This window comes from Dermacentor silvarum, chromosome 1 (genome assembly GCF_013339745.2).
Source record: "Dermacentor silvarum isolate Dsil-2018 chromosome 1, BIME_Dsil_1.4, whole genome shotgun sequence".
NCBI classification, from domain to species: domain Eukaryota; kingdom Metazoa; phylum Arthropoda; class Arachnida; order Ixodida; family Ixodidae; genus Dermacentor; species Dermacentor silvarum.
In genome coordinates, this window is record NC_051154.1 from 182,470,442 (window position 1) to 182,758,799 (window position 288,358).

A 288,358-nucleotide genomic window follows, 5' to 3' on the forward strand; every position below is an offset into this window, starting at 1 on the left:
ATTTGATACTTTCAAGAGTACCTCTGGTCTAAAAACAGTAGAAGAATTATGACAAGAATTCAAATGTGTTATAACTTATTGCATGGACAAATATGTTCCATCGCGGGTTTAAAAAAAGCAGACAAGTCCTTGGATCACCCGAGATATAATTCATATGAAAAGAAAAATTAAGACATGGCGTAAAAGGAGCACGTCGCCAGTGGTCTTGGCCAATCTAAAAACTGAACTCAAGCGTACTTTGCCTAAGTCTAAACAAACATTCTTTGAAAAAACCTCAGTGATTTCCTTAGGTCCTCACCTAAAACATTTTGGCGATATTTTAGCTACAGGAAAGAAATGGTTGACGAAATTCATGTTGGAAGCTACATTATAAGAGAAAAGGATGAAATAGCAAACAATCGTAACAGTTTTTCCAATCTGTATTTAACTTCCCAGAAATATACTGTGAGTATAGAAGAAGCCTTACATATTTCCCCTGCTGTTCCAATGGAAACACTTGAAATCACCCAGCAAGGGATATTTCAGCAACTACTCAAATTAGACACGAAAAAATCGAGTGGACCCGATAATATACCTGCTGTATTCCTCAAACGATACGCAGAATGGATGTCACATTATCTAAGTATCATCTTTCTAAAATCGTATACAACTCGCTCACTGCCGCAAGACTGGCGCACCGCATTCGTGATACCTGTATTTAAAGGAGGTAACCGAATACAGGCAACAAATTACCATCCAGTGTCACTTACTTTAGTGACTTGCAAAGTCTTCGAACATATAATAGCAAAACACATACTCAGGTTTCTAGATCCGAACAATTTACTATATCCTTATCAACATGGCTTCAGGACCGGGTTATCAACCGTTACACAGTTAATAGAAACAATTCATGACTTCGCAGGTGCAGTAGATATAAGACGACATGTTGATGTGGTTTGCGTGGATTTTGCGAAATCATTTGATAAAGTACCTCATGTCCAAATAATCTTCAAATTACGTAATGCAGGAATACGTAAATTAATTTGTAATAAAATGGATTGAAGCATACTTAACAAACTGTACGCAGGTAGTTAAACTGGATGGTTATGTATCAGGTTCATTTGCTGTACTTTCAGGATTGCCCCAAGGCTCAGTATTGGGACCACTATTGTTTCTCCTTTATATCAATGGCATCAGTAGCGTGGCAGAAGAGGGTGTTCAGGTTGAGCTCTTTACAGACGACTGTTTACTTACACCACAATTACTAAACTAGATGACCAGCTTAAAATTAAGAAATGATTGCAAAATTTAGATGACTGGTGTAGGAAATGGAAATAAATGATCCCAAATCTGCATATACACTCATCAGCAAAAAGAAAACTATCTATTCCTTTTCGTACAGCATCGGAGGACACTTGTTGGAGAATGCGCACCAGTTCAAGTATATAGGGGTAACAATAACACGAAATTTGACATGAAACCAACATATTGTCGCGTCTTGACGTCCTTCTGTCTACGCGACAATGTGCTGTACAAGAATAACGCCCACCCGAATGACCTAAAGTCCCTATATAAGAAAAGTACCGCCATCCTTTGACAAATGCCGCTTCGCTCTCTCCTGTGTTATCCTGTATCTCCGATTGGACGATCATAGCGCGCGCTTTTCACTTCTTCATATTTTCTTTTTTTACGCCTCAGAGCCATGTTGAAAGTCCTCTGCGCAGCCGCAGTCGCCGGCAGGGGCGGCGGCGCGAGCCCGGCCTGAAAGCTTCAACGTGGACTTTCTAGGTGCGCCACCGTCGACTTGGCTTTCGCAAGCAAAAAGTAAAGAAAAAGAAGTTGCAGTGGCTTAGCTCGGCTATGCCAGGATATACGTAGCGTTAGCAAAGGTTCAGCTGATTATTCTTAGCTTTCCTGGTTGTCTCCTACGCTCAACCGCTAATTGCCAGGCAACTACTTCGGGATCCGATGAGTCAAGCTTCTCCGTTCTTCTGCGCTGTTGAGCAGCATTTGCGCTCTCCTTCTCCATGGCTATACCACACTGGCAAACGCCAGTCAGAAGCGCAGCGGCTCCAGCGCAGGGTCAGACGGCGACTGCACAGCGAGCGCGCGCCGGCGCCAGTGCGTCTACCACGGCTACGACGTCACTCCTCTGGAATGCGCAGACCGGCGGCGGTGAGTCGCGCGCGGCGGCGGCGGAGTGCGCGAGAGGTGCCGGATCCGGTGGCTCCGGTGCGCAAGCCGTGTGACATCACTGATCCTTGCGCATGCGCAGCACGGCTCTTGATGTGCCGCGCGAAACGGGCTTGGCTAGGCCAGTGTAGCTAACGCTAAAAAAGCAAGCGCTTTAGGAGAGGAGGCGGCGGAGGAAAGAGTAGATGGCGGTACTTTTCTTATATAGGGACTTTAGAATGACCGAGCCTACCTCGGTCTGCATAACGTCTGCATGACTGCCTATCAAAATTAATAATTTTGAGAAAAAAACTAGATGGGGGTTGGACCCTCCCGCGTCTAACCGTGCGCGGCTTAGCCGTGTCCGGGGAAAAGGGGATCCTGGAGGTTGAGCCGAAGCCGGGTGTTTGGACCTTTATGGCCCCCCGGCGGAGGCAACACACCTCTTTGGCCTCGGCTTCACGTAGACGGCACCCCCGGACTGACCCACCCGGGGGAAATCGGTAGTTGCCTTTTCCTGTCTCTCTCTCCCTCCAACCTTCGTCTTTCTCTCTCACTTTCCATCTCTCCTGTCTCCTCTTCACTTCGTTTTACTTCCAATTTTCCAGGCAGCAAGGGTTAACCTGGTGTAGTTTATCCAGCCTTGGGTCTATTATATTAGGTTATAGTGGCTTTGTACAGCTGGCGTCTTCGTTGCCTTCGGGTTTCGTAGCGTCCCCATGTTGGGCTCGGTGGTGGGTGGCTGGCATAGCTACCGAAATTATTGTTCCCTTTATGGCTTTTTCGTCATTCCCCCGACTCCCCGATCGCCCTCTTTCCAAGAGAGGGCGCACCGATGACTCTCTGAAGCTTTTTGTCCAGACCAAAGAAATATACCCGAAGTACCACGTGCTAAGTTGTCAAAGCAGTGATAAAACTGCAAGAACACTATCACCATTTGTCGTTGCGAAATGCCTTACTGAGAAACTAGGTCCCGGCTATAAGGTCACAAAAATGGCCAGCGGTGATCTATTGATAGAACTTAATGACAAGAATCAGTTCGAGAAACTGTCCGGACTTGCTGAAATTGGTAATACCCCTGTCTCGATGAACCCCCACCGATCTCTGAACAGTTCACGCGGAGTTATATCAGAACAAGATTTCCTTGACTTGAGTGAAACCGAGCTCCTTGAGGGCTGGAAGGAACAGCATGCGACAAATGTCCAAAGAATTAAGATCAGGCGGGATGACAAAGAGATCCCCACTAAACACCTAATTTTGACGTTTTGCACAAGTACCTTACCAGAATATATTGAAACAGGCTATCTGAAAATCAAACTTAGGCCCTACATTCCAAACCCTCGCCGCTGCTTTCAGTGCCAGCGATTTGGTCACGGCTCTCAAAGCTGCCGGGGCCGTACCACATGTGCAAAGTGTGCGTCGCACGATCATCCTGCTGACAATTGTACTGAGACACTACACTGCGCAAACTGCGACGGTGATCACCCTGCATACTCCCACTCATGTCCTTCCTGGAAGAGGGAAAAAGAAATAATTACGTTAAAGTTCAAAGAAAACATTTCCTTTCAGGAAGCGCGAAAGCGCATTTCCTTCCTACATATCGCAGGGTATGCTGATGCGGCGCGTAAGGGGGCAACGCCGCAGCAGACTCCGGCATCAGCCCGGCCCACAAAGAGTGTGGCCGCGGCTGTGCCACCAGCCCCCCAGGCGACAGCAGCCAGTGCTGCTGCGCCATCTCTTAAGGAGGGCCCATCGACCTCTGGGTTGGTGGCCTCCAAGGCCCTGCTTTCTGAGGCAAGGCCTACCCTGAAAACACCCCGCTCGAATGAGCGGAAGTCCAGCGGCTCTCAGGAGTCGATGGACACAACTACAAGTCAGCCGGCGCACCCAGCGCCTCCTGAGCGGCGCGAATCTCGCGACCGCTCCAAGAAAGACAAAACACGGATTACGGGGCCTGGAAAGGCTCCGTAAGCCAATTGGACTCCTCTTGACACACAGCACAAGAAAACAAACAATATGGATACACAAATATTACACTGGAACGTGAGAGGTCTTATGCACAACCTCGATGACGTTAAAGAACTTCTACACAAATACAATCCAAAGGTGCTGTGTGTTCAGGAGACACACCTCAAACCAACACAAGGTAACTTCCTCAGGAAATACGCCATTTTCCGAAAAGATCGAGATGACGCACTCGCCTCTTCGGGCGGCGTCGCAATCATAGTGAGCAAAGATGTTGCTTGTCAGCAGTTTCTTCTCCGAACTCCTCTTGAGGCAGTCGCAGTCCGAGCGGTGCTCTTTCAGAAGTTGGTCACTATAACTTCCCTATACATCCCTCCGAATTACGAACTCTCTAGATCAGAGTTTCTAAGCTTTATCGCTGAACTTCCCCAACCATATATCGTTGTTGGAGATCTAAATGCCCATAGCAGCCTGTGGGGCGATTCTCGTTGTGACGTGCGAGGGCGCTTAATTGAAAACTTTCTTTTCTCATCTGATGCGTCCTTGTTAAATAAAAAAGAGCCCACATTCTACAGCGTTGCACACAAAACATACTCATCTATAGATTTAAGCATCGCATCAAGTACACTCATGCCATATCTGCAGTGGAATGTTATCAAAAACCCTTATGGGAGTGACCACTTCCCGATCATATTAACATTGACAAAAAGTGAAGAAAACTCTCCTCATGTTCCCCAGTGGAAGATTGATTCTGCCGACTGGAAGCAATACAGAGAGCTCACCCACCTAACATGGGATGACATCCGTAATCTTAACATAGACGACGCAGTAGCATATTTCACAGCATTTATTGTGAATATAGCTTCCATATGCATCCCAGAAACACAAGGAAAGCATTCGAAACGACGTGTTCCTTGGGGGAACAATGACTGTAGGGAAGCACGAAGAAAGCAAAATAAGGCTTGGGGACGCCTTCGTGACTCTCCAACAACAGAAAATCTCATAAACTTTAAAAAAGTAAAGAGTGAGGGTCGAAGAACGCGCCGCCGTGCTAAAAGGGAAAGCTGGCAAAAATACATATCAGGCATAAATTCTTACTGATATAATCTCGACCGGGTGAGGTGGGTCGTCACCGCAGGAATCAGGAAACGACGATGAAGGCGGGCATCGTGAGGATGGAAAAAATAGAAAAGATTGCATTCACTTCATTGGTACATGGTTTTGACTCTATCCGAGTCTCGAGCGGTTCTGATTAACACGGGGGCCAGGACGGCCTTAAATCCCCTCGTGGTGGCCGGCATTTCCTTCGGGGAAGTCCTCTCTCCGGTGGTCAAGTTGACGACCTCCTCGCCCTCGGGTCCTCCTTCTTGGTAGCTCGCCGTTTTCGTCTGCTCCGTAGAGGTGAGAGCTCTCTCGGGGCTGAAGGGGATTATCTCGTCACGGGAAAAACGCTGGGGCTTGCTTCCCACATTGGAGAGATACAGATTCCAGGCATAACCTGCCGATGACTTCTTCGGGGAACTTGTGGAAGTGTCAGACCTCTGTCGGGCGGTCAAGTTGGCGACCTCCTCTCCCTCGGGTCTTCCTTCTTGGTAGCTCGCTGTTTTCGTCTGCTCCGTAGAGGTCAGACGCTCTCCCGGGGATGAAAGAGGATTATCTCGTCACGGGAAAGGCGCTCGAGCTTGATTCCCACATTTCACAGGTGCAGTTCCAAGCCGATCATAACAGCCCGTCCACCGCCACAGGAGGTCTCGAAGGGGTTGCAGCATCCAAGCACCTCGAAGAGACCATAGACCCCGTGCCTCTGCTTTGTTTCGCCGTTCGTTCCAAGGCAGGCCAGGTGACACCCTCTGGAAATAGACCACGCCAAGCCCAAGGCACAACAAACAGAGAGCACCCAACTAACCATGAGAACTGCCAGGTTCACATATTCTTCACGCAAAACCTTATCAGAATTAAACCTGCAGCCCTCGTTCGAGCTTCTTGAAAATTAACAAAAGGAAGAAACTAGACTTAAGTGCATATTTCAATTAACCTAATACCTAACGTTTTTGTTTCTTCTGCCCGGGAAAGCCACATTTATTGAGAGACTGAGAGTGCATTGAAAATGATCAGACGGATAAATGCTGCGCAGTGAGTTAGTTACTCGTTGGGTCAATAGTATCTGCCAGTACCAGCGCTTCTAAGGCAAAATGTACTGCGCTCTGATGACCGCTTGAACTCCTAATTAAGCTGATTCATAAAGTGGCATTTAAAGCCAGAAAACCAAAAGCCATACTCTATCTGCAATGGTAGCCGATAAACGCACCTACCCTGTAAGCATTGAATTACCCAAAATGGTTTGTTTCTACAAACCTCCAATGGTCAATGCCTATCTACAAAAACAGCGCGTTCACGAGCCACCACCGTCGCAAAACCTGCTTCGCAGTTTTATTCGCGTAACTGGCGCGCATAACAATCATCACAACGAATCACCGAGATTAACGCGGAACCTTTGAAATTAAAAGAAATAAGGTCTTAATAACTAACAAATGAAAAAAAATGCAACGTGCTCTATTTACAAATTTACAAACGGGAACCTTATGGAGGCGCACAATTCGACAATCACTACCTCCTAATGCGCACTCGACTAGGTCGCAGCCTGAAAGTCATTGGGCCTCGCCATGGGCAATAAAGGGTGCCAGACACACACTGCCCCCTCCCGTCACTTTTCAATTCGTGTGGCCGCGGCTTTCTTTCGCGTCTCAGAGAGGGAGGCCGTAAACACGAGGAGAATCGCCATTCTTCCTTTGTCCTCGCTCTCGCGTCGCATTCCCCCTCATTGACTGTTTGACTGGCCCTGTGCGTGCGCGCGTACCTCAGCCAGGTTGCCCCTTTCAGCCGCAGTCCTACTCGCGGAGACGCGCCCTTTTTTGATGTCATCCGCCTTAGACGTCTCCGTTTTCTTAACCACCATAACGAGCCCTTTGACGTTCTGCATGATGGCCTGTTCCCTTTGCTTACGGGCTGCGGTGTGGCGTCTTTCTCGAATTTGCGCTGCTCTAAATACTTCGCTCGTTTGCGCTGTCTGAAAAATTTTTGCATTGCCAGGCGGCCACTGAATGTGCCGCTGCTATCCCCGAGTGTCATGTTCCTGCTCTGCTTAGCCACCATGTCAGTCTCCTCTCCTTTGCGCGGTTCAGGACTGTCGCTCAAATGCGGAAGTACACGGGAGTTTTTCAGCGCCTCTTTGACCTTTTTAGGGCTGCTAAAACAAGCCTTGTCTCCGCAAGGAACGGCTTCCGGAAGAGCCACTGTTTCCACTTTCGTGGCGCAATCGTTCTCTGCTGCCGCGATTTCCTGAGCCGTGTTACGCGGAAGAGCTTGGACCGTAGGGTCGCCAAAACTGAGGCCCTTCTTCTTTAACAGCATCTCCGAGCGATTTGAAAATAAGTAGGGGTATTGTTTGGACAGATTCTGCGATACCGCGGCTTCAGTCATCAATAGTCCGAACGGCCCCTCGATCTTTACGCTGGCTATGGGCAAGCAAACACTATCCTCTTCAACTACCTGCCGGATCCACGTATGTTCCCCGGTGAAATCCTCAGGTTTCACATACGCAGGGTGGACGATGTCCATTGTCGCAGCCGAGTCCCTAAGTACCCTGCATGGCGTTCCGTTCACTGCGAGGTCGCGAAGGTAGGGTTCTAAGAGCGCCAAGTTGTCGTCGTCATTCACGAAAGAAAAAACAATTCTAGGCTTTCTACAGCCGATCGCAAGGTGTCCAGGCTCCTGGCAACGGAAACAGACGACCGGTTTTCTAGCCTCAAACGCCTTTTTTGTTTTTCTTTCGTCTTTCATTGTGGTTTCATTCTCTCCGGGATTATCGGTCGGCGCGTCATTTTTCCCACCTCCAGATTTGTCGCTGTGAAAGGGGCGCTTGTTTTCTTCTTTGCTGATTTTGTTGAAGGGCCTGACGCGTGTTCTCTCGGATTCGCGACGTGCGGCGAATTCATCTGCTAGCACTGCAGCCCGCTCCAAGCCCTTTTCGCCTGACCTATCTTGAATCCAAAGGCGCATCTCTTCGCTCAAGCACCCATAGAACTGCTCCATGCAGATTAGCTCCACAACCTTGTCGTGACAGCCGAACGCGTCTTCCCCTTTTAGCCACTCAATTAAATTAACTTTCAATTTATACGTGAAATCTTGATAAGACTCGCCCGGTGTCCTAGCTGCCTCCCGAAAACGGCGGCGGAAAGCCTCGGCTGACAGCCGATATTTCCTTAGCAACGCAGCTTTTACTTTCTGATAGTCCTCTGACTCGTCCTTCGTTAACCTCGCAATTATTTCGGTTGCTTCGCCAGGAAGAACGGTCAGAATCTGTTGCGGCCAACTCTCTAGTGCCAACCCGCTTCTCTCGCAGGTTCGTTCAAAAATAACGAGAAACAATCCCATGTCATCGTTCACCTTGTACGACGGCATGAGATCCCTTATTTTCACTCTTGCTTCACCTGAACGCCTTTCATCTATTAAGAGGTTGTTTGCTGATTGCCTGGCCAGATCCCGCTGCACGTCTAGCTCTTTTAGCTTTAGTTCGTGAGCTCTCTGTTCCTCTCGTTCCCTTCTTTCTGCAGCTTCCTTTTCATCAGCTCTCTGCCTTTCTTCTGCTGCACTTTGTTCAGCTTTCTCAGCTCTTTGCCTTTCCTCTGCAGCATTTTGTTCAGCCTTCTCAGCTCGTTTCTCTATTTCTTCCCATGCTTCTGAAATTTCGTCCTCAAGAGCTCCGCACTTCTCAATCGCCTCAATAAGCTGTGGCTTTCTCTGACTTTTCCCGACCTCAATTCCCAGCTCTTCACAAAGTAATAACAACTCTGGCTTTTTCCGTTTGCCCAAATCCATGGTCAATCCCGAACGAGGACTTTCTTACTCTACTGTGACGTGAGGAAGCTTTCAACAGGAGCCTGCACGTACAGAAACTAATTCACCGTTTTAGAAAACACACAAGCTAAAACCTGGCAAATTCTCAAAGAAAGTCAAGCGCTCACCATTCTGCTGAAGCCAGGACGAAGGGTGGAGTATCCCATTGCTGCCAACCAGCTGATATAATCTCGACCGGGTGAGGTGGGTCGTCACCGCAGGAATCAGGAAACGACGATGAAGGCGGGCATCGTGAGGATGGAAAAAATAGAAAAGATTGCATTCACTTCATTGGTACATGGTTTTGACTCTATCCGAGTCTCGAGCGGTTCTGATTAACACGGGGGCCAGGACGGCCTTAAATCCCCTCGTGGTGGCCGGCATTTCCTTCGGGGAAGTCCTCTCTCCGGTGGTCAAGTTGACGACCTCCTCGCCCTCGGGTCCTCCTTCTTGGTAGCTCGCCGTTTTCGTCTGCTCCGTAGAGGTGAGAGCTCTCTCGGGGCTGAAGGGGATTATCTCGTCACGGGAAAAACGCTGGGGCTTGCTTCCCACATTGGAGAGATACAGATTCCAGGCATAACCTGCCGATGACTTCTTCGGGGAACTTGTGGAAGTGTCAGACCTCTGTCGGGCGGTCAAGTTGGCGACCTCCTCTCCCTCGGGTCTTCCTTCTTGGTAGCTCGCTGTTTTCGTCTGCTCCGTAGAGGTCAGACGCTCTCCCGGGGATGAAAGAGGATTATCTCGTCACGGGAAAGGCGCTCGAGCTTGATTCCCACATTTCACAGGTGCAGTTCCAAGCCGATCATAACATTACACAGACGGAAAGAAAGCCTGGAACCGAGTTAACAAATTAAACGGCCGGCAAACTCATCATCTGCCATTAGTAAACAACCAGGGAAACACTCTTGAAGACCAGGCTGATTTTCTAGGTGCCCACTTTGAGTACATTTCTAGTTCGGCCCATTACACAGATACATTTCTGCGGTACCAGCGGCAAGCAGAGCGATTGCCCCTGGATCAGAAAATAACAAAGAATGAACCTTACAACCGTCCATTCACCATGGCGGAATTTCAGGCCTCACTGAGTTGCTCTAATAAGACAGCGCCAGGAAGAGACAGAATAGCTTATGACACGATCAAACACTTACACCCTGAAGCACACAAAACACTTTTGTCGATATTTAACTCCATATTCTGTGGTGGGTACATCCCGGCTGCCTGGAAAGAGGCAATAATAATTCCCATTCTCAAAGAGGGCAAGGACCCCTCTTCGGCCAGCAGTTATAGGCCTATAGCCCTAACAAGCTGCCTGTACAAACTCTTTCAGAAAATGACTAACGGGCGCCTGATCCATTTTCTTGAAAGTAACAAAATACTACATCCCTTACAGTGTGGCTTCAGGGAAGGTAGATCCACAACAGACCACCTTGTCCGCATCGAGACAAATATCCGGGATGCCTTTGTGCATAAACAGTTTTTCTTGTCGGTGTTCTTAGACATGGAGAAAGCCTATGACACCACATGGCGTTTTGGAATCCTTCGTGATCTGGCAGGAATGGGCATCCGAGGGAATTTGCTGAACGTGATTCAAAGTTATCTCTCGAACCGCACATTCCGTGTTCGCGTTGGTAACGTCTTATCTCGTCTATTCACCCAAGAAACTGGTGTACCACAAGGAGGTGTGCTGAGTTGCACCCTATTTGTTGTAAAAATGAATTCTCTCCACAGTGTGATACCACGCACAATGTTTTATTCGGTGTACGTGGATGATGTGCAAATCGGTTACAAATCTTGTAATCTTGCTATCTGCGAGCGACAGGTGCAGCTTGGCCTCAACAAGATTTCCAAGTGGGCGGACGAGAATGGATTTAGACTAAACCCACAAAAAAGCACGTGCGTCCTCTTCTCGAACAAAAGAGGTCTGCAACCAGACCCCTCTGTTGACCTTAATGGAGAAAGGCTATCTGTGAGTCATGAATATAAATTTCTAGGCCTCATCTTAGACTCTAAGTTAACTTTTGTCCCGCACCTTAAGTACCTGAAAACAAAGTGCCTGAAGGCTATGAATCTGCTGAAGCTCTTGTCACGCACATCATGGGGAAGCGACAGGAGATGCCTCCTTAGCTTATACAAAAGCCTTGTACGGTCACGCCTTGACTATACGGAGCCATAGTTTATAACTCTGCAACACCTAGCGCTTTAAAGATGTTAGACCCCGTTCACCATCTGGGTATTCGGCTTGCTACAGGCGCCTTCAGGACTAGCCCTGTAGAAAGCCTGTATGTTGAGTCGGATGAATGGTCCCTGCATCTCCAAAGAGCATACTTAGCTCTATCTTACTCCCTGAAGGTAAAGGCAGATGTAGAACACCCATGCCATTCCACTATAAGCGACATATCGGCTGCCAGGCTGTATCAAAACCGGCCGTCTGTGAGGACTCCTTTGTCCATGCGTCTAGAAGCGTCGGCTGAAGAAACAGGCATCCTACTGCAGGAGAATGTCTTAACTGCTCCCAGTTGGATTCCACCACCTTGGGAGTGGCAGACTATTGAGTGCGATGTCTCCTTCATAGAGATCTCCAAGCACGCACCTGAGACTCATATACGCTCACACTTTCTCGAGCTTCAGGCGAATTACTCATGTGCAGAATTTTACACAGACGCTTCCAAATCTCCTGCTGGTGTTGCGTACGCAGCTCTGGGACCGTCTTTTTCAACATCTGGTACACTAAATCCACATACAAGTATTTTTACAGCTGAAGCATACGCAATCCTCTCAGCAGTTAAACACATAAAGCGAATGAATGTTACCAAAGCAGTTGTGTTCACAGACTCATTGAGCGTCGTTAGAGCTCTAATGAGTCTACGAAAATACAAGAATTCAGTTTTTAACGAACTCTACAGCTGCTTATGCTCAGCCTACATGGGCAACCAAACGGTCATAGTATGCTGGGTACCTGGCCATAGAGGCATAAAAGGCAATGTAGCTGCAGACGAAAGTGCCACGTCAGTTGTTTTTAAGTATACAGACACAAACATACCTATCTCTCCCACAGACCTAAAGCCTTTCTTGCGCCATCAGTTGCGGAGATGTTGGCAAAGGCAGTGGGACAACGAAGTGTCAAACAAGCTACATATGATCAAACCAAGAATAGGGAAATGGATGTCCGAGAAAATGGCAAGACACAAGGAAGTGCTTCTTTGCAGGTTAAGAATAGGTCATACTTTTGGCACACACTCGTACCTCCTTTCTGGAAGTGATCCTCCAAAATGTGATAGGTGTGGCGACATTCTTACAGTCCTCCATGTTCTTGTCGAGTGCCCTGAAATAGAAGGCCAGCGTAAAAAGTACTTTTATCCCGCATATCGTGAGCACATCCCTCTTCACCCAGCATTCTTTCTTAGCCATGAGCCGCTTTTTGATTTTAATACAGTCTTAAAGTTTTTAGCAGATGTAAACATTTTACAAATCATCTGGCCAGGGTATCTGTAGCGCAGCCTCGTCTTGCAGGCTGCAGCTGCAGTGCAAATGTTTGTACAGCAGGTGCCTCTCAGCCCTTGATTTCAAGGAACCACTTGAGGCACTAGTGCAAATGTATACGTTTTAATACATCATTATTTGTAACAGAATTTTTATAGTCATAGCACTAATCATTAGTCATTGTCATAATTTTAATGCCAATATATTTTACGCAATTTACAGCGACTTGCTTTTAGGCCTTTTTACAGCCATGTTACATCAACTATTTATCATTCATAGACCACTCTATGGTACATTGGAAAACTATCATCATTTGTCATGGCGCTCTTTGGCCATATCTGGCCCTTGCGCCAATAAAAAACCACATATTATTATTATTATGAGAAAAAAACTGGAACATACATCGCGTAATGTAAAACTTATTGCATACACCACCTTCATTAGGACGATACTAGAATATTGAGCCGTTGTTTTGAGTCCCTATCAAGTGGCGCATTAAGAGGAAGTTGGAAAGGTACAGAGACTGGCGGCGCGTTTTATTTGTTCGGCGTACCGAAGGAAGGAATCGGTCACGCTGATGTTACAGTGTTGCAACTTGGATCTTCTTGAGGTACGTAGAAAGAAATACAGGCTGAAGGTACTTTATCAAATAATGCATGATCAACTTAAGATTGATAAGCTCAAATATCTAGATGCTCCAGGCAAAAGAAACCCTCGAACTAACCACGACTACGTCATAAAATCGTACCGAACTAATAGTGATACATTTCGATACTCATTCTTTCCCGGATGCGATAGAAATGTGGAACAAATTGCTAAATGCTATTGTTATCCTAAAAGATATCACCGACTTTGAAAATTCTGCAGAGGCGTATTTACGGGAGTTATCAATTTAGTTTTGAAATGCCAAGTAATATGTGCGACTTGATGTTCATTGTACGTAATTTGATAAATGTCAGAAGTGTGCTAAACAGAACTTACGTGAATATCTTATTTCACTCTGAATTGACAAGTGTTAAGCAACTTTACGTACTATCGGCCAAGAAAGTAAACGGACCACGGCTCCGGCGGCCGGAGCGGCTGCCTGGCCACAACGGGGCGCTGCTGTCTCGCTCCGCGCGCTTGGGTCGAGAGTGCCGTGGGTGACGTTAAGCTTCTCCCTCACTCTCGCGCTGTGTCTTGCCACGCTTGATAAAATGTCTAGTGCGTCGTACGGTTGCTCTGCTGCTGGCGGTCGCGATCAAAGGGACCGTGCATAGCCGGTATTCAACACATGGCGCTGTCGCGCAGCAGCCGACGGCCGCAGGAAATGAAACCCCGGCACTGGGAAAGAACGAAAACCTGCTCTGTTTTATTCAATTATATGGACACTTCAACCGGATTTCTGCCGTCGGCGTCGCCGTCGCCCTGAGGTTCCGTATAGATAAAATCTTCGCCGCGCGCCGTATGCCCCAGAGGCAGCGTGCGGGGACGCGCGCTATCACGGAGAGCGAACGCACTCAATAGGTAAGGCGTAAACTCGTAAAGGCTCACGGGAAACGTCGTCTGCTCAGCGCTTCCGGTTCAACCGCTGACGGTTCCGGCACACGATTCTCCGTTCGCGGGGCCGGTCGCGCTTGCTCTCTGTGCACTGTCATCACAAAGTATCACCCACGCTGCAAATATCTAGAGCCCGTGACGTACGCATCGATGACTGACCATTATATCTGAGCATAGGCAGTCATTTAAAATATTTTTTTCTACCCGAATTGACCGAACACGTGAATTAGGTATGCGTGCTGTCACAGTCGCGGGTTTATCTTGAATGACGAATCGCACTTTTTTGTTCTAAAGTGAATTCTGTTCGTGCCAACGACAGAACCCACCACAGCTTCGCTGGATTCCATCTGCACGGTAGTGTAATAGGGATCTGATTTTTTTTTACTTGTTACATCTAAGTTTCACTAGGCTGATTTGATCAAACATGCATGGTTTAGTAGTGGAGGCGTTAGAGGCGGGCAGGCGGTTCCAATCAATAGCTTTTTCTTGGCACGAATGTCTTGGAACAACATTTAAGCGAATAACTTGCATAGTATAGCGACCTTAATTTAGTGCTAGATGCATGCAAGATGAGCAAGGTGTAGTGGAAGGATTTAAAAAGCGTAGACCGTAATTTTTCTCGTAAAAAAAATTAAATTATGGGGTTTTACGTGCCAAAACCAGTTCTGATTATGAGGCACGCCGTAGTGGGGGACTCCGGAAATTTGGACCACCTGGGGTTCTTTAACGTGCACATAAATCTAATGGCGTTTTTCACTGGTCGATCTGGAGCGGCCGCCGAAATCCTGGAGCGAGCGCTCGCAATTCACCAATCCTAATCTGCCAGCGGAGAGCGAAAATGCTCCGCGCTGGATCGTACAGGAAGTCTGTACACACACGTCACAAATATTGACTTCCGCTCTGCATGTTTCCATGGCCACCAAGATCGCCGTCCCCTAGCGAGCGGAAGTGACGTCTCCTCTCGTCCTATTTCCGCCCGAATCCGCGCCTCGGCAGCGGAGCAAGTGAGAGCGATCCGGCGCGGAGCGAGTTGATCCGAAACGACCAGTGGAAAGCGCGAACCCGCTCCAGCTCGACCAGTGAAATGCGGATTCGCAGCCGTGGAGCAAAAAATCCTGCTCCAGATCGACCAGTGAAAAACGCCATAAGTACACGGGTGTTTTCGCATTTCGCCCCCATCGAAATGCGGCCGCCGTGGCCGGGATACGATAATTTTTCTCGTATGTTTTGTGAAAGGTGCACAAGACGAGAAACATTAGCCTAACGATCACAAAGCTGCAATATTACTTATAAAGAGACGTTGAAAGCATATTAAGACAGACTCAAGCGTGCGCGGAAGTCAACTGCAGTCGACAAACGCTTCTAGCATACCTTGCGTTCCATATCTTACACAACTATCACAAAGTGTCCCAAACACAAGGGGTATACTGCAGCTTGGATCGCGTTAAAATGTGTTATAAATTTCTGTACACTTTTATAACGAATGTTTTGGTGAAGTTGCAGAAAGAGATACTACGTTAAAATATCGTTAAACCATGCCGATCGCGTCGTTAACGTTTGGTTATTAAACATGTTCCATGAAATATTATCAGTAACGTGGACAGCAAGTTATTGTAGAAAACAACACATGCATGATAAACGTCGCAAAACCTATAAAGGTTCGCTGTAAAATGATATAAAATTCCTTGTATGTCATACCAACTGGTCCAAGCATCTACGTTATCAGTGGCATAAAAGTTCGAAAAGCTACACGTGTGTGGGTATCTTTTTTTTTTTTTAAGTAAAGCCAAGTTTCTTAGCTGTGCGCGCTTGCTCAACGCGATTTATCAAGGACTACGATCAAAGGCAAACACGTTAGTATATACGACGGGCTCTAGCCCAAATCTGATATTCACCATTGAAATGTTACAAGATCACTCCCATTGTTGATCCGAACAGAATTCACTTAAGAACAAGGAAGTGCGATTCGTCATTCAAGATAAACCCGCGACTGTGACAGCACGCATACCTAATTCACGTGTTCTGTCAATTCGGCTAGAAAAAAAAATATTTTAAATGACTGCCTAAGCTCAGATATAATGGTCAGTCATCGATGCGTACGTCACGGGCTCTAGATATTTGCAGCGTGGGCGATACTTTATGATGAAAGTGCACAGAGAGCAAACGCGACCGGCCCCGCGAACGGAAAATTGCGCGCCGGAACCGTCAGCGGTTGAGCCGGAAGCGCCGAGCAGACGACGTTTCCCATGAGCCTTTACGAGTTTACGCCTCACCTATCTCCCACGCGCAAGCAAGAAAGCGGAAAGCCAGCGCCGGAGGGAGCAGGGGGGGGGGGGGGGAGGCACTTCTCTGCCAACAACCGCGCTCGTCGCTCGTCCGCACAGTCTCTTATCTCTCCCACGCGCAAGCAAGGAAGCGGGAAGCCAGCGCCGGAAGGAGCGGGGAGGGGGGGGGGGGGGGGGGGCGCACTTCTACGCTGCCAACAACCGCGCTCGTCGTTCGTTCGACCGCACCGTCTCTTATCTCCACACGGCTCTGACCTTTATGCGCATTCGCCGCTCAGTTTCCCTTGAAGCGATAGACCGCGCGTACCTTCGCCCCCTGCTGCGGCGTATATATCCGCTCGCTGCCAGCGTTTTGACGGTCGTTGTCTGCAGTCATTTAGTGTGATCTATTCATGTTTGTTTGTGCGCGCTCACACCACGCTTCTTTAATCAGTTAGTAATAGTCGGGCCACATTTTCCAACGCACGCTACACATGCAATGCTGCCCGGGTCGGCAGTGCAGCGCTACAGGTGTGTCCCTTCGCACGCGCTGCCCACGGGAAGCGCTTCTCAGCAACACCACCGTTTCACACGCGCCTTCTCGTGGTCATCGAGTCTCTCTTCATGTCGGTCTACTTACGCCGCAGCACACCTGCTTACTTAATCAGCTCATGTTTACTACAATTCATATTGCTACCAAAGCCGCTCACCTTACTTCGTATGACATTGCTGTGTTGCTATCGCATTCATCGCTTCGCCCTTAGGGCGAAACTGTGACATTTTTTTTTTCTTTCCTATATTGACCTTATCTTTCATACTAGCGTCTGTCGCAAGCCCATACCAGCTTACGCTGTAAAAAAAATTGGCTGTGGTTTAGCTCTGGTTAAATCTAGTCAAGTAGCGATAGCTATAGACAGACCCCCGGCTGCGCTTAGGCTTCGCTTGTAGTTAGACATGTAGTTAGCGAGTTGCCGGTGAATCGAGGCCTGTGGTGTGACGTCACACAGAGGGCGTGGTGAGCGCGCTAGCTGTGGCGGTTGCCAGGCAACGGCGGACGCGCCCCTGTATGAGCGGTGGCCGCGCGGCGACCGCGACGAGCCGAGTCGCCGGAGAATTGAGGCCCGTGGTGTAACGTCACCCAGAGGGCGCGGCGAGCGCCCAACGGCTAGGGTGCCTCGATGCCAGCGCCGCTGTTCAGGGTGGTGCCATCCTTTGACCGCCCCCGCGCCGCCGCTTTCTCGCTGCGACGCCATCTTGAATTACAGCGAGCGGTTGCGATTGCTTGGTGCCGGTGCTTACGTATCACTGGAAGGCAACGGATAACTCCTACATTTGCGAGGTAAGTGTCAAGAAATTTTAGACTATCGCATCGTGTTTTTCATAAATAAGAAAGTATTCTCTGATCCTCGCTCACGAACTAAGCACTGCACCGATGCTGTCTGAGTAGCGTATGGTTTGCGAGCGCGCGTCGCATAGGCTTTTGCCGTTTTGATCGGCGCAGTCTATGCGAGTAGTACCCTTATTTTAGGACTGACGAAAATGCTTCGCCGCGAAATAGTCTTACATTAGCTACAAATCGTCATGTAAACCACCTATTTTACTTTTTCATGGGAAGCACACATCGTGTGTCTCTTGTTTTTTTTTTTTTTTTCCCTCAGTTTTTTTTTTTTTTTTCGCTACTGGTTACTTGGGACTAAAGAACGCAGTGCTTCTTCTGGGGAGAGCGGCTGTTGTGTACGTGGCAAGCGAAGCATTGTGATTTTCTCTGATTTCTCAGCAGATATCTTGCGCATCTCAGGTTGTTACGGTATATAGCTGATTTTTTAGACGAATATATTTGTAGCGTGGTGCTCGTAAGCCGATGGTCTTTTTTTTTTTTTTGCGATAGAGACTTGCCGTTAAGGCATAATTCTTGATGTGTATATGTGTATTATATGTGTGCTGTGAGGCCTGTGTTGTGTATGAATTGAAGCAGTGTTTTGTGGAATCTGTTATCATGTATCCAGCGGTCATAGCTGGTTGTCACACTGTAGCGGAGGCCGGCTTGCAGTAGGAGACGCGAGCGTTCCGATTGTAAACCAGTACATGTCCATATTAGGTGGTATGTATCTGCTTCCATCACAGGGACGGAGCAGTACGGACACGTGGTAAATGCGACCAGTTCCACCTTGAGATCACAGCCGGTGTAAGGGCCACCCCGGCCCGAAGCCTCCTAAGCACAACTTCCTCCGCCCTAGTAAGGTGAAGGGGGAGGGAGCAGACACACGGGGGGATAAGAGCGCGTGTGTCCTGCCGGAGAAAATTTTTACGGGCTCGGAGCGAGTTAAGGAGTTGAGGTGGGAGGGGAATAGACGGAAGGTCTGGATTAGGAGGGCAATGTGCCTGCTGGTCAGCAGCAATGTTGTGAGGGTTCGCTGCATGGCCTTGAATCCAGTGTACCTTGACGCAAGTAGCTGTTTTTCTAGTCATAGTGTGTATTGTGTCGCAGATTTCCATTGCCTTGTCAACCTTCTTCAGTTCCTGAATAGCCGCTAAAGAATCAGTGAAGATATCTAGTTGTTTGATGGTAGGCATGCTTAGATGTCGCATCTTGCACAGCGTCGTGGATGGCTTGAAGTTCCATTACTAGAGCGCTGGTGGCCGCTGATCAAATTATGCGTAGTACTAAGGAATGATGTCCTCCCACCGTCTGGGAAAATAGCAGCATCCGTATAGACTTTGCAGGTGTTAGCGCATGACGCATCGATGATATCGTGGTCGTCAATAATACCGGTTGTATCGCTGCGTCGTAACTTCGTTGGCTTATTAGTTGTGATGCTGGTGAATTCCCAGGGAGGAATTGGATAGGACTGATTGTCAATCCGAGAGCCGCGTTGAAAATGAGCATGCAACGCAGCGACAGCCGGAACAAGTTGCTTTTTTATTTCACGTGCTTTTTCACGTTGCAAAATTAGCTCTGCAATTGTGTTGAGCTGGGCATGTTCCTGTAAGGTTGGTATCGGAGTGATGCGTGGTAGTGCTGTGATTGTGCGCATAGCATCGCGATTAATCGTCTCTAACTGTGCCAACTGTGCCAAAGTTAGCCTTTGAAATAGTGCTTGATATAAAATTCTTGGCTGCAAGACTGCACGTACCAGCCGTCGAGCTACGTCAGTACGAGCTCCAGCTGCTTTTGCTGCAATGCGACGAATAAGGTGAAGTGTTTTTGTCGAAGTCTGTCGGATTTTACGGAGCCAGTGGGCACCACTGCCGGACTGGTGAATATTGAGACCCAGTATGCGGACCTCAGAAGCCTCAGGGATTGTCACTGCGCCGAGTTTAAATATAAAGGGGTGCTGCGTGATTCTTGTGCGTCCTTTCTTATTGGCCACCACAACATAGCTTGATTTTTGGGCGGAAATGTCCAACCCTGCTTTCCGAGCGTAGTTGTGCAGAACATCAAGGGCTTCTTGAAGCTGTTGAGCTTGTCGAGATACATCTTCATGCACGGACCACAAAGTGACGTCATCCGCATAGATTAAAAACTTCACGTCTGGAATCTGGTGTAGTTGCCAGGCTAGAGGCATTAGAGCAACGTTGAAGAGGAGCTAAAACCGAACCTTGTGGGACTCCTCTGTTCGATGTGAAATACCCTTCTTGCCTTCCATCTACTCTAATCGCAAATGTGCGTTTATGAAGAAATGAGTAGATAAATCTTATGACCCGCGGTAGAAGTCCCAGGTCGATGAGGTTGGCAATAATGATTTCATGGTCTATATTGTCTTAAGCTTTCGTTATGTTTGTTGCTACTACCGTGCGCACAGCGTGACTGTGTGGTGAAATCTGTAAAACATCGTCTGATAAGATAGAAAGACCGTCTTCAGTTCCCAAGTAAGAACGGAAGCCAATTTGAGCAGGATGATATTTGTCATGGCGTTCAAGCCACCAGGAAACACGTGTGGCCAGCATCTTTTCAGCGAGCTTGCAGACAGTTGAGGTTAGTGAAATTGGGCGTAAAGACTGCAGGTTATTTGGAGACTTTCCTGGTTTCGGAATCGGGACAACAATTGAATGCTTCCAGTCAGGTGGAACGTTTCCGGTCTCCCATACTTTATTAATAGCCTGAAGAAGTGCGTCGAGAGCTGCTCCTTCCATGTTCTTGAAAACCTCATAAGGAATACCATCGGGTCCAGGTGTTGTTCGTTTCTTCGAAGTTTCAATCGCCGCTATTAGTTCGGCCATGCTGAAAGGGCTGGATATTTCGGATTCATCAGACTCATCGATTTCGGGGCAGTTTATAGCTGACGCGTGATCGTACTTCGGGAAAAACGCTCTAGCAGCGTGTTCTGCAAATTCATGTGGCGAACTTTGCATCGCTAACCTAACGCTCGCTGCAGGGTCAGATTGCTTATGACCGCGTTCCATTGACCGAAACGTACGCCAAAGTGCTCTGTTTCCAATGCCCGATCCAAGATTCTCGCACCACTCATACCATCGTCGTCGAGAAAGCTGCTTTTAGTGCCGACGCGCCTTCGCCGCTGTATGGTTAGCACGTGCACGGCTGCCTGGTACATCGGGATTCCTCGACGCATACACTTCTGCCTGACGTCGCTTTGCCTAAAGTTGCAAAAGAGCGAGGTCCGGTTGAGGTTGTTCCTCGTCAACTGTGGTTACAGTGGTGTTACTCCGGAGCAGTTCTTGCAAAGCAGGAAGAATTTCCGAGGGCTCTGAGGGTACTTTATCAATCGATGATTCCCGAAACTTATCCCAATGCGTGACTGTTACTCGTCGTCGAAACTTCTTTATGCACGTTCTACGCAAACCAATCATTATTGGCATATGATCACTGCCCCAGGTATCTGGTTCCACCCGCCACTGCGGCATTCCAGGGCCCAACCAGCACGTGAGGTCTGGAGCGTGTGTTCTAGATACTGCGGGTACAGCACAGGTAGGCACAGCGTGACGGTTCAACATTGTAAAAGTGGCATCACTCATGACGTTTTTAACTTGACATCCTCTTCGGGAGTTGTACTTGTACCCCCATTCTGTATGTGGAGCATTAAAGTCTCCACCCACGAGAATAGGAATTCCCGGGTACGTAGACCGTAGATGGGCTATCCACCCCAAGTTCAAACGTGTGCGCTGTGGTCTGGCGTAGAATGACACTAGAATGACAGGAGTCTTCACTGGTCGTGCCAGGACACCGACAACTTCTTGATTAACACTGCACCATGGCTCCAGATCAATCCCACTACGATCGGGAATGAGCACGAATGACCATCGGCTTACTGTGTGAGCAATATGTATCATCGCATATTGCTCACACAGTAAGCCGATGGTCATTCGTGCTCATTCCCGATCGTAGTGGGTACTGTGACGGTCTTTAAATGCCTGTGCACGGTATGCCCAGGTGTAGTAGAGTTAAGGGGCATCATGGGACCAAAATGTTTCGGCGCTTTCTGGCATGGTGTCTGTTGTAGCCTGTGCATTTCTTCGAAACGTGTGAAGCGAGGTAATCCAGCATTACTTCTGCGAAAATTAATTTTTAAGTACTGTAATGGGTTCTCTGTATTTACAAGGCAACTTTTCATATCAATAATCACTTATCACTTTTGTTGTTTTACTTGTACTTAGAAACACTCTGAAGAGGACCAGTACGAGGGAAATCGACAGGATGGGCGCCGTCTGTTAGTCAACAGCCCTACATCATCATGGACTATATTTTCGAAGTGAAAAACATTGCTAATCTGTATTTGACTGTCTTAGTTTCATTTACGGTTTTTGTACGCGATATGTATGCAGTGTTGTTTATTTTTTCAATGTAATTGTCAGTGTTCTAATGGTTATTTATAAAATGTTCTGTACTCGCCATCGATGTGTTTGGCTGATGCGACGTATTCGATGGTAGCTGATGTATTCTGGCTGGATATCTTGATTAATATTACCCGCGGTTGCGTTTTCTTGTTTGTATTCTTGTTTTCGATTTATATTGTGTAATAAGGTTGATGTACTCACTTGAACCCCCCCCCCCATGTAATGAATAAATTTAAAAAAAGATCTCTCCCTATCCCGAATTGTGTGTGTCGAGCCTACCTAGCGAATTTTTTTTTATCTCGTCTTTCAACATAACTTTAAGGCGCCACACAGTACATATAATTTTTCATGTACATATCTCTTTCATGATTGACTGTACTAGACATTAGTAAGTAAATGTATTTTGTGCATCGTTTGGTTTCTTGTGTGTACTACGCAAGATTCACACAGACAAGTTACGTTACATTTTTCTCTACAGCTCTAACTAAACCATCGCAGTTATTTTTACACCAGCTTAATCCTGTCAGCACACAGTTTTGTGGGCAAAAAAAAAAAGCAAAATTGCGCGTAGATATCGTCAAATAATTGCAACAAACGCGAAGAGCACGCGCAACGCAAGGGAAACTAACCGCCGTGCGCCAGTGGCTGGCTACGGTAATGGAGGCGTGACGTGTAAACCAAAATACAACAGCGAAAAAGAAAAACTTCCACACACAGGGGGTCGCAAACCTTATATACCAAGCATCGAAGCGCAAAAAAAAAAAAAAAATAGTGCGTATTTCAAACATACACACGGCATATTAAATGTGATTGAATTAGGCAACTTGGGGCATGTTCCCGGCGCCATACATTTACGTCTTCGACCTTCGACGAGTTAAAGGCTATTGGTTATAAAGATGTGCAGATGCGATACCGATAAAAAAATCATCAAGGCAAAGCACTTGGAAGTGCGCCGCGAGTAACACTATTTATGAACGCAAGCATAGCCGAGTCCGAGCTCGTGTGACTCAATATGGCGGCGCCAGCGGGGTTGTCTCCACCATGGTCTCCACCCTGAACGGCGGCGCTGGCATCGAGGCACCCTACCAACGGCAGGAGCGGCCGGTGGCCGCGCGGCGACCGCACCGAGCCGAGTTGCTGGAGACTCGAGGGTTGTGGTGTGACGTCACAGTGCGGCCATGGCTCAAAGTGCAGCGACGGCGAAAAGGCGAAAACCTGGCGTAATGTTGCTATCGCCACAAAAAAAAAAAAAAAAAAAAAAAGACGCGTCCACATGGCACTCACCTACACCAGCACAGCGCAACTGCACCACACAGAAAGCCGGCGGCTGCTGTTGCAGCTGCATGGGTGTTCTGTGGCACTACCACATTCGCTCCTGCGCCCAGCGGCTCACGCTCGCAGTAAGTCCGCCAACATGGCACATTGGAAACAATCTTTTGAAATTGCCCGTGAAGAAAACAAAGAAGCTGCACGCTTCAAGCTTTGCTCCGAAACTATACATGCTGTAGTCGGAGTTTCATCTAATTCGATTCGGCACCTAAAAAGAAAGCCCGAACGTGAGTACACGCAACAAGAGAAAGGGCTGTCAAGCCAGCCGAAGATAACGTCGGCCTTCATCGCTGGGTGCAGCTCTGTGCCTGTTCATCGAAAGGCTGCTTTTGACGACGCCATAATATAAGGTCTCCATGAGCACTGCTTCTCTCAGCATAAAAATACGCTAGTCGTCATTTTAGCATTAACACATTTAAGCTTAAGCAATATTAAAACATCACAAGCCGTTAAAACATGCTGACCACGTAAATACTAAAGGTATCGGGAGAACTGCCCCTATGGGAATTAGTAGGGTGGTTATACTGTACCAGGTACGTCAACAAGCTATACTTTCCCTCGACCTTGGTAACGTGTTTTGCGGGGGGGGGGGGGGTTCAGTTCTTAACGCGTCTGATGACATTAGCTTTATGGTGCGCCCATCGGTAACTCGATAAAACTATCAAGATGTTTTTCCTACGTTGAGGAATTACAGGAATGGAATTGAACTGCCTGGCCATTTCCGGAGTGGGAATGGGCGAAGTTTTTTTCATTCCGAGGAATTGAAAGGAATGGAACTGCGGCAAATTCTAATTCCCCGGAATGGAATTGGAATGGAATGGGGGCGCCCATTCCGCAACACTGCTTCCAACCCCTTCCATGTCAGTATACGTATACTGTCGGAAAGGCTGACAGCCACACTGCAACCTCATCTAAACAACGGCCTCTTTTTGCATGTATAGATTTGGTCAAAATAAACATGACAAACAATTAAAGCTTACACCATCCAATCATAGGTCCCTAGCGCTCGCATACCTGTTTAGGTAATGAGAGGTGAGGTGAGCTTCCCTCACCGGCAACAATTTTTTTTTTCTTTGCGGAGAAGACCTGCCTTATGCTATCTTCTTTGCTGGGGTTTTACGGGCCAAAACCAGTTCTGATTATAAGGCACGCCGTAGTGGAGGGCTCCGGATTAATTTTGACCACCTGAGGTTTTTTAACGTGCACTACAACGCAAGCACAAGGGCGTTTTTGCATTTCGCCTCCATCGAAATGCGGCCGCCGCGGCCGGGATTCGTTCGCTCGACCTCGTGCTCAGCAGCCCAACGCTAACTGAGCCACCGCGGCGGGTATTATTCTAATTTCCCCATGTGAAGAATATAAATTAAAAAAAATACAACAATGAATCATCTCGTTTTCTTTCTTTTTCTCTCAGGTGTAGATCACGGCGTCAATATATTTCTTTCATGTTGACGTTTTATATCTAATTAACAATTGTATCGCTTTTACTTCAGTGCTAGTGCTTCAAATTAGAGTGAGAAAATTTAGAACTTATATAGAGACAGAAAGAAAATAAACATTTGAGTCAGGCGTCAAAATCCATCACTTAACATTCTCACCCCGGGTTTCAACCCTTCGCAACCACTCATGGTTGCATTTGCGGCAGTTTACATGTGGATCGTTGCAAGTCGTAATTTACCCTAAGTTTACAAATTTTTAAACTTTAGAAAACTTCACAAACTTTCTTAGCTGCATCAACTTCAAAAACATCGGCTGAAAACTCCTGCAGATGTGTCCCTTATTTATAAAATTGTGCTCGATATTCCGTCCATATTCCAGGCGCTCTCGTACTTTGTAAGAAAGGGTCAGTGACACGACCCATGAACTGCTTTTAGTTGTTATGAAGGAGGCTGCGAACGCGTAACCGGCAGAATTTCTTTCCGCCTGTATGTAACCCTATATGAACCGCGTGAATTACAGGCGGCAACAGTGCACTCCGCCGCCATGCACGCACGCAAAAGGATACGCCTCACCGTCCGCTGACACATCCCAGCTAGCACAAAAGAGATATAATCATTCTTATTCACGGATATTTCGCTTTGACCGTCAAAAATCTAGATTGAAGAAGTCAACATCGAGAAGGATTCAATCGGAATGGAAAATCTTGCTATAAGGCGGATTTTGGAAGACGTTTAAAATCGCCGGTTCTAGCAGCCTACAGTTAATTGTTTTTTTTGTTGTTGTTTTCTTTGTTCTGATTTTTGGCGGGAAAAAATGAACGTTGGTTTTTGTTTTTGCTTCGCCCTGTTAGAAGAGAGTGCAATCAATCCAGGCGCGGGTGTTTGCATTGTGGAGAGTGAGCACTGAAGGGGAAGCCGCTTGCTCTTTATGCTCATAACGAAGTCCGCAATAAAGAAGCAAGGTTACGCTGACCTTTCAGACCGTCAGAAGAGGCGTAGAGTTAATGACGAACTGATATCTTCCAGTCCTGTTGCCACGAATACCGTCCATTAAGTCTCATGGCACGTTAATGAAAGTAGTAACCATGCTTCTAGTGAAGTATCCTCGCCACATGAGCATGCTCAATCCAAGGATAGTTTTCACGAAAGTTACCTTGCCTTGAAAGGAGATGTAGACGCACATACGCAAGACATTGCTGGTTAATATATTGTTCCACAACACGACTCTCCTATGAGCGCGGGCTTTAAAAATGGAGATTCTTCGGACGATGCATCACCATCTGCATAAAATCCGGCAAGTCTATGTCCACGTAAATGTGTGGAATTTCAAGCATGGCTTGCATCATGGGTTACAAGTCACCGCATTCCGCATGTAGGAGTTTCTGAACTTCTCCGGAAACTAAGCACCACTGTCGACGTTGATTTGGTCATTGACGCGAGGACATTGTTGAATACTCCTCGATACACTTCAACGCGATCTGTCCCTCCTAGCGAATATTGCCATTTTTCTTTGAAGGAAAATTGAGAACGCATGATTGCTGTGTTTCTGCATGAGTGGCTGTCGAAGGTAGATCCCTTGACAATGCTCAGAGAATATTAAACTACAATGTCAGCCAAGCTGGACTGACGGTTCAAACTGTAAAATGTTTTGATATTGTTTGTCGCAGTTTTCCTTTTGTCTGAATGGTTAACGTGTTTCACTTTGACTGAAAGGAAGAAAAAGACACCGTAGTCTAGATGCTAGAGCACCGGCTGCTGTGCTCCACGGCAGAGGTTCGATTCCATTACAGGTTGCACATCACTTGTTTGTATTATTAAAGCGAGTTAGGAATCTACCTACCTACCGCAAAGTGCCAAGAATAAAGCATTAAAAAGTTCAACTTTTGTTATTTCAAATTATGTTTATAAGGTGGCGCTAGCATTGTGGTAGCAGCCGCATTTTGTATTTTCTTAGTTAAATTAGCTAGCATTTCTGTGCTTCAGGTACCGAGTACGAAGCCACACTGAGTATTTTTCTGCATTGCAGCAGCGTGTGTCGCAAGAGAATGCAGCGCCGCGACGTATCATAGCGGCTACCTGACAAAGCGAGGAGTGGCGTGACGCCTCATCGCCGTCATCGCTTGCGCCGACGCAGTCTGAGCAGCCGAGCGGACTGAGTCCCTCGCGCAGCTTCCCTACAGATTGCGTAAACTTTTGAACCCGTAGTTACATTCACCGTTATTTTTGTCAGGACCAGCCGATAAGTTCCTGACGCGTGTTCGTTCATGAACTGCGGAGCGCCAGACTGCCTTCCACATCGTCTTTACTCACGTGAGTAGTCACTGCCATTTTGACACCTGTCGTGTTTAATTATTTACAGCGCTTTTCAGGCGGGAGCTTTAGGCGGGAGTTTTAGGCGGTAATGAAGTTCTAGAATGAAAGCGCCTTGATTTTAATTGGAATCTCTAATATTTTTAAGAGGCATGTTTACGTCTGCGTATGTTTCTTTTATTGTGAGCGTATTCAGGTTTGCCAAAGCTGTCTAAAATTACCTCTGTGACGTTTCGTTGACTGGTGATCGTTAGGATGACGATGACATTCCCGTTTTGCGCGGAATGATGAGACGTGCTACAATCTTCGCGTAGCCTCGGTATTCTTCTGTCGACGCTCTTGTGCAAGATCACTCGTGTGTTTTTCCGAGCGTGAAAGATGCCCGCGAATACACGCAAAACTGCCGAACGACTGGCCGCTCGAGGCAGTTTGCGTGTATTGGCGGGCATCTGTCACAGTTGAAAAAGCACTTTATGTAGCAGGTATTGAGCAACAGAAAGCGGTATCGGGGGTTTCTCATGTTGCTTTACAGTCTTCTCATTTACACTTTTCATCTAACTATAATAATTGAATAGTTAATTAGAACAAGTTATCTAACTAAAAATAATCTGAGTATCGCCAACATTACCTTGGTTCTGTCCAGGTACGTGGCACTTGCATATTTTTTAAGTTTGGCTAAAGTTAAATGAAACACCCTGTATGTAGTGCACTGTTGCCTTGTTTTTTGTAACATAATCAGACCGTGCAGCTATTTACAGCATCTTCTTTTTACGATACTTAACATTTTTTGGCTTCAGTCATGCAGCAAATAAATTTTGAGGTCGCACTGGCGTTCTTTTTTTTTTGTAAAGGTATGTGCAGTAACTCAATTCTGTTAAAAAAGAAAAAAATTCCTATATACTGTTGTAATAGTCACTAGAGTTTTTCTTTTTTTTTTTTTTTTTTTGTAACTTGCTATGCAGGCACATACCTACGTGCAAAGAGAAAGCGCGTGAGGGTGAAGACACCAATCATGTACCCTCTACAGGTGCCGAAAGGGGCAGAGGAAAACGCAGCCGCCCAAAAGGCCACCACGAAACTCCTGAACTCCAAGAACCCAGGTAACTGTTATTTCATATTAAAGTCGTACGAATTAAATTTTTAGCGTGGCACATATACATGTCAAATCTCGATAATTCGAACTCGAAGGAGCCCGAAAGTTTGTGCGAATTAAAGGAAGGACTTATTTCTGAAGAATTCGTGCACCGTAGCACGACGTACGAACGGTGCGAGTCGTTATATGTCATGGCGCGCAAGCAGATGTAGAGCGAGGGCCACGAGACTGCCCATGTCGGCCAACGCTCGCTTCGCGATAATGGCAGAAAACGAAGCTTCGGGGAGCGGGCGGCGGCGCCGGGCGCGCGCGGACACGTCGAGAGGAGGGCGGCAGAAAAGCGGCTTCGACAGCGGTGTAGTAGTAAGTGGTTCGTTGGGAAAGGGAAAGGTTGGCGCTATCTTCTGCAGCCCTTGAGGGAGCACGGCTCAGCTTCGGTCGCTTCGTTGGCTCCCCTCACCCTCCCTCTCAAATCCGTCGTAGCACCCCCACCTTCGACTGTCTCCGCGCACGCCCGCCGCCGCTCCCGCCTGCCCGGCGCCAGCTTAGCCCTCTCCCTTTCGTTTCCCGCCGTTGAAGCGAGCGTTGGCCGGTTGTGGGCGGTTTCGTTGGCCGGAGTGGGGCTCCGTCGTTGCTTCACTCTGCGTCGCAGCCGAAGCGTTGGCTTGGACATCGACTCGTACACGCGTGTTACGGCGCGACCAAGAAACGGCGACCTTGCCATCTGAGAGAGAGAGAAATTTCCGCCGCGGTTCTATTTCTCTTATTGCTATAGCAATTGTATGGACACTCCAAGCTCATTTTTGCCGCCGTCGTAGTCGTCGCCGTGATATTCCCTATAAAGTACAACGGCGATGAAATCGTCGCCGCGCGCTGTGTGTGGGTTCATTTCGGTTTAAGCAATAAATTGCATATGCAAGCACTCTAGAGCGCATAACTGTTTTATAAACTGCACGAGGTTAACCCATTGGCTTGCGTAACTATAAATGTCACCAAGGTCAAAGTTAGTGAAACTGGGTGGAAAATTACGGCTTATGTTCTCACCAAGTGAAATGTGTGGATGACTCACTCTTTTTCTAAAAAAATTCTTTACAAGTGCTTGGTAATGTTATTGTGTGGAGGGTTTCAAGCAGGCAAGTCATAGGCGTGCAACATTTTAATGCTTTAATTACCAGCAACTGAAGTTCTTACTGTATCCGCTTGAAGCAGCCGTGCTGCAAATGGTCGCAGTTACTCAAGGTTGCACTCGTCTGCTGTCTTTTATTTTTTAAGGAATCGCAATATATTTGCTCAATCTGAAGTATGCGATGTGTTTGATAGGCTGGGGTATTGAGGTATATGCTCAAGCCTTCGCCATTTCTGAATTGGCTATGTGATCTGTGGCAAATAAAATTGGGGTGGTGCAACAATGCTGTCACACTGAAGCTGTGCCTTTGCAGAGCCGCACTTACCTATCTATTTTCTCGTACAACATTATCAGAAATGCATTTATTCCTTTCTTTGAATGCTAATTGATACCTACTTCGCACATGTTTAGGAGGCTGCTGTCATCTACCAGTCGCCAGCTAGTCAACACAACAGCCTCCTGAAAGCTAGCAAAACAGCCGACACTTACACTGGTTGGCTATTGTACATGCAACACCTTCAGTTAGATGTAAAGTATGTCTTCAAGGCAACAGAAGAGAATTTCACTTGTGATCTGTTAATGTTAGAACCATGTTAATGAAGGTGGAATGCTCGAAAACTGTGTGCTGGGACCAATATATAATATATTGTAGTGCTGCCCATTGCCAAGATATATTTCAGTGCTTATTGCCAAGACATTGAAAAAACTAAACGTTCACTAAGAAAAGTGTGCTTCAGTTAACATGCGTTTTACACATGCCTAATGTTTTTGCAGTAAGAAGACCTGCTGAAGTAAGGAGCTACAGCCCAGCAGCCTGTTCGAAACCAGGTTTATGAAGCTCGATACCTGTAATGGACGTTACTCGGCGGCACTCACATTTAATGTTGATCGCTAGCTTGTCTAGTCGTCGTGTTTACTTTTTGCAATAAAAAAATGTTATTACTGTATGTGTTTCGTGTATTGCACAACGCAAACCTGCAGGCCGCCGGCTGGCGAAACGCCGCAGGGGCAAGGGGAGAGGGGAGGAAAGGGAGACGAGGGGGGTGCTAGAGGGGAGGGTGAAAGAAAACGGATATCAAAATCCCGATTGAAGCAGGATTCAATCTGTATTTTTAAATGCTTTTAATGGTCTTACAAAATCCCATTTCAAGACGGGATTTTTCGAAACTACTTTAAGCAGGATTCTAGAACTTCTTGCAATAGTCATATCCGCCGGACATTAGCAACGATATACGACCGTTTATCGCCTTCTAAACGGACTGCACGGATTTTTTAGTGCGTCTTTCAGACGTTCATTTAGTCTTGGCGAATCGGTATGGAAGCAGTTTTCTATCGCTTTTGTGCTAGCTGGGATATGTGTCCGCGATATCGGCCGTATACGGTGCACTTCGCACGAGGATGAACATTAAATCTAACACATGCCTGTCTCTTCATGCACGTATATACTCCACGCTTTTTTAATGGAAATTCGAACGCTTTCCGATGTACAACGTTGAGGTTCCCTGGCGATATTTTCCGTCAATCATCACGCAACGATTACACAACGTTCAAATGAGACAATACCGAACAATTAGGTACTATACCGAACAATTAGGTACCATTCAACACTAGGTACCATTCAACATTAGGTACCATTGCTACCCGCCGCGGTAGCTCAGTCAGTTAAGGCGTTGCGCTGCTGAGCACGAGGTTGCGGGATCGGATCCCGGCCGCGGCGGCCGCATTTCGATGGAGGCGAAATGCAAGAACGCCCGTGTGCTTGCGTTGTAGTGCACGTTAAAGAACCCCAGGTGGTCAAAATTAATCCGGAGCCCTCCACTACGGCGTGTCTCATAATCAGAACTGGCTTTGGCACGTAAAACTCCAGAAAGAAGAAGGTACCATTGCTCAAAATCATGCAAGAACCACAATCCGATGCGGAACCGAATCGAGCATCCGGTTTTCTGCTTGAATTTTCCATCTGTCGACTCGGCGCAGTGGCACAGCGATTGCGGCGTTGTGGTGATGAGCACAAGGTTGTCCATGGGTTCAATTAACACAGGGTCGGATTGCGATAACCTCGGTGTGCGGAGATTATGGCGTATACGTTAAAGGAACCCCAGATAGCTGAAAGTAATCCTGCCTCCTCCACATGCTGTTCCTCACAGCTAGATCCCCAGGCCTGTATGCTTAAGGCCCAATTAAACAATCTGAATAATTTGAAATTGCGTAATTTAGTAGAGTGTGGCGTGTTATCTGAAGGTCATAAGTTCGAATTCTCCTCCAATCCACAACATTTTCAGGCATGGAGTGAAAAAAAAAAGTGCGAGGACGCTCAAGCTTCGCTTTTAAGAGTGGAACGCGAAAGCATTCAAAGATCCCTGACTGCTACTCATGGTTCCCGACGACTGCAGCTTATGCAACCGTACTGGCAAACACTGGCGGCGAACGCTATGCACGTGCGCGAGCTTTCTGGTGGAAACGCGGCCTCTTGCGTGGGCCGATCCCGGAGATAGTGCACAACCGCACCAAAGAAATTACATCATTTTCAGGTTTCGGTATTTGTTTCGCACTTTTAATATTTCAGTCTGAGAAGATTTAACACAAAAGGCATGCGCTGTGGGTGTTTTGTTTCATGGCATTTGTTTGTGGATTGTCATTCTCAATATTCCGAGGAATAGCTTTGCCAAGAATGCAAGACAAGGTATGAGCAACATTAATGATAGAATGGTGTGGCATACCTAAACGTGGCTGGGGATGATTTTCTCGGCCGCGGGCGCTCGCTTGCGTATAGTATGAGGGATAACGCGGCACGCTCCTCATAGGCTTGACTGTCGGCGCGCAATTAAAAAAAAAAAAAACTCGGGAGCCCTCCTGGCCATTTCTTTAAGTATTCTTCAAACGAGGGACGTTTCTTGCTGTCAAAATAATAATCTTGGGCAAACAGAAAGCGCATACAGGCGCTATTTCTTTACCGAATACAAACGGTGAACGCACATTGCGCGCGGTCGCCTTGGTGAAGTCCCTCGAACCAGCTTCTTGCAGGAAAGGTAGGCAATCGCTGAGAGCAGACTATGTGAAAAATGTCCTTATAGTTTGCTGTCTGTATAACCAAATGGAGCATAACAGAATGACGCCTCAATGCAGCGATCGCACGGGTTCGCAGCGACCGAATGCACGTCGGCATGGATGTCCGCGCACAATGTTTCGCTTTCGTTGCGAGCGCGTTTTCGCACCATGCCGTGAGCTTTAGGCCGCAGCAAATGAACATTTGACAGTGCACAAGCAATCATTCTGGTGTGGACGCTTTTAGAGCTGTTCAAAAATAATTTCGTTATAACTATAGAGACTTCGACGCTCGTGATGTGCCATCGCGAGGATTCAATCTCCTTATTTTTTCTTCAAAACTCTTAGACGATTTCTCAGGTTGCGTCGGACTGTATGTTTATCGTTCTTCTCAGCAAGGAATTTCCCGCTGCTTCTTTTTGTTAATCCAGTACATTCGATCATTGTTTGGTGCTAACACAAACATGAGCATATGCCATGCCTTTTTTAAATGTGTTTCTTACCGTTCCCTTACCATTCAGGTGAACTTGCCAGCATCTAGCATCAACAAGTTCATAGACCAAATTTTCATGACATTAGACAGTTATAGCAGAGCGTTCACGGTCCGATCCGCTCAGACCGTCGTGTCCGAACGATTCGCGCAGAGCCGCTCAGCGGAACGCTAGCGGAAACGCTAATGCGCGTGCGCACAACGCTCATATCGGCAGCGGAACGAAGAACGCTGCCCACGGTCCGCTACGAAGCCATTTGAGCGGAGCGTTAGGGTGCGTCTACTGGTTGCTTTGCCGTTTTACAGCCGCGCTGAGCGCGCGTGGCCTACCAGACAGATGCTCTGACAGATGCGCTACCAGACAGATGCTCTGACAGACGCGCTTGTCAAACAAGCCAAATCAACGCAGTTCATGCAGCCAGCGGTGTGCGTGAAACGTTAGCAGAGCGGAGCGTAAGCAACGCGCTGCTAAAACTGTCTATTGCAGCGCGCGTGGGCGAGCTTATCACCCACTAAACACAAAACGTCTTGAAAACTTCTCGGAACGGCTAAAAACGGCTATAGACGTCTTGGTCTACGCGAAGACGTTAAAGAGATGTTCTTGGAAACATTATGTATACCAGGAAGTACGGTTAATCAGATATGCTATTGTGTTTCAGCTGTGGTAACAGCCCACCTCTGGCGTCCCCGGCGTGTACTTTGGTGAACGTCTTGAGAGTGTATAACTCAAGAACTTTTTTAGATGCTTTTGTCGGAAAATGTGCGACATGCTTGGGCGTGCGCGTGAAAGAGAAAAAAATTTAACATGAGCGTGCCCAACGCGCAGCGTTACATTCCGTGCGACTTTAACAAGTCATATGCAATCCGTTAACGTCGCATCATATAGCCTTTCGCTGCTTTCCCCCTTTGGGTGAACAAGCAGAAAAAGCCCTGCGGGGTTGATTCCTCGATGAGTGTGTCACGACAGTCAAAGTTTAGAAAAAAAAAAAGAAAAAGAAAGCGGCCGGGCGCATACGTACGTGCGCGCCGGTTCCGCGTCCTTATCAGAGCCGTGCCTTCCTTTCCCTTTGCGTGAACAAGCGGTGAAGAAGCCGGAATTGTGATACCAGGTCGTCACCGACAGATCTGGCCGCGCGCGGTCGCAAACGTGCGCTCCGTTTGAGCGAACTGCTATCTGCTCTTGGACCGCACCAGGGGGGCACGCTGAAGTTTCCGCGAGCGATTCAAAGGGCCGTGCTCATGCTCGCAAGCGTTCGCTAGCCAGTGCCCTCGTGGTTCTCTTCCCAAGTCTTTTGCTCACGTTCAAGCCTTGACCAGCGCCTGCTGATACGGTGCAGTTCCTTACGGTACGTATACGTTTACCTGCTACAACTTGCACGCCACTTTTGTTTTGGCGGGCCCGTGCTGGCGCGAAGTTTAGACTCCAATATATTTGCATGCACGGTATGTAGCAGAACGTTCTTTTGTGATCTGGTAGGTAAAGCTGGAGTTTCACATAATTTGTTGAATGATTACAGAAATTCTAGCTGCGCGTGGTCTTTAAGATGGCAGCGGCGTGATGCATTGCGTAGTATACCGGGGATTTGCTCTTTTGGCTTCTCCTTTGTGTAGCTTCCAGCACGCTAGCAGGCAGAAAAATAGTCTTGCAATCTTGTGGTAGCTTCACTTATAGTTGGAGGATTGTAAAACTCTTTGCGGCATGAGATTCATGAGACGACGTACTTTAATTAATAGTGAAGCCATTCTATGATTAGTTAAGTTTTAGGGCCCCTTTAGGAAGAGAATGGTTTTATTGACATGTGGTACAATACCGCAGCGATATTGTAAGAGACACTCGGAAGGAGCAGTTGCCGGCCTTGATTGTCAGGCTAAGCCCACCTGTTGCTACAACCCACCAACACCACAAAAATAAAAGTAGCATACTGTTGTAAGAGATTTGTTTGCAAACCATCTAACTGCTATAATAACCTACTGCAAGTCTTGTGTGGACAAAACCATTTTCCAGTTTAATTTCACTCTACAGTAGCTTTTTCATATCATATCTACAACATATTTCTGAACGTCATCATACAGCATAAGATTTTGAGAGAAAGTATTGCTTAAATTTATAAAGTAAATGTGACCGAGGTAAAACAAAGGCACATATGTTGCTATTTGAAATACCGAATTGCACATCTTTATTGTAAATCAAGTGTGGCTTTCTCACTTTTTTCTTCACTGTTGTATTACAGAGCAAGCTTCTGTGGGCAGCTAGTGGTATCCAAGAGGGAAGGGACCTGGATTGTTGTGGTTACTGCAGCTACGTCTTATTTTATGTGGTAACCTTTTCCACTGTAATAAAAAATGTAAAATCATTCTGCATGTCCTTTAATTTATTAGTCAATAAAGCCGCTATCTCACACAGTCAGGTAATTCTTTTCTGCATGTTGTTATGTACATTTCCTTTGGGTGTGTATTGCACATTTGATATATATGTTAAACAATTTTATGCAAGTAATTATAAATAATATAATGTAATGCTTCAATTTATTTTTCCGTTCTATATAGTAACATGTGCTATGAAGCTAGCATACGGATGCATGGTATGCTGAAGAAGTGGCCATTAATTTTGCTTGCCACATCACTGTAGGATGACAATCTATAAATGCTGCTTTAAAGACAGCTATAAAAGCCTGCATATTGTTTCGGAAGCCATTATACGTTATGGCTTCGGAAACAATATGCAGGCTTTTATAGCCTAATTAAGAATTTTGTTAGACGTCCCCAGAATTCTGTTATAATTTAATTATTACAAAATTTTGGGAAAGTCTAATACAATTCTTGAAGTTGTTCTGGTCGGGATGTTTATTAGCCAACTTTTAGCGTAACATTAGCAGAACTTGCTGAAGTACCTTTAGACGTCCACGGCTAGAAAATGTCTTGACCAGTACAGCTATTATACTTTCGAATTATCCGTTCAAGACATCTTTTAGACATCAAATAGCTGCCTGTGTGTTTCGTGGGCAGTGTGCGCTTTCTGCTACTCACCGAACATCGCAGCCTCAACGCCATAGCAGAAATCTTCCTCGTGGAAGTGTCTGCTACACACCGGAGTTGTAGCCAATAGCTGCTTGCCGGTTCTAAGTTTCGCAATCCAAGCTATACGCAGCTTCTTGGCCTGTGGGTGTGTGTGAAGGCTGACACCAGGCTTCGTTGCATACGCGTACAGCACTGCGGTACCGAGCAATAGCCTACCATGTCGGACGCCTTCAAAGGCAGCCACTATCTATTATAGTGCTTTCAAGTGTTGTCAAGCAGACACAAGAAGCGGGAAAACATCCCCACTTAATGAGAACCGTAGCGCAGGTGGGACTAAACTTTCGTTTTCAGCTCGCTTCGGCGCTTCCGAAGCAGACGACGCGGGCGCTGTGTCCACGTGATCCCCCATATCACGTCACACCAACGGTGGTGCCAGCTTTTCAAGTGGTGGAGCTCGCCCCCAATATTCTAGGAACACTAAAGGAGAGATGTTGGTAGAATTCGCGGAAAGGAATATGTTCCGAATAATGAATACCTTCTTCAGGAAGCGCAGCAACAGGAAGTGGACCTGGAAAAGCCCCAATGGAGAAACAAGGAATGAAATAGATTTCATACTCTCTGCCGATCCAAGCATAGTGCAGGATGTAGAAGTGTTAGGTAGGGTAAAGTGCAGTGACCATAGGTTAGTGAAAGGGCAAAAGCAGACCAATTCAGGCTGGTGCTTGCAAACAAATATGCAGCTTTAGAACAGGAAGATGAAGACAACGTAGAGGTAATGAATGAAACCGTAACTAGGCTGATCTCAGAAGCAGCAATAGAAGTGGGAGGTAAGGCACCAAGGCAACCAGTAGGTAAACTCTCGCAAGTAACAAAAGACCTAGGTAATAAAGCAACGACAAAGCGTGAAAATGTCCAGCTCAAGAGATCGGATAGAATTCGCTGAACTGTCAAAACTGATCAACACGAAGAAAGTAAGCGATATTCGAAATTATAATGTGGAGAAAATTGAGGAAGCAGTAAAATATGGACGCAGCATGAAATTAGTGAGATGAAAACTTGGCATAGGACAAGGCAAGATGTATGCACTGAAAGATAAGCAGGGTTATATCATCAGTAATTTCGATATAGTAAAAGCAGCAGAAGAATTCTATACAGACCTGTACAGTGCTCAGAGTAACGCTACCTTCATTCATAGTGATGAACAGGATACAGAGGTTCATTCTATAACTAGCGATAAAGTTAGAAGGGCCTTGCAAGAGATGACCCGCGGAAAAGTGGCAGGAGAAGATAGAATAACAGTCGATTTAATCAAAGATGGAGGCGACATTTTGCTTGAAAATCTTGCCACACTTTATACGCACTGCCTCATGACTTCATGTGTACCAGAGAACTGGAAGAATGCTAACATTATACTAATCCAGAAGAAGGGAGACGTTAAAGAATTGAAGTATTGCAGGCCCATTAGCTTGCTTTCAGTATTGTATAAAATATTCACTAAGATAATTTTCAACAGAGTCAGGGCAACACTTCCGTCAACCAAGAGAACAGGTTGGCTTCAGGAGGAAGGGATATTCTACAATGGATCACATCCATGTCATCAATCAAGTAATCGAGAAATCTGCGGAATACAATCAACCTCTCTATATGGCTTTGATAGATCATGAAAAGGCATTTGATTCAGTAGGGATACCAGCAGTAATAGAGGCATTGCGTAATCGAGGAGTACAGGAGGCATACCAGTCTTTGACTATGGGACCTCCTTCTGTATACTAAATACTACTTGTAATATGTCCCAACCTTTAATAATAAATTCTGATTCCGATACATGAATATCTTGGCAAAAATCTACAAAGATTCCACAGCTACCTTGGTTCTCCATAAGTAGAAAGTTACCTATCAAGAAAGGGCTCAGGCAAGGAGACACAATCTCTCCAATGCTATTCCCTGTATGCTTAGAAGTATTAAAGCCATTAAACTGGGAAGGCTTAAAAGTGAGGATCAACGGCAAATATCTCAGCAACCTTCAATTTGCATATGACACTGTCTTGTTCAGCAACACTGGGGATGAATTACAACAAATGATTGAGGACCTTAACTGAGAAAGTGTAGAGTGGCGTTGAAGATTAATATGCAGAAGAGAGATAATGTTCAGCAGCCTGGCAAAAGAACAAGAATTCAGGATTGCCACTCAGCCTCTTGAGTCTGTACAGGAGTACGTTTATCTAGGTCAATTACTCACAGGGGACCCCGATCATGAGAAGGAAATTTACCGAAGAATAAAAATGGGTTGAAGTGCATACAGCAGGCATTGCCAAATCCTGACTAGAAGCTTACCACTGTCGGTGAAAAGAAAAGCGTAAAATCATTGCATTCTAGCCGGTGCTAACATGTGGGACAGAAACTTGGAGGTTAACAAAGAAGCTCGAGAACAAGGACCGCACAAAGAGCAATGGAATGAAAAATGTTAGGCGTAACGTCAATAGACAGGAAGAGAGCGGTGTGGATCAGAGGGCAAACAGGGATAGCGGATATTCTAGTTGACATTAAGAGAAAGAAATGGCGCTGGGCAGGCCATGTAGTACGTCGGGTGGATATGTGGTGGCCCATTAGAATTACAAAATGAGTGCCAAGAGAAGGAAGCGCAGCCGAGGACGGCAGCTAACTAGATGGGGTGATGAAATTAGGAAAATTTCAGGAAGAAATTGGAATCAGCTAGCGCAAGGCAGGGGTAATTGGCGATCCCAGGTAGAGGCCTTCGTCCTGCAGCGGGCAAAAAATAGGCTGATGATATATATATATATTCATACACACATATATGGTGAGGGGGGGGGGACCTGAGGGCCCCCCCTCCAGTGAAGGGAGACGTTAAGCCCTGGTGTGAAGCAACATGGCGATCATGCTAACACGCTGTCAGTTGGTGGCATAGCTTGTTTAGTTAATTAACTGTTTTGGACTTGCACAAAGGAAAAAAAAAATGCGTCGTGTATTGGGTGTGATGCAGTGTGCTCGTTAAGTTTTTTTTTTGTTAACCAGTGCAAGGTTAGCATAAACTGCTGCATTAGTTGAGCTGTGCAACACCGATACCAAAATGCAGAATGCAGAATGCGGGTGAAGGGCCGAAACACAGACTGTGGTTAAGCGCCGGTGCCTCGTGGAATGACCGTGTGTGCGTCTTCCACGTAAAATAGGAGCATTCCGCGCATTTAGTGCAAAAATGTGGTACTGGAGGGCACTATATTATCAGTTCGCCTAATTCATCAGCCACATATACGTAGCCTACCTGCAGGCAGGGGCCTAGGTATGACAGTTCCGCATATAAAGGAACACATTGTATATTGGTAGATGTAATTGCAGTATAGCCTGCATGGAATATGCACTTCATCAAGTGGCGGTCATTTACAGGTGTGGCGTGCCTTTCAAACTGATCTGTCGGTTCCGTGTGCTCAGGTCTGCTAGTAGATATATTTCCGTGAGCTCAGGCAGCTGGTCTGTACCTTGGAGGTAATCTGCGGCAGGTGCCATGGCAGGTGCAAGGTATAAGGGCGAGCCGATATGGCTGGTTGCTTTATGCACGTTGTATCTCCGCGCGCCTATAAGTATACAGGTACCCAAAAACAGCACCCTTAAGCCATTGTAAAGTCACGTCCTTTCCTGTACTCATTCAGTAACCGCATGCATTTTTTATTTATTTCACAGCGAAGCTGTTAAGGGGACTTCTACAAAAGTTTTCATGCAGCGGTGAAGGCCAGCGTGCGACAGCGTGGTCAATATCACATGTAAACGCAACGTAACCAACGTGTGTCGGAGCCCCGAATTTGGCTCGATCCATGACTTGAGTCAGCAAACAGACCCCTGGCACTTATGAAGGGTGTGTTTGAGAGCTCGCTTAAACAGCTTCGCTGCCTTTGATGTATCAGTTGTCAGATTGGCATACATCTGTGATGGTTAATTAACTTAACAAGCATGGTGCCACGCGCACAGGCGAAGATGAAGAGATATCACTACCGCGAGCATTCACTCATTCGCTGTCGCAACGCTGGCGTGATGAGCACCAGCAGCGGGGAGGGAGCGAACGATTTGTGCTGCCTCGCTTTACCGCATCTCCAAAGCTTGAGATATGCTTTCTTCCAAAGCCTGCAGAGTTACATTTTGTTCATTTCATGGTAGATTACTCATTTTCAACCATGTTTTAGTTTGCAGGATGTATCATATGCAACCTGAACCAAGCTTCTTTCAATACTAAGCTTCATTAGCCCCGAGAACGAACTAGAGCGGCGCCGCTCGCATGATGTCGAGGCAAGGGGCCGTATTCTGAAACGTTCGCCTAGGCGAAATTTCTTTTTTCACTTTCAGGCGTGCGCCGATTGGCTGTTTTAGCAAAATTGGATGAGCTGATTGGGTGGTTGAGCCCGACGTCATTCAATTTTGCTCAACCAGCCAATCAGCGCGCACGCTGATTTTGCCTAGGCGAACGTTTCAGAATACGGCCCAAGGATTTGCACTTGTCTGCTACAGTTCAGGCTCAGTCCGGGCGCCTTCTGCAACATTTCCCTTTGTTCGCTCTCGTTCCCTATGCTGGTACACTTATGACAGTCCTCTCAAATATATTTTGGCAATGTCGTGGTTCATCAAAAGTTATTGAAAGAGCTTATTTTCTGGACAATATATTTCTCATAGGCAACGTTACAGTGCTGGCCAACGGCGGTCAGTCCAGAGTGGTGTGGGTTTTTCATGCAAAGTTCTACTCTGCAGCGGTAGCTCACATGGATAAAAAAAGCATAAGCGCAAAAACATACAATAGGACAATCTAGTTAAGCGACCATACTTGCCGTGGTGCAACAGTCACGTAACAAACGCTGGCTATATATGACTTCTGCAACATTTACCTTGATTTTAACCCGCTAAATATTGTTTGCTCACGACGAGCTGTTCATTAGCAAAATATAGAAATTTCCTATTTATTCACCGAAACGTTCGGCAGTAGCACGACTAAACAACACATCAGCATACATTCTGCCAGTACCGTTTGCTTTTTCAACTGCTTCTCAAAATTAGGCCATTCTTAACCAGTTAACTTTAAGCCGTGGTAATTTTAAGTAAAGCTAATAGAGGTTTTAAGCTGTTTGCTGCACACAAAAAGGCATGGACCAATATTTATGCACTTTTTAGTGCTACACGTTCTACTCAGTTCAACAATTTAGTGCTCTGTTTTGCTTGAGGAACTGTTCTGACCTATCTGCTTGGCGAAACTGACACAGCTGCTTGGCGCAACATTTTGGGCAAAATATGCTTTTTAGACCATATGGCTGCAGCCAGCAAGAAGCTGCAGCTTTGTTCTTTAATGGTACTGGACACATAGAAAATATCAGCATTCACAGGAGGAGGTCAAAAATCAAGTGAATTCATATGAGGCCTGCATATGTAGTGTCTTGTTTATGAGGCTGGTATACGAGGGGGTCTTTAATGGGCTGACGCAGCGAATAGTTCTCAGTTCGTATAATTAAACACCATTGTTGTTTAAGACGTCGTCATGAAGACGGTAGTTGCATGACGAAGCTGCACTCTAGTGCCTCGAGTATGTTGTAGCCATTCCAATTGGCGCTGTAAAGGTCTCCTACATGGTTTCAATTCGAAGTTGTAGTGAACGGAAGGATTTCGCAAACAATGCGCACCTCGTCATAACGATTGTCGGTTGCTTCCGTCGCAGGAGGTGTCCAACCATATTGTTCATAAAGACCACTTCAGGCCACTATGAAACATTGCATGGCATGTAATGGCTTGGCTCTTGATCTTACCAAGAAATTTTTCTTTCAGGTGATTGCTATACATACATGAAGCACAGTTGTGTTAACAGCCATGTAGAATGCTTTTTATTAAAATTTTCCATACTGAATTTGCAGAAATTAATTTTTACGCAATATTTATGAACAGACACGGCGGACCTCTGCTTTGCAAAAGCAGTAACCCCTGCAACTCTAAATAGCTTCGATATCCAAGCAGTATTTTTCACGATTCAGGCAGTTTCGAAAAAAGAGACTGCACTTTAGGCGTGACAGCAGAAAGCAGCCAAAACATCCCTCAGGAAGTATGGCTGACGCACCCATACACCGAGCATACATGAAGCAAATGAGCGTGCGCGGCAGGCGAGCTGCGTCCTGGCCGTGACGTCACTCAAAAGAGGGCGCCACTCCAATTTCTCGCCGCTAATAGATATTTAATTTTGGATCTGTATATATGTTACAAAGAAGTTGCCTGCTGCCATTTAAACACACTGTTTTACCATTTGTGCCACACTATGTTTTGTGCCATTTTTCTTTCCCTCCATTTTGGGTAGAAGGCACAAAACAAAAATGAATTAGATCGAGTTACCCTGCACCAGCCTGCATGGTGTTAGCATAACGGGAACTGTGCTTCAGCGAAGTTCTAACTGGGTGGCTATATTTCTAGGGATGTATTGGCGAGGTTCTACTGTAGAGATAAGACGAACTTTGGAGTGGACAAGCAGCCAGCTTTGGAATGCGCCTGTGACAGCTATGGTGGCTAATATGGCCTGCCAACCGATAGTTCACGAGTGCGCCATTCGTATCACTTATCTCCATAGAAAGACAGTTTCTTTCATGTAGATGACGACACCCATTTTCTGATTTTTGGTACTTCTTTTAATGCTTGTACTGCCTCTTCTTTTTTTTTAGATCACATGGTTGCCAGCTCCTCTCCTCTTTCACGCACCTTTATAATGCTGTATTGTAATGCGTGCAATAAAATTTGCTTGAAAGTCAGTGCATCGTCAGCTTCCTTCTGTTTGTCCTTATCCCCATGCGTTGTTATCTAACTTTATTCTTCAAACTTTGGTTCAAGTTACACGAGATGCCTTGCATAACTGACCATATTTTTTGCGTGCACTTCAACATCTTCAGTCCCTTTGTTCTGTAATAATAGTCATCACTACATGACTTGTCAACCCTTCACTTATTGCTCATTTATGCTGTTCCTTGATGCACATTCAATTCCTTTTATGTATTTATACACAGGGTGCAAGTTGTAGATGACCAGCATTTTTTACCCTTCTGCCTGCAAGAGTGTTTCTTTTTAGTTTAGAAACAAAACTAATCCTATATTCGATATTATAGTACAAACAAGTTCATTAGAATATTTTTATATTCATTTAGGCTTCCCTATTACGCACACACCTGTAGTTAGTATCCCAAAGCAATTCATGCATCATGGATTCAAGATCGAAACAGACCATACCGTACTCTTAGTACTAACTAATTACTAAAGCCACACATTTCTGCATTCTTTTTCTCCAATTCTATTCTTTCTTCCCCATCTCTCATGCCAAGTGGCCTATTCTAGCAGTAACAGTGGTGTGGCAGTGTGCAAGCCAATGACAAAAAGCAACAAGAAAGGAAAAAGAATTGTTACAAAGTACGAGTCCCTGTGAGAGTGCGTGAGTGAGTGCACAAATGCTTGCTCAACCAAACACTGTGACCAGTCAGCATGGAATGTTAGACCACTGTTACTAAGTCGACAAAGCTTGCACATTGAAAACGTGACATTGGGACTAAGTGACTCTTCTGCTCCAGACAAGATAAATATTTTGAAGCCCTTGAATCTCCAAGCACGAATACTAGTCCTCATCTCTCAAAATCTTTATAGGTTTACCTTTCGTTTTAGCAAAGAGCCTATACATTGCTGCATACACACTGCATGTATGCAGACGACTGCTAACCTCGGAAGAGGTCGACTAACATCAACAGTTCATCAGGAACACTTCCTGCTGTTTACTCCTAAGGAGTGCGAAAAGTGTCTGCGCCTGTCAAAGCATTAAAAAAACGCATATAAGCACTGCTACGCTTCACATCATCTCGCACCTAGAGGAGTCAGTCAGGCTCCAAAACGTTGGGTTTTAAAATTAAAATAAATTTTGGTTGGAGTTTTCTTTGCTCTTTAATTGAATTGTCCCTAACTAGGCAGATATCTGCCAAATGTTTACCTTTGACTCTGCATAGTGAATACTACTGACACAGAATTCAAGATCCATGTATCAATGGATTTCAAAAAGCTTTTATAAAGAACTTTAAATGCAATGGGGCACAATGTTTTCGGTTTAGCAAAAAGCTTTTGGGACTCAATTTCTAGATCGTCCCATTAAATTCAGTCACAGCCTTCATAAGAATGAGAATGGAAAGCCCAAAAAAAAAAAACATAATACAAACAGCACATCACAATGTTACAGTTTCCAAGGAAGTCCGTAAAACTATCTTTTATTTCCAAAGAGACCAGTTTGTACAAAGAGGATCCAGAAAGAAATGCAACCTCAGTCAGTGTATCTTTCTTGTTTGCTGTGAGAAATCAAAATTGTTTGAGCCATAGGGAAAGTTTCCTGGGTCATTTCCAGACAGGTAAGAGTGCATCCAAAATTTTCTCCCTTGAGAAGACATTTTTGAGCGAAACAGGTTAATGCAATAATTGCAGTATATGTGTGTCTTTATGTATGTTTGCATGTATTTGTATGTGCGTCTGCATGTAGTACATAGAGAGAAAATGGCAATTGTCTGGTGCATGCCAGTGTGTATGCCTGTACAGGTACGTCCTTAATATATTTATATATATATATATATATTGTGTGTGCATATATATATATATATACTATTTATGCATATATTAGCCTATGAACACTCTCTACAACGACCACAACACAAGTGGCTGCCTCTGCAAACATAAACAAGTGTACAGTGTTTCACAACCGGTCTAACAAGATGAGCCAAGGGCTAACTGCAATGTTGGTGGCGTCCCAAGAAACACACGTGCCCTGTACATGAGTAGGAAAGGGCATGTGAAATTAAGTAAGAGTTGCTGCATCTCCAAGTTTGTTCATAGGGCAGGTGAGCTGCCAACACAGAGCTGCCGAGAAGAGGAGGAGGGAAAACACAGCTTGGGTGGCCTCCACAGCTGCCACCAACCAATGTCAGATTGATCCAGAGGGAACCCAGAGAGCCTTATTCTGCTCGTCGTCTACACACATCTTGACTTGGGTGCACATGTAGGCCAGGTTGCTCCCTGGAATAACAGCTGCAAATGCATATGGCAATCTGTTAGTCACGAGTCTGTCTGAAAAGCTCTCAGTTCTCTGTCCTCTGTTCATTCATACTGATCACTAGACTGCTCTGAGGTACCACCACATTCAACACTTTTCCCACATGGTGTGAAGGAAATGCTTTATACTGGGCAGGCTCAATTCTAAGCACAATAATGTGGCTAGTACTGCCTCATTTTCATACCTACTATTAATGGCATGCCATTTGCAGTCAATTTTTCATGAGCAGGTCAATCAGGTAAATATGGCACTTGAAACTGTACAGGAATGTTCAAAGTAGTCATACCTGCCAAGTTCGAAAAAACTACATCTGGGAGATCTTCCGACCGGGGGGTGGGGGGGGGGGGGGCAGTTGGTTGCACTCCCCCCGCCCCCAGTGCCTATATTTTGCAAGTACTGCCAGAACTTATTCACAGATATACAAATGACCACATGCACATCAAGGTCCCACTTTTGCAAGCATTCCATAGTTGCTAATATTGCCTTCAAAACATCTTTAAAATTTCATTAAATTCTCGGGTCTTATGTCTCACAACCACCATCTGATTAAGAGGCATGCTGTAGTGGGGAACTTCCGGATTAATTTCGACCAGCTAGGGTTCTTTAATGTGCACCCAATGGACGGCACACGGGCGTTTTTGCATTTCTCCCCTAACAAATGCAGCCGCGGCGGCCGAGATTTGATGCCGTGAACTCATGCTTAGCAGCGCAATGCCAAAGCCACTAAGCAACCACAGCTGGTGTTGAGAAATTCTTCAGATAATGATTGATTGTAAGAAATTCCATTTCTTTCGCATATTGCGAGGACGAGATTCCCAGCGTCTTAGATGAGCGACACATGGACGAGCGGCACTGCGTCCTCGTATTTTCCCCGATGTTAAATTGCAGCTCGCACTCTGCATTGCTCTGCGGTATCGACAAAATACCCAGCGTCACTTCGGCTGAGCACTCCATTAAAAATACTTGAAGATACTTTTTGCACTAGCGCTCTTTGCTTTTAAAGCCATCACTGATCGTAGGCCTACGCAATGCCAGAGCGGCTGCATGACGCCGAGGAGAACGATGGAGAGTCGAGTGTTGCTAGTTGCGGAATGCGGCATTCGCCTGCTAGCTTAATGAGACTAGGGCCATAGGGCACTCAACAACCCTGTCAGCGTAAGGAGCGGCTCCGTGGTTAACGAAATAGCGCATGCATAGGGTTTCCCTACTACAGTGTAGACCGCTTATAACGTAAGTCGCCGGAGTCGCGAATATCCGCACTATAAGCGGTACCGCACTATAACTGAAGCAACAATTTTCAAGGCCCGCACATATGCAAAACATGTGCACTGAGCCGCCATGCGTATGCGACAGTCGAGGAATGCGGCTAGAACGTTTGCATTCAATTTACAGTCGAATCTTGTTAATTCGAAATAATTCAAGCGGCGGCGCCTCCAACCGGCATTGCTCCGGCATCGTCATAGAGCAAAAGCTTAGGAGAGACCCCTCAATGTCGTGTGCTAACACAACAAAAAAAAAAAAGAAAGAAAGAAAAAAAAAAAAAACGCGGCGGAAATTTCACCCTCTCTCAAATAGCAAGGTCGCCGATTCTGCGTTGCGCCGGAAGATGCGTGTACGTGCCGACGTCTCAGCCACGCTACCGTAGCCACGCGTAGAAAATGGCAGTGAACCCTTCTTCCTCCTTTATGCTTCCTCTACTTTCTAGTCACGTGTTGACCTTGCACACTGTGGCTACGGCGCAAAGGGAAGCAGCGGCGCTGTCCCAGGCCAGCCAACATAACTGCCCCCACTCCGGCAAACGCCCGCTTCCCGATAACGGCAGAAAACGAAACTTCGGGGAGCTGGCGCCGGGAGAGTCGCCTGCACGGCGGCGCGCGCGCACAGTGACAGTCGAAAGTGAGGGAGTTACGAGGGAGGGCGAGGGGAGCCTCCGAAGCGGCGGAGTTGCTGCGGCGAAATCCGCTTCCCTGCCGCCCTCCATCCCTCACATTCCACGGTCTCCGCGTGCGCCCTTTGCCATGCCCTGCCGGCGCCGCCTGCTCCCCGAAGTTTCGTTTACTGCCGTTATCTTGAAGCGAGCATTGGCCGGCGTTGGCAGTTTCGTCACCCTCGCTCGCTATGCGCGCCGTGATATTTCACGACTCGCACTCAAGATTCTGGTTTCAGCCTCACTGGCTGTTCATTCGCACCACATGCCCTTCTCCTCCCCTTCGTCTCTCTTTCTTCCTCGAGCACTCCTTGGGGCACCCGTTTGAGGGGAGCGTTCGCCATCTCCGCTGACTTCCGTACTCCCAGGCAGCCGCACTGTAACCGGTATTTCGTTTCCCGTAACTGCACTATAAGCGATACGTGTATACATGAAGTGCTATGGGAAAATTAACGGGAGTCTGAAAAGACCGCACTATATCCGGTCCTGCAATATAAGCAGTTACGTTATAAGTGGTCTATACTGTACTTTCTTAACAATGTTTTGTGCGATTAACTTCCAACTGGATTGGATTGGGTTGGATTCTTTTTGCCAATGTGGCCTGACAAAGTGCTGGACGAGCATAGAAACGGGACACAAGTGCAATTTCCAGGAGATTTTCCTGTCAACCGTACAATCGGGAGAAACAGTCAAAATCCGGGAGTCTCCAGGGTAATCCGGGAGACTTGGCAGGTATGAGTAGTGATCAGTGTTTTATTTATAAGTTACATTGAATGCTTCAGAGCTTAAGTACAGATGAGAACTTAATTTGCTGTAGCTGGAACAAATGAAAGAACCGTACTCACCATTGATAAGGTGCTTGTACTCGCTTTCAATCTTGAGGGCATGCTCATACATTTCCTTAGCAGCCTTGGTGGTCACCTTCTCTGTCAAGTAAGTTGAGTCCTTCACTTCCCTAAAGGCAACAAAGAATGAAAAATTAAGCAAGTTCAATGGTGCTCATTATATATTTAGAACACTGAAAAAAGTCATAAGACAAACATGGCTGAATAGCAAAAGACAGTCACAGGGTTGCAGCAGTTTACACTCTCAGAATTCGTTAAATTTAGCACACCAATAAACAAAATATAATTCAGACAAACATGCAAATATAAATTAAAACACCATGACACATATTCTTTTCATTGTAAGGATCGTAACAGCGCAAACAAGACACGGACAAAAGGAAGGAAAAACGACAACACGGCGCTGACTCTCAACTGATATTTTATTGAAGGATCGTCTAACATATATACAAAAAATTCAAAGAACCATGACTTGCGCAAGACACAGTGATACATCAAGGCCGTGGCGACAAACTAGGCATAATCAAAAGTTGCAGAAGTAACGAAATTCCTTGTCATGAAGAGCGATCGACGGTTCGCTGATGCATTCCTTGCCCCTAATCGTTATATTTATGCCTCAGCGATTTCTCTTGTCAACTGGTTAGTGTGTTTAAAGATGATAGAAGTCTTGTGAAAAAGGGGGCGACACCCGCATGAGTTACAATGTACCGGAAGATGACGTGGTTCAACCCCTTGAAGAGAGCTCATGCTCTTTAAGTCGTACGTTTACACAGCGTTTTGTTTGGCCCACATACTCATTACCACCAGATAACGGTATTGCATTGCTTTCACAAGACTTCTATCATCTTTAAACACACTAACCAGTTGACAAGAGAAATCGCGAATATCCGCACCATAAGCGGTACCGCACTATAACCAAAACAACTATTTTATTGCGATAATGGACACTCCAGGCACATTTCTGCTGTCGCTGTCACCGTGCTCTAGATTCCGTATTCACTTTAAATAAATAACCAAGCACGGTGTCACGCGCGCACAAGCAAACATGAACACATCTCGCTCGTTGACCGTGGAAACGAACTGCCAAAACGCTCGAGTGACGAAGCGCGGCGAGCGAATTGACCTTCATGCTATCATGCCTCTCGCTTCAACGCGACCTATAAGTGGCGAAAACACGGCGCGCGGCGGACTTTCCCCGTTGCAGATTGCTTTAAAGATAGGGCCAAGGCGATCGCATCGCCGAAGTGTATCGTCGCAGATTACGTCCTACTTCGGTCCACTGAAACCGTTCCACATTGCTTTCCTGGAGAAAATCCTCTCCTTCTGTTTGCGCCAGTCCCGAACGCAAGTTTCAGATTCTCCGAACGCCCGTGATGCGGCCCGATTTCTGTCCGTCTCCGCACACATGATCACTTTCCTTTTAAATGCGGCATCGTGATGAACTCGGTACTTCATGCTGATAGGGCAGACACAGAGAACGTGAAGACAGACGGTAGACTATTGCCTAAGCACGTGTACTGCAGCACATGGAGGAAGCTACAGTAGCTAGGCTCGACGCGTGTGCGAGGCGGCCATTTTGAAATGCCGACGGCTATATGGCCATGCAGATTTAGGGTCGTACTCGATTCTAACGCGCATGCAATTTTTGTACCCGTTTTACCAGAAAAAAAAAGTGCGCGTTAGATTCGAGTAAATACGGTATTTGTGGCTTGAGGGGAGCGTTTGCCGTCTACGTTGACTGCCGAACTTCCAGGCAGCCGCACTGTAACCGGTATTTCGTATCCCGCAACTGCACTATAAGCGATACGCGTTTACATAGAGTGCTATGGGAAAATTAACGGGAATCTGAAAAGACCACATATCCGGTCCTGCACTATAAGCGGTTACGTTATAAGTGGTCTACACTGTATGTAAGTACGCTGAGCATGCTGTTAGCATAACGACAACTGTGCTTCAGTGAAGTTATAACTGGGAGGCTGTATTATCTAGGGATGTATTGGCAAGGTTTTACAGTAGAGATATGACCACCCTCGTCTGGTGTGGACAAGCAGCCAGTTTTAGAATGCGCCTGTGGCATGTAGCAGTGGCTGCTGTGCTCAAGATCCGTCGGCAAGAAGAGCCAAGAGCACATCAGCAGATACGTGTACGACAGCCTTATCGAGGCATGGACTTGCATGCTATGCTGTTCACAAGCAGCAGGGCTCACTTAACTGGATGTACTTGACGCAAGGGGATCATGATGTGCAGTACTGTATTTACTCGCATAATGAACAAACTTAAAAAAAAAAGAAAAACGAAGCAAAGTTGGGGGGTGCGTTTAATACGCGGGGTAAATTTCATGGGAACTTCTTCAAAAGAGCAAAAATTGAAAAGTAAGACAGTAATGAAGAAAAAATACACGCCCCCTATTTGCAAACAGCGACAGCTTTCTGGTCTTCGGCAACCGGGAGGCGTGACGTGTCTGATTCATAGCAAGCAGTTTGTCGTGCTGCTTCTGCCAGTTGCGCATGCAGACTTCGTCAACACAAAATGCCTTCCAGCAGCACAATTCCCACGCTCTATAGCATACTCCACAGTTTTAGGGGCGAAGCTCCTTAGGGTGTGGGTCTGTCCCTCCTCTGTAGTATGTAGTAGTAGTAGTAGTAGTAGTAGTAGTAGTAGTAGTAGTAGTAGTAGTAGTAGTAGTAGTAGTAGTAGTAGTCGTCGTCGTAGTAGTAGTCGTCGTAGTAGGTAGCCACGTCTACTTTTATGAGAAAAAAAAATTCAGAAAGTTGTGTCCGTAGCGGAATCGAACCAGGGACCCCTCGCTTCCGAACGCGTGGCGCTAACCACTACGCCACGAAGCGCACATGGACACACGCACCACGATGGCAATAAATACCCAACATTAACGAAAGACTGCGCGTTTCTAACGCGTTTGTGCTAGCGCGTTACGGCCCGTGTAAGAAGCTGGTGTAAGACGCTGTGGCCTCTCCGCCTTACCCCCGTATTCATAAACGCTGATGGCGTCGGCAAACGAGGTGCACGTTCCGGCATGTGTAAACGGCTGCGTAAGATGCTGTGGCCTCTCCCCCTTACTAGAGAGTACTGCACGTTTCTAACGCGTTCGTGCTAGCGTCCCCTTAAGCGGGAGATGGTGCAATTATAATGAAGGGCGCTGTTATAAAATAGGAATGACGTCACATAAGCCGCGTGTCATTGGTGGATGTCAATCGTTCGATTTAGTGCGGCGAGACTGGGCGAATTACACGGAAGATTCACGGTTTACCGATGATTCCCTCCGGAGCTTCGCCCACTCATCATCATTCACCCCGTGGATATGTGGTGTTTTTTTTGGTTTGAAACCAGCTGTACAACTGGAATTATGGCTTATCGCCCACAGCAAAACACAACAGCCAGAAGAGCCAGCAACAGACAACGCTGTCACAAAATGGTTGCCCTTCGAAGTACCAAAAAAAAAAAAAAAAGTAATGCAGATCCCATGGACTGTGGGAGTTGGTGTAAGCGAAGCTTTGATGAGTCGGCAGAACAAATAGGCGCATCACAATAAGAAACGTGTAGTTGATTTCGGGGATCAACAATCAATCGTCCATCGTCACAGTAGACGATTAAAAGCGTCCCCGTCACTGTGTGAAGATAGTGTGGCTGAGCACACATGCAGCCGGTGTGCCCTGTTTTAGAGGTAATCTGCCCTATTACAGTGTTAAAAGGGGGTGGTGCATTCAGGCAAAGCCCGTGGCTGACACTCCTCTTGTAGACACCGCCACATGGTGCCACTTCAGCATGGGCTGTTGGAAAGCTGCTTGTTTCCCCTCGACACGCTCCGCGACGACTGCTTGTTGCGCCGTTTGCGCTTGCAAGTATTTTTAGCGCCATTTTAGCGACTGTATGGTTTAAGGTATAAAATCAAATGTTATACAATAGTTAGCGGTAGAAGTCACAATTGTTGCTTGTACATGATTAGGCTGCAGAAATTCAACAACTGTGGAAATGCACTTGTAATTCTTTTCTTGGAAAAAAATGTATCAAGAATAACCTACTCCTTCCTATGCAGATACAACTTAAACAATAGATGAGCATTAGCTTAATTTCTAAAAGTTGAAGGTTATCAACAATGTATTGGATATAGCAAATACAATTACAAAATGGTTAATTAACTAATTACTCAGTTAATTAGGTGGTTGAATAGATAAACAGACAATTATTTATAATTAAATAATTAATTAAACACAAGGGACAATACTGCAGTGACAACCACTGTGTATATTTAAAACTGGAATAACTCGGGGAAAAGCAAGCCTTTATTTTAAATGAATGCCTTAATGAAACAACATAATTTGCAAAAAAAAAAAAAAAAAGTTGCGAGCAACACAAACTTCAATGCACACGCGAGCCACGTGCAACCACCACAACTGGCAACACTAGGAATGAGAGTCGGATTTTTACGGCGGTATTGCTTTCACTTGGGCTGGCGTCCAAGTGCCGGACCTTTCTGCGCTTGCCACCTTACGCCAATGAATGGTGCGCGCCGCTCCTGAACACACTACCCCCTTCTAGTACACTGTAGCCGCGTGTGCAAAGACTGGGCGAGCTGAGATGGTGTGGCATCATGCGCTGTTTTCCCGTGCGTTTAGTGCTGGAGGTTGCGTAACCTCGAGTTTCAGAGACACGTTGAAGCGAAAGGCAGATGAAGGATTCGCTCCCCGCTTCCAGCGCTTTTCATGATAGTGTCGCGCCACTGCGAGCGACACTACGAGCTGCGGGGGCAAAGTGGACGTGAAAGCATGGCTGGCTTCGCTTTATACAGCCGATGTGAAGATGTAGTCAACATTCATGTAACCTAACTTTTCATCGCCGACTCTCACATTCAACAAAATTATTTTTTCTCATTAAAACTTGCTTTTTACAATTACCCGATAATTCGAAAAATTTTGCAGCCCCTTCCACGAAAGAAAAATTCAACGGCAACTGTACTTATTTGCATAAAAAATAAAGTTTCAAGATAACGAAATTTCGATATTCAACGAAGCAAAATGACGATTTTACTGACTTCATTATATTGAGGTTTAACTGCAAATGCAGAATTTGTCGCTGCACGCCGTGCGTGTTTCATATCCTGAGCAACAAAGAAGCTATGGCATAAAGTTGCAGCAAACATTCTTAGGAACCCCAGTTAGTTGATACTTTTGGTGTAGGGTCCCCAAGCACTTACAACTACAGTATAGACCACTTATAATGTAACCGTTTATACTGCAGAACTGGCTACAACGCGGCCTTTTCCAACTCCCGTTTACCCTCCCATAGAACTCCATGTACACGCTTACCGCTTACAGTGCAGCCACGCGAGACGAAATACCGGTTATAATGCAGCTTCCGCGGGAAAACCTTGCCGACAAGGGCGGCAGTGAGCACGCTTCTCAACAAGGTGCGCCCACCGATGGGACAGGAGGAGGAGCATGAGATGCGGAGCAAATGAACGGAAAAAAATGCGTGCATAGGTTGTCTAGGCGACGGAGAAACCTTTTGCTGGGCTGCATATCAGCAGTGCGTTAGGCACTGAACATGGCTTCAGTTTCTGTGCACCCGTTGCGATGCGTGTTGTGAAGTGGAGATATTGCGCGAGCGACGCTGTCAATTTAAGCAGTGTTCCACAAATTTAGTTTGGAGCTACAGTAAAACCTTGTTAATTCGACCCTTATTAATTCAGAAAATCGGTTAATTTGGACTCGTCCTCTAGTCCCGGCCTGCGTTTGCATTATTCAATGAAATCAAACTCTCATTAATTCGGACTTATTTGGCCACACATCGGTTAATTCGAACTACTTTCGGAACTCGGTGAGCGAGGAGCGCCGCAAATGTGCGACGCAAAAGAGCAAGAACGGCGCTAGCGTCCAACTGAAACAAAGCGGAGGAGTCCGCATCGCCACATCCATCAGTTGAAATCGTACGTGAATCACAGCAACGCCGGAACGCTTCGAGCCTATTTGTGTCTTTAAAGCCTGTATTCTTGCGTTTACCGCCGCGCATAACACCGCGTTGGCCGCGGACTTGCGGAACTGCGTAGTCGTCATCCACGATCGCGTCGACAGCAGCCGCGGTTTTCTCCGCAGCGGTTGCGGCGAACAGTAGTTTCGTTTTACTCGGTACGCGCGTCGGCCACGTGCCTACAAAACTGCGTAGTCGCCATCGATGATCGCATAGATAGCGACCACAGTTTCAACTGCAGTTGTTGCAGCAAATGGTAGTAAATTACTCCAGACTCGGTGTGTGCGTCGGGCGCGTGCCTTCAGCACTGCAAAGTCGCCGTTCATAATCGCGTCGATAACGGTCACGGTTTTTTCCGCAGCGGTTGCGGCAAACAGTTGTTTCGTTTTCACTGGATGCAAAGCTGTCAAGCTTGAAGAGCAGGTACTGGTGCAACATGTTTGCACACTCTTGGATAATCACAAAGGACAAAGACTATAATGGTATTGGCGAACATTAGCAGTGATGAAAGCATGCTCCTCTGTGATGCATGTGGCTGCTGTATGCACAAGAGGAGTCGTATTTTGTAATAATACATTTCATTTTCCACTCTTTTCATTCTTCCTCATTGGCTCGAATGCAGCTCAGACGCCACTGAGCACTGTGCTGAGTGCCCAATGTTTACCAATCCAGGATGTTAACGTTAACCCTGGGATTGGCTGCTTGGCACAGCAGCATCCAAGCCAGTGACGATGAGCAAAAAGAATGAATATTAAAATGAAAGCTTGAAAATAGAGCCCCAGTGCAAAAACAAGCAACTACTACTACCCAATTTTTGTAATAAATGAAGTGGACTTTCACCTGTTGTGCCCAGGTGCATTTGTCATCATTGCCTTTTACAGGTTTTAAATGTTTGTATAAAAACTTTGAACGACCGCATTTATTCAGATGTAAATCGACCTTTTTTTTTTTTAAGATCATGTTACCCAAAATGAAACATCCTATAATTCGTGACCAATGCATCTGGCACTACATTTGTGAACAAAGGTAGTAAAAGTAGCGAGCTAACGGAGTTCCTCCGTTTTGCCCGCCATTCTTCAAGCAGCGCCGGCATTGGCAAATAATATACCAGTGTAGCGAAGCATCCAGTGAGGACTACTTCTCTGGCGATTCCGATGAAGATGCAGCTTGTGGCATCGACTAGTGAGATTTAGCAGCTGAGCTTTCTGTAAATAATGGTGTGCCATGATTGAAGTTTTTTGTTTTTGCAAAAAAATATGGGTCGACTTACATTCTACCATAATTATTATTAGTTTTTTTCCAGCAAGTTCAATATATACGGAAGGACCTGTATTCGAGTTCAACTTATTTTTCAGTAAATATGGCAGTACAGATATAACAACCACTTTTTGCAGATTATCACATTCATTGTAAGTGGTTTCAAATGTAGTTTAGAGGTCCAACATCATTCAGACCTCTCCATAAAAGCTCCAGCTAAATTTCAGTCCCCTGAAATTACTCTGGATACAAAATAGGAGCATTCTTGTAAGCTGTCTTCATTGCATGTAAGAGCCACTTTTAAAGCTGAGAAAAGATTTCACTTCAACTGTTAAAAAAAATGGTACTGTATTGTTCTTCCAAATACAGATTGTAAACTCACCTTATTTGCTTGGTCGTTTTGAACTTGATAAATATAACAATTGGGAAGATCTGGCACCTGTTGAGCCTCTCAACAGCGGATAAACTCACATCCAGCAAAGCATGGCAAAGCTGTAAGTAAAGGAGAAATGCCTTAAATTAAAGCTTTCACATAACTTAGGAACTCAAAAGTGCAAAATCCAATCATAGCAACTAGTTATTGTTGTAACACCAGCATACATTGAAATGCAAACAGGCAATGGCTGTTCTGTGTCATTACATCGAAGCGCAAAGTGCAATTGCTCTGCATGACATGTTTACCGCTAAAGAAAGACGAGGACAACGAAAAAAACATGAACAACACAGGTGTAAACATGTCATGCAGTAAATAGTACTAACAAGGCCAAGTTCAAGTGTAAAGCAACTGCTCTGTAGCTGATTTTCAAGGGTCTCTGAAATGGTTTGGACAAATTTTGTTAATGCGTAGGGTACAGCTGGAGTAAAACATTCGCGTCACAATTTAGGTGAGGCATCTTATATTAAGAGAGCTACAGACCACTACAAGTTACCCTCCTCCCTAACCATGCTTTTTCTCAACTCTTTCGCCAAGTGATCGGGGCTAAGCTCCGCCTTCATTGGCTCAGCATCATGATGTGACGTCGTGACATCTACTTCCGGCATCTTGGAGCCAGCACATGAAGCCTCTCAAACCACTCTGCTAGCCACCTGGCTGTCAATCCCCAGCGAGATCTATCCAAGCAGCGTGCGTTGCGAGCATTCTGTCGCAGCGCTGAGCGTGTCTGGTATTCTGATAAACGCAGGCGAAGTGGGCATTTTGACGGATGGATGTGCAAATGTGAGCGGCTTGCATGGTGCAGCCACCTGGTGGCGCAGAGCTCAACCAGCCAAACACAGAGCTAATATTGCTGCAACCAAGTCTAAAACAAAAGACAATGTATTCACGATTACACTGCAGCCGAAAATTTACACATGCAGCAAAGGAGAATACACTTGGTTACTGCTAGATTAGCTGTATTTGCCTGGTTGATTTCTGCGCCACCAGGTGGCTGCGCCCTGCAGGCCGCTCACGCTTGCGCCTCTGTCCATCCAGCAAAATGCCCAGTCCACCTGCTTTTACAGGAACAAAGGACACAATAAAATTCTCTATTGTGGTAATAATCAGATAGCTAGCCTGACCGACCTCACACAGGCCCGCTATGTAGATGGTGATGGGGCGGCTGAAAACTCAGGGCAGCAGTGCCGCTGCGATTGGTAGTGATGCACATTTTTAAAATCTTATAGGCACCTTCCGTGCTGCTCACGGACACACTGCGCCATCGGACGTGAAAGAGGAGAAACTATATTTTTGTTTTCTAAGCAGTTTGCTTTTTTCCCGCCAGGCAGTGATTTTTAAATGCACTCCGAAGTTTCGCAATCGTTAAAGCAGAACGCAAGAATGTCCGGCTCCAAAAACAGCGTGCGCGCTTCGGGAGATCGCAGATATTCTGATTCCGCTGCCTCTGCAGCTGATCTTATCGATACATCGAATAGCAGCGAGTCAGAGGACGCTGACTTTTCGTCGGACTTTGTCCGAAAGCGACGACGACGCAATCCAGCCCGGAACATCGGCGCCCGCAGCCCCAGCATGCCCAACTGTAGTGCTTGCAGTTAAATTTTTGTAGCGGCCGGGAATACCTGTTCAATCAAATGATTTTTTCGGAGATAGTGTTTAAAAGACGGCAATACATTTTGTATATCTCATAATTTTCGTAACATTTTTTTCTTAGAAGATACAAGCGTGTCTTCACAAACTTTGTTTAATTTCATCGCACAATCTTGATTTTAACAATTGATATCTTTTTATAACATACATCTCGTTAATAAAACCTTTATGCGTCAAAAGTGCATTCATTTTGCTTTCTGTTTACGTACAGTTAAACCTGCTTATAACGAACCTCCATATAACGAATTCCTGGATATAACGAAGTTTTTCTAATCCCCGCCATTACTCCATAGAAGCACATGTATTTCAGACCTCTACGTAACGAAGTGGCAGCAGGAGACCCCCTCGATATAACGAATTTCCCCCTCCGACAACCTAGAGATTTCGCCCCAAATATTGTCATTTATGCGCGAGCGGCAACCGGAAGCAGCTTGTCCGCCGCGACGGAATGCGAAGCGAGCGCACGCGTGCGTGCGTGGCCTTTCCCCCTCCCTTCATTCAAACCTGATCCTGCCGCTTGCTGCAGCTGGCCTAGCCCGCCAAGCCGGCACTCTCTCCTTTTCCAGTTGATGTTGCCGACGCGCTGGTACACGCTGTGACACATCACACTCGATGAGCGCGGACCCGCGCTGTCAAATGCTGGCGGCGTGTGGAAGCGCCGCTGGAGAAGCGAGCGAAGTGACCTTCGTGCTGTTGTCTATCGCTTCAACGCAAACTGAGCGCCGAGAACACACAGCACGCACAAAGCTACGAGCCGCCGACACACCTACACTGCTAGACTCTGCCCCAACGCAGATCGCTTGCAAGTAGAGCTTTCAAGATACGGCCCGCGCGACCGCGCGCCGCCGCGCAGTATGCAGTTGATGCCAGAGTACAGTACGACGCCGCCCCGCTATCCCTCCCCCCTCGCTCGCTCGCTGGTGCCTCGAGCACAACGGAAGAGGGCGCGCTTCCTCCCTGATTTTCTTGCGCGCGCGAGATTAGACGCGGTCGTCGGCTCCCCTTGCACGTTTTCACTCGCACATACAGCATACGGTGCGCGGCGACTGCGTTATCGCCCTTGGAGTTTATACGGGATAGCCAAAACCAATTTTAGGGCTACAACGCGTCATAGACACCATCTTTATGTAGCAAATATGGATCTCAAGGGCCATACTTTTTCTGGCGGAAACCGAAAATACGTCATAGTTGTCGCCCCCGGCACTTTGGGCGGTCAATGCCATCCATCATCAAGCCACCAAGCCAAGCGACATGAAAAGTCAAAATGGCCGCTCGGGCTGGCGAGGGGTGGCAGTTCGCAACGTATGATGCGGGAACGGTCCCACAGTTGCGACGCAACAGCGGGTTTACCAATGCATCGGGTTCTATGGGAGCTGTACCGGGACCAGCCGAAAACGAACAGCCGGGAAAACGCAGCCCCCGGGAACGTAACCGCGGGGTTCTACTGTAACACTATACGATGCTACAACGCCATCGTGACGCTCGCTCTTCGTTTTCGATGCCTCGCACTTGTGCGAAACAACACGCGTCCACGCATCCGGTACCTGGTGTGACATTCCAAGGATGAGTGCTTCGACGAAAACGGAAAACGGGTGCGCGTTACAATTGAGGGTGCGTTAGAATCGAGTAAATACGGTAAGCGTTTCTCTTTTCGAATTTTTGTGCCGAACCTGCATATAACGAAATCCTCTTTATAACGAAGTTTTTCCGGAATTTGTCAGTTTTGTTATATCCAGGTTTAACTGTATTACATTAAATATTGAGTGCAGTAGTTCCTTCAGAAACAAACATCTGTAGTAACATACAAAAAACACCTACCGTATTTACACGATTGTAAGTCGACTCGAATGTAGGTCGACCCCCCCAAAATTGCATGTCTCAAAAAAAAAAAAAAAAATGGGGGGGGGGGAGGGGGGAGAAAAACCACATTTCACACAAGGGAAATTAATTGATGGGGTTGCTAAGACTACTCATCGTCACTAGAGTTCACCTCACTGGTACTGCTGCCGTCATAGCTGCTGCGGTCCCACAGCACGTCGTCATCAAAAGTGAGTCCACACTTCGCGAACGACCGCACCACGACATCGCGCGGTACAGCCCCCCACGCCGAGAGGACCCATCCGCACACAGTAGTCAGAGAGGCTAAATTTTCTCGCGCTGAAGCCGCCACTGCCGCACCACACGTTCACCGACTCCAGACTTGCGTCCCGCTGCGCAGTTAGTTTCCTCAACGTGGAGGATAGCAGCCCGTTTGAACGCTGCTGAGAATGAGCGCCGAAAGTTCTTGGCACTCATAACAGGAGCGACGATTCAGTAAACAGCAGAAGTGACAGATGCGCGCGGCCGTCGAAAACAATCGTATCTCAAAGAAAAGCGCTTCCGCCAACTACTAATACCCCCAAACGATGGCTCTTCCGCCAACTACCAATACCCCCCTAACGGCGGCTCTTCCGTCAGCTACCAATACCCCCAAACGGCGGCTCTTCCGCCAACTACCAATACCCCCTAAACGGCGGCTCTTCCATGATCGATGCTCCCACAAGAGCCGCGCGCTCGTGGTGCGCGCAATCAAAATGCATGCAATACAGTAAATTATTACGCTACGCTTCTACCGTAACCATAAAAACGTAGGTGCAAAGTTGTAACCACGCCGTAGCACCCTTGATTTCTCATTTCTCTTGCCGTTACTAGCGGTACACGGTTCGGTTTCGATTCTAAGTCGACCCCCCAACATTGGATTGCCAAATTTGAAAAAATGGGTCGACCTACAATCGTGTAAATACGGTATTTTCCCCATGGTAGGGAAAGAGTTAATTGTTTTGCGCAATGTTTTACATTAGGCATCTTTTTCAAGTGGCTGGATAAGTGCTTTCCAAGTATACTAAACATGAAAGAGTTGATGCTCTCATCGATGAAATTCTTGTAGAGAGTTCTCACATGGAGTCCACATTCTGTAAACTTAACGAAACTCACTGAAGAACTGAAAATTATTAATCCATCCTGAGCTGCACACTTTTCACGATTCTGGAGCTGCAACAAATGCAAAACTAAATGTTCAATGGATATGCCTGAAGGGGATATGTAAAGCGAATTATGAAAAAAGCCGGGAGATCCCACGCGCTGTGGGAATCGTTATGCGAAGCAGTGGGGGAGCCTACCAAGTTAACGAAACGAGCATGAGAGCACCAAGACGTAGGCGCCTCTTTCATGACCTACATGACACGCATCTAATGACATTTATGTCATGAGTCCTCAGGAGTCCCTTTAGCTACACCTAAGAGACCTTAAGGCAAAAGCCTTAGTCATGCTAATGACTATGACTTTGACCATCCACCTTTAGCCTTTTCCTTCACTTAGTACCACATCCGAGCCCATTCCATTGGTTTTTTAGTGTTAATCTTTTTCGGTGAGTCATTCTCATTTTTGCTCAGTCATGGTCATGACTTTGACTTCTACCAGCATCCTGTAGTGTTTCCTTCACTTAGTACCCACGTGAGAACCCATTCCAGTGATTTTTGAGGGTTAGTCTTTTTTCGCTGAGTCATTGTCATTTCTGCTGAGTCATGCACATGACTATAGTTTCTATCATCCTCCTTTAGTGTTTCCTTCACTTAGTGCCCACGTCCGATCGCATTCCAGTGGTTTTTGAGTGTTCATCTTTTTTCGCCGAGTCATTGTCATTTTTGCTGAGTCATGCTCATGACTATGACTTCTACCAGCATCCTGTAGTGCTTCCTTCACTTAGTACCCATGTGAGAACCCATTCCAGTGATTTTTGAGTGTTAATCTTTTTTCGCTGAGTCATTTTCATGACCTATCAATTATGTTCGTTAACGAAACCACCATGAGAGCACCATGACGTAAGCGGCTGTTTCATGACCTACATGACACGCATGTCACGATATTCATGTCATGACATATCATTTATGTTCGTCATATGCTCTTGTCAAGTACGCCAATTTTGGTAGATACCATGTTATTGAAACGACCATGAGAGCACAAAGACGTAGGCGGCTAGATAGATAGATACTGTCAAAGTAGCAAATGTTCACCAAGAAATGCTTCGCATTTAAATATCTTCCCATCGTGTGGAGTTTTCACTCAGACAAGAGCACATAGTCAATATCAGCCAGACCTTCAGCACAAGTTTCGCTAGCGGCTTCGTATTTTACTGCACGCAACCTGCGCAAATGGCCGTATCGTGCATTGGGTGCACGTTAAAGAACCCCAGGTGGTCAAAATTAATTCGAAGTCCTCCACTACGGTGTGCCTCATAACCATATTGTGGTTTTGGCACGTAAAACCCCTGAATTTTATTCTTCATTGGGAATACCAGACACAGTACATAGAGCAGTAGTGCAACAGCCAAAATAGGATTTGGAGCAATTTTTGGAGCAGGAAAATCTAAAATTGGAGCCGGTTACGGAAAAAAAACCCCTCAGTTTTGGAGCTCTAAATCCCAAATTTGGAGCAGTTAGCAGTTTCACAAGGAACGCTTACTCATAAAACGCCTAAAAATTTAACCCGCATAATAACCCCCCCCCCCAGCGGCGCCTGCACGGTGGCGGGCGCGCACGGTGGCGGGCGCGCACGGTGACAGTCGAAAGTGAGGGAGCTATGAGGGAGGGCGAGGGGAGCCACCGAAGCGGCGGAGTTGCCGAGGCGAAATCCGCTTCCCTGCCACCCTTCTCCCTCACATTCCACGGTCTCCACGTGTGCCCTTCGCCGTGCCATGCCGGCGCCGCCCGCTCCCTGAAGTTTCATTTACTGCCGTTATCGTGAAGCGAGCGTTGGCCGGCGTTGGCAGTTTCGTGGCCCTCGCTCGCTATGCACGCCGTGATATTTCACGACTCGCACTCAAGATTCTGGTTTCAGCCTCACTGGCTGTTCGTTCGCACCACGTGCCCTTCTCCTCCACTTCGTCTCTCTTTCTTCCTCAAGCACTCCTTGGGGTGCCCGTTTGAGGGGAGCATTCGCCGTCTCCGCTGACTTCCGTACTCCCAGGCAGCCGCACTGTAACCGGTATTTCATTTCCCGCAACTACACTACAAGCGATACGTGTATACATAGTGCTATGGGGAAATTAACGCGAGTCTGAAAAGACCGCACTATATCCGGTCCTGCACTATAAGCGGTTACGTTATAAGTGGTCTATACTGTAATTCTTTCATGACTAGCAGGGTGCAGCCTCAAATGAGTGCACCTCACAGGAATGCTCTGTGCAATAGTTATTCCCACAAAGTAGCACTGAAGAAGCCCCATTGTAAAAACTGAAGAAATGTTTAGAAATGCTTTCCAAATATACGACCCCCAAAATCAAACTTTTCCTCTAGTCAAAAATACAAATATATGGTAGGGTTTCGTAGCAATGTGAACAAACAGTGGTGGTGTACATTACAGGAACCTAACATGTCTGCATTCAGGCAGACATGTTAATTCCGAACACTAGCAGACATGGCACTATATTTATGAGCTGTGATTGTATTCCTTCTTTTTTTTTTTTCATCAATGTTACAGCAACTTCCTCTCATAAAAGCACCATTTCTAGCCCATGAAAAATTAACACATGATAAAGTCTATGTTTACAATGAACAAGTAAAATTTTTGCACATAAAAGCACAAAAAGCACCAGTAATAATACACTCATCTTACTTTTCGTGGCAACAAAAAGCTAAAGATGCAAGAAATGCACGACCTCAAAGCATAGCTGCACCATAAAACAGAGATTTTTTTCTCAGCTTGTTCAACACCTCCTCCAGGAAGCAATGAGAATGAGTAAACAATGGTGCGTAGCAGCTAACACCACAAGCAAAGCATACCTTGTGGTTGGTACAGTAGCGGAGGGCATCAAGGGTGAGGCACTCGTAGTGGGAACCTCGGCGGCGGAAGTCGAGCAGGCTCAAGTCCTGCAGCCCCTGTTCCAGGGCTTGCAGTGAGCCACGTAGGGGCTGTGATGGACAGCGTTGGAATTGTTGCGGAAAGTCCTGCTCTAGCTTATCTACCACCGCCTCCTGCAGTGGGCCCACCAGGATCACAGGCCGCAGACTTGGGTCTGTAAGATATTATATAACACTCCATTACCAGGTGCAAAGCCGATCTTCAACTGCACATCTGGAGAGCTGCATACTAGTATTAGAGACACTGCTGGAGAGCTCCAAACTTGTTTCAAAAATGATACTAAAAGGCTTGTTCCTTTAGCTAAAACAGGGTCCTATGAATGCATCATTGAATGCTCAACCAGGATGGCTTTGACAGCTCCACAAAGTTGGCCTCTCTGTTCATTCACTTAGGTAATCTTTACTTTGTGGTGCCATATTACATATACAGCAGACTCTTGTTATAGCACAGTGAAAGGGACACCAAAAAAGTTTGACAAGTGGTAATTCTATAACAGGTGGTGCTCTATAACAGGTGGTGCTCTATAACAGGTTTATAATACAGTATCCAAACATTTCGGCAACCACACGGAAGTAAAAAATAGTGCCCAAGCGATTTCCCCTCTATGATGACCAGCCTTGTCACTTTATTGCACCGAAAAATAGGATGTCAGTTTAGCTTGCTGCAAGTTTCTGTTGGGCACGAGCAATGCCTCTTCTAACTTCACGCATAGACAAGGTAAGCTCAAGCTTTTGCAGGTGACATCACCGTTGGCTCCTCTTGCAGACAGATCCAAAGTAGATGGTCACATCCTGTTGAAGTGACTGCACGCCCATTTGCGTAGGCACACATGATGGTAGTGGTTGCATTTTCACGATGGGAAATGTGAGCTTGTCATCCAGCAAGCCGGTATACGCAGTACTGCTGTGTCGGTCACTGGCCCAATAGCCACAGAACACAAGATGCCGAGGCTCACCAGTGAAATTCTACAGATTTCCAGGCAGTTGGTAAAGGATAGACAAGTAAAGAATTAACTGCAGAGTCAAACTGCATACTTTTATGTTCACATGTCTTCTTTTTATCCATGTTGCGTGATAAATCAAGTGGCCCTTACTTGCACAGTGAGAAAGCTTTGCAAGCTTTGTATGTATGGGTGTTTCAGATCAATGTTGGCCCCTTTCAGGATGAAGCATGCTGATGGAAAAAATTCAGTAGTGGTTACATCCACAATGCAGTCTTTTCTAAATGCTGCAAGTGTGACAGTGTATTGGCGGCAATGGAAAGGGCAAGATCATGAGTACTTAATATGATATGTATCCACAGTCTGCGAGTCTATGAAGTGGCCATGTCTCATAAGAACGACGGCAGCAGTAGGGTAAATAATCAGCAATTATGCACAGTTTGAGCACAGTTTCTCATTAAGCGCTTAGTTTGGTCCGTTGCCATACACCTTTGCTGTCTGCACTCATAGCACACGACTGTCGCTCAAACAATTGCCATTTATTATTTTGAAAATATCATCATCCTCATCAGCCTATATTTTATGTCCACTGCAGGACGAAGGCCTCTCCCTGCGATCTCCAATTACATCTGTCTTGCGCTAGCGTATTCCATCTTGCGCCTGCAAATTTCCTAACTTCATCACCCCATCTGGTTTTCTGCCGACCTAAATTGTGCTTCCCTTCTCTTGGTATCCATTCTGTAAGCCTAATGGTCCACCGGTTATCCATCCTACGCATTACATGGCCTGCCCAGCTCCATTTCTTCCGCTTAATGTCAACTAGAATATCGCCTATCCCCGTTTGTTCTCTGATCCACACTGCCCTCTTTCTGTCTCTTAATGTTAGTCCTAAGATTTTTCGTTCCATCACTCTTTGTGCGGTCCCTAACTTGTTCTCGAGCTTCTTTGTTAAACTCCAAGTTTCTGCCCCATATGTTAGCACCGGTAGAATGCAATGTTTGTACACTTTTCTTTTCAATGACAGTGGTAAGCTCCCAGTCAGGATTTGGCAATGCCTGCCGTATACACTCCAACCCAATTTCATTCTTCTGTAAGTTTCTTTCTCATGATCAGTGAGTAATTGACCTAGATAAACATACTCCTTTACAGACTCTGGAGGCTGACTGGCGATCCTGAATTCTTGTTCCCTTGCCAGGCTATTGAACATTATTTTTGTCTTCTGCATATTCATCTTCAACCCAATTCTTACACTTTCTTGATTAAGGTCCTCAATCATTTGCTGTAATTCGTCTCCATTGTTGCTGAATAGGACAATGTCATCTGCAAACCGAAGGTTGCCGAGATATTCGCCGTTGATCCTCACTCCTAAGCCTTCCCAGTCTAAGAGCTTGAATACTTCTTCTAAGCATGCAGTGAATAGCATTGGAGAGATGTGTCTCCTTGCCCGACTCCTTTCTTGATAGGTAACTTTCTACTTTTCTTGTGGAGAACCAAGGTAGCTGTGGAATCCTTGTAGATATTTGCTAAGATATTCATGTATGCCTCCTGTACTCCTTGATTACGCACTGCCTCTATGACTGCTGGTATCTCTACTGAATCAAATGCCTTTTCGTAATCTATGAAAGCCATATAGAGAGGTTGATTGTACTCCGCAGATTTCTCGATTACCTGATTGATGACATGGATATGATCCATCGTAGAATATCCCTTCCTGAAGCCAGCCTGTTCTCTTGGTTGGCTGAAGTCAAGTGTTGCCCTGATTCTATTGGAAATTATCTTGGTGATTATTTTATACAATACTGAAAGCAAGCTAATGGGTCTATAATTCTTCAATTCTTTGGATTAGTATAACGTTGGCGTTCTTCCAGCTCTGTGGTACACTTGAATTGTGAGGCATTATGTATAAAGGACCACAAGCTTTTCAAGCATGATATCTCCTCCATCTTTGATTAAATCTACTGTTATTCCATCTTCTCCAGCAGCTTTTCCCCTGGTCATGTCTTTCAAGGCCCTTCTAACTTCATCGCTAGTCATAGAAGGAGCCTCTTTATCCGGTTCATCACTATTTCGATTGAAAGTAGTTTGACTGTTTTGGGCACTGTACAGGTCAGTATAGAATTCTTCCGCTGCTTTTACTATGTCATCGAAATTGCTGATGATATTACCATGCTTATCTTTCAGTGCATACATCTTGCCTTGTCCTATGCCAAGCTTTCTTCTAACTGATTTAATGCTGCGTCCATATTTTACGGCTTCCTCAATCTTTCCCACGTTATAATTTCGAATATCCTTTACTTTCTTCTTGTTGATCAGTTTTGACAGTTCAGCGAATTTTATCTGATCTCTTGAGTTGGACACTTTCATGTTTTGTCATTTCTTTATTAGGTCCTTTGTTTCTTGGGAGAGCTTACCTACTGGTTGCCTTGGTGCCTTACCTCCCACTTCAATTCCTGCTTCTGAGATCAACCTAGTTACAGTTTCATTCATTACCTCTATGTTGTCTTTATCTTCCTTTTCTAAAGCTGCATATTTGTTTGCGAGCACCAGCCTGAATTGGTCTGCTTTTACCCTTACTGCCTCTAGGTTGGCCTGTTTCCTCTAGACTAATTTCACTCTTTCTCTCTTCAAATTGAGAGAAATCCTAGACCTCACTAACCTATGGTCACTGCACTTTACCTTACCTAACACTTCTACATCCTGCACTATGCTTGGATCGGCAGAGAGTATGAAATCTATTTCATTCCTTGTTTCTCCATTAGAGCTATTCCAGGTCCACTTCCTGTTGCTGCGCTTCCTGAAGAAGGCATTCATTATTCGGAGCCTATTCCTTTCCGCGAATTCTACTAACATCTCTCTTGCATTCCTAGAATCGATGCCGCAGTTGCCAATTGCTTGCTCACCAACCTGCTTTTCCCCCACTTTTGCATTGAAGTCGCCCATGACCATAGTATACCGAGTTTGCACCTTTTTCATTGCTAATTCAACATCTTCATAAAACTGTGCTATTTCTTTATCATCGTGCCTAGAGGTTGGGGCGTAGGCTTGTACTACCTTCATTTTGTACCTCCTATTCAGCTTTATTACGATGACTGCTACCCTCTCATTAATGCTGTAGAATTCATCAATGTTGCCCGCTATGTTGTTATGGACTAGAAATCCTACCCCGGATTCTCTCTTATCTGGAAGACCTCTGTAGCAGAGGACGTGGCTGTTAGTCAGCACTGTCTAAGCCCCACCAGTTCTTGTAACCTCACTAAGGCCGATAATATCCCAGGCAATGCCTGATAATTCTTCAAATAGTCCTGATAAGCTAGCCTCACTCGAGAGGGTGCGCGTGTTGAACGTTGCCAGGTTCAGTTTCCATTGGCGGCCTGTCTGGACCCAGCGATTCTTAGCACCCTCTGCCGCGTAGCAGGTCTGACCGCCGCCTTGGTCAGGTGCTCCGCAGCCGTTGGGGACTGAGGGCCATGGGTTAATTGTCGGAGTCATGAGGGAGGTAGTGGCCGAATACTGCACCAGGGAGGCCAATTCCTGCTGCTGTTTGCCTATTAAGTGGCTCCAAGTGCTTTTCAACAATGGAACAAATGCAAGGTCGAGAGTACAAGTCATGTTTGCTTTTTTTAGTACACACAACAATGTTGAAATTTCCCAACAGCAATTTCGCTAATGTGGTTGCCTTGTTCAAGTGCTTCAACATAGTGAGATGTGTGGCAACTGTGCACAAATACTTTAAAGCTGGTTACATAAAACATTTCACCTGTTTCTGTGGGATACGAACACAAAGAAGTGATCATTTGTACGTATATGCATGCACCTACAAAATAAATAAATGGCACACAGCATATCAGGAATTTTATAAGCATGCTTCAGATTGGAAGGAAATAAACATCACTTGTCTATGTTTCACACATTTGTAAGTAAAGTCGCTCGTGTATTGCACTGAATTAGGCATATGCCTCAAGCTCAATGTTGTAGAAGATCTTGTTGCTCATTAGTTAAACAAATTTGCCCATATTTTGTTGGACGCTTTTTTAGACGTTAAAGCCGCAAAACAGGTGCTTTGCTTCAGACAGGTTCTTGAAACAGCACAGGAGTTCGCACTTTGCATTGGCTTTTCACAACCAGTCCATTCACTACCATTCCTAATACAGCACGAGCCCCACATGCAAATAGAAAAGAGCACACATTCACATTGTAAACAAACCATCAATGGAGCACCAATGCAACCGCGGATGCAAATTGTTTTATAAAGGCGGTGCTCTTAGCTTGGCACAGTAGTGCCACCTGGCCAAGGTTGTTGAGTCTATGCGTGAGGGCATAATCACTGCCACTGCATTCTGTTCTGTTGCAGAGTAAATGTAGGCATTACAGCATTTGCGCCAGTCTCGGTATTTCCTAACTTATGCTTGAGAGCCAAACATTTGCGCAAGAATCTTACTGAATGAAGCACCATGTGTAGAGGCTGAAATTGAACTAGAAAAGCCTAAAGCCTTCATACAAGTGCCACGCATCTGCAAACAGCCCAAGCCCAAGGAGGTAGCTTTCCTTAGTTTGCCAACCCTGTCACTTTCCCATAGCCTATCCCGTTTCACACATTCTATGTCACACATGGCCGATCCCGGCCATAGCGCATGATATCTCAGAAGTCTTGGCTAACGTATGTGGTGGACATGATCATGCACCATGCTGGAAAGTATCAGGATGGGCATTCAGTGGCGTGCATGAATGCATCACTGGAGGGAGAGGAAGAATGTGTAGGTCTAGGCCGCTGCCTGGGCAACTCAAGATGTCGAACATTTGCTTAATTGCTCTTCACATTAGGCAGAGCCCACTGCCTAGCTTTCAGTATTGTGACCTAAAATGCATTTGGAGTGGGACTATGTGACAGTTCACTTCAGGAAATTGTTCAAATAAAGCATGATTTCATTGGGGTGACGGTTTAATGTAACGTGGAAGAAATGTGCACAGAGAAACCAAAAACACTTCTGCAAAATGAAGCCAAACAAACAATGTCTTTCTGTTGCCTTGTGTGTTCCGTTTGCACTACACTGCACATGATGCCGTACCGACTAGCCCATCAGTCTATCCTCATTTGAAGGTATGATGTTCCTCAGCTAGTTCACTTCCTTTCATTTCACAGACCGTGTGTACTGCAAGTTCGGGCCTACAGTGGACTCTGTTTAAATGGAACCTCAAGGGACCAGGGAAATTGGTTCCATTTAACAGGAGTTCCATTTACTGGGAGACAATGCTGAAGGGTTGTATGAATACAAAACCAACCAACCATGAGGATGGTGTTCCGCTTAAGCGGCAGTTCCGTTTAAGCGATTTCTGTTTATCGAGATTCTACTGTAGTTTGTAGCATTGACAGTGGAAGCTTTGCACAGCAACAAAAGAAAGCCACCATGAATTAATGTGGGCAATAACAGCCACATAAAATTTGGGCTCACAGTTCAGCCGGTCCACACGTAGGTAGGTTGGGGGCACATCCTCAGCGAGGGTGCCTGCAGAGCCCCCGCAACTGTTGTTGATTGAAACGTCAGAGAAAGAGGCCAGTTCTTTGCCATCTTCTCGTGAGCGCTGCTGGTGCCTCCGTCGACGAAAGAAGCTGCGCCGGGTTGAGGTGGAACCCCTTCGCCCAGTGCCCCCTTCCTCCAAGTCTAGCAGACTTCGCTTCATTAGCAGCTCCTCTTCTGCCCTGCAGTGACAATAGACAAACTAAAGTATGTGCCAGCACTCCAGATGTGTTGATAGTTCTTGTAGTATGAAATAAAGTAGAGCATAGCATGAAGTGCACTTATGATAAATTATCACATCAACGGAATAGTGTCAACGTAGACCTTCAGCATCATTTGATTTAAATCTAGTGTCAATATCCCTTTGCAAGTTATTTTATATGCGTACATGCTACAATAGACTCAATTCGACTCCGGTTAAATAAATTTTTTGGTTAATTCCATCCCGGCCGTAGCACCCATGCATTTTGTGGGCCCAAACTTTCATTATTTCAATCCTGGCTTCGCCAGATAATTCGAACTTGACGCACGTGCCTGACCCCTACGATGACTCCAATAGAAACCCCGTTAAGGCAGCATCAGTCTCGGTGGAGCTTAGGGGACAATGAATGCGCTAAACACCCGTCATCCCCACTTTCCATGTGATTGGAAAGTGGGGAAGGTCGTTCCAGTCTTCAAAGCAGGTAACAAAGACTCTCCCTTAAACTACCGTCCCATTTCATTAACTAGTGTTCCTTGCAAAATCATGGAACATGTCATATACTCGCATATCATAAACTTTTTAGACGCAGTAAACTTCTTTCATCCTTCTCAACACAGTTTTCGTAAGGGGCTTTCATGCGAAACACAACTAGCTATCTTCCTTCATGATCTGCACCGTTAACCTTGATAACAACGTTCAAACCGATGTGATCTTTCTGGACTACTCTAAAGCTTTTGACACAGTGCCTCATAACAGCTTACTAATAAAATTATCCCAATTGAACTTAGATCCTCACGTAGTACAGTGGATAAAACAATTCCTAACAAATCGTTCCCAGTTCGTCCTTGTTAATAACTACTCCTCCAAAACCCTCCCTGTCACTTCAGGCGTCCCTCAAGGTTCAGTCTTGGGACCGCTTCTTTTCCTAATATACATTAACGATCTTCCGCTGCATGTATCTTGTTCTATTCGTATGTTCGCTGACGATTGTGTGATTTATCGAACTGTGACTAACATCTCTGACGAAGCATCTCTGCAGAATGACCTTAATAACGTGCAAAATTGGTGCAACCATTGGCAAATGTCATTGAACCCTAACAAATGCAAACTGATGTCAATTTCCCGCCGTCGTAATCCCTATCTTTCTACTTACGCAATCGCAAACGTCCCAGTGGAATCAGTTCTAGCGTATAAATACTTAGGTATAACCCTGTCCCACAACCTTTCCTGGAATGCGCATGCGACTAACATAACTTTGTCAGCTAACAGGACACTGGGGTTCATGAGACGTCACCTTCGTCAAGCACCGCAGCACGTCAAACTACTCGCATACAAATCATTTGTCAGACCACAACTGGAATATGCCACTGCCATCTGGAACCCTCACCAAACATATATGATCAATGCACTCGAATCAGTTCAGAATCGTGCGACTAGATTCATCCATTCTTCATATTCATATAACATCAGCATCTCACGCTTAAAGACAGAATCTAGTTTGACATCTCTTGCTTTTCGTCGCCGTATCGCCACGCTCTCTCTTTATCACAAATTCTTTTACAGCTCGCTAAGCCGCCCACCTTACATCACGCCATCATCCTCACGCATGTCACAGCGCACCAGCCATCGACTGCAAGTTGCTCATCCTCGCACACGAGCTGTCACGTTTCAGACTTCATTTTTCCTCGGGCTGCCAGAGACTGGAACGACCTACCCTTCAATGCCGCTGCCATCACAAGTCATTCAGAATTTTTGGAAACTGTTCAAACTTGTATTTCACCGTAACACCTGCATTTTCTTGTGTAAACATATTAACCACCCCTTATGTAATACCCCGAATGGGGGGGTCTTTAAGGTAATAAAATGAAATGAAATGAAATCTCCCGTTGAAAATCCTTACTTCTGGCCTGCCCTAGGAAGATTTTCAAGCAATAACCATAGCTCACAATGTCTGATTATGGTATTTACCGGATTCTTACACGCACCTTATTTTTTTCTTTTTCTTTTTTCCCCACGAAAATTGGGCCAAAAACTGCCTGCACAGAGCAATCGAACCCAATATCAAAACCACCTTTGTGGTATTCGTATGCTTTACCGCATAACACGGATGTATTGCGGCGAAGCTGACTTTAAAACACCGTGTAGCGAAGCTGACTTTAGAAAACAGGCCACCATTGTGCAACACATATTAGACCCTTGCCCATTGTTCTTGCTAAGGAAATCAAATGCGAGTTATACTTCTGCTTTGTTTTATTGTCATTTTTACATTAGAGTTCTACTTAGGGCACATAGAAAGCAGGCGCGCGTTTTCATTGGGGGCATGTTAGAGTCGGGAAAGTACTACAAAATTTTCTTCTTCTTTCTGGGGTTTTACGTGCCAAAACTAGTTCAGATTATGAGGCAGGCCATAGTAGAGGGCTCCGGATTAATTTTGACCACCTGTAACGTGCACTACAATGCAAGCACAGGGGCGTTCTTGCATTTCGCCTTCATCGAAATGAGGCCGCCGTGGCCGGGATTCGATCCCGCTACCTTGTGCTCAGCAGCGCAACGCCTTAGCTGACTGAGCCACCCCGGCGGGTCAGTACTACAAAATGAATCAGAGGTGTGTTGGCGTTTTTTCCTGCATCTTGTTTCATTCGACTCCCCAGATAACTCGATCAATTTCATTGGTCCCATGATAGTAGAATTCACAGATGTTGACTGTACAACAATTTCTTACAACTTCAGCAATATTACAGGAGTCTCAAATACACACATGTAGATTGTAGAACAAATTGTAAATGCATTTACCATAATGAGTCACCCCAAGGTTTTTTTTTCTTTTTCTTTTCTTGTTTTAATTGCTAGAGATAGGCAAAGCAGCAGGATCATGCTTTGAATGCCTTTACTTAAAATGAGTGCCTACAGCATAAATGCTTCCCCCAGCCAATCAATTTACTGGCTTGGGCCAGTACTATGCGTATCAAATGAAAAAAGAAATAATAATAATAATAAAAGCTGCAGCTGTCTACACCACCTATCTGTGGCTGCACAGATAGGCATGGTATCCAGTAAGCAGGCACTACCAATGCTGTATGTCGGCACTACTTGCGTGACACGCTGTACGTGCAGTATTATATACAGTATAGACCACTTATAATGTAACGACTTATAGTGCAGGACCGGATATAGTGCGGTCTTTTTAGACTCCCGTTAATTTTCCCATAGCACTCCATGTATACACATATCGCTTATAGTGCAGTTGCGGGAAACGAAATACCGGTTACAGTGCGGCTGCCTGGGAGTACGGAAGTCAGCGGAGACGGCGAAAGCTCCCCTCAAACGGGTGCCCCAAGGAGTGCTCGAGGAAGAAAGAGAGACGAAGTGGAGGAGAAGGGCACGTGGTGCGAATGAACAGCCAGTGAGGCTGAAACCAGAATCTTGAGTGCAAGTCGTGAAATATCGCGGCGTGCATAGTGAGCGAGAGCCACATAACTGCCAATGCCGGCCAACGCTCACTTCACGATAACGGCAGTAAACAAAACTTCAGGGAGCGGGCGGCGCCGGCATGGCACGGCGAAGGGCACACGTGGAGACCGTGGAATGTGAGGGAGAAGGGTGGCAGGGAAGCGGATTTCGCCTCGGCAACTCCGCCGCTTCGGTGGCTCCCCTCGCCCTCCCTCATAGCTCCCTCACTTTCGACTGTCACCGTGCGCGCCCGCCACCGTGCAGGCGCCGCCGCTCCAGCCGGCCTGGCGCCAGCTCCCCGAAGTTTTGTTTTCTGCCGTTACCGGGAAGCGGGCGCTTGCCGGCGAGGGCAGTTTCGTTGGCCGGCCTGGGACAGCGCCGCTGCTTCCCTTTGCGCCGTAGCCGCAGTGTGCAAGGTCAACACGTGACTAGAAAGTAGAGGAAGCATAAAGGAGGAAGAAAGGTTCACTGCCCTTTTCTACGCGTGGCTACGGTAGCGTGGCTGAGACGTTGGCACGTACACGCATGTTCCGGCGCAACGCAGAATCGGCGACCTTGCCATTTGAGAGAGAGTGAAATTTCCACCGCGTTTTTTTTTTTTTTTTTTTGTTCGCGTGCGACATTGAGGGGTCTCTCCGAAGCTTTTGCAGGTTGGAGGCGCCGCCGCGTGATTTGGTTCGAATTAACGAGATTCAACTGTAAATTGAATGCAAACGTTCTAGCCGCATTCCTCGACTGTCGCATACGCGTGGTGGCTTGGTGCACATGCTTTGCATATGTGCGAGCCTTGAAAATTGTTGCTTTGGTTTATAGTGCGGTACCGCTTATAGTGCAGATATTCGCGACTCCGGCGACTTACGTTATAAGTGGTCTACACTGTATTAAAATTGATGACAAACCACTGGATTGAGGACTCGTGAATGATCTGTCAACTGGCTATCACCAGTAAAAAAATGGAGAGAAATGCACCTCATGTCATACATCTTTTTAATGTGCTTTTGTAAAGCACTCTTTGAAAATAAAAGAGCACGTAAGGTAACACTACCACACAGATCATTACCAGTCTGAGGGTTGCTACAATACATATACAACGGTGCAAGCAAATCCCAAACAGTCAAGATATAAACGTATGGTGACGACTACGTTTGCAACAATGCATCTGTTTTAGAACAAAGTACCATTTAAGAGGTGCCGCCACTTTCTGCGAGTTGTTTTCAATTATCTTTAGGCATCCTAGCTCTTGCCAGAACCGACTCTTCACTTTGCATTAAGCAGCTATAAGTATTCATACTTCACCTTCTCTACTATTTTGCATTTATGGCTGCACACATTCTCTAATTTTGATATGGTCATGCATGCCCTTTCCATAAATAGGGCTCATGAAAAATGACTTCTATCTAATTTCTAATCCACCATAGTGTTACCATGAGATACTCCCTCACTTAGCTCTCTCACAGGGATGAATTACTGTTTACAGGCAGATGCTTGCCTGTAAACTTTCTAATCCACCATAGTGTTACCATGAGATACTCCCTCACTTAGCTCTCTCACAGGGATGAATTACTGTTTACAGGCAGATGCTTGCATACATGATACTGCCACACCTGCATTTTTTTTTCTCAAGACCTACAAAAGCTGAGAGACAATTTCTGGAGGACCAGCACTTAGATGAAGCACACAGAAAAGAGCGAAACACAAACATTGCACTGACTAGCAATCGTACATGTGTGCAGCTCTTTTCTGTGTGCTTCGTCTCTAAGCACTGGTCCTCCAGAATTTAAACTATGCTACACAAACTGGCCAAAGTTTCTACCCTACTGATAGACCAATTGTTACCACAAGCTTCTCAATCACTTGGTTTTTCAGACGGATGTGCAACCACTGAGTTTATTTGCAGTTGCTCGCATCCACACTTTACTTTAACTATAGTCATTTGTATTGGTTGTTTCATAGCTACATTGAAGGTAGAAATAAGTGGATTCTGCTATGTCTGTAGGAAAATATTCTCTGCAGTGCATTCATAAAGTATTCAGTAATCAACCACATACGCTCTAAAAAAAACAAAAAATAGTGTTTATTACTCTAATGTCAGTTAAATAAAATTGTTTACTAAGATTTCCCTTGAACTGAGTTGTTCTGAAGATTTTAAACCTACAATATGAATATCAAAACAAAACAAGCGCATTTAGCAAAAATAACCAATCCTCAAACAGCTAACAAAGTAAAGTCCTGACAGTAAAGAACCTTAAAATTAAAAAATTAAATTCTAGGCTTTTACGTGCCAAAAACACAATATGATCATGAGGTTCACCGTAGTGGGGGACTCCAGATTATATCTGACCACCTGGGGCTCTTCACCGTGCACCCAATGCACAGTACAGAGTTGTTCTTGTTTTCACCCCCATCGAAATAAGGTCACAGTGACCTGGACTTTATCCCACGCCCCTCGGGCTTAACAGCGCAATGTCACCGCCACTACGCCACTATGGCGGGTAATAAAAACCTTATGTTGATTCTTTCCTCAATACTTCTTTCAATGTAAGTACTGTGTTGTTATACAAAGGTGGTGACAAAATGACAGAGCTGTTTTGTTCAAAACTGTATGTGGCACAGTTACAAATGCAAAGGTAATCATTAAAAAAAAAAAGAAACTCTACTACTGTTCAACAACATAAAATAACGAAATGGCAACCAACTGCATGTTGAGCAATCCCATGACAGCATCAATAAATTGAAAGGGGATGGGAAATAGACAAAAGTAGCTTACTTGTACTTGCTCGGGATGAAGCCACACTTCAGCTTCTGCCCATCCTGATCGAGGACCCATGCTCGCCATTGGCCAGGCACCCCTTTGTACATAGTATTGTCCACATACAGGATGTCATCCTTGTGAAAGGCCAGCGAGCCATCTATTGAGGCCCGGTCAAACAGGGCTTTCACATAGAAGGAGTCACCAGGCTGTTCCTGTATCTCGGCAAACCCTGCAGTTCACCATGCCATGGGCAGAGTTGCTCCGGTATATCTCCAAGATGACTCTAACACTTATTGCTTTTGAAAAACGTGTCGAGACCTATCAATGCACACTTCAAAAGCTGCAAGTGGACATCTGGGCAAATTTGAGTCTGATTTACGATAATTAATAGGTGAGAGCATGATCAGGTTATGTAAAGAAAGCATGTGTGGTTTGCACTATGTATACTACTATGAAAAATGTAAATCTTTGTATAAGTATAAGAGGAATACACATCAAAGTTCTACTACACATTGTATTTATAAATTTCACACACAATTCGCACACAATGGCTGCGAGACATGGCGATGTTGTCAGTGGCCGTAGACAAAAAAATTCGATGGTCTCTAACCTACATGCTCTTTAATGTCTACAAGTTGTCACATGTGGGATGTAATTGTTGTGATCACTAGCCAGTTACGCTCACCACAGAACCAACACATCTTCCAGTGCCTCTGTCATGGGAAGTTCGCACCCACTCTTCACCGGCGATTTTTTAAAACTTTTTCATTCAATCTGTCTTCCTGCCTCACTGAGTTGCAGCCAAGGCATAAGGTGCCCTTGTATAAGCTTACCGAGAATTGAGGGTTCTTCGCCTGCCTATATATTAAAGATTTGCTTAGCTGCCTCAAGCTCTATGAAAAAAGTAAACCTGACCCAATTCATTTTTCATGTGCCAACATAATTACGACAAAATTCTCAGCAGGTTACAGTTCACCTTGATAATCAACAGATTAATATGCCCAAGCAATATAGGCTAATAAACATGTTATTACTTGACCGGCAAATGTGCCAATTTGTGGAAGTATGTTTTATTAAACACTTTCACTCTCAGCACCAAGGACTAACTAGAAGCAGTAAAACATAACATTACTTACGCTCAGGATTGTATTGTGCAACGATATGAACATTCTCGGTGTTGCTGGCAAGCTCATAGGCAGCTTCTTCTGCAGTAGCATTTCTTAGATCAGTGCCATTGTACTGCAAAACAAACAAGAGGGCCAGACAAGACATTTAGATATTGTGAGCAAAACAGAAATGCTCTACAATTCGGACTAAAGAACATGCAACTTTCACCACTGCTTGTTCGCTACTCATCAGGGAAGAAAAAAAAAAAGGAACATTAAAAGCAGGATGTATGCCATAACCAATAACGAGCTCCTCTAAACAGAAGTTTTTCCATGCACTACGTTATCACAATAACATTTCTATCAAGCTACAGTTATTAGACGCCGATATACCTGCAAAAATCAAAGTGCAAAAATTGCCAACAGCCTTTTCTGTATAAACATATAAAGCACTACCAATTATATAGCATTTGTTAAGACTAAGGCCCATATTCACAAATGGAACTTAGCCTTAACTTATGACTTAAGTAGCTGGTCGATGCTTAACGCGTTTCATGGACAAATCTTGTACTTAAGGTAAACTTTCAATGACACTTGAATGCCGGAAAGTAAAGTACAGCCTTAAGTGACTTATGTAAAGCAACCTTAAGTGCGACTTTTGCTACTCTCGCCTAGCCAGTAAGATGGCCTACTGCTACGGCAGCCTCGCCAACTTTGCCGATTTCGCCGGACGTGTGCACGATATTACGGAGGATGATGCATACCGATACACGCGACAGAGTCCCATGGAAGTATACAACGAACGCGGTCACCCCGTGCCGCCGCTGCTCCAGCTTCTGATCGCACTGCGATTCTATGGCGCCAGAACCTTTCAGGTTGTCACCGGGACCTTGTAATGTATAACTGTTTAATTAATTTAATTAATGCACTAAACGAGCTCAGAAGCACAGCATGTTCTTCTTCGGAAAAGTTTGTTTTCTTTTTTTTTCCATCGTCCACGCGCGTTGAAAACACAAAACACACGCACACACTCTCTACGCACAAACACTGCACGTTTTCAGCAACAAAACCAAAAAACGTCGGGACGGCGACACACACAACAGCAGTGGCTGCGAGAACCAATGTGAACTTGTGGTCAGACGAGTTTGAGTAAAGCGCTAAAACCAAATACAGTTAAACCTGGATATAACGAAATTGACAAATTCCCGAAAAACTTCGTTAAAAAGAGGATTTCGTTATATGCAGGTTCGGCACGAAAATTCGGAAAATAAACGTTTACTGTATTTAATCTATTCTAACGCGCCCTCAATTGTAACGCGCACCCGTTTTCCGTTTTCGTCGAAGCACTCATCCTCGGAATGTCACACCAGGTACCGGATGCGTGGACGCGTGTTGTTTCGCACAAGCGCGAGGCATCGGAAATGAAGAGCGAGCGTCACGATGGCGTCGTAGCGTCGTATAGTGTTACAGTAGAACCTCGCTGTTACGTTCCCGGGGGATGCATTTTCCCGGCTGTTACATCGTTTTCGACCGGTCCCGGCACAGCTCCCATAGAACTCAATGCATTGGTAACCCCGCTGTTGCGTCGCAACTGTGGGACCGTTCCCGCATCATACGTTGCGAACTGCCACCCCGCGCCGGCCCGAGCGGCCATTTTGACTTTTCATGTCGCTTGGCTTGGTGGCTTGACGAAGGCATTGGCCGCCCAAAGTGCCAGGGGCGACAACTATGACATATTTTCGGTTTCCGCCAGCAAAAGTATGGCCCTTGAGATCCGTATTTGCTATATAAAAATGGTGTCCATGACGCGTTGTGGCCCTAAAATTGGTTTTGGCTCATAGATATTCCGTATATAAGGGTACGGCCACGCTAGCGGCAAAAAACGCGCGCGTCATGCAGTGAACAGCAAGTTGCCGCGCGTCAGTGCCTTGCCGCGAGGCCACCGTGGCACGCGCGTCTCGCCGCGCGGCAGCGCGATAAGATTTCCCGCGCTCTCCGAACGAGCGAGCAACACCGCGAGCGCTCGTTGTTTCATGCGAGAGACGACGACGTTGATTGAAAACCCGGCGCCGACCGGCGGCGTTCCGGTTGTGATGGCTCCGTGACGTCACCCTCGTCGCTCTTGATTGGTTCTTTATCTCGCGGCAAGCGGCATTTGCCGCAGAAATGGGTCTCGAACCATTTCGCGCGGCACGCCGCAAGACCCCCGATTCCTGCCGCTTTTGCCGCGCGTTTCTGACGCGCGTTTTTGCTGCGTGTTTTTGCCGCTAGCGTGGCCGTACCCTAAAGTCCAAGGGCAATAACACAGTCGCCGCGCGCCGTATGCTGTATGTGCGAGTGAAAACGTGCGAGGGGAGCCGACGACTGCGTCTAAACCTCGCGCGCGCAAAAAAAGCAGGGAGGAAGCGCGCCTTCTTCCGTTGCGCTCTAGGCACTGGCGAGGGAGCGAGGGGGGAGGGATAGCGGGGCGGCGCGCGGTCGCGCAGGCCGTATCTTGAAAGCGATCTGCGTTGGGGCAGAGTCTAGCAGTGTAGGTGCGTCGGCGGCTCGTAGCTTTCTGCGTGCTGTGTGTTCTCGGCGCTCAGTTTGCGTTGAAGCGATAGACAACAGCAAGAAATACAGAGATGAGGCTACCTATGGAAGAGAATGCTGCCGATCTTGCTGACACGGCAAGACTGGGTCGCTTGTGACTGCTGGCTTCTAGTAACGTTAAAAGTGTTTGAAAATGGCCGCCACCATTTGACAGCGCATGTCCGCGCTCATCGAGTCTGATGTGCCACAGCGTGTACCAGTGCGTCGGCAACATCAGCTGGAAAAGGAGAGAGTGCCGGTTTGGCGGGCTAGGCCAGATGCAGCAAGCGGCAGGATCAGATTTGAATGAAGGGAGGGGGAAAGGTCACGCCCGCGGCGGCAAGATCGCCGGGTCGAGGGATGCAGGGACGCGCACGCACGCACACGTGCGCTCGCTTCGCATTCCATCGCGGCGGAGAAGGTGCTCCCGGTTGCTGCTCGCGCAAAAATGACAAAATTTGGGGCGAAATTTCTAGGTGGTCGGAGGGGAAAATTCGTTACATCGAGGGGGTCACCCGCTGCCACTTCGTTACGTAGAGGTCTCAAATACATGTGCTTCTATAGAGTAACGGCGGGGAATCGAAAAACTTCGTTATATCCAGGAATTCGTTATATGGAGGTTCATTATAAGCAGGTTTAACTGTAGTTCTTTGTATTTTACTCAGCAGAATGCACATGCAAGCAATGCAACATTTATATCCGCATTACTCTGCGGCAAAAAGTATTTTTTTCACAATTGAACCGATCGTACACGTAAATTATTTACGTATCCTCGACACCACACAACATACTTGACTCGAAAAGTGTTACTTTCGAAAGTGATACTTAAGTGTCGTTTTTGAAGTACTCTCCTAAAGCTTTCGTAACACTTGTACTTTTCCCGCACTTATTAACGCCCTACTTAAGTTCCGTTTGTGAATACAGGCCTAAGTTTCACAAATATTTTATATTTCAGGCTGTGCTGTTTCAAAACACCAAAGATGAAAGAAGTATTTCCCCATTAAAAAAATGTCCTCTACTGTCCTTTTTTTTTTCTTAAACAACCTCAGCTTGTTTATAACGAACACAAATATACATTATCAGATTTAATGAAAACACTCTTTTCACTTTAGTACACTCCTAGTATAGACTGGGAGCTTTGCTAGCATATTATTACGACAGACCTGGCTATGACAACCCCAACAACAAACAACTATACTTTAAAAGATGCAAGTTAGGTTCAGATGCACATTATGTAGAAGCACATTGCAATCTGCATCCCTCACAACTAATCTAAAAGCGCCTGTATCCCTAAAAAATTTGCCTGTGTCCCACAAATTTTAATTTTATAAGTTTTTCTTAGCTTAGAGAATGTGCCAGCACCACCTTTAACAGCAGCATATATGAGTGCAAGCTGCATGCTCTGGAGCATCGTCAGAATCTGCTTGCCTTGTGTTACAGCATTGGACGACAAAATTTCAATGAAGTGCATGTACTTTACAACACTACTTACAGCTTGCTGAAAATTTCAGCGAATAAATGGCAAGGCAACAACATATGCTGCTGCTATTTCAACTTCCAATATATATAAGAAAAAGAAGTGAGCTGACAACCCAAGTGTGACACATAAAAACTACCATATTTCAAAACTACTGCAAGCAAGGCTGTTCATTTCGTCAGGTAGCAACTTACTTCTAATATCTGGTCGCCTGGCAGCAGGCCTCCTGGACCACTGGCTGGGGAGTCCTCTTGCACCGAGTGGACAAAGATGCCAACTGCATTGCCACCAAGGAGCGTAATGCCGAGACTTGGGCTGGCCTTCCTCAGAAGGACAATTCGGGGCTCTGCTCTGGAACCCTTTGCGCTGAGCCAGGAATGCAGGCAGAATTCCAGGACAGGTACAAGAGCAGAGAAGTTGGTGGCAAAAAATAAGTTAGTAAACAGTTATGAAAAAGAAAGCATAGATGCATACAATTTGCTATTTTTCCAAGCAATCAACTAGCAATAAAAATGTGCTAATATTTTTTAAGCTATTGCACAAAAGAAGCAACATTATTACAGAAAAAATATCCCATTATTTTCCAACATTTGGTACAAGTACTTCTCCAGTGCTCGAAATTCAACCTACTAATCTTATCCTCATGTTAACAAATTGACAAAGCCCCTACTTAGAGAAATGCGCACAAGGCAAGTTCGCTATCACACTTCAATGTCATTAACAACATATTAGAATGACAACAACGCAGTTCAATGTAGTAATCTTACCATTAAAAAAATATATGTTTGTAACAAATAGCCCATGCTTGTCTATACAACTACTACTCAACAGCACACAAACCTTCAATTTGCTCAAAAACAACACAAAGATATCAACACGCACCAAAACATTTGCCCTGATATCAGGGCATAGCACTTGCACCTCCACCTTAGATGACTAAAACAATAAGATGGCATAGAAGGAGGGGTAGGCATACATCACAGCATGATACATGGAGGAAAAATGAACCCTGCTGCTCACCAAGACACTAAAATGACACTGGTCCCATAATAACATGAAAGACAGGACCCGGAGACAGCACATGTAGGCACAACACTGCACCTGCACTGCACTTCGTGAAGATAGACACAAAAAGAAAAAGAGTGCAAGGTCTGCTTCCTTTGCATTTCTTTCTCTACTGGTTTAAAGTGATTAATTGGCAAAGGGAACAAGTGACCCAATCACGATGCCTGAGAGAGGAAGTAATTAATGTTACATACATGCCTGGGTATGCAGTGCAGTAGGCACGGTGAAAGAACAAGTGTGCTCAGGACAGAGTATCGAATTTTAAATGATGCTTAATGTTTGCTATGACAGAATATATATATGCAAGACGTCGAACCGCAGACGAGAAAACGGGACACCAAAAAGAAGACAAGTTCACTTAAGTGTGGGCATGAGCAATGCACATTCAACCAGCTTGCATTAGTGATATTGGTGACAGAGAAGCACATCCTTTGCTGACAGAGACAACGAGGACATGCTAATCACCTAGTATTTTGGTCTCACTGGCTGCTATTACTCATATGTCAACCTGCCTTACTTCTGCAAAGCACTCAACATTTTTCAATGTGCTGTTGCTATCCACAATCCCTACATGTGCGGTAATGTGACCAGAATTAACTTGTAATAATATTGTTTGAAAAGCTCATTCAGGCATCTGCCTGCATAACCTACACAGGTCCTACCGCAGGCAGGAAGTGCAGCGCTTACTACTTGCACTAAACAGGTCACAAAGGCTAGATGGTGTTGCTTTGTGAATATACGAGCACCTTTCTAGTGTACATTCACAGATTTACAAAGCATTGAAGGTCATTCTGGAGCTGAAAAGGCAATGTGGGTGCTCAATATTTTCCCATTTCCTTTAGGACTGCAGAAGATAGTGCCAACCTTTCCTTTCTCATAACGAACCACTTAGTAGTAGTAGTGTGAAATGCTGTATGAATCCACCATAAGTGACACTTTGCTTCTCACACTATGTGATATATCAGGTGCCTAATAACCCAATTTCTTTGTATCACTTTCACCTTTCAACCACAGCATGGAGCACCTCTAGCAGGTAGCTAGAGTAATTGTGAAACAATAACTGATAGTTGATAGTCAGTGCTTTGTAGTGTGCAAACTTGTTCTTTCATCTTCTCTACTGCAGTGTATGGTTCCTTTTATTCTACAGACACACCTGACTAAAACACAGCTCACAAGTATAGAGTACTCACATTACTGTTCCCATTTTGAAAGAATACTACACCACAAGGTATCATGCACAAGTTTGCTCCTATGAATTAAAAGAACACGCCTTTATGACCTAAACAGTACGAACATGCAGAGCTTTATTTAAAAAAAAAAAAAAAAAGCATCTGCATGGACACTACCCAATCTCTGGAATGCTTACTGGGTCTCTTTCATGTTTTCCTAGCTCAGTTTTACAGCAAGAAGTCAACCGACTTACTATTTTATTACACACCCATATTTTGTAAATCTAAAGCAATGCCTGTAAGTTTCCGACATCGATAAATATGTTGATTTAATGAACCCTATTGGAAATTGTTACCGCGTTTTTCCACAACCAGAAATCGTATAATTATATTGCCAGAATGAAAAGTAGGTGCCTCCTAATGAACACCAAGTGAATGCGCACATAAGGGTTAAGAAACACAGCTCTGAAAATTGTCAGCATACAAGCACCAACAGCAATAAAAGTAAAGGCCAGACAGATGCAAACAGAGAGCAAAGGAAAACTGCTGCAACTGTCACATCACATCACTTGACAAAAGTCACATGACTGTTTCCATAACACATCCAAACTAAAAAGCAATCTAAAAACAACAGGCAACCATATCATTTTGAGACAGCAACAAGTGAAGGTAAGGCCAAATCAAAACCACAATGAGAAAATAATACACAGGACAAGAGAAATACAATGAATTAACCCCAAAAAGGATTCCAGAGAGAATGCAAGCAGCAAGCTCAATGAATTGTATAGCTACACAAGCACTAGAACAAAGCATTCCAGTCCAGCAGGTCATAAATGCTTACCAATAAAAAAGTCCGTCCTAAATTCAGTAACAAGTAACACCGTCAAGTTATTAATGTCTTCACCATAGTAAAAACTCGTGAAACTGCAAATATACAACATTAACATCCAGTTACAACCACCATGTCCTCGTGAGCCACCAGTATCGAGGCTAAAAGATGGCATCCTAAACGCCTACTGACCAGAGTAATGAAAAAAATATCAGCTAAGTTACTGTATTGCCAGTTGTCCATATTAGCTGTGCAATCAAAAGTCCATACAAAATGGGGCTGCCACCCGCCAAAAAAAGGCGCCAAAAAATCACTATACAGAAATATGACAGCTGTTTATAAAACAGCTAAAAAAAAAAAAAAAGGGAATCAGATGAAATTCAATATTAGCAGGCATAGAACAATGAGTAAGCCAACGCTCACCTTGATGAAAATCAAATGGAAGTTCCTCAAAAAAGTTGACAGGTTTGGATTATCAATAAGAGAGAAAAAGAGAAGTTCAATAGTGAGAAGGCTGCAAAACACCCCACAAAATTGCTGACAATACAAAATAACTGTAGATTATCTGGGCTGTGAGGATAAAAACAGCTGCATCCAATAAAAATGGAACAGATGTCTCAGAGCCCAGCATCAGTTATTTCGAAAGCTGTCAACTTAAAAAAAGAAAGCAGGTACTAAATGACAACATTCCACTGACTGGTGCCTTGAACTTAATGCTTGTAATAGTTTCTTGTAAGAACCTTTTTTCAATGAGCTATCTTTGTTGGTATCTGTTCAGAAACATATAAAAAAAAAGTGAAGGAGCAGCACCTAGTAAGTCAGCTCTTGTAAAATGGTGAATTACCATACCAATTACCATACTGCTCATTCCTGTTAGAAACCCAACAAGGAGAGGCAACCTATAATCACCAAGTTAGAACCATGCATTCCATTACAGCAATCAACAAAACTGACCCTCCTCTCAAATCTGACAAAGCAAGGACGGCGCCTGACACTGGAAAGCAAAACTAAGAACTAGCCGACTTTAAAATATATGTCTGGTCGTGCAATTAACATTACATACAAAAAGTGAGAGCATATGCATAAGTGCAGGCCAAATATGCTACAAAGTGCAAGTGGCAACACAACTATTTCTATAAAATTAATCAACTACAGTTAAACCTGCTTACAACGAACCTTCATATAACGAATTCCTGGATATAACAATGTTTTTCTATTACCCGCTGTTACTCCATAGAAGCACATGTATTTGAGACCTCTACATAACGAAGTGGCAGCAGGACCCCCTTGAAATAACGAATTTTCCCCGCCTACAACCTAGAGATTTCGCCCCAAATTTTGTCATTTTTGCGCGAGCAGCAACCGGAAGCACCTTCTCGCCGCGACGGAATGCGAAGTGGCGGCCTCGCGCCTGACGCGCTCGAATTCACGGCGACTGCGAGGCGAGAGTGAGCGCACGTGTGCGAGCATGCGCAAGGCGGGCCTGCATCTCTCGACCCGGCGATCTTGCCACCGCGGGCATGACCTTTCCCCCTGCCTTCATTCAAACCTGATCCCGCCGCTTGCTGCAGCTGGCCTAGCCCGCCAAGCTGGCACTCTCCTTTTCCTGTTGATGTTGCCGATTTTGTGCCTGTGCGTGTAGAACAAAAAAAAAATAGTACGCACTAACCGTTTGGTGGGCAATGAGCGACTACGGCTTAAGAGGTCAGCCAATGCATGGGGTTCAATGGGGGCTGGGTGGGAGAATATTCGCGACTACGTTTAAACCGCAATTACGCATTAAGCGGGTATGTATTAACGAGGTTTGACTGTACTATCCTTACTTCGTATAGCTGTCTGCTGATTTGCTGTCGCAATCGATGCATCGCCTTTCGGGCGAAACTGGGACTTTTTTGTTCATCGCAACTTTAGTGTATTGGGAGTAAATCTTGAGCGATAGTACATACAGTAAGCGTTTCTTTTTCAAATTTTCGTGCCAAACCTGCACATAACAAAATCCTCTTTATAACAAAGTTTTCCGGCAATTTGTCAATTTCGTTATATCTAGGTTTAACTGTATATGGTACAAAAGTAAGGCATGCTATTTAGTCACGGGAACAACAAAAAGTATTTCATGAGTTCTGCTATCCTGTGCTAGCTAGTTATGCTGACCAGACACGTTATAAATGTACAATTATTATTTGACATCTTAAAGAGTCATCAACAACTATGTATGAAGGATTTTTTGTGTTACAAATGGTCTAAAAACTTCAGTGATTCCCAGCAGAGTGATGGGCAAGAGCCATGACAAACATGTTTCATGTTTCCAAAGGAGAAGGAGGAGCAGGCAATTGACTGACTGTTTCAGCAAAACAACAGTCTTTCACTTGCCATCTACGTTGCAAATATTTTGAGGTACTATCAAGCTAAGATAAGAGGATGCTGTATTTTTCCCACAATGTCTGCACCACTTTCATTATGCTGCAAAATTCACTTTTGCATATAGTTCAAAACAGCATGCATCATTGTTCCTTGATGACGCTTAGTGGTAGCTATTCCATGACGACAGCTGGTTTCATTGGAGGGCTCAGGGCATAAAGTGTGAAAAGCCTATTGGCTTCTGCTTACAACTTAGCAAAAGGTTTGCCTCCAGACAAGGCAATATTACACTCTTGAATTCATTTTAAGTTTCGGCTTCAGGCCTACTAAAGCATCAATGTGCACAAGCAGATTAAATGGACTATAACCACAAAAACAAAGTCAGTCTAGATTTGTAGAATACCCTATAAGGATAACAGATATACCGCTCTTGACAGCAAGAGAGCTGTGATAAGCAATATGAGCATCAAGTACAGCTGCAGACCACTAACTTTTCTCAGCACTAAATGGCAATGACAAAATGACAGCATTGAAGCAGACTGGCTGAGGCTTACAAAATAAACAAAATTCAAGATATGCAACAAGAAGCTTATTAAACAATAGCAGTGCCAAAAAAAAGAAGAAAAAAACTTGGTGCATACAAAACACAAAAAACACAAATTAGTGCAGAAAATTGTGTTGCAAGTGGCTGGTATGGTTTCACTTTTGGTCATGTGCATACATTCACTAGGTTCCTAACATAACGGTGTTCCATGAGGTTGTTTATCCATCAAAGCATCTGTTGTTGTGGATAAGTTGCATAAGGTTGACCTCTGCATAGCGAAGGCACACAGCAGAACTCCTATTGTGATGCATTGCACAGTGCTCGCTATGCCACGCAAATGTTACAAATGTGCTGGATGTGAATCCAAAACATGAATCCAAAACAACTTAACAAGACCCAACAGACCAAAACATGGACGAGCACACAAAGGAATCTGCACTTGTCATGGGCCGGTATTTTGTAGCGATGCGTTATGCTTTATTCTATATTAGTCTTATTATCCACCGCTCACGGCTGGCTGATCCCGTTGATATTGTGAGCAGGCCGTCACTCTGACCAATGACCAAACGCGAAAAGGCATCAGCATTGGAAAGGCATCGCTACAAAATACCGGCCATGGTTAGAATAATGTCTTCAAGAGCTAGTGCCAATACATCTCCACAGACTATAAAAAAGTTGTTTGTAAGCTGATGTTTTCTTTGGCAAACTTAAGCAATGCTACATGAGTGACAGCAATCAGAACATTGAATATAGGCAACATTCACCAATTGTTCAGTGTTTCTATGCTCCACAGAGAAAATACATTCATGCTACACTGTTCTAATTTCTTACTGTGCTAGCTGAGTAACTGATCCGGAGCAGGAACATGAGTGAACACAGCATCCTCAGCTGACAGCAGTTTTTTTTTTTTTTTTCCTCTCCAGTAGCAGTAGCTGTGCTAACTAGCTGCAGCATCCTACTTCTAGAATAATATGACATTGCATGACATTCTGTAATTCAGCAGATATGATGGCACAAACTTCAAAAAGAAATGGTTTAATTAAGTTTTCTTTTTGGAAATGAGTGTACCATTTTGTGGCAAACAAATATGGATAGATATATCTAGTTTCGTAGAAGGCATATGTACTGAGTAGTGTTATATAGTTCCCTTAATATATCCAAAACATAAGCAAACGTAGAACACAAAACGCAAAATATAAAGGGTACAAGAAGCAGTTACAACAACTGAATGGACTGAATAAATGATGTTGTCATTGAAAACATGGAATGACTAAAATTAAAATGCAAGCATGGCAAGACGAAAGACAATGCTGTGCTTTCCAAAAATTGCTCAGCACACACACACACACACACACACACACAAAAAACAGCATGTGCTTCACCATTACTAAACATACAAACAGAACAGAACTAGACACAGGAGTACATATACAGTAAAACCTTGTTAATTTGGATTTCACGGGACCGACAAAAATGTCCGAATTAACCGAATGTCCAATTATCGAGGGTATCCAGAAAACAATCAGCAAATGCTTACTACGTCAACATGCTTTTATTTAGTGAAAGAATGAGCAAATCCTGTTGCTATTTTGCACAAAAGCAGTGTGGAAGCTTTAATTCTCGTCATCTCATGACTTATGGGCTCTCGTAGCGGCTATCGAGGCCTCACGACTTCCTTCGCAGCACGGCCGGGGCGCACGGCTTCATTCGCGACACGCTTTGCACTACTGCGCTATTTTTTCGCCCCTGAACTGATCGCCAATAGATCGTCTGTCCATCACAATGTAGTAGGTGCTCTTCATCCTTGACAGCTTTGCACCGAGTCAAAACGAAACTGTTTGCCGCAACCGCTGCGGAGGAAACCGCGTCCGCTGTCGACGCAATTATGAACAGCGACTTTGCGGTGCTGAAGGCACACGGCCGACGAATGCACCGAGCTGGAACCAAACTGTTGTTCGTTGCAACAACTGTGAAGGAAACCGCGGTCGATATCGACGCGATTATGAATGGCGAGTACGGAGCTTTTTAAGGCACGCGGCCGACACGCGTACCGAGTCAAAACGAAACTACTGTTTGCCGCAACCGCTGTGGAAGAAACTGCGACCGTTATCGATGCGATCATGGATGGCGCTTACGCACTTATGAAAGCACGTGGCCAACGCGGTGGTAAACGCAAGAATAAAGGCTTTAATTTCACAAATAGGCATGAAGCGTTCCGGCATTGCTGTCATTCACGTATGATTTCCACTAATGACTATGGCGATGCGGACTCCAGTGCTTCATTTCGGTTGGATGCTTGCACCGTTTTTGCTCTTTTGCGTCACACATTTGCAGCGCATCTCATTCGCCGAGCTACGAAAGTTGTGCAAATTAACCGATGTGCGGCCAAATACGTTCAAATTAACGAGAGTTTGATTGCATTGAATAATGCATACACCAGCCAAGACCAGAGGACGAGTTCGAATGATCCGATTTTCCGAATTAACAAGGGTCGAATTAACGAGGTTTTACTGTACATGCACACACACAAAGAAAGGAAGCATGTAAACAAATGGTAGCACTGTCCTGATGGCGCACAAGTTATTTTGTATGCCAGCTGCAGTAGACCGTGACGAGCGAGCAAAGCATGTGCAAAAGCATGTGTACTTTAACTAAACAAACCTCTTGTCGCGAACATTCAACGAAATCATGCAAATTACTGCTGTAATTGTGTTCAAGAAACCCCTAGGTGTAAAAGCCGTCCCAAATTACAAACTTTACCGTGAAACATTAGCCAACATTGTATAATCAGGAGTATATTTATTCTATTTCCACAAGTCACTGTGCTTTTTTTTTAATGCTATTGCTTTGTAACCACTCCCTACTTATGCCATATAAAACATATATAGTATATTGCTATATATAAATAAACATGATTTTTACTGTCATGTCTCAGTAATAACAGAAAGTGAGAGTGCTGGTGCCACACTTTATTTAGCAAGAGCTATGCCTGGCTGTGTTTATTGTTTAAAGCTCTTTCTCTCATTTAAAGGGGCCCCAAAACACTCACAGGAATATAGGTCAATATTTTTTCCAAAAGAACAGTTAAAGTCACCCCTCGTCTTATATAGCAGTATTTAATAAATTGTGAGCCATCGCACATGGAAGCTCGAGAACAAATTAAGAACCGCACAAAGAGCGATGGAATGAAACATGTTAGGCTTAACGTTAAGAGACAGGAAGAGAGCAGTGTGGATTAGAGAGCAAACGGGGATAACCGATATTCTGATTGACATTAAGAGAAAAAAGTGGAGCTGGGCAGGCCATGTAATGCTTATGATGGATAACCGGTGGACCATTAGGGTTACAGAATGGATACCAAGGGAAGGGAAGCGCAGTCGAGGACGGCAGAAAACTAGGTGGGGTGATGAAGTTCGGAAATTTGCAGGGGCAAGTTGGAATCAGCTAGCACAATACAGAGGTAATCGGAGATCGCAGGGAGAGGCCTTCGTCCTGCAGTGGACATAAATATAGGCTGATGATGATGATGATTAGCTGTCATCTGGCCAAGTTAAGGTCAGGGGTCGACCTATATTCCAGGACAACCTATATTTCCGTGTATACGGTAGTTATAGAATGACCTCACAAATAAAGGACATCGCCTCAAGAATCTGCTTACAAAAAAGTTTTCTAATGCTTTAAGTATAAGCAGAGTTAACAGTAGTTATCACACCGATGCGTGTGGTTTTCTCTTTCCTTTCGTCTCCACTAGCGCGCTGGAAGCAACACAGGAGGGATGGCAAGGGGACAACACTTCACCTAAGTTTTTTTTCCACTCCCCTCCTTTATGTTGCTACTTCGGGTTCAGGCGATTGCGGCGCTCTCTCGATGCAAAATGGGCACTTGGGTGCCTTACAGAGACCAATCAGCGCACGCAGTTGTCTGATTGACCCGCCGATGAAAGCTATCTTTGCTACGCTGCACACCGATGTGATCTTGGAGGCCACACTCAGCAGATGCAGCTACGCGCAACTTGCATATGTAACTGTAAGTGCAAAGATGGAAATACTTTTTTGATCTTTTTGAGATTGCAGACGTGTACTTTTCATTTATATAATTTCATTATACAATGAGAAAGTTCTCATGACCACGAAATCAGCCAATAACTGTTGGTGGGCTTGGCTGCTTGCGATGTAGCTGCATGACAACATTGAAAAGGGGTGAGTAAGTGACTTTTCACTGTTTTTGACACAAAATTATAAATTCCCTGCTCCATGCAGTGCAATAAGATTTGACTCACATGTTCACAAGAGCCTTGTCCATAAATCGGCAATGTCTTCTTATTATGTTCAAAAAGTGCTTCAGGGTCCCTTTAAACAAGTAGGGGTGGGTCTTGACGTAGCAATTTGTAGCAGCCTGATTAACTGCAGCTCCATTTCCCCTTACAACATGTGTTGAATTTCGATGGCACTCAGGTAAAATGCACGAATTTAACCAAAAATAGGCTTTTCAATACTTGGTTGTGCATCCAAGTGCCCTTGGGAGTGAGCCTTTAAAGCTTTGGCATTATGAGTGTGCATGAAAAAGTTCACTGCTTAAAGAGAAAAAGCTCTTTCAGTAATGAAATTGCTGAAACAGCTTTTAGAGGAATTTTTGTAGCAGAAATATCTTGGTTTTGGAACAGAATATTTTGAATTTTGAGTAGGTTAATGGGTGGAAAAGAAAATTTTAGAAGTGGCAAATTTACAATTTGGAGCAGCTATTTGGAAAACACCCCATATCTGAAGCAGCTAATGAACTACATTATTGCAATTTTTACACTAGTCTTCCCTTTTAGGTTTAACTTCTGCTATGTTTTCAAAAAGGACCTTACAGTTGTTATAGAACCAACTTCAGAGGGCACAAAAAAACTGCTACCTTCCAGTTTCTAGTGTTCATGAGATGCACAGTGAAGTTCCTATAATTCCAACTCCCATAGCTCTAACTAATGGATAACTCTGACTGCTTTTTGGGTCCCATCACAGCAGCGAACATTTAAATGGAGAAAAGCTCTTGGTGTTCAAGCGCATGAAAGTGCGAGATGGTTATTTCATATGAAATTCCTGTCCCCGCCTGCTGCACATAAACAGAAATTCTAGTTGAATGCTAAAGTACAAGTAATTCATCCCCCCCCCCCCCCTTCTATTTCCGTGCCATGCTCGGGCTACTCTGGAGCAAGCTAGAGGGATTTCCAAGTGCTGCGTGCCAGCGGAGGCCACGTGACGTCAGTGGAGTAGCGGACCTGCAACTCCATTTGCATTTGGCTACAGATCGTTACTTTCAATGCTGCAGGCATTCTTCCAATAATTCAAACCACCATTTGTATAAAAATGTTTTGTAAACAAACATTTTCAACGAATAATGATTTTGTGAATTTATAAGTGTGCTGTTCTCTCATAATTGCCGCTCACTGAAGCGCTCAAGTGCTTCAGCATTCACAGCGTGACTGACTGACTGGGTGCGCTTGCCACTGTAGCGAATCCTCTTATTGGCATCGCCGACACGCGTCTTACTAACCCCGGCAGACATAGACAGTGAGAGTTCTTTCGTGCCTATCAGTCTCAATCAGCACAAGCATACCCTATGCACTTTGCTCCTTTCCATTTGTGTTCCCATGTTTTTGGCATGATCCCAAGATTTGGTGCATTGTGTGCGAGAAGCAAAAGCTGCGCTCGCATGCCAGAGAGATCTGCACAATCATCCAATTTCTTTAAGCACATCCCACTGTGCCGCTTCCAAGGTGATGACAAAAGAAGGAAAGGGGGGGGGGGGGGCGGTGAGCGTTTGGCCTTCGGTGCACCAGCGTCTCAGACTCCCGCCTCAGGCCGCATTTATTGGTAGAGCTACTTATGCATGAAAGGAGTACTTACATACTTTCAAAGTTGTAGAAACTCTACTACAAGCTTCTCATAGGTAAGAGGATGACAATTAACATGTATAAAGACTTGGAAACACTTACTAGATACTTTATTTGATACCAAAGTTAATCTCGAAATAATACTAGTGCAAACACTCATGGCAAATTGATATTTTCTGCAAAAGTTAATGAATATAAAGCTTCGATCATGGGGCATGGGTGCTGCACTCGCTTGTTGTCATCTGCTACAGGTATTGTGTACTGGGTACCATCATGTGACTGCTTAAGCTATCAATAATCATATGCAGGTCATTAGGTTGGCATGGGGACCAAATGCCAGCTAGTTTGCATATGGATAGAAAAAAAGTGCAGCTACGGAAGACTGCTCAATAGAGGCATAATCATTCATTTCATGCATACTTAACGCCGTCCCTGCAGATACTAGTTGACATGTAATGATGTGATGACAGTAGGGCACAACTGCTCTGGCAGAGTCAACACATGTATTTATGTCAGTTTTTAAGCCATTCCCATGTTGATGACGATGCTATGTACAATGAATGCCACAAACAATATGGTGCACTTTTGCTTTACTATTACGCTGTAATGCTTTCGGAGCACACACCCCGTAGCTAGATTTATTTGTTATAACCAATAACCCAGCATGGGAACATTGTGGCTTATTTTGCCATAGAACATATACAAAAGTTGACGGTGCATCAGCTGCTCATTGTTATATCTGACATATATTGTTAAAACCAGCATCGTTATACGTGGGTTCAACTGTATACATACCCCCATCACCTCGCAGTGTCTTCAAAATGACACTAAAGAGAAACATTAAATCAGTTTATACTGATAAAATATTACTTCAAAAGTCTATGTTTGTTAATTCTATGTAAATCTATTGATTATTACAAGATATAATGAAGGTCAAGCTCCATTTTTAAATTTTGCGCCATGACCCCAGTGCCGGTACGTCAGTGTGATGTCGCGGATTTCAAAATATTTCGTATTTGGGCCATTGTGACTCAGTACATGTCCTTGAAACTTGCTAAGTTCAGTCTGTCGCACATTTAGAATATGGTCCACCTTTACTAATAACAAATGAACTAGGCCCGAGTGGACGCCATCATAATGCATGACATCACAGCAAGCTGGTGCAGGAACTTCCAAGGCAGTCGCGCCTCCCGTCTTTCGCCTTTGAGTCTTTCCTGGCTTACCAAGCCCCTCTCACAGCAAAAGTGGCTTTTTTTGTATATATTGTAAAAGGGTAATTTACTAATACAGCTTACATAAGTTTTCTCTTTGGTGTCCCTTGATTCTGTTCACCCGATTTTATCTTCCTGCTACCAGTGTGCATCCAGATCCGACTGACCAACCAAATAAACAACTCATCAATTTTGTATTCTTCCCATTTTAAGTGCCCCATATATAGGTGTCATGGAATCGACATTGTGTTTCTTTGACAGAGAGCCATTATTCATGTAGCATAATGTCTATGTTTCTGTGCTATGTATTCTGAAAAGCTTTAACTTGCAAGAGTATGTACTAGCTTTATGTGCAGCCACTGTCTTAGTAGAAATCTTCATTGCAAATTATGATTTAACACTTTTTGCACACCTGGCTGGTCCATTCTCAGTATCCCCTAGCACAACTCGTCAAATGAGACTACTGAAATACTGCAATGAGCAAGGTCATAGCTTCACACAGCCTGGTAACTCATATGGATCATTCTGGACAATATTTTTTACCCACTTTTTATATGGCTAGCGAATTATAGCCATCACCTACGATGGCACCAGACATGCACCGGAAGCTGCTGCAAAGTGATTCAGGCCATCTTGACATGACAGGTGAAGCAGCCAGCTCTATTACTACATCTGCTGCACTGAGTCTGCACTGCTGAGCCTTGATGAAGCCACTACAAGCCAACCACTCTCACCGTGACCTCCACACATGAGCACCAAACATACACATAAACATACACAATCATCTGCATGAAGACCACACCCACAGTGTGTTGCTACAGCTGCTGAATACAATAAAATCAGGCAGCTGCACTACATTTTGCACATTTATATGCATATGCAAAAGAAATAAAGCCTAACCACTGATCATTCCCAACAGCAAAAATGTGGTTGCTGAAAGAATAGAGTGCCATCAGCTTAGTCAACCTCCAAGTCGTGCATATATATATATATATACAAAGAGCCAACCATGAACACATCACCACCCAGCATTTTACCACGACGATTTACAGTAACCAAAGTCAGAGGCATAGTGAATCACGCTGAGAAATGGTATTTTAAATTTAGCACAAAAAAAATTAATTTGCTGTTACGGAGACTAGCAACAACAGTTAGAACATAGGTAAGGCTCAGAATTTTCGGTTTTTGTCTTCTCATAATTTGGCATACTTTTTCTTTTTCAATTAAGACCAAAAACACTGAACCCTAAACATAGGAGACAAAAACAATTAAACGAGGGCAACACAGACCAATGGTAAAAATAATTTTCCACCCTGACTGTCTTTTATGAACACCAGCTAACACCAGCTACAGCTGGTGTTCGTCCAGTCAAACCTCGTCATAACAAGTTGCATCTGACACGAATCAAATACGATAATTTGTTATATCTGTGTTTGTCATGTTGAGGTTTAGCAGTAGTATCCCCCTTCCTATGGCTTAAGCTAGAGCTGCCTCTTACTGTCAGCTTGTGGACTAAGGGATGCGGTTCCACTCAGCTGATTTCCAACCCTACATCACCAACAGGCACTCTGAACTATGGATCATTCCTTTTTGAACTTCCTTGCTGAGAGTGTTACCCAATGTGCTACACTCACACAACATCATTAGTACTAGGTTTAGGAATAATATAAACACAGATACAAAAATAAACTTTAGAACAGTAATGTTTGCATTCACCACTTTTTCAAATGGGTTGCAAATTATGTCATTATCATCAGTGCTGTCAATGTGAGTGAAAATGACTAATTGACAGTTTGAACACACACAGAACTTTGAATGAAATGCGTTAACTTAAGGCCAACTCCAATTCAAAAACATATGAGATGCATAAATACTCTCACACAACTGCCGAGTTAAAGGGTCCCTGAAACGGTTTAGACAAATTTTCTAGACACGTAGGATACAGCTAAAGTAAAACATTCATGGCACAATTTAAGTGAAACATCTCATATTAAGAGAGCTATGGACGATTACAAGTTACCCTCCTCCCTAGCCATGTTTTTTCTCAACTCATGCGCCAAGTCATCGGGGCTAAGCTTCGCCTTCACAGCTTCTGCGTCATAATGTGACGTCGTGTCATCTACTTCCGGTTGTCTTGGCACGCGAAGCCTTTCCAACCTCTCCGCTAGCCACCTGGCCGTTGATCCCCAGCAAGAGCTATTCAAGCAGCGTGCGTTGCGAGCGTTCTGTCGCAGCGCCGAGCATGTCTGGTATTCCGCAACCGCATGCGAGCTGTGATGAAGGGGCTTTAGCGTAAACGGGAGGAGCCTGAGCGGCCTGCACGGTGCAGCCACCTGGTGCTGCAAAGCTTAACCAGCCAAACACAGAGCTAATTATGTCATTTAAACACTTAAAAAGAGAACGTGTTCACGATTACACTCCTACCAAAAATTTACCCCAGCAGCAATATAGAATACACCTGGTTACTGCTATATTAGCTCTGTGTTTGTCTGGTTGAGTTTTGTGCCACCAGGTGGCTGCACCGTGCAGGCCAGTCACGTTTGCACCTCCTCTCATCCGCTAAAACGATTAGCTTACTTGCGCTTGCGTTTACCCGAATACTGGACATGCTAAAACTCACTATTGTGGTAGTAATTTTCCGGCGTGAAGTGACGGCCGCAAACGCGTAGACGCTGGGCTGATTGCATACCGACAGCCCGATGCGCTGCAGCCACTCCGCTCGCATGTTGCCTTGCAGAGGGACACGATGTTGCAGCTTGACATGTCGCAGATCATTAGATTTGCAGCCCACAACGTAACAAGGGCGATCCATGGTGCTCGTAAAAAGAACGCTCGAGACCAACACTGACTGCCCAGCTCGCATCAACATGGAGAATGTTGTAACAAAAGCAGACGACACTTGTGCCGGTAAGTGCTTGAGTGTGATAAATTGTTGTGAATTTTCTTTCTGATGCCTTTTTTTTATACAAAGAAATTAACCAACATTCCAACTATTACGAACAACATTTGTTCAAAATTAAACTTGGAAAAATTATCAATGACCCAACCTGAGTATGGGTAGCCAATCTGATAGCTTGCCCAACTGACATCAATTGGACTAACCACGTCAATTGTGAGGGGGCAGCTGAAAAACTAGCTGTATTTTTAAAACCTTATAATAAATGGCACATTTAACGTGGAATGCTTAAACTAGAGCACTGCACGGGCCGATTTTTGCGGCCCGGGCCCGGCCCGGGCCCGTTTTCACATTGGGCGGCCCGCCCGAGCCCGATCAAAACTTTTATGGCGAGACCCGGGCCCGGCCCGGGCCCGGAAATAATCTACGTTACCCGCCCGGCCCGGCCCGCCACCCCTTTACCTTAAGCCCGAGCCCGGCCCGAGCCCGACTCGAAACCGGCCCGAACCCTAGACCGAGACCGAAAAGTACATGTTTTTCAGAGTTGAGAAGCCCGAGAATACCTCGCAGAAAGCCCGAGCCCGGCCCGGGCCCGAGTCAAAAAGCACACGCCGTGCCCGAGCCCGGCCCGAGCCCGTGAAAAAACTCCCCTACCCGGCCCGGCCCGGCCCGTGGGCCGGGCCGGGCCCGGGCTTTCGGGTAAGCCCGAGCCCGTGCAGTGCTCTAGCTTAAACACATCACTTAATGATCAGAAGGACCTACTCTAACGACTCAGTACATTTGTACAAAATCGTCAAAATCATTTCAGGGTCCCTTTAACGAGTTATAAACTCAATGTTTCGATTTTAGTGATTTTTCTTACTTTTGGTAAGTTCTTTAAAAGAACTAAAACTTTAAATTCTTTAAAACAATAATTTGCTACGAAGATACAAATACGCTGGTACTTCTGTAAGAGGGCTGCTAACCTACAGCTGATCTTATCTACACTGATGCTTCTTTCTTGTTTGTTTTTGGATATTTCTTTTCTTTTTTGAAAGTGTGGTGCATGTTGGTTGACTAAGCCTGTTTCCATTCTTTTGAGCAAGCCTTCACTTACAGCAATTGTTACAACAGGAAGGATACTGAAACCTTAAAGGGGTACTGCAAATATTTTCGACTATTAATTTACTTGCATTAAATGAAGGTCCTAGACACCTAAACCCTAGAAAAAATAGTGACAAGCCTCAGGGTGCCATAAATAATTAGTGAAAAGATAATATCTTTTCTACAGACAGTTTTGGTTTCATTTCCCAGGAGGATAGTGAGTCATAACATCATGACACAGTATGTGGTCGTGTGGGAGCAAGTCATTGCGGCAGTTTGACACTCGCTCCGACTCACTCGGTTATCCGCTATGTTGCTACATCGACCCTCACAATGAGTAGCAGCATACGAGGTGACCGAACGAGCCAGAGTGAGTTTCAAAACGTCGCTCCTGCTCCCACATACTGTGTCGCGACGTCGCGAAAAAATATCCCGCTGGAAACAAAAACAAAATTTGCTGTAGAAAAGCTGTTATATTAAATTATTAACAGCACTCTGAGGCTTGTCACAATTTTTTGAGGGTTTAGAGGTCTATGACTTTCATTTAACGCAAGAAATAAGTAGTCAAAAATATCATGACAAAGCCACGACATAGGGTAACTCAAATTTGGAAGCTACACGGTATCACACTATCCTAAAGTTCTGATCATATGCCTTCTATTTTTTCAGAAGAGGTTGATGAAGGTCTGGGATGAGAAGATGGATGACGGTGCTTATTATGCTAGATCAGCTGCCAAAACAAATGATTCAGGTGACAAACAACACCTTGGAAGAAGACACAAACATTGTTAATATTCCACATGCCTGCTCCAGCTGGCTGACATCTACAAACTGTGTAAATTTCAAATTTCAGTGGAGACTTCAGCACTTCAACGCTGCCCCCCTATCCCCTACTTCTCCAACTTTTGCTTGCTCAGAAGTCACACTAGCAATCATTGCAATTCCACTACTATTCCTCTAATTTTCCAAACTCCATTAATTCATTTTCAAGAACACCATATGCTTATACTTGTAAATAAAGCATTTACTTTCATTCATTCAGTCGAGTCTTTTAACATGCGAAAACATCACATCAAATCTCCAGACTGCATTGAGCTGGATTAAAAAAAAAAAAAAAAAAACTTGTTGTAAACTTCTCTCATAGTTATGTACAGAAATTTCAAGGTGAACTTCAAAGCAGCGTTGACAGTAATTCAGGGCAAAGATCAAAAGTTCTCAAAGCATGATAGCTGACAACAACAACTAAAAGCATAACAGGTTTAAGAGACAGTTTCTTGTTCGAAATAAGTTGTACTAGTAAGTGGAACAAGAAAATGCCTTGTAACCAGATTCAAACCTACTACTTCACATAGTGTTCAACTCGAGTCACATTCACTAAGTCAAAATTACTTGGAGATTGAGTTTAAGATAATAAAAGCATCCACTTTCCATCATAAGGTGCAGCTTTTGCAAAGCGGAGAAGTAGCACTGACTCTGCAACCAAACTGAGGATGCAAGGGTAACTTTGCTTGAGGCATTATTATTTGCAATAAGGCAAGTGTGGATCATGCCTTTTAAACTGAGCGATAGATTATAAGACATCTGAAAAATCAGTACGTGCCAGACTGTACGTACACTAGCCTGCATTGTACAGTAGACAAAATGCCTTAGTCTAAACAGCAGGTGCTAACTGTTCATCTGTATAAAAAAACTTTTATCCAAGCCTTTCATTTGTGCCATCCATGATAAAAATGCATAACATTGGAGAAGAAAATATGAACCATGATGCCCTTTGAATGAATGCTCACCTGACACAGGACTGCTTCTGTCGCGTCAGGGTGGATGTAGCTGAACTGGGGACATCATCATTTGAAATACGAATCAGGTCAGATCGTTTGGAATGGCGCATCTTGGGTGAAGCAGCAGGAGTGTCCACAGGTGAATTCTCTTCACTTGTGCTTATGTTGTCGGAAGCTACTTCCCGATACTCTGGAAAATCACAAGTCAGTATGTAATATCACCGAGGATTACAGCATACATACTGTAGTAGCTATGCTTATCCTAAAAGAACTTGGCTTAATATATTAATCATAGAACAGCTGTTTTAAATAAGACACTAAAGATTTATTATTTTATACAGGATGTATGAAATGTTTGGAAACAGCTCCATGGTGGGTTAAGAAAAGAAATTTGAGTTAAGACATGGAGACTACAATTTTTCTCCCATAGATATCAAGGCAATTAAAAATATTTCAACTGCTACCTTTATATCTAGTTTCCTTCCTTACCTGCAATACAAGCCCTTTGGTGCTTGACAACATCATTCATAAATGCACAGAACTACAATTGCACAATTTTAACTTAGGCTACCAAAAGGGAACCGATCGGCTACTCCACATTTCTGTGCGAAAAACTGCAGGTGTCCCTGTGCAAGTAACATTAACTAAATGCGGTCACTCAAAAGATTTTGTATGAATTAGGTGGCAACAATTAAGGCATTTAGTCAACAGATATTGAGTTGGTACATGAATTAAAGTGCTTTCTTCCTCCCCCCCCCCCCCCCCCCCTGGTTTAACTGTGATAGTGTAGATCGATAGTGTAGATATAGGCAGCATTGTGAGACAAGGAGGAGTATATGTAACACCTTTTGCTGTACGAGTATAAAGGGGATCTGCTATAGCAGAGGCTATAAGACAAATATGTACGGCATACAGGAAGGATGGCACTGCTAAGACGACAGCATGCAAATTCGTATTCATTGACAATTCAGGTATGAAAATTCAACATCTAGAACTCTCCGTGCTCTGCCCATCCATCACACTTTGCTGAGAAGTGCATGAAGAACCTCATCCACTTGTACTCTCGTCACAACACTTCTGAATTGGTTAAGGAGAGGAACACTGGTCATGCTACAGTTGGGCAGCCTCTTAAATGTATGAGAAAAATCCACAAGTTGGGATCTTGGGCACACAATACTCTTACCAAGGACAACTATAACCGGCATGTTTCTGTATATGGGTTTCAGTCAAAAGGAATGGCTTAGGCCTTAGGCCATAAAAAAAGCCTCCGCCATATCTAAATACGACATTCATCTTCAGAAGACAATGCTTTGTGTCTAGAGGAACAAGGAGGGCTTTAGCCACCAGGAAATGCTCAAGAGGAAGCAGACAATCAATGCTATGCTGCAGTGTGAGCAACTCCACTGTGCAGGGAAAGCCACTGAATTGAAATGACTACATTGGCAGCATGGTGTCATTCAAAACGCCAGGGTGCAAACATGATGAAATTAACTATACACAACTTGAACTGGGAAAGTCTCCACATCCAGCCTATTCAGTAGATGTCTCAACTTAGGACTACCACCTGCTTCAGTTTCTGTCAAATACGTTCCCAACAGAAGCCTTAACATGAAGAAGAGCTCCTTAATTTATTTTAGCAGAACCACCAAATTTTTTCAGCTGCAGCACCAGAGACCTTTCCAAATGTTGGAAGAGTACCATGAACAACGGAGGGAAATACATTGTTGAATGATTTTACGGTTCCTAATGATAAAATAAATTCTTATCATAATTTTTTTTTAACTTGCACACACACACATTGAATACAAGCTATTGCAGCTGCTATTACAAACATGACGGTTAAGTGCATTTAAAGTTAGATGCTTTAAAGTTGTGGCCAGGCAACGAGCACCACAATGTTTTACTTTTTAAATATTTTTTTCTTGCCTCAACATTTGATGCAATTTTTGGCTAAAATAAAATGTCAGTGCAAGATAATGCAGGGTGAGATCTTTGTATAAATGCCACATACATCACTAGCAGCATAGCACTGCTACCACTGATGAGCACCTTCACCAGAGAAAATCCTCACCTGTGTCTGATGAACAATAAGGTAATTTGGTTTGCTTAATTTCAGAGTAAATGTGTTGTGCAATACCAATCAGCCATGCAGTTCAGCCATATAGCTATGAGTGCAGCTAGTTCTAGAGCTCTACAATGGCTGTACTTGCAAGAACCTGTGACACAACAAATATCAGAGAGCCAGCCAACAGATTCATTAGGTGAATGCTAGCTTTATGCAAACAAACAAGTAACATTTTTTTTTAATAGCAATAGCTATTAAATGAACTTCTGAGCAGCATTCAAGGTTTTGGGCATCAGCACTGTGTTGTCCTGGAAACTGTACAACAACATTCTTTAGCTTTAGCACAAAGGAGCCCATCTTGCACTTTTAAGGTTTTTGTACCAACAACAGTAGTAACCAAAAAGGCATAAGCCAAAGAGGGAGTGCTTTATCAGTACTAGACATCCTCTGAATTTTTCAAACAACATTAGTCAAAACCACAGAGCAAATTTAAGCAATAGTGATGGTAGTGCAAGATAGCATTTAGGCTGCAGCAGGCTGCAGATAGCATGTAGGCTGCAGCATGGTAGCTCCAGAACTGTCTCTTGCGCTAGTTGGCCTTACACTCTAACTCGGTAGTGTTAGCATAAAATACCGATAATGACACAAACACAACAATGGTAGCTCTGTTGCCATGGTCCAGTCTGTGGCCCGAGCCAATGCATTTTTGAGCTCGTGCCACAGGCTGGACCAGAACACATTCATATCAGGCAGCTCAGCTACCTACAAAGCAAGACTTCAACATGATAGTATGTCTTACTCATTGTTGCTGCTTCATACTTTGTGCCAAACTGGATTTTTTTGCAGCTTTTGTCAGGGTTTCACTGATGCAGAGACCTATGCCCTCAATGACTATTACAAGGATGTTATGATCCTCAGTGCATAGTAGGTATTCATGTGTGTGCACTTATTACAGGGTCCCAGCATGGTATGTCTGTGGCATTAAAAACATTTCCAGAAAAAAAAAAAAAAAACATACTTTGTGTGCAAGGGCTATAGCAATCGAATACCAAGCTTTTAAACCCCCCCTCCCTTCCTCCTTCTCACACCGTTTCATCTTTCTTATCCTTTACATATTTGGATATGATGCCCCTCCCAGTTTAATATATATATATATATCACTGGTGCAGTGATAATGTTCCCCATCAGCAGGTGGCATTGACACATAACAAGTGACAGGACCTTTCTGTGTTGCTGCCAAACCTCACTGCAGCTAAAAGCACTGATAACCAGGCTAGTCAGTAATGATTCATTATAAGTAGGCAGCGCAATGCAAACAAGATCAAGAAAGGAAATTGAATGGGCATTGGAGCTCTTGGCTGCAGGAGTAACACAGCAATGAAACAAGAACTACTCGCATCCTAGCACTAGCAGCATGTACAGTGAGCACGGTTAAACTGACGTATAAACACTTGTGATTTCTACAAAAAACCTCACTTCTGAGACAAAACTTGCAAGGACAGCAAATCACCGAGGTCACCTCTAGTGCCAAAATTACAATAACAAAACTGTAATACAAAGAACAAGATGAAGGACTTACTGTCAGGGTTGAACTGCACGAGCATTGTAATGCTGTCCCTACACTGCCGAAGAACATTAGCTGCAAGCTGGTAAGTGGCGTTGCGCATATTTATCCCGCATACCTGTAAACCAATGAAGGTTACTTTCATAATTCTGACAATACTACAATTCAGGAGAGGCCACAGCTGAAAGGGCTCGCCCACTCACCTCCAGCAGCTGGTCTCCAACCTGCAGGCTGGCTTGAGCAGCTATGCTATTCTCGGATACAGAAGACACAAAAATGGTGCCACCAGCACCACACTTAATCTGTATTCCAAGGGGCTCCAGGCTCTTCTCAATCACAATTCTTCGCATGTCCCCAGGCTTGGGTCGTCTGCGAAAGTACCGCTCCTATCAGCATCACTTCAGCATCAAAAAAAAAAAAAAAAACAATCCACTCTGCATTTTACTGTTTACCTGTACATAAGGGCAGTACTGTGTTATACATATCCTTTAACTCAGCGGGAAAGCCAAATGCTAGGTTCCCCAGGCCAAATGAATTTGTCACACACTTACTTGGTCTATATATAACCTTGAATTGCAGTTAATTACAGCACAGCACCACTCACTTCTATAAAATACTGGATTTACAAAAAATCCATGACCACTTCAACTGCACACATGTGCTTAACCTGCTGTTCTTAAACAGAAAGGGTAACAAAACAGTCACTGTTATTCCTAACTTCAGTTTCAGCCAATAAAACACAAGAAATAATCCTGCAAATGTCTTAGTGTAAAGAAATAGCACTTATTTCACAAAAAGCATGCTCATGCTAACCTAAAAATTCTTAAAAAGAAGTTACATATTCTGGCATATAGTAAAGTATCACTGGCTGTTGTGTGACAACCCTCAAAACAAATAATAGCACACCTCAATTTCTACTATCATACATCACCGATGAATGTTTTTGTGAGGATTTTTCATGTCATTCCATAGAGTTTCATACAATAATTACTAGAGGGAACTTTGGCGCTGCGATCATTCAGCCACCATGGGAATGATGGAAAGTACATGGATTTGTCTGATCATCGTGCTTGTCGATTGAGGCGCTCCTGTGGTTTTGTTTATTATACGGTTTATCTGCCTTCACTGTCCTAAATTTCAGAGCAATATATACTTTTATAAGTGCAGAATACTCTGCGAACACACACAATTGCTACTAATTGCAGCGGTTCAGCCTCTTGAGGTAGCCAAATCGAAACGCATCATGCGTCTCAATGCGCTGACGTGCCCACGAGAAATTGATAAGGGTTAGAAAGCTGCGTGTTGATGCATACGTCCGTGGCCTAGTGGTTTCAAACAGTGTGTCGGAACGGAACGAAAACAAAAACGGAAAACGAAACAAAACAATATTATTGACTGGAACAAAAATGTAACCGAAACGTTATTATTTTGTTTCGAAGTGAAACCCAAATATTTTTTATCGGTTTTCGGTTCGTGGGGAAAGCCAGCATCCGAAACAACCAACGTCAGGCAACGCCAGAATTAGCGCATATCTCATGGGCCTGCATAAGCGCTTATCTCAGGCAGGCATAGTGCAAGCATGGAGGAAGAAAAAAGATAGAAGGGAGCATAATGCAACGCGATTGAAGCCGAGTGTAGTGGCTCAACATGTGGCGAAAACGTCAGAGCACGAAGGAAACGTCAGAGCGCGCAGTAGGTTTTAGTACTCCCGGTTGATTTTTTTTTTTTCAATACCCATTTGAAATTGTTCAAATATACAAAAACAAAACCAAGGAAAAAAAATTGAGCAAAAAGATTTTTTTCCTTCCTCCATGTGAGCAGCTGCCAGCCGAGCGCGCACCAAATAAAAGAACTACCGGTAACCAAACGTCTCAGCAATCGCGATTCTCCGTGATCTCGACGCAAGCGGTCATGTGTTGGGCCACCACTGCTGGCTACACGGAGGGTTCACTTGCAAGGCTGGCTGCGTGACGTAATGCTCCTTACTATATTTTTCGTTCCTCCATGAGTGCAAGCGATAGCCGGTTGAGCCAGTAGCGCACCCAGAATCTCTGCCAGGGGAGGGCGTTTAATTTTTAGGGTGGGGGGGGGGGGGGGAGCAAGCACTTTGCATAATATGCTATTTCCTTGCTTTAGCCAGAGGAATCCAACAGCAAATAAAATGCCTAATTATTATAATAATATAATGACACCAAGGATGATGATGTTTCTTTCTTTACCGTTTTACTCAAAGTAATTTAAGAGTGAATGAATAAATACAAGACAGTGATAGAGTGTTTTTGTTCATCAGGAAAATTCAAACTCAAGCTACCTTCTGAATTGTACTGACAATGTGAACAGAGCACTGAAGGTACACGTTGGACTGGGGGGGCTGGACGTGTGGGTGGGGGGGTTTAACTCGGCCTCAGGGGGGGGGGGGTACAACACCCGACCCCCCCCCCCCCGGTCGGTACGCCACTGGGTCGAATGCTCCACTAATCTAAGCCTGCCACTCGGTGCACTAGCAGATTGGCATCGTAGCAAAACCCAGGGCTTGCGCGCTTAAGCACTTATTGTTTCGTTTTCTACGGGTACAATGCTTTGCTACAGAAGTTTTATCCTTCATTTGTGTTCGTTTAGGTTAGTTTTATCGGAACAGCGGTCTCGAATTACGGCGAGTACACTGAGGTCATGCTGGCTGAACTGCCCTGCTTGCTGCTCCCATAGACACTAGCCCCAGAGTTCCCTCTATCAATTATTGTATGAAACTCTATGGGTCATTCCTCTTTTTTTTTTCAGGTAGCGTACAGTGTAACAGCGTATAGCTGTACAAAGAAAAATCACAAGCGGTGTTAAACACTAAAAACAAACAGTAAATACTTTAACTAGAGTGACAGACCAGTCCTCGAAACCTAAGTTTGCCCTGCATCAAGAGATGACTTAGCTGCTGAAAGAATTGTGGTTAAAGGTAACAAAGATGTTTCTTGAAGGCAGCAGAACACGTGAGAAGTTGGGTGTATGAGCAGGCACCCAAAAATAACTGGAAAGACTTTTTTCCCACATGAATGCATTTAATGCAACAGTAACAATAGCAAGTGTAAGGCCCTCCACATCAGTGCACCAAGCACCACAGCTCAAAGTTGAATGCTCCTTTATGTTTTTATTGACCACCAAGAATAGAGTGGGTGCATGAAATTCTGCTTTCTTACACTGGCTTGTTCCCTTCTCTATTTCAGTATTTAAAGTTTCACACAAAACCTCAACATCTTGATCCAACTGATGACCTTCAGCTTTCATGTTGCATCAAACTCATGTGTACCATTTTCCGATCTGGTTGGTGCCCATCCATAAAACATGGTGGACAGTTTAAGAAATAATCTGCCAATATTTACTCACGTGACCTTCAATATACAAGGTCAAAATCTCATCCATGGCTTTTTGACAAAATCAGTAAATTCTGTGTAGAATTTATCTTCTTGATTGCAAAATTCTAGATTGCCACAACTTGCCAACATCCCAATTTGTTGTGAGTTAAAATTTTGCCTTCCTTGAAGAGAATAAAAAGATTTGCAATGTTTAAAAGACAAAGAGGTTTCTTAAAGCCTAGTCCCCAAGTCAATACATGTCTATTGTCCCAGATTAGCTTCACAGTTGACAGGAAAGCACATTTATAATACACTTGCTCATATTCAACAGAAGATCACTAAAAATTGCTGATATGATTAGGCAAGATGTGGAAAAATAAATTACCTATTATGCGTTAAGGTAATGCACTTTTCATACTGTCACAGACATGGAAGGCAAGCGCTAGCAATGGGTACTGCTGCCATCAACAAACTTAGTGTCACCACATGAAGAACAAAAGAACATTCTGGTATTTTATGGGGTACCCCCTCATAAATAAGTCAGTCACGTGTCCAGCATAGTGCAGGAATACTGTACTCCAATGCCAATCTCTGAGGTTATACTCTGCCAGGCGCTACTGCATGCTTTGAGCCTGCTCAGAAAGGGCACTACACTACTGTAAATTTGTCATCGATTTGTCAACCCGGACTACCAAGGACTTTCCGAGACATTCGGTATGTCAATGCGAACTGGATGAAAGCAGCACCTCAGGAAGTCCTGGACAGTCCGGGACAACAAACCTAAAAGACCTATTCATCATGATCATCATCATCATCAACCTATTGCCAACCTACAAATGTGAAGTAGCAGCATCGGTGAGTTCTTCAGCAGGCACATGCAATAAAATTGGCCAAACTGCACTTTCTTTCATGTTCAAATACTCCAAGAAAATTTTAATTCTAATTACCAGTGGTTGACTACCATTTATCATTTATAAAATTGCATAAAATACCATCAGGAGCTGGTTCTCTATTTTCTAAGCGGATGTACCACGTTAACCCTATCCCACATTTACATTACCTTATTTACAAAAGCTGAGTTCTTGTTGATGTTGTTGTTAGCCTCACTCAATATTTACCTTCAGCACCCTTTACAGTAGGCCACCAAGCCACTGTGGAGTTAATGAGCACCATGCATCATCTAGCGTTTATGCTAGGCTAGAAAAACAGGCCAAATTTTACAAATTATTCTGCATAGCAAACTGCTGTGCTACAAACATTTTGCGGCAGCCTAGTAGGTTACTTACATACACTGTAAGTTACAATTTGATGGTCTGAAACTTACCCACAGTCAAAAACATCAACGGCTATGAAATCAGTACACTGCAGACTCTCTCTATTCTGACTGTCATCAAAGAAAGAAAAGTTCCTCCAGTTTACTTTGTTAGTGCACACTGCTTTGTGTTATTTTATCACTCAAGCTGTTCTGGGAAGCTATCTAAACCAGTTTTAACATGATAGCGTTAAGGGCCCCGTGTTGCACAAAATATGGCGTCTGTGTCGGCATCCCCGGCGAAGAATATCATCCCAAACCACCCCGACCACACAGGCCCTCCTCCGTGTGGTGCAGAGGCGCTGGTGAACCAATTGGATTTCTCAAAGTAAAATGCACCAAAAAAATCAAAAGTAGTATGACTTTACCATAACCTACAGGCATGATAGCATCGAATTGTAATTTGAATAAACGAGAAAACATAATTCTGTTACGTGGAAACTGTTACACAAACCCCTTTTCCAGCATTTCTACCATCCATACAGCGGCACGCCCCGGTCAGTGTTCCTTGCAAAAACACTATCCAGATGGCACTCGTCTCCTCGGCAGTGGCACGCCGAGGCAAAGGTGCAGAAAAAAGAAAGCTGCAGATTCCAGGAAACCTGACAAACTGTCAGGAATTTTTTAATGCTATCGCGTTCCACTCTTAAAGGCGAAGCTTAAGCGTCCTCCAAATTTTTTAAAGGAGTCTTACCTTCGGCCTCTAAGCTCAGTGATGGCCCGAGACCCATTGGGAGTAAGCAGTTCCACTGTAAATGCTGGCATGGGGCTGCTACGATCAGTGAGTGATGGGGCCTTCTCTATTGAGCTTGTAGACACTTTTCCTGCTGATGACTTTGAAGTGACACTTGGTGTTGATGGGATCCGTATGCGCTGGTTCCGCTTGGGAAATGTAGCTAAGCCATCATATGAGGGCTGTGGGTATGTCTCTTCGGCACGAAAGGGTCCATGCACATGTGTGGGCACAAGCCGCTTTGGCGCTGGTGCCACAGGCTGGAACTGCTGGGGGAAGTCCAGGCTGTGAGTTGGTGAAGTGCCTGAGAAGCTGTACTGGGATGGACATGGAGAGGGCGTGTAACGACCATCCCCCTTTGCCCCACCCAGGGGCCCATATCGCAAGCTCTCAGCCCCATCAGCTGCCAGGAGTGAGTCCCCACTACGTGAAATGTATGTCGGGTAGTAGGCATGTTGGTGGCCCCGTGGCTGTGGGTACAGAGGCACATTGGCACGCAGGCTCTGATGTACATGGCCGGAGAGAAGAACATCAGCATAGGGCGCGACAGGCTTGGCATAGGCCTCGCGAGGGTAGTGGGCTGAGTGGGGTCGACTCTTCAAGCCTCCTCGGTGCTGGTACATTTCAAGGACGTCCTTGTGTGCAGACACCACGGAGTAGTCCAGGCGGTCTTCAGGCAGGCCAGCTGCATAATGCAGCGGAACTCGCTCTGAACTCTGCTGGACACCCGAGGGAGCCTTTGGGGGACTGCCTGGAGATGCATAGGAGCCCGAGCTTGAGGTGCAGTTGCCGCTAGAAGGGGAGCTTAGCTCAGCAGGGAAGTCTGCATAGGAGGGCACCTGCAGCTGTTTTGTAAAGGAAGCCAGGGACTTGCGCTCCCGTCGCTTGTGAGGTTGGAGTGTGTTAGCCACTCCGGCCTCGCCTAGCTGGAGCGGAGGTCCCCGATACTTGGGCCACGTGCCCCCATTATGCTCCTGCTGTTGCCTGACAGACGAGCGCTTGCCGCCAGTTTTGCTGTAGCACTCCAGCATCGAGTCCAACTCTTCGATGGGGCCTTTCTCATCAGGCAGCAGGGCCTTCTTCTCCTTGGAGACCCGCTTTTCACCAAAGATCTTGTTGTACGCTTTGTCCAGGAGTGTTGGCTGAACACTGACAGTGGCTCTCTCTGATGTTCCACCTGACTTGCTGCTGCGGCTGCTCAAAGTCAACGTTTTGGTGTGGTTTCCAAGTTCATGTAGCGCGTCCGTCTGCACTGAGCTTGAGACATAAGTTTTCTCTTCGCGCAGCTGTGCTGGGGGAGACCCTGCAGGAATACAGTGCAAAACGAGTGATGCTTCAATGGCCTTAAATATGAAGTGCACGCACACAGAAAGCACTGCTAATATCTTTGCTTGCTTGAACAATAAGAATGTGACAAACTAAAGCCATATTCAGAAGGATTCCATTACCAAAAAAATTCTTAATTTAACACAGTATGGTGCAAGATGCATGGGAAAAGTTGAACAAGTTTTCAAGAGATTGAACGTACGGTCACATGACATTGAAGAACAGCAGATTTATTAACGAAATAACGAATGATAAATTTACTTATAAATAAGGGCTTAATAAATAGGAAAACAGTAGTTTCTAAGCCTTACAAAACATGCGAACACTTGTGGAAGCCCTTCACATGCAAACTATACTACTCGTAACTTGTTCGGTGATCGAAAGAACTAGACATAAAAATACAATGAATGCATCACTAAGGTATTTTCCACTATAATTGCTATAGGATGAAACTAAGAAGTTATAAAGTGCCTATTAAAAATTATTTGAAAACCAGGTACAGTAAAACCTCGTTAATTCGAGCCTCCTTAATTCGTAAAATCAGATAATTCAGACTCTTCCTTTGGTCCCAGCAGGCGTATGCATTATTTAATGGCATCAAACTCTCATTAATTCGGACATATTTGGCCACACACCGATTAATTCGGACAACCCTTTACAGCATGGCAAGTGTGGAGCGCTGAAATCAGTGATGCAAAAGAGCAACAGTGGCGCTAGCAGCCAATAGAAACAAAACGGCAGAGTCTGCATTGCAATAGTGATCAGAGGAAACTGTAGGGGATTGACACAAACGTTGAATGATTTGTGCCTATTCGTGCTTTTATGCATTTACTGCCGCACATGACACCACGGTGGCTGCATGTGCCTTCAGAACTGCGTATTAGTCACCATGCGTCATCACTTTGCTAATGACCCCGGTTTGGTCTGTAACAGTTGTGGCGAGCAGCAGTTTCGCTTTTACTCAGTGCACACGTTGGTCGTGTGCCTTTAGAACAGTGCAGTCATCGTAAGTGATCCTGTCGATAGCGACTGTGATTTCGTCCGCAGCGGTTGCGGCGAGCAGTAGCTCTGTTATGACTCTACGCAATGCATGCGCAATGTCAGAAACACGGTGGGCGCTGTCAATGATGACGACCAATTCTACTGCAACCCGCAGCTACATCTCGGTGGACGAACGATCTGTTGCCGACCCGCTTACTGGCGAAAAAATAATCGGGATGTGTGTGTAGTAGTGAAAAGTATGTCTACTCGGAAGAAGATGCAGGTCTTGCATCATGGCCAAATGGGCAGCACTGCGCAGGAAGTCATCCCGAAAAATAATCGGGATGTGTGCGCAGTAGTGAAAAGCATGTCTACTCGGATGAAGATGCAAGTCTTGTATCATGGCCAAATGGGCAGCACGAGGCCCTCGCCGCTGCGAGCGCTAATCAGTCATGAGATGACGAGAATTGCAAGGGTTGCAAATTTTGTTCAGTAAATAAAGGCAGATTGGTGTAGAAAGCATTTATTTATTGTTTTCTTGATACCCTAGATAATTCAACATTTGATTAGCATAGCCGTTTTTTTATTAACCATTGAAATCCAAATTAACGAGGTTTTACTGTAATGCTGAATGCTTGAATTTCAGATCTCTCGAAGGACTAATTTACTGTTTTACCACAAATGTGTATCAAAGATATTATTAAGCATGTATAGATAACTGCACTACATAAAGAGTATGTACAACAGTAAATTAAACAAAGCAATAACTGTACAAAATATGAAGACTAATCTCTACCATGGTCAAGAAACAGACATGCAACTGTGGCACGGAGCCATTAGGAATTTTTTTTTGCTTTACCTCAGAATAAAGGATAAAAGCAAGCTACATCTAAAACCAGGCAAGTTTCTTTACCTGTGCAATTGAGTAGCAGTGTTGCACTATTGACAGAGTTGCACATGTCAAATAACAGACACTCAAACATGACCCATTTTGTTATTTTTTAAGACACCAAGATATTTCACTATCCTTGTGTAAATATCTGCTTTAATGACATTTTTTTCCCTCTTTCTTTCTTTTCTTTTAACACATGGAGGGAGGACGCCTGAGCATAAATTTTTAAACAAAAAACCGTGATCAATATTTCCTTGAAAAATGCAATCTTTTGGTCAGCACATACAGTTTAACCTGGATATAACGAAATTGAGAAATTCCCGAAAAACTTCGCTATAAAGAGGCTTTCGTTATATGCAGGTTCGGCACGAAAATTCGAAAAAGAAACGCTTACCGTATTTACTCGATTCTAACGCGCCCTCGATTGTAATGCGCAACCGTTTTCCGTGACCGAAAGAGAGGAAAAAAAAATCCTTCACAGTACCGCGCACCTCATGCTTTCATACAGAAATACAACCAGGGTTCATACAGGTTTCTAAGGCAAAAATTCAAGGATATTCCAGGACTTTCCAGCACCTGTCACAGGTTTTTCAAGGACTCAAAGCGGCATCCAAAGTAGGATTTCTTTGCTCTAACATTTCCAAAAATGACCAGTTTTATTGCACTTATAATAAAAATATGTGTATATCACAATTGTTATAAAAATGGCTAGCCTTGATAATTTCTCAATATCACAACACAAAATGAACGCTTACAACAGCGACTGAGGTTTCTCCGGTGTAGGCTGGGTAAAGTTCACCAAAAATATTCAAAACATTCAGCATAGGGTTATTGCACTAAAATAAAAATAAATAACTGTAGATTACAATGATGCTAATAATATCTAGCCTTGATCACTTTGCAAGTTCACAATACCAAAAAACAAAAAAGTTCACAAAACACAACGAATGTCCCCAACAGCTACTCTGACTTCTCCAGTATTAACTGGGTAAGTTTCCGCACATTTCCAAACCATTCGGCGTAGTCTTCCTACACATTCATTATATTATAACAAATAGATGTATACTGCAATTTTGTAAAACATGCCTTGTCTTGATCATTTCTCAAGTCCGCAATATTAAAAGTTAACACAACGAAAACCCACAACAGCTGCTCAGGCTTCTGCGGCCTTAGCTGGGTTGGTTCATCAAACATTTCCAAAACATTCAGCATACCACATTTTCCGGTGTATAAGACGCGGTTTTTTTCTTAATTTTTCGTCGGTGCGTCTCAGAACGGTGCGTCCTATTCACTTTTTTTTTTCGGAAAGACTGCCGTCAAAATCGGATCCGATGTTATGGCCACGCCAAGCGCGCTGGTTGACTTAATTGCTACCGGTTCTGTGCGCGCTATTGAGGTGCCGGGCTCTCGTCATCAAGTTCGCGCCCGAGCGCCGTGCGAGAAGGATGGTGCAGCAACGCAAGCGGCGGCAGGCCGACCGCGAGTCGATCGACCGCGAAGTCACCGCATCTGCAGATCGCTGTCAAGATACGGCGCGCGCCCCTGCGCATACTACGCAGTTGCTCCGAGAGTACAGGCAGCCCCCCCCCCTCCGACCTTCCTCCTGGGCTGCCTTACCAATTTCCTCCCTTGCGCGCGATTCGGCTCACCGTCGCACGCTTTCATTCGCACATAATACAGAACGGCACGCGGGCACAATATTATCGCCCTTCGACTTTATACGCAACATCGCGGCAACCACGACGGCAGAAATGCGCCTGCAGTGGAAATATATGGCACCGATACGCTCGCGTATAACCCGCGTTTCACGGAGTGAAACGTCACTATGACTTTTTTAAATCGCTTACCGAAAGAACAGGTGTGTCTTATACACCCGTGTGACTTACACGTTTTGTTTTTGTTTTTCGGAAAAACTGCCATTTTGAGGGGAGTGCGTCATATACAAATGTGCGACTTATAGAACGGAAAATACGGTAATGTTATTGCACTTATATTATCATAAATAATATAACAAACCTCCACCCAAAGGCACTGAGCACAGTGTAAAGTTGCTCTACTATAGTTCTCTTTATATAGCTTCACCTCGCGCGCGCGAGTTGCAAGGCAGACCGACGGGCGAGGAGTGAAACGAACGATAGGGTGAGGAAAGCAGGGAAACTGCCAACCGAGCCAGCACCGATGCGCGGCACGAGTCTCTCGCTCCGTTCGCGGTTTGACGCGGTGAAGCCTTTTATTTTTTCCGCGCAGTTCTGCAAAACGGAACGACGCCGACCTACCACAGAAAGGAGGCCGCAATGTCTCTAAAAATAGTGCATTGCTCCCGAAATTCAAGGATTTTCAAGGAAGGAAAAAAATTCCAGGACTTTCAAGGGCCTTGAAAACGCATTTTTCAATTTCAAGGGTTTTCAAGGATTTCAAGGACCTGTACGCACCCTGTACAACTATCGCTCAAAATTTACTCCCAATACACTAAAGTTGCAATGAACAAAAAAGTCCCAGTTTCGCCCAAAATGCGAAGCATCGATTGCGACAGCAAATTAGCAGACAGCTACACGAAGTAAGGATAGTAGTTTTATCGGCCGTATGAACTTGTAAACATTCGCTGTTTACCTAAATTGGTAGACTAATGTCTAAGCACACGTACTACAGCACATGGTCAAAGCTACGGGAGCTAGGCTCAAAGTCCGTAGGAGGCGGCCATATTGAAATGCCGATGGCGATGGCCGAGTGTCAGATTAGTGAAGTGAAGTGCCGAGACTTGCACAGTAACCAAAGAGTGGCGCTGCCAGCGCATTGAAAAAGAAAAAAAAAATTTTTTCCCCTTCGGCAACATCAACTGGAAAAGGAGAGTGCCGGCTTGGCGGGCTAGGCCAGCTGCAGCAAGCGGCGGGATCAGGTGTGAATGAAGGAAGGGGGAAAGGTCACGCCTGCGGCAGCAAGATCGCCGCGTCGAGGGATGCAGGCCCGCCTCGCGCACGCTCGCACGCACGCACACGTGCGCTCGCTCTCGCCTTGCAGTCGCCGTGAATTCGAGCGCATCGCCGCCGCTTCGCATTCCGTCACGGCGGAGAAGGTGCTTCCGGATGCTGCTCACGCAAAAATGACAAAATTTGGGGCGAAATCTCTAGGTTGTCGGCGGGGAAAATTCGTTATTTCGAGGGGGTCTCCCGCTGCCACTTCATTACGTAGAGGTCTCAAATACATGTGCTTCTATGGAGTAACGGCGGGGAATAGAAAAACTTCGTTATATCCAGGAATTCATTACATGGAGGTTCGTTATTAGCAGGCTTAACTGTATAATATTGTTCCCACCAGAGTGATCACATACCATGAGTAAGAGGTGACCGTTCAAGCTTCTCAGAGAAGTTGTGGCCACTGGCAGTGGAGCTTGATGGGGAACTGCTGAACACAGCATTTTTCACAACCTGAAGCTGAACAGGAGAATCTGCATTGTCTAAGCACTCCATGGCCTTCCTGAGGTCTTCCACTGGTTTGCCATTTATCTGTGAAGACACAACACACAATTATTATTTCTGTGTCCGATAATTTACAACATAATAAATGTCACGTGGACTATAGTTGGTGACAAGCTAAGAATGCTGTGGCAAAGACACAGCTGAGAATTTGCATAGATGCACCGATCAATTACATTCACTCATTTCCGTGAGCTCGCAACGGAGGTGAAATTCTTTTAATACCAGCATCTTCGGGAGCTGCTTTAGAGAATGTAGGCATAGAAGGCAGGTACAGTGCGCTTTTGTGGGCGGAGCTTATACTAAATTGTTAGGTTATCACTCAGTAAAATATAAATAACTTCCTCTTGATAAACATCATATATAGTATTAACTCTTTCCTTACCACAAAAAATAAAATGGCCCTTTTTTGAAGGCTTTCATAATTACTTTTTAGTGGACATATGATCATGGTTGCAATAAGGTGCTACATATAAAGAAAGCTAAAAAATTTGGTTTCCGAAGATATAAATCTCAAAGATACATGTCAGGACGTAATGTGCAATATAATTTGTGAAAAGTTTACTGAAAAGTACAGGAAATACTTAAAATTTTACCCTGATAATAACACAGAATGAAAATAAGAAAAGGGTATTCTGAACTACACAAAATGTTACCACTTCAATTGCCAACAAGCACATGAATGTTTCAATGTTCTAGCTAATCAGAGCTGCAAAATACATTTTCTGGCTAGTGGAAATTGGCTCTTTTTGGCAAGTGCCACAAATATTGGGCAAAAATTAAAGCTCTGCAGGCCTTGCAGTAGCAAACCTCTGCCATATGCTGGGGAAAAAAATACTACTCCGAAAAGGAAATAAAATTGGGTGCTTGAACGTCATGGGTTGCTCGTGATCCATGTTCATGGTTGTGGTAAGGAATGAGTTGAGCACAAGAAAATGTGAATACACTGCAGGAAATTGAACGCATCTTAAGCTAAGCAGCACTATGTTCATGTTTACATAATTTTGTTTTAACTTACAGCTGAGGGGCATTGCTGAAGAAGAAAAAAATGCCAAGAGGTAACTGAATCAAGCAATTTTCATGTGTCTTGATCCCATGAAAATGCACAACACTGTCTAAAGCAAAGTGGCACAAAAATTTCCGAATAAAAACCTTAAACAAATCAGGCAGCTTTCATCATTGTGAAGAAGTTTTATTTAATACGACAATTACATAAGCAACATTTTTCCTGCAACGTTTTTCCTGTCATAACCGAGTATAATAACTTTTTGACATCCAACATGCCCCATAAACATATTACCCTTTACTGGAATTGCAATGTTGTTCATTGAGCAGAGCTTACAATCTCATTTGTAGTCCATGACTGATAAAATTTATATGACTATGACATGTCCCTCAATAACAGCAATGCTTTTTCATGCATTTTTTTAATAATTGCCACTGCAATGCAACACAAGGTCATATATAGCAGTGTGTTTATAGGTGATGCAGAATATGTAATTGAAAAAGAAAAAAGGTGAGCTTTCGTGCGAAGAAGTTTTAGTGTAAGGAATAAAAATTTTCTCATCAAATAAAACTATTAAATAGAGTATACCAAATTTCTTTTAACCCTAACTTAGTACAATTAACATTTTTTCCAGAGTGTGCATTTTAAGTGAACATCATATTATGGAAACAAAGAAATCAACAATATCAAAGACACAAGTAACATAAGGAAAAGAAGCTAGGAAAAATGAAGTACACAGAAACTTACAGAAAGTATTCTATCACCAACGGCTAGAGTTCCTTCTCGAGCAGCTACCGATCCTGGGCCTATGCGGGTAATGTAAAGCCCATTTTCCAGTGTGATCCCGTGTTCATGAGAGCTGCTCAAGTTCAAGCTCAACATAATGACACCACGACTGCTCATGGCTCTTCTTCTTTTCACAACCTGCAACAGGTAACAAAATCATCCATTACCACATTATTTAAATCTAAAGCATGCAGAGGAAGGTCAACGAATTTAACTGCTGCAACAAGGAAGGAGCATGTCAATTAATAGGCACTTACCAGAGTCAGAGATCCCTTAGAGTTTTGGACAGTATCACACAGAGTTCTCTTGTCCATTCCAGCCACATCAAGACCATTGACCTTGAGAATGACGTCATTCACCCTACCACCAAAAAAGCAATAAATAAAAGTTTATTAAAAAAAAAGAAACGACCAATAAAGAAAGTCAAAATTTCCACAGACTACATTTCAGCAATTTGGGTGCTTTAATATTTTGCATTTACCCTTGATCCTACAAAAATCAAATAATGTTAAAAATAGAAATCTCTCTTATTTGCAAGAATTTACTGGACGCCGTATAACCTACAGAGAGGAAAGAAATTGTTGCAGTGATTATAACACAATCATATAGTACTCCTTTTATAATCTGGGCTGGTGTACCACCAAAAAAATTTCCAGTGCCCATGCCATCCTCTATGCATGTGCAGCTGGCTTTAATGGCACTTAGCTGTGGAGAAGAGCCATTCACTGTGCTACAGAATTAGTATGTATGTAATGGAACTGGCATGGTATGTGCGGACCGTTATCCGCACATACCACTGTGCGAAGAGGAAAGTGGTGCTGCGGTGAAATTACACAAGTTCGAGGCTAGGCCACATTCCTCATCTCCCAAAAAAAGGTGTACAGGCACTGTCTACATTTGAACACTTTGTGTACCCAGTACACATTAAAGGGACACTAAAGCAAAACAACAAATTAACTTAGACTGATAAAAGTATTCTTTGAAAACTCTGTTGTCATTAGTTACACTACAATAGGTCAATTATTAGAAGAGAAATTGAAGCTCAAAGTTAATTTTCTTGAATTTCGCGCGGAAACCCTAACGTCAGCACTTCAGGGTGACGTCACGACTTCTAAAGTAATTTTTCGTATTTGGGCCATGTTGGCTCAGTAAAAGTTTGCGAAACTTGCCATATTCAGTCTTCGGCTCCTTTAGAACACAATGTAATCAACCTTCACCAATAAAGAATTAACTGACACCTAGAAGATGCTATCAAAATCCATGACGTCACGGTGAGCTGGTGCAGGAACTTCAAGGTGGCGTCGCCACTCGCCTTCTGTGTTTTTCGTTTTTTTCTGGCTTACCAAGCTGCTTCTCATGCTAAGATTGGTGTTTTCGGTATTGTGGAAGGGTAATCTACTGATGCAGAAGAAAGCATTTTTACCTTTAATGTCCCTTTAACATTACTTCACACATAGCCAGTACCACACAACTTTCACAAATTTGATACAAATGAGGGTTGACTTAAAAGTTTCAATCCCTGTATTTCGCTTTACATGTATCAGACTTACATGCATTAAGCTGTATGTATTGTTATGAGGCACTGCGTATGAGCATGCCTTTAATGGACCACTTTGCTACGCGTGACAGTATTGTGAAAGGAATACAGTAAAACCCCGGTGATACAATCACGGCTGGTACGAATTTTGGTGTGATACGAATTTGTAACATTCCCCGGCTGAAATACATTGCTCTCAATACGAAAAACATTGGCTGCGCAAGCAACAGCAGTGTGGTAAAAAGTAGTTTCGTTTTGTGCCTGTCACTTCGCTGGCCAAGCCAGCGAAGTGACAGGCACAAACAAGCCGGCACAGCGGGATCTGGGTGGAATCCATAGTCGCCAAGCAACCGGCTACGTCACGTGGCTGCGGAATCTCTCATTGGTCCCCATGTCAAGCGGACCGGACCACATCACAGCCTGATGCTTTGACCAGTGAAAAAGTAGACTAGGACCGCAGCAGCAATGACGACCGCGGCAGCAGTCAAAACGAAACTACTTTGAGTCAAAACGAAACTACTTTTTGCCACAACCGCGGCAGCTATCGACGTGATCATGGATGGCTACCATGACATCCCGCGGCCAACGCGTTATGCGTGGCGGTAAATGCAATAAAGGCACAAATAGGCACGAAGCGTTCCGTAGTTGCTGTCATTCACGTACGATTTCCGCTGATGACTATGGCGATGCGGACTCTGCCGCTTCTTTTCAGTTGTACGCTAGCGCCGTTTCTACTCTTTTGCGTCGCACATTTCCGGCTCTTTAATGCAAAAACGTATAGCCTTCGAGATTTATGGTTGATGTATGGCAGCCATGACATGAAGCATAGCCTCCAAGATGTGTATCGGCCGTCCGTGGCTTCTACTGCCTATTCGGGAGCGCCGAATAATTCAAAAATATCGAATACCTAAATTCGAAAATATCGAATACCTAAATTCGAATCGAAGCGAATAACGAATATAGAATTATTCGATCGAATATTCGACAATACCAAATATTTGCCCATCCTTAGAACTTAATACAAGGAAGTCAATGTAGGATTTAAGTCGGGACCGCGAAAATGCGACGTAGTAGCCGGGAAAGCGCAGCAGCAAGGAACGTACGAGGTCTGTTAAAAAAGTATCCGACCTTTGGCCGAAGAAAAAAAACTGGCATAACTGGGGTCTTGGAAACCTAATCACCCTCAAAGTAGTCTCCTTGGGACTCCACACACTTCTCCCAGCGGTGCTGCCATTGTTGGAAGCATTACAGAAGGCCTCTTTCGGAATGGAGTTTAGCTCAGCTGTCGTTGCAGCCACAATGTTCTCTCTTGTCTGAAATCACGCTCCTTTCAATGGCCTTTTGATTTTGGGAAACAGCCAGAAGTCGCAGGGGGCCATATCAGGAGAGTAAGGAGCCTGTTGAACTACAGGAGTCTGGTCTTTCGCCCAAAAAGTCTGAATCAAGTGCGAGGAATGTGCATGAGCACTGTCGTGATGGATGCGCCAACTTCCTGTTGACCACAACTCCGGTCTCTTGCGTCGCACAGCATCACATAGGCAACGGAGGACATCCCTGTAGTACTCTTTGGTAATTGTTTGACCCTGTGGTGCGTACTCATGGTGTACCACACCGCGAAAGTCAAAGTCAGCATCACTTTGACTTTGCTGCGCACTTGGCGGCCTTCTTTGGTCTTGGTGACGTGGAATGCTTCCACTGCGACGACTGGGATTTGGTTTCCGGGTCGTACCCGTACACCCAGGACTCGTCACCAGTGATTATGGTGTTCATGAAGTCGGGGTCACTGTTTGTGGAATCCAGCATGTCCTGTGAGACTTCAACACAAAGTTGCTTTTGCTCCACCGTGAGCAGCTTCGGCACAAATTTCGCCACAACTCTCTTCATGGCCAACTCTAATGGAACGTGCAGAAAAAGTACTGATGCCCACCTCTTCTGCAATTTCTCGGATAGTCACACGACGGTCCCGCATCACCACAGCGTTCACGTCGGCAATGACCTGGTCATTTCGGCATGTTGATGGCTGACCGGAGCATGGCTCGCTCTCCACTGATGTGCAGCCGTCTTTAAACCGGTTGTACCACTCCTTAATCTGTGTGCTGCTCATAGCATCGTCACCGAAAGCCGTCTGAATCTTCCGAATGGTTTCCACTTGGCTGTCGCCCAGTTTCTGGCAAAATTTGATGCAGTAGCGCTGCTCCAGTGACTCCGTCATTTTCCTTGCAATAAAAAAACCGACGAGAGCACTGCGCACTACCTCACTCAAACGCTGCGTCCCAGCGATTGACGCTATCGGCAGGCGGGAAAAAATTTGCGGATGCGCACGAAGGTTCAAGGCCGGCTGATGCAAGCGCGCTTGTTTCATATCCATCAGGTGTTCCCAAAAAAAATAAGATCGGATACTTTTCTAGCAGACCTCGTATCAACAGGGTTCCACTATTAGGAATTTTTTATGCTAAAAATAAATTCCTTTTTTCTTGATTTTGTGTATGTTTTGATAAGAATTTTAGGCGATACGAATATTTCACGTGACCCTGCGAGATTCGTATCACCGAGATTCTACTGTATATAGGCACTTCTGAAATTGCAGTGGAGATCTGAGAATGGCGACTCCTTGAAGAAATGTGAAAAGAAAGTGTGGCTGTAGTGTGAATGAAAGGTCAGTTACTCTGTCCTACCCACAGTCCTACATGGGACAAACATAACAGATATGCTATGACAACCTGTAGGAGCTCACGCATGCCCGAAAGTGTTCAAGCAACCTAGCGATGCACTGCCGCATCTGTTGCTGCTAACCTGACCTCACATAGGATCAGCAGAGACAGGCTTTTACCAAAACGAAGAAAAGATCCGAATGTGGCTGCGTGACAGAAATATCTACTGGAAAACAAAGTCTAACTGCCAATAAATAATCAACGTGGACTAGGAAAAAACTTGAATACTGTCACCTGTTTCCTTTTCTTTTTCTTTCTTCCTTTTCATTGTGTCCCTTCTGAAGGTATTTATAACACCCTTGGCATAAACTAGGTATGAAAATCAGCACTTGTGCTCTGTTATTTATTGCTCATTCATCCTGTCTCTGGTGTTGTTTCTTTGGCTCAGTACAACCAACCAAATTGTCCAACCTGAAGTTCTAGATCTCGCAGAAGAACAGCCATGGCTTTTAGTACGAAGTCAAAGCGAGAGAAAGCACGTCGTACATACTGTCAAAGAAGATGAAGAAAAACCAATGACTGGTCAGATATGCTGCTGCTCTGCTTTTAAATTGCTGGTACTGCAGTAAAACATAATTTACTTGGCCCAAACTTGATGCCATGTGATTTATAAGCATCATTCTCTACTAAGAAACAACTATGCACAAAGACAATTTCAAAATGCCATGGTCATGGTATTGACACAAGACAGTACACATTTTGTGTGTTTAGGTCAATCATACAAAGCTGTAAAGATGCACTGCTTGTAAGAAGCGTTATTTGAATGAAAAAATGCATACCCCATAAAGGTCTTAGGATTTTTCAACAAATCAATAAATTTTAGAAAATTTTTAATTGGCCCTCATACAGGAGTTTCTATAAGACACAATTACTTCTTGTTCGCACTTCAAAAAAGAAAAGAGAATATGTACAGACAACAAAACTAGCCTTATCTTTCACTCTACACTAATTTAACTCAACCAATTTTACACTAACTTTATACACTTGACCCAGTAGCGCACCGACGGCGGGGGCGTTGGGGTGGTGTAACCCCCCCCCCCCAGAGGCCGAATTACCCCCCCCCCCCCAACGCGTCCAGCCCCACCACTCCAACATGTATCTTCAGTGCTCTGTTCACACTGTCATTACAATTCAGGAGGTGGCTTGAGGTCGAATTTTCCCTGATTAAAAAAAACACTTTATCACTGTCTTGTATTTATGCATTCACTCCTAAATTACTTTGAGTAAAATGCTGAACAAATAAACATCACCGTCATCTTTGGTGTCATTAAATTATTATAATTGTTAGGCATTATATTTGCTGTTGGATTCTACTGGATAAATCAAGGAAATTGCATATTATGCAAAGTGCGTGGCAGTGGTTGCGGCAAACAGTAGTTTCGTTTTGACTCGGTGCGCGCGTCGACTAAGTGCCTTCATAACTGCGTAGTCGCCATCCATGATCGCGTAGATAGCGACTGCGGATTCGTCCATACTTGTTCCAGCAAATGGTAGTTTCGTTTTGACGTCGCCAGTGCGTCGGCCGCCTGCCATCTGAACCGCAAGGTCGCCGTCCATGATCGCGTCGATAACAGCCACGGTTTCGTCAGCAGCGGTTGCGGCAAGCAGTAGTTGCGCTTTGACTCAGTGCAAAAATGTCAACGATTCAGAGCACCGGCTACATCGGGATGGACGGACGATTTCTTGGCGACCAGCTCGATAGCGAAAAAATAACCGGATGTGCGTGCAGTAGTGAAAAGCGTGTCTGCAGATGAAGACGCGCGCCGCGACCGCGCTGCGAAGGACGTTGCGAGGCCTTCGCCGCTGCTAGCCCTCAATCAGTCTGAGATGACAAGAATTTCAGCTTCCTCACTGCTTTTGTGCAAAATAGAAACAAGATTTGCTGATGCATTCAGTAAATAAAAGCGTGTTGACGTAGTAAACATTCATTTATTGTTTTCTTGATACTCTGTATAATTCGACATTAGTTTAATTAGGACATTTTATTTCGTTTATATCGGGGGGGGGGTTCCTTGGCGCTTCATGGAGCTTAGCAGGGTTCCCCGGAACGAACATGCTTGAGAACCCCTGCCGTGGAGTACAGTTAAACCTGGATATAACGAAATTGACAAATTCCCGAAAAACTTCGTTATAAAGAGGATTTCGTTATATGCAGGTTCGGCACTAAAATTCGAAAAATAAACGTTTACCGTATTTACTCGATTCTAATGCGCCCTCAATTGTAACGTGCGCCCGTTTTCCGTTTTCGTCGAAGCACTCATCCTCGGAATGTCACACCAGGTACCGGATGCGTGGACGCGTGTCGTTTCGCACAAGCGCGAGGCATCGGAAACGAAGAGCGAGCGCCACGATGGCGTCGTAGCGTCGTAGAGTGTTACAGTGGAACCTCGCTGTTACGTTCCCGGGGGCTGCGTTTTCGCGGCTGTTACGTCGTTTTCGACCGGTCCCGGCACAGCTCCCTTAGAACTCAATGCATTGGTAACCCCGCTGTTGCGTCGCAACTGTGGGACCGTTCCCGCATCATACGTTGCGAACTGCCACCCCGCGCCGGCCCGAGCGGCCATTTTGACTTTTCATGTCGCTTGGCTTGGTGGTTTGACGATGGCATTAGCCGCCCAAAGTGCCGGGGGCGACAACTATGACGTATTTTCGGTTTCCGCCAGCAAAAGTATAGCCCTTGAGATCCGTGTTTGCTATATAAAGATGGTGTCCATGACGCGTTGTGGCCATAAAATTGGTTTTGGCTCACAGATATTCCGTATATAAGGGTACGGCCACGCTAGCGGCAAAAAACGCACGCGTCATGCAGCGAGCGGCAAGTTGCCGCGCGTCAGCGCCTTGCTGCGAGGCCACCGTGGCACGCGCGTCTCGCCGCGCGGCAGCGCGATAAGATCTCCCGCGCTCTCCGAACCGGCGAGCAACACCGCGAGCGCTCGTTGTTTCATGCGAGAGACGACGGTCGTCGATTGAAAACCCGGCGCGGACCAGCGGCGTTCCGGTTGTGATGGCTCCGTGACGTCACCCTCGTCGCTCTTGATTGGTTCTTCATCTCGCGGCACGCGGCATTTGCCGCAGAACCCAATTCGCGCGGCACGCCGCAAGACCCCCGATTCCTGCCGCTATTGCCGCGCGCGGCATGATGTGTTGCCGCGCGTTTCTGACGCGCGTTTTTGCTGCGTGTTTTTGCTGCGTGTTTTTGCCGCTAGCGTGGCCGTACCCTAAAGTCCAAGGGCGATAACGCAGTCGCCGCGCGCCGTATGCTGTATGTGCGAGTGAAAACGTGCGAGGGGAGCCGACGACCGCATCTAAATCTCGCGTGCGCAAGAAAAGCAGGGAGGAAGCGCGCCTTCTTCCGTTGTGCTCGAGGCACCGGCGAGGGAGCGAGGGGGTAGGGATAGCGGGGCGGCGCGCGGTCGCGCAGGCCGTATCTTGAAAGCGATCTGCGTTGGGGCAGAGTCTAGCAGTGTAGGTGCGTCGGCGGCTCGTAGCTTTCTGCGTGCTGTGTGTTCTCGGCGCTCAGTTTGCATTGAAGCGATAGACAACAGCATGAAGGTCACTTCGCTCGCTTCTCCAGCGGCGCTTCCACACGCCGCCAGCGTTTGACAGTGCGTGTCCGCGCTCATCGAGTCTGATGTGCCACAGCGTGTACCAGCGCGTCGGCAACATCAACTGGAAAAGGAGAAAGTGCCGGCTTGGCGGGCTAGGCCAGCTGCAACAAGCGGCAGGATCAGATTTGAATGAAGGGAGGGGGAAAGGTCACGCCCGCGGCGGCAAGATCGCCGGGTCGAGGGATGCAGGACCGCCTCGCACGCGCACGCACGCACACGTGCGCTCGCTTCGCATTCCATCGCGGCGGAGAAGGTGCTTCCGGTTGCAGCTCGCGCAAAAATGTCAAAATTTTGGGCGAAATCTCTAGGGGGTCGGAGGGGAAAATTCGTTATATCGAGGGGGTCTCCCGCTGCCACTTCGTTACGTAGAGGTCTCAAATACATGTGCTTCTATGGAGTAACGGCGGGGAATCGAAAAACTTCGTTATATCCAGGAATTCGTTATATGGAGGTTCGTTATAAGCAGGTTTAACTGTATTCGTACCCGCTCCGCTCGTGACCGAGTGCACAGATACGGCGAGGATCTTGTTGAGTCAACCGGCAATGGCGAACTGCTTTCGTTACTGCAAGCAATGCGCACTCCACGTCTCCGCGAGATTTTACTGCATATACAACACGCCGCACTGCAACCAGCAGCGCAAATATTCTTCGGCGCCCACCACCAAACATGCCAACGTTTCGTCTGGGCATTACAGTTTCTATCTCGTCTGCGCTACTGGTACTGTAATGGCATGTCGAGCTGCAAGTTGCCAATGCGGTCTTTATTTCCCGCTAAAACTAGCGTAACCGAGAAATTTCCCGGCCGATCGGGCGTTTTGGCGCAGCGTGGCGCAATTTCAACGTATATCGCGGTTTTGGCGCAGCTCGGCGCAAAAATACGAAAGTGTATCAAAATGGCACAATTGGCGCAGCTGTTGCACCCCTGCGCACCTCGTTGAGAAGCGCACTCGCTACCGCCCTTGTTGGCGAGATTTTCCCGCGGAAGCCGCTTAATACCCGGTATTTCGTCTCATGTGGCTGCACTTCAAGCGGTATGCGTATACATGGAGTTCTATGGGAGGGTAAACGGGAGTCGGAAAAGGCCACGTTTTAGCCAGTTCTGCACTATAAATGGCTACGTTGTAAGTAGTCTATACTGTAAATGCTTTTTACATGCGTGTGCTGAGTGAGTTCACCTCGACTCTTTAATTTAGCTAGTTTCAATTAAGTTTCAATGATATGAATTTCGGCTAATACGAATATTTTTCGTGACCCCGTGAGATTCGTATCATCGAGATTCCACTGTACTTAAAAAGCAATATAAAGTGGAAAATGATCAATTTTATTTATAGCTGAAAAGCTTCAGCTTAGTAAGTTAGGAAAAAAAATAACCAAAAAGAAACACAATATGCAATATTATTCTTTTGACTATAAGTACAAAAATGCAACGTATATATGTGTATATGTAAAAAAATCACTATGAATAAAAACAGCAGAGCTTTCGCACACCTTATGATTCTGTAATTTTTATGTTCGCCACATACTCGGACCTCAAAATTTCCATCTGTGTTATTGGTGACAGCTTTGAACACTGTATATATTGCTTTATTTTATTCAGTGCTGTTGAATAATCTTCTGTGGGCCCCTTGTGAGTTTAAATACTCATCTGAGTTCCGAAAGCAGTGTATGGACCTTGCCATGTGTTATAGCAACTTGCAAAATGCACGTTGCTATTAAAAGTTCTGAGGTCTTTACTTTCGTGAAGCACTGAGAATGTGATCATAAATATGCAGTCTATCTATTGGCATATGTGACAGTGACAAGCACAAAACTAGGCTTTAGAGAAGGAAAACAATGGTTGACAGGAGACAACTCACATGATTTTTCCCTCTGCAGTTCCTCCTTTGAGAATGGAGCTGACATAGAAGTATGCAACAGAAGGCTCAGCCTGCATGTCTTCTTTGCCTCCGCTGATGTCAAAGCCAAAGTCACCTTCATACCTCTGAGAAAAAAGAAACGAAAAAAAGGAAACAAGAAAGTCAAAATAATTGTGTTCTGACTCAAATAAGAATGTGAAATACAGCAAGCCTATTACTGGCAATATCTGCAATAAGTGCCATACAAGTTACTTTTGAGCTGACCCTGAAGCTTGTTGACTCTTTTTGTATGAAGCAGTTTTCAGGGCAAGTTCCATGATAATGAGCCACTTTTATATTGAATGCTATCTGTGTCATGAATGCAGTCAGCTTACAGCAAACAAGTTTGTTTTTATGACAAGGTCTAGCTTCTGGTTGCCTTCTATGGTACATGCAATACCATTCCCCTCCTTCCACAGAAGAAGGTAGAGAACCATATATTCATCATAAAAACTCCATTCTGTGGCTCAACATTATCTTAAAACATACTACCTGCTCAGGACTTGTGTCATTTGAAGCACAGCATAACATTTCTTTTACCATTTACATTTTTCATTTATGCTTACTATTCACATATGAAATGACAGCCCTAACATAGACACTTATACTCATTTATTTTAAGTCGGACTTGAATTTAAATGCCATTGTTTCATTCATACAAAGTTCAATGTGTGTAAAGTAAGCCTGAACTGACAGTATACTGCATGTGTCATGTTAAGTTTCCCCACCTGTGGTTAGCCTAACGTTACTCATAGTGCTTATAAACTGTCTGTTAAGGAAATGCTTGACTGCTTGCACTTCTGAATGAGGTGAAAGAGCAACTCACAAGGTGGACTTCCTTGATTTCAGTCTCCCATTCTTGAAGATCTGTGTCGATGGCGGAGTCTCTGCTGTGATTATTGCCTACTGAATTAAGCTGCTTCATTCTTGATTCCTTCTCCAGCTGTGCTTCGATTTTTTCCCTGATAAGCAGGAAAAGAGACATACATGAAAATAAATAACAAGAAATGAGGCATACTACAAAGAATACTATTCAGTCACTTTGCCAACAAGCAAAGAAGTGCCCAATATTCTCGCACAATGAAACAGGCATCCTCTGGTTCTTTACAGCAAAATCTATACATTTGTCCTAAGAATTTCATCTGAGGCACCACCAAAAATTGTGACAACATACCAAAGAAGCAGAAATAAATTTCTGACTTAATTTACATTTCCTTCTTGTGCAATAAACTCCTGAAGAATGATTAAAAAATGACACAAATTTATGCATCAACTCAATATGTTCATCATGGCAAGTTATCTACTGTCAATGCTGGCAATCAACCACCACAGTCAATGCAGACCAAATATGCTCGTATCAATGTGACAAGGGGTGGCAACATTCTAATGCTAGTATATGCAATATTGCATTACAACAGAAGGTGACAGAAGCTTGCTTGCTGGTGAGGTAAAAGAAAAGCAAGAAAAAATGACGAAATGTTGTACGTAAGCCGTGTGCACATGAAATAAAGAACCCAGCTTACCAAGGCTACACACTTTTGGTCACACAGGGATGTAGATAAAGAAACTAATGTTATGACAGCTACAGTCGAACCCACTTATAACAATATTCAAGTGCCACGAAAATTCCATTGTTATAACCGGGTTGCATGAAAAAAAAAAACCTGTTGTGAGAAAACTATAACGGCGGGGAGGCCAGTGTAGAGCACTGCACGGGCCGATTTTTGCGGCCCGGGCCCGGCCCGGGCCCGTTTTCACATTGGGCGGCCTGCCCGAGCCCGATGTTACCCGCCCGGCCCGGCCCGCCACCCCTTTACCTTAAGCCCGAGCCCGGCCCGAGCCCGATTCGAAACCGGCCCGAACCCGGCCCGAGACCGAAAAATACATGTTTTTCAGAGTTGAGAAGCCCGAGAATACCTCGCAGAAAGCCCGAGCCCGGCCCGGGCCCGCGTCAAAAAACCCGAGCCCGGCCTGGGCCCGAGTCAAAAAGCACACGCCGTGCCCGAGCCCGGCCCGAGCCCGTGAAAAAACTCCTCTACCCGGCCCGGCCCGGCCCACGGGCCGGGCCGGGCCCGGGCTTTCGGGTAAGCCCGAGCCCGTGCAGTGCTCTAGGCCAGTGCCCCTCCCCACCACCTTCCTCCATCTGGCTGCTGATAGTGTTGACTTGTATAACTGTTTAATTCTGCTTCCTGCACGCTCTGATCGCGTGTAACAAGTCGCGGCTGTCGGCGTTCAAGAATGGCACTGCTATAGTAAAACCTCGTTAATTCGGATTTCACGGGACCGAAAAAATGTCCGAATTAACCGTATGTCGAATTATCGAGGGTATCAAGAAAACAATAAACAAATGCTTTCTATGTCAACACGCTTTTATTTACTGAATGAATCAGCAGAATTCTGTTGCTATTTTGCACAAAAGCAGTGCGGAAGTTGCAATTCTCGTCATCTCATGACTTTTCACAGCGCGGCCACGGCGCGGGTCTTCATCTGAGACACGTTTTTCGCTACCGCATGCACATCCCATTATTTTTTCACCAGGTCGCCGCCCATTGCGACGGTGCTCTTCATCCTCGACAGCTTTGCACTGAGTAAAAACAAAACTATTGTTTGCCGCGGCCGCTGTCGACGCGATCATCCACGGCGACCTTGCGGTTCTGAAGGCGCACGGCCGACGCACGCACTGAGTCGGAACGAAACTATCGTTTGCTGCAATTGCAGATGAAACCGCAGTCACTATCGATGCGATCATGGGGTTCCTATGCAGTCACGAAGGCACGTGGCCAATGCGGTGCTATGCGCGGCGGTAAACGCAAAAATAAAGCCTTTAAAGGCACAAATAGGCAAGAAGCGTTCTGGCGTTCCCGTCATTCCAATACGATTTTCACTGTTGACCATGGCAACACGAACTGCGTCGCTTCGTTTCGGTGGACAATAACGCCGTTTTGGCTCTATTGTGTGGCAAATTTGCAGCGCTCCGCCAGCCCAGCTATCAGCGCAGTTGGCGCGGTCTATTCGTTTCGGAGGGGTGGAAGGGCAAAGGGACAGAGGCGCGCGAGGCTGGCGATGCGGAGAAGGATGGAAAACAGCGCGCAGTGGCGTGCAACGGCTCAAATTTCTTTTTTTTTCTTTTTTGTTTACAAGGAGTTCGCATTCCATTCCCTTTCAACACGAACACCCAGTGGCCGGAGTTCATTGTTATAACCAATAATGCGGGACGGGAGCATTGTAGTAAGCGGGTTATTTCACCATAGAAAACATACAAAAGTTGACGGTGCAGCAGCTTCTCATTGTTATAACCGATATAATGTTAAAACCGGTATCGTTATAAGTGGGTTCGACTGTATTACAACTCAGATAATCACAAGGGAAATATCTGTACAAATGGGTTACTCTGATAAATTTCGCTTCTGCTCTGCAACACAATTCGAATGTCGGAAATTCATTATATCTGCGAAAGATCTATGTAATGTATATGTCTTCACTAGCCCTGGCTGCTAGCAAGTTTGTTTGAGCACTAAGCATGGCCTGCACCGCCTTGCTATCTGCTGCAAACACTTGTGTGCTATCATACAACCTACTCACAACATACAAAATAAAAGCTGGTGCACTTCATTGTTTAATTATTGCAGAGTTTCAGACTGAGTTGTATATTCGTAACACCAGGTTTCAGCTGCTGGATGCATGTTTATAGAAGCCTGCAAAGCATTTTTTTTTTGTGTGACTCCGGAAACAGAGGGAAGGCCCTAAGAAAATGACCAATTTGGCAAAGCTTCTGGCTGGAAGTATGACTTTAATACCCTAACATTCAACTCTCTTCAGTGTTCTGCAGGCCAATGTACCAATAATACTCAACAAATTTAACCCAAAAGCAAATACTTCAAAATCCCAAGCAAGTGCCCCTATCTATGTAAGCTCCCCCACTCCCCTTTTCGAGCTATTAGAAATGAGCACCGATCAAGAACCCCCTCTCTTCCTACACCCAGTTCACCACTTAATGTATCTTCACCAACAGAAAGCTGTGAGAAAACGGTCATTTGACGGTGAAACGGTCAATTAGAGAAAGTCATTTCATGGGTCTGAGAGCAGTGAAAGTGACACAGATTAAAGACCAAAAAATGCATGTGAAATAAAGCTTTTGAGTGAGAAGGATGCACTGTTTTTCTTGGTCACAGCTTGTCCGCTGCCATTTAGAATATCGGGCCGCAACCGAGGAAGGGCCCCCCTCTCAATCTTTCTTGGATTATCTTTGACCCTAGGGAGAGCACTTGCTCAGAACTTTACGCTATATGTATTGCACAACAGCCTTTTAAAAAGCACAGCAAAGAAAATTAATAAATTGTCGCAGTTTCACCCGAAAGGCGAAGCATGAATTGCGATAGCAAATTAGCAGAGTGCTATACGGAGTAAGGATCAGCTGTATAAACTTGGACATGCAGCAGCACCAGCAACGCGCAGAACTGTTGTCGACGCCGTCGGCATTTTGCTAGCGTTCACACCGAACGCGCGCGCCATTGGTGACTGTTGCCGGTGCCTCTGGGGGCGGCTCGGAGGTTTTCGACGAGATCAGAACGGGACACTCGTCGAGCAGCGTCGGAAGTCTTTACCACCTTCTCGCCTCGTAACATTTATATATATATATAGGCATTTGGTGCCGCAGCTACAAGTCGCCCCCCCCCCCCCCTTCCCTCCTGTCCCCCCACGGCCTTTCGCATGACGGAAGAAGTTGCGTTTGCTCTATATATATGGTGATTGTAAAGGAGGAAAGAGACGCTTAATTCTGCAGCCCTTCATGCAGCACGGCGCAGAATGCGCGTTTGCTCTCCGCCGCGAGTTCGCTCGCCGTGAAAGCTCGCGCGAGTCCCTCGCGCGCTTTCACTCGCACATACAGCATATGGCGCGCGGTGACGATTTCATCGTCATTGACGTCATGCGGAACTTCACGGTGGCGCCGACGGCAGAAATCCGCTTTGAAGTGTCCATATAATTACTATCATAATAAAATGAATTTTGGCAGTTCATATTCATGAGTATGAAAATGAAGCTAGAAAGAGTGCATAGAGGTTTCATCTGGAGTCCCTTCAGTGTCAGAATAAAGGTTTTCTTGACATACCACACAGATGGAATTGGGTACAATATAATTAGGGTTGTTCGCTTTCGGGTTATATATTTTGTCATATTCGGGGGGTAAAAATCGGGTGCTATTTTTCAAGCTGATAATCGGGAAGCAATCGGATTTTTTGTGGAACTATTCTGAAATTCGGGTATTTTTCAGGTTAAATTTACAAATGTACTAAGTAATACATAACGTTCGGTTTTTGTTTCTTGTTTTCTTGTTTTTTATTGGAGGGTATCACGAGCTTCTAAAGCTAACGCGTTAAACATTTTATTCACGAAAAGTGAGTGAGTGAAACAACTTTATTGAAACCAGCGGATTGAGGCCTGGGCCTAGGCCGCACCTGGGATGGTAGAGAGACCCTGTCTCCCAGCCGCCTCTCGAGCTCGCTGGATGGCCCACAGTTGGTCTTGCAGATCTGAGCTGAACAGCGCGGCTTTCCATTGTGCCCCAAGCTGTTCTAAGGAGACTGCATTTTTATCCTATACATGTGCGCATTCCCAAAGAATGTGTTCTAGCTGGTCATCGATTCTTTACACATCCTTGTTAACATACATTATCATCTGCATGCGCAACATGTTGGTCTCCATCCGAGACCTGTCCAATTTTTCAACGTAGCTCAGCTGAGAGAAAGTTGTCTCGACATAACAGCTTCCATTAGCTAGGCACAAAAATGTCAGTGCAGCATTTGCCAGCTTGGGGTAGCGAGCGGTAGGGTCATGCCAATACTCAATGAGTTTGACAGCTGGGTTAGTGGGGCTTGCTTTGTGGGGTCTCACACGTGCTCTTGGGACAAAGGAACCCCACAGTAGTGTAAACAATCACAAGGGCATTTATTGCGCCTTTTATACACCAATGCACACTAGCCGAATTACAACCAATAGAACATTCACATGGGCACGCGACAAATCAAGGAAGTTCGACTCACCGTGACCCGACAGCGAGCGAATATGTTCGCCCCATGCTATGACACCATCGCCTAGTCGTTCACGTGTACGGTCACGCGAACGGTGGCGCGTTCGAACGTTCCGTGTTCGTCCATACCGGTGCCCTCCTCGTAGCCACGCGAAACGGTCTGGCGAAGCGTGGATCGGCGCACGCGCGGGACGTCCGCATCGCTCACCGACCCCAACCCGAAGAGCGAGCCCCTTCTCCCTTTCGCTCCCAAGTCACCCCGCCGTTCAGTGGCGTTAGCATCACGACACTCACGCCATCTCTCGCAATGCGCGGCAACCACCACGACCGCCGCCGGCGCCCAGCCACGCGGTAAAGTCGGATTACAAGAGACGTGCGAGAATCGCGCATCCCCACAGCTTCCAGCAAGTACTGGTTAAACTTGTCGTGAAGCGAATCCACGTCGTCGGTCACGGAAATGAAGAGAGGTCGGTAGTCATCAAATGACTGGCTCATCCGATGCTTCTGGAATGGATCCAAGACGGTTCCCAATTTCCATAATGTTAGCAGGTTTTCGTCTTTGTCTGAGCCATTCCGTTTAACAGTGCAGTACCGTTTTATGGAGAGTTTTGTGCAAAGCTCTTTGTTTGGTATTGGAATACGGGGAGAAATCAGGTTTAACCCGATTCTCCTGAAACATGTTCAGGGTGCAAAAATCGGGTAAAATCGGGTTTTACCCGAAAATGAACAACCCTAAATATAATATGCTGGAACAATTCATTTCTTATAAAATCCCTTCCTTATCATGTTTTTTTTTCAGTTAGCATGCATTCATCGACTTTAAAGTCAACCATTCAATACTGGCTGCTTGCGGTGGTCCTCTATCAGCACCCAGGTTTTCTAAACAGGCCTATCGCGTTGCATCAGACCGACTCAGCCATTATTTCGCTGAAAGCTAGGTTGAAGTTCTGCACACAAGCAATAAGATCTCAAAAGCATTACAATGTAGGGCCTTCAGAAAATCAATACTAGTACAGTTAAACCTGTATATAACGAAGTCTGTAAAACCAGCCATTTGTTTCATTATATGGAAATTTCGGTATATTAAAATTCAACCTTTTATGCAAATAAGTACAGTCGCTGATAGATTTTTCTTGCATGAAAGGGGCCTGCAAAATTTTCCAAATTATCGCGCAAGCGGAAAAAAAGCAAATCTGAATGTGAAAAAAAATTATTTTGTTGAATTAGCCAGCAACGAAAGATACGCTTTCATGCCATGTCGATGATATCTTAGATGAGCGGTACGAAGCAAAGCCAGCCATGCTTTCACGTCCACTCCACCACCATGGATGATAGCCCAAAGTGGGACGACACCATCATGAAAAGCGCCGGCAGCGGGGACGATTGCTTTGTCTGCTTCTCGCTTGCTTTAATGCGTCTCCGAAACTCGAGATTATGCAACCTCCAGTACTAAACACACAGGCAGACAGTGTGCATGATGCCACGCCATCTCAACACGCCCACTCTTTGCAGACAAGGCAGATTACCTCAAAAGCAGGGCACGCGGGCTGCATATGCACTCAGCCGCGCTGACAGCCATGCAAAGCCTGAGCTAGAAAAGTGCACGGGTGGCAAAGCACAAGAACGGGCTATGTTAAACAAAAGAAAAAAAGGCCCAGCTCACTTGAGCTCCTTGAGTTCCTTGGATGCTTCATTGCGCTGTCGCTTGATGTCATCCGAGTCCCTGAGAGCTTCGGCTAAGTCGCTAACAGCCCTGTCTCGCTCGCGTCGCAGCTTGTCACACAGGCTACGGATACTCTCGCGCTCTAGGACTATTTTGTCTCGCTCGCTGAAAGCCCAATCTCGACGTCGTTTGCACACTTCTGCCTCCTGCTGTGCCTCTGCACAAGAAAGACATTTTCGAAATTAGGCAGCATCTTTATGCATTCTATACACTATATAATCTAGACAAGGAGGCACAGTGAGACGATGATTTGAATTGATTGACAGTGGGTGAACAAGGAAGCACCTCAGTCCATAGCCAATGTTTGGAAGTCTTGTTGAAAATATGGTTCTGCGCTGAGGCATACCTTGTTTTCACCCACTGTTCATCAATTCTACGCATTACAGGCACTTGATGAATGCCAAAGCTTATGACGATCCCATTCTAACTTTCAAAAACAATTACATCACTGTCACAAGCCTAAAAACCTTGCAAACTTGCTACAAGCTTAGTAAAACAAAGAAAAGGGTCAAGCAACTACCATGAAACAAAATAGTACCATTCAATACTGTACAAACCTATGCAACAGTTGCAGTATTACAATAGCTGTGCATCTAATCGGACAAGCTCTCAAATAGGCCTTAGTAGTTGTTAGCCATCTAAAATACCAACTACTGGCTCGGGGAGCTAAGAATCTCTACTTTCTATGAAGGAAGCAAAGAATCTGCAATGTCATTTTGAGTTGGAGCCATAATCATATACATTGGTGAGCTGTGCTCTTGCAGCTGACATCAGCCGATAAGAGTCTACAAAAAACACCATTCACTTTTGTGCAGAAACCTTGAGTACTAAAAAAAAAAATTAAAACACAGACATTAGTCTTTTATTTTATTATGTAATAGCTGCACCATCACGTTGTGGCAGAAAATTTTTGAAAAGATGCAGCAACTGAACGGGTAGCATTAGGTCTATAAAAGCTCACCAGCCAACTCTACTTGCAGACGTTCCATGTTCCGGCGAAGATTTTCCATTTCTTGATTGGTTTGCTCAGCATCTGCTAAGGAGGATGGCAATGAGTCCTTGCGTACTGCCTCTGCCCGGCTGGCATCTTCTGGACCAGACTGTTGATTGCACTCGGCTTGCTTCTCCCGCAGATCGCTCAGCTCTTTGAGTGCACGATCCCTGTCTTGAAGGGCAGAAGCTATCTCTCGCTTTAGGCCTTCCATCTGGCATAAAAAAAGTTAAGCACAACTGAGTAACAGGAACTTTGAAATCAGCACATTGAAATCTCATAAAACATGCCACATTCACTAAAGGTGCTGCATGCGCAACTGCACGGGCCATTATAACACCTCAACATTAGAATTACTAATAAAAAATATTCTACAGCAGTCAAACAAGGGATGTCTCTGAGGCCAACATTTCAACAAGGGGACAACTTTCTTTGTCCCTCACAAAGACAAGTCCCCTAGTCGAAATGTTGGCACGACTGTTGATAACTTCCAAGTCTCCGTCTTCCTGTTAACCACTGTCTTGTATGAATCAATAAAAACAATGGCCCCAAGATGGCCTTAATCATTTTTGATTGGACCTAGAAGCAAAATTCATTAATACGTAAAAGGTGTGCCAGAAAAAAAAGAGTTATCTGGGCATTAAATTACAGCACCAGTACATGGTAATGTACTAAGGTTCTCTTCTTTCAATCTTTTTGATAATTATGTATAGTATCAGGCAAATATATCGAGAGACTGAGTGTTTTTTTTGAAGTACACTTCACATGAAATAGCTTATTGTGTTTCTGTACCTGAATTATTTTTTAGAGTTGGGGTGAGGAACCCGCATCTGTGGATGCAATAAAACTACCTGAAAAATTCAAATTTGTTCGACTGCTTTATGTTTTCAGTACTGCCAAACATACAAGAAATATGTTAAAACAAAATTTTCAACAGACAGAAATAACTGGCATTCGAAAGGGTTCACCATCTCCTTATACAGTCAAATCCCCCTACAACAAATGCCGCTACCACGAAATTTCCGCCACAACGAAGATTTTCCGATTCCCCGTCAGCTGCCCATAAAAAGTAATACAAAAAAAGTCCCTTCATAACGAAGGCATTTTATTCAGTAGTATTTCCACTTCAACAAACTTTTCGAGAACGAAACTGGGACTGAATTGAAATTAGGAACTGCCGAGTAGTAAAATTACAAGGCCCTTCCAAAGCTGTGACGATCGTATGTCTGCTTGAATGAGGTTTTCGCTAACGAAATCAAATTCAAAGTTCCGATTTAAGCCACTGCAATCCATAGCCACACGTGGTCATCATGCGCCTGCGTGAAACTGCAGGTAGATTGTACTACTGCAGGGGATCACTGCAATTGCTGCCGTTTACTGTGGTCTGTGTCTGATCGAAACGGCTACGCCAACTAAGAAGCGTAAATTTATCTCTCTTGAGAAGGCACATATGATCGCCGAGGCAGAAAGCGGAAGGAAAAAAGTTCGCAGTTTTGCCCGAAAGGCGAAGCATCGATTGCGATAGCAAATTAGTAGACAGCTATACGAACTAAGGATCGTAGTTTTATCGGCTGTATAAACTTGTAAACATTCGCTTACTAACTAAATTACCAAGCATGGTGTCACACGTGCACAGGTAAACATGAACACATCTCGCACGATGACCACGGAAACTCGGTGTCAACACGCTGGAGTGAGAAGGCGCGGCAATAGCAGCGAGCGCATTTGCCTCCATGCTGTCTCTCGCTTCACCGCGAACTAAACGTTGGAAGCACAGCGCGCACAACTCTACCGGCACTAGTTGCACTTTGCCCAAATTGCAGATCTCTTTGAAGATGAGGCCCGCGCAGGCACTCACTTCGTGCACGTCACAGATTGCTTCCAAGATAGCGCCCGAGCAGCCGCGCCACAGCCGCTGTTGTCAACAAGATGATAACATCTTGTCATGTTTTTTTGCGCCGTTCCCCTGTCGACTATAGATATGCCATCTTGTCATACTGGGACTCCTTCACAACATCATTCCCATTTCTTTGTTGCTATAACTGCACTCACTTTGTGAACCCACACCACCTGCTCTTGGGAGGTTCACATTCCCACTGAACTTGGATACACAGTTACCTAGCTCATCACATATTGAAGTAGAAAATTGAGAAAGGAATAATCTCACAATATACAGTAGAACCTTGCTCATACGTTTTGGGAAAATGACAATCCGGTAGACACACCGACTCCGGCGACTGCTTTGAAAGTAATGGATCCTTTTCGCCTCATCAGAAAAGTTATCAGAACCCACGACAATGACATTGCGATGGCTCTTTTAACGGACTGTGAGACTCGCGTAACGCCTTTGCTTGCCGTGAAGCGCAACAAATCCAGGCTGTAAAAAAATATAAAACTTCCAGTAAAGACAGGCTGTAAAAACAATAAAACTTCCAGTAAGCACAAGCTTGCCGACTTTCTCATAAATATGGAGTGAAATAGTGAAATTCAAACCGCTTCATTGCGACGATGCATGTGCCGCAAAATGAGTTTCGCGATCGGCCGGGCAGACGTGTTAGGTTAGGCGTCGGCCGCAACATACGAAAAATGCTGTAACAGCAGAGCGAAATGCTTTCTCTCGTGAAGTTGACACTGTATCGACTGCCTTCGGTATGTCTCAACCTTTGCCCCCTCGTGTACATATATTCATACCAATTTCGCGTCAGTGAAGTTCCGCCACAACGAAATTTTTCGCGTGCCCCGTAAATTTCGTTGTAGCGGGACTCAACTGTAGTAGACAAGCCCTGCACTCTCCCCTCCGCCAACACTGAAACAGAGCAGCACTGCTCATTGCAATCACAATAGTGATTGCGCACAGATTTCAGGAAATCGTTCTCCGCGTGCGGCTTCAGGGTCCGGATGTAGTGTGGCGAGATGTGCTCAGAAGAGGCGTGTGTCCTCCTGAGAGACAAAATATGGAGCACAAGAGTAGTTTTTCTACATCGCTACATCGCTTTCATAGAAGTGCATGTAAAGGACAGGAACATGCCTGAAGTGCTGTCGTGCCTCTGCCAGAAGTCATACACTTCCTTTGTACTCAGTGGTGACACTATTTAGCCACCTGAGTGCACTGGCATCACCACAATACTTCTTGCTCCATAGAATAGTGTCTGTTATCATAGCATGATAAGCACTCCTCTGCACACCCCATTGTGGTAATGAATCACCTACAGCATGTGCTGACGCAGCTGCATTTGCACAGTCAAACTGCATGGACATGTACATATTGCTGTAGTGGACCAGGATGTAGGACCAACAGTCTATAGATATGGAACACCGTAAAGGCTTGGGCTAGTCGGTAAATGCTTGACAGGGGAACAGCACAAAAAACATGAAAGACAATAAAGGAGACACACACTAGCGCTTACTGACAACTGACTTCTTTATTCAGAAAGGAACACAATTATATACCTAAAGAAAAGAAGGGTACATGCGCAGTGATGTACCCTTTTTTTCTTTAGGTATATATTTGTGTTCCTGTCTGAATAAAGAATTCAGTCGTCAGTCAGCGCTGGTGTGTGTCTCCCTTCTTGTCTTCCGTGTTTTTTTGCGCTGTTCCCCTGTCGACTATAGATATGCCATCTTGTCATACTGGGACTCCTTCACAACATCGTTCCCATTTCCTTGTTGCTATAACTGCACTCACTTTGTGAACCCACACCACCTGCTCTTGGGAGGTTCACATTGCCACTGAACTTGGATACACAGTTGCCAAGCTCATCACATATTGAAGTGGAAAATTGGGAAAGGAATAATCTCACAATATACAGTAGAACCTCGCTCATACATTTTGGGAAAAAATTGGGAGAAAATACATACTAGCCAGGAAAATATACGATCAGAAGTCACTAAAAAATTTGGCCGACTCAAATGTAGTAGACATCTACGTAATGCGAAGCGCGGCTCGAATCGCTGCAACACGAGACACCAACAAGCACCGAGCTGATGGGGCCTGAGTGGCCCGAGATGCACATTGTCATTTTTGTGGCTTCAGCAGGCTTACACTAGCGCTCCTTCAATTCAGTCAGGGTCAGCAGCTTCATCAGGCGGGGCATTTTGGTGGAAAGTATCAACGTGCCCACTCGGGGAGAGAGAATCATTGCTGCATGAGACGAGACACCCCACGTGGAGCTGGTGGGGCTCGAGCGGACCGCGATGTGCCTTGTTGTTTTCCTATAGAGTAGTGTTTTAAGATGGTGACAGGAAACCGGAACGAAACCAAGCTGGTAGGCAACACTGAAATACGATGTTACCAGAGTTAAACATGCAATCACTTTGCGCTGCCTACAGCAGGGAAGGGCGGTGTGTTTGGGTTATCGCCCATTAAAAGCGTGCTGTACGCCTTTCAACTGCCCTATACGCCATGTGTACTGTGACACAGATAGGTGAAGATACTTATTGGAATAGAGTTGGCAGCGATAGCTGTGAATGCAACGTGCGACAACTTGTGAGAGGATTTGCTTGCACTGGAAGAGGAAACCGAGTGTGTGCCCATATTTTAACGTGACACAGGTGGGCACTTACTGCTCTCAATCGCACATGCCTCGCGTCTTTTTTGTGTTTACATGGGCTCTAGCAGCCGTAAAACCGCAAAACATATACGTTCACAGTTTGGCGATGCACTGAACGTTGGTGCCAAAAGATAGCGTTATCCGCTAACGTATAAACTGGTTAAAAAAAAGAATTTTTGAGGATGCTTAAGCTTCGCCTTGAAGAGTGGAACGCGGTAGCATTCAAGGATCCCCGACTGCTTATCAGGCTTCCCAGCAACTGCAGCTTTCTTTTTTCTCCAACTTCACCTCCACACGCAGCTGCTGAGGAGGCGAGCGCCATGTGGATGGTGTTTTTGCAAGGAACAAACTGGGGCGCGCCGCTGTATGAGTGGTAGAAATGCTGGAAAAGGGGTTTGTGTTTCAGTTTCCGCGTAAGAAAATTATTTCCTCGTATATTCAAATTACAATTCGACGCTATCCCACGTCTGTAGGTTGTGGTTAAGTCGTACTTTACAATTTTTCTGACGCATTTTACTTTGAGAAATTCAATTAGTTCACTAACGCCTCTGCGCCACGTGGAGGGCCTGCGTGATTGGGGTGGTTCGGGATTATTTTTTGGGCTGCAAACGCCGGCACCAGTGCCGGATTTTCTGTGACACGGGGCCTTTAACACTGTCGTGTTAAAAATCATAACTGTATTGGAGCATTTTCTGTGTTCTCAATCGCGAACGTTGGCGCCGGGAAATTGTATAAAACGAAATCGTATCAACGAGGTTCTACTGTATTTAAAGCATGGTTCCAAATACAACACAAGCTGACAAGGAGGAAGAAGAAAAGAAAACTAGTGTTGTATTCATGCAAATAAGGCATTTTGGCCTGTAATCCCTATTAACCGGTGGCCACCTGTTTGCTTTCTCCTTGCACGTCTGAAATGACTTTAGTTAAACAACATATTGGGAAAGTCATATTGTCCTAAGCCAAACGCGCATGCTTAGCAGGATAAATCTGAATTCACTTACCTCATCAAGAGATGCTTTGTGGGCAGATTCAGCTTGTCGTGCTTTGCTCTGTGCTTCCTGCAGTTCCTCCTGCAACCTTTCAATCTCTTTGTGAACAGAATCCCGTTCTGACATGATCAGGGTGTACTCCTGGACAGCTGCATTACGCTCTTCAGTTAAGCGAGACAGGTCCTTGGAGGCTTTAATGCGCACAGCCATGGCTTGGTTAATCTCCTTCATGGCTTCATCCCTTTGCTGCTGCACCTGGAGATACCAAAAGCAACAGAGGAAAAGCTAGTAACCAAGTCTGACGCTAGCTACAAGTGGTATTCAAAAAGTATGTTCTGACCACTTGTATTACTGCTGCAATGCTGAATTGGCCTTAAGCATGCACAGGATTCCTCATATGAATTCCAAGGTTGAGGACTGCCAACAGTTAGCAAAATTTTATTTTCACTTTTGAGCATTCCTCAGATTTTTATTATAGTGATCCAAAACAGACCACTTGTTAAACTTCCTAAGCTACACCATTTTCCCTTAGGTGAAAATGGTACAATAGCATATACAATGTACATGGTCTGTCCCAAAAGTTCATGCATGAGCCAGTAAAAAAAGTGGGAGAGGGTGTAGCGGCACCGCTCTCTTGCTCTCTCCACTCAAAAGGATCACTCCCCCCAAGAGTATGAGCCAGATGCTGTATGACAAGGCAGAATTTTATACATGCACTTTTTGTGCAACCCATTTTTTGTATCTGTCAAAATGGAGATCGACGAACAGACAGAACAAAGGATCCATATCAAATTTCTTGTGAAACTGAGCAAGAATGGTGCAGAAATTCATGAAATGTTGTAAAAGGCCTATGAAAAGGACTACCTAAAGAGAATAACTTTGTTCAAGTGGGTCCAGCATAATCGGGAAGGCCGTGAAGACCCCAAGGACAATGCATGGTCAGGACATCCCTCCACCTCGTGCGAAGATGAAAACATAGATCGTGTGGATTCTGTTATGCTCAGTGACCACCGAATGACTGTTAGAATGATATCAAGAAAACTCGTCCATTCACCAGATTTTGACTGCAAATTTGGAAACGAAAAAGGTTTGCACTGAGATGGTGCTGAAACTGCCGACTCCTGAACAAAAGTAGCAATGAAAAGAATGTTTCATTTATTGGAAAACTTCAGACAGCGAATTCTTGAAAAGGGTCGTCACCAGCAACAACACACGACCACGCAGATGTTGCGCATGATTCAACGAATTACTAGCAGGAAGAGACGACTCAAGGAACAGGACCTTATTCGATTAGTGCAGGCTCTGATTGTGAGCCGCATTGCATACTCGACACCATATTAACATTTAAGGAACGCGGAAGTGGAGGTACTCGACCGGCTGATACGCAAGGCGTATAAACAAGCGCTCGGACTCTCACCCGGAACGGCTACTTTTCGCCTCAAGGAGACAGGGGTGTACAACAACGCACGGGAAATCATAGAGGCCCACCTGGTAAGCCAGAAGGAAAGACTACTACGCACAATAGCGGGACGCTGCGTCTTGGAATGTCTTGGATATTCCGTACGGAAGACCAGCGCACTGACCAAAATCCCAACACGAATACAAGAAACTATGTACGTCTCACCGATTCCCAGGAACATGCACCTAAACTTCCACATCGGACGGAGACAAGCCCGAGCGAGGAGACAGGGGTGTACAACAACGCACGGGAAATCATAGAGGCCCACCTGGTAAGCCAGAAGGAAAGACTACTACGCACAATAGCAGGACGCTGCGTCTTGGAACGTCTTGGATATTCCGTACGGAAGACCAGCGCACTGACCAAAATCCCAACACGAATACAAGAAACTATGTACGTCTCACCGATTCCCAGGAACATGCACCCAAACTTCCACATCGGACGGAGACAAGCCCGAGCGCAGGCGCTCGCGAGAAAGTATGGAAACCACCCCAATGTCTTGTACGTAGACGCGGCCAGCACCGCAAGAAACACCGCATTCGTCACCAGCGTAGTCGACAATTACGGGACCGAAATAAATGCATCGTCGGTTTCCAGAGTGAGCGCTGCGGAGGCAGAGGAACTAGCGATAGCATTAGCCATCACGACGAGACCGCAGTGGGATTGCGTCATAGTTCTGACGGACTCTCAGACGGCATGCAGAAATTACTCCAGGGCCAAAATTTCCAGGGCCAAAATTTCCAGGGCTGCACATCGCATTCTGAATGGAGCGCACCAGCTGCCACCATACATACAAATCGTGTGGACTCCGGGGCATGAGTCCTTACGCGGCAATCAGCAGGCACACGCCTATGCCCGAGCGTATGCACACCGGGAGCCGCGAGATGACCGCGCCGAGCAGTCCCAACCAGAGCCCATACCATTAACCTACACTCACATCCTACAACACTATCGCCTTTCACGAAGAACACTACCCCCACTTCATAATTCTCTGACGCAAGAGGAGGCCGTAATATGGCGAAAACTCCAAACAAACACATATCCACATTTCAGTCTTTACCACGCCATACACCCTGCGCTGTATTCCTATAAATGTCCACACTGTGATCAATGTGCAACACTTTACCACATGGTATGGGCTTGCGCAAACACACCACAGCTAACACCCATAACACACCCCACCACACGGCAATGGGAGGCAGCGCTGTCCAGCTCCGACTCGACGGACCAGCTCAACCTGGTCAACCGAGCGAGAAGGGCAGCTAAGGCCGCTGGACTCCTGGACTGAGGGGACCACCCACTGCAGAGCGGGGGAGCTACCTACGCTCGCGTGCTCTTTTTATTAAAGTTTATTCTCTCTCTGTCTCGTCACCAGCATTGAAACTTAGATTTAAGAATATGACATCAAGCTGAAATCGCAAAGCAAGGAGTGGAAATAAAAAGATGAGACGAGGCCAAAAAAAGTGCAGAAGAACAGAGCAAAAATCAAACTCATGTTGATTGTGTTTTTTGACTGCATGGAATTGTGCCCCACAAATTTGTACCTCAAGGTCCAACTGTCAATGCAGCTTACTACATGGAGGTCCTGAAGCGCCTGGAAGATCGTGTGCACCACGTGCGACCACATTTGTCAAGAGCGCTGGATTCTGCACCATGATAATGTCACTTCGCAATTTGCATTGAAAGTACTTAAGCTTCTTGGCACGCAATTCCATCACTGTGCTGGAGCACCTTCCCTACTTGCCGGATTTAGCCTCCTGCGGCGCTATTATTATTTTTTTTTTCCCCAAGTGCAAACTGGTGCTTCAGGGGCGGCATTTCAGGGATGTGACGACAATTCAAAAGGAAACGACAACGCTGCTGAAGCAGGAGAAGACTTCCAAGGGTGCTTCTAGCAATGGAAGAGATAGAACCAGTGTATATTGTCTAATGGGGAGTATTTTGAAGGTGACCTCACTGATGCATCTGAAAGGTTGCGAAATTAGTTTTTTTTTTTTTTTTTTTATGTACTGCACAACTTTTATGGACAGATGTCATACACCTATCTCTTGTGCACACCTTGGCAAGTTGGTCACGGGCCTCATTGCGCTCACGCAGTGCACTGTCCCACTGGCGAATGGCAGCTGTGCACTGCTGCTGCAGGCCCGTACGGTCACGCAGGGCAGCATTGCGCTCAGCTAGGGCCTCCTCGGCCCCCTGTTTGAGTCGCTGTAGCTCCTCTTGGCAAAGCTCCAGGCGTGCCATGTGTGCACTGTGAGCCGCTGTCAAGTCCGCATACCTCTTGTGCAAAGTGTCATATTCCTCTTTCAGGGCTTTGCACTTTTGCCGGTAGGCAGCCTCACCACCAGTCTCCATCATGCCCTCCTGCAAGGCAGCAGCACACAGTTTTACTGAGGAACAAGACTAGCAAAACAAAACAAACAAAAATACAGCAGCTTCTTTTGTTTTCTATACTTCATTAATTTATTCATACAACCAGCTGGCTTTCGCTGTCAATTACAGGAGTGAAATCACCAAAGAAACAAAGGACCCACAAACAGTGGTAGTAGCAGTCACATTCTTAGAAAGTGCACATTCTTAGAAGCAGATTATGAGAGAATATTTAGAATTAATGTCTGTGCTTCTTTTTTGACAGAAGCATTCACAGGTGCTCTACAATTTGATAACACGAGGAGGAGAAAATCATCAGTGCAAGCAATAAAAGGCAACAAGATTACAGTGCTTTATTCTAGAACATTGCTTATGCATGCATTTTAGATATCCACTTGCTTCTGCAACAGCTGCAAGAATTTTACAAGTATGCAAAAGATATAATGACGGAAACATTTGCCACAATTTTTTTAAACTGAAATGGGCTGAAACTCGCCCTGTATCACTTGTATTGCATAGATAATAATAATAATAATAATAATAATAATAATAATAATAATAATAATAATAATAATAATAATAATAATAATAATGCCATGGTCTGGAACTTGTGTCATATCCGCTAACCACCAGGTGCACAAATCTGCTTGGGTGCTATTGAAGGACTACTAATAAAAACTGTCAGCCCTTCCACTGAGGTGGAGATGGAAGACCAGCGATGCTGTACTATGGTGGGAATTATGTATTTCCAATTATGACTATTGAGATGTGATGGTGTAATTGGTTATTTTAACTATTAAACAATAAGAAATATATATGATCCGGTGGTTTTCATTTATTTAGTGACCACAGGGACCATGGCCTTATGGTCGCTACGGTACACCGCCATAGGATGTACGGCAAAGGTTGGCATGCTCTTCATAAACACGTCACCAACGCCGCGTGCGTTCGGTGCAAACGTGGGCAAAACGCCGCCGCCGTCGACAACAGTTGTGGCCGTTATTTGTGTGACCTCACACAACCGCTGTCAAAACGCTGGCTACGTAATGGAACGGCTAAATGTCGTTGTCGACACTGTTAGGGGAGAGGCGGGCGAGAGCCCAGAGAGAGTCGGCGACACAGGCAGCAGAGGCCGGCAGGGCTGCGCGCATGCGCCGCAGCGGGAGAGCGGGCACGCACACGCAGTCTAGGGTGCCTCGGTGCCCTCCTCGCCCACCACTCCGCCATGCGCTCGCTCCCCGTGAAAGCACGCGTCCCTCGCCCTCGCACACTTTCACTTGCACATAAGTCGCGTTTGCTCTCCACCGTGCGTTCGCTCCCCGTGAAAGCCTGCGTCCTTCGCCCTTGCGCGCTTTCACTCGCACATACAGCATACAGCCAATGAGAGTTTTTTTCTATTGCCGGACGCAACCATCGAAGAGTGAGCCCTTAACAGCTTCACTGTAAAAATTAGACAATACAATTAACAGCTCTGCAGCTTTGCCAAGATTGTTTTAATAGCATATACTACTATTTCACAAGCAATATAGCAGAAGTGAAATTTCATTACAGCTAGCCAGTTGCCAGTTGACCTCAGGCTTTGGTAGGGTGCAAACCAATCCAAACAAACGCATTCAAACTTATGACTCCATCTGTGAACAGTTAGTGGGAACATTCACTGCTTAAAGGCCAACTGCAACGAAATTCTGGACCACATAAAAAGGCCCGTTTCAGATAATTTAAACGTACAGTAGCCTCTGTGGAAAATTTCACATTTGAAATGCGAGTGGGTGCTTTACAAAATTCTCCCCAAAATCTATTTTTTTCATACCACAACTAAAACCTTTAGCCTTTACCACTGCCCGGAAGTGACATAGTATTTAGACTGTATAGAACCAGCGCCCGGATCGCCTGCTTCCCTTGCTTGTATATCATTCCCATGTATCAGCGAACAGGTCCCACACATCTGCTAGCCACAGAGATAGTATACTCTGCTAGCTGCTTCATGTGCTGTGCCCTTGCCGTTGCGCACCTGCAAAGTTCAATGCGAAGTATTCTCCGAGACAAAACGGTTTTCTGTATCTCGTTGTCTACATTCAACAAGCAGAGCCTCGTTGCGTTCTGTCTCCGCTCGGAGAAGAAAAGCGCACTGGGGTGACCAAGTTAAAGGCACGGATACAGTCTGGTGTAAAGCAGACGTGATTCACGCACGGTGCAGTTACGCTATGTTGGCGAAAATTGGATACTCTACAGTCTAGGGTGGCTGGCGTGGGAATAGAACGTGTCCTATCTCATGCCAGAACCACTGGAGCAGAATGCTAGCTTGGCTGACTAGCAGCATACTGGCCTACATACAGTTCGGGTTCACTGAAGCGAGCGTGTTGCGAGTTTGTGCCTTCATTGAGTCTGCGTACTTGTGCGCTTGCACTGTGGCCACAACTGATAGCCGCGCTGCTGCAGGTCACGTTTAGCATGCAGGGTAAAATTTCAGCGATCTTAGCATCTCTGGCATGACATATCTGACTTCATCAGCCACTGCCACGCCCGCAGGAAATGCCGGACTCGTCAACCAATCAGACAAGTACCACCATCTGTAGTGAAGCATGACAAGTAGCTGAGGCCCAGCTGGACTCCGGCGGTGGTAAAGTTTCGCCCATATCACTCTGGCAGCATAGTATTCCTGCATGGCTCGTCACCGCATCTTCACCATGGTCGCTGCATTGCATTATCCTTCATGACAAATGTAGCATACAGTCCTGCGGACCGCGTTTCCGGCACTGTGTCGGGAAGGCTTTCATTCGTCTACTTCGACGTGTCCGTAAGGAGACCCGCGAAATGTCTCGAAGATGATACTTGACTGGAAATGATCACTCGAGAATACCATCCCTGAATACAACTTACCTTTGCTTTTCATGCGCCATCACGGCTTATAGTACTTATAGTCATCCCGAGAAAGCATTCGACGAGCAGATCTTGCATAGGTAAGTGACTGCTCGTGAACTGTAGCTTGTGCAGCTCCATAAAGTGCAGTTTACATGCTTTGTGCGTGTTGGCTGGTCTGTGTCACACTTGCCTGCTGCGGCATGGTGCACGCTTGCGCTCTGAAAGCTGGGACAGGAAACATGTGTTCGGCTTCCCTCTATGGAGCGTTGTACAGTGTAGACCACTTAAAACATAAGTCGTCAGAGTCGGGAATATCTGCACTATAAGCGGTACCCCACTATAACCAAAACAACGATTTTCAAGCCCTGCACGTAGGCAAAACATGTAGGCCACGCAGCTGCGCGTATCCGAGAATCGAAGCGTGCGACTGGGAGTTTTGCATCCGTTTAAATTTACGAACGTTGAAAGGTTAATGTCCAAGTACCCACGATCTTCGCATGAAGCAGACAAAGTAATAATTTGAAAAAATGTCTCAGTTTCGTCCGAAAGGCGAAGCATCAATTGCGATAGCAAAATTAGTAGAGAGCTATAAGGAGTAGAGATAGTAGTTTTATCGGCTGCATAAGCTTGACACATTCGCTTACTAACTGAATTAACAAGCATGGTGTCAACACGCACAAGAAAACAAGAATAGACTCGATGACCGCAGACAACCAGTCAAAATGCGGGCGTGGAGAAGCACGGCCGCCGCAGCGAGCGAAGGTTCGTTGCGGTCTATCGCTTCAACGGAAACTGAGCGGCGTAAGCACAGCGCATACAAAGGTCAGAGCCGTGTGGAGATCACTTTCAAGATACGGTGCGACAACACCAACAGCCGACCAGGCGCAAAGTACAAGAACGCATTTGTTGTCAGAGTAGAAGCCGCCCCCTCCCTTCCGCGCTGCCTTCCAGCTTTGCTCCTTTTGCGTGGGAGATTGGGTCGCCAGTTAGCACAGCATCACCCCCTCTCCTTCACTCCCATACCCCCACGGCCTTTTGGGCAACGAAAGTCGCGTTCGCTCTACGCTGTGCGTTTGCTCTCCGTGAAGGCGCGCGTCCCCCGCGCGCTTTCACTCGCACATACGGCGCGCGGCGACGCTTTTATCGCCCTTGGACTCATGCTCCACGTCTCATGCTCCTCCTCCACATCGCCCTCGTTGATCTCCTCTGCCATCGGTGGGCGCACCTCGTTGAGAAGCGTGCTCGCTACCGCCCTTGTCGCGAGATTTTCCCGTGGAAGCCGCATTATAACCGGTATTTCGTCTCACGCGGCTGCACTGTAAGCAGTATGTGTATACATGGAGTGCTATGGGAAAATTAACGGGAGTCCGAAAAGATCGAACCATATCCAGTCCTGCACTATAAGCGGTTACGTTATAAGTGGTCTATACTGTATACTGCACAGCCAACACTCGTGTTCGAGTATGTTTTCGAGCACAGACAGCCACACAATGTGTATGCATTCTTGCAGCAGCTCAAATCACATGTGCAATGAGAAAGCATGCCAAGAGAGACAGTCATTAAGTTACAAATGTTGAGCGAGAGACGCACCTGGGCACCTAGGCGCAACTCAGAGATTGGCAGTCATGTACGGTTCCAAAACTTTCCCCATATCCACATCATTACCACTCACCGCCAGGTGCACGTGTCGTATGCTTAGGCGATTTAAAGGCTGCTAATAAGAAAATTACACAATTACCAGCCCTGCGGCATTGCCACGATTACGTTGACACTAAGCATTTAAAGGCCAAGTGAAATTTCGTTGCAGTTAGCCTTTAATAACCATAATTAGGAGTCAATGAGACAGCATGAACTGTTTCTGGCACAGCACTGCTGTGCTGTCGCAGCAAAGGACACACTGATTACCTCTCTGCCAAGAGACTCACCTGTTTTTGGTGATGAAGCTCACTCAGTTCCTTTTGTTTTTCATCAACTATCCTCTGAAGGCGCTTCACCTCCTGCTCCAGAAGCCGCTTTTCAGCGAGCAGGTCTCCGTTCTCCTTTTTCATCATTAGTATTTCTTGCCAGTGGTCCTCAGCTTTACTCTGAGCAAGTCATTAAGGAAAAGCATGTGTCACAACAAGCTGCAAAAGACAACCATTTCAATTCAAAACTGCACTGTGGGTCAGAAACTTTAGCAGAGGTTGAGAAGGAAAGCAGTCAAGCACTTACGACTTGCACATAAATGGCTTCAGAAAATGTTGACATCCTAATAACTATCAAGAAATATATTAAATGAGGTTATTTTAGTACGCAATTTATTTACCAACTATGACTCATTTATCTTCTCCCAAACAAAACCAAGCTTTAAACAGTGCATTATATTCCACAAAGATAGCAAAACCACTAAAGTCTCTGCTGCTATAGGATACACTAACTGGTCCCACTGAAAAACTTCTTACCCGCAGAAGGTACACTAAGATTGCAAGTTTCTGTATGAAATTGGTGGCATGTGAGAGGAAAGTTTAACCGAACTATTTCTAGCGGGTAGTGTCAGTCTAGACTTTTTCTAGAGTTAGTAGAATGCAACTGCAGTAGGAGCACTGCACTAGTTAATAGGACCAATAGGGGTCCATTCACAGTTTGCAGAAATTAATGATGCAACTGCTCCAAAGAAAAGACTAATCCCTATAAACACAAACTGATGCTGCTGATTTTGATCTGCTGTCTACAATATAACATCCTAATGACACCATAACAAACAGCATCACCAATGTCAGCTGGAGTGCCAAGGGTGTTCAAAGTATGACAGGATGGGGCCCTTAACTTTTGCTCACGGAATTATTCAACACACTGCTCTTGGTATGAGGTGATCTATGATGAGAAAAAAAGGGAGACCTAAGGGTGCAGATGCGCAGTAAATTATATATTAAGAAAATTTAGGATGCTTGAATGGAGAGGACAATATTGTATCATCACTAAATAGCACTGAGGAGCACACGAAGCAAGCACTATACAAGCCCTGAACTGTCCACAGTATAATCTTGTCACTCTCCTTTGATGAAAAAAGGAAATTGTGAGCTATTTTATCTTGCAGGATATAGTAAATTTCAAATCACCTATTGCTGACTGGAACAAGTGATTGAAACAGTTCCTCACAGTATAATATAACTAATGAGCACATTCAAGATTCTCACGACTAAGCACTAGCCTAAACAAACTACAACATAACCAACAATGAAGTCAATTTGAATAGCACCACAGGTGAAAGTCACCAATTCTCAATCTCATCATGGCTAAGTACTGAGAACTGATGTTTACAGGGGGAACATCAGGAAAACCAGAATGCACAAAGTGAAGCCCCTAAAGTACACACAAAAATTTTAGCTTTATAATTAAGAAAATGTTTCAGCCAATTACAGAGCAAAATATATATATATATATATATATATATATATATCTTTTACCATTGAACGGCTTTACTTCTGGTGCCCGAGTGAAAGCCAGGCACTCAATGATACATCACTGGTTATGAACAGCTTGTACATAAAAATGGTGGCCGATGCATTGATAATTATATGGACTGAAATTATACAGTAACCTCTTCACATTTGTGCTGTGAAACAACACACCATTTGACTAAGTCTGCATAACCCACATAACCCATTGTGAAGCCTCAAGGTTTCAAACCCCATAGCTTAATTTTTTTTTTTTTTAATTAGGTCTGACAGTTCGAGAGCCAGAACCTACATGATAAGAATCCAGTTGTTCAAATATTCCATTGCATACTGTCAAATTCCACATTGTAGTTGATTTTCAGTGATTGTGTGCATGATATAAATAAGAAAAATCCTTAACTACAATTTAAATTTACCCGACAAGCATTTTAAACCAAATTAGTCGCATTATAACAAACATAGTCAAATTTCAATAGAAAATTAGCATTGGTAGAGCTAGCAGAAAATCCTTACATGTGAACATATCCATGTATGTACCTCAAATATGCAGCTTTTACTTAAAAAGAAAGAAAAAGAAAAGCACAAACCTGCAGTACAAAATGAACTAGTTTTCAAACTTTTGCCGCCAAGCTATAGGTCGTATGTTAACAATGTGCTATGGGCCCCCCAAAGTCTCACACTTTCACACTTTACATCTACCACCACAAGTGGAATGGAACCAACATTTAACAAAATAGGCAAACTTCGACCACCAACTAACGAAAAAGTGGCAAGGCAGACGAATGCATTCCCATTCAAACCGGTCACACAAAGTATACCTGCAATCTGTCTTGGCTGCCTATGACAAATATCATTGGCATCAAGAATCAGATAATTTAATGTTGTCACAGTGAACATTAAAGGCAACTGCAAGGTTTCTTGCAGTGCTATAATGCACATCTATTCCCTTATGTTATATTATGGAAATACCCCATTAATGTTGTTACAGAAGCTGCGATGTCCCAAATGTTCAACAGACCTTTTACAAGGCAACCAGATGCCCTTTTCTCCACACATCACTTCAGAACAGAAAGCAATGCATTATACATGCTTACTAGTAAAGGCACCTATCAATTACATGCGTGCTAATGCAAGCTGAAATGTCAAGACTGCAGACCAATATATTGCAGTAAACCAAAATGAAGTTCATCAGTAGCCAAATCTCCTTACTTTGCAAAGACTGATGGATGACCTACTTACTTACCAGTTTGTGCAACTAAATTGTGCTGTTAAATATAATACCAAAGCTACAGAGTTAAAAGAAAGCGAGGAAAGCATCTAGCTCAGTCTCAGAAATCCTCAAAACTTCTTTTCTTATTGCAAATAGAGAAATATAATCTTAAATGTGCCTCAATTTCACATAACTCCTCACTGTAAGGAAGAGAAACTATACAAGTGCTGCAATATAAATAACACAGAATCTATTTTAATCCAATATATCAATGCACAATAAATGCAGTAAAACCTCAAGATATCAAAGTGGTAACAGATTACAAAATAGCATGATACACCAATACCCTGATATAGAGGGCAATTGTTTTAGTGGTAACAGACGTTTTCTTTTTTTTAAAAAGACCAAAAAAGACAACAGCTGCAAGGATTCTTTCTTCAATGTTTGTTTCTCCAGTGAAGCAGACACTAGGGCCGCGATCTTGTAGCGATGCCTTTTCCAATGCTAATGCCTTTATGTGCTTTTGGCGCTTTGTCAGTGGTCAGAGCGACACTCCACCCACGTGATTAATGAGGTCAGCCAGTGGTGAGGAGTGGATGATACGACTGGCACAGAATCAAGTGGAAGGCATCACTACAAAATAGCGGCATAGATGGGCAGGCCGCCGTAGATGTCTGTTCATTATTCAAATAAAATTGACAAACTTGTTAATTACTTGTTTTAAGACCCCTATTGCAACAGCAGTATTGCAGGAAGGCGCTGCAGATGACTAAAGCAAGTTATGTGGTTCTAAAGGTGTCATCCGTTATTGGCATATTCACAGACAAAAAATCACCTTTTCCCACTTTGATTTTGAGATTGGGTGCAAACGACTGCTGGACGTGCTCCTGTGATATTCAATGCTCATGAGACACAAAGCAGCTCACTGCAATGGCCTGCTGAGGCATTCAATCCATCGTTGTGTGCCTGCACCGCAAGCAACAATCTGTTGCTGACCGACGACCTTCGTGAGATAAAACGGTGTGCAGCACACAGGCAGTGAACCCGTTGGCTTAGAAACCAAACCATGTGAGAAGCCTCATGTGGGCAGTGCTTCTGGTGCACTGCATCATGTGGGCAGTGCTTCTGGTGCACTTTGTGTGACCTGTTATCGAGTAGAACAGGTGAATTCTTGTCGAATATCTCAACAATAGATGGCGCTTTGAAAATCATGTAAATTGCTTTAGCCACCTGCAGCACCCCATAGAATACTGTCATTGCACTGTAAAACCAGTCATTTACAATTTCAGTTAATCAGTGAGCAGACTGCAATGGCTGCTCATCCATCCATTGTCCACCAAAACCGCGAATTAAGAATGGTCATACAGCTGAAGCCACCCACAGTCATTCAGTGCATTATGACAGTGACGGAAGTGGTAAGAGGGGTGTCAACATACTGAATGTATTGGACGATAGACTTTCACACAGCTGAGTAATGCCCTATGATTTTACACAGCATTCTCAAAGGGGGCATTTCTACTGTTTGGCGTTGGCAACTATTTGAAATATCTGGATTCAATATATGCAGGCTCTTCTGTATTGTTTATTCAAATTTGAATGAGCACTTTTTACTTATATATAAAATTTAATGACAATATATGATTCAAAAAGCCATTTGCCATGTCGGGAAAAAAGTGGTTTTAAATTTATCTGCACCTCCTGTGACTCATGAAGCAATACACATAATACAAAAAGAATTGTAAGCAAAAAGCCCTACATTGAAACTGAAACTGTGTCGGGCAAGCTAGAGGTGCTTCTCATGAAGTCAGTGGAGACAAAAGAAAAAAGAAAACATGCATGCACTGGGAACAAGAGCACACGCTACGGCATATTGAGTTATATTAAATCTACAACAAATTCTAAACAGCTGTGTGACAGTTATTTTGGCAGAAAAGATACAGTCGAATGTGAACATAACAAACAAACATAATGAGCTATTGAATATAACAAAGTAATTCTAAAATTAGCTTTTTTTTTTTTTTTGCCCACATTCAGCATGTATGCCTGTAATAAATATAGGCTAAAACAAAGCTATTTTCGCCTCAGATGGTGACTTCATTATAAAAAGGCTCAACTGTAAAACAAAAATATTGCGTTACAAAGGACATGTTGCTGCTGAAACGTTTATGCCAGCAGATGAGTTCAACACAGTCGCTCAAGGCACATTTGTTTACAGACAGGGTTGCAGGAGGATGTCACAAATGGCACACACAGGGTGCCTAGTGGAAATCATAGCTTTGGAAGACACAGACTGGGAATGTGTTTGCCAATCTTTGAAAATAAGTGGTGAAAAGGCGCCATATAGTGCAACTCTCAGTTGCACTATATGGTGTACAAGAACAAAGTGCCCAGCATAACTTACTAAACAAATTTCATTGACAACCTATACACTTTAACAAACTCCCGGAGATGCCCTTGTGCAAAATTACTAACGGCTTGTCGAGATTATACAGACAGCGCTGGCCATACCACTCCCCATTTCTTTCCTTATTTTATGCTTGAAAGTCAAATTTGACCCTAGGATTATTGTCTAGCACATTATAACATTGTTCTGATGCTTTTGTACAAATTTTTTGGTACAATGTTACAAGACATAGGAAAAATGGTTTGAATCTGTAACTGAAAATAGACATGATTTACCCAGTTTAAAATATGTAAAAAATAAGCAAGCAAACAAAAACTTATGCTTGTCAAATTAAGATGCCTGGAAAGTCTAAATTGACCACAAGTTAATGGTGCTTTCGTTTTGTTTTCTTTTATTGCTTTTAGGCCAAAGGTAGGGGTGAAAAGGCATTAAGTATGTCAAAGGAACAGGCTTAGGGGAATAAAGCCCGAGACCATCTGCTTTTGTCAATTTGTTACTACATTATGCACTATGTGGTAACTTCTACTCAACGCAATGTCGTGCATTTGTTTCCGGGACACAGCAACTGTATTTCAGTGAAAACAAAATGCAAAATTACTCTCGCACTAAATCTTAGTGCACATAAGGACCCCTGTGGTCAAAACTGATTCTGAGTCCCCCCTACACAACTATGGCATCCATTTCTCACAGCATTCTGTGACTTCTGGATGCATTTATGTAAATAGAAATTTCCATATTATAACATGCAAAAAAGTGTGCAACTCGTGCAAGTTCAGCGTGACTTTTTAACAATTATATTCATATAACGGGTCCATCAAAAATTTTTTACAGATCTAACCTACCACGCCTACATGCAAATGCAGATGTGCGAATATACGTGCATCTGCACATGCACAATGGGCCAGCTACATTTCCATCATCCACATCTATTCATCACTGCACAGAAAGTTCGACAAATGAAACATACTTTATGTTTCCCGTGATAAAAATCCTGCTCCAATTTTACAGGAAGATCAGTAGCAACCAAATTGTTGTAGTCGTAGTCTCTACATGAGCTCAGGGACCAATCACTTGAGCTGGCTGTAAGAAAAAATAAAACAATTATGTAAAAAATATTCTAATGGGCTTTCATTGCACTTTGCTTAAAGCATCGGAATGCCTAGTGAAATCAAAACAATGTAAGTTAAGTGCTCAAAGCTATGTGATTTCACATTAAAATTCCCTTGAAGTGATGTTGAACACAATGGTAACGAAATTCAAACTAAGGAAGAAAGCAAGCTAAAAGAGCCGAAATTTGTATTATAATAAGATATGGCAAATATGCCACAAGTCCTCATTATTTATCATGTATAATACCATTTGCAAAGCGCACTATGGTTTCCTTCCACTAGCGGACACTTTAACTGGTGGCCAAAACATGCATCACTTACATGCAACAGATTCTGGTGCTCAACTCAAAGTAGCAAAAGACAAAGGTGCTACTGTCATTACAAACACCATATAGACGTGAAAAGGGCATGCAATTTAGACAAGATTCGTTCAGACTCATTTACTATGGAGTTCTGGCCATACTAGCATGCTATTCCACTACAGGAGCTTTACAAAAAAGTTCAAAGAAACCCACTGGGATACAAACATAATGCTACATGTAACGTAAGAAAATGAATGAGGCAATTAAGCATTAAATTAATGAAACACTGGTGCCCCCGTCAGCAACAGCACAACAAAATCAATCAGAACATACATATGCAATGTGGCAAGCCAAACTCAAAGAAATAGCGAGCAACAGACCATGCGTTTTCCCCATGGTGGGGTTAAAACGATCTCCAGCCATAGTGAGCCTTCTGTACACACTGTCCTGGTCAGCATGCACCTAAAGAAACCAAGACAAAAAAAAGGAGAAAAAAAAAACAACCTCTGGTTTTCATGAAAAAATACCACCAACAAGCAAAAAAAAAAATGCTATTCAACGTGTACAACCAGTGCAATTCATCATGCTGCCCTCAGCGTTTTAATAAAGCTATCCCAGAAATATGTATAAATAATGCACACAAAAGACAAAACGAAATGAAAAACAATTTGGTTCACAGGAAAATGTATGAACACATTAGTTATACTGCCTATGTATGTGCCACAATTTCCAAGATGGATATCACTATGGTAAATAGTAAGTAGGGGCAGGTGTGTTTGTGCATGGTGGCCGTGTTCTATAACCCTACAAAAGGGCCATCTTGTCCACTATGCTGCTGTTTAACATCATTAGTATATTACCTACGAGGTGTGTTAAAAAGAAACCGAACTTTTGCTATAGCACCTTTACTGCTTGTGGTACAACATTTTAAGTGCTGTCCCCTTCAAAGTAGTCCTCTCTACTAGCAATGCACTCTTCCCATCTTTTCTTCCATTTTCGCATTGTCCTGGATCTCGTCTACGGTTTGGAAACGACGTCCTTTCAAGAGGGTTTTCAGCTTGGGGAATAAAAAAAAGTCTGCTGGGGCTAGGTCCAGAGAATATGGTGGGTGGGGCACAACAGGAGTGTGGTGTGTCGCTAAGTAGCTGCGGACAAGGAGCGACGCGTGAGCCAGGGCATTGTCACGATGCAACATCCAAGCCTGATTTTCCCACAATTCAGGCCTCTTACTGCGCACAGAATCTCTCAAACGTGATTCCCTGGTAAACTTCTTTGTTTACCGTCTGACCATGTGGCACAAATTCCTAATGGACAATGCCTTTGCAGTCAAAAAACAAAACCAACATCACCTTCATTTTTGACCAATTCATGCGTGCTTTTTTTGGACGAAGAGAACCCTTGGCCACGCACTGCGATGACTGCACTTTCGTTTCAACATCATAGCCAAAAATCCATGTCTCATCACCTGTTATGATGTTCTTAAGAAAGTTTTCATCATCACTGGCAGTGGCGAGCAGTTCCTGGCTGATTTCATTACGGGTCTGCTTCTGTTCGTCAGTCAACAAATGCGGCACGAATTTTGCACTGACACGACGCATCCCAAGTTTGTCACTCAAAATTTCATGACCATGATCCTGCGCTGATACCCACTTCGTCAACGACTCCTCGAACAGTCAAACGACGATTTCCACGAATTACAGTTTGAACTCTCTCGACGTGGTCATCATCTGTGGATGTGGAAGGTTGTCCAGGCTTGGGATCGTCACCGACTGACATTCTTCCGTCTTCAAAACGCTTGAACCAATCATAGCACTGCGTGCGACTCATACAGTCCTCCCTGTATGCTTGGCTAAGCAACTGAAATGTCCTTGTGAAAGTTTTTCCAAGTTTGCAGCAGAACTTTACACACACACGCTATCCTTCTAATTCCTTCATTGTCACTTTGGCACCAATCCGAAGAACAGCTTGTTCATGTGCTCACTTTAGCGGCTATAGCTTGCCAACTAACGGTCAGAGCGAAACGCGGCAAATGGCAGTATGTTATCTAAACCTGCCACTACATGCGCTCAGTAGCCGCAGCGCGCTCCCTCTGCCGGTTGGCGCGCTATTTCAAAAGTGCGGTTTCTTTTTGAACACACCTCGTATATGTCAAAGTTAACTGATCGATCCAAGGTACCGCAGAAATTGCACAAGGAGTGGCTTCACCTAGAATTCACCCTATTTTTCCACGCACCAGAAAGAAAGACTGCATGCAAATTCCAGAGAAAAAAATAAATAAATAAGAAGCAAGTGCAGCGTGGCATATTCACACACTTTAGAAGCTCACAATGTTGGCCAACAAAGCCAAGAATGCAATTCTATTCCAATTCTATACTATATAATCTTTTTCATCTTCCTTAGGGCTCCAGTATTGCACACCTGTTATCCCTACGGTTGCTCAGCTTCAGATTTGATTTTGAAGAACTGAATGACGTTTTTTGGCAATATTTTTCTGACAAAGTTTGAAAAATTTCAATGTTTTCTTCACAGTCTACATTTACATTTGGTATTTTTTCCCCACCATTACCAATGCCTTTAGGAGCTTAAAGAAAAGACTTGATAAACTATGCACACAAGGAGACATGAGAGATACATAAGCATTTTTACTTGTGCATCCAATGTTTCTAATGAAGAGCTTCAGGATTAAACAATGCAGCCATGGTGGTTCAAACAAGCAACATCTCTGACACTTAGCAAAAGGATGCTGCAATAGTGCAAATGCAACTAGGTCAGATTAGCACAAAAAAAAAAATCCTACTGACTTGCTGCAGCAACATACAGTGCCCTAAAGACCTTTAGGAAAGCTTTTGCAATATGGTAAACCTTGCGATGCAACATGACCTGTTGTAAGTAAACCACACTACAATGGAATCACATTTATTGGCATGTCTTTAGGGTTCCATTTTAATTTTCTTGGATCCTGTGCACAGCAACGAAACAATCGAATGCCAGACATTGCCAAATAGCTCTACATAAGAAAAAAAAGAGAGAACACTTGCCACGTGAGCAAAACTAGAGTAAAATTTATTATTTTTTCAGGTAAATTAATATGCCCTAGATTTTTTCCGGCAAGTGTTTTTCGATTTTATCAGTTTTAGCTGAAAATGGAGAACCCGAATCACCATATTCCAGCCAGTCAACAAAGCAGATGATTAGGGTGGAACAGCACTAAACAGCCAGAACTGCACAATAACATTTGCACATATCCATACATTTTAATATTCTTTCAAGTTTGTCACCAGCTGCATTAGTGCTAAAGTCTCATAGAGCAATTGCATTTCATTATTTCATTTGTACAACAGCACATTTGCCATCAGTAGTTCTCTCATTCGACTGATAGAAGAAAGAAAATGGTTATTAGAACCTAAGGCAGGCTGAGCTAGCCAAGCCCCTGAAATTTTCTAGCAGTTTCAAATGAATACCAATATAATTTAGTTGCCATTATCTCTAGTTCACCTTTTCAGTTTTTTTCAAACCAGAAACTTTAACAGACACACAAACACAAAAAGGAGCTGTAAGTATTACAGTAAAACCTCGATAATTCGAACTCGGTTAATTCGAAAATTCGGTTAATTCGAAGAATTTGAGCGGTCCCGTCATTCTCAATGCAAATTCTACCGGATAATTTGAATGGCCCGCGCGGCTCTATTCGGATAATTCGAAGCTTCCGGCTAGTAGCAACGTGCGGCGGTGAGGTTAGGGCATTCCGTACAGTCGCCAACCGATTTTCCGAGCTCGTGGGGACTGAAAAATAGTCCGCAAAACTCGTTCGGCCGAAAAAAAAATTTATTAGTGCGGCTTAAAAAAAACCTCTAATAATGCCCTGCCTCATACTACGCTTGGAGGGGATCGACTTGCTTGGATTTGTGCAGCAATGACGTCGTCTCCGTGTACAGTCGACACGAACGTCACCACGTTGGCGATCTCCGCCTAACGGAGTTCACCATGGAGATCCAAGAAGCGAGCTTCGCACCGCTTAGCTCTCGTGAAGGTACAGGAAGTAGCGCCGATCACTGAGACATGGGTCTCCGAGACACCTGCTCAGTGTACACGCCACGTTCAAAATAGCAACCGAAACTTGAGAGAAGAAAAAAAAAAGACTCACTGAATTAACAAGCGTGGTGTCAGCGCGCACGAACGAGCGCGGCCGCCGCAGCGAGCGAAGGTTCGTGCGGTCTATCGCTTCAACGGAAACTGAGCGGCGAGAGCACAGCGCATACAAAAGGTCAGAGCCGTCTGGAGATAGCTTTCAAGATACGGTGCGCGCGAGAAACCGCTCCGGTGCTAAGTACGCAGTTGTCAGAAGGCCTCCAAGATTGGCTAGCGTGGCTCGGAAAGAGCGATTTAGTCAGCAAAATCGAACTTTGGGGTCTCAATTCGTCCGAAAAATTGGGTGCGAAAATGCATGAACTCAACGGGAACCCTGACGGTGCATTTTTGAAATCCAGAATATCCAGCAAGTCCAAATTTTTGGAGTCAAGCACTACCACGCCCGCTTTTGCGGCAGTTATCGATTCCGTGAACATCGTCCGCAACTTTGTTGAGTGCAGTGCGGGTGATATTTGTATGCTACGTTTTTTGAGCCAGCTGGAGAGCATGGCACTAGGAGCGGCGAACCAGTGCGCCAAGTAATCCCGCATCGGTGATTATATTGAGTAATTTTTCTCGGACATGGAAAATAAAGGTGATTTCTTTTTGCGGCAAGTTCTTGCTTGTTTTCTTTTTTTTACCATTCATTTCGGTTAATTCGAAAATCCGCTTATTTCGAAGAATTTTTGCGGTCCGGCGACCTTCGAATTATCGAGGTTTTACTGTACAATATTTTACTTTTTTTTTTAGCACCTCAAATCTCCTTGGCCCTTCCACACTAATGGCAGAGTGTGGCATTCCAATTTCTTTTACCCAGTTTTCACATACTCACATGGATGCCCCTATGTGTAACATGAGTAAGTGAGCCACCGAGCTGTTAGAGTGAAGCTAGACAAGATAGTGAAATGAACACTGCAATTCACTGGACAAGCAGTTTTTACTGCATGACCACTCAGCGCACACATAAATGTCAAAATAAAAAAAAGTGAAACACAGCATGGCACTTACAATGAAAAAGAATTTATCCCTGTGAAGCATAACATCAAAAAATTATAGTTCTTTGCTAAATACTTGGCAGGAGGAAGAAGCACTCCTCACACATCTGTGAATATTTCAATGTTGCATATTTTCATTATTTCACACATTATGTGTTAGTTTAATAATTAATTCACTGTTTCCTGTTGTCTGTTCTTAGTGCCTTTATTATGTGATCGTTTAACTAATACTTCATTATTTTCTTGTTTATTAGTACACCAGATCCCATCCATAAAAGCAGACTCGCTAAAAATGGATAAATTTAGTGCTTTCTGTATTTTACTGAACAACAGCAGTTCTACCAGTTAGAAAATGGGCTGATCATGTGCATTATTTGATTCGTCCAACTTTGGTTCAAACACAGCACAATATAACTTTAAAAAAAGGCCCCCTTAAGTCATTTACTGATTAAAGCAGTTAATGGCACAACAACACGATTGTCGTGAGGATGACTAGTGTTATGATGATGATAGCAACAACACAACAATGACAGGCAATGACAGCACAATGTTAAAAAAATTTAATTATGGAGTTTTATGTGCCAAAACCACGATCTGATTATGAGGCACATCATAGTGGGAGACTCCGATGTCAAGCTATCATTGTCATCATTATGGTGTAACAAAGTATCACTGTTGTCATTAACGACTGCAAATCATGACATTTGCAGCATGCAAGTCACATGATTCTTCAAAACCAAGGGGAGTCGCTCAGCACTCTTCCCAAGTTCTAAGGCGTCCTTCTCAAGATGATGTGGGAGCCCTTAAACGCATTGAGGAGTTGGGTGCTCTTAACAGCTATTCACAGTAACTGAGTTAAACAAGTGAACGACTTACTGCCGAACTGCCGACAGCAAATTTTGCTGTTGCCCACAATGCACTTCAATTATAAGATTAAGCATTCTCATGACCAATAAATCGAAACTGTTGGGAAAATAAACCTAAGATAACCGTGAAGTTGTGCTTCTCATCTTTCTTAATACTTTTGGCCCATTGAAAAATTCAGTCACTATATATATATATATATATATATATATATATATATTGTTAATGATATAGACTCTTAAATTAGGTGTGCTTACATTCATTTAATTCATTATGATAGCAGCAATGAACAATATTTCCATTGCCATTCTTTGTGCGATTGAAAAACTTGAGCCATGCTTTATTTGATGCATGTGCTTGTATTGGTATGTTTTATCGTTTCAGCATACTGTTCTAGCCACGGTTTTGTTCATACAGTGCTTTCTTGCAATTTTTATTTCCAGAGATTTTTTTTATATAAATAGATTTTGAATAAACTGCACGAAAAATGTATGATACTAAAACTAATTTATGGCAAAGTGATCACAAAAGACATAGATCACGTTCCCATAGACACAAAAGTCAGGAACAGAATAAAAAGTGTGGTAATGAGTAAAAAAAAGAAAAAGAAATCTTGGAAAAAGAGATGACGCAAGCAATACACACAAGCTTACCAACCAGCCTTAAAGCTAGGCATCCACACATGGGGCAGCAAAAGAGATGTCAGACATACCACCATGTTGGCAAGGACTAGCTTTGAAGGTAGTAGGTCAAGCAGGACAATCTCCATAGTAATGCTATATTAGCCACTTACTGTCATCAGCGTTTGAACACTAGTGACATACTATTTACCTTGTAAACAGTTTAAAATATGCACGTCTGACATCACACAGATGCATGACAATGTTTGTTGACCACTGAGTTGCAGTTTAATTCATGAATGCTGATTGCAGCATTTTGCAAGAGCTCACTAGGAGTTGTGGGAAGTGATTAAAGCCATACTCCCGCCAACAAACCACCCATAAACATTAAAAAGAAGGTGAACATCAAACATCAATGGATGATCTTATAAGCACAACCTAGTGGTTTCAAGCTTGTGACATGAGCTCACCCTGGGCTAGCCACAAGATCACATTGCTATTTACCAAAAACACAGACCACGTACCTTCACAGCCCATTAGAACCATTATAAACTTTTCTCTGTATAGAAACTTTGTATTGAAAGTCAAAACAAAACTATTTCTATACTGAGGTAAGTTCAGCATCAAAACTAAATGGGAAAGATGACTTATATATGGAACAATCCAGTATTTGTGCTGCAACACCACTGTGGGTGTTACACCTTATCACTCTCTGCAGAACAAATTCAATTTATGGAACAATCCAGTATTTGTGCTGCAACACCATTGTGGGTGTTACACCCTTATCACTCTCTGCAGAACAAATTCAATTTATGGCAGCCTAGCACAGACAATGTTGCCACCTCTCCCTCCTCCATCATTATATGCACATTTTCTTTTTTTTTTTTTCATTGCATACAGTTCTTACAGTACATTAAAGTCTGCATCTCTTCGGTCAAAGACCAGCTCTCAGACCAGCCCATCACCTCTACTCCCAGCAAGCAACACCATTGTAGTCAGCAATTTATGCTACATTTCTGTTAGCAAGATTGCCTGAAAACCATGTAAATGAGACTGTAAAGATGTGCATGTCGTTAGTCCATACTAACATATGATAGTCAACGTAAACCATACTGAAAGATTAATGTCTTGTTTTGTCCGCATGTTCATATTGCATAAGCCATGTTAACATCTTTGTCAATTGGCAAATGATATAGCTGTTCCAATAACATCCCCTAATTTACCAATGAATCATATGCCGCAACACAACAGTAGCTAGCAGTTGTGTCACATGAAACTATATCACTTTTTCTTTCACATTTTCTTTTTTTACAAGGCATTCTATAATCGGCAATGCACTTAATGACTTTTGTTCTCCTCACACAGCTAGGAAAGCGAAAAATGAAAGTATGTGACCTGCCTAAGGCTTATCATGATTAATCAGCAAAAAAATTATAAAGTGTAATACAGCCTCACTAAACTAACACTTAGAAAGCCATTATCGTTACGCTGTTTCCTCCTAATAAAGTTCATTTTAAAACATGTTTTCATGACATCTACAACTAAACTTTTCAAGTTGCCCAGTCGATAGAACACAAATGCCCCTTCAAACCTTTTTACAGACAAAGGTAAAATGAAAAACTATTACACTACTATATGCATAATTTTTTTCTAAGCTGTAAGATATTCAATCCTAGCACTTCCTGGTAGAGCTGCATTTTGAACTTATCCAGGCTGTCAGATCAAAATGCCCATCTTGAGACCACCACTGCAGCCAGAAAGTATTGTGAAATGTCAAGAAATACGAAACACGCTGACACTCAGGCCAGAACAGGATGGGCACCCTTCAACTTCTACAAAACAAGAGCACACAGTGTGATATCCTGAATTAGTCCACATGTCACCCAAATTCTATGTACTACTACTGCACCAGACTGATATTTAGAAGCACCACCCGTCTCACCTGGCGCAAGTCTCTTCGTGGCAAGTCACGGTCTGAAGACAGAAGACAGTCTGCCTTGCCATGCCCCAAGTTGACTGACTGGGACATACCAGGTGGCTCATCAGGAGCACCTGGAGGGCACCATAATTTAATTACACATATAACAAATGGTAAAGCAGTAGTACTACTGTTTGTTTACCATCCTTCTCTTTTATTTTTCCTAATTTCTTTCCCATGCCTTTTACACTGACTCCACAAGAAGCCTTGCAATTTCTGCAAGTTTTTTTTTTTTTTTTTTTTTTTTGTCTTCTTGTCCCCTGGAATTATACTCAATGGCTTAGCATCCACAATGCGAACTGTTTTATTTTTATTTTTCCAGCACACTGTAGACATGAAATTTTCACATGGGTTGATGCAAATTTTCAAGCCTGTACAGCCACTTTTTTATTTTGTCTGCCTTCTAATGGTTTGAAGCAAGTGCAAAGGCAAACAGGGCAATAATCCAGCTAACCCAGTAACTTCCAGTTAACCATTTACATGCACATTTTGTCATTTGCAGTTACCATATATAACTTCATGCAATTTCACTGAACTTAAGGCAGCAATCAAGCTACAAGTGCACATACAATAGACTTTAGCTCATAAATAAAACACTGTGGTCTTACTTACTGCAAGGTCACACTGCTTGAGAAATGAAAGTAAAAATTGTATCTATGATAAGGGTAGAAGTATGCAAAGGCTTTTGACCTACATATTTAGTAAATAATGTTTGCAGATATTTTTTACGGTCTGCATCGTTTACAGCACAAGAAGTTTGCCCTCATTACATTCAGTTTAGTGCAAGTAGCTGCCACTAATGACACACTGCTAATGGAAAAGATTTCCGTTTCACTACTGCATAAGCAAAACACTTGTTACCACTGACCAGCCTCTTTGCAGGGCACTAGTATCCTGTGGGCCACGCAAAATACAAGTAAATGAAATTGTATTTAATCTGCAGAGAAATTTAGAAATGCTCGCTATTCCATTATTATACCCCTATTACTTGACAGCTGGCAACCTGAAGCTAGAACTGCAGACATAATCAAAAGATGCAAACTGGTTTGACTAGTGCAATGCAGACATAACAAGTGCAGCGCCCTAAAGCAGCAAATTAATATCGCTAGCAATTAAGCTCGATCGACATTTCCATTACAAAGAGCGTGGAAAAAACGAGAAAACTTGCGCCCGCTAACTGGGGCGAGCCAAGCACACAAGCATCAACACTTCATGTATACGTTTATCGAGGCCAGCTATTGAACTCTAGCCAAAACGATTGCTAGAACGAAAAAGAAAAAAAAAAAAAAGAGGGAAAAAAAGGGGACAGAAAGGCACTATAATGGCAAGACTATAGGATCAACAACAATCTAATGCATACGTGCGAGTCCGTTGTACACTATCCCAGAGCTGTTCTCGAAAGTTGTTCTACTTTCGACGTCACGAAAGCCCACGGCAGGGCAAACACAAAAGTTCAGATGCAGAGTTGTTTGGCCGAGGCTACAAGGCAAGCAACCGCCACCACAAAATCAGCGATCCTGCTGTGTCCATCGCGAAGCATGGTGCAAACAGTAAAGTTGAGACAGGTTTGAAGTAGCCAAACTAAAGATTAGCACGGTGAAACTCGCACTCAGTTACAGTGTCCAGAGGAGCACGTATCGACAAACTAGGACACCATACATAAGTGATGAAAGATAAAAGAAGCTGAACTACTAATATTAAATCGCGAACTTTAGATATCAAACTTAATTAAAATAACAAGTTTCTTACCTGAATTTTTGCCTGCACCGCCGAGAAACATGATGGGGTCTCTTGTAGGGTTTGAGATCGAATGTGAATTTGCTACCCAAAGGCAGTCGACTACGCTAGTTGAAGGGCAACACCGATGTTGTAAACGGTCGCAGCTTGCCTAATTACAACCTTAACTCGCGAGATCATCTTAAGGATACAGGCTTTGAACGATGATCCACCGCGAAAGTTAACGTGGTTATGTGTGGGCACCTCTCGACTCAACTATGTGAGGAGTGAATCCAAGTCCCCGCATACCCGCCATGTCAGCTATGACGCGGCAGCCAATACTAAAGCCCCCGCAGGACATGATCATTAATAGGACGCATTTATGCACGCTCTACACCTTCAGCAAACGGTAACTGCAGTCCTCACGCAACTACACACGACGAATAACCACCGCACTTGCACCTCAAAACGCCAAAGCACGGAGCGGCTAAAACAAAAACCAATCTAAAAAGTCAGTGCACGAGCCGAGCCTCAAGACGAGGAGAGAGGGCATCAACTAAATAGGCAACATACGCAGACTAAATGTAGCATATTATTTATACACACATATACTTCGCTAATATTTGCATAAATATAATACTATATTAAGTATTTATTAAGTAAATAACGGTCTTTTTTTTAAATGCTGGTTTGTCCGCTATGTGGTGCTACAGGCATTCCGAAACAGAAACCAACAAAGGCTTTCCTCGATCGATACATCCTCTCGAAAGGAGCAGACCAAGCGCAAATGAAGTAGTAGCACTAAAACGAAGCTATTAAAGAGGGTTCTCTTCCTAATTTTTGCATGCTGCTGAGTGGTGTGAGTTAGAATAGTTCCTGTATTTTTCTTCGTGGTGCGTTTGTTTATTTATTTATTTATTTACTTACTTACCTATTTATTTATTTATTTATTTATTTATTTATTTATTTATTTATTTATTTATTTATTTATCTATTTATTATTATTATTATTATTATTATTATTATTATTATTATTATTATTATTATTATTATTATTATTATTATTATTATTTATTCATTCATTTGTTTGTTTGTTTGTTTGTTTGTTTGTTTGTTTGTTTGTTTGTTTGTTTGTTTGTTTGTTTGTTTGTTTGTTTGTTTGTTTTTACATGTTCCAGCCCTAAGAGTGCTGTGGCACGAGAGGAAATCATTCAATATAGAACAAGACTGTAAACATGAAATGCATTACAAGGCAAATAAATTTTACAGTATAAAAATCAGGCACAATAATCTTATGAAGATAATAGCGTAGTATTTCTAAAAACTCATTCAGTTGCAATCCAAGGACGCCAACCGGTGGAGAGAACTTGAAGGTGCCTGTACGCGCAGACGCGTAGCGAGGGGGGGGGGGGGAGGGGGGGCTGATGGGGCTTCAGCCCCCCCCCCCCCCCCCCCGAAATTTTTTCGTGCTGTCATGCACCGCCGACCAAAACAACCACCGGCACCGGAAATCATGGTGGATTTTGTCTACAATGTCTTTTTGACACTCGAAAAGACATTTCGGCGCGAAAATTGCGAACTCGGGCTGGATTTCGTGAAAACGCCCATGCACCTGGAGTCACATAACGTAAGGAGCCCCAGCCGAGCACAAAGTTTCAAAGGATTTTCGATAGCGAGCGGGCGCGTCGCGGCATCTCGCAGCGGCGCCGGAATCTATGGAGCGCATGGATTTCAATTCCGAAACTTGATGGGTATAAAGTTCTCATACACTTTTGACGCGAAAAGTGCACTGACATTTCCAAAGGCGTGCTTCTGATTTTTAATTCTGGAACTTTCTGGGTTTAATGTTTTTATAAAATTGGGCCTACATGCACGCACTCGAACGCGCGTGTCTAAGCCGTTCCAGAAATGGAAGCACGCGCTCGCAATCTTCCACACACACGAAAATATTAAATATCACCGTGACTGTCAGCTGGCATCTGATAATTTTCTCCAAACATTTTCAGGAAGCGCGCCCAATGTGATCGATAAGCTGGACCAGGGCAGGCAAAGTAAAATAAGAGAAAACAAAAGAAACTCAACGGCATATATATTTAATTTGAGACAGTTCTTTTTTGCGGGCGGCAAGGTCTTGCTATCCGTGGCGATAGGGACACTGGTCCTATGGATTTAAGTAAAGCCCCCGCTGAAAATACTGGTATTTCCAGAACGCTTCTTCGCATGCGAGCTGATTGTGGAGATACACATCTGAAGAACCATTTGGAAAGTTGCACCAGTAATGCCTCGTATTTTAGCCAGACGTACAAAACCAAATTATAGAAATTTGTGGTGAAATTATCAAAGAAAGCCTAGATGCAAAAGTGAACGCTGCAGGCTGCTTCTCCGTACTTGCTGACGAAACGACGGATATTGCTGGAATCGAACAGCTTACTGTTTGTGCAAGGTACGTAAACAAGGATGTCAACGATATCGAAGGAAGGAAGGAAGGAAAATAAGAGGTGAAAGGCAGAGAGGTTAACCAGGTTAAGTGTCCGATTGGCTACTCTGCACAGGGGGATGGGGTAAGGGCAGAAAAGATTAGAAAACAAAAGAATATTAAAAAGAAAACTAAAAGAAACGTATCAGTCCGCACATTCTATACTTTTTCACTAAGTCCTGTTTCTTTTAAAAAGCGTAATAGCGCTTTTAAAGCAGTTCGTTCCGACGTCGGCTGGGACCAGGGACCAAGAATTTTGGCTTCCGTAAGAGGACGGCTGTCTACCTTGTCGAGCGTGGTGCTGATGAAACGATACCGAAGTGTTTTTAGGTTTTAGCACAGGAATAGATGCCCTCTCTCATGGAGACTGCAGGTTATATGTACATGTGTACAAATTAGAGCACTGCACAGGCTCGGGCTTACCACGGGCTCGGGCTTACCCGAAAGCCCGGGCCCGGCCCGGCCCGTGGGCCGGGCCGGGCCCGGGTAAAGGGGTGGCGGGCCGGGCCGGGCGGGTAGCGTAGATTATTTTCGGGCCCGGGCCGGGCCCGAGTCTCGCCATAAAAGTTTTGTTCGGGCTCGGCCGGGCAGCCCAACGTAAAAACGGGCCCGGGCCGGGTCCGGTCTGAAAAAATCGGCCCGTGCAGTGCTCTAGTACAAACTGCTGCATATTCTAGTCGCCCTTCCAGTGCCACTGCCAGCGCAGAGAGATTTTCAAACATGAGATTACTAAAAAAAAACCACCTGCGCTTTACAATGAGGAACGCATGGTTATGCTGGCGCTTCTATACGCCCACAGAGACGTCGCCATCAACATGTCCAAAGTTACTGAACGCTTCGCTAAACCTCCCCGCCGAGTAAATTTTATCGTTTAGATAGCGAAGCAGCAAAAATCAATGCCTGTAAAAATATCTGTTCCTTCACGTTCCTATATAAGCTCGTGATTATGAAAACGTATGACTGTTCATTAGCTTTTAAAACCACAGATATTTTCACCGTTTATTGTAACAGTTAGCATGATGATCAAAATTACCCTGGGAATACAAAAATTACGGGGACATCAATAACCAATTTTGACAAACCTTGCTCATTGAAAGCCCGGCACACGCGGCGTTTCCCAAAAACGCACTCGGATGTTGGGTAAATCAACTTGCCGCATCATCTGTGCCTTTCGTTTGTCCTTTTCTTTCCTTTTTAGCTACATGTATTTACTTCTTTTTTGAAGTGAAGCAATAGCCTTCTTTGACTTTGGGTGCAGAATAATTGTTGCCGCTGTGCAGGCAGTTAAAATACGCATTTTCGTATTGATTTCTGCATTCTTTTTCTCTTATTCTAGCCACATGGTGCTGTCGCGATCGCAGCATGGCCCAAATGCATATCACAATTTCTGAGATCATAGTTTTGTTCTTGTCTGGATCGTCTGTCTTTATACTCGTATGCGTGAAGTTTACTATCTGTGACTGCGCAACATGTTTATTTGTCTTGTTTGACACATTATATACAATGACGTTTCCTTAGATACGTAGATTTATTGCAGACTTATACGTATATTTAAATATCTTGTTGCGAGGTTTTGTGTATACAAGCAGTGAACTTGGTTTCACGCAAAACTTTCTTGCCGTTTATCTTGGCATTTGTATATTTCATTCTATCTTCGCATTTCTAATGTATATTTTGCGGAACTTCTGCTTTTTATATGTACTCGTTGTTGCAACTATAATTTCGGTGCAATTACAATATACGACCGGTAACATCTGCTGCTGCGCAATCCATTGCAACGAAGGACAGCGTCATTGAGGTTTTTCCCTGGCCGTTGCATATGTACAAAAATGTAAACAAGGTTGTTAAATGACAAAGATTCATCAGAATATTTGTCAACTTGTTCATTTTATGGCCTTTACGTTTTTCATACCAGCTGCATGCACTGCTTTGCTGGTTTCGAACTGATATAGTTCTAAAGTTCACGTGATATTTTCTTTGCTTATTAGATAGACCAGAAAAAAAAAAAAAAAAAAACACGGAAGCATTGATATCAGCTATTACTGCCACAATTTTTGGGACATACGAAGCTATTCTTTTATGAAACAAACACAAAATTTACTTGTCTTGACTGTGCGTAGCGTGAAATAATTCGTTTTCAGCACCTAATATACAGTGGCATTGGCAATGGTAATGCAGTTATTATTCATGTATTTGATGCCTCGACAATTTTTATAAGGAGGAGGCCGCGTTGCAACTTGAGCCCCCCCCCCCCCCCCCCCCCCGAAAAAAATTTCTGGCTACGCCACTGTGTACGCGCATTAAAGGGTGCAAGGTTCAGTACGCGATATTGGCGTATTGCAGTTCCACTTAGATGTACGATAAGAAGAGTCCACAATGAAATACATTTCCGGGATTCAACATAATGGCAATATCAGAGTAAGGTTGGGTTTAATGGAAGTACAGGCACTGTATGGCGAGAATTATGTGACGGTTACAAATAAAATGGACGACCTTCTTTTGCACCGATTCTATTTAATTAATGTCGCATATAAGGACCCCAACCAATAGGAGCGTATTCGAGTCCACATATAGTACGAGTTATTCATGTCTCAATAGATTCATTTCCTTAATTACCCAAGCCCAAGCTTCAGACGCCTATGCCAATTTGTACAATTAACAGCGACAAGGAAGAATCCTACTCGTCCACGTCGCAGTGTACTTTTCCTTGCTCGCCATGAGCGATCGACGTCCCGCGCGTCTGCTCATTCCACCGCCAAGTCTAATCTCCCGTGCTTATTATTATTTTGTAGCTTGCATTGTTTTTGCTGCCGTGTGTTGAGGGAATATTGAAGACATTTTATGCGAGAAAAACGATCTTACTCAAAACTTATTTTCTTATGCAATGTTTTCATTTTGCACAAGAAATAAACCATAGTATTTTTTTTTTCTTTTCTCAGTGAAGAATCTACACGGGCAAAACATTGACTTAGTAAAAAAAGAAAAATGTGTGTGGATGTGTGTGGATGTGTGTTCATCAGGAGGGGTGGGTGAAGGGGGGGGGGGATTGCGTATAGTTTTCTAGAACAGAACTTAGTAGTTAAAGAGTTCGGCGCAGACTATAAGGCACATTTCAAGTAACTTTTTATTCTCCTTTGATTTACGGTTTTGTCAAGAGTTCAGTAAAGTGGTAAGGACCACGATAAATTGGAAGTAAGAACAACGCCGAGGTACTTGTACTGCATAACTATTTGTTTTAAAAAATGTATATTTAAAACTATGTGTAAAACGGTCAAGGTCTTGGTCGTGCTAGACATGGTGACATTTTTACTAACGTTATTGTTCATTTCCCAGGTGCCACGTACACCCCATACAGAACGGAGCAAAGGAGTCATTATTGAAACGCTTATGAACTTCGGGCGAGTTAATAGCATCGTGCACTGTCATCAGCATATAAGCGATTACTAGAATTAGGCAATATGTGCCAATGTTTGTGTCCAGGTATGTTGCAACAGCTAACGGTCGAGCAAAATGGATTTTCGTGCTCTGCGTTCCTAGCAAATGCAGTTATTGGTAGAAAAAGATGTAGGTGCATGCCCCGCCCAAAACATTAGTAGAGCCAGAGTCCTTTAATTCTTTTTAAAAAGTAAAAAAAATAGAACGAAATCGGGTAGAACCAAACTTTGGGTCCAGTTACATTCGACCACTGTAGTGTGGACATGGCGCACATTGATCTATCTATCTATCTATCTATCTATCTATCTATCTATCTATCTATCTATCTATCTATCTATCTATCTATCTATCTATCTATCTATCTATCTATCTATCTATCTATCTATCTATCTATCTATCTATCTATCTATCTATCTATCTATCTATCTATCTATCTATCTATCTATCTATCTCAATCTGCATGTATTTCCTCCCCTTCCTCGTCATTCTTCGTCTTCATGTTATTACGGGTGGCACTGCAAGGCCTGTGATTGGCGGCTGGGGTCTAAAAAGAAACACTAAATCAGTTTGATCTGATAAAGTATTATTTCAAACCTAATTTTCCTAATTTCGCGCTAAAAGGCTGATCATAGAGCAGAAACTAAAAAACCAACCCGTTTTCTTTTTTTTTTTTTTTTCAAAGTTAATTTCATGCCGAAACCGCAGGCGTCGGTACGTCAGTGTGACTTAGTGGATTTCAAAGTAGTTTTTCGTATTTGGGCCATTGTGGCACAGTAAAAGTTATCGAAACTTGCGAAGTTCAGTCTTTGGCTCCTGTGGAACGCATTTTAGTCCTTCTTTACCAAGAAGAAATTAACTAGGCCCCATAAGACATTCACGAAATTTATGACGTCACGGCGAGCCAGTGCGGGAACTCCCACGCGACGTCACCGCTCGGTTTTCTCTCCCCTGGTTTTTCAAGCCTCCTTTCACGGTGAGAGTGGTCTTTTTGGTATCGTACTCGAAGCATAATTTACTATAGTCGGGTACAGCTTTCGAAGACGGGAGAGGCTCCGCCCAGATGACCGAAGCGCGGCAGCCGATTGCCTCCGCGACTAAAGAAATTGTCCCGGTCAAAAAATCGCGCATCTAAAGCGCGTAATTCTCGGTATAAATAAGACTTTTGTAATTTTATGACTGGTTTGGTCGAGCTCGCGTGATTGGAATGCTACGGCACATGCCAGATCGCGAGAGAAAAATACCCCGTGCCTTCTACAACGCTGCGCGTCGTCCGCTTTTTAGCTTCGTTGCAAGGGACAAAACTAGAAAGAGCAGCGCTGCATGGCTTTTGCGCTGGTTTACACGGAACATTTAGTAATCGTTTTCGGAGCTTAAAGTGAATCAGTTGCTATTTAACAAGTACTTAAAAAATGCATTTATCGAAACCATTACAAATCTGGGGCGAGAAGACGATAGAGGCCGGAAAGGTACAAAATGCTTCAATCGTCGTTTTAAATAAATACACGAATGCTTGTCTCTTGGTTTTAATATATATATATATATGGTTTTGCGTTTTAACAAACTTATTTTCAAGAATGTGATTGTTTTTTATTGTTATTATTTTCATTCCCTGTCACGTTTCTCTTTCTTTTTTCCCATATTCCGCTTTGGCAGGGTCACTGGCCATCCGGCTCATGACGTCAGTCTAGAGTGCGCGCCCATTGGTGGAGGCTCGTGTGCATCCGCCTTTGAGGAGCAAATGCCGCTATCCTTTAAAGTTGTACCCGGCTAATAGGTACACAGTATCAGCGAACAGAAATGGCGCAAGAATGTTGGTGGTGATTTTACAACAACATTAAAAAAAAAAAAAAAAGACGATGGCTCGGAACATCATTTCATCCACCGTAATTCAACGAATGGGAGGGTAGGACTCAACAACTTGGTTTTCGATCACCGATAATCTTCTATGCGATGTAGCTAGGGCTGTACTCAACGCTTTTAATAGCTATCTTAAACTTATCTAACATCGGTTTACGTTAGTTCAGATATGTATTTCTGTTCCTGCTTCTAATCAATTACGAGTCCATTATTATTTTACTTTTGTGGGTGTCGAGGTTAGGACTTTCATAAAATAATTAATTTAATCGTTTCACAGTTCACTACCGAGACATATTCCTTGTAGTTATGTGCTGTCCAGCTTCTGTACATCTATTTTAGTTTGTGTCGTCATCTGTGTTTATTTACATAGAAAGAAGGCGGGGAGGTCTAACCAGAGATGGGTTCGATTTGCTACCTGCAATCGGGGACGGGAAAAGGCGATATAAAGAAGAATGTAAATCGTGCATAATGGGAAAAAACGCAGAGTGCTCAAATCATATATATCCATAAGGTCATGGACGATGCTCGAATTGATCAAGCGCGTTACACGGAGTCATCGCCTCTCGGCACTGTCACGTGGGCAAACACAAAGAAAGTGGGTGCTTCCCTCTCTTCATAGAACGGTGGAGGCCAAGCAGCAATCGCGCTTTTTACAAGATCTGAAACGACCAAGACGTGTATACGTAGTGCGTTGTGAGCCGCTGTGTACACATAGGCGGAAAGTTTAAATTTTTCCGGGGGGGGGGGGGGGGGGGGCTGACCAGCTTTCCGAACCCCACCCATGTATATATATATATATATATATATATATATATATCTTACCGTTCATAAAATTTACACTGGAAACTTCGTGTGACCTCGAAAGATTGTTCACTGAAGTGACGAGCTTATACGAGTATTTGCAAGACCTCAGAGTAGGAGACAATTCAGTTTTACAGCCTGAGTCCCCTCGTACCACCAAGAGAGTGGCATTTCTCGGATGAGCCATATGCGACAAGCGGATTCAGTTAAACACGTTAGAGAGTTGTATTTGTTTTGTGCGCATTACGTTGCGCATATACACATTAATGAAAAAAGCCATGTAACGCCTAGTAAATGTTCGAATACAATACATAGAATCAAGAAATCGTTTCATGACGAAAGATCAGTTATTGAGAAGATAAGACATAACATATATAAAAATTAAACGATATATAACAATTTCTGAACACAACTTATGAGGAATTATTAGCATATGTATAATGTGATTCCATAACGCAATAGTTTCATTACTTGTAAAGCATGCCTTATGCCACTGGTTTCTTTATTTTCCGGAGGCAGAATAAAGGATTATAGAGTATAAATCATCAGTTGCCCAAATAAATAAACTTATTAACAAATAAATAAATAAGACAGCGATATCTCAAAAGCGCGAAAGGACTCGATAGCAAATATAGGAACAGCATGGATTGTGTTATTGAGCGGCAAATGCAGCATATTACGAATAAAAATTATTAAGAAAAATGCACAGCATGGACTGGGGAGTTTTACAAATAGCGCAACCGCGCGTCTTTTCTTACCCAAATGGTCTCACTCTGTTTGCGCTGTTATGGACCCCATTTTCGTTCCTTTGTATAACTTTGTGCGTTGTTTTCTAAGCCAGGTGGTTTGCTTTGACTTGTAAGTTGGTGCCTTTCTCTCTCCTATTAAAGACATCAGTTCGTTGTCTGATGCGATGATTTCACCATCATTGAAAAAGTGTTCGTTGTTGATCTGGAAATGAAGTCGTCGGCAATCTTATTCAAATTGATTTTGCGGGAGAGTTCTTTGTGGGCGTGCAAAATTGCCAGATGGTGCAAACGGGCTTGTCCAGTCGTCGACCGCAAGCACATTTTAGTCGCCGAAGGCAAGAAAAGGACCTTTCGGATGTGGTCGACGAGACCGGTATGGCCAACGCAATTTTTTGTTAGCTTGGTCATTTCCGGCAAAAGGTTTCGCAGGTGTTCGCCCTTGCTCCCCGTAAACATGTGCACGACGTCCTCGAATGTGTGCAATGATGCCGACCTTTGCTGGCTTAAAATGTCAATCAGCATATCTCTGTGCAAAATAAGGCGTCCTGGTTCAAGGTCGTCACTGTAGAACTTCTCTATGGCAAGCTGCTCAATGTCGGACTTATGCTGCCACATATCAGGTGGATACCGGATGTTTAACGAAGACAACACTGTGTCAAGTACTTCATATAACCTCTGGCGGTACATTTCACTCGCTGATGGAAACAAGTGAGCTAAGAAACCTTCTTGATAGGGGCGTGGATTCTTCTTTCGCCTAGCAGCTAGAACACACGGGTCCTCAACTCCTACTTTTCCTGCCTCTACCATACATACGCGGGTCACGCGCTTTATTTTGGAGTTAATTTGCGCCGATTTCAAGCTTGGGCCATCCGAGATGGCTGGTCGCTCCGCGTGTGCTGTCTCCCCGCGCGCCTAGTGTTATGTTTCCGCTGGTGCTTATACGGTGGAAAATACGCTTCCTTTTCAGCGTCAGACGGGTTCTGGCGAAGTACCGATAAGCGAGGTGCCCACTGTTGGTTTTGTCGTTGGTGCTCATGCTGTATTTGTAGCCGGTACACATTGCAACGTCCGCAGCCGCGGTAGAAGCGAGTTCGACACCCGTTTTCTATTTCTCCTTTTATTTCGACAGCAATTGAATCGACACTCCAGGCAAAGTTGCACTGTCGTCGTCGCCGTGATATTCCGTATAAAGTCAAAAAGTCATATGAGTGAGCGACCCATACACTGTGGGTGCGAGAAAAAGCGCGTAACACTGAGCCGAAAAGGACGGCGGCTTGATCGACATTATCTTCCCACGCGGTCAATATTCGGTTTAGTTGGAGGTCACGTGATCAAATGCACGCATGGGGAGGAGAGCAAGCGTCTTCTCATCTAGTCCTGCCGCAGCTGCGAATGACTGCGCGGTTGACGCTTACGCGGCCCGCGTGCCGTATCCAATTGTTGGTAATCATTGGGGGATGCAATGATCAAGGGCGAGCAGGGATGGCTGCCAACTTCATGCGCGCTGTCTTCCTTCTTAGGCTGTTTGTCCGCGCCCCAAGTGTTGCAGATCGCATCGCCTAAGTTAAGAGACAGGGGTAATTGGAGATCGCTGACAGAGGCCGTCCTGTAGTGGACATAAAAGTATGCAGATGATGATGCTGAATCTAATTTTCGGAGTCGCGGCGAACCGCATGGCTGTACGAACCGTTCGTCGCCGCTGCCGGCGTTCTTCATAATGCCAGCGTTGTGACAGCGACTGCTCCTGGTCATCCAGCGAGATATTTACAGGCTTACATGGTCGGTGCATTGCACGATGTTTGTTATTTTAATTAGTAAGTAAATGTTCCTACAATTCATATAGGCGATATAACCAACGTACAGACTCGTGTGAGGGCCTCACTTTTTTGCCGCAATTTTGACGAGCCTTACATGGGACCGGGCCATTTTATCTAATTTTTCCAACTACGAGTATGAAATCCGCCGTAAACCTCCGCGATAGCCTGTGTGACTCAAGTATTTACCCGCGAAGAAGCGACGCTTTTATACCGCATCAGGACCGACTCCGCGTACACCACAGCTTGGTTATTCAAGACTGGGCTTCGCGCTTCCCCATTCTGTGCTTTCTGTGGTGACATTGGTGACATCGAACATTACATTTGTATATGCCCGCAGTTTGACAAAGAAAGAAAAGCGATGATCGACAGCCTACAAAAGAGCGGTCTTACGCACAGGACCTTTGAAGACGTCGTTTTCCCCGGAGGACCTGCGACAACCAGGAAGAGAGCGCAACGACTGCTGCTGGCCTTCCTGCGAGACACGGGGCTCATAGACACTTGGTGACACACCCCTGATCTCAACTCGAAGGAGGATCAGGCGGAACAATTGCCGGCTATGTATGCCAGGCTAACCCCGCCTGCTTCAACATCATCACCCCCACCACCACCACCGCCTCCTCTCGCCGTCTGTAGTCGTGTGCAACTTTAGAAGGCAGCGACATTTGCACCTCAAATGCGGATGCACACAAGCATCCACCAATGGGGGCGCACTCTAGACTGACGTCATGAGCCGGACGGCCGGTGACCCCGCCAACAGAGGACATGGCAGCCCGCGCTTCGAGCTGGAGTAGTGTCAGCGAGACTATTTCTTTAGTCGCGCTTGCAATCGGCTGCTGCGCTTCAGTGATCAGGGCTGGGCGCCTCTCCTGTCTTCTTAAGTTGTAACCGATGGCTTTTTTTTTTTAATAGTTGTGACGCTCGAAAGTACGCTGCGCGGGAAAATTGGCAGTGGAGCGCGATCGGAATCGCGCTGAACGCATCTGCTTCTCGATCGGTTGGATTAACAAAAAAACAAATATTTGCTTTCAGTTGGGGGTGCGGCACTTACACGGATTTATACGGGAATAATCTTTTTCGTGTAATTGTCTTATGCTTCGCTATAACTAATACTGCTTCGCCGTTGCGGCGAAACTGCAGCCTCTTTTATTTATTTTTTTATTTTTTTTTATTCTGAGTTCCAGTAAAAGCTCTGCGATTCGCAGCCCGGACCTGACCGAGCAACCATGGGCCGTCCAGCAAACCCACGACGCGGCCAAAAGGCTCTGCCTGCCGGTCCCGACGTGGGAGCAGCCCATTTGGGAGGCAACTCACAACTTGCAGGACCCAATAAATGTTTTCCTTCCTTCCTTCCGCTGCGCATGACTGCTTTTGATTCTGATTTAGAGTGAATACGGCTTGGCGTCACTTCGGTTACTACGTTAATTATATATATTCAAAACCTCTGCATGCACGTTGCGATGTTTCCATCCCCAATAAATGCTGTAAATTATTATAAGTTTTTTTTTCATGAGTCTCTAGCATTACCTACTGGAAAGAGAAGCAATGCTGAGACACATATCCTTCACGTGCATTTCACACATCATTGGCAAAAGACTCTGCCGAAGGGGTCACTGAAGTCTGCAGGTCTTTTTCAGTGTCAAAAAAGCGCGCAAAGCAACTTGTAGCGAGTTGAACATACAGCAACATATTCATTCTCTAGACATAGGCTAGCCATATCATTAGAAATAATTGTTAGTTGGCTGCCTCTTTCTCTTTAAAAACATAATAAACTTTGTCCTGTGCAAACATTGAAATATACTGTGTCTGTGCATGGAGTTCACGCTGGAAATTAAAATAACATGTTGAAGTGAAAAAAATACGAATGAGGTATCCGCCGTTGGTGCTTATAGTGTGCTTGTTTTCCGATTGTCAGGACTTTCAGAAATAAAGCGAAAGTATGAATATTAAAAGCAGTGCACGTCCGCGTCAACAATGATGCAATGAGCTTCTAGCCACATTAACATTTTAAAGGAAAAAGGTAGGGGCAACTCAAAAGCAATAACCAAAAATGATTTTGGTAACAGGACTTATCGTAATGACATTTTAGGAGCGGGGGGGGGGCAGACCCCCCCCCCCCCCGGAAAACTCTGGAGGGGGCTCGAGCCCCGGAGCCCCCCCGCAGTCGGCGTGTACATGTTTGCCATCAACACGCTCGAGGCACTCATAAGGACCTCAATGCAGGAAAGGCACGACGCTGCTCTTCCCGCAAGGTAAAACTGCGTGCTCGCATTCCCAGACATATAGGTGGCGGCATCGCCTGCGCGACTTTGCTTGTTTGTTCGTGTATGCCATTGAGCACGCTGCGCGTGTGCTGTCAGCTGCGGGCGAAAACAGAGCCGGTTCCTACTACGCCTTTTGTCTGGGAACTCACGTGCCAGCCCCTGCCGAGCGCGAATTGCACCAGAGGTGAGGGACTGTCGTCGCCAGGACACCCGATCCTCGAGCGCATATGCGGCCGTCAACACGTGTACGCCGGGAGGCATTGTTTGTCGGTGGGCTCTCAGTTTGCTGCTGCAACCGAACGAGCTTGTCCGGCCAAACCGCAGCCAAGCAGATGCGCAGACAATAAGGCTCGAGCGCGCATGCCGTTTCCTCAAGGTCACCACGCGAAGCAGTGCGCTTCTTTAAGTGCACTTGAACTTCCTCAAAGATAATCCCTCTTCATTTTTGCGATCTTAGTGGTAAATTAGTTCACAACCAAGAATGCGTTTTGGTTCACCCTGGACGTAGAGGACTAGCTTGTTCCACCGCATGAGGCCGAGACGTTTCCAGATTACAAGGCACGCAGGCCACACTGGCGCATTGCCAGCTCGGCTATCGATGACACAAGGAGATGGGAGATTAATTCGCGACTGCAAAATGTCCACTGACGCAAAGCAATTATGACTCGGCGCGTGCCGGTCGACAAATGTTGCTTCAAACGCAAGAAAGTCATTGCCATCAATGAATCAGCGTATTCTTCTTTCACACATTGCATGCAACAGCTCAACCGGGCCCACAGAAATCAATCAATTTGATCGACAGTTTTCGCGGCGCATTGTAATACATTGCCGTTGGAATTCTTCCACGAGTAACGCCATTGCACCATATTTAATGACGACTGCACTTAAACTATTGGTCAGATTTTACAATTTTTCGGTACACTGGGGAGTATAAAAAATAAAACTGCGGCAGTAGGTATATATATCGTCAAAACTAGCCTCCAGTGCCTCCTAGCGCTTCATCAATCAAACAACGCAAAATTTGCGCTTTGGTTGACTCGGCAAGATAATTTTTAAATGACAGCAGCACTGAAGACACAGAATCTGCTGTAGGGTTGCACAAATTGTCCGTTCCGACGAATTCGCTGTCTTAACAATCCCTCAAGGAGGAGGAGAGCAAGAGAAGGCAGGGATGTTAACCAGAAATGCGTCTGGTTGGCTACCCTACTCTGGGGGACGGGAAAGGGGGAATAGAAAGACGAGGTAGAGAGAGGAGGAGGGGGGGGGGGTGTTTGGATGATTGTGTTCGACAAATATGAAGCTCAACTTTATACTACCGCCCCCACCCCCCCTTCCCCCGTAGGGTGCTTTTATTCATCAGCGTTCCGACAGCATGTGTACAACTTATAACTACGTATAGCAATCATTCCCATCGTATGAATTTTTCATAGAGAAGAAGACGCCGTCGATTTTAGACCGAGCATCGGCACAAGATTTACTATAGCTGTCTTCTCTCTCACTTTCGAAACACTGCCTGTGCCAATTCATTCCTACGCCATATTGTGGGACACTGTACATTACGGTACAGTACTGTAGAAGTACTGTACAAAGCACGTGAAGGCTCCAGTGCCATTTTCATGCCTCGAGCGGCCACTCGCGCGGCAGTTTTGCGTGTATTCGCGGGCTTTCACGCTCGGAAAAACACTTTTGTGTAGCACGCATTGAGCAACAGAAAGCTGTATCGGGAGTTTTTCATGTTGCTCTACAATTTTCTCATTGACACTTTGATAATTAGGACAGTACTTCCCGAGTTAGATAACGAATTACAATTGCCTATTTAAAATTCAGTAACGGAAAAATTACTGGCGGCTACTCCACTCTACTGGACACAATACGTACTAGGTTTTCTTCGAGTAACGCAATTGCTATTTATTTTTAAATCTTTATGCAGGATAGTTGGGACACCCTGCATATATATATATATATATATATATATATATATATATATATATATATATATTTCCTAATTAAGTTTTTAACTATTTACCTGATGGCCCATATTGCAATTTACGAATTGTAGCCGTTGAGTTCGCAAGGCGGATCCACTTGGAACGAATTCTCGGGATGACACCAGTTTCGAGATATTGGTTCCCGAACTTTGCGGAAAAATGCATTGGCGTTCCAGTTAATTTTGTACTTCGATGCATAAAGCGACGTTTTGTTAAGAAACTAACTGAAACTCTAATGCATTTCTCCGCAAAGTTCGAGAATTAATATCTCGAAACTGGTGTCATCCTGAGAATTAATTCCAAGTGAATCCGCCTTGCGAACTCCACGGCTACAATTTGTAAATTGCAATATGAGCCATCAGGTAATTAGTTAAAAACTTAATTAGTGAATTTTTGTTGATTAGTCGATTATGCATTTTAGTTTTTTGTGCAAGTGTTGTCCGCCTCTTCGAGTAGACCAGCTCATTAAGTAGAATTGGACTATCTGCCACAAGCAACCTTAAATAAATTTTGAAAGTGTTCGCTGAAACACCCTGTATATATATATATATATATATATATATATATATATGCGTGATTGAAACTTAGAAACGTTGGGTACTAGGAGCAAGGCGCATGTTTCGTATATTTCAGATTTCTTTCCCTCCCAGTACTTATGCTAAAATTGACAAATTATTATACTACTTTCCTTCATTCTTCTTGAGGTGGTTGTTTGAAGTTTCACATGAGAATTTTTGAAAGCTCTCTAAACAATTATTTCTGCTTTACTTTTCTGCTTTACTTTACGCAACGTGTATACTACGATATACGTTGCGACTACTACCCCGCGTCTTGAAATAAAAACAAATAAAAAGTTATAACCTAAAATCACCGAAATTGAGCACGTTTCTAGCTAAGGAAAGAGTTAAATTGACATAGTTTTTCCGCCATTTTTCCTCGCCTCCTCCTGTTGGCACCGACAACGAAATCGGTATAATGGCAAAGGGGCAGCACGAGCTATATGCAGTCATGCACACCAGGCGGACACATGAGAAAACAACTTTTATTAATTTTTTATATGACAATTTCATAAGCATGTAGTGCCTAGCGACATTCATACATCGGCGAGCATTATAGAGCAATACTCGCTGTTCTTATTGTGAAATGCATACGACTTCCCGCTGATATTTTGAGATCTCCTCTTGAGCCTGCGCACAAGATGCTTGCGACCCGTCACGCTCTCGTATTTCCGAATGTTGTGCCTGGAAAAAGAAATAAATAAACAGTAAATAGAAGGACACAGGGCAGAGAACAGTGTTGTGCGATAAGAAAGCTGAATTCCCCACGCACAAAATTCGATGCTCCTCGGCTTTGCGTGGAAACGTAAAATAAATTGACGCGTAAATGTGGCTCCAGGAAACCCGACCATATTGCAAAAGCTGCTTCTTGGCCTACTTGTTATTTGCTGAAAGATACATTTGCCGCTAAACGGACACACACAGAAAGGTAGAAGCATTGACGACCACATCGTCTTTGACAATGCTTGTGACTAATCTATCATTGTTTCTGTCTGTTTCTGTATAGGTGCTTCCGTAAGCGCTTCTGTCAGTGATTTATGCCAGTGCTTATCCCAGCGTCTATGTCAGCGTGTCTGAATGATATACCGATGAGGACATTGTCGTCGTCAGTGTCACTCTGTGTGCGTCCGTTTATTGTCAAGTGTGCCTTTCAACATTGAAAAATTGAATTCTGGGGTTTTACGGGCAAAAACCACGATCTGATATGAGGCACGCCGTAATGGGAGACTCCGGGTTAATTTTGACCACCCGGGTTTATTTAACGTGCACTCAATGCACGGTACACGCGGGCGCGTTTGCATTTCGCTCCCATCTAAATGCGGCCGCCGCGGCCGGGATTCGATCCCGCGACCTCGTGCTTAGCAGCGCGACACCACAGCCGTTAAGCCACCGCGGCGGGTTCTTTCAACAATGAAATAAGATGGCTGGTCAGGCTAGTTTGCACGTATAGCAACTAAATTCGAAAACAGAAAAAGCCAGGTGTGCACTAAATTTAGTTAGCGCAAGTCCCGCTTCGAATATTTAATTTCTGTACGCGTAGAAGGTTTAGTGCTGATTTTGTCTTTACAGTCGCGTTAAACGGGCCCCCAAGCGAGTGGCTTTAAATTACATTGCGTCAGAATCATCCGCTTTCCCGTATCGAAAGGGCCGCTAAGTAAACTATATGTACGCCAAAGCCTAACGAGTTCATTGTGTACGCGTACACCGGGCGTTGCCAGCAATTCTTGCACTCACTTTCCTGCGTGCCTTGTCGATGAGTGTTGGAAAGCGTAATGGCATCACGTAATACGCGAGAGAGCCACGAGATGACTGCATCTCGGTTACCGCTGGCCTGAATACAACACGGATAGTAGCCTAACAGATGCGATGATCATGTCCCAAAGGACGCCTGCCACACACACACACACACACACACACACACACACACACACACACACACACACACACACACACACACACACACACACACACACACACACACACACACACACACACACACACACACACACACACACACACACACACACACACACACACACACACACACACACACACACACACACACACACACACACACACACACACACACACACACACACACACCACACACACACACACACACACACACACACACACACACACACACACACACACACACACACACACACACACACACACACACACACACACACACACACACACACACACACACACACACACACACACACACACACACACACACACACACACACACACACACACACACACACACACACACACACACACACACACACACACACACACACACACACACACACACACACACACACACACACACACACACACACACACACACACACACACACACACACACACACACACACACACACACACACATATATATATATATATATACACTCGTATTCTGGATAATAACAGGGTATTCCTGCACACAATTCTCATGGCGGGCGCGACCTGGCGACGCCATAAAAACATACGTGTTCGAAGCCCCTGTCGTTTTTTCTTGTTTGTTTGTCCTTTCGTTCTGCACCAAGTTATTTATATCTCACTTTAAGGCCCCAAAGAGTACGTGCATAGCCACAGTATATCTGAATCAAAATTTTCGTAAGCGCCTCTGGGAATTATATGGTGTACGCTGCCGAGGGGCATGTTTGCCGCTGCGAATTGCCTTTAATTTCACGCGTTACGCCGACAATATCCTTCACTAAACTTAACGGTTCTTTCAAAACAAACTCACGCCATTTTCTTTTCCTTTTTATTTTTCTACAAATATTTCGCGTAGCAGCGCGCGCATCTTAGTGAGCAAAATTTGACAGAATATACAGTAAAACAAAATAAAAAGTTTGCGCGGGCAAAGTGTTCTGTTAGAATGCTGCGTACGATCGTTTTCTTCCACTGATGAAAATACACACGAATGCTCCTTCTGAGCACGGCAGATAAAATATGGTTACGTAATTCCGGCTACAAATCCTGCGTGATCATTTTTGCACTCGACCACCAGAGGGCAAGTACTCTCGACACACAAAAATATGGATAACTTTAATGCCTCTGTTTCCCACCATGTGCCCTTAACACTGCGACGCGTTTCGATCGTGCTTACGTCATGAAGCGTAATAGACAAAACGCAGCAAGAACACAGCCACCAGTCCTGAGCGGCCGTTGATCTTTAAGCGTATATATCTGGCTGGCTTCCTGCCACGGGAACCAGTCTGACTTCTCCGCATTGGAGCGACGACCATCGAACATTAGACTTTCCCTGTAGCGCCGTACGCGAAACATGCCGGAAAAAAAAATAAAAAATAGAGAAAAAAAAAAACATCTACTTCGTTATTCTGACTAGAATAATCTGACTGCTCAACCTTTTGACTGCTCTGAGCAGTCAAAAAATAAAAAGTAAATAAATCAGTAAAATAAGAACACTAAGCAGACGCGAAATGTATTCAAGGTTGTATGCAAATTAACGTATTCTGTCCAAGTTTTGTTCAACTACGGTAACACAATAAGAAGGACGAAACATGGAGAGAGAACATACCCGGCATGGTTCGAGTTGCGCAGCCCTGCCGGGTACAGCAAACGAGAAGAAAATTTACTTACTGAAGAACGAGAACTGCTGCTTGTGTGAACGAAGGTATACTACGCAGCAAACATAGCTCCTCGATGAGTTCTGTAGCTTGCATTGAGTTTGCTCTACTGTATATTATTCAAATTCGTGCTCTTTTTTTTTTCTTCGGCAATTCTTTACGATAGATTATAATTTAACGTTCCATTCACTTGCCATTGCAGTGGAATAATAGCCTACATGTAAACAGGGAGTGCGTCGCGAGGTAGAATAACAGGTAACTGCCGCGAATCCGAGGAGAACGTATACAAGGAAATCGAAATAGGGTGCACGATCGTTCGAACCCCACAGTTTCTTTTTACACAGAGTACAGCTCGCCAGCTACTAGGTCGGCTAAGTTCGGTCGTAAAAATACCGCATTCGTGAATTCGTGAAAATACCGCATTCTCGCCCGGTTCAGATTCGGGTACTCGGTCACAGTAACAGGCTGTGCACGCACCTAAGGACGACGCCTGGTTGCGTCATCTGGATGCACATCTTGTAGGGCTTCTCGTAGAAGTCGAGGTCGGTGACGAACTCGAGGTGCGTATCCCCGGCCACGTTCAGCTGAACGTGGCTAGAAGCTGCGTCGCTGTTGAGCGATGCCGACGCCTGGATGACGGCCGCGCCGCTGCAGAGAAGCCAGAAAAAAAATTAATTAGGGGTTTGGGGACACGCAAGCATCTGAAGGTGGCCGGCACGAGAGTGCAAAGCACGCGAACCGTGAAATGTGATGTTTGTACGTTCGCGACTAATTTAGCCGACTAGATTAACGGACCACTCAACAGGTTTTGGAAAATTGGATGTACACCGCGAGAACAGCTGAAAATTTAAGCGAAAACACGCGAAATCTTCTTCATGGAGAAGCAACTTAGCACCGCCAGCGAGACGACGTTGCACGCATGGTTACCGCGTCAAGTGCATGGCGCAGCGACAAATAGCCAGCAACAGCGCGGACAACTTCAGGCATTCACCGCGGAGCGTTCAAAACTGCCGCGGAAAATGTGTCGCGCAGCAATAAAGGAGTCGCGGGAGCGGGAGTCGCGACTGAACAGAAGGAAGTGTGACCTCGGCTGCGGTATTACAGATGGCAGGATTACCGCTTGCGGGCACTGGTCTGGGCAACCAGACCACAGTCTTCCTCGAGAAGACTTCAAGGTTTCTATCAGAAAAACGACATTACTTCCAACTTTAAATTTCAAGTATATAATATTTTTTAACAAAGGGGCTCTTTGGCATTCAGATTAAAAACACGGAAACACCACCTATCAAGCCGAAAACACTGACCGCGCTCAAGTGTGCGAACGCTAACGAGCGGCCATCAGTCAGATGCTTTTTCAGAATGTGTCGTTTCACAGTACCGCGCGGCATCGCCGACATTAAGGCCACATTAACAGGAAAGGCAGCTGCGCAAAAAAACGGACGGAGAAGAGACGACAAAGACGAGTGCTCGTCATTGTCTCCGTCTTTTTTGTGCTGCCGCCACTTGAAATATGTACCAACACGCCCAATTCGGCACTTTAGCTTTGTCAATCGAAGAAATCGAGCCCGTTGCGCAAAACTCCGACGCGCGCGAGTATAAGAACGCTGACGTAATGCGTACGAGCAACTGACCGTTGAAAGCCACGCCACAATGAGGCTTTCGGGCGACTGCAGCTGCGACGACAAAGAGGTACAGGAGACGCAACCGACAGTCGCTAGAGTTCAAACGACAGCTGGCCTATAGCAGAAAAGTTCTTCGTGCACGCAGGCGATGCCGACCGAGCTTCTCAAAGCACGCCTGTCTTGCACGATCGTCTATATACTGGGGTTTGCGACCTTTCGTAGGGGCCATCATTATGAGACGTTTCCAGTTGATAAATGTGCTACATACTGAAGTTTCTAAATAATTCCTTAGAAGTTCGAATAATTCGAGCAATTGCGCATGTTCAAGTGAAGTCAAATCAACAGAACAGCGGAACTCGACTTTTCTATTGCATTTCTGTGTATACAAGGGAACACGACTTTAAACATACCGGCTACGAGACATTACGCCATGATCCGGTCGTCTCCTGCCATAAAGTTTTCTGAGTCAGCTGACGTACAACGCCACAATATGGGCACGAGAAAAACAGAGAATTTAGGCCTTTGAATCATTATGCTCTTTTGTTTTCCAGATGTGACGCGACAATTCATGCAACTAAAACTTGAAAGCAATCACAGTATATACCTGTTTCTGAAGTATTACACCTATAGAGAGTTTCATAACCGACGTAATTAAAGTAAGCTGAAGTGGTTTTAAACGCTGCAATAAACCTTGGGTCTTATTTGCTGCACAAAAAGTAACACAAATAAGCCTTACGTTCTCAATTCAAACATGTATTTACATGGTGCGTTTGGAAAAACTCATTGGCGAATTACCTATGCGAAAGTGGCGGTGACAAACTCGACATTGACGCCAATGTGGTAAAAAAAAAAAAAAAAACTCCCACCTCGGTTCCGCGTGTTTAGATGAAGTTTCGATCAACGCTTCTCAGAGAAAACATAGCCTGGAGGCTCAGAGCCGTGATGCAACTCAAACGAGCCAACCCTTTCGTGGCAAAGCACGCAGCGACGGATATGGGGAACACTACAAGCGTCGCTGATCGCTTGCCAGCACCCCTCCGATAATCCAAGGGCTTCGCTGTTGCGAACTTCCCAATTGACATCTGGGAAGCGTTAGCTAGATGTCCACATATCACGTCGTTATCGCGAGGCAGCCAAAAAAAAAAAAAAAATTAAAAAAGGCGTAAGATTTGACGCACTTTTCTCGCGGTTCCTTTTTGTCAACAGTTTACGCTCAGATTTTCAACGTAATACAGGATAAATACGAACCGAAGGCTTAATCAAGCTAAACTTGCTTCATATAAGCTTTTCAGCTGTGAGACTGTGCAACATCCCTCGATCACAGTATTGAATATCAAAAGAACCCTCCAGATAAATACCATGTTCTTAGAACCACACAAAAGAGAACAAGGCAGACAATTTTTTTTTGTTCTTGTTGTAACAGCTAGCTACGTTGCAGAAATGTGTGTATGTTCCATAGAAAAAAAAAAAACGCATGCAAAACATTGGCGAAACACATCAAGATGAATGGGCGCACCTGGTCTTAACCACAGAGTGCGAGTTCCTGTTCCACAGGGATATTTGTATGGAGCCAGTCATGTCCAAAGAAATCACTCCCTGAAGCTTCAGTTCCAACACAAGGCCGTTGAGCAGGGCCACGAACTGGTGATGGTCCATCATCAGGAGGTTGCCCTGCAACATGGTAGCAATTGCCAGCCAGCTTATACCCTGTTTCACTCTCTCTCGTGCGCTTGCGAAAAAGTTTTTTTAGGAAACTTGAGAAACGTACAAACGAAAGGAATGATATCGCTGGAAAAGGATTGACATACGTTTCGGAACACTTACGATGTTTTTGCTTGCGATGAACAGGGAAAACAGCCACACTGACTATTGCTCTGTTCATGATTTGTAAACAAGCAATCCGTAATGGTTCCAAAACGTCAGTACTTCATTTTCTTTTCATTTTCTTATATGTCAGGGGCATGCATTATTTCCTTCTATGCATGCCACCTGGCTATTAGAGGAAATTTAGTCGAGTCCATAATATAATATGCATGTTCGCAAATTGCGTTGTATACCGCGCCGCAGTTATAGTATACTTCAAGGCCTGCTAACGGTAAAACGATTGGTCAACTGGTTTTCTGATTAGTGATTTCTGTCGCGTGCTGCGGACCAGCTTGAGAAAGCGCGAGACTCGTTTACCACTCTGGAAAACAAAATTCCAGCCTCAAGGTGCGCATACTTTCGCCTTCCCGTCGGTGGAAATAGTTGGTCGCGGTTCGTGCATGAACGGCAACGGAGCCAACAACAACGTGACTTTGACCGAGCGTTCAACCATACCGCTGCCCACCGCCACATTCCTCGAAGCTTTCTCATCGCGGTTCGCCTTTCGTCGGCGCAGCGCAGCTCACCCAACAGAGCCGTGACGTGACGGCTTGGCCGAAAAGCGGTAGTGGTGGTCAGCACGGCCTTCTAGTTTCGGTTTTCAATGGAGCAAGCGCTTAGCTCACGTGGATCGCGTACGTGGAACTTGTCGCGAATTCTTTTGCTCCAGAACACAGCAAAAGACAAAAAGATACGGACCCCGCGGAAGGTAGCAGCAACTCAAGGCCGAGAACGGTACGTGACAAAAAGATGTATTAACCAATTTCAACTACGACGCACTGATGCACTTTCATGACGTAGATAATTCGGCAAGGGATTCGTCCTACTTCATGCACGACCGGCGAATTTTCCAGCGAATTCCCATCGGCGTCTTCAGGGGCCCTTTGCGGCGCCTGCGTTACTCTCACAGCCGGAAGCTCCGGAGCTGCGCTACCCAATGTGCTACTCTGTGGCAGCAATACCTATAGTTGGACGCACACGTTCACCCACGCACTTTTGACGAAGATTGTACGTCGGTGGTGTCGATAACATATAGGGCCGAGAACATATTTATCTCGGTCAAATTCGAATTTTCTTTTTAACGTCCTCGGCTCCTCGCTGAAGCGCCCTCTGGGACGAACACGACCCCTCGTGGAATAGCCAGTCCCTCTACGGGTCATCCGAAGAAGTACCTGTAGCGCCGGCGTGGGCTCGCTGCCAGTTCCGGACCACACGTGGCTCATGAGCTCCGAAGTGCCCACGAAGAAGACATACGGCCGCAGCTCGTAACCCAGCAAGCTGAGCCGCATGCCGGCCATGGCCTCTTCCTCCTCCGAGCCGCCGGACTCATCGCCTCCGCCAGCTACACTGTCCAGGCCGCCCGCGAACAGGCCCACCTGCAAGAAGAGCACGAGCCATGCGCAAACACTTCCGCTTCGAGTCTGTGCGTGCATAGCATATACGTTTCGCGCGTCACTCGCTGATCGCTGAGGGAATCTGAGACGTGACGCGCACGCACAATAACTTCCCAATAAATGATCATACATACCGTATATTTTTTCCTCCAAGGCCTGCAGTACATTAGGGACCATGCATCCCTTCGAGCCAGAACAGATAAATATGTTTCCTTGCAACACTTGTCACTGTTATCCAAATGTCACATTATATTATTGCCGTTTTCATGGGAGACGTTTGCCAGCCCCTTAGCTTGTCTTTGATAACTTAATTAGGGTAAGGTTCGCGGGGATGGTAGATATAACAAATATATCAATTCAACAGCACAATATGTAGACGACAGCAAATAAAAATTGGGATGTTTTTTTTTAAATTATATTAAGCGCAGAATATTAAGTGTGAAGTTTGGGCACGGTCAATAAATAACATTTAGAAACACAGGAACGAGTCCCGCAGTTGTGCGTGACAATTCAATTAGTATTATGTGTCCAAATATTTGTACAACGCAGTCCTTCCTTTGCTGGCGCAGTTATGAAAGCCGAAAAAGTTTCGCGACGTGACACCGATGGAAAGATCACAATAAATAGCAAATGAATTAAGATATATCCACGTGTAGTGCGCTTCTGACGGTTTCGAATTTAAGGAATTGTGTCGCTTGTAGCCTTCGCTTTCTGAATGCAGCGCTTCTTGTGCTGACTTCTATAACATTGTAGTACAGTATAATCCTGCATAGAGTATACTAGCCTGCTATAGCGTCTTCCGGTCGATGTCTACAGGCCTCTATATAATACTGCGTCGCAGCGCGACTGCTTTAGGCGGCACAGAAAGTTATCCCATAAAAGTTTTGTAGTCAGAAAAAGAATATACTACGCTTATCCTCAGCGTCGAGCACGAGAAGCATGTCAAAAGAAATTTCGATTATGAGGGAATGAAAAAATGCTCGTGTACCGTGCTTTGGGTGCACGTTAAGAAATCCCAGGTGGCCGAAATAAATCCGGAGACCTCCACTACGGCGTTTCTCATAGCCCGCGAGTTGCCTTGAAACGTGAAACCCCATAATTTAATTCAATAAGAGAAACCGCATCGACTTTGCGCTGTCGCATCAGTTGCATCGCGCACGAGAAAGAGATCACTGTCGAGGCAAAACGGGTATGGACAGGGGTGCTGATTGGCAGACCTTGCCACGATAAAGACCGACAAGAAGTCACGAAGAACAAAGGACAGCGCCGGGCCCGTTCTGCCCGAATTCAAGCTTAGTGTTTTCACGGTCTGATGGTCGACAAGGAGGGGTCCTGATCACTCAGCATAGCTGTATTACATATCTTCACGTTCCGTGTCGTAACGTGTATGTAAAGAACAAAAAAAAAAGATTATTTACCGTCCAGTCGACGTGCTGCTTACCGAGATTAAGTTGAGGGTTTCGTCGGCAGTCTCGAGATTGAAGTCCAAGGAGCTCTCCTTGAGCAGTCCACCAGGTATGAGCTCCATGTTGACTGCATAGGTGGAGTTCAGGTCTTCGCCTTCTACAAGAAAAGAAAAAGGCGTCAACACTGTTTTGAATCCACGAATATCGGACGCGGAGGCATGCTGCAATTGTGGGGCGACACGAGACTTACTGGCCAGGTATTTGGTGAACGTGGCAGATGAACCAGAATGGGCCAGGTTGTAATAATTTCCAAAGGTGCTATTGTTGAGCACCTTGCCGGCAAATGACCTGCACATAAAATAGCCGCTTTAGACCATGGCTGGGAAATTGCACCGCGAAGTGAGCACGCGGGCGGGAGTACATATAAGGACGCGGGAGATCGAGCGCCGGCCTTTCAAACAAAGATGACGATCAATGGCGAAATGTGTTGCAAGCGAATGGAAAGTTGAGCTAGTTGGAACTGGTCCATCGCTTGGAAATTACAGCGCGAAGTGGCGACGCGGAGAGAGCAAGTGAGAAACGGGCTTTTTCAAGAGCTTTTCAAGCCATTTCCAAGCCATGAACTAGTTTCAACCAGCAACGCTTTCCATCTTCTTGTCCTTTAAAGCATCTGAGCCCCGAATACTGCCTTCTATGAAGCCTTCATTTTAAAAAAATCGTGTATAGAGCTTTGGGCGCAAGTTAAAAAACCTAAGCTAGTCAAAATTAATCCGGAGCTCTTTCTCATATCTCATATCAATAAAATAACATAAACGTACTGAGCGACAAAGAAAGTAGATATGAATATAAATGGAAGCATAATCTTCACTTTCAGGCTAACGTTTAGGTAAACATATCCAGATAGCAATAACTCTGAACGGACAGCACGCGACGAATACGAATCACACAGCGACTGATACGCACGAGCTCTGACTCGCAGCTGCATGTTTGCGAGACAACCATGCTTCGGTGCGAGCTAGCGGCGGTTTGGGTGCGCTTCAGAAGTAGTATGACACCTGGCTTTTACTGAGTAAAACGGAACTTTACGGGCATACCGTTCAACAGGAAGGTCACCAGGCTCGTCGAAGATGATCAGCCTTAATCGCGACGGCCCATACGGCGCAGTGTCACCGTTATGCAGTCTCAGGTTTTTCCCTCTGCACTCCCGTGTTAGCTGAACAAATAGGCGTACTGGGCCGGTATTTTGTACGCGCTTATCGCGCTTTGTCAGTGGTCGGAGCGACGGTCCGCTCGCGTTATCAACGGGATCAGCCGGCCGTGAGCGGTGGATGATAAGACTAGAGTAGAATAAGTCATAATGCCTCGCTAAAATCGCGGCCCTGGAGAGAGAGACCACACACACACACACACACACACACACACACACACACACACACACACACACACACACACACACACACACACACACACACACACACACACACACACACACACACACACACACACACACACACACACACACACACACACACACACACACACACACACCACACACACACACACACACACACACACACACACACACACACACACACACACACACACACACCACACACACACACACACACACACACACACACACACACACACACACACACACACACACACACACACACACACACACCACACACACACACACACACACACACACACACACGCACACACGCACGCACGCACGCACGCACGCACACACACACAAATGTCACAGTTTCGCCCAAAGGGCGAAGCAATGAATGCGATAGCAACACAGCAATGTCATACGAAGTAAGGTGAGCGGCTTTGGTAGCAATATGAATTGTAGTAAACATGAGCTGATTAAGTAAGCAGGTGTGCTGCGGCGTAAGTAGACCGACATGAAGAGAGGCTCGATGACCACGAGAAGGCGCGTGTGAAACGGCGGTGTTGATGAGAAGCGCTTCCCGTGGGCAGCGCGTGCGAAGGGACACACCTGTAGTGCTGCACTGCCGATCCGGGCAGCATTGCATGTGTAGCGTGCGTTGGAAAATGTGGCCCGACTATTACTAACTGAATGAACAAGCGTGGTGTGAGCGCGCACAAACAAACACGAATAGATCACACTGAATGACTGCAGACAACGACAGTCAAAACGCTGGCAGCAAGCGCATACGCCGCAGCGGGCGAAGGTACGTGCGGTCTATCGCTTCAACGGAAACTGAGCGGCGAATGCACAGCGTCAGAGCCGTGTGGAGATAAGAGACGGTGCGGGCGAGCGACGAGCGCGGTTGTTGGCAGAGTAGAAGTGCGCCCCCCCCTCCCCCGCTCCCTCCGGCGCTGGCTTCCCGCTTCCTTGCTTGCGCGTGGGAGATTGAGTGCGTTCGCTCTTCGTGATAGCGCGCGTCCCCGCACGCTTCCGCTCGGGCATACGGCGCGCAGCGAAGATTTTATCTATACGGAACCTCACGGCGACGGCAGGAATCCGGTTGAAGTGTCCATATAATTGCTATCGCAATAAAATAAATGTGCTGGAAGTTGGCGCGGTGCTGAAACACGGCCCACTATGGGGCATGCAGAAGCTCTGGAATCACCTTGACGACGGGTCACGTCGTGGAATGTGTTCGGCCACACCGTTTAGGCGGTCGGTCCCCTTCCGTGCTGGTGTCTGACTGGTACAGTAGATCTCGTAATTGTCATTTACTTGTACTTTAGATGCCAAACGTTCACGATGAGACAAAAGCAAACTTTAATGGGAATAGGCGCACGTGTGGGATAGGCATGTGCAGTAGCTGCGCCATATCATTTTCTCCAGCGCTGCCTTCATGCTTTGACTGCGGAACGCAGTGGAGCATGAAGTAACGCTAAAGCTATAGAAATTCTAGAGCACCGTTAAAAATCCTGCTAAATTAATTCTAGACACAGTTACCTATGTAAAATGAGCATAAAAGGGGAGCCAACGCACTTACTATATACAGTAAGCCCTCGATAACTCGACCTCCGGTATCTCGAAATATCGATTAAGTCAAAATTCATGCTGGCCGTGTGTTCAACCCATGTGTTTTTCACCTCTTATCACGAAAAGCTTTTGTGCAGGGCTCCGGATATCTCGAAATTTCGACTCAGAAAATACGGAAGCGATAGCGTTCAAAGATCCCTGACTGCTTCTCACGCTTCCCGGAAACGTACTGCAGCTTATGCAACCGTAATGTTTACCTGCAAACCCTAGCGGCGAACGCTATGCACAAAGGTGAGCTTTCTGGGTTTTTTTTTCTCTCCCTCGCATGGCGGGCGCCGCAGTTGCTGCGGATGCGCGGAGGCAAGCGCCATCTGGATGGTGCTGCAAGGAACCGAGCGGGGCACTCGTTTGGGTTTGAGGTTTGTGTTTGAGCTTCCGCGTAACAGAATTACGTTTTCTCGTATATCCAAATTACAATCCGACGCTATCATGTCTGTAGGTCGTGTGTAAGTCATAATTTTCTGACGCATTTTACTTTGAGAAATTCAATTAGTTAAGTAACGCCTATGCGCCACGCGGAGGGCCTACATGGTTTGGGATGCGTGGTTCGGTATGCTTGGTTCGGAATGATTTTTCTGCAACGGAAGCCTTGCCTAGAAAGGAATAGTAATATGAACTTAATAATAAAACAAATACAGTAAAGAATAGACGTAAAAATGAGTACGTTAAATTTTGAATAATAATATTAATGTTATTATAACTGTGAATTTGTGGTTTTGCTTTCTGAATTTTCTAAATTTAAAATTTATTGAAGGGGAAATAAATAAATCCTGAAAATGGGAAAATATTAATAAGGCAATCTTTTTGTGTCACAGAGGAAATTATAAATGGCTCGGCAAACGTTCCTAGGACGCTGCGCGGGGCTGCGCTTAACTTTGATCTTCTTTCTTTCTGTCACCGCTCGCGCACATTTTCTCAGCTGCTCGCTGCCACTTTGTTGTGGCCCCAGCTTTTGCAGAGTGCAGGCGCCCGTTCCTGCGGCGAACGTCGGCGTTGTCCCTCGTAACCGAGCGAACGAGCACAGCGAAGGATGAAAGCGAAACGCGGAGCGGGAGATCAAAGACGGCGATAGCGATGAGAGCGCAAGGAGGGAAAGCGGAGGAGGAGGGCATGGCGAAAGCGTGAGAAGAAAAGCGTAGTGCCGCGCAAGACGGGCTTTGCGGCGACGATGGCTACGGGATGGCGCCAGAGTAGCACGCGTCGTCTGCATGGAAACAAAGTGCTTCATGAGCGGAGGTCTGTCTGCGGTGGCTGCTGTGAATCGTGCCCAAGCGTCACCCACGCGCTGCCTCTCGCGATCTCCAGATTAGCGAGGCAGTCGAGCCTAGAGCACTGCACGGGCCGATTTTTTCAGCCCGGGCCCGGCCCGGGCCCGTTTTACGTTGGGCGGCCCGCCCGAGCCCGATCAAAACTTTTATGGCAAGACCCGGGCCCGGCCCGGGCCCGGAAATAATCTACGTTACCCGCCCAGCCCGGCCCGCCACCCCTTTACCTTAGGCCCGAGCCCGGCCCGAGCCCGACTCGAAACCGGCCCGAGACCGAAAAATAATGTTTTTCAGAGTTGAGACGCCCGAGAATAACTCGCTGCACGTTACATGCACACCACCGTAAAGTCCGAGCCCGGCCCGGGCCCACGTCAAAAAACCCGAGCCCGGCCCGGGCCCGGGTCAAAAAGCACACGCCGTGCCCGAGCCCGGCCCGAGCCCGTGAAAAAACTGTTCTACCCGGCCCGACCCGGCCCACGGGCCGGGCCGGGCCCGGGCTTTCGGGTAAGCCCGAGCCCGTGCAGTGCTCTAGTCGAGCCACACTTCGCTCCGTTTGCAACGTGTTTCACGAGACACATTGTCCGCGCCAGCCAATATATCGCGAAATGAAAACACGTATAGAGCTGCGCTCAAATTTCGCATTAGGGAGTATCGTAATAGTCGGTGAATTTTCCTCCCTCTCATTTAGGTCGCTGTCAGTGACGCATCAATATGGTCGCAGCGTATTAGGACTTTGGGCAAGCAGATCAGCGCTTTGGAGCAGGCGCGTTCATAGTACGCGCTGCGTCCAAAATAAGCCAGCATGCAAGCCCACATCGTTTCAGCAAGATCGCGGCTTGATAAGGTCGCTCGCTTCATGCTGCGCGACGGGGAGGCGTAAATTTCGCGTAACTTGTGGGCATCTGTTAAAGGCGTGAAAATTGCGCTCTCCCGTAGTTTCGGTTTTCGAAGTTTTTTTGCATTGCGCTGTGGCGCCACCTTCGCGGGCTCCGCGAGAAACAATATGTACGGCGTCGGGGCCCCGCGGGACGCAGAGGCACGCTGCAAGAAGCGAGCTGAAATGGGTTTGTGCATTTGTCAGTCATTGTAATTTTCGTTTTGTGTGAGTGGCCGCTTGTTGGACAGGATGCCTAGGTCGGCAATGACTCTGGTGCGACTTAGAACCGCAAGTCGTCGAAATATGATGATGGGATTTCGTGCAGCTACGCCGACAAAACCAGTCACCGTCCGATATGCCTCTGAACGAGTGCATCGCACCGTAACGCGATTGACACAGCGCCTACGCTTGTATTCCCATTATTCATATTTATTCGTACCGAATATGAGTCCATACATGCTTCGGAAGTTGAAATGCACGAACGTGAGCACTGGCCAGCCGCCCACATCAAGTTTAAGCTGGGGTCGATTACACTCAGCGGAGGTTAGCCGTATCGGATATAGCAGCCGAGTTAATGCATTTGCCACTGTTAGACCTGCACTGAACGTACGCTAATAGGATGATAAAAACTGCTTTTATAGCTGAGTCTTGTTGTGCCATAGTACGTGCCAACCCTTCATCGAATGGATTTGTCGCGGGTAACTGCAAGCAGCACCGGCCATCATCGCCACCCGTCCCTCTGGGTCCTGTCGACGAGTCGCCAAGGGGACGCGACAACACAATAGGACGAGCTTGCCGTCAGCGGCCGCCTCGTCTGGGTTCTGTCGACGAGTCGCCAAGGAGGCGCGACGACACAATACGACGCGGTTGACGTCAGCAACCGCCCCGTCTGGTTACTGTCGACGAGGAGTCGCCGCCAAGGGGATTTAAGGAAGAACCGGGCCATTGTTAAGCCAGAGAGTCGCCACCGGTCACCCCGTCGGTCTGGTGCGCTCTTACCAGCTCTTACAGCTATCACCAGCTAATGGCAGCTATTACCCGCTATTACCTGCTATATCTGTACATATTTGTACATATTGTATAAAGTTTTCGTCTCATCTTCGCCTGCTTCAAGACTCATGCAGTCTCTCGTCCCCGACCCCGAGTCGCAATAGTGGATGGCAGCTATGGGATTGACGAACCAGTATCTCAACAGGGGATGGCAAGCTGCGAGATACGAGGACCGAAGACGCCTGCTATACTGCTCGATGGCAGCTACCAGACCGACCGGCGTCAACCACTTTGGCTGGGTGAGTGCCCGATGTTTGCTTTTCATGTCGCCAGACCTCTCTAGCACAGGCAGATGTTAGGAGAGTGTTTTGTTTTTTGGCAGACTATAATTTACTCATTTACCTTCTTAAACAGTGGATTCTAGTTTGAAGTACGGTAAATTTAGTGTGCCAGCAACACGAGGAACGAGATCGCGATGGAGGAATTCCAAGTTCAGGACCTCATTCAAATTTGCGAGGAGTTGGGCATTTCCGCCGGCTCCGAAAAAGCAAGGAAAGCGATTATCGACGTGATGCGAGCGGAAGACGTGACGATCGAGGAAGCTGAAGAGGCTTGGGAGATGATTGTGGAGCGAAGGCTAGAGGCAAAGGAACGCGAGAGACGTGAGAGGCGCGAGCTAGAAGGAAAGGAGCACGAAAGTCCCGACGAAAGGGCAAGGCGAGAACGCCGTCAAGAAATCCAAACATGGGCATGGCGCACAGCGCGATATCATCTCCACACCTTCAGGGCGGGCGAGAATATGGTTAAATTTCTTTCCGGCTTTGAGAGGGTGTGCGAAGTGGAGGGTGTCAAGCGGGACCTCTGGTCCGAAAGGTTGATCCTGTTGCTACCTTGTAATCTCGCGTGTGTTTTGGAGCGCCTGCTTGATGAGGAGGATAGGGACTACGATATAAGGCTAAAAAAGCTTTGTTGAGTCATTTTGATGCTTTGAGTGAGGCCGACTGCGAAGCCGAGGTTGCGACAGGGCGAATCCTGTCGAAGAGAGACCGCAGGGCGAGCCGGCTATAGCTCAGATGGCGTCGGATGCAGTCATGTTCTGTCAGAGGTACAGACATCTAGCGACGACCACGAGCCTAGCTTGGTCTTGCCGCCCCTAGCGATATCGTTGCGTAGAGAAGGCAGCGTACCTGCAAGTACGAGTGCCGAGACCGCGAGTTTTGTGAGCCGCGCCGAGGGCAAACGACGAAGGCGCAAGTTGAGAAAGTCGAACTCGGGTGGCGATACGAGCCGGGTCAAGCGCGCCAACCGCCAACACGTTGGGAAAAATCGCAGTATATGGTGAACCCGAGGCTTAGGCGGCTACTGCGATCTATAATAGGCGTGACGCGCGTCTCTAAAGGCAAGATTTCTCGGAAATTCAGACGCCGCAAATGCCGCCGGTTCACAGCGATGTCAAGGAATTGTAAGAAGAGGAACGTATCGAAGCATTGGGTATGCTTAATAGTCTGCTTCAATTGCCGCTCCCTTCCTGGGGGAAAGACAGGCGACTTCCCAGCGGTCAAAGGGACAGCGTGCACGCGGGTGCGTGAATGCGTCGCTCTCGCAGTATTTGGAGGCCGCGGGTCGAAAGTCGCAGGTGCTTCGGGCAAATCAGCTTTGTTCTGGTGTCGCGAGTGGACAACGCGTACACCCGAGAATGGGCGACCCGCTCGAGCGCGTCTGAAAGGGTGTGTTTGTGAACACCACGCGATTAAAGCCAAGGTATTTTGAAGGCACATTTTATTATTTGTCTTTTAAATAATCATTTTGTTTTTGTGTGTTTTGTTGCGTTAAAGTTCAGTCGCGTGTTCAGCGTTAAGAAGGTGGATATGCCAAGAACAGCGCATCGTTTTATGCTTTGGTCGTTTCTGTTCGCGAGACACCGACAGTTTTAGACGTTCATCATTTTGTATTAATTACCTGATTGCTGGACGCTTGAGTAGAAAAAGCGTCAGTGTTTTCATTTGTTTGTTGTTTTTACATATATCTAGGCTAGGAAAAGCCTAAATGCTTAATTTCGATTGTGACTTGTTTTTGTATTGTACGCGTTAGTTGAAAGTGTCAGTGTATAATTTTGATTCACCTTTGTTTTCATGTCGTTGGTGAGTTTTAGTATTTTTTTTTTTTTTTTTTTTTTTGTGAGGACCGCTTCTGTGCTTCAAAGATGTGGTACTCGTTTCGCCGAGTGCATTTAGACAGCACAAAACGGCGGGCTTTTTCGGTTGGCTCTTGCAGTTATCGGATTTCGTTCCGTATATTTCCGCGAAGTGGCGCCCAAATGCATAGATTAGGTACGCTTAGCCTTTGCGCCACGCCACGGCTTTCGGGGGCAAAATTAAGTCATCTTCGGCAACCTTGATCTTTTCCAACCCGCCCGCATTACAGTTGAGAATCGCTTGCAAAGCAATTCTGATTTGATTAACCCTCACGCATTGACAATTAAAGAAAAAAAAAAGGTCCGTATCTCGAATTTCTCTCTCAGATACGTGTCTGGTGTTGTTCTGGATTTTTTTTTTTTTTTTTTTTTGTTTAGCGTAGCGAGATCTCGGAAAATGCTTTGTTCGATGATTTTGGTCTGGCGGTTTGAGGAGCATTCGGAGGGAGCTTGCTTTGGCCGGAGTGGTTTGGCGTTGTTGATTCTCGGTCGTTCCAGTGGACATAATCAGGGCCGAGCAGCAGGAAAGACCACCGGCGAGAAAATCAGCAAAGCATGTACCTCCATCGACGACGTCGCTCAACCGGCGCATCCAATCTTCCGAGCTGCGTCGGACAGCTCGACCTCTGGATGCATTGTCTGGCGGCGGGGGTGCTGTTGTGCCATAGTACGTGCCAACCCTTCATCGAGGCGACAGGAACTCCGATTTATCCGCGTCGAATGGATTTGTCGCGGGTAATTGCATTCAGCACCGGCCATCATCGCCACCCGTCCCTCTGGGTCCTGTCGACGAGTCGCCAAGGGGACGCGACAACACAATACGACGCGGGTGCCGTCAGCGGCCGCCTCGTCTGGGTTCTGTCGACGAGTCGCCAAGGAGGCGCGACGACACAATACGACGCGGTTGACGTCAGCAACCGCCCCGTCTGGTTCCTGTCGACGAGGAGTCGCCGCCAAGGGGATTTAAGGAAGAACCGGCCTATTGTTAAGCCAGAGAGTCGCCACCGGCCGCCCCGTCGGTCTGGTGCGCTCTTACCAGCTTTTACAGCTATCACCCTATCACCAGCTAATGGCAGCTATTACCCGCTATTACATGCTATATCTGTACATATTCGTACATATTGTATAAAGCTTTCGTCTCATCTTCGCCTGCTTCAAGACTCAGTCTCTCGTCCCCGACCCCGAGTCGCAATAGTCTTCACCACAGTGACTATAGCTCTTTGAAGGGGTGACACTGCGCCCGGAGAATTTATGCAACGCAAGAACGGCGCATTTGTTTACATCGGCAGGCGTACGGCCACCGCTCGCTTCAAGTACAGTAGAAACCGTGCACCGCTCACACGAAATAATGAGGAAATGTTCAAAGCATATACGAACACTTCTCGTGCACATATCAGAAGCAATCACACTGAGACGAGAAGGCATGAACGTCCCGGGCACATCGAAAACGGCGACAACGACCACCTAGCCGCACTGGCACGCGAAAATGCCGATGCCCGCCGTACTCGCGTGGCAACGAGCGGTGTTGTTGCTTACGATGCAGTATCCAAAGGGCCATCACTTGTTGCTTGTTTAGCATAAGAGGCAAACTGTGTTTTCAGTAACTGCTTAATCTGGCAGCATAAAAATACACTCTCCGTAGGTACACTTCGTCCATGGAAGCGCCGGCGACTGCGACCGACAGCCTTCGTTCAAGAACAGTGCCTGTACCGCGGTATTAGCACTGCGCCGTGTCGCGGCTTCCCACTCTCTGTGTGTGCATCGTACTATGCTAAGAGTGGTCCACTTCAAGTCGGTAAGGTCAGTACCGAACTATATAAGCACTTTGCTTCGTCGTACTTGCTCATCCTATATTTCAGGTCCACCGGTAGCGGACGAACTCGTAGGCTGTGTTAGGCCTAATGAAGCTGTCTGAACGAGATCGACACCGCCTCGAGTTTGATGTGGAGGGCTGTAAAGGGCTGGAACTCGTGCATATCAGCGTCGGAAGCACGTTTCGACTCAATTTGAGCGTCAATAAATACATACACGAGCGCATTTGCGGCGATATTCACGTTGTCGGTGCGATGTTCTCACTCGGCGGCCGCTCGCACGGCGATTAGCACACTGGTTTTGTCGGCGTCGTCGGCACGAAAGCTTATCACTCTGCGATCACTCGCTGTCGTCGGTCGCGTCGTCGGTCGCTTCTTCGTCATACTTGTATGACAATATAGGCTCCCACTGGCACAGTATCACAACTACAGCCGGCCGAGCATTGGCGCCGGCGTGAGGTCGACTTCTGATCGACATCGGTGTCGTGTCGGCATATATTGTGATGTACCGGACGTTAACCGAATATCGCTATGAACAGCTGAAGTTTCTACCGAAACACAGCGCAAATATCGCGTCGTCAACCGGCACAGAGCCGACAATATAGAGTTCGCGTCCTCGACGACTTTGCTGCATACGCGTGCGTCGTCAGCTGCACGAACCACCGACGCCGTACAAAACGTTTTCGGCGCTCGCCGCTAGGGTACAGCGCATGCGCACTCGGGACATGCAAAAGGCGGATTCAATACGATGCAGAAAGTAGCAGCGTCAGCTTTTTGAATGTCTGAAAATGGTTATGCTTGGATGACTGGCTTCAAATATATCGTTAGGGTCAATCGTCTTGACTCTGTGCCAATTAATTGTTAAATTTAATTCTGGGGTTTTACGTGCCAAAACCACGATATGAGTCACGCTGCAGTGGGGGACTCCAGATTAACTTTCACCACGTGGGGTCTGCAACGCGCACCCAATTATTGAACAGCACATGGGCGTTGTTACGTTTCGCCCCCATCGGATTTGATCCTGCGACATCGTGCTTAGCAGCGCAACGCCATAGCCACTAAGCTACTATGGCAGGGTTTCACTCTGTGCCAAGCATGCTGTATTGGCACAGTGCCAGTAACGCCATTGCCCGTATACACCGACGTCTCCGGTGCCGATGCACGCGATAGTGTCCGAAAATATTACTAGCGGTATTTTGGGAAGACATTCATGCATGTGGGTTATGCGCGGCCCGAGAGCTTTTTTTGTGTATGTATATATATATATATATATATATATATATATATATATATATATATATATATATACATACATACATACATACATACATCCTATGCATTACATGGCCTGGCCAGCTCCATTTCTATATATAGAAATGGAACTTGACAGGCCATGTAAAGCGTAGGATGGATAACCGGTGGACCATTAGGGTTACAGAATGGATACCAAGAGAAAGGAAGCGCAGTCGAGGACGGCAGAAAACTAGGTGGGGTGATGATGTTAGGAAATTTACAGGCGCAAGCTGGAATCAGCTAGCGCATGATAGGGGTGCTTGGAGATCACAGGGAGAGGCCTTCGTCCTGCAGTGGACATAAATATAGGCTGATGATGATGATGGTGATGATGATGACTGTATATATGCGCATGGAATCACTCTCGTCGTATCATGCCTGCCCCACGTGCTGAGTGGTGGACCGCATGAATATGTCGCCAACCAGGAAGCCCTGCATTTCCAGCACATTGTGACAACTATCAACTTCCGGTACACCGCGTTACGAGTGCGCCGCACAGAAATTTTGAGCGCAAGGTACACACACACGCGCATGCTGTGGAGGACTAACGAGAGACAGGGCATCAATACCTGACACGGTCCGTGCGATCGACCAGTTCGAACAGCTTGCTGGCAATGAAGGTGGCCAGCTCTGGAGCCTCGACCCTGGGCAGCAGCTCCAGCGTGCGCTCGATGTGCCGCAGGCTGGAGCTGGAGAAAATCAGCTCGGCGGCTAGCGCACGTGCCGTGGAGTCGTGACGCCGGTCCACCTGCCCGTACACTTTCTCCAACGCGTCCAGCACCTGCGACCAAAGATGTTTGCAAATATTTAAGAGTACACTCGCAGCACGTCAGATCAGGCGATACTTTGTCAATAAAAGTATTATCGGTGTCACCTGTGTTTCTAGCTGATACAATTTTACTCACATAACCTTCTGATTAAACAGCTGAAAACTTTTTCATAGCAGGTAGCTAGGTAAAAACTTTATTTTATTGCGATAGCAATTATATGGACACTCAAAAGCAGATTTCTGCCGTCGCCGTCGCCGTGAGCTTCCGTATGGCGTCAAAGGCGATGAAATTGTCGCCACGCGCCGAACGCTGTATGTGCGAGTGAAAGGGCGCGAGGGACGCGCGCTTTCACGGGGAGTGAACGCACGGCGGAGAACAAACGCGCGTTCTGCGCCGTGCTGCATGAAGGGCTGCAGAATTAAGGGTCTCTTTCCTCCTTTACAATCACCATATATGATATGAGAGCAAACGCGACTTCTTCAGACACGGGAAAGGCCGTGGGGGGGGGGGGGGGGGGGGGGGAGGAGGGAGGCCGCGTTTAGCTGCGGCACAAGATGCCTATTTATATAAAAACGTTGTGAGGCGGGAAGGTGGTAAAGACTTCCGACACTGCTCGACGAGTGTCCCGTTCTGATCTCGTCAAAAACCTCCGAGCCGCCCCCAGAAGAGCCGGCAATAGTCACCAACGCCGCGCGCGTTTTGTGCGAACGCGAGCAAAAAGCCGACGGCGTCGACAACATTGTGTGTGTTGCCGGTGCTGCTTCATGTCCAAGTTTGTACAGCTGATAAAACTACTATCCTTACTCCGTATAGCTCTCTACAAATTTGCTATCGCAATTGATGCTTCGCCTTTCGGGTGAAACTGCGACAAGTTTTCTGTCCGGCAAGTTCATAGAGTGGGCTTCACCCTGCCTAAGCGTCTGCCACGAGCCCTTGGGCTCTGGCGGCGTCGTCGGCCCGCTGGACTGCCCACAGTTGATCTGCGGCTGAGCTAAGCAGCACACCACCCCAACGCGCGTGGAGGCTTTCGCTAGAGGCTGTCTCCCCGTTGCTACTCGTCAGCCCTTGGCACTCCCACAGCATATGCTCAAGAGTTGCTCTTCAGCCGCATGACTTGCATTCGTTTGTCGTGTATATATCTGGATACAGTATATTCCACATTACTGCATTATACAGTACGTCCTCGTTTGTAACTGCCGCCACTGGACAGACGGCAATTTGTTTAGTTTTTGATGAGGCGGCGGATAAATACAAAGTGGACGAAATATTTTTCATTCAGTAGTAAAAGTGGATGAAAAAAGAATGGCATGCCGAATAAATATTTTTCAAGCGTTCTTGTCTTTTGCTTCCTGTGACGTTTTACGTATATATTCTTTACATTCTCGGACGTGTCTCTCCATACAGCCGTCTCGCGCTTTGCCGTGCAGCGACGCGACTGAAATGTCGTGCGTGTCTGTCCAATGTGCGTGTCTGTCCGTGTGCGTGAGCACTCATTGCGCCGCCTTCGATATCCGGGCCGGCAGGTGCTCGTGCGTGGATGAGGCACGTTTCCAATCCTTAGTGGGATATGGCGACGCCGCGGCTGACATATTTCCTTTTCACCCAGTTCTGTTCATCGTAAGTTTAACGTATGCGTTCCTGAAGAGTAATCTATCCACACATCTTCCCTTATTAAATCCCCTTCGTGTTTCTTTAAATTGTTGTACAACTATTACAACTATAAAGTTAAACCATTTCGTTATATCCGAATATTTCTTTTTTGAAGAAATACACACTTCCCGCACTCATATGCCCGAATGCCGTTATTTCGGCAACAAATGCATAAACGGCGTGCTGCCTTAAGAAAAGGGTGAAAATATACCGTATCATTGTACACCCTATGTATCAGTGTCATATTTTTATTTGCATGTATATTTTGCGCACTTTATAGCGAATGTTTTCGGGCTACCACACAGCCGCGTCACATATACGCTTTAACATCGACCAGACCATCGACTACATCGTACCACTTTCTGGCGCTCTTTGGCTTCCCCTGGCCCTTGCGCCATAAAACCCGATTACTCATCATCAAATTATATAGAATTACCCGATTTCGTGCATTGAGGACGATCAATATCGTGTCACTGCTGATATCAAACACGAATGTGTACATACCGTCGGCTTCCGAAGTTTACGAATGCGCGAGCGCCAATCAATTAGCGATGAGCGCCTGCTGTCCAGACATCGTTCAGCGCATGCACGTATCCCACTTTGATGGCGCGCCGCAGGTTATCCGACTGGAGTGCTTCCTCTTTCAGCTGCTTCCATTCTTTGACAACTCCTTCTTTCATTCTCATTCGTTGCATCGACAAGGAAAATCAGTAATTGGAACCATACTGGTCACCAAGTTCTTCGCAGATCATGTTAATAATAAACGCTGTTGCTTGCGCTTCTAAGTTCGCATGTTGCACACGTGACTCTTTAACGCAAAAGCGCACTATTGCATTATCGTTGCTTCGAAAGGTATTTAACACTGGCACTGTGTTAACAGTAAACGAATGAGTTGACTTCTTGTCCGCGTAATGCGTGCTCTTTCAGCGTCATTTGAGGAACAATGTCGCGCCATCGTGTCAAAGGCACTTAATTGCACCTATGCAGTGCGTAGGCAGCGTTTCATTTCATTTAAGCTTCAATAGTTTCCACAGCGCGCAAGGAAGGTATTTTGAAAACTAATAACATGAACGGGCCAGTGTGCCTCGCGGCACATTTCGGTGGCGTAATTTAGAAACGGGCGCTAGCCTTGGAATTTATGCTAAGTAGATATGACGTGCATAAATACTGGCTTCAATTATACGCAGTTGCAATATGAGTGCTAAAAGGAATAATTCAAAATTTAATGAAACATTATTCATTAACATGAATGTTTCCATTTCTTGTACATGTGTCGTCCATCTCTTCCTGTGGGTTACCTGACGAGGCGTATCCACCACAGGCGATTTTCAAAATTACGAATAAAAAAAAAGAAGTGCGCGATGAGAAAGCTTTTTAGCAACCATCCCTGATAGTGAATAGTGTGCATTCATACAGAGTACGTATGAATCGTTTTGGTATAAATAGAGCGCACGCCTAAATGTCCAACAACACAAGTGTTCTTTAGTCGACGCACGCGATTTAAGAGGCACGCTGACCGCTAAGAGACAATAAAGGCAAAATGTCCGTCCACGTAAATTATTGATGCTGAACAAACTGCTACTTTATTTACGAAGAATAATAATAAAAAAATATGCGTAACAGGTAATTGTGCACTACGAAAGTGCTGCGTGCTGGAGCACTTTGCAAGTCCTTTACGAGCCGGTTATTCGCAGCCTAGATTTACAGATTTATGGAATCAGGACCTGAGTGCCGGGATATGCCACTTACAGAACCTTATTTGGCGGGCTTTCTTAGCTTTACTTAAGGCACTCTTTGCCGCGTGTACTACTTGCTGGTGAGAGAGAGAGAGAGAGAAAAGGTAAAGGAAAGACAGGGAGGTAAACCAGAGATTATCTCCGGTTGGCTACCCTGTACCGGAGGAGGGGTAAAGGGATTCGACAGGAGAGAGAGAAAAAAACAAGTATAAAAAAGGGGAAAAAAGGAAAGAAAATCACGCACGCACGCACGCACGCACGCACACACACGCACACACACACACAAAACAGAACTGTTTCTGTGGGCACTGTCCCGCAGTCTGCGAAGGCGTTAAAGAAGATCACCAACGGCCCATACCACTTTCTAGGACTGACGCTGCACGGAAGCTCCGCGTGCTTGCTCGCCAACGCACAAGGTCACAATGGAATGAATCGCACTTCAAGCATGCTCGCTTATACTCTCTGGACCCAACTCTAAGCCTTCGAGTATCATCAAGGCTTCGCCGAGGAGTCGCAACTCTTTTGTGCAGATTATGGTTGGGCGTTGCGTTTACCAACGCCTATGCGTTCCGCATAGGAATGGCCGACAGCGCAGCCTGTGACCACTGCGGCAATGAAGAATCGATTGTGCATATTTTGTGCGACTGCCCGCAGTACAGTGCGCAGAGACAGTCTCTTACCAACGCGTTCAACCAATTGGATGACCGGCCTCTGTCGGAAGAAAAAATTCTCCACCACAGACTGGACTTAACGTCACAGAAGAAGGCCGTGCAGGCGCTTCTGCGCTTCTTGCGAGCCACCGGCCTATCTGACCGACTGTGATTAGAACGCTCTTCGGGTGCAACGAAACAATCACACACCTTCTTTGTGAGTGCCCTCGTTTCAACCCGCAGAGAGCAGCTCTCTCAGCCACGATAGATCAACTGGACAAACGCCCAATAACGCAAATCAACATTCTTGGAAACTGGCCTACACTAACAACAGCGCGAGCCACCCTGAAGGCACTGCTGCGTTAATTAAAAGACCCCGCGGACTCAGTAACAAACTGTGACTCTACACTGTGTGACGTAGGATGGGTCATTGACACTATGCAACACTTGCTGGTGCTTCCACAATGGTCTATAGGCACCCTGCACTTGCCAGACGACACTGCGACTCATTTATCCTACGCGTCGCCGACGTCAGTCGCTAGGGCTATACGAAAAAAAAAAAAGAAATAATCTTCCGAATATTAAGAGACGCTTGTCTGAGTGTTAAACTTTATATGTTTTGCCCAGTCCAAAACTCATGCTCGGTAATGCTCGTGCTGCCGCTAATACGAGCGTGACCCTTTCCTCGCGATAAGCGTACATCTAATTTTGCTGCTTCCGCTGGCTAGGCTGTGTTTTCTGACGCTGCTGTCAATTGCGTAAAAGCTTCAGCGCAAGGTGCCCATTTTCTGCATGCCTCATAGTTATACTTACTTGCTTAGCTCTCGGCTCTCGGATGATCTTCCAATGAAAGGACTTCTTGGCTCACCGAAAAGTCTCCGCGTACAACGGTTTCTCGCGGATATGTTATTCGCCATTAAATATACATTTTCAAGAAATTGAACTGCGAACAGCACTATGAGCTAGAAAATGGAGTGTTCGTTCGTCACGCTTTGGCTCAGGCACGGTACAACGTGACATAAAAGAAGACAATCTTCGTACTCGACCACGGATCGAACCAACGATCGTGCGTCTTTAAACTCAACATTCGAACCATTGCGTTGCAGGTCATCTCGTGCACGGCGCCCGCGGTCGTGCGCTGGCGGTGCCAGCGATGGATAGAGAGCCTTCATACAGCCACGCACACGCTCAAGCGCTGTAGGCATGCGTATGAAGGCTCCCAATGGACGCTGGCGAACGCGGCACTGCGGCGCGCTCTTCTCGCTCCACTTGCGTTCGCAAAGCGCTGCGCGTGCTTTCTGCGAGATTCGCGGATTCATGAAGCAAATGTGCATAAAAATAAGAAAAGAAAAAAAAAGAAAGAAAGAAAAGCGAAAGGCCAGGAGTCAAAGCGAACTCAGTAAAGGAAACCTCGTGGAGGGTACGCTAACCCGCTTGCATGACCTGGTTCCAAATGTATGGCGCTAAGGACAGCGCGTTCGCTGCTGCATGAAAAAAATTATGCTGCTTCAAGACTGCAGAGCAGCCTCTGTACAAGAGTTCCCAGGAGTTCTTTTTGGGGCAATGGAGTTCTTTCAACGTTTTTCCAAGAACTTGTTTCTATAAATGTTTTTCAGGCCAAGAACCTTCCAGACACAGGGATGGGGACGTCCAAAAGAAGGAGCGAGAAAAGAGGAGGTTTATTTACATCTTGCAGCGTGCGGCTGATTCTAGCGAGAGCTCTCACTAGAATCTGCTACTTGCTGCGAAAGGTAAATAAACATCTTTTTTTTTTCGCTCGTTCTGTTCGGACGTCCTTGTCACGATGCCTGGACGGTTCCTGGCCTGTCCGCGACCCCGAGTCACGACAACAGGCTGACTACGAGTCCAGGAACCGGGGGCTCATAGTTGATGCTCGCAGTAAGTAAAACGACGCCATAAAAATGTATCTAGAGTCCGGGAATTAATATTTTTTTTATGGTGCGAACAGGACATCCGTTGTCATATGAGTAGACAAACACTGTACCTGGTCGTTGAAGTGCTCGCTGCCGACCTTCTTGAGGGCGCGCAGGGCGGTGAGGACGGACTTCTTGCCTCCATTGCGGATGGCGTAAAGGAGCGTGGACAGGGTGGACGGCTGCGCCGCGTTCTGCAGTCCACGCAGGTACGTCTGCCAACAGGGCTCGTCCTTGCACTGGCGCAGCTGGCCCTCGAGGAACTTAAGTGCCGCGTTCACTGCCTGCGTGGGCGGCCCGTTTCAACCGTCATCATAAAATATGCAACGAGTTCTTTCCCGCATTCACATCAAGGTGAAGCTTCATTAGTCTGAAACTCTTCCCATCTTTTTCTTCATTTCTTCCTGAGCGTATATTACCACACTCATGATTGATAATAACTGTTTAAACCACGAGTTTTCAAGCTTAAGGTAAAGTTACACAGAATTGTGTTCATATATAGCCGTAACGTTGATAACTTTTGCGACTTCCTAATGGCACATCTTTTTAATTCTTTCACTAGTTACGAGTTTACTAAACAGAGCTGCACTGTTTAATGAAGCAAAACGTAGAAAACATTTCTGTGTGCTTTCGTGGACAATCTAAGAGGCTCGTTCCAGGTGCGTACGCGGTAACGAGCACTCTACCGAGGTTGGTCGAGGTCACAGTTGGCTATAGGCTATATAGCTTGCATGTATACGCCAACACGGCACTCAACTCGCGTGCGCACTTCGCTGCTTCGACGGTTGGCGGCAACGAAGTGCCACAAGTGAGAATGAATAGACGCACCTCGCTCTTTGCGCAGTTCCGGGGGGCGTTGCAGTACACGTTGACCAGTGCTCCGAGGGTGGCCACGGCAGACGCCTTGTTCTTCACGTTACGCATGTCCTTCTGGGCGACGCTCTGCGGAATCATAAAATTCACACGGTGCACGAAGCTTTTCCCGCGGCATTTTGTATTACAAGCTGGTAAATCGCTCTCGAAGAGTGCGCAGAACGACGGCGCGTAAAAGCAGTTGTAGTGGCGCACCTGCACCTGCTTCACTCAGCCAATGTTATCCGAGCTGGACTTCAGACTAAAAATTATGGGGTTTTACGTGCCAAAACCACGACCTGATTATGCGGCATAATTATTAGGGGGACTCCGGAAATTTCGACCACCTGAGGTTCTTTAACGTGCACCTATGGACTTCGGACTGCCAGGGGAAGTAAAGACACCATACTATATACTGAATGAATTGAGTACATGTGGAGATAACACGCACCCGAGAATCGGGATTGCATAAATCATATCGCAAAGTGATTAGGTAGTATATGCGAAGAAAACAAATGATATCAACTAACGCGGAAAGCACCATAGCTGGTTCTCGAACATAAAGCTATATAGAGCATATGTGAACTGAAACCAGTGCTATACCGGCGCGAGCCGACTCACCAGGATCTCATTTATGATGGCGGAGCTGGGATGAGACGTGGCCATAAGGCCAACGAGGAAGCGCTCGGCGAGGTCGCTCTCGGAGTTGAAGTTGAGAAATCTAAACGCCGCCTTGACGGAGGCCATCGTCTGCGCAGCCGCCGCCAGGTCCAGAAGCTGAGGCCTGCGGCACGGGGAAACAGCAACGAACGCACGCTGTTTTGCCTGTGACAGAGCTAGGCACCGTTGCACAAGATGTTATATATACACGTGCATATACAAGAAACCGACGCACGGACTCGAGCTATTCTCTGCCTGCGAGAGTACCACTATAGAGCTTTATTGTTTTTCACCAAAGTGTATCTGAGGTATATAGGTGAATTTCAGTACAAGGTCTTTCGCTCCTGCTGCTGCTTGGAGAGTCAGCTGTTAGAGCTTACATGTGGTGCCAAAAAGTATCACTCAAATGCGCAAAAAAAAAAAAAACGCATGCATATCTCTGGCGTTACGTATGTACCCGTTCTTTTGTGTGGGTACTTCGCGCTTGCCCCCCCCCCCCCCCTCCCCCCCAAGTTAGGCTTCTTGACTGAGAACGCACGTGATGTTCTTGTTCTTGCTGCTCTTGAGGACGGCATGAACTTCCTTCTCGGAGGCCTCCCGGAAGCTGTCGAGCAGTCTGAGGAACGACACGGCGGACTTGAGTGTGGCCAAGCTTTTCGCGCGGAGATTCGACTCGAACAACTTGACGTTGTCGGCCAGCTGGGAGAAGCAGAGAAGAGCGCGACATTAATTGAAATCGCAGGCGCTACTGCAGCAGCGAACACTTCGGGTCATGAGAAATCGAAACACTCCCCACTCCCCTAATTTTTTTGGTCGTTATCCTTCTGGCTTCACTTTCTCCCACACATGATCCAGCAAGTAAAACTTCCAAAGTTCGCTATATAGTCTCACATAATTTTTTTTTCAATCGCACTGTTTGTGATACGGTATATTATTATAGAATTATTTAAAGAAATGCGTGCAGTCTTTCTTCGTGAAGAAGCTGCATGTCGCGTGTGAAACTTATCGTCCCTTGGGTTGGTCTGTAGTTATCTCGGCACCTCTAAGCACTTTTTCTCTTGTATCCTTTAATATAGGCGCACTAAGGTAATCGTATAGCCGGTTTTGGCATAGTATAGCGAGTTTGGTCAGGGGCCTGTTTCACCCTTCAAGAACTTGCCTTGCAAGTTCCTACGTTAAAGCGTTGTCAGTATGCTACGTGTAAATCGAGACGTTTTTTTTTTTTTTCACATACAGACTTGCAGTTTTTGGTGCACTTCTTCAGCTCCGGCCTTGCGACTATGGTATCCTCAGTGACTTTCTGACCTGCAACAAGAGAAGTGCAAACAATGCGAAATATACCTACTCATATATATTTGCTAAAGAAAGTGACTTCGAAATTCAGATATAATTAGCATTTTTTAGTAAACTCGCAGATAAAGAAAGGGATCTGCTCTCGCACCGTTCCAAACTAATTCGCGACAAAACGAAATAATCAAATGATACATAGTTTTTCTGCTATAGATGCTGTTAGAAAAACGGATGCCGAATTCTGTGGCAATGACTACGACATGCATGTAAAAGCAGCCCTCAAGGATGGATCACCTTATCGCACTAGATGCACAACAATGCGCTACTGTTGTATGGTTTTAACCTCAGCCGCAGCTACATACCGGGTGCGCGAGGTATTTGAGAACACAAAGTTGGCTTCAGGCAGAGAAGAATATGTCCAGCAAAAACAGACATATTTCCACCAAACTTTGTGAAATACTTCTTTTACGGTTTATTTCCACAATTACTCAATGAATCCGCCATCCGCAGCAATAACCGATTCAATTCGGCTTCAGAAACGGCTGTATGCACGGATCAGGCGGTCCTTAGAAATGTTGGCCATTGAGTCAGCAATGGCGGCCTTCAGCGAGTCTTTTGTATTATGTGGCTGTTTGCTGGTCTCGCTCTCAACGATGGCCCAGACATAGTAGTCGAGCGGATTTAAATCTGGAGAACCAGGAGGCCACAAGTTGCGAGTGACGTGGTCGAGAAGTTGTCAGCCAGCCACTCCTGGTTGACGCAGGTGGTGTGGGCGGGAGCCGAATTTTGCTGAAAGACATAAGGTCTTGCTTTCTAAACAGTCTCCATCCAGGGCTTCACAACGGTGGCAAGCGCCTCCACGTACGTGGCAGCATTAACGCGGAGTCCTACAAAACAAGTGTGGCGGCATGACGTCACCCTCGTTGTTGACGACGGCTAATACCATCACAGACGACGGAAATTTTGTGTGCATCACTGTAGGCGCTTGCGCTTGCGAAAAGCCTCCTGTCGTTACGGCGGTTAACTTTCTGGTCTTGGTCAAAGTTCTTTTCATCTGAAAAAAACCAGAGCATTCCAGGTTCCTCAGGTCTCTTCAGCTGGCTTAGCAAGCGCTTGGACCGGAGCAGACGATTCTCCCCAGTGTTATCGGACGTGAATTGTCCCCTCCGCATGACATAGGAATGGTACCTCAAGTACTCGTGCACAGCAAGCCTAACAGTCGACTCTGCGACTTGGAGCTCCTTTGCAATGGCCCCCATTGACTTCCCTGGGTCGTCACTCACGATGACTTGCAGCCGCCGGAGAAAATCAGGGGTTCTGACGACGTCTGACCACTGACTGTGCTTTTTCCTTTTTGCCACAGATGCCACGTCACCGCCAGAACACATCAGTTTTGTCCGCACCCTGTAAACGAAAGACTTCGCTACGTTCAGCGAGGTGGCAATTTCCAAGTCGCTGTCGTGTGCGGCCAGGGTGACGAGGACTGCATGGCGCTTCATTTCCTGCGTCAACCTGTACTCTTCCATCTTTGAACAAACTGCGCAGCATGAATGATAAGGGGTCAACCAACAAGAAGCCCCACACCTAGATAGATATGATGAGCCTGCTGGTATCTATGGCGATAAGGAATAGTGTTCTCAAATACCTCGCGTACCCAGTATATATCTAGCACGGAAGAGTCACATAAGTGTAGTCTACAATAAAAAAAGTTCCACTATAAAATTGTGGAGCAGACTTTTCTGCGCTCCACTAGGTACAGTTGCGAAAAAAACCTGCTTTCAGTGCGTAAACAAAAGTTTACTTGATCGCCTGACAAAGAAAGCTGAGCTTAAATATCCCGAACGGTCAATTGCGCACGCGGCTGCTTTGCCGTGTCTGTCTTTTTTTCCGGCACCATCCATTTACGTCAGCGATGGGTGAAAGGCGGAGTGCAGGCACGGTGACGGAACACATGCAAACACAGTGGAAGCATTTACCGGCTGTCAGCTTTTCGATGACTTCCGCTTCTGTTGCTGCAGTGAATGTTTGTCCGGATGGTGATGTGGATTCCAGTTTGTAGGTATGCCTGCAGAATAGAAGTTCAAGCTAAATTAAGTTATATCCATAACAGCTTATGAGGGTTCCTGCCAGCACCAAGGCGTATTTTCACTACGGGCAGGAGTATCGAGGAATGCTTTATTATATGACAAGGCGAATTTCCTTCGCTGCTGTCCCGACCTAGGAAATAATAAATCAGAAACTCAGTGTATTGAACATCAAAATTACGTTGGTGGAGTCAACTAAAAGCCTGTGAAAATGCTAGAAGATTATCAGCGCTCCGCACGCAAGATGGTTTTTATATGAACATATGCAATAAGATATGGCAAGATCACTGACTACCCCAATCGAAACCGACACAAGCGGAAAGCAACTGACCCATCCACATAATATGCCTTAGAGCGAATGACTATACTTTGTTCAGAGACATAAGGTTTAACCGGAGTAAAAGACTTTGGTTTAACGAAAACGGAAGGTTATAGTGGTTATGGCTTGATATTTGACCACCATGGTTTGTTCGAGTTTTCGTATTAAACAAAGTGCAACCAGCACGTATATTGCGCACACTCTACATTACATGAAAGAGAAAAATTGTCCTCCACCCGAATTGCAGCACGGAACTACAAAGGAAACACATACGGGTTTCTCAGAAAGAAAGCCTCACAGTTGAAGAAAATTTCGTCCTGGTCCGTCCAGGACAAATTATTCAAAAATGAGCGTGCCTTATTTCGTACACTAACTGCTCGTGCAACCCATGACGCAGGGCAAACTGCAGAGTTTGTAAGACTGCTTTCGAATCAAGGAAAATGACCCAACAATTTGGTGGCTGCTGGAGCACGTAATTGATTGCCCCATGAATCCCCCAAAGGTTTACGACGGCACTTGGAGTTTTACCGAAAGACCATTACTAAGGCGCTGACAAGGGCTGCGTACGAGCGCGTTTCGTAGCCTGAAAAACACTGATGTTGCGTGCGCAGCATTTATAAACAGTTCAGTTTCCACCACTCATGGACTTAATGTAGACTTTTCTGCAGCTTATTTTTCAAGACGCGAGACACATCAGTAGCTCTGGACAAGTTTGTATTAACGCACATAGCCAAGATAAAGAATTTACTAATAGAAACAATAACTTGTTAACGTAAGTGACTTAAACAGAACTGTTTCTAATGTGCCACACCTGAATACTAGCGGAAGTCTTTGCGAGCAGACGTTTATAGCTATCTATGGCTACCCTGCTTACAATTACCTTTCACAGCGAAAACTTAAGTAGGATTCTATTATTTGAAGAAAATTCCTGTAGAAGATATGGTTATTAAGATTAGTTAATAATTTGTTATGATTTGCATGATCGAATAATATTGAACAATCAATAGAGATTTGAAACTGAATTTCGTTGCTCAAAATATTTTAATAAGAATCCGAGTTTCTGAAGGAGGAGGACAGTCTTCATGCAAAAGTACCGCCTAAATATATGCTGGCACCTATAAACACAGCACAACACTAAAAATGAGACACGGAAAAGGTGACGAACGACAGTGCTGAACTAAGGACCACGCTTTCGCTGAGCAGAGAACAAAAGACCAAGTGACCTTTTTAGTTTCTTAACCTTTCTAAACTAAGGTTGACTAACCTTTCTTAATAATGCTGACTGACTAACGATTATTCCACCGTTGCTGATCCTTAAGCAACATTAGCCAACCTACGTGCCGTTCCCGGGTGCTTTCTTTCGCACTGAACAACCGTCTCGCTAGCGTTCTGTCCTGCGTGCTTCTCGCTGTGCGAAGCCCTTTTGAAGCTAGGGAATGGATGTCTCAAGTCTGCAATAAGCACCAACTCGCCAAACTGTCTCCTCTAGATACAAAACGCTTCTTCCTGCGCAAGTCGTGTTGCCGCGATAATTATAAATTAACAGCAATCCCGCTGGCTTTCAGTACTATTATATAGGGAGTTGTTAGTAGTGCAATGGATTCACTTCACGCAATTGTGAATTTTATTCTTGGTCTACGAGCAGAGCTGGACCCAAGAATGCATTGATTACGGGCGATATCTGAGCGTTTATTTCACATAGAACTGTTTCCCCCACTGGCTCGTCTCAAGCTTTTATTCATTTACTTTTTACTTCCGCACAAGTCAAGCTCAATTATGCACACTGTGCGCGCGTTATCAAGTTCACTACTTTAATCTGAAGAAACCAACGTCGTCTGAAAAGCGGAGTAAGCCGTTTATGGAAGCTTCCTCTTCTATATTCAGACGGCGTTGGTTACATTTGCGCCGCCGAAAAACGGGCCGTGTACTCACTCAGCTTTCACTAAGATATTGGCTTCTTTCAAGATGTTGACATACAGTTGAGTTCGTTCGCTGATTTGCACGCTCTTTGGAGCTGTCATGTCGGGCAGTAGCTTGTACAATGACGTCGACTCAGTTAGTACTGTAGGCGACTGAATCTGGAAAGCAAACGTAATAGCTCGTTAGTCCTCAGCCGTCATTCAACGCAAAACGGAACATGATGAGCACTTCAAGTACTATAACGAAATATGTTTGAAGGCAGGCTGCAGAGTATACGCATTAGTGGATGATTATCAACAATGTCGAATACGTCGTAGTTACGTACGGGTTTAGGGTTGAAGAATTGCGTTTTGTCAGGGTGTGTACATAAAGACTTGTGCTTCGTAATGATGTTACGCTCCGTCTTGAACGACACCGAGCACCGACCGGAGACGTCAACCTGTAACGACGCATAATTAATACATTCAGATGGGTAAAAATTTAAACAGAAAAAAAAGTATCCCGAAAAATGCCCGACGCATATAAGGTAGCAGGTAGCATAATTCTTATCGTTGAGCTGGGTTATTCGATGAGGCGGACATTAGTAGCACGAGAAATCGAAGCACATATTCAATTAATTAACAAAAAATACTAATTAGCTTCTTCGTTAATTACTTTACGACAGATATTGCAATTTACGAATTGTAGCCGGTGAGCTCGTCAGGCGATGTATCCACTTGGAATTAATTTCCAGAATGACACCAGTTTCGAGATATGCGCCATCAAACTCGCCGTAAAAATACACTGTTTTTACACTTACTTTTTTACCAAAATGCTGTTTTATACATTGAAGCACAAAAGTAACTGGAACGCCCGTGTATTTCGTCCCCCACTTTGGGAAATAATATCTCGAAACTGGTGTCATCCGGGAAACCATGCCTCATAATCAGAACTGGTTTTGGCACGTAAAACCCCACAAAGAAGAAGAAGAAGAAGAAGAATGGAAATCAATTTCAAGTGGATGCGTCTTGCAAACTCACCGGCTACAATTCGTAAATGGCAATATGTGTCATGAAGTAAGTAACAAAGAAATTCATTAGTCAATTTTTGTTAATTAGTTGAATATGTGCTTCGATTTCGCGTGCTACTAATGTCCGCCTCTTCGAATAACCCAGCTCAGCGATACGAATTATGCTACCTGCAACAGGCGATTTTTAAAAATTCCGTAAAGCTTAATTTTCAACACCCTGTATATATATATATATATATATATATATATATATATATATATATATATCTTAATGCCTGTTTGAGTAGAACAGCAGCGCAATTATAAATATGCGAAGAGAATGGTTAGATTTTCTTAATTTTTAGCGCCTGTTTGATTAGAACAGCGTCGTAATTAAAAATCTGCGATAAGTGTTGCTTTAATGTAATTAACCTCATTAATCCTCTTATAATATACACAGAAGAAATGATTCAAACTTGATCTTGAAAAAGAAAATTGTTGTATTTTGAGGTGGGGACCTTTGTCAGGCATGCATGCCTTTATCATGGCCTTCTTTGGAACCTTGCAGAAAATAAAATACTCAGTCAATCAAAAGCGGCTGCAGGCGGTAGCATGAGCGCAGTTTCACTGCACTCTTAAAGTGCAGTGCACTAAAGTAAAGCCTGAAATGCTAAAAAAAATATTGAAACGTTTAAATCTATTCAAGGCGCGCATGTCGAGGACCCAGGTGCCTTTGTGCCACATGCTCTTTAATTCTCGGAGGGTTTTACGGACCGACGCAAATGAGCTGGCTGCATGCCAGACAACAAATGGTGGTCCATCTCTGGTGTCCTAACCCGGAGAAACGAATCCAAGCTTAAACTGCGAGATGTACCCAATATGTAAATAGCAATTTTTTTTCACTGAGCAGTTTTCGCGCTGACACTTTTTTTTGCTGACCGAAAAAAAAAAAAAAAGCACTTCTCTGTCCCCTAAATTTGTGTTCACTCTGGCATTTTTTTTTTTCCAAATCCCATACATATGCGCTGAACATATGCGGCAAGAGGACCTGGTATTTGTTCTCGGGCGTGAGCTGGTACTGCAGCATGCTGGCCACGGCCTTCTTGATGTTGACGCTGGTGAGCGACTCGGCGTGCGACCAGACCTTGACGATCTCGCTGCTCTGCTGGAGCACGTAGAGGGGCAGCGGCGAGGCGGCGTCCCATTGCGACGCGTGCTCGCTGCGGCCGCCCTCGGGCGCGTCTGCTGGCACCACGGTCAGGTGCACCTGCGACACCTGCACGAGCCGGCCACAATACACGGCAGCGGTCAGCTCACGAGAGAACGTGCACCGCCATCGTTAGGCAGCCCCTGCGTCTTCGTTATATATATATATACACGAATGTTCTTGAGTGCGCGTGCTGCGTCCAGCCAAACGACGACCTCAGTTCGCTTCCAGATATTTTCTACGATTCTCGACAACATGCCCATCGCACGCCTGTGTATTTTCTCGCACGAAACGTATAAAACTACAGCGAGCTTTACTGCTAGTTTTTTTTATTATTTTTTTTAAGAGAGCGTGATTACTGGAAGGTGAATAAATGTGCTCTTTCAAAGAGGCAGTTAAAAACACTGCGTAAATCACTAATGGCGAGGTAATGGGGTCATGGCGAGGATGAGCACAGGTACCAACAATGCAAGCGACTCAACGGGAAAACAAATTCTAGCCCAGCTCGCAAAAAAAAAAAAAAAGGACGTAATAAGAAGACGAACGACAGAGTGGAGACCTGTAACTAGAGTTTGTTGCGCTCAGGGAGGCAGTTTTTGCGTTAAGATGCACAAATTAGCCCGACCGCACACATCTGTTTTGAATAAATTTTCCTCCTTCGCACCTGACGCACGTGAACGCGGCAGCGAAAATTCCCGTGCGATGAGATACGGCGCATGCTTAATAATCCTCAGCCTGTGGCACGTGATCGAAAGCTTTCCAGAACACACTATTACGGCATCCATTATTGATGTCGTTTTTAAAATCAATCAATCAATCAATTAATCGATCAACTTTTAACAACATGTTCAAGGTTTCCGGTGGTCGTACACTTTGCGAACAGTTTGTGCCGCATTATCTTTGCAATTCATTTGCCATAATGTGAAATGAGCCATATAGTACATTGGAGATGGGGAATGAAGGTTTGAATACGCTGTGAACAAAGCTATATTGTTCTGCGATTATGTCAAATAAAACCTGCAGTGTATAAACAACGCTTGTAGATGCAGATAGGCAGCGCCGTGCACGAGGTACACTTACCTCTACCCGAAAGAGCCTGTTAAGTGGATCCTGGGGACTTTTCCAAAGGCAGGTGACCGCAGCGGCTGCCCTGAGACCGTAGCCAACGCTCTTGCTTGTCTTGCCCACTGGCCGGGGCGCTGCTTCGTTCAGGAACACGTCGCTTTGCAAGCTGTACTTGTACGTGGTCCCCAGCTCGAACTGTCGGCTCGGAGCTGTTTCACAGACACGGAGCCAGCTCGTTTAGTAAACACGCCCACCACCAGTCAGATAGGGAAGCAGGGTGAAGTGAGCGAGAAATGTTTCAAAGAGAGAGAGGGAGAGAGAGAGATTTGAAAATTGTGCATGACATATACAACTACCTTATGAAATATACATCCGATATGTCGCTTTTAGTTGGCGCCTTGACGTCTCAAACTGGCGTTAAACTCATTAAAATACCTGTTCTGACTGCAGCAAAGCTTCCACGTGTTTCATGGATTTCATGCTGGGTCTATGGTTTTTTAAGAGTTCTTGTTTCGCGACTTCAGATTGATTTGAAGTTCGTGGGATCTGGGTATCTGGCCGCCACTTTCTGACCACTTTCGTCAAAAAAGGCGATTTGAGTCCTTCTAGTGCACGTAGGACAACCAAAAAGGTGTCAAATTGAAGCTCGGAATAAAAAAGACGCACCAAGTTAGCGCAGAGCTAAGCACGGAACAGTAATAATGCCCAATTAGCGCAACAAGGCAGAAATTAAACCCAGATGTGATCTTTCTTTCTTTTTTTTTTTTTTTCAGATGTGACCTTTCAAACTGCGCGCGCCTAAAACCGGAACCAGAAGTGTAGCTTTACTCAGCGAAAAATGTAGGCCGTGAAGTCTAAGCAACCAACCAAGTGCTACCCTAATGCGCCCAAGAAGACCTTGTCTTTGTTCGGTGTCAACCGCTGTTGACTCGTCTTTCTTAAATGTGTAAGCGACACATTAGAGGTATCTTTTTTTTTTCGATACGCTACCAAGCTACCGTTTTCAGTTCGAATGGTTTGAAGCTTTCACGTACGGTGAAGGTTCGTACAGGTTGTGTATGCGTATACAACGTCCAGATAAATTTTATAACAATGTACACAATGTGCCCTGTACCGCTGCATTCGGTCGTCTATAGTTCAACATGTACAACTCGATCACAAGCAACTGCCTCACAAGCCCTGCTAGCTATAGTGTTTATCTATACAAGAAGGTGTTAATATCCACTTCTCTGCAGAAGTGCGTCTTCTCAATTGCTTCTCACTCAGAAACAATGAAAGGCAAGGACTGATAAGACGTATGTTGACAAAGGGACAAGTCTTCTGTTCTTTTCTCTTTCGATAATCATTAACATCATACATTGTGATACTGTGACATTCTGGCCGCCTAAAGAGAGCGTCCCGTTTGTAAATTAATGTATATAAGCATATTAAACACCGTACGTTCAAGATACCTACGCCCTTTCACGCATAACGTTACTCATGGGCCGCGCTTCCATATTTGTTTTAATCCGAGGATTCAGAATAGTGATTTTTTTTTTTTGGGGGGGGGGGGGGGGGGGGCGGCAGCTAACTTTAACCACTTGGCCCTTTCCATATGCAGCTTACAAAGACGATGCGCCCTTTGGCTCGTGACATCGAGACACTCGGTGGAAAGAGGTCATGAATATGACTGATATTTTGCGCAGGTTAGTGCAGTACAGGTGATAAAAATACGGAGTTAAGACCACACCTGAACTATTTCACATTCAGACAATCTTAAACGAAAATACACATAACATATTCACAACAAGGTGAGGCAACATGCCCTTGATCTATGGATCGAAATTACGCACATGTAATGCGTACGACAAGTCCTACCTGAGGAAAGGGTCCTCTTTCCCTCTCTTTTTCTGCTGGAAAACAGCAAGTCTTTCGTAGCGTCACCGTATTAGTATCTAATCAAAATATTTCGTCATAAAATGTATTATAATCCTGCTCCAAATAATATATACGTAGACCGGTCATTTCTCATTGAATCTCGGACGTAAACTCCCGAAAAGAAGTTAAAGCTTTTACAACTATAGTCAGTTTAACAACTACTCAGCGTGATACCTTTGCGTGTACTTGTCGATAATTTGATTAAAAAAGAGACCGATATCGAAATACTCCAAAGAGTATGCACATCTTTAAATGCCGCTTCTCAATTCCTCATTGAGTCAATATCATTGAAATAAAATTTTCCGTTTCTGCGCATTCTCGGGCGCTATTGTGCACTTACAAACGAGATGTTAGAAAATGCAGCCGTGTGCTCAAAACGTGGAGGAGACGAAAGTCAAGTTCACCTCATCTGTAAAGGACGGAAAGTACAGAAGGAAAGAAAATAACTGAATTTAAACTGTATATGAACACGGTCTGCAGCTAATAGTTCAACGCAAAGCCGTTAGCAGAAACTTAGTTCTACTCAAAGACATATATATTGGAAGGCCTCCACCCTGTGTGATGCTGCAAACGGACGACGCTGAGGACAGGTGGACACATGCGAAGAAACGAGTGCGGTCAGTGTAATGTGCACATTCACGTGACAAAAACAAGTCACGTCACTAGAGGAACGACTCGGACAGCGAAAGATTAGTGAGGGTCAGAAACAGACAGTTCCCAGCGCCAGATACATACCATGCACTCTAAACACGGCTCAACGCACCAAAAACATTCCTCCGTTAGAGTGAGTACGCATTCAGAGCAGGCGTCCGTTGCTATGGTACGTACCTGGAGCTGGGGGCGAGATTACTGAATCTGAAAGGTCCAGAAAAGCACACAATTGGCCGCTGAGCGTGCACACCGAGGCTCCACAAATGATGGTGGGCCTCGAGCGCCATATTTTGACAATGCTCTGCAAGCTCCGGGCACCGACAGGCGTGCCGCGGAGTCGTTAAAATACACTCACTGCAAACGAAATGGCGACGAGGCTACGCGTAGTTTTCGTTGAGACATAGGAACGGCAAAGAACCACAAACACCACCTTCCAGTTCACGAATCTATGGCGGCTGTCAGTCGGTACAACAGATCAAGCAGTATTTAAAAAAAAATGAGGTTTGAGGCTTAGCGAGTAGCAATGAAAAATCTCAAACAAAAGTGGCAATTGTTGCCTCAATGAAGCAGATTTGTATAGTCGCATACACGTACAATGAACGTTCCCTGATGTCCTTTAACTCCAAGGATTATGTTACGGAAGGTTTGCATCCTAAAGCGGTCGCCGTGAGAACAAAAGAACGTTTGCCAATCGAAAATCACGATGAATAGCTGAAACCTAAATATGCCTCAAATGTACACAGCATTTTACTACCTGGAGTAAGGAAGCCGCCGTCAAATGGCGAAACCGAAAAGTTATAATGAATCGATAAAGAACACACCGATTGAGCCCGAGCCACCCACCAATATTACTCAGTATCCAACAAAAAGTTTTTCTGCTCATTTGATCATATTGCTGCAGCAGATGCGTCCAGCCCCCACACAGGTACATTCTCCTATATACACTGAGGCTTTCGAAAGAAAGTTCAACCAGTCATCAAGAAAAGCATTCAGTTTCAATGCGATAGATTCTTTAGCTACCTCACTTTTTGTTTCTTTCATAGAATGTCCTTCAAAGCAGAATGCTCAGAAACCCATGTGAACCAGCATCAACGAGGCATCATAAAATAATCTAGCAACAAGATCCAATCAGACAACCCATGCTGTGGCGAGAGCTGCAATATCGCACACTTCACAAGAATTGACGGCGCCATGTCACGTATGCTGATGCCTCAAGAAGAAGCAAGATGTATTTGACGGTCATTGTTACATCTTCTGAAGATAACTTATTACCGGACGTTTTAAACATAACATGGCGACATCTGCCGACATTTGCTAAGGATTACTAGTTCACTTGAGTTGCTGAACACAGCAAACAGAAATGTGCCACGTTTACTACGTGTCTACGTATGAAGTCATCCAGCTTCATTCTTACTAAACTTAAGTGCATCAAGCACAAAACAAATCAGGAAAACTTTAACGAACAAGCTGTAAACTGCCAACAGAACGAACAACACCCGCCTGAACAAAAAACAGTTCAAACAGAAGAAAAGAAAGCAAGGAGAAGGAAAAGACGACACGTAGTAAACTATCACATCAAAGCAAATGTGGCTCAGCATGACAGCATAAACAAGGGTGAAATTAAATTTGCACAGACCACACAATTGCAAACGAAGGGAACCGGGAAAAGTAAGTCACACTTCCTCGATCCACCTTGTGTGATTCCGCAGAACTGATTTACCATAATCACAAACAATAGACATTCGTGAAACCTAATTACACAACCTCGAACAGCTAGACAGCTTGCCCACAGGCAATATACCAGAAAAAAAAATCTTGCCGAGTTTCACTAGTGAGTACGAAGTTTCTGGCTAAATGTCTTCAGCCAACACTGAATGACAGCTAGCAAGCGTCATTTGTTGGTTTAGAGCAGGAACACTGGACGAGGAAGAAGTTTGGCACGCGACCCACTGTCTTTCGAAAGCAAGGTCAGAGGAGACAGGCGGATGCAAGATACCCCGCTGCAGTGGTGTCACGCATGTGATGCAAATCAAATTAAATGTACACCTATGGTTCTCATATGACGAGAGCTGTCTATCCAAATGGAAAATGAAGCCTTAGGTGGCTTGGGGTGAAGCCCACTTGCAGTTTCCTGCGGGGGTCTTCCCCGTATTGCGGAAAAAATTTACCCGATACATTTTTTTTTCTTTTTGTTGATTATGCTTATTCTCGGTGTGTTTTGCACATTTAGATAGAAAATATTTTTTTCTAGGTATTTATATGTCTCGTCATTACAGGGTTAAGACACGGTGAAAAACGTTTGGTTGATCCCTCTTTCAGATGTGTTCGGCTTCGTTGCACATTCCCAAATACAAGTCCATAAACGTGCACAGTCTTTTATTAATTAAAGTTCCGCTCGAAGGGCGAAGCAGTGACAGCGACAGCAAGCACGCGAGTCCTGTGCTGCTGCACAGTGCCCCGGAGACTACCAGGCGTCATAGGTATATCCGGGGCGACGGTGCACGCGTATGTGGCAAAACTCGGTTATTTGAGCTCCGGTGGCGCACCACTGAGCAGTGACGGTTTTCGGGGTTGCAAGCTGTACGCCATCTGACCACCTCTCTCTCTCCTTTATATATATATATATATCTTTGGATTCGGTGGTTATAAGTCGTAAGCAACGCAGGCGCAGGGTACAACACACATTTAATTCAACGTCTAATGAAATTTGTTTTTGTACGTGATCATGAGGCTTACGACCTCGCTGACGTGCGTGTGTGCGTGTCTGTGTGTGTGTGCGTGAGAAGGAGAGAGAAAGAGAGAGAAAAATTGGGAAATGCCATTGCAATAAAAGAGTCAGAAAAATTCATCGACGATTACGGTTAATGCGAAATTTGAGCGCAGCTCTATATGTGTTTTCATTAGCTGGCGCGGACAATCAATTTTCAATATGTATTTTCAATAGCTGGCGCGGACAATCTGTCCCGTGCGGCGCACGTTGCAAATGGAGCGAAGGGTGGCGCGACTGCCTCGCTAATCGGGAGATCGCGAGAGGCAGCGCGTGGATGACGCGTGGGCGCGATTCACAGCAGCCGTCGCAGACAGACCTCCGCTCATGCAGCGCTTTGTTTCCATATATGGTATCAGTGGGCGCGCTCGCCGCATGCCAGCGGTGAACAAACAGACTGCGGCGCGCTACTCTGGCGCCATCTCGTAGTGGTCGTCGCCGCAGAGCCCGTCTTGTGCGGCACTACCCTTTTCTTCTCACGCTTTCGCCTTACCCTCCTCCTCCGCTTTCCTCCTCGCCGTCTTTCACCTCCCGCTGCGCTCCGCGTTCGCTTTCATCCTCCGCTGCGCTCGTTCGCTCGGTGACGAGGGACAACGCCGACGCCCGCCGCAGGAACGGACGCCTTAGAGCTGCGCTCTAAAATGCGTCACAAGCTACAGCTAGTTTTTGGCGGGAACCACCCAGCGGGATCCTCCTCAGCAATGCAGGCGTGCAAGGTGTGTCCCGCAAGCGGCTCCCACTTCAGAGAACCGTCCGGCCGCGCCTCGTCTGCTACAGCGCGTCGCGGCGAGGAACGAAAGACGATCCTCGCTGACCATGGCAGGGGATGCGTAATTAAAAAAAAGCATTACTTATACGAAATCTGAATTAAAACTTCGTCCAAGCTACTGTTTTGTTGGGTTTGCCAGTGTGCAGCCTACAGTGTCCGCTTTCAAGTGGGAGAGGGAGGGATGGGGGCAACTGTGCCCCCTTGTTGACGCGCTTGTTGTATCGGAAACTTCGCGAACGTTGTCATGCCCTTTCGATAGTAAGGTGGACCCATCATTTGCCTGTTTTCACGCATGTTGCGAACACAGCAGCACGTGATCGAACCAACTTACGTGAGCAAAACCGACTACTCTAGCTAAAATGCATGACGACGGATGTGTAAATAGCCGACGGGTCGAACAGCACCATCCGATTACACGACAGCTGACTGTGCTCGCCGCTATACACCATTTTACGGAAGCGTTTAGGTGCCGCCATATTGGGCTAATAACGCTTCTGTTTTCTGTCTTTAGCAACGAAGTTTACGGTAATACAGTCGAGTCGCAAGCATGAAAACAGTTGTATAAATGCGTTCAGCATTTCATGACCATGTTGTGTGACTTAACTTCTCATAAAACTGATAAATTGTTTGTGTAACAGCCCAAGATGGCAGCGCCCATGAATCGTACATAAAATCGTTGTCTATAGTATACGATTCAGGAAGTAAGACTGTTCCTGAGTAAACGACGTCTAACGCACGGTATACGTGCACCAATCTCAAATTCGGTTGAGCACTAATCGGTTGCGCCCGTTGCACGCTGCCTGACACTGTCAATGCCATAGGTAAACTTATTACCGAAGACAGCATCCGGTTTTCATGAATAGCAACAAAGGTGTCATATGAGCGTCAATTAGGCCGTATTCGTCAATAAACAGCACACGCAGCGAATGCAATGGGAAGCGCCTGTCGCAACATCGATAGCGTGAGCGCAAAAGACCTTTTAGTGAGGCGTTACACTAAGCGCAGCTCCTGTCACCCCTCATAAACGCTAGTAATAGAATTAGGAGCAGCGAAAGCAGGCGCTGAATACCAAGAAAGAACTTGGGAAACGTATTATTCCAAACGTGTATGCATTAATGAAAACGCAGTTTTTAAGCCTTCCGATCAATTAGATTGCATTTCCGAAATTAAATTATGGGGTTTTACGTGCCAGAACCACGGTCTGATTAAGAGGCGCGCTGCAGTGGGGGACTCCGGTTTAATTTCGATCACCTAGCGTTATTTAACGCGTGCACCTAAATCTATAGGTACACGAGCGCTCTTACATTTTGCAGCCGCCGGGGCCGGGATCGAACCCGCGAGCTCTGCAGCGCCACGAAGCTACCGCGACGGGTAGATTGCATTTTGTCTGTCTGCCTCTCAGTCCGTCTTTTGCTCCGCATCTCGCGAGGTGGCGAATAACGCTGTTCGCAGGAGGATGGTCGTTGACACTTGGAGCACTTCACGCGAGAGACGAACAGCCAAGCGCCATCCGTGCGAGACCAGAAACGTGTGTATACCTACCTCATCGAGCACATTATCGCGCGGGACAAGAGCCCTGTTTCGCAAACGGTTATACACCGAAACGGCAAGACGCTTTCGCCATGAAAAAAGGGGCAGGCGCGTCGGGCCCGACGAAGGCGTTTACACTCGTCTCGTTCAAGTTTCTCCTTTCGCGGGCATCACGCAACGACGAAACGCCTTGACCCACGTGGAGTCACGTTTCTTTGTTTTGCTTCCTGCCATTTAATGAAGACGGCGACCGCGAAACTCGTTTCCCTGGCGACCCGCGCGCGCTGCCGAAAGCGAGTTCAAGTGCGTGGCCAAGAAGAAACGAGCGATGCCGGTTCGCAGGGCCCGCCTGCATGAGCGCCGGCCACGGCATGCACGCGGGCACCGCTCCCGGGAAGAGCGTGGCGAAAGTGGCCCGCTTTGGGGCGCGTGGCTTCCCGCGACGGCGCTGCCACGTCGGTGCAGCTAATCAGGACCACTTATCGACAAGTGTTTTCGGAGCTCGCCAGTGCCGCTGTCGCGCTGACATCGCCCCGACGAGGCGCATCCTCAGTTCGTGCGAGACGCTAACGTCAACGGCCCGGCGAGTTCTCCGTGCTTCAGCTCTTTCATCCTCGACCCATCTCTTTGTTGTGTTCGTTGATCGCCCAGTTTTCGGACAGCTCAGCAAGATCCAAATAATTTACGTGTTTATGAAGAAAGAAAAACCAACGGCCAATAACGCCAATGAAAGCGCAAATGAACTGTGCCTTTTAAAAGTGTTTCAACCACACCGTCGTTTTTAAGAGTGCAGCTAAGGGATCAATAGCGGAGGTACTTTCAATGTAGAATGCAAAAAAGAAAGAGGAAAAGAAGGACATTTTACTGTGGGAACAAATTTGAGTTCGACATCAATTTGATATCTCTATTCAAAATGTAACCTGAACTTACACTGCAATTACATGCCTTACTTTCCTTGTTTAAGCTATCTTTGGTCACCGCAATTATTGGCTTGATAAACCCTTTCTTCAGTTGTATACACCGTACAAAGAAGAATAACTTTCTGTTTTTTAATGTAGCCTTACTTGCCCTTTTCTAGCCGTCCTGGTGTGTATACTATGGTGCCGTAATATTTCTCTAGAGCATATGTATGAGCTCCACACGCAGATCTATGGTAGACTTAATTATGGTACGAAGGAGAGTTTCTTTACATCTCATAAAATCGCTCACATACATTTACAGGACATACATTTACAGGACCGAAATAAACTAATATTGTACAAGAGTAAAGCATCCTACATGGTCCACGCAACATTTCGTCGCATCTAAGAATGCAGCAGAAAAGATCTTATTGTTTTTACCAGGATAAACACGAGGGTAGTGTATTTGGTTAGACTGTGAACGGTGTTCTGACAAATGCTACAACGGCTACAGGCATGGATAAGCAAGCCTCTCACGGTAAGCAAACTTTCCGGACAGTTGCATACAAGTTGCAGCATCCCTACACAACGATAGATTTGCACTCGAGCGACACTTAACAATTTGTGCTGTGCACAGATCGCGTTCTTTTTTTTTTCGTTGTTGACCACTGTCTGTTACACTGGCTGCATTACTTTCGGGGAAAAGGTCAACGCCTCAGAACGACAAGCGCGAACAAGCATGTGTGACAGAAGCAGTGTTGCCAGGTCGGACGAAGCGGCGTAGCCAAAAGCTACAGAAGTTGTAGCCCAAATGTAGCAAAAAAAAAAAAAAAAATGCAAAATATTTCGTAGCCAAATATAGCCATTTTTATTTGCAATTTTATTTGTGTAGACATTTTCACATTCGACTACGGCAATCCTTTTTCGCACAACCCGTCGTAACAAAATGTTCGTGCCGCTGTGACGGTCGGCCCTTTACATCAATAACAACGACATCATGCTTACACAGAACACTTTTTGGTTGGCCCCGGAAGCTCTTAAGTTCCAGACAATCGTTGCAGAGGGGGAAATCAGTCCTTTTATTTTATGACAGATAGTACCAAGTTATTATTTTTTAGTTATTTACAGTAATATTAACTACGAACTCTGCTTTTTAGCTGTCGTGAAGACAAAATAATGTTCAGCGTCATCGATCTCTCACGTTATCTCTGCCTACGGCGTAGAAGTTCAGCTGTTCAGCGATCTGCGACGGCGACGTGCTCACGGCTTCTTTTTTTGATGAGCTAAAACAAGTCTTTCGCGCTATGATATCTCGCGTTATTTGTCGCATCGTTCTATCTTGTTTTCTCGTTGTTTTTTTTTTTTTTTCAATTACCTTGGGCAGGATTAGCTGGGACACACACTACCCATATAGTGTCAATTTATATCAACCTGGCAGCCATCTTAGGTCTCTAGCACACAATGAACATGCGTGAATAGGGACAGGCAACAGATGCCACTCACTGTCTGAATCGGTGTAAGCGGAGCTTTAAAAGATTACTGCGCAAACCGGCACACTAGTGTAAGAAGTGCGCAGTCGTTTTCGGCGACGAGCACGTCCCGAACTAACTCGCTCGAAATGCTAAAAGCCACGATGGCGCACAAAAGCAATGGTAAACAACAAATCGATAACAGTGGTAATGCTGTGAAAACCGGTTACTTTCAAAAAGCAAACCATGTTGATGGCTAATAAAGTTTTAGAATAGGGTCCCCTAAAATTTGGGGCTCCAAAGAGCTTTGCGGGTGTTAGCGTTGGGGCATGCAGGAATGAAGAGTTTCGGAATAGGCGTTTTGCGTTTGCCGATATCGTGTTGCGTTTGCAGCGTCACTACGGCGTCAAAAAAAAAGCTATTATAAATATTAAAATAAAATATATCATTTTGTGATAAGAAAAGTAACTTAGTCTTTCGTGTTTTTGCCTTTAATTACAATTTAGAACTTATTTTATTAGCAGCATGCAACTTGTTGCGCTCAGTTTTGAGTAACCAACTTTACGCCCTTTCACCCAGCCAAGTCAATCCGTGATAGGCCTACGAGCCATGAAATCGACAATTGAATTCGGAATCAGTGGCGTACGTATAATGAATCAATCTTCATTACACATGTTATTTGAGAGAAAGCGATAACCGCAATCACAGCTTATAGCGTACGAACTTGACGCATTACCACGAATAGAGCCCAGTTTTGTGCTAGGTTAGAGCCGTCGCTTCGATGGGCGCCGCCATGTTTGTTGACGAAAGCTTTTGGGGCAGCTTTTGGGACTCCCACTAAATTGATGAAATAGCGTGCCAGACGCTAAACCCAAACACAGTTTCCGTGTAGAAACCTACTAGAAGTAAACGCACCAGAACCCGCCTTTGGCTCGGGGTCTTGCTCCCATTTTTTTCGCATACTTGGCCCACTTCCCCATGTTTGGGTTTATCTCTCTGAGGAGGATCCAATCTTATGTTCAACCTATCGAAATGAATCTCGAATCTAAGCACGAACAAAAATTCATCAATTCAGGAGAAGGAAAATGGCAGTAAAGCTTCGCGCGAGATACGTGGAGTAGGTCGAAAGCTGTGCCCGGCGCGATGCTTCATCCGGAAGACATGGCCATGAACACACTGGAGCGTGTCATCCACCCGTGCTTCCCTTCTTTCATGTCGGCGCCACGATCTCTCGACGGCCCCGACCCTATGTTATTGCTCGCCCTTCCTGAGCATACCCATGTTAGTACAGTGTATTGCGAAAAGCCCACTACTCACAGGTTCATCCCAATGCCCGGGGATCAAGTGCCTAACGGTCAAGCAGGGTGCAAGTTTAAGTTCATCACAGATCAAAGCCACCGGCGCAGACAACGGCGCAGAGAGGGAAGGAAAGGCGGGGGGGGGGGGGGGGGGTCATTTCGCGCACGCACACACGCACAGCCACGCGGACGGCTCAGCCAGCTAAAACACAGCCTTCGAGATTTGCTTCTACCCGATCAGACCCACCTCTGCAGCGTGGATTACTGCGCCACTTATAGCCCAAACACAGCCAAGTCACAGATTTTCAGTAGCCCAAATATAGCCACATAGCCAACTCGTCCAAGTCGACGCCAAAAATTTTTTACCGTAGCTCAATTTGGCTATATATAGCCAAACCTGGCAACACTGGACAGAAGCAGCGCGTAGAGCAGGAGATAGAAAGACGGAAGACACAAACGCCCGTGCTCGCGGCACATATGCCGGCGTGACGTACGGCGCTGGTGACTTCTATATGGTGTCGATATACGTATTCCGTGCTTCCCGCTGTTTCTTGTTTCAGACATTAAAAACTGCCTGTCTATTATTGGCAGAGAAATTATCGACGCCGTCAGAAATACGTTCATAATAAACGACATTGCTATCAGTGCAAAACGGCGCTTGCGTTGGTTCTCTCTCGCACGCACAGCAGTAATTGAGTTATCAGTTATCATTTCATCAGTCAACATAAAAAAGCGATGCTGCAGATGAGAGCCCCACGTCTTTGTGTCTGCTTGTTCGCCTGGGGGAAACTATACAGTGTGTTAAAAACACTTTTTTTTCTGTAATACATGTTCTGAAATGATGCACAGTGAACGCAATAAGAAACGAGAAAATTAAATAACGGGAAATTAGGACACGTCTCTTTGAGCGGTGCAAATGAACCTTAAGATTTATGAAGGAAAAAAAAAATAAAGATGACAGATTATAGTGTGCGACAATGAAGTGGAATTAACTATCTTTTTGAGCATGTCCTATGTAAAGCAAGCCGATCACATGTGATTGGAGGCTTTTTGGGCGTAGGGAAAGACCGTATGTAGTGCTCTTGTACCAAGCACTGTCATACAGTGTGTGACTTGAAATCTCTTCCATCAGTTTGAGGCTCATTTGTCGTGTTCTGGTGAGCTCCGAAAATGAATTTTTGGCTGAAGGTAATAAGCATACAGTTGTTAAAATAGATGAAGCACGCTTTGAGCTTCTCATTGAAAACGCCGTCTGTCGCTTATCTCAGCGCCTTCGACTGCAACCGCATTGAACTGTGCCGATATGTAAGATCATTATCTACTCCGAAAGCGACACCTCGCGATCGAGATTTGTAAGTGGAGTACAAGCATACGGTTGCAAAATGTGTTGTAGCTTTTATACTGTTCGCATACCTCAAGCTAATTACTTACGCTGTTCACAGCTAACCTCTTCAACTTCAACATCTCGACAACATCAGAAAATATTATCATGAAAAATTCGTCGTATACCGTGTAGTTCAACAGCCAGGTTTTGCTATTGTCCTAACGCTTGAACCGTAGACACCGACGTGACTGACTAATACTCTTTTTCAGCGCACTGGCGTATTTCAATGAACAGTTTTGCTTACACGTACCGGACAGAATATTCAGACAGATCTGAGCTAACCTATCATGCCTTTTTAGACCACTCGTTTTCAGCGTACTGCTCATGAAACAGTATACGTATGATGCAAGCTGTACTAAGGCTGTTGAGCTTTCCCACATTCATTAGTTTTGTGTTAATAAAACTGAGTGTAAGGCGCAAGAAACTAAATCATTAATTTGTCTTGTGAGAAGAGAAAAACAGGACGAAGGACAACTGTTCTTTGGACAATATGTGGAGTGCGCACACCGCGATCACAAGTCCTCATTTTGTGTCCCTGCAAGAGCGCAACAATTTTTATAGTGTGCTTTCATTGGCAAAAGTCAAGGCCAGAAGCATGGCTCACGTTCAGTATACATACTTTAGATCGTTCAGAATTAGTGCATATTATTGAAACGCAGCGTTCTCGCCTTCCGCTGCCATCGGAATGCAGCCACCGAGGAAGAGATTTCATAGACCTCACACCCAGCAGCATATCGCCACGCAGCCGCTAAGCCACCGTGGCGGGTAAGAAAAAATAATAAGCATCTCGTGCGGTTTTGTCCAGTGGCGTATCGATGTGGCTGCCGTACAAACGCGTGAACACTCGCGTCTGTTTCGAGAGGAGGAAGCCCTTGCATCAGTGTGACTGTCCCTTCAATGAAGCAGGCATGTTTGAAGACAGAAATCTCGGCTTATGGATTCTCGATACGCGATATCACCTCGTTATCTGGAACGTGCCCTGAAAGGGACCGCACAGCCCTCTGGTCAAGGGGTCTCCCGGCACTCAAGCCGATCGGCCAAGGCGTGCACTGGGCTGCAAGCAGCTGATAAGATGGCAAAGGCGCATGACTCCTCCTCGGGGGGCCGCCAGCGGACCGGGGGAGCGCAGAGACATAGTGCACGGCGTACAACAATGTGGCGCACGGGACCCTTGGCTCCAATACCAGACACTAACCGTGGACGACGTCAGGATTCGGGAGGCAGCTTTCAAGGCATTTCACGCGAACAATGCTAGACGGACATTTGGCGGCGTCGCCTGCTGCGGCCGCTCACATAAATCTAAGCACACGAGCGTTTTTGCATTTAGCCCCCATCAAAATGCGGCCAATCGAACCTGCGTCATCCAGGGGCTTAGCCAGGAGGGGGGCACACCGGGCGCACCAGAACACCACCCATGGGCTTGCAGCTTCCGCGCTAGTGCCTCGTGACGTCACGGAATCCGAAAAGAGCCTGCTCGTGATTAGTGAATAGTTTATCAATCAACAATTTATAAATCCCATTACAATATAATCAAAGAAACCATTTATTGAGCATTGAGAACATTTTTCTGATCTAAATCGGTACAAATATGCGAAATTACTTCGAAATTCATGGCCTCACATTAACGTATACGGGCACGGCGGTTCGGACTCGAAATTCAAGTACGCAAACTTTTCCCATCCCCTGTACCGCTAATAACAAAGTTTTTCACGCCAAATGAAACGCAAATCAAGTTTTGAAAACAAATTTTACCAGTCTGAACATAGGACACCTTTTAGTGCCCATTTAATATTTATTTGCTAACGTAGCGTCTGTGGTTTATTAAACTTTTTCGAAGTTTATTCGGTATCTCTTTAACCAACGGAACACTAGCTGACGCTATCATGCATGCATTAGAACAAGTAGGAGTACAACACAAATCAATGCATATAAAAGAAAACTGTGGAGGGGAGCTCGGCTGTAGGGAGCCTACTGAATACCACAAGCAAATCACATTCGCGGTGTGTGGCAGGTGAAATAACTTTCGAGGCTGAGGGACCACAAACGTGACGACACATACTCAGAAGTATGCGGTAGCTTTTTCGCTTAGCAGTGCGAGACTCTTTTGCTTAGAAACATGGTATGGACAGCTAGCCTGTGCGATTTTTCATCGATTTACCGCTTGTATGAATTGCGACCTGCGCGAGGGGGCCCCTGAGGTATTCGTCGGTGTACGCGCTGTTAGTATTGTCGACAATGGCTAGGGCAGTGAAACATTTACCACATTGGCCTAGTTCATGCAGCGTAATCTCTTCGCCAACGCAATAACCATCTCCTACCACTTCAAACTAAAATGCACGACAGTTCGCGGCTCGTACGTCCCGTGGCTTAACTCATTTCGGTGGAACTGAAATCAGCTGTCCTATGTACGATAGAACAAGGTTCAAGGGCAGGTCATCTTGGAACCTCCCAAAACAGAAACAGTTCACTCTAAGTTATTGCATCTCTTTTGTGTAGCGAGAGCATCCCAGAAAGCATGCAGTTTCTGCCGTCTATGGTTGCGATGTGGGCTTGATATACAATCCTGGAATACTACGAGATCGCAAGCAAGACGCGAGCCAAAGATGACGACACGTCCTCTTCTTCCGTACGTATCTTCCCAAAAAGCTACTGGCTTTTCAGAAAAACGGAGTGTCTGACTTGAATGCGCCAAGAGAGATAAGTGTGGCGATACAGTTTCTTTTCGTTCCTATATTTATCTTGCGCATATAGGACATGGTCCCTGGACGGAAATTCCCCTGTGCTTTCCGAAAAGCCCGAAAAAGAGGCGAAATACTTCAGCATGGACTGCGCATGGTCTAGCATGGACGCATTGCCTTCACTTATCGTATACAAACGTATATACTAACGTATATTGTAAGCGTATATTGTATACGTTTGTATACAAACGTATATAAACGTATCGCTTTCATCATGAAGACAACTGCATTGCACTCCAAATTAAGGGAAAAAACGAAACAATAATCTACGCGACCCCGTCTGCTGTTCACGACGCGTTGAGTTATTTTTCGAGTTCTACACCATAGCACCGATTTCGCTACAGGCGAGAACTATGTGTGCACTGTAACTGTGAAAAAGGTGCGTGCGAAAAGACTGCACAGAGTGGAGGGTCTTATAACAGGGCAAGAAGCTTCTCATATTTAAGGAGGACACGTCGCCGAAAAGAAGCCAGGAAAAAGGAACTGCTGCACTCATCATGAGACGTCTGGACGACCTTGAGCGACAATGATTAACAGATCATTCTGGAAAGCAGCATATATCACAGGACCTCACCGCAGTGGATCTTCAAGGTGTCTGCTGCCAGATGTAGCATATCATCTGCTCAATATATATGCATCCATAATTTGCGTCAGCTATAGAGGCAGGCATTGTTTTGGAATTGACGTTTTAGATTTAGCTGAAAGCATCGCAGGCCATGTGACGCACCAAGAGCAGACCAACAACCTTGACCAATATCATGCTTACTTCAACTGTGCTTCTTGTGAATGAGTGATAAAAAAAAAAAACACTTAATGAAAATGAACGTGGAAATGCAACAGAGGATGATCGTGGTTAACCACCTGCATGCTCATACTGCAACGATACAACTGTAGCGCGCTTTCACGTTGCGAGACAACATTCCAACCATTTGTTACAATGACGGAACACTGCTATGGGGCTCATGAAAAGCAGGCTGTGCACGTGCTGAGGTTCGACCATATATTTATCAGTTAGGCAGATATTTATGCCGAATCATCGCCCACGCCCTTCATTTGTATCAATATTAAAAAAAAGAAAGATCGGTGTTTCGGTGTCTGAGTTAATGAATTCACCAATGAACCAATCAATAGCTATGGACTTCATAAACGTTTGTAGGCAGCATGAAAGCGTGTTTTAATCACTGACCAAGCTGGTCGAAGCCGTCAAATGAGGCGCCGCTATTCTGAATTGATAATAATGGAGGTGCCGTCATCTTGGAAATTCGGAAATTTGGTTGAAACCGGAGCAGCATCGCTAGCTGCCATTTGCTCACGCTGCTCCCCACGCGGCCAGAGGGACACCGACGCGCGCTCCCGCGCTATCGTAGCACTGCAGGCTCGCGTGTGCGGACTTGAGTGCATGCACATACCGTGCTACAGCTCTTTCGCGGGACACGTGGACGAGTAAACAAGAAAAATGTGGCCACCGGCATTAAAAAGTTGCCGTAATAAGCACGGGTGAAGTTGAGAACTACGGCGCTGTGTCAGCAAATCGGTGTATGTCATCGAAGTGATATTTCGGGAAAACAAGAAAATAAGCGATGATTAGCGATGTCTCTAAATTATAACAACTATACCGCACCACCAAGTTCGAGAAGCCGATTATAAACGCCCGCAGTCCGCCGGAACTAAGGACCCCCAGCTCACAAAAACAAAGTTCTCAACAACACGCCGCTCAAAGTAAGAAGAGCCGCGTTTCTCCCGCAGCATAAACTCGAGTTCGCGGCCCGCTGCAGCGGAAAAATACAGATAGTGGCGGGTGAAAAACGATAGTGGCTCAAAGCCCGCTGGTTTCCGCTGCAGGCGCAGGAAATTCGCCTACGGAGCTACCCCCCCCCCCCCCCCCTCGCCCTGTTTTCTATCGCTGTAGTCGACGTCTAGACACGCAGCAGAGGAACGGAGGGTGCCAAAACGCTCGCAGGACGAACTTCAAGACGCTCGACACGCTACAGCGCTCAGCATTCACGTCCGAGATACCCGTACAGGCATTCCTGAATAAATAACACGCGACATCGACAGAGCTTAGAACGCGTCTCGACGGTCGTATGGCGCGCGGCTGCGAACAATTACGAAGGCCACACTTGAAAGCAGTTTGGCCGAGGAAGAACGGTGACTACAGAAGGTTATTATCGGGTTCACTACAATCAAGAGTTTACGCTACAGTTTTATATCGGTGCGTAATATTCGAGCGCTGCTATGCGGTGCAGCACTTGCTATACAACTGCGCACACCACTCTGCCTTAAACTTGAAACAGACGACGTGCTACGACGGCCGAGAAGGAAGAAGTCTTTAGCGGCACTGATAAGTAATAACGGGAGCTCTAAGTATACCAGCAGCTGTTGTGATTGATGAAAACAGCCGCATGGGGCGCGGTCCTACAGGTGGGCTAAGCACGCATGGGCGAAAGCGCCGAGCACCCGATCCAAGCGAGCAAAGTCGTAGCTGTCCTATAGTTGATCGCAGTTGCAAGTAGTATCGTTTCAGGAAGGTCAGTGACTGACAATGTGTTAAACGTTGAATGACGTCCCAACCAGTATACACGACACTCGCTATTACTTATACCAGTATTGTCGGCCCGCCTTCTTCGTCGCTCCTTTGGCGGCAATTTCAACCACAAAATAACGTACAAGCGCACCTCCGCAGAGCGCGCTAAAGGTGCGTTCTCTGGTGGACGCAGCATCATGTCTAGAATCCTATTTGCCACCTGGATAACAAGAACAAAAAAAAAGGAGGCATTGGCTCGGTGAGAGCCATCAATTGTCAAAAATAGAAGGTTTAGAAGACGCCGTTATAAGCTCACATTACGCCATTTTTTTCTCCTGTAAATCCATCGGCACCAGTTTACTTTCAATATCGTGTTGAGCCAAAATTTGAATTGGGAAGAAAACGCTAGTTAACTGGGGCTACGATAAACGCAACGTACACGGTGGACGTAAACACGGACAGATGTCATGGCAGTATTGGTGCACTGGCGCCTTTTCGTTTCGAACTACTGCTATTGGTGCACGTCGTTTTTTGGTGGAAATCAGCAGTGATTAACGGGGAGTGCATTTCCTATAGTAGTCTTTGCATGGAGCCAACCAGCACTTACGGGTACTTATAATTTAAAATGCTACCATTAGCTAAACAACTGAGCGTGGTTTGAATTGACTGAATCGCATCAACGTAAAGCTGCTGGTTGGCACGCAGCTAACCATAAGACTTCGGAGTCTCTCATGTGGCGTTGCACGTGTGTGCACCGCACACGTGAGTGACACAGCACAGTGTACCATTGTGGACGCTTCCATCAACGTTGACCGAAGCCGCCACAATGTGCTACAAAACTATGCTTTAACGCGTTTGCAACACGTGCTTACGCCCTACATTGACAGGGCATACGCATCAGATGAAACAAGGATCGTTCTCAAGTAGAAGACTTGGTGTCTGCGGACGCACCTGTAAGCTCTTGCAGGATAACCCCTCATCGAACTTATGAAGCACGACTTAACTGATATATTGGCTTCCACAAATAGGCGGCATATACTATACAAACATGCTCGGTCCCCCCGCATAAGGCCACGTGCAGACAGGCACTACATGCAGCAGGCAAAGCCAGAGCTTGTCGCTGTGGCGATGCCCAGTCGGGTAGTGCCCCGGCAGGAGTACAGGGTCAAGACGAGCGGCACTCACCGGCGAGGCAGGCGAGCGCCGCAAGCAGCCAGGGCAGCAGCCGGGTTCGGGCCATGGTGGTAGTGGCGGCGGCGTGTGCTCGCGTAGCCGCAGCGAACCTATCGCCTCTGGGTGCTCGACTTGCGACGCGCCGCGGAGGCAGGGGCCGCCGGTTGGTTGACCTTCAGATAAGGGCGGCCCGGATCGCGATGATATTTCACCGAGGCTCGATGGCGCGGCTGATAGGCGCTGAGTGCGGGCTCCTGCGCCTGCTGGACCATCGCATCCGAGCCGCGGCCGGTCGTGCTGACGGCGGGCGGCCGAGCAGCGGGCTTGCCCCGATCTGGCCTTGGCCTTGCGGGCGACGACGATCGGGAGGGGGGGCCAGCGGCCGAAAAAGGCAAAAGTGGTCCTGCCAGTTCGCCCGGGCTGCTTCTTCCGGGTGAGGGTCGGCCGCCGCTCGGTCGGCACCGTTGCGCGCTCCTCGCCCGGCCGGAATGCCGATGCTAATAGAGAGGGGGCTGCGACGCTCCGGCGACGCGCCGCCACCATGACTGCGCAGCCCAGATCATTGGGCCGCGCGGTCGCGCACTGCCTCAAGGGCGCCCGAAGGCCTCTCCGCAGGGCCTAGAGAGGACGCGCTGAATCAGCTTCCTCGCACGTGCAAAACGGCGCTGCAGAAGTTCCACCAGTCACTGCAAGATCGTGCTGCATGCGGTCAGCTGATGGTTTAAAAAAACTATGGGGTTTTACGTGCCAAAACCACCATCTGATTATGTGGCACGCCGTAGTGGGGACTCCGGATTATTTTGACCACCTGGGGTTCTTTAACGTGTACCTAAATCTAAGTACACAGGTGTCTTCTGCATTTCGCCCCCATCGAAATGCGGCCGTCGTGGCCGGGATTCGATCCCGCGACCACGTGCTCAGCAGCCCAACACCGTAACCACTGAGCAACCACAGCTGGTAGCTGACGGTTTGCTGTGCTGTCCTCCAGCAAAAGTGTCGCTTTGTCACAGCGCGTTTCCGCTATCCTAGTTATGAATGTGGACCGACACACTCCAAGTTAATAGTCCATAGACTACATCGGGTAAAAGGAAGAAAAATCTGAGATTGTGATGCTTAACGTCCCGGCGCTGCACAGTGGCTTTTGGGGGACGCCGTAGCGGAGGGATTCGTATTCATTTTGGCCACTTGGGGTTCTCTAAAGTGCACCCAATTCAGGTTGCACGAGCGTGTTTGCATGCCGACGCCATTGGACTGCGGTCGTCGCGACCAGGAATCGAACCCGTGACCTCAGCAGCGCAGCGCCATAGCCACTGAGTCACGCGGTGGTGAAAAAAACAAAGATCAGCAGAGACACTTAGACTGCTTACGTGTGGGAATGCGAAAGCATTATAATCGCTTAGGTGAAATGTTTTCGACTGATGTTTTCGACATGCATGACAAGTTTTTTCTGCTGAATCGGTATGTGTGTGTGTGTTTGCGTATACGTTGGCCACAGGCCGGAAACATTCGGACCATTTCACTGCAGAACGATGAATTCTTTTTTTTTTTCTGTTTCCTTGCTTCGTTTTCTGAGGCGTGCTACTGTGGGCGACCACGTTTCACAGCTGCCGCTGAGGTAGACGCTTCGAAGAGCATCCCAGTAGACACATCACCGATGAAATCTTAAGAGCAGGTGACGCGCGAGGGGCAGCGACGTGACGTGTGCAATGACGCACGCACTAGGCGCACCTCATTTTATACACTCATGATTTGGCCAGGCCTTGAAAACTCCGCTGGTACAGTGTACTAGAACCTTTACAGTGGGTTGAGTGGAGGTGAGTCCTATTGCGCGCCGCGTACCTGCTTTGGAAGAAAGTAGCGGCGGCGCTGTCGTCGCCCGCACTTGAAGCGAGTGTGCGCCTCTTCTCCGTCTGCACGTTGTTTTTCGTTGTCGTCGTCGCGGAACGTCGCTTCTTTCGCTCCTTTTCCTGCGTTAGTGTTTATGATGCCGCCCAAGCGGCGGTTAAACCACTGTTACGCGCCAGGCTGTGCGACAGGCTATGCAAGAACAGCCTAGGAGCGTAAGTTATCGCTTTTTAAGGCTCCGAAAGATGAACACCAAAAGCTTCCTCATATTGGCAAAGCCTTTAGCGCAATTCAAAAAAGACAGGGACGTGAGAGACACACAGGATAGCGCTTTCCTGTGTCTCTGTCACGTCCCTGTCTTTTTTTAATTGCGCTAAAGGCTTTGCCAATATGAGGAAACCGTACCAACTACAATCAATCATGAAAGAGATATGTACATGAAAAATTATATGTACTGTGTGGCGCCTGAAGGTTATGGTGAAAGACGAGATAAAAAAAAATTCGCAAGGTAGGCTCGACACACAATTCGGGATAGTGAGAGTTTTTTTTTTTTAATTTATTCATTACATGGGGGGGGGGGGGGGGTCAAGTGCGTACATCAACCTTATTACACACAATATAAATCGAAAACAAGAATGCAAACAAGAAACGCAACCGCGGGTAATATTAATCAAGATATCCAGCCAGAATACAGCAGCTACCATAGAATACGTCGCATCAGCCAAACACATCGATGGCGAGTACAGAACATTTTATAAATAACCATTAGAACACTGATAACTACATTGAAAAAATAAACAACACTGCATACATATCGCGTACAAAAACCGTAAATGAAACTAAGACAGTCAAATACAGATTAGCAATGTTTTTCACTTCGAAAATATAGTCCATGATGATGTAGGGCTGTTGACTTTAACAGACGGCGACCATCCTGTCGATTTCCCTCGTACTGGTCCTCTTAAAAGTGTTTCTAAGTACAAGTAAAACAACAAAAGTGATTATTGATATGAAAAGTTGCCTTTTAAATACAGAGAACCCATTACAGTGCTTAAAAATAAATTTTCGCAGAAGTAATGCTGTATTACCTCGCTTCACACGTCTCGAAGAAATGCACAGGCTACAACAGACACCATGCCAGAAAGCGCCGAAACATTTTGGTCCCATGATGCCCCTTAACTCTACTACACCTGGGCATACCGTGCACAGGCATTTAAAGACCGTCACAGTACCCAGTACGATCGGGAATGAGCACGAATGACCATCGGCTTACAAGCACCACGCTACAAATATATTCGTCTAAAAAATCAGCTATATAACGTAACAACCTGAGATACGCAAGATATCTGCTGAGAAATCAGAGAAAATCACAATGCTTCGCTTGCCACGTACACAACAGCCGCTCTCCCCAGAAGAAGCACTGCTTTCTTTAGTCCCAAATAACCAGTAGCGAAAAAAGAAACTGAGGGAAAAAAAAAAAAAGAAACAAGAGACACACGATGTGTGCTTCCCGTGAAAAAGTAAAATAGGTGGTTTACATGACGATTTGTAGCTAATGTAAGGCTATTTCGCGGCGAAGTATTTTCGTCAGTCCTTAAAATAAGGGTACTACTCGCATAGACTGCGCCGATCAAAACGGCAAAAGCCTATGCGACGCGCGCTCGCAAACCATAGGCTACTCAGCATCGGTGCAGTGCTTAGTTCGTGAGCGAACGTAGGTACGTGAGCGAGGATCAGAGAATACTTTCTTATTTATGAAAAACACGATGCGATAGTCTAAACTTTCTTGACACTTACCTCGCAAATGTAGGAGCTATCCGTTGCCTTCCAGTGATACCGCTTTACTTGGGCTTCCCATCTCTTCCGTCGCTCTGGGTCCCGGGGGAAGCGTACACAACGAAGCCCTTTACGCGTCGATCCGGTGCACTTGGGAACACAACAGCCCGTCATGTCGACTCGATGCACTTGACAAGCTTGTCATTCATGCGGCTGAACACTGTCCAGCAAGTAGAAGCGTCAGCGAAGCATCTGCGCGCACTGTGTCTCGAACTAAGCACCGGCACCAAGCACTCGCAACCGCTTGCTGTGACTCAAGATGGCGTCGCAGCGAGAAAGCGGCGGCGCGGGTGCGGTCAAAGGATGGCACCACCCTGAACGGCGGCGCTGGCATCGAGGCACCCTATGTCCACGCGAATTGCAGCGCCATCCATGAGATGGATGCGAAACTAAAATCGCTTTTCCTTTTTTTTTTCTTGTCAACCATCTCTCAACTTGGTCGTTTCTCTCTCGCCGTCAACTATCGGCGGGCGGCTGGCGCGGCCCGCGCTCGTCGTCGGCCGTGCTGATAATGGCCAAAACAGCAGCAATTTTTTTTCTGGCATTATGCGGCCAGTTTTGCGGTTTTCGCCTTCCGCGCTAGCAGTGTGGTCCATGTGGTACCCTACAGCTGCACGTTTGTCGGCTCTTTTCCGCGATGTCTCGCAGCTGGCGCTGTTCGTGTGTGGTTCGATGGTGTACGAATACATCAAGACGAAGTGAGCCATGCGACGTGAAATTCTACCGCATTCTTAAAGACAACAGGTGAGTACTGTGCAGTTTACTTCCCGGTTTTATATTTGTGATAGTAATTGTGCGAAGTCGTACATGGCTGTGCGGTGGTGAGGCAGCAGCTAGCTGATTTGAAAACACCACAACGATGCAGTAAATCGTTATGTCAACAAGCAGCGAACATAAAGCTTATTATAAATATAGTACCGCCTGTTCGTATCGCAAGGAACACGTGTGTAGGTGTGCGCTTTGCACTAATTTCTAGCTAATTGGTCGCCATCATTTAAAAATGCGTTTCTGAGAATTAAGGTTGACATATCACAACTAGTACTCTGCCGTGACGCGAAACGAGCTCAGTTTTGTATGTTCCAACTGCGATGTTATAATTTATGATCTTCACTGTTCTTCAGGATGGAAGCGAAAAACGTACGCTGGAAGGATGGACCTGATGGGTTGCCCAGAGACAAGGTCAACCAACCGCAGAATATGCTCGGCGCACTTCACGAACGTGGATTTTACAGACCGAGCGAAAAGCAGGCCGTGAGATGCTATTCTGCGCATTGGCCATTAGAGCAATTGCAATAAATGTTTTTTACATGTGCATAAATGAAACACCATCCGCGTTTTGTTGCATTCTATAGTGTGTTGCACTGTCTGCTCCAATTCTGGTTTTCGCAAACGAACACAATAAAGTGAGTCCAAAGAACTGTTGTGTTGTAAGTGGAATTATTTTTTAATACAATTTGAGCACATGCTTGCTTGATTGTAATAATGAACGCGACTGCGTGCATGAAAACGCAAAAAGAATTCACTGTGCACAAGCACGCAGCACAAATGCACGAATGGCAAAACCGGACAGGAGAGGAGCGCGGAGCGCGCGCTTCGGTTCGGCGGTGCGTCTGATAACGCCCGAGCAAAAAAAAAAAAGAAAAGAATAAGAAGAAGAGCACGCTGCGGACAGCTAAAGAAATAATAAAAAAAGAGCATTGCGCGAGGCATGAGGGGAGGGTGAGGCGAGGCATGGGAAAGGGATAGGAAAGTCGATGGGGAAAGGAGAAACGAGCGGAACAACGTTATCATCAAAAAGGAAGAAAAAAAGATCTATAGCGAAAGGGGGAGGGTAAAAAAATCGCGCCGCTTTTCTTTCTTTTTTTCTTTTTTGCGCACCGTAGTACCATCATCCATCCGCTAGGGCCTAACTAAAGTGCGCCTTGGCGCTAGCGTCGACTGAGCGTCTGACCAATGGGAGGTATAGGAAGATTCACCCCCCTGATTTGGCACCTAGCACGCCGGGCCGGATACAATGATCGTAACGGCCCGGGAATTGGGCACAATACGCGTTCCTTAATTATATACAAGATCCTCAGAATAACTACGAATCTGTACCACGTGGTTGATGAGTGTTTCTGTACAGCTTTCACAATGGTCTATGTACGGCTATGAAATATTGCATGACGACGTTCACTTTTCTTACTTTAACTGTACAGGATGCGATGTGTGTTTTAATTCATCGAAGCCTTTTCGTAAACATCGGCGCGGCGTAATGCTTTGTCAGTGTTGCTGTACAGCTGTACGTCCCAATGGTCTATGACAATTAAAGTGCATAGCGACGTTGAGTTTTCGTATTTTCACATACAATTAAACAGTTGAATTCATAAACAGTTTTCGTTCCCGCGAATCTCCTGAAGTGTGCGGCATGTTGACCTTGCTCAACGACACTAATGAACAATGCATCGGCACGATGTCATGCTTTGCCACTAAAGTCATCCGACCCGCCGTGGTTGCTCAGTGGCTATGGTGTTGGGCTGCTGAGCACGAGGTCGCGGGATCGAATCCCGGCCACGGCGGCCGCATTTCGATGGGGGCGAAATGCGAAAACACCCGTGTACTTAGATTTAGGTGCACGTTAAAGAACCCCAGGTGGTCCAAATTTCCGGAGTCCTCCACTACGGCGTGCCTCATAATCAGAACTGGTTTTGGCACGTAAAACCCCATAATTTAATTTTTTTAAAGTCATCCGAGAAGACACCTCACTTTCAAACCTATCCCCCTGCGACTATAAAAATTTAATATGCTACCGTCGCAACAAACTCACCTCGGACACGGCTTCTTCGCCTTGTCGCCTTCTGTCGATTCTGTGCTGGCAGCTCGGCTAGGGACGAACGGCGCTAACAACTTTCGTCCCCGTAGTACCTAGGCGAATAGAAATTTTAGCGACCGAAAGTCCCCACATTTCTCTCTCGCACCCACTACTCCTCGCGCATGCGCAAAAACAGCGGAGAATTTCAATTATGATGTGCAAGTCTGATTTGGCGTCGAGAGTACATCGTAGTAGACACCGCACCGATGAAATCCGAAAAGCAAGTGTCACGTGGGAGGCAGTGACGGAGGCAGTGACGTGACGTGTACAATGACCGCACGCACTAGGCACAACTTTGTTCAGCCATAACCGTGGAGCCACCATGGCGTCGGGGAAGCGTGCTCGTCTCGCACCCCGGAGGACCGGGTTTGATTCCCTCCCAGACCGAAATGTACTGAATATTCCTTTCAATTCCATTGATTGACTTTGTTTACAGAAACCTGCCTGAGACAATCCGAGCATTTTTGACGTGTTTTTACTCTTCGTGCCGTCGGCCATTTTTGGTACCATCTTTCGGTCACGCCGCCAAAGACAACGCCGGATTTTCGCGTAATGGGATATAATGCTTTCGCATTAAAATCAGCTTCTATAAGTTCATGTTCGAAAGAAGTCTGGCGTGCAGACGCGGGCACAAGAGGGAAACGGACAACGCAAACGCCGACTATCAACTGAAGGGTGGCTAGGGGGGTGAATTTTCCTATACCTCCCATTGGTAGCAGACGCTAAATCGACGCTAGCGCCAAGGCGCACTTCAGTTAGACCCTAGCGGATGGATGACGGTACTACGGTGGCGAAAAAAAAAGAAAAGCGGCGCGATTTTTTTTTACCCTCCCCCTTTCGCGCAATGCTCTTTTTTATTTCTTTAGCTGTCCGCGGCGCGCTCTCTCTCTCTCTTTTTTTTTTTTTTTTTTTTTTTGCTCGGGCGTTATCAGACGCACCGCCGAACCGAAGCGCGCGCTCCTCTCCTGTCCGGTTTTGCCATTCGTGCATTTGTGCTGCGTGCTTGTGCACAGTGAATTCTTTTTGCGTTTTCATGCACGCAGTCGCGTTCATTATTACAATCAAGCAAGCATGTGCCTAAATTGTATTTAAAAAATAGTTCCACTTACAACACAACAGTTCTTTGAACTCACTTTATTGTGTTCGTTTGCGAAAACCAGAATTGGAGCAGACAGTGCAACACACTATAGAATGGAACAAAACGCGGATGGTGTTTCATGTACGCACATGTAAAAAAACATTTATTCTAATTGCTATAATGGCCAATGCACAGAATAGCTTCTCACGGCCTGCTTCTCGCTCGGTCCATAAAATCCACCTCCGTGAAGTGCGCCGAGCATATTCTGCGGTTGTTGACCTTGTCTCTGGGAAAACCCATTAGGTCCATCCTTCCCGCGTAGGTTAAAAATGCTTCCATCCTGAAGAACAGCGAAGATCATAAATTATAACATCGCAGTTGAAACATAAAAAACTGAGCTCGTTTCGCGTCGCGGCAGAGTACTATACTAGTTGTGATATATCAACCTTAATTCTCAGAAACGCATTTTTGAACTATGGCGACCAATTAGCTAGAGTGCAAATCGCACACCTACACACGCGTTCCTTGCGATATGCACAGGTGGTACTATATTTATAAGGAGCTTTATGTTCGCTGCTTGTTGACGTAACGATTTACTGCATCGTTGTGGTGTTTTCGAATCAGCTAGCTGCTGCCTCACCACCGGACAGCCATGTACGACTGCACACAATTACTATAAAACCGGGAATAAAAACCGGGAAGTAAACTGCATAGTGCTCACCTGTTGTCTTTAGGGATGCGGTAGAATTTCACGTCGCATGGCTCACTTCGTCTTTATGTGTTCGCACACCATTGAACCACACACGAACAGCGACAGCTGCGAGACATATCGGGGAAAAGCCGACAAACGTGCAACGGTAGGGTACCACACGGACCACACAGCTAGCGCGGAAGGCGAAAACCGCAAAACTGACCGCATAATGCCAGAAAAAAAATGTCACAGTTTCGCCCTAAGGGCGAAGCAATGAATGCGATAGCAACACAGCAATGTCATACGAAGTAAGGTGAGCGGCTTTGGTAGCAATATGAATTGTAGTAAACATGAGCTGATTAAGTAAGCAGGTGTGCTGCGGCGTAAGTAGACCGGCATGAAGAGAGACTCGATGACCACGAGAAGGCGCGTATGAAACGGTGGTGTTGATGAGAAGCGCTGCCCGTGGGCAGCGCGTGCGAAGGGACACACCTGTAGCGCTGCACTGTCGATCCGGGCAGCATTGCAATTGTAGCGTGCGTTGGAAAATGTGGCCCGACTATTACTAACTATGGTGTGAGCGCGCACAAACAAACATGAATAGATCACACTGAATGACTGCAGACAACGACTGTCAAAACGCTGGCAGCAAGCGCATATACGCCGCAGCGGGCGAAGGTACGTGCGGTCTATCGCTTCAACGGAAACTGAGTGGTGAATTCACAGCGCATAAAGGTCAGAGCCGTGTGGAGATAAGAGACGGTGCGAGCGAGCGACGAGCGCGGTTGTTGGCAGAGTAGAAATGCGCCCCCCCCCCCCCCCCCCGCTCCTTCCGGCGCTCGCTTCCCGCTTCCTTGCTTTCGCGTGGAAGATTGAGTGCGTTCGCTCTCCGTGACAGCGTGCGTCCCCGCACGTTTCCGCTCGGGCATACGGCGCGCGGCGAAGATTTTATCTATACGGAACCTCACGGCGAAGGCGACGGCGACGGCGACGGCGACGCCGACGGCAGAAATCCGGTGGAAGTGTCCATATAATTGCTATCGCAATAAAATGGCTGCCGTTTTGGCCGTTATCAGCACGGCCGACGACGAGCGCAGGCCGAGCCAGCCGATAGTTGAAGGCGAGAGAGAAACGACAAGGTTGAGAGATGGTTGACAAAAAAAAAGGAAAAGCGATTTTGCTTTCGCATCCATCTCATGGATGGCGCTGCAATTCGCGTGGACAAAAAATCAGCGGAGTTTCCGAGGCCTGGGGTGGCGCCATCGAAAAAGAGGGTAGACGCAAAAAAACTTATCTGCGCATGCTCAGGAATGGCATCGTCACCCGTTAAACCTATCTGCGCAAGCTCAGGAGAGGCCGCGCTAACAGTCATTCAGGGACACGCGCGAGCCAGCGCTAAATATGTAACTGTTTAGGCACAATATTTCAGCTTTATGTAAGGTAATCCAAGGCAGAATATACATGGTGTTTCACTTAACTTGGGTCGAAAATTAAAAATATGTAAGTGCTACGAAGCTGGGCAGAACCAAGGTAATGTTGTCTGCCGTAGCTTGGAGATGCTCAGATTATCTTTTTTCATTCTGATAATTACATAATTAATCTTAATTAATTAATTAACATTTCGATTAGTACAATTACATAAAAAGCGCCAATGAGAAAATTAAGACTTAGAGATTGACTCCAACCAAATAAGGAAATTTACTAGCCCGACGTTTCGGAACCAATTCGGCTCCTCCTTCAGGGGGTATTCTTCGGAGGTGGCGGTGTGCCGCTTAAAAAATTAAGGAAATTTACTAGCCCGACGTTTCGGAACCAATTCGGCTCCTCCTTCAGGGGGTATTCTTCGGAGGTGGCGGTGTGCCGCTTAAAAAATTAAGGAAATTTACTAGCCCGACGTTTCGGAACCAATTCGGCTCCTTCTTCAGGGGGTATTCTTCGGAGGTGGCGGTGTGCCGTTTAAAAGCGGCACACCGCCACCTCCGAAGAATACCCCCTCAAGAAGGAGCCGAATTGGTTCCGAAACGTCGGTCTAGTAAATTTCCTTATTTGGTTGGAGTCAATCTCTAAGTCTTAATCAATTTTCCCAAACAGACAGGTAATTCTGTCGAAATGTTTAGCTTCAAATGAGAAAATTGTAGAGCAACAGGAAAAACTCCCATACAGCTTTCTGTTTCTCAATACATGCTACATAAAAGTGTTCTTTCCGAGCGTGAAAGAAGCCCGCGAATACACGAAATATTGCCGCGCGACTGGCCGCTCCAAGCACTGTAACGAACGCGAAGATATATATATATATATTGCGCAACATTCGCGCTTGGTAATTTGTGCGGGGTTTTGCGCGCCAGGCAAACTCTGAGAACATGCACTGACGCCTGTTCATGCATTTCGTAGTGGCACAGCAGACAGTACTGTAGCGGACGAAGGTGACGTTGTGCGCATCGCAAAGAAGTTCTCAAGGTGACGGTTTTTCACTGCGGGAACCTGCTGCTGTAGTAGTGAGTTCAGAGACGGAGGAATCGCTCAGGTCTGCAGATTTCTTAATGCGATGCAATCTTTGCCTTATTCCTGTGGAACACGTTGCGGTAGGTAGGTAAATTCCTGCCTCGTATCGTTTCGGGCCTCTTGAGAAATAATAAAAAAATAATTGCCCGATGCAGGGATCGAACCCCGACCTCCCAGCGCCACAGCCCGATGCTATAAAACCATCAGGCCACATCCATTTTCTTTCTTGCCTTCTCTTGCACAAAATACCGAAATATTTACAGTTTTACACTAGCACGCGTGTACATATCTCGTGACAACGCTGTCTATGCAGGGTGATCATTTTTATGTTTTATGGAACTACTTTTTTAACAAGGCGCTCTTTTATGCATTGAAGCACAAGACTATCTGGAACGCCCATTTATTTCGTTTCACACCTTGGGAAATAACTCCAAACTTGTGCCATCCTGGAAATTCATCTCAAGCGGATACGTGTTGCAAGCTCACCGGCTACAATTTGTAAATTGCAATATTTGCCGTAAAGTAATTCATTAAGAAGTTAATTAGTAAATTTTTGTTAATTAGTTGAATATGTGTTTCGATTTCTCGTGCTAGTAATGTCCACCTCTTCGAATAATCCAGCTCAAGGACAAGAAATATGCTTTCCGCCACAGGGGATTTTTAAAAATTCCATAGAACTTAAAAATTATCATCCTGTATATATATATATATATATATATATATATATATATATATATTTTTTTTTTTTTTCGAGATGACGGGCGCGTGCATTGTTGCATAGCACGTGAGTGGGAGAGCACGGACGCGCGCGCCAGTTTCCTTTACAAACGCAGGAATATGGAAACGCGCGAATAATAACCAACCTAGCAAATCTCTTTCGCGTGCGTCACGTCGCATAGCAACAGGTTGTTTATAAAAGCAAGGTCTTGCCAATTTCTCCCAAGCTTCCCTTGTATAGCAGCTCGCGCTTTCAGACACTGCGTTAGACTGCAGCCCCCGCCTTCAGGATCGGCCAACACTCACTCCCCAGACCTTTCCTCTTATAATCTAGCGCTACGTAGACGCTGTGCGACGTTGTACCGTCTTCATGATCTGCCCAGGTTACGGTACAGATTATAACCTTTATTCAACGGAGTAAAGAGAAAAAAAGAAAAAAAAAACAACAACTCAGTCGTCTTGCCATCGTCGGCGCCGTCGTACTCACGTCGTCGCCGTCGCCTTGCTGCTGTCGTCACACACACACACACACACACACACACACACACACACACACACACACACACACACACACACACACACACACACACACACACACACACACACACACACACACACACACACACACACACACACACACACACACACACACACACACACACACACGCACGCACGCACGCACACACACACGCACACGCGCTTTCTCGCCTTACGCAAGCACGTTCGTCCATCTGGTAATGCTTTGCAGAACCCCCCAAACAACGCTGGATAGCCAGCTAGCTGAAATGCTTCGCGTAACATCAACTCCCACGTTGCGTGGGATCTGCATAAATTTTTACTTTGTAAACCATGAAAACATGTACCAACCAGTCACGTGAACACAATCTTGCAATTGAGCCAATAAGCTACCTATAGCCCTTCAAGAAAACCTGAGAAGGTGCGAACTCGAGCGTGCTCTCGAACAACTGTGAATTCTGCGGTGTTTATCCTTTTTAGTGAGGTACCGTTCTGCCGTCATAGGGATTCAAGCAACCGGGTATGTGGCCTCGATCCTTCCATGAGAGATCGCCGGCGAGCGCCGTGCCGAGAGGAGGAAAAGGACAAAAACAACGGAAAACTACAGCGTCGTATCCGATATGCCGGCGTTGTTCCATTCTCTTCATCACCATCGTCGTTGTTGTCATGTTGTCGTCACGTCGTAGTCGAGAGGTCATCGTTGCCATACCGTCGTAGTCGTGATGCCACCTTCATGCCGATGTAATCACCATGACACCATCATCATCCGTCTCAACATTTTCATCGTTATGGCGTCGCTGTCGTCATGAGTCACTGTACACGACAATGATTGGCGGCAATCGCTTCAAGTTTTCTGCTGTTTTCCTTTTCTTCATTTTTTCAAGTGTTTGACGAGCACATACAAGCGCCCTTGTCTGTGCTCGTCAAATACTTCGCTTAGTTGCTGGCTTCCTCGTCTGGACTCCATAGGTCGATTAAGCCGAGGAGCGACGTGCGGTCAACGCGCCGTGCGGTTGGAAGCCGTTATTAGAGCGGCTAAGTATCGACGCAAGCAGAACGGCTACAGATAAAGATCGTGCCTCGCTTCGGGTGATGTGGACGGCAGTTGAACGTCTCAGCTTCGCGCATAACTCCGGCATATCACGCCGAAGTCCTGGATGAAGATAAGACTTCGCGCAGAGGCCCCAGAGGCGATGGAGAACCTCACAAGAAGCCATTGCGCCGAAGAGAAGGTCATAGGTCCTTCACACAGCCCGCCTGTAGCCGTAGGCGATGCACCGTGCGCTTCTGCAGTCGCGACGTTGATACTTCGGGACGCCGGGAGCGGCCCCAGGAAGTCTTCGGCTGCAACTACGCGTTCGCAGCGAACATAGCGGGCGGTCCGGATATTCCGACGGCTGCAGCCTGGCAGTTGCCGCGCGCACCGGCGTACTGCGACACCCCAGCACCAAGAGGGCACGGGCCATGCTACGGTGACAGCTGGGCCATCGCGAACATGACAACTCTCGTACTTTCCGACGACACGGCTGCTTCTGTTCACGGACCTTCAGTCAGTAAACAAGCAGCGTCTGGCAGCGTACCTGCTGCTAAAACAGATCGCGACTCCAAGGCCAGGCATCGGGGCTGTGACAGCATAGTGGCAGCACACCGCCAAGACGGTTTTACGCCGCCTGCACCAACGCTCTTGTAGGATATGTAAATAAGCAGAGGTTGTGCATACGCCGAGGTCCTCTCGCCTCACTTCTTTGTGAAACATCGTGACGATCACTACGATCACATTTCTAAAACACGGTATTTATTAGTAAAATGTCTGCTTTTTTATGAGCTATGGTCCTGATTATGCGTACACATGGTGGTGGTGGTGGTGGTGGTGGGGGTGACGTTGTTGCAAGCGGCGTTAGCCTGGTAGACCTGGCCGGCAATTACTCCTCCTGAGCGTCTCTTCGCGCGCCTTATGTCACCATGTGGAAATCAGTAATGTCGCGCAGAAATGCGAGAAGAATGCGCGACACTTCCTTGCGCACTATTCGTGGTCGTCCCGGGAAGACACGTTACAACAGTACCAATTCAGCACATTCGTGAGGAAACCCTTTTCTTTCCTTGTTGTCCAGAAGTCTTCTCCTTTCGGGTCAGAAGCATTTGCAGGACCAGATGAAATGTGCAATGTCACCCACTTTGTTGCACTCAGTGCAAGAGGGAGAAGCAGCACCACTGACTTTGAACATGCATGCAGGAGTGTAAACCGATCTTGTTCTTACTCTGGGTAGGAGTCACCCAGGAGGGTGGCTTCCGTGCGTGTATGTTCCTTCAAAACAGATGGCTGATGCGATGTCAACCTTTTGGACTGCAATCCAGGAATATTATATAAGGTCGCAAATGCCATCCTCAAGGATTCAGGGCGGATCTATCTTTTGCCTTCGTTTAGCACTCTTGAGATTTAGCGCTCCTAGAGTATTTCGTGCAGCATAGAAGTGGGGTCCATGTCTGGTGCTTAGTCTCTTCTGAGAAGGGCTTTTCCAGGGAAAGACTCACCCAGCCGGAGAAGTTGGGTCATCAGGGCTTGGGAGGCCAGGAGACGTAGCGGTAGAGACTGGGCCTCGTATACAACTTCCTTGTTTGAGGCTGCCTGTGGAGCGGCCCAGAGACAAGCAGAGACCGTTCCTGTGTATAATCGATTACATACATCTCTCGTAATTATACTGTACATCTCAGCTTCGCATTGTGAAAGTACTACTGCAACCATTCAATGTTCAGATACGCAAGATCATTCTTTCAGAAAAACACTTAGCTATTGTCGAAATTGAATTTGATGATATATTTCCTGCCGATGCTAACCTCTTCTCCCCTAAATATTTAGGCAGCCTGTTACAAGGTCATTTGACGTTATTGGGACAGGCAAAATCACCACCGATTATTTTAACTCTTCAAAAACACCCTTTCATTCTTTGACAGCTACTATAACGACCGATTCTGTGGCAGTGTGCACACCACTCACGTAGTCTTCATACAATACCATCTTGGATATATTAGAATTATTAATGCCTTTGAACTTACACCTGATCAGCTTTATATGGGTACCTGGTTATCGTGGGTTGTGGTTAAATTAAATGTGCGACACACTTGTGCGCATATCTTTTGATGGACCAGTACCGTCTGTTCTGACGAATTCGGCTTATGAGACTGTGGCTGTATTTAGAAAACTGTCTCTGTATCAAGATTCTGCAGAACTGATCATTCCAATAAAATACGTTAACCGTTTCCTTTTCTCATGAGAAAATCAACGGTGTCAAACACTTAAATTGGAAATATCCTTGACAAAAGTGGCACTGACGTATGCCACAATTAAATTTTTATCTACACAGGTCTGTCCTGGCGCCGCCCCCTCTAGGCAACCACTAATACATATTTTATTACCTGCCGGCGATTTACAAGCCAGAAAAAAGTATTGAAAAATTCCACTTCGAGAATAAGGTATTCCCCCAAATTCTCAAAATACTTTCTGCTTCGGGTGAGCTAATGGGCGAGCTACGCGTAGATAAACACAGGTAAGAAAACCAGTTGCTGCCCTGACGAAAACAAATGGATCCCTTTGACGAAAGGTTGGCTCCAGCGCCATTCCTCGATGGAGGCGAAAATGCAAAAACGCCCGTGTGCTTGCGTTGTATAGTGCACGTTAAAGAACCCCAGGTAGTCAAAATTAAACTGGAGCCCTCCACTACGGCTTGCCTCATAATTAGAACTGGTTTTGGCATGTAAAAACCCAGAAGGAAGAAGGAATGAAGGAAGCGCCATTCCTTGTTGGAGCGGTAGTTTTTTGTCTTTTTTTAGCTACTGCGGCCACTTTGGCAGGTTGGACGATCTCGCACAGTACAGAATGGCACATTGACCCAAGTTGTCTAGTAGCTTGGGCCACTATGTATGTGCTGGCTGCTGTCTTGACGAGTAGACAGCACAGTTCACTGCATATGTGCCACAGGGAATGTGCTCGAACAGACAACTTCGGCACTACGTATGCGATATTGGCGTGTGCCCATGCTCGGCTAATTCCACAGAATGGATCTGGCAAGGTGACACAAGGGGAATGTAGCCTTAAATTTATTAAAACGATGCCGCCCCTTTCGCAGCATACACCTCCGTGTTGAGCGAGGTTGCTTGATGGAGAGACATTGCAACGAAGTTCCAATCAGGATACTAGGGATAGTGGGTGTTGCTAAGCAGTTCCAGCTGCTGGGATGCAGTGATTACAAGATATGCTGTGTCGTGGTATCATTCAGCAGCGTGGTTGGCAGCGAGATTGCCACTTAGTGCGTCTGCTGATGTGTCCATAAGGTTTCGTGATTCACGGATGGCATGGGGATATGCAGTAGGTTACACAAGAAAGCAATCGCTGATTTCGATCATCATCTTCGATGGTTTCTGCCACAATATTAATTGCCATATGTGAGTGTACAAGGACGGTGTCGGTAAAAGCTGGAAGAGTAGGTTCCAAAGCAGCCATTGATCTTTTTAAACGCAAGATGTTTGCCGCAGATAATGGTGCTACATTTCACGGCAAACATAAAATAAAAGAGGAACAACACTTCGTTTTCCTGCGCCCTACAACCCACAGGCGAATGCGTCGGCAGAGAGAGTCATGCAAAATATAAAACAATTCATTTAAGTGCACCCGGATTTTAAAGGCTGGTGGAGATGTGCCTTAGAGTCAGCTGTAAATCACCCCGACAATTCTCACGCCACCTCTCTAGGATGTAGCCAACTTGTTGCAACCTATGGAAAAAGCGAAACTGTTAGTGTGGCTAGAAGCACTAGAAAATGTTATTCTACCACTATTAATCCTGCCTTCGGGTGCTCTGCATTCAGCTTTAGTCACAGGAATGACTGACTATTTGCGAATACTTCTGACACAAGAAAAATATTCATAATTTTCTGAAATATTAATTCGAATTAATTTTAAAGCCTCCGAATTGCCGCTATTCTTGCAAATAATGTTTTATTTAAAACATACTCTATGGAATTGGACTATTTCACAATTATTTGTGAAATTTCTACATTACGATGCCTTCTGTTATGTTCCAAGTTTTTTGTCCCCTCCTCCATTCGTTTAAGGGGGGCGGGGGGGGGGGGGATGTAAGGCCGAAGGGTCAGCTTTTGAACCAATTAACCGATTTTAATGAAATTTTGTGGGCTGGTTTCCTTTAGGGAAATCATAGATCATAACAGGCTAGCCAGGGCTAGATACACGGCAGCACATTGCTCCTTAAACAAGTGGCAATCGGTGGCTTGGCGGCTAATACAAACCAACACATTCCCCAACCCCATTGCCTTCAGTCACTATCACCCAGGCGTATGCATAGTAACAACAGAGCAGATCTTCAACACATAATCTGGGCATTCCCAAAAAACAATATAATAAGAATAACAGGTCAAAAACACAACAACCAAGTGTAATGATAAGAGATGAGGAGCAATGGGAGACCGTGCTGCTCAGCTCGGGCCCGGATGTTCAAGCAAGAGTAGTCCAAATGGCTGAAGACGCCGCCGCGGCCCAGGGGCTGCCCCGGCTGCCATCTAAAGGAGGGGCGGGGGAGGCTTCTAGTTATTACCCCCTCCTCTAATTACATTTTGGGCAAAATAAAGTTATTTCTCTCTCTCTCTTTCCATTAGAATACATTTTAAATTTCATCACCCTGGCACAAGCAAAAAAAAAAGTTATTTGTTTTGTTTTGTTTTGTTTCCCAAACTCTGGCGCATACCCACTACGGGGGATTGGCCAAGAAGCAGGCGGTTTCAATTATGTTTATTTCTCGAATTTTACAAAAACTTAATCTTAATTTGAGATTTAATCTTAATTTTGAGATAAAGGAATTTTGTCATAAAGAAGTGAAGTAATAGGAATAATTCATAATTCTAGAAATTCAGCAAGGTAATCTTTTTGTATCTCTAATGAAATTTTAAACTGCAAGAAAAGCATCCCTGTGACTGTGTCCCAGTGAAGTCGCCCCAAAGGAGAGAATGGTTGGTGAGGTTAATAATAAGCCAAGATTTCGAAATGCAATTTCTAAGATTTTTCTTTCTCTTAAAAATCGGCGGCACGAAAGGAAGAAATGCTCAATGGATTCGGATTCATTGCAAAAAGAACATAAAGGGGATATCGCGAGACCAGACCTGTGTAAGTAAAAATTTAGTGGCGGTATACGGCATCTCAATTTTGTAATGGAGACTTCCAATTGCCTTGATGTACACCAATTTTTATTCCATGAGAAGCAAAGATGATGGAAATCAGAAGACGATGTTAAAATAGATTTTGCGGAATTTTGCGATATAGAGAAATTTCTGTACCTAGCCGCGGTGACATAAGCTGATGTCGGCAAAACAGATATGACAGGGCCATTAAGTGATGCTCGTACGAGTGAATCAGCCATTTCATTCAAGTGCAAACCGCGATGTCCCGGTACCCAAAGCAAGAATACTTGCCGCAAGTACGAAGGAACCATTGAACAAAATGTTCGCAAAATTTTTGAATTTGACGAGGCTGTAAGTGCTGTGCATACAGACAGTGAGTCAGTGACAATAACCGCTAATGAATCGTTTTGGGGAATTTTTCGTAGGGCTAATATAATCGCTATTAGTTCTGCCTGAAAAATGGGTGTGAAGTCGGGAAGGCGAAGAGAGTAAGACCATTGAAGAGATTCAGAGAAGATCCCCACTCCTGCCTTCTCATTGCACACGGAAGCGTCGGTAGCTATTATGTTGTCAGTAGCTAGCTGGTTTAGCTGATCTTCTAATATATTGTTTAAATGTCGGCTAGGCAATAGTTTAGCATGATTTGGAAATATGTCCTCGAATTCAATTTTGAGGTCTGTTAAGGCATTATTCGAATGGCAAACTTCACGTAATGACACATTCAATTGTTGTAACTGTGCGTGCACAAATATTATCTGGGGATTGTGTAATCGCGACCACGATACATTAAAAAACTCAGACGGTTCAGAGAAAAATATGTATTGAGCACGCCTCCTTGAAAATTCATAAATTTTTAAAAAAGTCTGAACCGTAAGCATGCGGAATCTGCAATCTAGAGTGGGTATATTAGCTTCCTGATATAACACAGTGTTGGCAACAAATCTAGGTAACCCAAGACATAATCGTAGAGATTTTCTTTCTAATAGTATCAGAGGTTTAATTTTATAGGCGGGACCACCGGAGAATAACACGCAACCGAATTCTAATATGGGCCGAATATACATTTTATATATCATCATTAAAGTATCCCTGCGTAGTCCAGAGCGACGGTGACTGAGCCGGTGGAGCATAGCTACGGCACGTTCTGCCTTTGTTGCGATATGTTCAATGTGAGTGCGCCAGACAAGCTTTTCATCGTATATGACACCAAGGTATTTCACTGAGTCAACTTGAGGAATGGTTTCCTGGTGATATTGGAGGGATATATGCACTGGTGCAGTTAACGGGAACACTAGCACAGCACTTTTATTAACATTTAAGGACATACATAACTCATCTAGCCATGTCTCAAGCCTTCCTAGGTAACTCTGCAACGACTGGTGCAGTGAGTGTACATTAGTTGCAGATGTAAAAAATGCAATATCGTCCGCATAAACATAAACGTTCACTTCCCTGGACAAAGGAATTGTGCTTAGCAAAACGTTAAACAAAATGGGTGAAAGAACGGCACCCTGTGGTACACCTCTTGTTTGCTTGTATTTAGACGTCGAAATGCCGTGTTGATAACAATAAAATTCTCTATCTCTCATAAATTCATATATCCATGCGGTAATATACCTCGGTAAATTCGTAGACTTCAGTTTATTGAATAGAATTAGGTATTCGACAGTGTCGTATGCTTTCGCCACATCTAGCGTCACCAAAGCTGCATACTCTCGTTTGCGACGAGCTAGTTTAATGCGGCTCTCTAGATCGACATGAGCGCACCATATCGAGTGCCCGGGACGAAATCCAATCTGACAAGGACTGAGAATTGTATCGTCCTGCATAGAATGTGTTATGCGCCCATGAATAATCCTTTCTATTAATTTTACGACATTGGAAGTAAGAGAAATTGGCCTTATGTTGTCTAGGTTAAGTCCAGCTGCTTTTTTCTTCAACAGTGGAATAATTTTAGCTACCCTCCACTCTCTTGGAACCCAGGAATTTTTTAGAGAAAAATTTACTATATTTAATAGGTCTTGAGGCGCATAATCAAACAAAACTTTTAGCATTCGTGTTGTAATTCCATCTGGGCCTGGTGCTGACGCCGGTAATAATCTAATTATGTTTTCAAGCTCTGTCAATGTGACTTCCACAAAGTCGTCTCCCGAGGGAGGTTTCGATAGTCCTGATGGCAATTTATGTGTAAATCGCTGCGCTAGACCTTTAGCAATTTTCTCAAGTGACTCTGATAACTCCTTTGTTGATAGAACGACTGAGTCGATATTCACTGGGGCTGGTATAACTTTACGGGATCGAAGAAATTTAAACAGAGCTTTTTTATTACTAGACTTGGAAAGATATGTGTAGTGTTTCGAATCGTAATCGTCCTTAGCTTTTGCAACTCTTCGCTTAAATGTAGCAGCTACATATGTATAATCTGCCCAATTTACAGGGCATTGGTTATATAAAAGTTTTTTCCATGCAGCTTTTCGACGTCTAAACTCTCGCTCACAGTCAGAATTCCACCATGGACAATAAGAACCACCTTTAGTAGATGGTACGACAAATTGAGACTTTTTTGATGTTTGTTTTATTATTGAACAAAGGCTCATTGCCTTAATATCCTTCTCCATGCCTTCCTGAGCGTTTAAAGCTGATTTTAACACATTTTTAAATTTTGAGTAATTTACAAAAGTGCGCACATGATTATCTAAACAAGTTGACGGAGTAACCAGTTCAAAAATTATAGGTAGATGATCACTGTTAGTACCGGAGTCAACTGTGTTCCAGGAGGTGATTGAAATGCTTGAGCTGACAAACGTAAGATCTAGGGCAGAACGTGACTGACCGCGAACGAAAGTATGTACTCCTGAATTTAAACAGGAGAAATTATTTGATAACGTCCAATCCCACAACCTTCTGCCACAAGTATCCGTTCGGAAACCCCACGATACATGGTGAGAATTAAAGTCGCCTACTAGTATGACGTTTTTCTGACTGTTAGCAATAGCGGTATCGAGATAACGGGTATCTTGCACCCCTGCTGGGAAGTACGTGTTAACTAGGGAAAATGGCGTGCAACCAGGAAACGTTATATCCAATACTAACATCTCACATTCTGGTGACATTATCTGATGTGCTATCGTAGCTTTATGGCAGATCTTTGCTGACACAAAGATAGCTAAACCACCGCCTCGGGAAAGGCGATCCAATCGAAAACATCGGAAATTTTTTAGATTAAAATTTGGATCAGCAGTAAGCCAGGTTTCCTGTAAAATAATAATATCTGGAGAATATTTAGAAGCAAGATATAATAAATCTGTTGCAGCGGAAAGTATGGAACGACAGTTCCACTGAATTACTGTTAAGCTTCCTATGGTGAAGAAAGCAGAGCAGCAGAGACTGCTTGGTCTAAAACGCTCTCTTTTAAGAAGTCTTTCTTAGAAGGAGTCTCTCTCACGTACTTTTTAGCCTTTGAGTTGGTGGGAGAGCTGGATTTTTTGTTTACCGGTGATCTTGTGCGTTTAAGTGATCGGGGGTCCATTTCTACATCTTGATTTTCGGTTGCATCTGTGTCTGAAAGGCAGGTGTGGTCAACTTTCTCAGAAGTTGATGGCTTTGCAACATCGTTGTTTATCGTTGGTATCGCGGTCGACACTTGACTAGATTGACTTTTAACACGAAAGTGTTTTATTCCGGGGTCCACCAAGACTTCACTGACGTATTTCCGTCACGGAAATACGTCATAGAACATAATACAAAGAAAGAAACCAGAAGAAAAAGTTCCACAAACATGCAAAATTTGGGAATCGAACCCACGACCTCTCGGTCCGCGACGATAGATCGCCGAGCGTTTAACCCATTGCGCCACAAACGCATTCGCAGAGAGCTACACAGACGCGCCTTATATATCTAACACTCCTCCGTGTACCCGCGCTCTTGCTCGGGGCGGTGCCGCCGCCTACGAGCAGAAAAGAGAAGTACTGCATTATGACACTAAAGCCCGGGATACATGGAGCGAACTTTCTCGACGAACTTCACGCGTCAAGTAACGACGCGGCGACACGACGCAGGATGTTTGCTGTGTTGCAATACATGCGGCGAACGCCGCCGCGCGTTGGCCGCCGTGTTGGCGGCGGTCCCGGCCGCCCGCTTCGAACTGAATTTGGCGTTGTCCTTGTAGAATTCACTTAGTTGGAAGCAAATGACTGCGTAAACGGCTTTCGCTTAGTCTCAGGCCGCTTCGACGACAGAGTATTATGGATAACCTTGAGTAGTTTTCGAGATCGCTTCTCGTTTCGAACGCGTCTAAGCCTAGCGAAAGAAATATCCGATGCCAACGTCATCTATCGGGGAAGTCGGGAGATAGGCATGACGACAGCATGTGGCCTCTGAGATCAGAAGATTTCTGTTGAAGGTTGTTGTAGAGAGCTTGCACTGCTTGTCTGTTTCCTCGCAGATCAGCGGATATGGGATGTACAAATACAACGCGATTCCTGAGAGATCATACTAGGAACTACTCAATCGGTGCAGAGACATGCAGACACGGCAACACCAACGCGATTGCAGACGACGCGAAAAGGCGCGCGCGCGCGAAACACCAGCATGCATTGCGACCGGAACTAGTGCCTCCTGATTGGCTGTCGTCCACCGCTGCGCGCTAGACGCTTCCGGCGGCGGCGTTCGCCCGACGAAAATGTTTGGACAGGCAGATCGGCTGCGGACGGCAAATTTCTTGACGCCGGCCGTCGGACGTTCGCCGCCCGACGAAGTTCTTCGCTCGGACGCCGGTTATTCGCTCCATGTATTCCGGCCTTAACGCGCACCGACAGTGAACGCTTCGGTGGTCTCAGCACTACGACGCCTCGATGCCAGCATTCGAAGGGACGCTGGCATCAAGAAGCACTACCAACGCCACCTAGGTGGCGTTCACCGTACTCAGCACAGCGGAGCGTGGCCTCCGCAATTAGCTCTGAAAATGTTTCTGAAGTTGATCGCGGAGGCTGCAATTACGACGCGCTGTACGCGCTGATTTGACTCGGTGACGATTCAGTTACGTGCTTTGTCTTGCGCGTTGTATTAGTGTGTCAGTTACGTGCTTCGTCTTTCGCGTTGTGCTAGCGTGTGCAGCGTAGTGCAGCTTCCATATGCACGACGGTTGCTCATGGTCATCGACGTTGGTAGTCGTGATGGAGGAGACGTGCCACCAGGCGTCAGCGTGGGTGCATCAACGCCTAAGGGCGCTTTAGCCACAAAACACCAATAGACATTATATATCAATGTGCAATAAACATTACACTACTTCTGTGAAGACACGTTTCACTTTCGTGTTCTATACCGATTCCTATATAAGAGGGATCAACCACATTTTTTTTAGTAGAACAGGCACCTCACCCTCAGTGTTGGTTTTATTAGCAATTTGAAACCACTGACCGAATTGTGTGGACATTGCCTGAACAAGGGAATCGGTGAGGTTCACCATAATGCGTTCCATTGCTTTTTCCAACGCCTTTTCGACGGAAGCCGCAACAGCCTGAGAGATTGAGTTATCTAAAGCTAAGGTTTGACGAGCCGTTATACCGGCATATCCTTGAGTCCTACTCTGAATTTCTGCAATGGCCTCGCGACGAGAGCATCGGCGTCTATCAATTATTTCAAGGATTTGTAGTTCTCTTGTCCTTGCAGGGCAGTTAGGCTCATCTGCAGGATGAGTACCGCTGCAAAGGCAGCAGGATTCATCACGTGAGGAACATTCATTTGAGTTATGGTCTTCTCCACAAACGCGGCACCGTGTATTTGATCTGCAAGCTTTTAGGGAGTGTCCAAACCGCCAGCATTTTAAGCACTGAAGGACACGGGGTGATAGAGGCTCAACTCGGTATATGAGTGGCCATGCCTTGATTTCTGATGGACGATTCAAGCCAGCAAACGTAGCAATGACAGTTTCTGTGGGTATGCGCTTATTATCAGCGACTCGACTGCAACGATACACAGAAATCACACCTGCCGATGAAAACATTTCCAAAATTTCTGCGGGACACAGACTTATGTCAACACCACGGACTAGGCCTTTGGTACATGCGAGGTGAGGAGGAATGTAGCTGCTCACCGGATGTGTCGCAAAAACATTGCACTTCAGTAAATCTTGTACACAAGCCTGGTCTGACGAGCAGCAAAGGATGCCCCCTCGGCCAAATTGTCGAACCTCGGTGATCTGTTGAAAATTGGCCGAGGCCATCCGCAGTTCGGTTTGAATCGCCTTGGGATTCTTCATGCGAATCATTCCGCCATCACTCGGGACTAAAGCCACAGGTACGCTGGTGGTCCCACTGCGTAAGAAAAGCTCCACAGGCAAATCAGGGGGAGGAATGGAAGCCGACCAGGAGTATGACTCCTGGCCTGGCGATGAGAGAGACATAGCAGATGAGCACGAAATTACTCTAATATGTTAACAGCTTTTCTAAAGAAGCGTCAAAAACAGTTAGCTGAAAAAGCAAAGATCAATAGGAAAACCGCCAGCTACTTGACCAAAACCCGCGTGGAATCTTCACGGACGGCGCTTTGGAACGCCGCTGGCACGTTCTACCGCTGGCACGTTCTGGCACGAACAAAACAAAACAAAACAAAGTACGCACCCGCTTCCATGACTGTTTTCGGCCTGTTTTTTGCTTTATTGTGAGCTAATGTTTACACCAATCGACGCATAAAGTCACACGGAATCCGTGGATATCAGCATTTTCACGGTGGGTGGACTTTTTTTACTGTTTTCAAGACTTTTCTGTGTGGACCACAATGTGCGCCAGTTAAGCCTAAGGGCTAACCTGCATTCGGGCGGCGGCGGCCGCCGTCCATCTCCGCCAAGTAAACCCCGGCCAAAGGCGAACAGCATGTCCATGCAAATGCAAGTCTCTGTGGAGGGGGAGGACATCACCCCCGAGGAATTTGAGTGTGCCGGTTGGTCTACGACCAGCAATCGACGCAAGTCAAGGGCTAAGGCTACTTCTGAGTACGTAGAGGCGAGTACGCCACCCGACAATGGGAAGGCACCGCCTCGCCGATCGCCTACAACGGTGAAGAAGAGGGTCATCGCAGCCTCCAGGCTACCGCAGATGCCCAGGGATCACTACCGAGTCGTCGTGAGGCCTAGAAACGGCCTCGTCATGAAGAACGCAAGCCAAATCAAGTTCGCTCAAGCCTTGGCCAAGGCGGCAGCGCTCAGCGAAGAAGACGTCGCCGAAGACGTTTGTCCCAATGTAATACAAAACATCGCAGTCATCAGCACTCCGGTGGAAAGGAACGCCATTGCCTACTCCAAAATCAGCAACATCTTCCTCGGAATCACTAACTACGAGGTGAGCGCCTACACGGCCGCTCCAGACGACACCTGCAAAGGGGTGATCAGAGGTGTCGACGTGGACATCAGTCTCGCCCAACTCCAGTCACTCATCCTTCATGGAAGGAATCCCACGCGCTCCAGGTCAAGCGGATCAGGAACTCCACGACGATCGTGATATTGTTCGACGGTCTCACAGTTCTCAACTACGTCATTTGCGGCACGAGCATGTTTCGATGCACCCTGTTTAGAAGACAAACGGACGTCTGTTACATCTGCGGATGGGTCGGCCATCGCGCCGACGTTTGCCCTAACCAGGAGAAGGCAGTATGTAGAGGCTGCGGTAAATCATTCCCATCGGAGGGTCACGATTGCAAGCCCGTTTGCAAGCTATGCGGAGGGCCTCATCACACAGCGCACAAGAAATGCCAGCAACGTTTCCAAGTACCGTACATCGTTCGTCACAGGAGAAGAGAAAGGCAGATAATGGCAAGATCTGCCGCCACATTCGGCACGTCACCAGACTATGACGAAATTGAAGACTTCCCACCGCTGGCGAGGACTGGCGAAGCGTCGCTGCAGCGCCAGAAGAGTCGCTCCCGCTCGAGGGGCGCTCCAGGATCCAGGGGACGCTCGAGATCCGGCGGAAGATCCCACTCCAGGGCCCCCGTCGTCCGCATCGCCGAGCGAAACGAAAGCCGAGGGACGTGGGCTTCCAAAGTCACTACAAACGTCAAGACACAACAGCAGCAGCCACAGGTAAAGGGGGGCACAAACCCAGAGCAAATCAGGGACGCGCTAGTCGCGCAAGTCCAAAAGGAAATGCTAGTCTGCGCAGCATGGTGGAACAACTCAGGGCAGAAATTGCGGAACTGAGGAAAGAGAGGGAGACATGTTCCCTCCCTCCGCCCGCGCCTTCTCCACTTCCACCCCCAGCAGTCGTTGCTGACGAGGTTACTAACGCGGAGGTTCCTATGGATGCCCAGTCAGACACTAGAGCCACTAAAAAGAGGGCACTTGACAAGCAGGCAAGGAGCAAGGAAGCTGATTTCTGCACTGAGTTCAAGGACAGTCTAGCCGAAGTCAAAGACGTGCTCAAGCAATTAACTAAAGCCGTAGCGTCCCTTAACACTAGGATGGACAAATTGAAGAAGGACGTGGTAAAGATCCAGAGGGACAATGCAAAACCACAGATTAGGAGGTTAGTTAAGAGCAAGGCAACCTCCATGGCGACGCCTAGTAATAAATCGCAGGTTAAGGTAGTTGCCATTTCCGGCGATGGCTGCAAAACGTAACGTTGAAAATTTCTCGATCTGGCAGTGGAACTGCTGGGGTTTCCTTCAGAAAAGGGCGGTCCTTCAGCAGTTTCTCAGATCACAGGTCGATAAGCCACAGGCCATTCTATTGCAAGAGACACTCACGTATAGAGTCACCATTCCAGGATACACATCTCACGTTGTCAAGAGTGCGGAAGGCAGGGGCATCTGTACACTGGTAGCCAAAAAATATACATTCATGGAACACGATCTACACATGGGGCGCAGCACAATAGAACACTCCTTTGTCGAAATTATTCCAAGTGGTGGCCTTAGAAACAGTTTCTTTCTACTCCACATCTATAGTTCGCCGAGGGGTAGGCATCAGCGATTCCATACAATTATTTCTAAAGCGGTCTCCATGGCACGGAAAGAGAAGGCACCCATCGTGGTGGCCGGGGACTTTAATGCACCACATCACGCGTGGGGTTACCCTCGTACCGAGCCCAAGGGGGCCGAGCTCTGGCAAACGGTTTCAGATCTCAATCTTACGTTGGTCACGGATCCCGCTTTTCCTACCAGAACAGGCAATTCATGCTCGCGTGATTCCACTCCGGATCTCACTTTTGTGGGCTCCGAGGGGGAAGTTTCGTGGGTTAATCTCGGCATTGATTTGGGCAGTGATCACTGCATACTCAGCACAACTATCCAATTACAAGGCAAACACCCCAAAACGTTCACTTTCACGGATTGGGATCTCTTTCGTAAAATCAGATCGGAGAGAGTTGGCGACGAAGGCCTGTCCGACTTTGACGGATGGCTATCCCAGGCCATCTGTGACGTCGAAACGGCCACCAAGTCCATCCAAACGAACCTTGTGGTAGACAAAATAGATAGCAAGTTAGCTCATCTCATAGAGGCCAAAGAGTCTCTACTTTCCAGGTGGAAAACCCAAAAACTTAATCGGAGGCTTCGCAAACGCATCGCGGAATTGAACCGGGAGATTGCCGAATACTGCCAAACGCTAGAGAAACAGCATTGGGACGAGGTTTGCAACATGGTGGACGGACAGATGAGAATTGGAGGGAAATGGAACCTCCTCAGGCATTTACTTCATGGGGACAAGTCCAAGTCAAATCAGAGTCGTGCGGTGGACAAGATTCTCCACGCAGAAAGAAATAAAGGTTCCAAAACGGAGATTGCGGACTAGTTGGCCAGGAGGTATTTGCCCTTGGTTGGAGAGCCCGCTACTCCTGCCAGAGATTATCCAAACTATGAGGGAATACCGGCAGCCGAGCTGGACAAACCCTTTCAAGAAGCAGAAGTACGAAATGCGTTGTTCAACCTGAACGGAAGGTCAACTCCAGGACCCGACGGAATAACGAACAAAATGCTTCGCAATCTCGATGATAATTCGATAAAGATTATCACTGAGGAGGTGAACCGCATTTGGGAGTCTGGGGTCTTCCCTGATAAATGGAAGATAGCCTCAGTAATTCTCATCCCGAAACCAGGCCGCAGCCCAGGGATAGAAAACTTACGGCCCATATCCCTCACATCCTGTCTAGGGAAGGTAGTTGAGCACGTGATCAATGACAGAATCTCTAAACACATCGAGGACGAGGGGTTGTTCCCCAATAACATGTTCGGCTTTAGACCACACCTGTCTACGCAGGACGTCATGCTGCTCATTAGGCACACCGTATTAGAACGGGATACTAGAGACATCAGGGCCATTCTGGGGCTTGACCTCGAAAAAGCCTTTGACAATGTAACCCACCATCCCATTCTGGACTCCATCTCACGCCTCAACCTCGGAGAGAAGTTTCACAGCTTTGTTAGCTCCTTCCTTAAAGATAGGAAGGCCATCATCAAACTCGGAGATCTCAAATCAGAGCTTTACGTGCTTGGTACCGTTGGCATGCCACAGGGGTCGGTTGTTTCACCGCTTCTTTTCAATATTGCCATGTGCGAGCTCGCGACCGAGCTAGAACATCTAGGCGGTATCCGAAGCGCCATTTACGCTGACGACATAACCGTCTGGTGCACTGGAGGTTCGGACGGACAAGTCGAACGATCTCTACAGGAGTCAGTCGACTGTGTTGTTAGTCACATACAGAAAATGGGACTCAAACTCTCGAGGTCAAAATCTGAACTTCTCCTGTATCGCCCAACTATAAAAGGGGTCCAAAACCGAAAAATTGGAAGCCTTTAGACGAGATCAATATCAGACTACACACGGCAACTGGGCAAACGATCCCAAGAGTTGACTCTATCCGGGTTTTAGGCATGATTATCGAGGCCAACGGGCACAACGGTCGCACAATCAACAGACTAACCTCGCACGCGGAGGGAGTAATTAGACTAATTTCCAGGGTGTCCAACAATAGAGGAGGGCTCAAAGAAGACAACCTTCTGAGGATTTACCACGCGTTCCTAATGAGTCATGTAAACTACGTTGCACCTATGCACAAATGGCAAGTTCACGAGAGAACCAAACTAAACACGCTCATTCGCAAGAGTATAAAGAGGGTCCTTGGCCTCCCGATGCGTACTAACACCGAGAGCCTCATGAGTAGGTGTTCACAACACCCTAGAGGAAGTCATTGAAGCGCAGCAGACGGCGCAGCTTGCTAGACTTTCGTCCACCATCGCGGGGCGAAAAATCCTTGAAGGCGTCAACATCAATCCCATTTTTGCGTTGGAACGCAACACGCAGCTGCCAAATCACACGAGATCTTACATTAAGGTTTCTCCACCTTCGAGGAACGTACACCCACAACACAATACAGGCAGAAGGTTGGCTAGGGCCTCTGCACTCCTGACACACGCACACGCACACGCGTCGGACGCATGTTTCGTCGATGCCGCTCAATACGAGCGTTCCGCTAGCAGCACCTCCCGTTTTGCGGCCGTCTCCGTTGACACCAAGGGCCGGGTACTTTCGGCAGCATTAATCATTACCTCCTCGCCCGGTAAGGCAGAACAGCTAGCCCTAGCATTAGCGCTGTTAGATTCAAGCAAAACGGAAGTCTACACAGACTCGAGATCGGCAGCAAGAGCATTCGCATCTGGGGCCGTCTGTAAGGAAGTCGCCAAGATACTCGAAGGAAAAGTACTTGTTCATCACACCATCACCTGGTTCCCGGCCCATGTAGGGTCGAAAGTAGGGGGGCTTGTCAACGCCGACGAATTGGCCCATGCTCAGGCGCGAGGTCTTGCTTGCCGCGCCGGGCTATCTGGGGCCGGTGCACCGGGCGGGGCCCGCGACGGGTCTGGTCCGATCGTGGCGGAGACGGAACCCCCCCCCCCCCTCTCCCGCTTTAGGGACATACTCTCCACCTTTAACGAAGTCACAAAGCATTATCAACTTGCTCGCAGGGCATTTCTGTTGCCCCACCGAAATCTATCACGGCCTCAATCGGTTACGCTTAGGTTATTACAAACGCACTCGTATCCCAGCCTCTCGATCTATAGTCGTTTCACGGAGGTCTCTCCTTCGTGTCCCGACTGCGGCAGATACAGCGATTTTAACCATATGCTCTGGGAGTGCCCCTCTTTACAGCACCACACGGATCAGGGGATCCCGCAAGACACATTTTATTTACTGATAAAGAGTCATGACTGGTTCGATCAACTCAAGGCAATCCACTGAAGGCCCACGATACGGCGGTGAGGCCCCGTCCCGACGTGGGAGCGGCCCGCGGTCCTCCCTCCATGAAAACGAGGGGTGACTACTTCAGGACGTCAATAAAGTTTACTACCTACCTACCTACCTACCTATGGTGATCGTGTTGGGAAGTTGACTGCTTCAGCTTAGGAAAACTAATTTTAAAAATAATAGAGATATAATAATTATTTTTCAATAGATACCTTCTAGGTGGTGTATGGTGTAGGATAAGAGCATCTACTTATTTTTTATGCTATTTGTGTAAAAATTCCTTCACTTGAAAACCAAGTTTGTCTGTTGCATTCTCACCGTATGTAAAATAGCTGATATTTCGTTTTTTTTTTCTTTGTACGAAATTTAGAAACTTAAGAAGTACCTTATCTTCTTCCTGACAAGATACCACTCTAGAAATCACTTTGAAAGCAGGTTTTGGCAATTATGTTTGGAAACGATAGTTTTCTTAAAGGTGGTGTTTGGCCAAAAAGTGCAAACTAAGAAAAATTAGAACATGCAGAGCATGGCACTTTAAGGTGAATAGTGAGTAATCAAAGGTTGTATTAATCAAAAGCTGCATAAGTTGGGTTCTCTTTCTTCTAGAGCTGTAGACGACATTGCTTGGCGGCAATCGCATCAAGTTGTTCGCTGCTTTTTTTATCTTCTTTAAGCCTCATAAATGTCAAGCGCCCTTATTTGTGCTCGTCAAATACTTCGCCTAGTTGCTGGCTTTCTCGTCTGGACTCCATAATTCAGCTCCATCTTCTCGAGCACTCCCTATATACTGTTACGTAGCAGTTCGTGTCGCTATGAAAAGACGTTGTGAGGAGCAGAGGGAGATGATGTGACGCTGGCATCGATCAGTGGTATCACTCTGCCCTGTGTTATAGAGCTACGCATACCCTCTGTAAATATTATTCCCCGTAATATTTGGCGGACGTGCGGGGTATCGGTCCCCGTACCTCTCGGCATGCGATGCGCGGCCGCGGCCCGTTGCATCGCCCGTGATGGACTTGAGGCGTCTCAGACGACCCAAAAGCTCCTTTATGACCGTCGCCATCGGGATGTTAATTATAGCTTCATTCCTGGGTCCCTTGTCCTGCTCTGGCTGCCTCCGCGTCGCGTTGGCCTGTGCCAGAAACTGCTGCCGCGCTACGTCGGGCCTTACCGGGTCCTGCGCCAAGTGACCGAGCTAACATACGAGATCTCACCATTGACTCGCAAGTCTTCCTCTTATCCACCAGTGACTGACATCGTGCACGTTTTCCGACTGAAGTCTTAAATTCGAACACTGATTCAACACACTAAACTGCATCGAGACGGTGATTCCGCCACCGTTAGTTAATGTTACGTAGTAGTTTGTGCCGCTATGAAAAGACGTTGTGAGGAGCTGAGAAAGATGATGTGACGCTGGCATTGATCAGTGTTATCGCTCTGCCCTGTGTTGTTGAGCTACGCATATCCCCTGTAAATATTCTTCCCCGTAATAATATTGTAACGCCGCACAGGAGGAGCGTAGAAGAGGAGGTAGAAGCGGCACGAGGTTTTTGGGCTGATCGGTTATTTCGGACCATCCCATGTTTTGTCTCCGCTTTTCACTGTAAATAAATCCATTCTTCATCCGTAACAATATGTTGCGCACAAACTTATCGAACTCTAGCACAGCCAAGGCTGCTGCCCTTTCCACTGCTCTCAGAAATGCGAACCCCCGTTTCGGGCACCTCGTCCACCACTAGCGCATTGAATTATTCCATTGAAACCTGCGTCTGCATCGCCTAACATCGTCTAAGGAGCTCTGGTTTACTAAGCCTGTTGTACAGAGGTATTAGATTTTTGGCGATGCCTCTACCAAAGGCTGGAAAGTGGGCTCTTGCCACCGATGGCTGGGCGGCATCAACCAGGGCTTTGAGCTGATTGTACTCAGAGTATTCACCGATTACAAACCGATTGTAATCCAACAATCCCAGCTTTAGCACTGGTTTGCCAGTCAAACCAGACTTGCCATGATTGAAAATATGCCTCTTTTGTTACCTTTCCCACAAACCTTGTTTGTTTCGGTTTGCGACGCAATCTCGGCTCGCCACAGCCGAAAATATTACTTTTTTTAACGCTTTTTCTGCACGCTATACTGCAGTCTCGATGGGTTTCTTATGGCTCAAATAAAAAAAAACGCAAGAACATTATTTCGCACGAGGGCATTCATTCTGTGTCCACTTTGGCTGGTGCTCTACGACCAAGTTTTGACAACCTCATTCACGGGCAATTTCATTTTTTTTTTTTTTACCGGCAAGAAATCGCCACGTACCCGAGAGGACTGGGAGGCGGCCCTTCTGGTTTGCTCAGACCTTCAGGCCCAAAAGGCCTTGGTCGAGAGGGCTAGGCTGGCGGCTTAAACCAACGGCGTCCCGAACTAGGGACTCCACCTATAGCAGGGCTCCTGCGTGAGCCCACACCTCTCTTTCTTGGTTGTGTTCCAATACTCGCCCTAGGCGGCAAAGTAGACGGCTAAGAGGACAGCGTATTGTTCTGATTCTCACGAAGTCGTCAAAGTAGACAGCTTCGAGAAGGCAGCGCCCAAGTAAAAAACGACGCAGGCTTCTTTCCTGTACAAATAAGATGGCGGCTGAGCCGGTCGCAATGTAAGTCACATCGTGTTTTTCATAGGTTCGCATGCGCAAAGACTTAAAGTATAGAAAAAATGTTGGCTTTTCTCGGCTTTTTGTTGTCACCGTGAGGTGGTGTCCCGTCGCAGAAGCGCCTTCCATACGTCTTCCAGACGGTTCGAAACGCGTTCCATTACATGGTCTCGGAGCTGTATCGGCTGCCTCCTTAGCTGTCTACGCAGACTATCTGTGATGCTAGCCAGAATGGGAACACACCCATGGTTTAATAAATGCTTTCCACCACCACCACCGTCACGTGAAAAAAAAATCCTTTTCTTCTTCTATACGGCGCAGATAGCAACCAAACTTGGTGGAAAAGCTTCTTTATGAGTTGAAGAATCTTAAAGCAGCAGAAATCTAAAATTGTCTTTTTTTAATAATATCATGCTATTGGCCTCCCATCTCCCCCCAATAGCCAGCTTCTTGGCCATTCCTGTAAAGGGTAAGCACCATGTTGTGAGGCGCAAACAAGGAAGCAAGCATGCGCCGCGTGTAAGCGCGCGAGTCCATGCTTCAAAGGAGACGAAGAATTAGGAGGGAACCAACGCCAGCAAATTTATACCCCTAACGGATTTCTGGATTTCTAAAATCGGTCCGATTCTTGGCCAATCCCTCAAAATGTGTAGGCAGGGTAGGTGCCAGTGGCTTTGAGGTCATCATCCTCCTCCTCATCATCATCATCATATCGATGACAGCTCAGCGTGTCAGCTAGACGAAGAGCACCATTGTGACTCGTAGCATTCTTTTTTTTTATGACTGAGCCCTCTCAAAATTTTTGTTATCCTTTGTTTGCCTAATGCTTCGTTTTGACTATTTGCCTTTTAACTCTTTTTGTCTTTTGGTAGGTCTACTTTTCAATCAATCCAGTGTGGCCAATCCCCCTGGTCGGTACGAGCCATGTTTTGAGGCAACAGCAATAACATCAGGACGGCCTGGGTACAAGGCAAGGCGCGTAGCACGGAGGCGGTGGGGTGATTTACCCATAACTACCACGCCGAAAACGACGAGGTTTCTACTGCAGCCGGCACGTATCGCTGTGCTACCGTCTCCAGACTATGCCAGAAGTGCAGTCGGTGAAGTATTTGGATGTAGTCTATGACGGTTCCCTCAGCTGTTTTGGCCATATCGACTATATAGTTTAAAAAAAGGAGTGAGAGCAGTGGGCATACTACGTAAGCTATGCAACAGTCGGTCGGGGATGCGGAGAGACCCACTTCTAATGATATACAAAATGTATGCACAGACCATTTTAGAATTTGGATGTGTATTCAGTATTTTCTGGTGCGTCAGCTTATAAATTACGCCCCCTTGTTCTGCTTCAGCGGGAAGTCCTGCGACTGTGTTCTACATTATCGAAATGTGTTGCCAATAGCCCACTACATCAATAAGTCAGGTAGCCCTCAGTATTATGTAGATTTTGTTTACTGACGGTACAAACCTTATTAAATATTTATCACCTCCCTACTAGAAGATTGGAATCCATATTTATTTCCCAACCTGCATTTTTCTTCGCAGTACACTGGCTTCGGTTTTATAAACCACAGGTGGTCTTTGTACAGACATATCTATCTAGGAGGTGCCACCTATTTGTGATGTGCGAGAGACTACAAATCATCTATGATGGCATCTACCCAAACAACGCAAAACTTCTCTCTCATAATATAATAAATGGTCTATTACAAGAACATTTATTGAGTTTAGCTATAAATACGATCATTGCGACAGACCCCCCTCAGTGTGAAGAAAAATCGAATGGGCATTTTCGCTCCTGCTCTAGGCTGGTAATTCTCAATCAGGATTCCGGACTTCTTATTCATATTTTAGGCTGAATTTCTAGCTGTAGTGTTCGTCTTACGCAAACTAAATTCATCAATATCGGCGGTAGTCATAACAACGGATTCTTTATCTTTATGTTCATCGCTCACGGCAAATAGTGCAACTAACCTTTTACGTACATTTCATTTTATAGTGCCTGCCCACAAGTGCCTGCACAACAACTTCCCGCCCACACAAAATCGCGAGAGCGGCCCTCAATGGCTCTGTACTATCATTACTTCCTACATCAGCTTACCTAACTACTGTTAGATACAGGAGATATGCAATTATTCAAGACTTTTTTGAACCAAGCTATAGCTAATTTTTCAGAATATCGACACCTCCTATTCCCTTGGCACAACCATTCCTTTCACACTAGAAAAACTAAAGTAATTTTTACCCGATTACGTTGTCGAATACCAGTCTTAAACTTTTGTCGTCACAGGGCTCGGGCGCTATAACGTAAACCTATTCCAAGCTGTGTTTATTCAATTTCTGCAGTCAGCCATCCACGATTGCCCCAAAAGTTTCTGGGCCACCCCTACTTAGCCTGTCTGTCACGCAACGTCACGAAAACCGCGAAAACTCTCCATCTTATATGGTGTGTGCCCACTGATTATTTATTTATTTATTTATTTATTTATTTATTTATTTATTTATTTATTTATTTATTTATTTATTTATTTATTTATTTATTTATTTATTTATTTATTTATTTATTTATTTATTTATTTTGAAGTATACTGTCAATCCCTCACTGCGATTACTACAGGGGTGGGAGTGAATACATAAATAAAATGCATTGAAAAATGATGCTATAACCACATATTATACACAAAATTGAAAAAAAAAATCCAAGAAGAAAAAGAACAATGTTTACACGAATTATTAATACGGACAAGAAGACTACAACAACAGCGAGAAAAAAAGAAGACAGCAAAACGATATATGCCAGTGGCAAACGGCTTCTTCCGCAAGTTCAGTGAACAATTCTAGCGTGGGCTGCACAACAATAAATTCATCCAAGGAATTCCAGTCTCTAACTACGTAACAAGGCGAAGCGAAATACATTATTAGTACAATAAAATTCCTCAAAGGTTAATTTATGCATGTGGTGCGTTTGTTTGGAAGAGTTTGTATGACCTGGGGATTTATCTTGAAACTATCGTGTAACAATAAATACAAGAATTTTAACCAGTGCACTTTGGCTCGGCTAGACCAAGTTGCGAGGCCAGCGAGTTGCAGCAGTTCGGTTGGGGAATCTGTACGCCTGTAACGATTGAAAATAAACCACACAGCCTTCCTTTGTACCCTTTCAAATGTAAGAATATTGTTTTTAGTGTACGGAAAACACGCAGCACTGGCATATTCCAATATTGTTCGGATAAGACTTTTGCAAGCGAGAAGTCGTGTTTCATACGTAGAACCGGTAAGCGAACGTTTAAGAAAGAACAATTTATTCAATGCCTTTTTAGGCATCTGTTGTACATGCGCCTTCCAGCTAAAGTCAGCTTATCAAGACACCCATGTATTCATACTGTGAAACATTGCGTAGTATGAGACCATCAATGATGTAAGGAAAGAAGAGGGTTGATTTCTTGTTTGCTATGTTCATATAAACTGTTTTCTTCGCGCTTAATATCATTTGCCAATCTGTGCACCACAGGTTTTATTGTGTGGTACAGTGCAGTACGTCACATGCAAATATTCGAATGTTTACGTACCCGTGATTAGTTAATTATATCATTTATGTACAACAAAAACAGCAGTGGGGCCAGAACAGGACCATGCGGTACGCCAGCTAACATGGGAACGGTGTCTGATACATGGTCATTATATTGTACATGCTGGTAACGGTCTTAGAGATAAGCTTCAATCCAACGCGTGAGCGGACCATCTCCTACTAGACATTTTAATTTAGAGATAAGTTTAAGGTGAGAAACGCGATCCAAAGCCTTGGAAAAATACGTAAACATTACATCGATGTGTAGTTGGTTGTTAATGTCTTCGTCTAAGTCATGTATTGTTTCGACTAATTGGGTAACAGTAATTGGGTAATTGGGACCACTACGAAAACCATGCTGATTAGAGTGTAGTATCTTGTTAGATTCGACGTATTCTGTTAGATATTTTAGGATGATATGTTCAAGTATTTTACAAAAGGTTCAGTCGAGTGCAAAGTTCTAGAGACCACGGGAGCGGCGACGAAATTGCATCGCTGCGCCTTCAGACGGCTGCTGCGCACGCGCGTCCTTTTTTACCTGCCAGTGTCGTCGTTCGCTCGCTTCAACCGCGCGCACACCAGAACGCGGGAGAGAGCGCAAGGTGCCACTTCTGTAGTCGCCGTGGAATTGTGGAGTGCAAAAGACATCGCTGCTTCCTGACCTTATCGCATAATTCGATTTCAGAAAAAGTGACGCAAAACATGTGTTCCGCGCCGCGGAGCGTCTATTGAGCCGCTATTCTGGACATTCCGCCATTTTCTTCGAGGCGTGACGTAGGCGCGACGCTTACAAAATGGCGCTGATGGCCCCGATTTGCTTTCGTAACGTGACGCCAATTTGACGTTTCGCCTAAGAAACTGTAATGTAGGCATTGAACCTAGCGTTCTTGATGAAGCAAAACAATTTTCCGCCCCAGTAAAAATAAAGCAGCTAGCTCAAAGCGTACGATTCTTCCATCAAAATCGTTTCTCGCTTCCGTCGTCTGCATGCGCACATGCTGTCGTCTGCTTCATTAGCTCGGATGCGTGTCCTCGGGAAACGGAATGAGTCATCGTATATTGGCGCCCACGCGCTTGCTTTCTACCTTTAGACAACATACGCGACCCACCAGTGATTTAACCAGTGATGATGAGCGCGCGCTCTAGGCCGCGTTATCGCTATCTCGTGAAACGCAAGTGACTCAGCCCGACTCGTCTGGCTGAGAAGCGGCTGAATATCATCGATACTGCGTTGTGCGCGCCACAGGTATTCGCTTGCCCGACACAAGCGCCGGCACTGCCATCTCTTGTTCACTTCGCTGCGTACTCGCACCGCGTGAGGATAAAGTCCCTATATATGAGAGGAACCTTCAAGGTGCCGCCTTGCGTACATTTCTTTTTGTAAATAAAAAATCCGCCGTTGTCATAGCCTCTGATGACGCGAAAAGTCATTAATATTGATTACGTTACAAACGCAGTGGTGAAGAGTGTGAAAAGTCGCAGAAAGTTTGCTAGTTTCAACCAATATTATTTCAAGCAAACGTGTTTTTAATAAAAATAATGGTTCAAAACACAAATGCCAACACCTCCCGAGAGCGATGCAAATGCTATGAGCACGCGTTATGAACAGAAGATATTCACGGCCCAAACGACAGGGCAAATGCGGCGATACGCATGCCTTTCCACCGCCATTGAATATGTCCGCTCATTACCATAATTCGCGCGGCTCGTCGCACCACAAATTATGGCGGAAAATCTCTGCAATGGCGGCCCAGCGCAACGTCACGCAACGTCAAATTGACGTTTACGAAACAGCCCTTCCTGTGACGCTCTTCACGGGATATTCCTTCAGCCAATCAACAAGCTGACATGTCGGCTATCGTACGCCACCACATATTCGCGAAATTGCCGATGCATTGCACGGGATTCTGCACGCTACGGTCCACTTTCTCTTTAAAGCGCTAAAGTCGCAATGTATAAGTGCCCCGGACCTCAAAAAAGTATTAGTCGATAAAATTTGCAGCTCCACGTTTCATCATTCTGATGAAAACGCACAATTGCATTTTGCAAAACTTCCGTTTCCCGGCACAAATTTTAAAACACGTGACCTCTGGACAGCCAATGAGAGAGTGAACATGGCGTGCAGCCGCCATGCGTGTCGAGAATAGAGGCTTACAAGCAAGGCGCCGAGAGTGGCGCGCTCCGAGCGCTGCCAGTACAAATAAAGTGTTTTCGTCACGATCACGGTGTAAGATATATACTCTTTAGGTGGGGACACTTCTCGGCTTGCTTGCTAGACGCGATCAACCAGATAAAGTAGCACGGGCGCGCATCTATCGGGGCGGTGACGGCAGCGAATACCTATCGGCGGAACGACGCAACTTCAGTTAGAAGGCACGCGAGAGCGTGCGCCGACAAGGAACGCACGCATGCTCTCTCCCCGGTGACCTACTTTCGTGCGTCACTCAATCATTTCGGATTTCTCGCGAACCGCCGGTTGCTATAACTGGAGATTAAACCAATAAAAAGCTTTCTGTGTTGAAGTTGCGTCGTACTGCCGACAGGTATCCGCTGCCGTCACCGGGCAGATCGGCGCGCGCCTTTGCTACTTTATCTGGTCGATCGAGTCTGGCGAGTGTCCTCACCTAAAGAGTATATATCTTACACCGTGGTCACGATATATGACGATATCATCACTCGGACAATCCCACGACAACCGCAGAAGTGGCACCTTGCGCTCTCTCCCGTGTTCCGGTGCGCGCGCAGTTGAAGCGACCGAACGAGCAGGCTGGCCAGGTAAAAAAGGACGTGCGTGCGCAGTACGCGCTCTCGAACTTAGACCCGCAGCCGTCAGAAGGCGCAGCGATGCAGTTTAGTCTAAAATCCCTATATAGTAAAAGTAGCGCCATCTACTCTTTCGTGCACCGTCTTCTCCTAAAGCGCTTGTTTTTTCTTTACTTTTTGCTTACGAAAGCAAGTTGACGGTGGCGCCCCTAGAAAGTCCCCGTTGAAACATTCAGGCCGGGCGCGCGCCGCGGCCGCCGCCGGCGACTGTGGCTGCACAGAGTGACTTTCAACATGGCTCTGAGGCGGAAAAAAAACAAAATATGAAGAAGTGAAAGCGCGCGCTATCATCGTCCAATCGCAGATACAGGAGAGAGTAAAGCGGCGTTGATCAAAGGATGGCAGTACTTTTCCTGTATAGGGACTTTAGACTATTAGTCGGGTGCGACTGTTTTCACAACAAATCCGTGCAGGGGCGGGGCCTCGCCTCGATGACGTATCACCATTTTCTTTTTTTTTTTGCGAAGACGACTACGCTCGAACGCAATCATGTGGTTCGCATGAATGCATGCTCCGGGGGCGTGGCTGTATGGCCTAGTGATTACGACGCTCCTATTGGAACTGGGGGTACGTGGGTGCGAATCCCGTCTCGGCAAGAAGTGTGTTTTCTTTTTTGGTATCACCATTTTCTTTTTTTCATCTCTGTTCGGCGGCGCGATCGGTTGTGCCCCGGTGCAGTGGCGGAAGCCGCGGTGCCGGGCGCCGACGCGAAGCTGTGGTCGTTGGGGTGTTATGGAGCGCAGCGTAGCAACACCCCAAATAAAAAAATACTGCTCCAGTCAGGTAGACTGCTCCCTCCCTAATAATGAGATTATATTTAGATCATCAAAACAGTGATGCGTTTATTTAGCAATACCATCGAGCCCTTAACAGCAGCCACAGCTGTGCCTAGTCACCATCAGCCCAGCGTGTCCTTCGTTCCAACGCCGCCAAACAGAGAGGAAGAAAAAAGAAAATGGTCACACGGTCATCGAGGCGAGGCTCCGCCCCTGCACGGATTTGTTGTGAAAACAGTCGCACCCGACTAAAGTCCCTATATAGGAAAAGTACCGCCATCCTTTGATCAACGCCGCTTCACTCATTCCTGTATCTCCGATTGGACGATGATAGCGCGCGCTTTCACTTCTTCATGTTTTGATTTGTTTTTTCCGCCTCAGAGCCATGTTGAAAGTCACTCTGCGCACCTGAAGTCGCCGGCGGCGGCCGCGGCGCGCGCCCGGCCTGAAAGCTTCAACCATTGTCTAGTACACTCTATCTTCAACGTAGACTTTCTAGGGGCGCCACCGTCGACTTGGTTTCGCAAGCAAAAAGTAAAGAAAAAAACAAGCGCTTTAGGAGAGGAGACGGCAGAGGAAAGAGTAGATGGCGGTTCTTCTCTATATTAGGGCTTTAGTCTAAAGCCTCTCAATGTAAATGTAGCAACACGCTTTGAAGAATGCCGCCTCCGCCTCGCACACCCTGTCCGAGGCGGCCGCCGCGTCGGTATTGGCATCACGTGGGCCGTCGCGCCGCCGGGTGGCCGAGTGCTGGCTGCGTTTGTTTACGATAGATAGTTTACGATCGCGCTCCATCGCCATTCTCGCCCAGAAGCGTCTACCGACTGGCGAGGAGAACACAGTCGGCGATCGTCGAAATCTAATCAGCGGCGAAACGCATCGGCTTTTTACATGAGTCATCGAAGGTTCCACAGTAATCCCGGGTGCCCGCGTGTCTTCCAGAAAGTACTACACAATTCGCAACACTCAAACAATCAGAGTACATAAGCGTCGGTGACAACAGATAACGGATAGACGCATCGATAACGTTCGAGAAACTTCCGATACATGCAGGCACGTCCTGCGCCGAGCGATAACGTTTAACATTTGTTAGCCGGTGAAAAGCGGTCACCGGTGAAAGATAAACAAGTGCACCTGTCTATATTACGCTCAAGCGGTGTAGGCGGCGCCACGGTTGAGAAAGGAGTAGGGTGCCTCGATGCCAGCGCCACCGTTCAGGGTGGTGCCATCCTTTGACCGCACCCGCGCCGCCGCTTTCTCGCTGCGACGCCATCTTGAGTCACAGCGAGCAGTTGCGAGTGCTTGGTGCCAGTGCTTAGTTCGAGACACAGTGCGCGCGGATGCTTCGCTGACGCTTCTACTTGCTGGACAGTGTTCAGCCGCATGAATGACAAGCTTGTCAAGTGCATCGAGTCGACATGACGGGCTGTTGTGTTCCTAAGTGCACCGGATCAACGCGTAAAGGGCTTCGTTGTTTACGCTTCCCCCGGGACCCAGAGCGAAGGAAGAGATGGGAAGCCCAAGTAAAGCGGTATCACTGGAAGGCAACGGATAGCTCCTACATTTGCGAGGTAAGTGTCAAGAAAGTTTAGACTATCGCATCGTGTTTTTCATAAATAAGAAAGTATTCTCTGATCCTCGCTCACGTACCTACGTTCGCTCACGAACTAAGCACTGCACCGATGCTGAGTAGCCTATAGTTTGCGAGCGCGCGTCGCATAGGCTTTTGCCGTTTTGATCAGCGCAGTCTATGCGAGTAGTACCCTTATTTTAAGGACTGACGAAAATGCTTCGCCGCGAAATAGCCTTACATTAGCTACAAATCGTCATGTAAACCACCTATTTTACTTTTTCACGGGAAGCACACATCGTGTGTCTCTTGTTTCTTTTTTTTTTTTTTCCCCTCAGTTTCTTTTTTCGCTACTGGTTATTTGGGACTAAAGAAAGCAGTGCTTCTTCTGGGGAGAGCGGCTGTTGTGTACGTGGCAAGCGAGGCATCGTGATTTTCTCTATTCTCAGCAGATATCTTGCGGATCTCAGGTTGTTACGTTATATAGCTGATTTTTTAGACGAATATATTTGTAGCGTGGTGCTCGGAAGCCGATGGTAATTCGTGCTCATTCCAGATCGTAGTGGGTACTGTGACGGTCTTTAAATACATGTGCACGGTATGCCCAGGTGTAGTAGAGTTAAGGGGCATCATGGGACCAAAATGTTTCGGCGCTTTCTGGCATGGTGTCTGTTGTAGCCTGTGCATTTCTTCGAAACGTGTGAAGCGAGGTAATACAGCATTACTTCTGCGAAAATTTATTTTTAAGCACTGTAATGGGTTCTCTAGCTGTATTTATAAGGCAACTTTTCATATCAATAATCACTTTTGTTATTTTACTTGTACTTAGAAACACTTTGAAGAGGACCAGTACGAGGGAAATCGACAGGATGGGCGCCGTCTGTTAAAGTCAACAGCCCTACATCATCATGGACTATATTTTCGAAGTGAAAAACATTGCTAATCTGTATTTGACTGTCTTAGTTTCATTTACGGTGTTGTACGCGATATGTATGCAGTGTTGTTTATTTTTTAATGTAGTTATCAGTGTTCTAATGGTTATTTATAAAATGTTCTGTACTCGCCATCGATGTGTTTGGCTGACGCGACGTATTCGATGGTAGCTGATGTATTCTGGCTGGATATCTTGATTAATACTACTCGCGGTTGCGTTTTCTTGTTTGCCTTCTTGTTTTCGATTTATATTGTGTAATAAGGTTGATGTACTCACTTGAACCCCCCCCCCCCCATGTAATGAATAAATTAAAAAAAAACTCTCACTATCCCGAATTGTGTGTCGAGCTTACCTTGCGAATTTTTTTTAATCTCGTCTTTCAACATAACCTTCAGGCGCCACACAGTACATATAATTTTTCATGTACATATCTCTTTCATGATTTATTGTACTCGACATTATAAGTAAATGTATTTTGTGCATCGTTTGGTTTCTTGTGTGTACTACGCAAGATTGACACAGACAAGTTACGTTACATGTTTCTCTACAGCACTAACTAAACCTTATTTTCACATCGCAGTTATTTTTACACCAGCTTAATCCTGTCAGCACAGTTTTGTGGGCAAAAAAAGCAAAATTGCGCGTAGATGTCGTCAAATAATTGCAACGAACGTGAAGAGCACGCGCAACGCAAGGGAAACTAACCGCCGTGCGCGAGTGGCTGGCTACAGTAGAGGAGGCGTGACGTGTAAACCAAAATACAACAGCGAAAAAAAAAAAAAACTTCCACACACAGGGGGTCGCAAACCTTATATACCAAGCATCGAAGCGCAAGAAAAAATATTGCGTATTTCAAACATACACACGGCATGTTAAATGTAAATTGAATTGGGCAACTTGGGGCATGCTCCCGGCGCCATACATTTACGTCTTGGACCTTCGACGAGTTAACGGCTATTGGTTATAAAGATGTGCAGATGCGATACCGATAAAAAAATCCTCATCAAGGCAAAGCACTTGGAAGTGCGCCGCGAGTAACACTATTTATGAACGCAAGCGTAGCTGAGTCTCAGCTCGTGTGGCTCAATATGGCGGCGCCAGCGGGGTTGTCTCCACCCTGGACGGCGGCGCTGGGCATCGAGGCACCCTACGTGGCTACGCTATGGTGGCTAGCACCATAGCCACGCGGCGCCGTGTTCGTACTAAGAGTGGATGACCCTGTACATGCTAATGAGATGGGTCTGTAGTTAGCAGGGAAAGAAATGTGACTTGACTTGTGCACAGGAATGACTTTTGCAATTTTCCATTCGCCTACGCCAAGTGATTTTAAATATATGAGCTGAAGGAATCTACTTACGGGTTCAGCGTATGGCTTTAAAAAGGCGTTTGGAATATCATCTGGACCAGTACTTTTCTTTTCGTCAACATTCAGTAAAGAGGATAATAAATACGCCCGCCTGCGATATAAAGGGGGTGTGTTCTTTCTGAGGTTTTACGTGCCAAAACCAGTTCTGATTATGAGGCACGCCGTAGTGGAGGGCTCCGGAATAATTCTAGCCACCGGGTGTTCTTTAACGTGCGCTACAACGCAGGCACACGGGCGTTTTTGCATTCCACTTCCATCGAAATGCGGCCGCCGCGGCCGGGATTCGATCCCATGACCTCGTGCTCAGCAGCGCAACGCCTTAGTTGACTGAGCCACCGCGGTGTGTTAAGGGCCGGGGTGTGTAAAGATTTTTCTTCGGTGTTTGATATGAATGGGTAGCGTTGCAAAAGGCCATTATCAGGAGTGAAAATAGTTTGAAAGTAGCTGTTAAAAAAATTGGTTCTCTGTTTTCCGCCCGAGGTATACAGGCGTAAGTGCGTGGTTATTACGCTTTAAACTTATGTATTGCCAGAACTTATGAGGAGCCGTTTTAAAAAAGCTGTGCAGTGAGTGACTGAGGAAGTGTTTTTTCGCATCATTCACCTTACTTTTCAGGGACCTTGACAGCACTGAGATTTGCGACCCCATACTAGAGCACGAACGAGCTTTCCTATAGCCCTTCTGAGCCACTTTATTTGATATGGATTTCACGCGTGAACCATGGATTGTGCTTTCTCGTAGTTTTTTTTTTTTTAGGTTTCAGAACAAATGTGTATATGCAGTGTCTAACAATATTTCTAAATGATGTCCATACCATATCTACCGACTAGTGTTCGCCTGAGGAGAGGTCTAAGAAGTTTGGAAATTCATGAGCAAGATATGTCATGATGGCAGCGTCGTCCGCTCTCTTAAATGCAAATACCCGTTTCGTTGTGCCTTCTGTATGAACTGGACTTGAATATTGTAAGGAAAACGAAACAATCTTGTTGTGAGACAAGCCTTTGAATGTTTCTACATTAAAGGGACGTTTTGAAAAGTGATCACTTATAAAAAAATGTCACAGTTTCGCCCTAAGGGCGAAGCAGTGAATGCGATAGCAACACAGCAATGTCATACGAAGTAAGGTGAGCGGCTTTGGTAGCAATATGAATTGTAGTAAACATGAGCTGATTAAGTAAGCGCGGTTGTTGGCAGCGTAGTAGTGTTTGTTGGCAGCGTAGAAGCGTAGAAGTCAAGGTTTTCTTTTGTTTTTTTCACCATATCTTCCTTCTTACGTCACGAATAGGTTGAGAAAAGTCCTCGCTTATCGAATAGCTTGAACCCTTCAATTTCGAACATCATTTTAAAATGCTGATTTTGTCACGATGATCCAGCAGCTTTAAGGTTACTGGTCTCACTTTGTGTCCATTATCTGGCTTTCGAGCACCGAGCCGATGAATTCTTTGCATTCCTGCGGTAGTAAATTCCACTATATCCCCAAATATACTTTTTGCAACTGTATCGTGCAAAAAGAGACCATATATGATAAGTTTAGATCACCGGCTTCTATTTTCTAGCGCGTCCACTTTCTTCGCCATAGCCGTAAGACCGGTTTCCAGCTCTGCTATCCTTTTTGTGCCCTCAGAAATTCGTTTTTCAAGCCCGCCAATTTTCTCAAGCTTTTGGTCTATTGCAATCAATTTATCGTTGATTTCAGTTTTCCCGTTCTTAATTTCCTGAATGTCTTCAGCTATCAGTTTTAGCTTCCGCCACTATAGGGCCCGAATTCGGTTCGACGACACAATAGCGAAAGGGACCGTGGGCACGGCAGCAAGAATAAGCAGACATTGTCGCTACGATATGACTTTACGTTGCGTTTTCTCACCTGCGTGAAGAATAGCTGAGGGTTTGAGTACTGTATATTGGCGTTGCTGCCACGTCTACTGTCGGATGGTGCGCGTGAAGCATCTTTTGTAACGGTGATCCTCGATGCCGATAGGCCTTCCGGTTCCAGGAAAGACGGGGTGAGTGATGATGATGATGATGATGATTGAATGGCATCCCCTTTGAAACAGGGCAGTGACCGTCACCTAACCTGCTTGATTTAATCAGGTATGCTGTACATATTTTTACAGCGAAGCTGTGTATGGCTAGGTACTGACCAAAAGTGCGTGCGTCGACAGGGTGTGTAGAAAAAGTCGCATCGACAAAATTGCATGAATCCACAGCAGCCCATGTATGTAGGTTTCTTAACATAAGTGTCGAAACCAGTGATGAATGACTATTGCGTCACACCCACCAATTCACCAATTAGGGTGGATGAAGGAGGATTATGGTGGATTAAGTCTGATTAAGGTGTATTAAGGAGGATTAGGGCTGATTAAGGTAAATTAGGGTGCATTAAGGTGGATTAAGCTCAACTAAGGCGGATGAAGGAGGTTTAAGGTGCATTATCAGGAGGAATAGGGTGAATTGAAGTCGATTAAGGTGGATTAAGGAAGACAAGTGAATTAAGGTGAATTAAGGTCATCCAGTCTGGATTAAGGTAGGTTAGGGTGGATTAAGGACAATTAAGGTGTATTTAGGATTATTAGAGTTGATTAAGGTCGACTAAAGTATTTGAAGGAGGATTAAGGCGGATTAGGGTGTTTTTGTTGACGCTTTAATTGCATGTATATAGTCATACATACATACAATTTCGTCATTTTAGAAGAACACAAAGCAGCTTCGCTGGTCTTCCTTCGTCACAGAGTGGAAGGGCCCTAAGTTTTTACAGCGAAGCTGGTCTTCGATGGTAGCGTCCGGATGTAGAAAAAAAATGGCCGTATGCTGTATGTTCGAGTGAAAGCGCGCGAGGCAAGCGCGCTTTCACGATGTTACGGGCCGGGGTTTGGGGAACCTTCAACAGCGTCTGCTTGGAGCTCGAACCAGGTTGACCATCAGAGAGGGTCCGGCAGGCAATACGAGGCGACGTAAAAACAATAGAATTCAGTTTAATTCATAGTTACGGGTGAGCGGTGTGGGTGTGCTCCAAACAAAACATACAAGTTTAGCGTGCACGCACCTGCACGCTAAGGCAAAGAAAAAGTGTTCTCCATGTGGCTGCTGGCTGGCTTTCTTATACCCTCCACCATCCGGGCAATCTCCCCCTCTCCTGTCCCCCACTGCAGGACATGGGGCAAACCAGACGAAGTAGAGATGGTGGGTGCCCGTAACGGGGTGAACGTCCTCAGCGTGGGATGATAGGGTTTTGCGAGGCGGCACGACAGGTTTCGTCTCTGACCATCGCGACGGACACGTCTATTCATATTGACGAGCGAGATCGTTAGGCACGCCGATTACCATGTGTTTGCACGTGGTCCGAGCATGGCCGCTCAAAGTGAATCATAATTGACTACACGTGGTCCGGGCATCGCTGCTCTAAGGGAACCGTAACAACGGGAAGTGAACGCACGGCGGAGAGCAAACGCCACTTCTTCCGTCGCGCGAAAGGCCGTGGGGGGGCGGGAGCGAGGGAGAGGAGGCGACGTTTAGCTGCGGCACCAAATGCCTATCTTGTGACCGGGCGCAAGGGGAACTCTCCTACGCGAAAGCAGGACAGCGGGAAGGCAGTGCGGGAGGGAGGGGTTGCGGCTTCTGCTCTGCGAGCAACTTGTACTTTGCGCGGCGCCGGGCGGTCGCGCGCACCGTATCTTGAAAGCGATCTGCAACACGGCTCCTACCTTTGTATACCCTGTTCTTTATAGACCGCATAAATTTTCGCTCGCTGCTGCTGGCGCGCTTGCTCACGCCAGCGTTTTGACAGCGGTTGTGTGCGGTCACACAAACAACGCGCAGAACTGTTGTCGACGGCGGCGGCGTTTTGCCCGCGTTCGCACCGAACGCGCGCTGCGTTG

At 45.6% G+C, this 288,358-nt stretch overlaps 2 protein-coding genes and 1 long non-coding RNA gene across 4 annotated transcripts; 1 reads left to right on the forward strand and 2 right to left on the reverse strand.

Annotated features, from left to right (window-relative positions):
* Nucleotides 1-27,014: 27,014 nt before the first annotated feature.
* Nucleotides 27,015-30,320, forward strand: LOC125941305 (uncharacterized). Its single transcript, XR_007464191.1, has 3 exons — nt 27,015-27,166; nt 28,129-28,266; nt 30,160-30,320. It is a non-coding gene; the product is annotated as an uncharacterized LOC125941305 (long non-coding RNA).
* Nucleotides 30,321-44,191: 13,871 nt separating this feature from the next.
* LOC119436498 (disks large homolog 5-like) lies at nt 44,192-167,337 on the reverse strand. The gene is made up of 26 exons (XM_037703358.2): nt 166,857-167,337; nt 165,072-165,181; nt 156,903-156,984; nt 156,079-156,191; nt 149,986-150,144; nt 144,887-145,192; nt 141,382-141,624; nt 135,801-136,044; nt 134,780-134,996; nt 127,915-128,050; nt 127,050-127,174; nt 117,595-117,697; nt 117,299-117,475; nt 115,401-115,575; nt 108,835-110,176; nt 103,688-103,853; nt 103,500-103,602; nt 99,865-100,045; nt 81,242-81,413; nt 77,030-77,132; nt 75,909-76,122; nt 69,424-69,671; nt 62,955-63,187; nt 55,435-55,544; nt 47,811-47,920; nt 44,192-45,013 (listed from the first exon to the last, which is right to left on the reverse strand). Exons 1-26 carry the CDS (start codon nt 166,885-166,887, stop codon nt 44,910-44,912), a joined length of 5,307 nt encoding a protein of 1,768 aa, XP_037559286.1. The 5' UTR covers nt 166,888-167,337; the 3' UTR covers nt 44,192-44,909.
* Nucleotides 167,338-183,231: 15,894 nt separating this feature from the next.
* On the reverse strand, nt 183,232-240,816 carry LOC119436499 (microsomal triglyceride transfer protein large subunit). Of its 2 annotated transcripts, XM_037703361.2 has the most exons (19): nt 240,369-240,816; nt 223,983-224,009; nt 221,253-221,446; nt 220,014-220,241; nt 218,303-218,416; nt 217,990-218,135; nt 215,631-215,719; nt 213,599-213,669; nt 212,903-213,063; nt 212,326-212,488; nt 211,681-211,794; nt 210,924-211,136; nt 204,682-204,893; nt 192,902-192,999; nt 192,687-192,808; nt 191,024-191,227; nt 189,505-189,659; nt 186,844-187,014; nt 183,232-183,448 (listed from the first exon to the last, which is right to left on the reverse strand). In XM_037703361.2, the coding sequence occupies exons 1-19, from the start codon at nt 240,421-240,423 to the stop codon at nt 183,301-183,303; spliced, it is 2,685 nt and encodes an 894-aa protein (XP_037559289.1). In that variant the 5' UTR covers nt 240,424-240,816; the 3' UTR covers nt 183,232-183,300. The 2 variants fall into 2 exon arrangements, with proteins under 2 accessions (XP_037559289.1, XP_037559290.1); XM_037703362.2 differs by lacking the exon at nt 223,983-224,009 and having other exon boundaries at nt 240,369-240,815.
* Between the last annotated feature and the right edge of the window lie 47,542 nt (nt 240,817-288,358).

Excerpts from the sequence above, each read along its gene's own strand:
- LOC119436498 (XM_037703358.2), bottom strand. The coding sequence starts at position 166,887 with ATGTTTCTCGGCGGTGCAGGCAAAAATTCAG. Across the intron at positions 156,192-156,902 it reads CACCATGGGGAAAACGCATG|CCAGCTCAAGTGATTGGTCC; the intron begins GTCTGTTGCTCG and ends TTTTTCTTACAG. Across the intron at positions 47,921-55,434 it reads AAAACGACCAAGCAAATAAG|GGAAGTGAAGGACTCAACTT; the intron begins GTGAGTTTACAA and ends TGTTGCCTTTAG.
- LOC119436499 (XM_037703361.2), bottom strand. The coding sequence starts at position 240,423 with ATGGCCCGAACCCGGCTGCTGCCCTGGCTGCTTGCGGCGCTCGCCTGC. Across the intron at positions 224,010-240,368 it reads GGCGCTCGCCTGCCTCGCCG|ATTCAGTAATCTCGCCCCCA; the intron begins GTGAGTGCCGCT and ends TGGACCTTTCAG. Across the intron at positions 212,489-212,902 it reads AGCAAGAACAAGAACATCAC|GCCTCAGCTTCTGGACCTGG; the intron begins GTGCGTTCTCAG and ends CCCGTGCCGCAG.